Source organism: Capricornis sumatraensis, chromosome X (assembly GCF_032405125.1).
Source record: "Capricornis sumatraensis isolate serow.1 chromosome X, serow.2, whole genome shotgun sequence".
Lineage (NCBI taxonomy): Eukaryota > Metazoa > Chordata > Mammalia > Artiodactyla > Bovidae > Capricornis > Capricornis sumatraensis.
Window position 1 is genome coordinate 57878855 of NC_091092.1, and position 288358 is coordinate 58167212.

A 288358-nucleotide genomic window follows, 5' to 3' on the forward strand; every position below is an offset into this window, starting at 1 on the left:
TACATTAACAATGCAGATTTTAAGCCACAAGTGCCTTTATTTTGGGCTTCCCTGGTGGCTCAGACAGTAAAGAATCTGCCTGCAATGCAGGAGACCTGGGTTCGATCCCTGTGTTGGGAAGATCCCCTGGAGGAGGGCATGGCAACCCACTCCAGTATTCTTGCCTAGTGAATCCCCATGGACAGAGGAGCCTGACAGGCTCCAGGGGGTCACAAAGAGTTGGACACAACTGAGCAACTAAGCACAGCACAACACAATGACCTGTGTTTTTTTAAATTTATTTTGTTAAGTACAGTTGATTTACAATGTTGTATTAATTTCTTCTGTATGGCAAAGTGATTCAGTTATACATATATATTTTCCTATTCTTTTGCATTATGGTGTAGTATGGATATTGAATATAGTTTACTGTGCTATACAATAGGACCTTGTTGTTTATCCCTTCTATACATAGCAGTTTGGATCTGCAAATCCCAAACTCCCTCTCCCATCTCTCCCCCACTCCCCTGCCCCTTGGCCACCACAGGTCTGTTCTCTGTGTCAAACCACAGCTGTCTTTATTAACATAAGGATAGCTTTCACAAAAGTGCTGGGTTGCAGAGACGTGAGACTGTAGACTCTGGATGGAGAATGTAGCAGTTGATATTAAGGGAGACTGAGAGACTGAAATAAGTCATACTCAAAGTCTCTTTAGGTAAGAAATATGAAAATTCTTCAGATGCTGCCAACTGGAAATTGTTTATGCATGTGCTAAGAATACTAAATAGTTATAATAGTTCACTTACCATTTAAAAAATCTGAATAGGACTCTTAAAAGAGTAAGTATCTCACTTAAAACTATGAGTAGGTTTACTCATAGAACTCTGCAGGTTCTTCTTCAGGCACAGCTGTGTTTCACCCTCACTGTGCCCTCACGGCCATCAGTGTTCTCTTGTCCCTGTTGTTCAGCCGAGGAGAGCACCGTGGATGCTGGGCTTCACCCATGTGCCCAAAGTTCCAGAACACTGAAACAGATGTATGCAGGCACCAAACTGAGTGCTACCTCTCTTGGATTCCCACTGAATAGCTTTAGCTCTGCCTTCTGGAATGAAATAGAATAAACTCTTCTGGGGCAGACCTTCAAGTAATTGGAATCATACATATTTTTGATAATACAACAGGTTTTATCTAACTATAGTCATGGTATTTCTGATTTATTTGTGATAAGACACCAAAGCTCCTCCTTATGCGTTTGGGATAGAATGATACTCAAAAGTTGGAAAATCCATTGACCAATATCTCCTTACTTGCAGTCCTCTCTACAGAATGCAGCTGTCACTCATGTGCACAGCTCATGTGGCTTTTGGGAGCTTTAGGCAAAGGTGTGTGTGTGTGTGCTAAATCACTTCAGTTGTGTCTGATTCTGTGTGATCCCATGGACTGTAGCTCACCAGGCTCCTCTGTCCATGGAATTCTCCAGGCAAGAATACTGAAGTGGGTAGCCATTTCCTTCTCCAGGGGAATCTTCCTGACCCAGGAATCAAACCCATGTCTCTTACATCTCCTACGTTGGCAGGTGGGTTCTTTACCACTAGGGCCATCTGGCAGGACTATTATAAAGGGAATGTTCTTAAAATACAGGGATTTATTAGAGTATATACACCTAGGACTAGAGGATATAGTTACTGATGGCTATTAAAGTAAATTCTGGGGACACTCAAAGGAAAGAAATGTATGCAGCAAATAAGAACATGAGGATTAGTACATTCAAGGGAAAACCTAATGGTTGAAATAGACTGCAGTTGAATTCTTTTAGGTTTACAGAATCTCTAAAGCATACTGCTGGACAGAATACCAATTTTTGAAATAAGAGTCTGATACTCTGACACTTATTGGTAGATTTATAACTTAGTTAAAGAATTATTAATAAAGTCTGCTCTTTGCACAGCGCAATCTCCCTGCACGCTCCTGGTCAAAATGTTTAGACATGACCATTAAGATGTAGCAGTTTGTTTTCCTAGTAGCTGCAGACAACATGGCTTATTCCTTTACAATGGTCATTATGTCTGTGCTTTCCAAATGGACTGTTCCACAGTGCAGCCCACATAAATTACAAAAGAAGGTTGTTCATCTCATTTCGGGTGCTTTATGTCACAAACATGTATTAGAAAGAACCCAGGTCGGGCCATGTGGGGACCTGGGTTTCCGTCTGGGCTGTGGACCTGCTTCTTGGATAGAAGATGTGAGGTCCTACCAGCCCCCAGATGCCATGGATCTGGAGGCCTGCAAGGAGGCCTTAGTGTCCATCTGCTCAGTGAGGATAGGGACTGCTCATGCTAGAAGATTCCTTACAAGGCACATAGCCCTTTTCAGAAACACACTTTCATCACCTAGCACATACAATATTTATGGCACAGGAGGGCATTGGCCCCATGTATTAGCTTCCCATTTCCACTGTGAGAAATCACCACAAACTTAGTGGTGATTTATTATCTTCCACACACATTTCTTCTCTTACAGTTCTGGAGGTCAGAGGGCTGAAGTTAGCCTCCCTGGCCTAAAGTCAAGGTGTCAGCAGGGCTGTGTTCCTCTGGCCGCTCTAGGGGAGAGTCCTTGCCTTGCCTCTTCCAGCCTCTAGTGGCCACCTTCCTCCGGCAACTAATGCCCAGTGCCTTCAAATCTCTCAACTCTGACTCTTCTGCCTCACTTGTTGACATGTAAAGGACCCTGGTGGTTTTATTAGGCCTCTCTGGATGACCTAGGCTGCTCTTCCCACCTCAGAGTCAGAGAATCGGCAATCTTCATGCCCCCTTGCTGCGTAAGGTAACATGGACAAGGTTCTAGGTATTAGGAAGCTGTGATACTGCTACACAGCCCAGTCCCTGGTGGCAGGTGGCAGGTGGGTCTGCAAGCCTTGAGAGGTCAGACACACTCTACTGTTACTAGCTCCACAGTGATTCACAATTGGGTAAATGAGTAGCTCAATTCATTTAGTTACATTGTAGGCAAAATTTAGACTTTGGGTTGCCTCTGACTTTATTCCCTATTTCTATCCTCATCTCTCCAACTCCCTTGGCCCCTGAATGGGAGAAAGGGAGCTAAGTATCAGGGGCATATGTGCCAAACTCGGTACTATCTAGCCTCCCCACAACATAAAATTGATAGGGTTGGTTTTTAAGGGTTTTTTAAAAAATCATTTTAGAGATGCGACAGAGAGCCAGAAGTGTGTGTGGTTTTTTTTTTTTTTAAGACAATATTTTATTTTTTGGCTGCACCACACAGCATGCAGGATCTTAGTTCCGCAACCAGGGATTGAACCCATGGCCCTTGCAGTGGAAGCACGGAGTCTTAGCCATTGGACCACCAGGAAAGTCCAAGACAATATTTTAGATAGTATTTATCAACAAATACTGTCTCCTATGACCCAGACCTGTGTCAGCTGACCTTTGTTGGGAAACAAAAATGAATAAAACAGTGGCCTCCTTCCAGGAATGTCTGGCCTAGTGGGAAGACAGTCCAGTTAACTGGTAATTCCCAGGCAGGGTGCAACCTGCTTCAATAGAGGCAGATGGAGGGGAGCGGCTTTGGGGCCAAGATAGGGGATCAAGGAGGAATTTCTTGGGAATGCAGTCAAGAACCAAGTCTTGTTAGTTAAGTAGGAGTTTGGTCATATCTCATCAGGGAAATGTACATTTGAACCTCAGTGATACCACCCCACACCCATGTGTTGGCAAAACTTTGAAAAGTCTGGCAATCCCAAGCATTGACCAGATGGGCCAATAGGAACTCTCATAGACTGCTTTGAAGATGATTGGCATTATCTGGTAAATATTAATATCTAGTAACACACTTTTGTCCTAGGCTTCTTTAGGAACTCTCAAAAATAACTTTAAAAATAAAATGAACACAGTTTAAAAAAGCAAAGATAGAAAGCCCTCAGTGGGAACCAACAGAAACAACAGACAGCAGGAGAGGACCTGTCAGGCTGCAGATCACTCAGGTAGTCAGGTACAAGCAGTGGTGTGCTGAATGGATTCCTCTTTGGCCTGATTCTCCTTGAAGAGTATGAGACTTAGGATATGTTTAAAATGTCACCATTTTCTTCCTGACAAAGCTCAGAGCAGATAGGGTAGGATGCCCATACCTCCTTTTAACAAAGTACTGGACTGAAAGTGGGTGTCTTAGCTCAGGCTGCCATAACAAAATACCAGAGACTGGGTGCCTTAAACAACGAGCACTTATTTTCTTACAGTTCTGGAGCCTGGAAAGTCCCAAGATCAAGATTCTGGCAAGGTTGAGATAATTGGGACAGCTTTTTTCCTGGCTTTCAGAGAGCTGCCTTCATGCTATGTTCTCAAATGGCCTTTCCTCAGTGCGTCCTTGCAGGGAGAGTCCAAGCTCTCTGGCATCTTTCCTTAGAAAGGCACAATCCAAACATTTTAGGGCACCAGCCTTAGACCTAATCACCTCCCAAAGGCCTCATCTCTAAATACCTCAATACCAGTTTGATGGTTAGGGCTTCAACATATAAATGGTGGAGGTAGGGGGAGAGACAAACATTCCATCTGTAATACTTAAGCATTTTATTTAATAATTTTGGAAAACCAGAAGCCAGCAAGAGGTGGGTCTCCAGTATATCTGGAAATCTGCCCTTCCTTCCTCCTAACTCTTCTCACCCTGCCACCCTTTCACCCAAGTCTCATCCCCTCTTGGGTTGTTAGGGTTTCAAGCATCACATTCTCACAGTTCAGTTGGAAGTTATCAACGTGAGAGGGCAAGATGGGTTTGGGATGGGAACTAATAACTCCCTGTCTACAGGTCTACCTTTTATCAGAATGCAAACTATTGCCTTTATAGTTCACTGGCCAGACTTTGGTCAGAAGTCATACCCAGGACAATCACAGGCAAGGGGCAGTAGCCATCATTCCCACCTCCAACTAAATCAGGGGTGGGTAACGAGGGATGAGCCCATTGGATATCCAAACCCTAACAGAATGGTCAGGAAAATAAATATAAAGCAGGAATCAAATATCCTAAATGCCTTTATCATCAGATTTGGACTTGATTTCCGCAAGCGGTGATTTAGCCGACAGAAGTTACACGTTGCTGATAATATAAACTAAGGGCGGATGTTCCGAGGGCGGCATCAGAACACTTGGTTGCCCTACAGATGGCGGGGAGGTGGCTTTGTGGGTGCGTGAAAGGGCGGCTAAGAACGGAGTGAGGGGAGGTTGCTAAAATGTATGGGATTGCTCGGGGTTGGAGATGTCAAGAGCAGGGAGGCCCACGGGCGTTGGGGCTTCTCCCACCGCAAAACTTTTCTAAGGAAGGAAAACTGATGGAAAACAAATTGTACTGAATACTAGAATTACTTTAAACTTTTTTTCTTCTTTAACCCTGCATCTAGGAGTTTCCCGAGCAAAGCGCGTTCTGCCTAAGTCGTGGGTCGATTTCGACCCCGAGTGGCTTGGGACGTGTCCAGGTCGCCCGGGCCTCACCCCGCCGGCTGGCGGGCCGGTGGTCCAGGTGGGGCTCTGGCGGGGCTGGGGGTAGGGGGCTGGGGACCAGGCTCCGGGTCGCGCACCGCCCTCCCCGCCCCCCACCCCCCACGCGCGCGGCCTTGTGGGTAACGCGGGGCGCCAGGTGACAGCTAATGGCGGCGGCCGTCTGAGCCGGGCGGGCGGCAGATCGGGGCCGCCGGAGGCGCGCTGCCGGACCTTCCGGGGCGCCGCTCCCCTCCCGATTGCGGCTTCCCCGAGGCGGCGGGCTCGACGCGCCATGGACAGGCCGGCGGCAGCGGCGGCGGCGGCGGCGGCGGCGGCGGCGGCGGCGGCGGGCTGCGAGAGCGGCGGGGCCCTGGGCCTGGGACCGGCGGGCGGCAGGAGGCCCCCTCGGGTCGCGGGGGGTCCCGCCGTCGGCTCCCGGCAGCCCAGCGTGGAGACTCTGGACAGGTAAGCGGGGCCCTGCCGCCCCCACCACGCCCCGACTCCCGAGGGCCCCGCGCGAGGCCCGGCCGCCCCTTCCCCGCTCGCCGGCCTGAAGCCGAGCCGGGGAGTCCGCCTCCCGTCTCCCCTTCCCTGTCCCCTCCGGAGCCCCGCGAACCCCTGCCTCGTCGCTGGTCTCGCACCTGGCTCGTTTTCGCAGCTCGCGGAAGCTTCCCCGCACCTCGAGGGGCTTCGCAGCTGTCAAACCGCGGCCCAGGCCGCCTCCTACTGCACCTGGGAGCCGCCTCGGCGGCCGATACCCCGGCCACAAATCGTTGGGAGGCATTTTCATCACGGCACCCCCTTTTTCGCATGACCTTGCCTCGAGTGATCTCAAGATCCAAATCCCGCCGCCGCTGCTTGGGGGCTTTGACGTGGGGATTGTGAGGGGGTACTGGGGGGGTGGAACCCCGTGGGTGTTGGAGCTGGTACAGATGGAGGCAAAGATACCCTCATTTCGATGGAAAACTTCCAAACTGCTCCTGATGCAAGAACACATCAGCGTTTACTTTCAGTTCTTAACACTTTGAAGGGACCAGTTCATTGTTTTCACAAACACGTAAGCCCACTGCCAGAGAACTAAGCCCACAGCCAGAGAACTAAGATCAAGCAGTTAGAAGCATAAACCGACCAGATCTAAGTGGGAGAGCCACCCTGACCCTCTGAGGACAAGAGTTTGGTGATCCCATCTCCTGGAGTATGTAGCTTTCCCTCATTTTGGGCATTTCACTGACACTAGAGTGAGTTAAGGCATCCCGGTCCTAAAGCCCCTAGGACAGTTTTAGATGTTGGTTCCTGCCTTAGTCACTCCAGTGAGCTAAACTTTGGGGAGTTTCCAAAGGCATAGGAACAACAAGAAACACTCCCTTTGTGCAATTACAGTATGTTTTAATAAAGCCATTACCCAAGTGGTCAGCTTCTCTGAAAACTAATCACAGCTAAGATAGCGTGCAGAATGGTCAGGATTGCACTATCTGTAGATACTCATGATGTATGAGTGCTTGGAGAATTAGAGAGTAATGGCAGACGGCTTTTGCACTCTGGCTTAACATCTAGTGGAGAATACAAATAAAACAGCCATTGAAACCAAATGTGATAAGTGCCAGGGTGGAGGTGTGCTTGGAATCGCTCTGGATGACATGTGCATGGGAATCATCTGAGAAGCTATTTAAGAACTCCAGGTGGCCAGACCCCACTTCTGAGGCTTCTCATTCAGGAGATTTGGGTGAGGCCTAGGTGTTAGAATTTTTCAAAAAGGGCTCTACCACCTCAGTTGTGATCCACGGCACTATGGTACCCAGAGGTAGGGTATTCACTTCATTTTTAGTGGTAGGGATGGACAGGGTGCACTGTTTGGCCACTGGAGTGAAACGTGTGTCATATCCTGGCTGGATGCTAGATGTGGGGAATGGGTCGTAAAGGCCTGTAGGAAGGCAGGGGCTAGATCCTGATGGGGCCTGTGTGCCTTCCAAGGAGCCATGCCTTTGTCTTCTGGGCCAGTGCTTCTCCACACAGCTCTGTAGAGCCTGAGTCAGAATCACCTCTAGTGCTTGATTCAAAATACAGACTCTTGGGTCCCACCCTAAATCTGATCCACCACCTCCTGGGTAGAGCCTGAAATTCTGCATTTTTAATAACCACCCTAGCTACAAGTAGACTGGACTGTGTGGTCTCTTTGGCCCCAGATGGTACAGGGTACTGGTTGGGCCAGTGAGATTATCAGTAGTATCCTTCTGCAACTCACACTGGTGTCCTGGTTTGGAAAAGGAATTATATGATCACCTAGTTACGGAGGTCACAAGAGGAGTTCCATCAGGGGAGCTACAGGGTGGCCTCTGCATTTGAGAACAAGTGCCATGCAGTAGTGTTGTGAAGGGACTGGAGGCAGGGTGGTCTCATTGAGTTAGGTTAAGTAGGTTCTGGAAATGCTCCTCTCTCAGTCATTTATTCTGTGAATATGAGAGCCTGCTCTGTGTCTGGCACTGTGCTAGGCCTGAGGATATAGCTAGGAACACGCACACACAAATCCCTGCCCTCGTGGGTCACCATTAGTGGGAGAGAGAAACCAAAGACCAAGTCACATGTGTTCTGTGTTAGATGGTGATAGGTGTGGGGGGACAAGAGTCATCCGGGAGGGATAGGAAGTGGCTGGGGTGTGCACTCTGGGCAGTGCTGGGAGTGTGGTGTAGGGTGGTCAGGGAAGGCCTTTCGGAGAGAAGTGGCATTTCAGTAGTGCCCCTGAAGAGGGGCCTAGTCATGCGCATAGCTGGGTGACAGCACTCTAGGCTGAAGCCTGTGTCACCAGCACAGAGGATGCTGGGGAGACGCAGCAGAGGACAAAGTCAGGTCACAGGGGCCACAGACGGTGGAGTGGGTGGCGTGGAGCAGAGGAGGGACAACACCTGGTGTAGATTTCAGTAAGGTCTCCATGGCTGCTGTGTGGATGACAGACCGGAAGGGGAAGGAGTTGAATCAGAGAGTCTAGCAGGTGGGAGGCTGTTGCAGTCATCAGAATGAGAGAGGATGGGGGCTTCAAGTGGAGCCGTGGGCTGGAGGAAAGGAGAAGTGGTCAAGCTTATCTGAAGGACATCTGCAGGGTAGAGCCAGCAGGGTTTGCTGCAGGGTGGCAATTGTCTAGGAGAAGGGGAGAATTGAGGACAGTTCCAGTGTCTTTAGCTTGTGGAAGATGGTGTGGCCGAGATGGAGAAGCCTCTAAGTGGAACAGCGTTAGGAAGTTAGCAGGCACTCACCCTGGATAGAACAGCAATGAGATGTCAGTTGGATGTCCCAGAGCAAATATCAAAGAGGCAGTTGGTTTGTTTAGGCCTGGAGTTCAGAGGTGGTGTCTGGTTTGGAGACCTGAATTTGGGAGTCACTGGCATAGAGGTGGAGCTTAAATTCATGAGGCAGGAGAACCCGGACAAATGATGGGTGTCTCTCTGGAAAAGGGAGTTGGAATAGGAGTGGGCAAGGTGCCTTCTCATGATACTTAGCAGGTAAGAGTGACAAGACTTGAGCATTCAGATGTGAGAGTGAAAAGGAGTATGGACCCCAAGGTAAATGTCATCCCTGGAGTCTGAGGTCCCTGGGTGAGGTTCTGCTTTTCCCTGGCTTAGGAAACATGAGGGTGGAGGAACAGGTTGCAGGCTGGGTGACTGAGGCTGGTTTAGACACATGGAGCTGGCAGGGGTTCTGGGACTGACTAGTGGAGCTGTCCCATGGGATCCTGGGCCTCTGGATCAAGAGCATCCAGGCTGGAGAAGCAAAGCTGGGGACCCCCAGGCTGCAGCTGGCTATTGTCACCAGGAGCGTGCAGGGAGATTGCGCTGTGCAAAGAGCAGAGACAGGAGAGGAAACATGGCCTTCTCAGTCCTGTCCTCGTGCCCAGAGTAGACCCTGGCTCTGCAGGTGTGGCTCAGCCGTGGACTGTGGGCCCTCCTCTCTCTTCTGAATACTGTACTTCTCTAAATGCTGACAAAGCTGTGGGCCTGTGAAAGGATGTGGTTTGCTCAAGCTGGTGACAGAAACAGGACCCGGATCCAGGCCTCCTGTCTACCAGTCCACCATACCACACTGTTAATAACTCTGTTGGCCAGGATGCTTTTGGTTGCAGGGATAAAAACCACAAATCATTCTAGTTCCGGCTGGGAAGGAAATTTCTTGGCTCCATCACTGCTGCGGACAAGGGGAAAGATGGCCACGGGCATGTTACAGCCAGAATTGCAAGCACTGTGGTTGGGGCTCCCCATTCTCTGTTTTTTTTTTTTTTTTTTCTTGTCTTACTCTTTATCTCTGTGGGTTCCTCAAGGTGGTGGGGTGGGAGTGGCCTTCAGCAGCACTGAAGCTGGGAACACCTCTGATCCAATGGGAAAGCTTGGGATTGCCCTGGCGACCTGGGTTAGTCCCCTCCACGTGGGGGTGGGAAGGGAGTGTCCCCTTCCTCCTCCTGCTGATGAAATGGGGAGGGGCAATTTCCTACAGTTCTCAGAGGCATCCTTATCAGAAGGAAGGAGAGAGGATGCTTGGCAGAGGGTAACAACAGCCCTCCCACCCCCGTGGTGGGTGAACAGGCAGGTTCCTACTGTTAGATTTGCTATCAGGAGTGGGTGCTGACGGAAAAAAGTGTAGCATGCCAAGAGAAGTATGATAGAACCAGGCAATAAAGGTGACTTAGCCTTTAAAAGGAAACCAATCTCCCTCCTTTCCCCCTCCTCCTTTCTCTTAAGTTATTAAATGTGGGAAATAGGCTCTTAGAGTATGATAGGAATGTCTGCCCATTCAGTGAATATTCTGACTTATATTTCCAGCCCCGCAGACAGCCATTATGCATTACATTTTTAGATTTGATTATAATAAATGCCTATATTTTTTTATTATCTTTTTCTGGGCTGTCTTGGTCAGAGAATGTAATTTAGATCACTGGTAGAGCATGCCAAGTGTCTTTATTTTACTATTTAGGTGATTTTACACACTGCCTAGGGATTCCAGGTTTTTCTGTCCTTCCAATACACGAGTGTGGATTTCATTAGTGATGAGATTTTCAAAGGTCTGAAACATTCTTCGCAGTGAAAGCTACCTGTGAGGTAAACTCTCATAAGTATCTTATGCCCTTTAACTTGATTTCTTCCGTGCTTTCGTGAGTTGAGAGAGGAGCCTGGCCTCTGGGTGCCATTTTTAATTCCCTCAGTGCCTAGATTGCTGACATGGTCCTTTAAGTCAGGTGAGAAGAGCCTGACCACTTACCAACCACGGGACCTTGGTCAAACACTAGAGCCTTAGTTTTCTCCTCTGTAGGGTGGGTCACTGTGAGGCTCGGGTGAGGCCATGTGCAGAAATGTGTTGGACACTTGAGAGCAGCATGCAAGTGGGAGATGCTGTCTTCTCTGCATTGTTGTGTTCTTGTATAAGGCAGTGGTGGGCATCTGTGGCACTGGCCTGGGTTTTTGCCCTCTGGCTCCATGAGTTGGTCATTACTGGTGGTACTGCATCCTGGAAGGACAGCCCCAGTGGAGCTGGAGGCAGGCCTACCACTTTCTGATGGGCCTTGTCACTTCTGCACCTCAATTTTCTCATCTCAAACCTGTCAGCTAGTCCCTGTTCTGCCTTCTTATCACTTGTGGTTGTCAGACTCTGATATAATAATGGACTGGTAGAGCCTTTTGTAAGTTGTCAAAGCACTTACAGAAATGTAAGGTTGCATTATTACTACACATAGGACATAACTTCTCTAATCTGTTCTTTCTAAAATCCTGCAATCAGCTTTGTTCCATTAACAGTCACTTTGATTCATTTGAAATTAATCTCATTTTATAGATTTAAAGCTACCAACATGAAATTGATTGCACTTGTGAAGAGCATATGCTGTAAGATAAATATTTCATTTTAGAATTAATTTTCTACTTACACTGAGAATATTCACTCTGTATAGTTGTAACTGAGTAATATTTCATTAAAGGCTAGAAAATAACATGCTTAACTGTCTGAGGTCTAGAATCTTAACCTTAAAATAAATTAGTTGGTTTATTTCAAATCACCTTGGAACCTACTCTTACTTCCTAGTTGTCAGTCGGTATTTCAGTTCTTATAGTAAATGTAAAGGTAACCAAATAGCCTAATTGAAGTTCGTTTTCGAAAAAAGAAGTGTACATATATCCCTAGTCCGTGCTCATTTTTCTCACTCAGAGCCAATGTCTTAAAATATTTTAATTGCACTATTTCTTTTAGTCCTACAGGATCACATGTTGAATGGTGTAAACAGCTTATAGCTGCTACAATTTCTAGTCAGATTTCAGGTTCAGTGACATCAGAAAATGTATCCAGAGATTACAAGGTAAGCAGAATTGAGTCCTTCATTCATTTTCAATATACTGAGTAGGCAAGAAGCTTTGCAAATTTAATTCAAATAAGACTTTGGCCCCCTGATGCTCACTGGCCAATTGCTTGGGAACAAGGGTGAAATGTCCTCTGTTGTTAGATCTGAACTTAAGAAGAGACATTTTTACCAGGATCAGGTATATGTGATCATAGTTTCATAACCAAGAGGAAAAGTTGACTTGATTATGATCATTCTTTTGAAAATCCAGTTCCACTTTATTATCTTATTATATATTTTATTATGTATTACATTTTTAGATTTGATTATAATAAATGCCTATATTTTTTATTAGTATTCTGAATTTCAGAAAACATCTGATAGGATTTCTCTAACTTCACAGTTTGTTTCTGTATTTATATACTACCTGTAGGTTTTCAACATTAATATGTGATACTGGAATGCAAAAAAAAAAAAAAAACAACTTGTAAAATCTCAAGAATATTGTATAGGCAGCCTCATTTTTTAGTCTTTATTGAATTGAGAAATCTCTTCTTGTTTATTTTAAAAGTTGGATTCCCTGCTTATTCTAAAGTTAAGAGTGATAAATTCCTTGCTCCTTGTCAGCAGAGACTGGGGCTTTTTCTCACCACTGCTCCCTCAGCACGATCCTGGAACATAACAGGTGCTCCATAAATTTTTGTTGAATCAATTAACAAATAAAATGCTTGTGTGCTCCATCTTTATTAAGGCTAAAGACTAACTTTGTTTTAATGTCAAGAAACTATTAACAGGTACATTCAGTGAAACCATGTTTAATTTCAGTAGTAGAGTTTGCTTGAATTGAGGTTTCAGTTTATTATAGTCATTTTTGCCCACTGGTAAGAGAGAATAGATTTTCACAAGTATGGACGAATTACGTTTTAGTACCCTGAGTCAACGGCTCTCAAAATCATGGCCCTTGCCAGGGATCAAATCTTACAAGCAGTTCAAGAGCTGTGATAACGATCTTAAGTCATTCTTAATAGCTGTCCTTGTTGAAGGGCTCTCACCTCACTTCCTCTTTAGCTTGCCCTGTAACAAGTGCAGAAACTGACTCCAGGGGATATGTAATTGAGATTTGGCTATGGTGTTTGACTTGCTTCATCCAATCCACCAGATACTATCGATTATGCCTCCCAGAGGAAGGCGTGGCTGTGGCTGAATAGAGATTGGATAATATGCCCAGCCGAAAGAGTGGCAGTATAGTTCTGGATAGGCTTCCCTGCTGTCTGGTTTTTGTGTTTGCCCACGTAGGAGCAGCTGGGGCTCCTGTTCCATAAGAGCTGGTGCACAGATATGCTGTTTCCAGATGGGAGAAGTGTTTGCTATGTCACCTATGTCTGAGTGGCTGGGCACTGGACAGCTGCTGACCCACCGGTCCCAGGTGCCCTCCTGCCCCCACCATAGCTGAGACACTGCCCCACTAGTGAGAGGCTCCAGTACCCTACTAGCAGAGAATGGCTCTCGGACCTTGGATTGATTTTTCTTTACAGACAGTTATGAGTTACCTGTAATGTTTTCATTTATTGTTGAATAGTTGTTAGTGCTATGTGGGTTCTAGAAAAGAATGGTGACCATGTGGTAGCTATCTAACCTCTACATGAATAGATAAGACTGAATCTATACTCTAACATGAAGCAACTAAAGTTTTTTTTTTTTTAATTTTAGTCTATTTACGAATTTTGTATAGCAGAATTAGCTCATGTTGGAATGGTTTAACAGATGGTATTCAGAGAAAAAGAATGCTTTTCCATGTTTTGAAAACTGAATTTTAAGTACCTACATCAGATCATAGCTAAAATTTTAGATGAATTATTGTGAGAGCTGGAGAAGGAAATGGCAACCCACTGCAGTATTCTTGCCTAGAGAATCCCATGGACAGAGGAGCCTGGTGGGCTGCATCCATAGGGTCACACAGAGTTGGACACGGCTGAAGCAACTTAGCATGCATGCATGCATTGGAGAAGGAAATGGCAACCCACTGCAGTATTCTTGCCTAGAGAATCCCAGGGACAGAGGAGCCTGGTGGGCTGCCGTCTATGGGGTCGCAAAGAGTCGGACACGACTGAAGCGACTTAACAGCAGCAGCAGCATTGTGAGAGCATTTTTTTTTTAACTGTCTGTTAGATTCATCCTGCAGCCAAGTCTGCAAATTTGGTGTTAAGTTAATAATTCAGGAGTTGTTGTGTTTTCTTTAAGAAGAGAGTTCTTTTAAATAATAAAAGCATAAAATGTTTCTAAACCACAGATAATTTTACCTGCTGTGTATAAAGTAGTTCTTGAAATCAGAGTATCCCAAACAGGCCTTTGGGACACCTCTGGCATGGGAGCTGTGCCTGGCATTGGCCCTGAGGCCTAGATACAATTCCTTGAGGATTTAGCGTGCAGTCATCAGTCAATAATAATACTTGAGATTATGTATTGTGCAAATATCTTATTTGAAACAGGCACTCAATTTGGGGGTTAGTTTATTATAGATTAGACTCAATGTCAGTAGTGAAATGGGAGCAGATGTTTTTCTGGAACAGAGCCCTTGCATCTTGATTTGGAATGCTGATTGTGTTCTCAGTTGTAGCTGCTGAGAGTGGTTCAGCATCCTCACCCTTGTAAGCCTTCTAGCCGATGTAGGGCTCTGTGGTTTTGTCATAGTTTTTTTTTTTTTTTTGACATCTCATCCATTTAATTCTTAAGACAACCCAGTGAGATGGCGTTTATTATAATCATCGCTTAACAGGTGAGGAAAGCAAGGCTCAGAAAGATTAAGTGACTCAGTTCTGTGGTGGCTCAGATGGTAAAGAATCTGCCTTCAATGCAGGAGACTGGGTTTGATCCCTGGGTTGGGACAATCCCCTGGAGAAGGAAATGGCACCCTACTCCAGTATTCTTGCCTGGGAAATCTCCTGGACAGAGGAGCCTGGTGCAAAGAATCAGACATGACTAAGCAATAACACTAGTATCATGCAGTTAGACTTGGGATTTGAACCCAAGTCATCCTATTGAAAAGCTAGAGTGTTTTTAAGAATTTTGTTCTGCCTTCCTGTTCACTATTTTTCAAAATGTGGCCCTTGGGTGTTCCCTGGGATGCCTGCAGAAATGCAGCTTCCATGGTCTGCATCCCATTCAGTGAATCAGAATCTCTGAGGGCAGGGAAGAGTGGATCTTATGTATTTCTTGTGTACAATAAATTGTGAAAAGTTTGGCTTCCCTAGGTTTGTATCTGTTGAAATCGATGATGATACCATACATTTCTGGTATATTCCCACAAACCTGAATAATTAGCACTCATGTTAGATTTTAAAGTACAGTTGCTTTATTATTTTCCCATATCATAAATTGACAGCTTAGGGTCAGATCACCCAAGGTGATCAGATCACCCAAGAATAACACTGGTGTCACATGAAAAGAGTTAAGATGATATGCACATGAACATATTTTAACAGTTATATAATTATTTTAATGTGTAGTAGAAAAACTGGCACATCAGACTTGTGATTTAATAGATGGATGTTATTGCTTAAAGCCAGGCAAAATATGAAAAAATAGTGGATTTAAAGTCAACATAAATACTAATATTAGTACAGGTGACATACAGGTATAGCAAACTAGACTTGTACAGGTGGTAATAAGATGCCAGAAGTTTGGAAAACATTGTCCCTGTTGAAAGAGTAGATAGCTATTATGTGAATTATGGATTAACTAAATTAATAAATGTATGCCTTAATACCAAGTCATCTTGAAGATTTACCTGATAATTAAGACTACTAGAAGAAATGTAATAAAATGTCTTCTTTGCCTACCCTACTACTAACTCAGTTGCTTCCATTTTTAACAGGCTAAGAAAGAGTACAAATCTCTCTCTTGAATTTGTCAAAACATTTAAGAACAAGATCTGAATGTAATGTTCCAAAGATTAGATGAAAAAAATACAGTCATAAATTGTAATGAAACATTTTTAGGAACTGTCAGCAGAAGTGACAAAGTTGATGAGCTTCCATTGTTTGCAAAGCAGAACTAGGCCAAGAGGGAACAAGGTGGAGTCATACAGACTGTACTGGTTAGCTCTGTAACCTTGTATAACCTCTGAGTATCACTTTCCTTTTGTGTAAAGATGAGAGTTTGGATTAGATTTAAAGTCTCAAAATTCCTTTCTTTCTAGAACATTCTTCAATTTTGTTTTGTCCAAAAGGATTTGATTCTGGCCAGCCTTCAGGAAATTAGGACACCATAGTTTTAATGTGATCGTTCTCTTTCCTCTGGCTCCAGCATCACCATCACCACCATCACCACCATCATCATCACCCCTCTGTCCCTCCTGTTTCTCCTACTCTCATCACCACACACACAGTAGCTAGATCTCTTCTTTAAATATTCTGAACAAAAAGGAGAAAATGGAGAGGGTCTTGTACTAAATTTAATCATTTAGTAGGTTAGTACAGTGACTAAATTCTGGATCCTAAACAAAAATTTCCAGAAGGGCTTTGGAGGGAAGTGGGATGCAGTGTGTGGGGAAGGCTTTATTATGCTTGAGCTTGATCTTAGTTAATACTTCTTAAATTGAGTACAAGTCTAGAAAGAGGGAAGTTTGAGCATGATCATTTTGAATCCATGGGCATAATCCACTGTTGATAGCTTGGCCTCATGATCTGTTTATTAAATCAGAGTTTGCAAACACAGATGTCTACAGGGGAGAGCTAACAAGCTAAACAGACATGGGTGAGATCTGTGGAGAACTGGAGACTGCAGTGTGTCCCCTTAGAAACAATTTAATTATAAAAACAACCGTGCTCCTGCCTGTTTGAGCAACAGGCCTCCAGTTTGTAATCACTATAATGGCAGAGTACTGTCCTATCTCTCAGGATTACTTGTAGGTAGAATTATTTCTTAAAAATATCAAGGTTTGGGCTTCTGCTTCTGGAAAGATGGAGCAGATGTACTTTTTCTTATTTTGCACTCTCAGTATAAATAAATACCCTGGACATGATCTATAAGATAAACAAAAGAACGCCCTGAAAGGTAGAGAGAAGAAGGTAGACTGGTTAGGGACCTCAGGACCCAAGGCACAATGGGGTGATAATGTCCCTGGGGTTTTTTTTTTTTTTTTTTTACCACATATGTCTCAGACTTGTTGCCGAAGAAGCCAGCAACCCAGAAATGCCAATGGGTGCAGACAACAAAAGCACAGTCTCTCTCTCCAAAGGACAGGAAGGGGCAGCCGAGTAAAAAGAAAACTTTCAGACACTAACCACTGTGCTCCAGCCAAACACCATAGAAAAAGCTGCAGCCCCACACCCACCAGCAAGGCCAAGTGGGGAGTCTAGATTTCACCCTTACCAGGCTGCAACGAGGCACACCAAGCATGGCAGCTATGGTGTTGGGAGGCCTGGTGGACAGTCAGGGTTTTTAGCACCACCTATCGGCTGGGAAGCCACACCCCCACTATGGTATCGGTGCTATCAGTCAGATGTGCTACTGCCACTCCCAGCAGGGCAGGTATCAGTGGAAGCCTGACTGAACCCTGGAACTCTCACCCCCTCCCAGAAATAACTAGGAGACCCCTGGCCTTTGATGTCAGTGGGGACTGAGAGGGGAAACTGAACTTGTACCCCAACCCACCTATAATGAGGCACTGCTCCCCACCCTCCTCCTGCTTGAGCAGTGGCAGAGAAACAGCTACAACAAAAGGGTTAGGTAAGACCCACACACTTATAATACTCAAAATGGTCAGGTTTCCATTGAAAATCACTCATAATACCAAGAGCCAGAAAGATCTCAAACTGAATGAAGAGAATCAGTAGATGCCAAAACCAAGATGACAGATTTTAGAATTCTGTGAAAAAGATTTTAAAGAAGCCATCATAAAATTGCTTCAATAAACAATTACAGATATGTTTGATGCAATAAAAATACAGAAAGTGAGAGACAAAAAATAGGAAAGTTTCAGTGAAGAATATGAGATAAGAACCAAATGGAAAATTTTAAACTGAAAAATATAATAATGAAAAAACTCCTCCCCAAAAAACACACACACAAAAAGAAAGAAAAACACTAAACCCTCAGTGGATTGGTTCAACAGCAGAATAGAGAGGGCAGAGAAAAGAATTGAATGAATCTTGAGAGAATTACACAGAGTAAAATTGCCACTCCCAAAAGGTCATATGCTGTATGATTTCATTTGTGTAGTGAAAGTGTGTTAGCAGCTCAGTCATGTCTGACTCTGCGACCCCATGGACTATAGCCCGCCAGGCTCCTTTGTTCATGCAATTCTCCAGGCAGGAATACTGAATTGGGTTTCCATTCCCTTCTCCGGGGGATCTTCCCGGCTCAGGGATCGAACCTGGCTCTCCTGCATTGCAGGTGGATTCTTTACCATCCGAGATTTCAGGGAAGCCCTTCATTTGTGTAACAGTCTTCAAATGACAAAGTTATAGAAACGGAGAACAGATTAGTGGTTGCTGAGGCCTGAGAAGGGGAAGGGCTGGGAGGGAATTGGATGTGGCCATAAAAGAGGAATGTTAGGTGATGAGGAAATTGTTCTACATCTTGGCTGTGTCAGTGTCAGGGCCCTGGTTCTGGTATTATTCTCTGTAGTTTTATAATATACAACTAAAATTTGGTGACATGGTACATGGAATCTCTCTTAATCTTACAACTGCTTATGAATCAGCAGTTATCTCAAAATTAGAAATTAAATTTTTAAAAGATCAAGATTTTTATAGACTGCTGAATGACTCTATATTGCATGTAGAATACATTTTGATTAATATTTCCAACAAGTCATGATATATCAGAAGTATTATTTAAATGAAGCATATAGTTATGCAAATAAAAATGTTAGAATGTTTTTACTCCACTATTACAGTCTTTTCATGGAAAGAAACTTTTAGAGGCATAGGCTCAAAGATAACATTTATTAAAAAACTGATATTTGACTTAGAATCATATGGTTTATAAAAAAGGTCATAAAATTTGGAGTCAGGGCACTTTGCCTTGAGTCCCACCCTGTACCTGACTAGCTGCTCAACAAGTTACTTTATCTTGCTGAGCCTCAAGTGTTCTCATCTGTAAAGTGGATGTTATAGCGGAGGCTTAATGTATTAAAAAGGGCAGCATATGTGTGAAATGCACGCAGTGCTCATTTACGGTATGCTATTACTCTATGAAAATGTATATGATATGTAAAAATGAGTATAAGAGGAGTGTGTTATAATTGCTGAACACAGGTCCACTTCCAAAAACATGATGTGAGTACCTAATGTGCACAGGGGCTGGGCTGCATGGAAATCATAATAGAGGAAAGAGACTCAAAAAAAAATACAGTACAAGTTGAACTGTGGTGAGTGGTTGCAATAGACAAGGAAACAAGGTGTGGTGGAAGGAGCCAGACAGGTAGAACAGGGCATTCTGGGCATGAGCCTTGGGGCCCTTGGTCAGCCAACTCAGAAAGGGAACAGGTTTAGGTAGGGCTGTGTAGAGATGAAGAGCATCATACTGACACCAGTCAGCTTAGGTTGGAATCCTCACCCACTTAGAACACTTGTGACACCAGTTTGTTCCCACACTGGCAAATTCTCCCACACCAGATGAGTGTTCTGCGATTCAATTTGGTTTTGATACTCACTGGAGTTAGTGCAGACCCCACAGGTTAAGGGCTCAGTCCACAAAACTTCTCACTTCAGTTTTCCAGTTTCAGGTAGTGGGTTCCCAGGTTACCTGGAACTTCTGCTTGGCTTGGCTACAAATTGGGGGCTGCCCACAACTCCCTCCCTGAGTTCGATCATTTGCTAGAACAACTGACAGAACCCAGGTAAACAGGTTTACCAGTTCCTTATAGGATAAATGATGTAAAAAATGATACAGCCTGTGAAGCTGCCTGAGGTCTTGAGGGCCATTAGCACTGGTTGCAGGATTTGACTTCTGAGCTGTGTTTTAACCATTGTGCTGATTGCCGCCCCCCAACCCCACACCGAGTTTTCTGAACTCTTCCAAGGAAGCTTAAGTGGCTCCTCGGGTTTGGGGACTGGTCAGGACCTCACAGCCATTCATAGACTCCTCTCCTTTTGTACGTGTAGAAACTGAGGCTGGATGTGGGCACGCAGAGAGAGGCTTCAGCCTCCTGACTTCAAACCACTGCTCTCTGCCTTTGATCAGAATCACATTCTCATGTAAAGCCCAGGGATGCTGCTTGTAGTGCTGTTTTTTAGTTGTCAATTGTTACTATCTCTTTATAGACAAAACATTACAAAATTAATTGCAGTTTCAGAGCAAATGTGAAAATAAACATGCTGGAGTGGAGGTTTGGAGGGAGCAAGGAGAAGCGAGGGAAGAGGTCATACTGTTGCTTTCTTCACCCACTCTGGAGAGAGTTAAGAGGGAGTGGAGGTACACTGGATGGCTTTAGTTCCTGTGCATTAATTACAGTGGCACCACACTGAGGTGGTGTAGCAGACTATCTGGGTATAAGTACTTGCTCTACACCTTGAACTTGGCCAGATTACTTAACTGGACCTTGGGTTTCTCATCAGGAAATGGGGCCCATGATAGTTTTTATCTCACAAGGTTGTTCCGAGAATAAAATGTTAGTACATACAAGGTTCCTAGAAGAATGGCTGCCACCGAAAAATCATTTCATGATTTTTTTTTAATGATGCAGCTGCTGCAGAAGGACAATAAAGGGACTAGAAATTACAATTTCAATCAGCAGATTGGGAAGAGGGAGGGAGTAGTGTGAGAAAGCATGTTTCCTCATCTAACTAGGTCACTAGCTACTGTTTGAAACTAACAAGTCAAGAAGTAGTGGTATCATTTACACGTTATACAATGAAACTTTCCAAACTGTTCCACAATTTTATAATTTATGTTCAGTTTTTGTCAACATTGAAAAATTCTGGTAATATGATTTATGTTATAGTTGGATAATATACAAATGTATATAGATCTTAAGTTGCATGCCAGCTCTCTACCTGAAAAATGTTCTTACCTTCAAGGAAATTTTTATGATTTATATAACAAAGCAAATTTGGAACTTAATTTACACACACACACACACACACACACACACACACATGAAACCATTACCTTTTACAAATTTTCACCTTATGTAATGATTTTAATAAAAAATTCATATATGTTCTAGGAATGTGCTAGTCACAATGCTCACTTTATCTCGTAAGTCATGATACTCCCTATCCCTATATCTCATTGAAATAAATAATACCTCAATCTTTTAGACATTTGTGCCTCATCACTGAACTCTTCTGTTGTTTCTAATTATAAATACTAAAACTTTAATTATTAAGTAATACATCATTTTCATGGTATGCTGTGTATATATGTGTGAAATGTACTGCTGGAATTTAATGCAATTTTAGTTATGCTTCTGAAATAGATGAATAAATATTAACTAAGTAAAAAAAGAAGTAGTGATGTAACCATATTTATGGTTATGGAGGCATAATTTTAAAAATTCTCATTAAATGTGGTTATCACTGACAAATGAAGTTGGGGAGGGGAGCCTCTCTATTTTGACTTTTTATTACCATGGATGTCCCATTTTGAGTTTTTTCAAAATTAACATAAGGGTGTATATTATGTATTTCGTACTAACTTTTCTGTTGTAATTAACAAATGATAAATGTCACATATTTAAAGTATACAAATTGATGAGTTTTTGATAGGTGCCCCCTTATGGCACTATCACCACAATTAAGATAAACATATTCATCACCACCACCTCCTCAAAAAAAGGGGCAGATTTAAGCTTCTTAGCCTAAATAGTCTATATTTAGGGATTTCTGGGCTTTAATTCCCTTTGAGCTATAGCATCCCTTAGTTCCGACACCTTTTTTCCTTCAAAGAGTATTTTCTTTTAATAGCTTTTTTTGAAGTGTGTCCTCATATTCACGTGATCCTCTTATCCTGAGTAAAACCTGTGAAGCTAATAAGAACCTCCAGTGATTTTTTTTTTAAATGATATTTTCTGTAGAATCTCTGGCATTCTATCGTATGTAATGATGATCGGATTTCGGAGTCGAGAGTGGGGAACAGATGATTCAAGCCTTCCTCAGACTGTCAGCACTGTTCGCTTTTCAAAAGTTCCATTGGCTCTCTGGGCCGTTTCCCGAATGCTCCTGCATGTTTCCATGTGCAGCAGTTGGGGCTGGGCTAAGGTGAGGGAGGCAACTTCTACCTCTGAGGCGGCCACATCGGGGGGTTTAATTCTGGAGTCCCAAGTGCAAATTGGAAATAGGATTCCTATAGAAACCAAATTAAGATTGTGCTTAACTAGGCTTTGTGATCCCATTAACCCCGTGGCTGAGCTGTGCTCCGCGCCAGCTGTGGACACTTTCGTTGTTTCTCGGTTCGGTTTTGTTTTGTTTCTGTGGGCTGGTTTGGGAGAAGAACCACCTTTTTATATCATTGTTTCTGTGGGGAAAATGTGTTCAGTATTCCCAACAGACACACAAATGAACTTTTCAAACACAGCCTGTTCACACTGTCTTGTAATAGCCCTTGACAGAAGGGGTTTGTGTTTAAAATAATGTAGTTTGTCTTAGGCTAAGGGCGATAAGTTTCTCCAAATCATAGACTTGCCTACAAATTACAGGACAAATGTGTTAGGATTGATTGGATATTGAATGAAACTTAGAGGGCAAACACGTTAGGATCGACCTGCTGGGTTTTATTTGGAGTATTATGATGTTTCTTAGAGCATGGGCTGGCGAACTTAACAGCATCTTTCACAGGTCAATAGTGATGTGTCCATGATGATGATGTTCTGTGTTTTAACTGACAGGTTTTCAGGAGGCCTGATATAAGGGTAAGGATATTTGGTTTTCAGCACATGGGCCTCCGCCTTGTGTGTCTCTGTGCTTTATCGGACACTTAGTCTATTTAGTATTCTTTGCCTTCTCACTGGTTTTATGAGTCACTCAGATCAATTCGCTCTGCTGTGTCATAGCTTTCAGTGTTCACTAGAAATGCTTTATTTGTTATGATGTTTTCATATGCGAAAAAGCCAATGTGTGTGAGGGCAGGGTGCTAAAATTTGTTTCCAGTGTGCAATACTGACTTTTGTTGTGTTACAGGAATTCTGACCAAGTGGGTATTCATGGCATGGGGTTTATAAGTCTAGGCCTACAGAGTCCTGTTCATTTAACCTTGTTCATCACATAATTCATGCTAGAGTATTTATTAACAAGAAAAACAACAAAGTGGTCAGTTGTCCATCCTGAGTAGGCAGTCTAAGATTTCAAGTCTTGATTACAAGATCAAGTAAGACTTCATGTTTGCATGCTGAATCCCAAAAGCAGAAGTGCTAATCTTGAAGATGAATTTAGCAAAATCAGCCCCATTTAGTATTTCTTAAAATACAGACGTAGCTGTTATAGCTAGTGGATTATAGTTTATATTTTCCTCATGATTTTCCTTCCCTTTATTTCAGAATGTTCATAAAGCAAGACAAAGATTGGTAATGTGCATGCATTTAAACCTGAGTATCAGATGTTGAAAATTAACCTTGTTCCATTAAATGAAAACAATGTGGATTTTGACAGAATCATTTAGTGACTTTGGTTTTAAACTTTTAAAAATAAGCAGGTTAAATCAAATTCTTGGATTCTAGTTGGTTTATCTTTGTTTAATTTTGTTTTCACCATGTTTTCTTTTGCTTATGGGAATCATTTTCTTTCATTGATTCACATTGTTAACTATTAGTGTTTGGCTTTACACTTGCATGGACTTTGAAATGCTATGTGGTTTTTTTTTTTTTTTTTGGTTGTTTGGTCATTCATTCTTCTGTTTTTAAAATTTTTATCAAAGAATGATTCCATTTTCTTTGTATTAAAAAAATGGAAATTTCAAAAAACTGGCTGTGTTTAACAATTTGTCCTGCTCTGAAGGGTAACAGTACCGACTGTGTACTAAGTTCAACCTGATGATAAACTATAAAAATATTTTAAGTAGCTATTTTATTTTACCGACAAAAATGAAAGGTGGGGAAGAGTAAATTTTTTTAAAGCTTTGCTACTTATTCACTGATTGCCTTTTAAAGAAATATAGTCCTTGGGATCAAAGTTTCTTGAAGGAAAAATATATTGATGCTAAATTTTAATATTTTCAGCCTCAGAGACTTGATATAACTTTTTTTTTTGTTTTTTTTTTCCTAGGAATACATTATTTATTATTTTTTTATTTTTTTGTTTTTTACTTTACAATATTGTATTGGTTTTGCCATACATCAACATGGGAGAATGGCATTGATATAACTTTTAAAAGGGGTTATAATTTTGTCATCTTCAATATTCATGCTCATTATACCACAGGCTAAACTAAAAGTCCAAGTTTTTAGGGTTTAAAAAGCTCATTCTATAAAGAAATTAAGAATAGTAATACATGTAAAGGGATTGGAAAATTTAGATAAATATATGTGATATTTTAGCTATTTTTTGAAGCACATTGATACTGTAATTAGATTTAATATGATTTTGAGTCATAAATCACAGTATTTAATTAGCAATAAGCAATAAGTAACAGAGCATTTGTATGTATTTGCATATGTATGACCCCAGCATGTGATATGCACATGTGCATGTGTGGAAATGTTGTTAATTCCAGTGGCATTGACCTCTGGGCAACATAATAGTTCCTTTTAAAAACACATGTCTACGAACCGCCTTTGGATTTTGGCTGGATTTTGGTCGCTGCCCGATCTCTGTGGTCTGATTTCTTTTCTATGAGCATGTTATGCATCTGTGATTTTGATTCTTTGCTGTACGCTGCAGTATTGCTTGATTTTAAAAAGACAGTACATTCTGTGTAACCCATGATGTTTGTTGCTTTTCATTTTACACCCCAACACAAACACAGAGTAGATACTCCATTTTAGGCTGAGGATGCTATAGATGGCCTCCACGTTCTTTCCTTAACTCCAAGGGGGAAAATATTGGTATTTGCAAAACCATGAAAGGTGTGTTACATGCTTACTGTCTCTTTAAGAAAGAACTTCTGTCCTTTCACCTGTCTGTTTGCACGTGTTTCTCTTTCCCCCCCTTTGCCTTTTCTTGTCCATGCACCTGGTGCTGTGCAGGAGATTCAGGAAGAACACAATGGCTACCCTTCTGAAGCTGAAGCTGATCAGGTGGCAAGTTGTACATGTTCATCTGTTTGTAGTTACAGACCGTGCATTTAGAAGCCATTTCATACTAGATTTCTAGGCAACCAGCAAATGCTTTTTCCACTACAGTAGCACTCTCCTGTCCAAGTTTGGTAGATTCCATTATGACATTATTTGCAAAAATTGGTTTATCCAACATTTTGTCAACCAGAAATTTGTTCATCTCTGCCTCTCAGTTTTCCCAAGTAGATTTACTGATGGGAATAATGAGCCTCAGTCACAACACGATTCTGTAGCGCCTTCACAAAGACTTAGAGGGGCAGATGCACACACTCAGGGTGCTCCTCAAGGGTGCAGACTTTTCTTTATTCAAATTTGCAAGGTCTGTACCCAGCACAGCACCTGGCATGCTGTAGGTGTTTATGGAATGAGTCCATGTATTTTGCAGAAGGAAAAAAAAAAATCATTCATCGAGGTTTCTTCAGTACTTGCTCTTTGCTCAGTGCCTCTGGACTCTGGAGAGATTTAATGCAGCAGAGCTTTCCCCAAAGCTTATGTAGAAACTGAGTATATGAAACCTCTAGAGGAGCTGCTCCAGGGAAGCATGGGAAACTCCCAGTGCTCAGCTGTCCCTTTGCCCAGCCCACCCTCCTTTGGTGACCCTGGAAGTACCTTGCAGAGGCCCGTTTGAAAACCACTGCTTTCGGCAGGCAGCTGTTACAGAAACTATCCACCCAGCAGCCTGGGTTCAAGAGGAGAAAGCAGTGGAGAGCCAGCAAGTTGGTGACCTTCCAGGTCACCAGCAGAGGTCTGGGCTGAGATCATCAGAGAGAATTCCTCAACCGGGCAACACTTGGAGCAGAGGCCCCAAGAGGGCTGGGTGTATTCACGAGACATATTTTATCCATAAGAACATTCCTCTTTAATGATATACATGGGTTGGATAAATCAAGGGTCAAATCATGTCCTGTGCAACTTGGAAGTTGCAGTCAAAGCTTAATATAGCACAAGTGTGCGTCCTATCTCCTAACACCGGCTTTTTAGAGGGAATCTACTGTCCTCGCAAAACAATGAGGCTTTAAGATCCATTCTCCTCTCGAATTCCTATGCTAAAGCTGAATGTCTTTCCTATACACAGTGAACTTTTTATAGGGAGATCTGAAGCAGTGGGATCAATGATTTGTTTTATTCTGATAGTTGCCTTTTCATCATGTACAAAGCATGTCCCAGATTTAACTATTTTTAGTGAGAGGTTTGTCTCTATCCCATCAACACGTCTCATGCCTCATATAAATGCACGGATATTTCATGCCAGATTTAACGTGACTGTTAGAAGAGAAACCTTTGATCCCTAGCCTCTATCTTGAGAGTCTTTTACATTCTCAAAATGGTCCAGTCACTGCTGCCTCCCATCAATGGCATCTTATTAGTTAGTCCTGGGTTGAGGACTTGAAAGTGTGTGAAGTGACTTGCTATAAAGTGAATCAGACTTTCCCCCACCTCTTCCAAATTCAGTTGATTAGAACAGCTTGCTTTAGTAAATATATTTTAAAATAACCTATTCCCGTTTATTTTTGAATATCAGTTAACGTTTTTAAGTCTATATGATAATATTTAGCCATTAAAATAAGCTTTAAAAGTATAACATTTGAAGTTATTTAAAACTTGAATATTGATTAAAATAGCTTTCTTCCTTTGTAACTATATTATAAAATCAGTCACTAGGTTAGGCAGTAAATTAAAGAAAGAAGACTTTCAAAATAAGGCCTCTGTGAAGATTGGTGATTTTTAGTGTTTCTAAAACTGGACATTGAAAAGTATAAATATTGGTTTATGCTTTATTGTGTCAAAGCTGTATTTCCAAAACAGGTATGAGTATAAATGTATCCACAAACACTTCTCTGTGTCCCCTTTAACAGTTTTCTGCATCCCTAAAAATGTTGATTGAGAAGTGTCTTAAAAACCAATCTGGACTAAAAGTTTAAACTGAGTAAAATTGCTTGGAGGTGACGATGAACACTAATCTGTAGGAGGAGGAGGAACTGTGTCATTTTGTGCCCTCCCCAAACAAATATCATTTGACCAACATTTAGCGTTGAATTCGCTCTTTATATTTTGACATTTTCCCTTCTTATTTTATAAAAATGGATGAACCTATTATATATAGTGTTTTTAAGTGGACCTTTAAGACCCTTTATAAAATATATTGAAGTATTCTTATAACTGTGAAAAATAATTATTTTGAATTTTCAATAATTTTGACTAGAATTATAAAAGATACAAGTTTTAGTATTTTGCTTCATAAAATTATGTTGAAAACTTAGGACTATCTACTCTGTTTTCTGCCCAACACTAGTGGCCTCCTGATGTTAACAGGTATTTTTTTGGAGAAAGCAGCCCCTGATGGATGAGGTAGGGGAAATGCAGCATACTCTGGCGCCCTCTGGCGGATCCAGCCTGCATTAACATGCTAAAGATTTGTCTCACTAAAAAAAAAAAAAAAAAAAGAACCCAGCTAAACTTGTTTCCTTTAACCTAGCATTTCCCAAACTTTTCCAAATAAGTCCTATTTGCATCTCTTGGGAATTTAGTGCTCTATGAAACACAGCTTGGGAATTTCTGGGGTTTTGAACACCTTGCTCTTCTTCATGACACATTATGTCAGAGATCCCCAGAGAAAGTGACCAGTTTTCTTGGCAGTATCAGACAAGGTGGCAGTACCTTGGAATAGGCACAAAGTTCAGGCTGTGGTCCCTAGATTTGTAGTTCAAGAACACCATTTTCTCAGCTCCCCTGAGTTATCTGGTGCTATCCAACTAGGCTTGCCAGAGACTGGCTCTACTGGTTCATAGTGCCAATCTGGACATTTAGAAATGTGGGCATGTATCCTTCCAGCCATCCAAGACATCCTTTTCCTGGTAATATTGTAACAGGAACCCTGAGACCTCTTTAGGAATTTGCTCGGTAAGCGTGGAATCAGCAGTGTGAACTGACTGGGGAAAAAAGCCTGATGAACAACACACCCTGCTCCCCAGGAGTGGATGAAATACTCTTGTCTGCCAGTTGAGGGCACATTCTCGTGGCCTGTATACACACTGACAAGCATACTCGCCTGTCTTCCCTCCTACACATTGTGTAGCTGCAGGAAGCTGGGTTGGAGTAGGGAAGCTTTCTTATTTTATAAAATAAGGCTTTAAGAGTAGGGCTTTCCTTAGTAAGAGACACTCTCTGCTTTCTTAAATTAGACTTTGGGGTTTCCCACACACTCTTATAGCTGGGCCATTTCTACAGCTGCTTAAGCATCTGCATCTAATGATTTTATTTGTACTAGTTTCACGCTCAGAAGGTAACCTTTTTACACCTTATTTCCAAATTCTGGAGGCACCTTGTAATAGCTGTCTGTGTAGTGATTACAGTATCTATCTGTCATGTCAAACCATCTCTGTATTAATGCTTTCTAACTGTGAACTTTAAGTATGTGTAACAATTTGCTCGAATATGCAGCATGGTGTCCTGTGATGCGGAGCTTTGAAATTGTCTTGTAAGGGGAGGGGGGCATACATTTTGCACGCTTCTGTAGCCTCATAGCAAGAGCACAGAGCACTACCATTCTTCCCAGGTTTACCGATGGAAAGGGAGATTTACTCATGTTTGGTTTCTTGCCAGGCTCTAAGGGATGGAAATAAGCTGGCACAGATGGAAGAAGCACCACTTTTCCCAGGAGAATCAATCAAGGCCATTGGTAAGTTTAACGAGTACATTTTGCTCATGGAGATCCGTAAAATGACATGGCACATTACTCGTAAGCACAGGTGATGTATGTGCTGGAGATCAGCCAAATCCATTTAATTTGGGGACAAATGGATGAGACCTTGTCCTTCTTCCTGTCATCATGACCTTAAGAGACGAGGGACTATAGAGGATCCCTTGAAGCTCCAAGCAAGTCTCGGGTGGCAGTACCAACAGAAGAGGGGCCCAACTTTGCCCCATGAACTGAGGCAAGTGAGACTCTCACGGTGATGTCAGTTCGATGATTTGTTGGAAGCCTTCTCTGAAGGAAAAGGCCCTGAGGGATGATCCACATCATACTTTTAATGGCAATTTTGAGAACTTGGCAAAGAAATTTTAGTGGCTTTGAAGAGTCCAGAAAGTACAATTTTAGTGCGGGAAAAGGGCATGTGCGCCCACCCTGGATTATAAGGGCAGAGGCCTGCAGTGGATGGCTAGGCATTTGAGCTGGTGGTCCACTGTGCCAGGCTGGGTGGGAGGGCAGCCAGCTGGGACCACTTCACCTCACGATTGCTGGGGTTAGGGTTGGCAGCCTGGTGTGCGAGGCTCAGTGTCGCCTTCTTCCCTCCTGGCTCCCTCCCAGAGGCACGTGCCCAGTCCTGGAGCATGGTCATGTTGTGTTTGAGTAGCTGGGCTCTCCTGCCAGGACCTTCACGCACATTCTTCCTCTGTGATAGCCTACTTTGTGGCTCTGGGCTCTGTCCATCCCAACCTGAGTTTTGAAACGGTTTCTCTCTTGGGCTTCAGGAACTTCATCCACTCCTGGTGCTCCACCGGCCTCTCTGGCCTTTCCTCCTCTGGGAGCATTTCTAGCCCTGCCTCTGTGTTGTTTTGGGAATGATGGGACTAAAATGCAGAGCTAATTCTGTCATGCCTCTCCTTCTACTCCAGACAGACAGACTACACAGATTTAAAGTGAATGTGAAGAGTTTTGACACTTTCATACCCCTGGGAAACCACCATCACAGTCAAGATAATGAATATGCTTATCACCTCCCAGAAGTTTCCTTAGGGCCCTTTATAATCCCTCTCACCCATACCTTCTGCCCCTTTCCCAAGCTCTAGAGGGTTGTTGATATTTTCTAGAGTTTTATAGAAATGGAATCATTGTCCTTATGTCTGCTTATCCCATTCTGCTTAATTGTAGTGATATTCACCCATATTATGAGTGCTGTGGTCAGCAGTCATTCCTTTTCATTGCTGAGTCATATTCCATTGTGTGGATACATCACAGCGTGCTGATCCATTCACCTATTGACAGACACTTGGGTTGTTTCTGTTGTTTGGCTATTACAAATAATACTGCCATGAACTCTGATGAACAGGTCATCTCTGGCCTCGTGTCCCATCGTCCTCATGCACCCTTGGACCCAGCCACACTAACCTCTGGCAACTTGTTAACCTCTCCTCGCTTCCCCTTCTCCAGCCTCCCTGCTGAATTAAGTCATTCCTTTTCTGAGCTCTTATCACATCAAGTCCACATGGTTCTGATAACATTTATCAGGCTCTGTGGTGCTTTTCTGTGTAGTATCCCTCAGGGGTTACCTGATGAGTAGGAAGGAATCTTGTCATTTATACCTAGAACCCCAACAATAGGAGCCACTCAGTACCTAATGAGTTTTATAAAAGTTTAATATAAGTGTTTTGAGAATTTGGCTGAATGACAGCTTTAGTGCTGTTATTTATCCCCTCGGATTCATCAGTGACTGTGTCCATTCTTGAGCTTTCAGTGGAATGGCACTTTTAGTGGAAAAGCACTTTGGGAACATTGGGAAGATGTGGTATCTTTGTGACTGGTGTGAGCGTCCCAGCGTTCATAGGAGTCATATGTGTTGTTGATTTTGATATGAAGGATGTTGATATTGATATAAAATTAAGAAATATGGAAGCTGATGAAAAATTTGAAGCAAAGAAGTCTTTCCCTACTTCCTTGATGTGGTTTTGGTTTTTGCCATCTGTAAAGCAGTTTTTTTGGAGATGTTTCAGGGGACAGTGTTTAGCTTTAGTTAGTTTTCATTAGTAGTGATTTATGAAATGTAGCCCAGGATCTTCAGAGTTTAATTAATATGTTTTTGAATGTGATTAATTTATCACTCAGGGAAAATGTGAACTATTTGGAAAGAAATGACAAAATGTAACTTATTATGAGGCTCTTTACTTAAAACCTCATTAGGTAGCAAATCAGACTTTTGTTTTAAAAATGGAATTTTATTAGAAGACTATCCATCTATGCCTTTATTTAAAGTAATGAAAAAATTTAAATTCCTAGAAAACTAGAATCACGCATTTGTGGAAACTCATGTTAAGATTTATTGAAACACAAGCCAATGGCACTAGATGCTATTTGGGGTTTTTTCTTTCAGTGAAAGATGTCATGTATATCTGCCCATTTGTGGGAGCAGTGACTGGCACCCTGACAGTGACGGACTTTAAGATGTACTTCAAGAATGTAGAGAGAGTGAGTATTTAAAAATGGGTTTTATTTTTTAAAATGCTGCAGAAGAAAGCATATAATAAAGAAGATAGTAAAAAGTATCCTGAAATCCTACCACTCTGAGAGAAACTGAGAGTCAGTTTTAAAATGTGCCCATTTTAAGATGTGCAAGCAGATTTTATATGTTGAAAAGAAGTATTAAAGTAAAGTAACACTTTAAAGTAACACTTTCACGGGGGTGGGGGGTGGGGTTTAATTATACTCTTGACATCTACATCACTAAGTAGGTGATAAGCCAGACCTTGGTGTCTTAGCCAGAACCAAGAGGAAAATCAAAGTAATAAGCAAACATGTTTTTAGCCAGTGAAGACTTGAATTGGAAAACTCTGTTGACTGACACTGATTGGCATTCATGTTCATCTGTGAACCCAGGACCCACATTTCGTCCTCGATGTCCCCCTGGGAGTGATCAGCAGAGTTGAAAAGATTGGAGCACAAAGCCATGGAGACAACTCTTGTGGCATAGAGATCGTGTGCAAGGTACGGTGCAGACAGAAACTGAGATGGGGCAGCCAGCTGGAACATCCTTGGACTCTTGGATAGTAAGAATAATTTGGACGTTAGTCACTCAGATGTCTTCGGGACACAAACCTCTTCAACCTTTCATCAACCAATTCAGACCATTATATAAGCTGTTGAAGTAAACTGCTTCTTTTCTGTTGAAGTGTTCCAATTAACATGGACCTGTAACCTAGGTGGTGACATGATTTGTTACATTTCAGAGAAATCAAGTGGAAAGCAGAGATCAGTATTTTTTTGGCAGTTTGTCATTATAATACTAGTTTTCAGTCAGAGACTTCCTAAAGGGACAGTGGGCATGTGTGTGCTCAGTTGCTCAGTCGTGTCCTACTCTTTGCAACCCCATGGACTGTATCCCGCCAGGCTCCTCTGTCCATGGGATTTTCCAGGCAAGAATACTGGAATGGGTTGCCAATTCCTCCTCCAGGGGATCTTCCTGACCCAGGGACCAAACCCACATCTCCTGTGTCTCCTTCATTGGAAGGTGGATTCTTTACTACTGAGCTACCCAGGAATCCCTAAAGGGACAACAATATTCATAAATTCTGTGATTAAAAACACAGTTGAGTTTTTTGTTGGAATTTGCACCTGAGCCATGCTTAATTTTGATTTTGTCCCTTTCCTCCAATGGATTAAGTAAAATTTGTGTGACAGCTTTGATGAGGACTAATGAAAGATGAACATGAATTTGAGCCAACTCTGAGCAATGGAGGACAGAGAAGCCTGGCAAGCTGCAGTCCATGGGGTTGCAAAGAGTAGGACACAACTGAGCAACTGAACAACAACAAAGTCATTTAAGAAACACCTTAACTGATACTGTATTCCAATGACTTTGCCTTGTGGAATACAGTTCACTAACAACCTCACCTAAAATACCAGGCAAGAGATCCTGTCTGCAGCACCATCCAGGTCCCTTCCCAGTTTGGGGTTTGGATTAGATTCCTGCCAGTCTGTCTGCCTCCATCATATCTCTGAGTGCGGCTCTTGCTGGTTGGCCCTAGACTGCAGTTGAACTCACGTTTTCAAATAAGCCTTTACTGTGCCGGGTCGGAAATCTGCTGGCTTCCTAGCATCTCTCGAGCAACACGTGGCTGTCCTCCCCTCGGGTCCATGGTGGCAGTCCTGATTCTCCAGGATTCTCCACAGGCAGAGCAGTGGGAATCCTCTGCAGAACTTAAAGCCGAGGGTGGGGTGGGTGAGTCAATTCTGTAATTGTGGAACAGGTCATTTACCTACTCAGAACTCTTCAGTAGCTGCCCTTGGGCTAGAGGGAAAACACGGAGACCCCATGGTGTGAGCGGGCTTGCTTTCCTTGGCGGCTCCCACTCCAGCCCACCTCCCCTCGTTCTTGCCATCCCATTCCTATAGTTGCTCCCACCTGCCTTGGACCCCGCCAACCCTTGCCACACTCAGACTCCTGGGGCTTCACACATGCTCTGTCTTTCCTGGCAATGCCTTTGCCTCTGAGCTGCTGCTGCTGCTAAGTCGCTTCAGTCATGTCTGACTCTGTGTGATCCCATAGACAGCAGCCCACCAGGCTCCCCTGTCCCTGGATTCTCCAGGCAAGAACACTGGAGTGGGTTGCCATTTCCTTCTCCAATGCATGAAAGTGAAAAGTGAAAGTGAAGTCGCTCAGTCATGTCCGACTCTTCGCGACCCCATGGACTGCAGCCCACCAGGCTCCTCTGTCCATGGGATTTTCCAGGGAAGAGTACTTGAGTGGGGTGCCATTGCCTTCTCTTTCTGAACTGAGCAATCCTATATAGCAAGTCAGCTCAGTCAGCAACTGAGGAGCATGTGTGTAGCCAGAGTAGCTTGGCGGGAGGGCACAGCAGGAAGTTATATCACTTAGGCAGGTGTCCTGTAGTTGCTTTCCTATGATATTTTTGTGTGTGTGTGTGGCCAAGGTGAGTCTTTGTGAAAAGCAGTTTTAAAATGTTCTTCAGTGTAGAATTACCAGGACCATGCTTAAACAGGTGACATGCAATTCAAAAAGTACAAAAACTGTGTGTAGCAAAAAGTAAGTTTCTCTCCAGCCACCCTGATCCACTCTGTGCAGGCACCCACTGGCACCAGTTTCCATAGATGGCCTCTGCATACAAGCGTGTGTCTGAAAATGTGAATGGTCATGTGTTACATTCATTGTTCTGTACCTTTCTTACCACCCTCAACTATTATCTTGGAATTCCTTGCTAGCAGTACCTAATGAGCCACTTCTTGTTTTCATTAGCTCTGTAGTATGCCATCAGTAGTACTGTAGTTCATTGAGCCAGCCCTTATTTATTGATAGGCATTTAGGTTATTTCCATTCTTTCACTGTTATAAATAATACCACAGCAATACCTTCCTCACTTCCCCAATTGCTTTTGCTTTAATTTGTTTGTGGTCATATTTATTTTTGAATTCCATGTAAGATTAAAGAATGAGATTCCTGTTTTAACAAAGAGCGTAGGCTTAGAAAGGTCAGGGTGTAGTGCTCAAGCCAGTCCTGGGAAGACATTGCACCCTTTGAACCACCTTGTCAGCCTTGCTCCTGACAACTTCCACTTGGGCTTCAGGCTGACAGCTTGTGCAGCAGGGGGCTTTCAGATACTCATCTTGAGAAGCAACATTGTAGTTTCTGTAAGGAAGTCACTGAGAGCCACCGTCTCTACATGACACAGAATCCTTGCTCTGAGTTCAGAGGAGAAACCTCTGTTGCATTTCTATTTGATGGATGGTGTGAATTCCATAATTGATTCTTTGAGCAGCTTAAGCCAGAACTGATTTTATGGCACACCTTTAGCACAGAAGGGCACACCATTTGATGTACCACTTTTATGTACTAACCTTACTCCTGGTTCCATCTGATGAATTTTCCCCCCAACACCTCCCCTTTGTTCCATTTTCCTCAATTTATTATCTTGTTGGAGGTGTTTTGTGAATTGCCTTTTGTTAGTTGGAGTAAAATGGAGTCCAGTCACCACTTGGTGTCCACCAGAGACTAGTTACAGGACACCCCCTCGCCAGCAAATACCAACATCTGGAGACATGAATGCCCAAATGTAAAATGGCATCAGATTTGTATACAGTCTCTGCACATCCTCCTGTGTACTTTAGATCATCTCTACATCATTTTAAATACCTAGTGCTATGTCAGTGCTATGTAAATAGTTGCTTGACAAGTTGTGTGTTTTGAACTTTTTCCCCCAATGTTTTTGATCCATGCTTGGGTGAATTTGTGGGTATGGAGCATGCAGATATGAAGGGCCAACTACATTTTGTGAGAAATGAATAAAAATATTTTGTCTCTTCATACCATGAGGTCTACCTCATAGGTACTCAATACATGTTGAATAAATGAGGTTTGCTAATTGTTTAACAGGATATGAGGAACTTGCGACTTGCTTATAAACAGGAAGAACAGAGTAAACTAGGGATATTTGAAAACCTCAACAAACATGCATTTCCTCTTTCCAATGGGCAGGTAAGCACATGGAAATAACCTTCTTTTTGTGCGGGTCTGAATGCCTTCGTGGCAGTCTAAAAATGTCATGTTTAGTTATTCTTTCTTCCAGAGGTTTCCTTTATCTCTTTTCCCTCTGTTGGTAACTAACATTGAGTACTTAAACTGTGTCAGTTCTGTGTAATGATGAAGAAAACTTCAAATTTGTTGTTTTACAAAATGTTATAGATTAAAGTAGGACTCAATACATTCAGCTCATAACTGAATGAAAAGCTTTAGTAGTGTGCATGTGACAGTGCAAAGATGCTGACATGTCTATTTTGTGCTTTTGTATCCAGACACTCTTTGCCTTCAACTATAAAGAAAAATTTCCAGTGAATGGATGGAAAGTTTATGATCCAGTATCTGAATATAAAAGACAGGTAAAGTGTGATGCTTATCAACTGGAAAATAATAGGTTGAGCATCTTTTTCCTAAAATGGTAGAAATGTAGTGGAGAAGAAACCTTTTGCAAAAAGTTGTCCATGGGTGTAACTCACCTAGTCTGCTGGTTCTTCAGCTCTGGATGCCCATTCTCCTCGCACCATACCTTCAGCTGTGCCGCTGTTTGTTCTTCCTTTTTTCAGAGGGCAAATGAAGTACCAGGATGAGGGGGAGGGGTTACAAAGAAACCAACCGGATGGTTTTTATTAGGTATTCTGATACTAAGTTGATTAGTAAGGATAAAGCAATGGCTTAAATTAGATTATGAGTATAAGACATGGCTATGTCAGTCTGATGGCGTTTCTCTACCCAGAAGTTCTTTAGTGCATTGTTAGTTTGAAGATATTCCAATGAGACGTTATTTTCATGACATTTACTCTTGGTCCACACCTTATATTTGGTACGGTGACTTTATATTCCTTTAGACATTTTAAAGAAGTTTCTGTTTCTCTAAAGGACTTCCGTGGGTAATTTTAAAGAACAACACTATGCTCACTTGTTATAAAAAACATGATAAGAAATACATAGGACTGGAATTCAAGTATATAATTTGCATGCTTTAGTATGTTTGGAAATTATGCTTCATTAGATTTTTTTTTTAAATGAATTAGGTAGGCAATGGCTTATATAAAATAAATGTATATTTAATCTTTTAAGCAGTAATGAACAATGAATTACAAATGGATTTTACTAGAAAATAATTGGATGTGGTTCATGCTTAGTACTTTTTGAAAGTGTAAAAGTATGGTCCCCACACACACCACCAACTTTCCTCTGACACCTTGCAGGGCTTGCCAAATGAAAGTTGGAAAATATCCAAAGTAAACAGTAATTATGAGCTCTGTGACACGTACCCTGCCATCATTGTTGTGCCAACTAGTGTAAAAGATGATGATCTTTCAAAAGTAGCAGCATTTCGAGCAAAAGGTAGAATCCCGGTAAGTAATAAATAATGTTATTTAGATATGAACATATACTGTATTTGGTCTAATATGGGGAAAAGCAAGTTAGAAGAAATCTCATGAAGAAAATGGAAAGTAGAAAAATAAGTCTATAAACCTGAACATATCTTTGATTCTCAATAACTATCTAATTATATAAGCATTTTATCTGCCTGCTATGACCCCACCTGCCATGAGTTCATGTTACTAAGTACCAGGGTAACTTCAGTCATGCTTTCAAAACATGGTATAGATAGCAGAGGGCTAAGCTTGCTAGTGTGCTGACAGTTTGTGTCACTGGTGTCACTGAATCATCCTGGAGAAAATACATTCTTTCTTAGATACTGAGGGGAAGGCTATACCTGTACTGGGAGGGCCACCATTGCAGAAAGAAATAGTAGCCAACAGGGGATGAAGTATTTTAAACGATTTGTTGGTATACAAAAGACCCTGCACATGTTTAGTGGATCCAGTTTGGTGAGTTTGGATATATGTGTACACTGGGAATACATATTAGGGAGGGAACCACAGTTAGGGAGGGAGTGCATGTCTTGAGCCCTGCATGTGCCATCTGGTTGACCCCAAGTGTCTTGGACACTGGAGGAAAATGGTAGGTTTGGGGACATAGCTTTAGATTTTATAAGAGACTGTTTACTTTGTCCTCATCTGGCCATGTACGCCATTGTTGAGATCCAAGTGTTAATTGCCCAATCGTGTCTGACTTTTTGTGACCCCATGGACTATACCCCACCAGGCTCCTCTGTCCATTGGATTCTCCAGGCAAGAATACTGGAGTGGGTTGCCATGCCCTTCTCCAGGGGATCTTCCCAACTCAGGGATCAAAGCCGGGTCTCTTGCATTGCAGGCAGATTGTTTACCATCTGAGTCACAGTTGAGATTCAAAGGTGTTTTTAAATGAGGAGACAAAATCAGTTGATCAATAGAAATGGGCTTGGTGTTAGTCATGGTTTGATTTAGTTTCTGTTTTTCTTAGAATCCTAGAATTTTAAAGGCAAAGGAGACTTTTTAGAGCTCACTTAGTCAGACTCCTTTCAGCCTGATCCAAACATTGAGTCTTATGGCTACTTTCACACTGTCTTCAGGCTGAACCATCCCTTTTGACAAAAATACAAAAAAAAGCAGGTGTGCTTAAGAACTTGGTGGCTCAGTGCTGAAGAATCTGCCTGCCAATGCAGGAGACCCAGGAGACCTGGGTTCGATCCCTGGGTTGGGAAGATCCCCTAGAGAAGAAAATGGCAACTCACTCTAATATTCTTGCCTGGAGAACTTCATGGACAGAGGAGCCTGGAGGGCTAAGTTCATGGGGTTGCAAAGAGTCAGACATGACTGAGAAACTGAGCATACACACAGGTACATTAGAGCACATATTGGTTTAGGACCGTACTAATACTTGTTGCTTTCAAACACTAGGTGTTGTCATGGATTCATCCAGAAAGCCAGGCAACAATTACCCGTTGCAGCCAGCCGCTTGTGGGTCCCAATGATAAGCGCTGCAAGGAAGATGAGAAGTACTTGCAAACAATAATGGATGCTAATGCACAGGCTCACAAACTCATCATCTTTGATGCCCGGCAAAACAGCGTTGCCGACACAAACAAGGTACTGCAGAAGCTCTTCCTGTCAACTGTTTGTAAAGCATCATGCCATTCAGATAGCCCCATGAAGGTGGACTCCTGTGGAGCAGTCCACAGCGGGCCTCCTAGATCTCCAGCCCTCATGAACCTGGTCTGCTCATTGCCCCTCCACAATCCTGTCTGGTGACCCAGAAAGTGAAGACCCAGAAAGAGAATGATCACCTAGAGAATCTAGTAAGCATTTTAGTGAAAGGATTGTGAGGCCCATGGAAGTCCCTTTAACCTTTGATTACTTGACCAATTCATATCTGGCCTGAAGCTCTGTACCAATGGAGTCAGCTGTATGAAACAAGGCACCCAGCTCCATGCGATCCCACCAGCTGACAGGGCGGGGCTGTGCGGCCCAGCCTCCAATGCCCTCTTTCCAATGGAATGGCTCTGAGTGGAGTCCTTTCTATTTTCCCCATATGACTTGCTGACAGTGCAGTCCTGCTGGCAGGCCTGTGGCAGTCAGAGTCTTGGCCCTTCCATGAGGAATTTCAGGTATTGGGATGGTGGGGACAGCCCTTACCATCTCATGTTGTTGTTCAGCTACTCAGTCATGTCCGATTCTTTGCGACCCCATGGACTGCAGCATGCCAGACTTCCCTGTGCTTCACCATCTCCCAGAGCTTTCTCAAACTCATGTCCACTGAGATGGTGTTGCCATCCAACCGTCTTATCCTCTTTTGTCCCCTTCTCCTCTTGCCCTCAATCTTTCCCAGCATTAACTCATGCCTACCTGTAAAATGATACTCGGGTAACAAACACGTGATGAGCACATACTAGGGAGCAAGTGCTGGGGAAACTCCAGGGTAGATGAGGCGAGGTGCTCCTAGTAGGCAGAGTTCACCATTCTGGTGGAGCTTGTGCCACTGGGCCAGGCTTCACAGAGGAGGTGGCATCTGAGGTGGTTTTGGACAATCTGCGGAAAGATACATCTGACATATGCCTGAGCGTGTCATTTACGAAAAGGGCAAGAAGGGGAGTGCCTGAGGGCTCCCCTGCTGTGCCTTACCTCAGCAGTGCTTGGAGGTATTTGTTTCTCTTGGCAGCTTGTGCCCCTGCTTTCTTCAGTGATTATTCCATTGTTGCCCACGTCCTCCAAAAAGCCAACCTCCTGCTTCCCCGTCTCACTGTCGGACGGAGCCCTTCCCAAGACTTCAAAGAGCAAACAAGCCATCAGATGTGCCCTTAACATGTGTGCTGCTATGGGCCATACACACAAACTGCCCAGCAGCCCCCACCATGGGCCTTGGGGAGGGGGATGTCCAGTTTACACTGAGGGAGCATAGTGGTCAGATGGTTGTTTGTACGTGACTGTGAGCAGGCACTGCATCTCTTTAGACTGCAGTCACCTCCTCTGAACTGGGAGTAACAGCATACCTCCTCCCTAGACTGCATGTGAAGGTTTTATGGGTGCCTGTCCCTGAGAACTCATTCAGGTTAACTTCACTACTGAACTTTCAGGTCGTTTTCACTACTGACCCAGAGTGGATGGCTCCATGCTCTTGGCTCTCATGACATCTCTTGCCCCAGGACCTCTCTCTCTGCAGGCTGGCCAGCTCAGCCTCCTTCCCTGCTTCCTCTCCCTCTTCCCAACTGGCAGATGGCAGCATGCCTCGAACCCAGTCTGGGTCGTCTTTTCTCCTTTGCCCAATCTCCCTGTGCCATCTCCTCCATCGCCCTGACTCTCAGCACTGCCTCTGTGTTGAGTTTGCCCTCCCAAGTTTCTCTCCCGTCCTCATCCCTACTGAGGTCCAAATGGGATTTACATCCCATCATCTGGTTGGTATCCCCTCTTGGTTGTCTCCCAGGCAACAAAAGCTAAGCATATCCAGACCAGCCTAAGAGGCAGGGTAGTGACAACCCTTGGCTTTGCGTTCAGTTACACCTGGAGTTTCCTCCCAGCTCTGCCCCTTGGTGCTTGGTAGAACCCTGAGCAAGTTATCTAACTGCTCCAGAAGCCTCTTCTGTAACGGGAGGTGGGGTGGGTGGGGGTGATGGTGTCTCATGTAGAGGGCTGCATCAGGATGGAAATAGGGTGAGAGGAATGAACAGTGGTATCAGCTGCTGAGGCGGGGAAGCTGGGAGAGGACTAGGACAAGGAGGAAGATGGACAGCACCTGAGTTCCCTGAGGTGCTGAACCAAGGACCACAAACTTGGTGGCTTAAAACAGCGCGCCTTTATCCTCATACCCTTCTGGGATCTGGCTGTAGTACCCTCCTGAAGCTTTCTGGGGAGATCCGTTCCCTGCCTCTTTGGGCTTCTGGCAGCTCCTCTGTGCATGCGGCCATAGCACTCCAGTGCCTGCCCCTTTCTTCACAGAGCCTCCCCCTCCCTGTGTCTCTATGTCTTCTCCTCTTCTCTCTTCCAAGGATGCTTGGAATGGCAGTTAGGGCCCACCCAAGATAACCCAGGATTCTCTCTTCACCTCAAGAACCTCAATCATACCTATAAAAAGGGGGCATATTTACAGTTGCCAGGGATTTGGTGTATATATCTTTGTGGGGTAGGGGGAGGCATTTTCAGCCTACTATAAAAAGTCATGCTTAATCAGTCAGCTCCCCTGGCTCCCCACAGCTGGTGAATCCCGTGACCCCTGTCGGTCTTTCTGAGAGTACTTCCTGTCACTACTGTAGTACTGTCCCCAGGAAATTGTAAAAAACATGATAAAAGCTACCTTCACGGAGGCAATCTCTAAACATCCAACGGAGCTAGGGCAGTCCATTATGTTTTATCCCACACAGAGGGGATAGGAGCTGGACACCAAATTGCATGTCTAGAATGATTTCAGCTCTAGTGGTGTATGTGTCTAGGAACCAGACAAGGATATTTATCTGTCCAAGGCCCCATTAGCTTGTCTATATATATCATGTCTGCAAGTAGAGATAGTTTTTCTTCTTACTTTCCAATCTCGATGTGTTTTATTTCTTCTTGCCTAATTGCCTGGCAAGAACCTCAAGTACCATGTTTTGCTTTCTAGTTTTATTTTTTGGAATATCCAGTTGGCTTTATTAGGTGATTCATGAATCTGGCAGAATCCCATCTAGCAGCCAGAAGGGTACTTACTCTCTAGGACCCTGTTAAATAGAAGTGGTGAAAGTGGGAATCCTTATCATGTTCCTAATCTTAAAGGGAAAGCTTTCAGTCTTTCACACTGGATATATTAGCTGTGGTTTTTCATACATGCCCTGTTCAGGTTAAGGAAATTCCCCTCAGTTCTTAGGTTTTCGTTGAATGGTTTTATCATGAAAAACCATGAAAGGATATTGGATTTTCAGAAGCCTTTTCTGTATCAATAGATCTGATCATGTACTTTCCCCCTTCATTCTATGTCATGTGGTCTATTATCGATACATTGGCTGATTTTTGTATGTAGACTGATGTAGTGGTATGAATAGCATGTCCCCCAAATTCATGATCCTCTGGGACCTCAGAATGGGACCTTATTTTGAAATTGTGTCTTTGCAGATACAATTAGTTAATATGGGGTCAGACTGGATTAGGGTAAGCCTAAAACCCAATGATGTGTGTCCTGATAAGAAGGTCGTGTAGAGACAGTGACCCAGGGTAGATGACCATGTGACAATGAAGGCAGAGATTGGAGCCATGCAGCTACATGTCAAGTGGCCCCCAGAGTTGCCACAGACCCTGGAAGCCAGAGCCTCTGGAAGGAACTAACCCTGCCAATAACTCAATCTTGGACTTCTAGCCTCCAGAGCTGTGAGGGGATCAATGTGTCACTCTAGGGCACCTGCTTTGTGGTGCTTTGTTACTGCCACCTAGTACTGTTACTCATACAAGCCCTCACATTTCTAGGATAGATCCCACTTGGTCATGATGAATAATTTTCTTACTATGCTGCTGGATTCAGTTTGCTGGTACTCTGTAGAGGCTCCCTTCCACCCCTTCTCCATATCATGGCCAGAGGGATTTTCTAAAGGTCCAGCTCTGGGCACCCCTAGTGCCTTGAGGCAATGACAACCAGTTTCTGCACAGGGCCTCTGAAGCCTTCCAAGCTGAAGGCCCTTTCCTTCCAGCCTTGCCACACCTTTGAGGCCCACATCCCAGCTGTGGCGGCACCTTTCAGTTCCTTCAGCATATCCCAGCGCCATCTCCCAGTCTCCACATGTGCACCTAACCACTGCCCGTCCTTCTGGTCACAGTGGGAACGTCACTTCCCCAGGGTGGTCTGCCATGCCAGGGTGCTTTGCTCTTTCCTTTCTGTAGTCCTCAGCACACTGCCAATTCCGCACTCAGTATGTGTCTTGCCCCTCAACAGCAGGGACTGGAGGGTACTGAGCACACCTGGATCCCCAGAACTGGGCCGCCACACAGTAGCCGCTCCCCAACTGGAACAAAGAGCTGTTGGTGGGTGGGCAGGCTCGTCTTTCCATGGGGGACCTGATGGTGAGTGGCACTGGATGTTAATTCAGAAGTCCTGACTTCATTACAGAGGCCAGCTTTAAGTTAGCTTTCTTCTTGGGAAAGTGAAAGGGAAGGGAAGGAATTTCTTTTTAAGCTGTTACAAGTTGAGGAGACTGTGTGGGGAGGATACAGCTCTGGAACTCAGAAAAAGGTCAGATTGGAGGTTGAGACTGGGGCCCGGTAGCATGTCAGGTGGAGATTGCAGCCTTAGATAGGAGGGGATGAAGTTACTGAAGGAGTGTAGGTCACAGGTGCAGGGCCCTGGCACAAGAGCCCCTGAAATGCTGCCTGGGGCAGGTAATAGAGGAACCCAGTGAAGGGAAGGGAGAGGTCCCAGATGCCAACAGATGAGTGTTGGGGGAGATTAGAGGAAGGGGTGTCTTAGTCAGCTTGGGCAGTTATAACTAAATATCATAGGCTGGGTAGCTATAAACAGTACCACTTATTTCTCAAAGCTCTGGAAGCTGGAAATCTAAGATCAGGGTGCCAGCAGTTAGTGTGCACTGAGAGCCCATGTCCTGGCTTGCAGAGAGCCATGTTCTTGCTGTGTCCTCACCCCACCAGAGCAGAAAGGGGTGGACTCTGTCCTGTCTCTTCCTAGAAGGGTGCTGTCCCGATCGTGAGGGCTCCACCTTCCTCATCTTCTAATAGAGTCCCACTGGGGATTCAGTGTGACATGGAGATTTTGGGAGGGACACAAACACTCAGTCTGCAGCAGTGGGGAGCTGTGTGGCCTTTGGTGTCTGAGTATGTGGAAATCCTGTCCTGCCAGCCTCTTTGGGAGTTGGCCACCCTCTGTGAAACTGTTGATATTTTCACGTGAGAATCCTCCCCACTGCCTAGGGTCTGCATCTGGTGGTTGAAGAGCCTTCATTAGGCACTGAGCAGCTGGCCTGTAATCATGAAACCTGAGCCATTCTTCAGCCACCTCCTTCCCAAGGGCTGTGACTCTTGTTTTTCCCTGAGGGTTGAGGATGGCCCTGCCTCCACTGCTGTGAGCTGACTCTTGGGGACTTGGAGGCCAGTGGGGACCAGTGTCCCAACATAGCTGGCTTCTCTCTGGAACCCTGCTTTGCCCCCATAGAGGGAGGGCTGGCCAGCAGGATCACATCTTCCAGAAGTTTGAGCCTCTCCACTCCATTCCTGCTGGGGTATACGTGGGGCCCTGTCTCACTGTATCAGCCTGCCAATTGTCTCACTGTTCATATTGTTTGCTGAACCCAGGGTAGGCAAGGTGTGAGTAGGGGAGCTGGAAGAAAACTCAAGGAGCTGTAGGAACTGCAGACATATTTATTCTCTCATGGCGGGTGGGGTGGCCATAGCACCAGACATGCTGTATTCTCTCATGGTTGACCCAGCAGGTGCAGCCATAACAGACCTACAAGGAATTTTCAGATGGAGCTTATATATATTTACAGAGCAAGAGTGGCCCATGGCCAAACGGGTACATCATGACACGCGTGCACAGTGCTGTAAGTTATCTCAGCTGTTATATAACCATGTATTTACAAAACGTGGGGTGAGATGCCTGACCACCGACATCTTGGCTAACTTGCTCTTTACCTACAGGTCCCTTCTCACTCTCCTTACCCTCTTCTGTCTCCAGACCTCCAGGTGCCTGCTCTCTGTCCTGGCACAGAGTAGGCACTCATGCTCTATTTCTCCCATGATCCCACTTTCTGATTGTTATTTGTCTTATTTGGAGCTTTAGTAATCAGTTTTCAGGCAACCCATTGGCTTTAACTCGGTTCTCCTTGTTAATACCAGCCCTAAGCAGGTGTCCTCTGCACTCATGCACTTACTGGGTATGGGGCCTCTGCCCCAGCCTCCAGGCTTCCTTGGTGGGACCGGGTCCAAGTCATTGCCTGTCTCAAGGCTCTGCATGGTAGGTGCTGAGGGAGGTCATAATACAAAGGTGCCGAGTAGTGGGTAAGGGGTGCTGAGCCTTGCACAGATTAGCTTTCATTTGATAGTTTAAATTTAGTTAGTATTTAATCCCCATAGTGAGCCTCTGCAGTATTTCAGGTGAGAAATCTGAGGCTCAGACAGAAGGTGAGCTACTGGGGGAGGGGCAGGGCTGGGATGATAAAGCCCACGCTCCTGCCACCAAGGCCTGTGCCTTGAATCCCTCAACCAGCAGCATCTTCAGTGGGTACAAAGGGTATTGTTATGAAAAACGTCACCGTGCCCCACAGGCAGGACTAGGGTATAGGCTGTGTTGTCCGCAGTGGACGGAGAGTCTTCCGTCATTCCGTGCTATTGTTTCCCTACCAGTCGTGTTTGCAGCCCCTATTCTGCACCCTCGGGCTGAGGCATGCTCCCCTGCTCCTTGCTGCCCGCCTGCCCCAGGACCATACCAGGACTGCTGAGCAGAACCCCAGGCTCAGGGCTGGGCTCCCCACCTTCTCCCCAGGGGCCAGGTCAGCCTGGCCCCATGCCTCTCATCCGTGACCGCTGGCTGTGTTTGCTTCTGCACAGAACACACCAGCCCTCGGACAGGAACTGCCCCCACCTGCCCACATCCCACTGCACCCCACAGATGGAACCCACATCCCACTGCACCCCATGGCCTGGAAATGAAGGTCACCTCCTCATGGACCCCTGTGTCCTCCCCTGACTGCTGCCGGCTCTGCCCAGCCTGCTCCTATGCCAACTGGCTCCCACGAAGTCTGTCCATCTGTGCAGATAAGCCCTCCCCAGTCCCTGTCCCCTTCCCCTTGGAGCTGGCTCCACCATTCTTGTTTCCGGACTGTTTACAGTAAGGCCACCAAGTGCCTTCTTGTCAAGCTTTTGACGCAGTTGAGTACCCTCTCGATTTTGAAAGACTCTCTTCCCTTTTCTCTTTATACTCCAGTCTCCAGCTGCTCTCCTCAGTCTCGTTTGCTCTGCATTCCCTGAATGTTGGCCTTCCTCTGACCTTGACTTCTGTCCTGGCCACACACACTGGCCCTGAGCCCTGGACCCACACCCAGAGCCACCACCCAGCCCCCTCATTCATGCTGCAGAGCTGTGCATCCTGCTCCCCGAGACAGCTCCATCACCCAAAGCCCAACGCTGTGTTCCTCCTCCAGAAACCATCCCAAATTTTACAATTCAGTGCCTTCCAGTCTTTTGACAGTGTTATGTGGCAATCACCACTCTCTCATTCCAGAATGCTTCCACAGCCTTAGCTGGAAACCCTGTGCCTACTGGCAGTCACTCCCCATCCTCCCCTCTCCCCAACCTATGTCAACCGCTAATACTTTCCACGTGGATTGCCGTCTTCTGGACACTTCATGTAAATGGAATCATACCCTGTCTGGTCTTAGGTGCCTGGCTGCTTTCACTTGGCATGATGTTTTCATGGTTTCTCTGTTGTAGCACGAAACAGTACTCCATTCGTTTGTGTAGCTGAGAAATAATCCATTGTAAGCATACAGCACACTTTGTTTCTCCACTCATTCATCGATGGACATTTGGATTGCTTCCAGCTGTTAGCTATTGTGGATATCGCTGCTATGATTTGTTGCATACAAATTTTCATGTGAATACCTGTTTTTAGTTCTGTAGGAGCTGGAATTTCTGGGTCATATGGTAGTTCTATGTTTAACTTTTTGAGGAACTGGCAAATCTTTTTCTACAGAGACTGCATAATTTTAACTTTTACCAGCAATGTATTGGGGTTTCAGTTTCTCTATGCCCTGGAGAAGGGCATGGCAACCCCCTCCAGTATTCACGCCTGGAGAATTCATGGACAGAGGGAGCCTGGTGGGCCACAGTCCATCGGGTCACAAAGAGTTGAACGCGACTGAGTGACTAACACTTTTACTTTCACTTATTCTTATAACAGATGTGGTTTGGATGTTGACCTCTACAAAGTATAAGCTAATTATGGACAAGATTTTGTTATCAGATTACCAAAGAGTGAGCCATATTGTCTTTTTTGTTATATTTGCATTTTATTTTACTTAAATTACTTAAATAAATCTCACTGAGATTTACAAATTATTTTGTACAATTTTGCAGTAGTACAACCTTTTTATTTAGATAGATGGCAGGTTTTAAAACCCAGTTCACCTTGTATAAGATCTAATTGTTAATCATTTTAAAACTGCTGACAGGTGACAAGATTGTTGTGGGTCGAATTATGTTTCCATTTAAAAACTATGTGTTAAAGTCCCAACTCCTGGCACCTGTGGCTGCAGCCCAGCTTTGAAATAGGGTCTTGGCAAATTAAGTAATTGGGTAATCAAGTGAAAAGAGGAGGTCATCAAACCTGGGTCTCCTGCATTGCAGGCAGATTCTGTGCCATCTGAGCCACCAGAGAAGCCCCCATATTGAATGAGGGTGGGTACTAATCCTTATAAGAAGAGACACCGACCCAAGGAGAAGACCATGTGAAGATGGGCTAGAGGTTAGTGTATCTATAAACCAGGAACATCCCGGGCCACCAGAAGCTGAAGAAGGCAAAGAAGGATCCTCTCCAAGAGGGTTCTGAGGGAGCACGGGTCTGCCAGTACCTTGATTTTGGAGTTCCAGCCTTCAGAACTGAGAGAGAAGACATTCCTGTCACTTTAAGCCACTCAGCTGGTGGTACTTTCAGCAACCATGGGAAACTCATACAAGGATGTAGGAGGCTTATTATGATACACAGATGAGTCTGAGGCTTTCTGAGTGGCCTCTATCTGGCAGCACTAGGAAGAACAGTCGGAGAAGGCACTGGCAACCCACTCCGGTACTGTTGCCTGGAGAATCCCATGGGCAGAGGAGCCTGGTAGGCTGCAGTCCACGGGGTCGCTAAGAGTCAGACACGACTGAGCAGCTTCACTTTCACTTTTCACTTTCATGCATTGGAGAAGGGAATGGCACCCCACTCCAGTGTTCTTGCCTGGAGAATTCCAGGGACGGTGGAGCCTGGTGGGCTGCCGTCTATGAAGTCGCACAGAGTTGGACACGACTGAAGCGACTTAGCAGCAGCAGCAGCAGAACAGTAAAAATTCGCTGAGATGAAGTGACGTTTGTCTTTTGTTTTCACAGGCAAAGGGTGGGGGCTATGAAAGTGAAAGTGCCTACCCAAACGCTGAACTCATGTTCCTGGAGATTCACAACATTCACGTCATGAGAGAGTCGCTGCGAAAACTGAAGGAGATTGCGTACCCGGCCATTGATGAGGCACGCTGGCTGTCCAACGTAGACGGGACCCACTGGCTAGAGTACATTCGGGTATGGAGAAGGCCCGTCCTTCCCCACCATCTGCTTAAGACTTCTCTGCGGATGGCCATAAAGCTATCTGTCTCTCTCTCCAGGAGTCTTCCCCGCATTGCAAATGAGTGCATCTTTGCTATGTACTTGGGCTTTCATACTTTGCATAGACAGCATCCAAACTGTGGTCTTTGTTGACATAATAGAAAGGGATAATAGTTTCCTCACATCAGGTTTTTAAAGTATTTTGTGGCCCTTTGGTAAAGGACCCTATTTACTAGTGTAGTTTTTCCTTAATGTAAGTTTCTGCCCCCACCTCCACCAGGATACTAATGTTTCCTAATGATTCTTAAATTGATTCCATTGTTTGTTTATTGACTTGAACTTCCAGTGTTCTCCACAGAATTATTTTTGCTCTGTTGTTCTTGTTGTTGTTTAGTCACTAAGTCTTGTCCAACTCTTTGCAACCCCATGGACTGTAGCCCACCAGGCTCCTCTGTCTATGGGATTCTCCAGGCAAGAATACCAGAGTGGGTTGCCATGCCCTTCTCCAGGGGATCTTCCCAACCCAGAGATCAAACCCAGGACTCCTGCATTGGCAGACGGATTCTTTACCACTGAGCCACCAGGGGACTTTTTGCTGTAATAGAAATTAAATGTTGCCTGATTTAATGTGCCTTCTTTTTTGAAGATGCTTCTTGCTGGGGCAGTAAGAATTGCTGATAAAGTAGAATCCGGGAAAACCTCAGTCGTGGTGCACTGCAGTGATGGCTGGGACCGAACAGCTCAGCTGACGTCTCTGGCCATGCTGATGTTGGACAGTTATTACCGCACCATTAAAGGATTCGAGGCTCTCATAGAGAAGGAGTGGATAAGCTTTGGACATAGGTTTGCACTGGTGAGTTGAGACGGTGAGGTGCACGTTTCACTGTTGCTGCATCATATGCGCATGCATATCACACGTCTCATACACACACACAGATACACATACACGAGGGCTTTGTGCTCTGAGAACTGAATTGCCATAAGAGAATACTATAGACATCAGCATTGTATTAATATATCTCTGGTAGGGCAGTCTTTGTTTTCCGTGTCAGTATGCCTTTTTTTTTTTAATTTTAAAAATTGAGGTAAAATTCATATAACATAGAATCAACCATCTTAAAATATTAGTTCAGTGGTGTTTAGTGCTTTCACAGTGTTGTGCAACCACCATCTCTCTGTAGTTCCAAAACATCTTCATCAGGAAACCCTATACACATTAAGCAGTCATTCCTCATTTCCTCTCCCTTTCACACCCACTAATCTGCTTTCCATCTCCCTGAATTTGCCTACTCTAAATTCTGACATAAGTGGAGTCATACATTATTTGTCTCTCTATGACTGGCTTATTTCACTAAGCACAGTGTTTTCAAGGTTTATACATGTTATAGCATCTATCAAATTTTAATTCCTTTTCGTGGCTGAATTCCATTGTGTGGATATACTGCATTTTGTTTATTTACCTGTTGATGGACATTTGGGTTGTTGCTACCTTTTGGTGAATAATGCTGCTGTGAACACTGGTGTATAAGATTTTGCCAGACAAAGTAGCACAAGACTGGGTGGCTTAACAGGAATTTATTGTCTGCATTCTGGAGGCTGGAAGGCCAAGATCAAGGTTGTGTCAGGGTTGGTGTGTCCTGATAGCTCTCTCTCCTTGGCTTGTAGATGGCTGCCTTCTTGCCGTGTCTTCACGCTGCCTTTCGTCTGTGCACACACATACCTGGTGTTTCTGTGCCCAGATTTCCTCCCCTTGTCTCAACCGTGTCCCTCTACTTATGGCATCCTCACTCTCCCTCCCCCATCCCACTTCTTCTAATAGAATCTACCCCTGGCCAGTCAGAAACTTGTCTTTCAAGCTTTATCTCAAAAGAAGCTCCCACCAGGGCTGTGCCTCATGACTGTCCCACCCAGCTTGCTCTCACAGCCCATCCTGGGGTGCTGGCTTATTCCATGGCCCCACCACACCCATTTCATACTAGGAAATTCCAGGCACTTTTTTTGTTGTTATTTACAGGTCTTCTCCTGTGACTAGACCGCAAGTGAATTATTGATTTAGCACAGATGCTGTGTCCCATGTGTCTTGGTATACTCCAGGTACCTCTACTGGATACCATCAAACTGCCTGAAATCCTGAGGGCTGGGAGGAGGGGTGCCTTGCATGCACTATAAGAGTTCAGTGCCTGTCTATTAAGGGAAAGAACAAATCTTAAATTGTGAACTGTCAGTGCAAAACTTCCCCATGTGCCTTAAATACAGGGGCAGTTTCCACAAATTATAGAGAAGTACAGAAATATGGCAACGTGTGCAGCTACTTTGGAAAACAGTATGGCAGTGCCTCAAAAAATTAAAAATAGAGTTGTCATATGATCCAGCAATTCTGCTTCTGAGTATATACCCCAAGGAAGTCAAAACAGACTTAAACACTTATTTGCACACTCATGTCCATAGCAGCACAATTCACTAATAATAGCCCAAAGGTGGAAGCAACCCAGTATCCATCGACAGATGAAGGGGTAAACAGAGTGTGGTCTATCCACATAGTGGAATGTTATTTAGCTTTCAAAGGGAAGGAAATTCTGACACCAGCTACAATGTGAATGAACTATGAGGACATTATGTTAAAGGAAAGAAGCCAGTGCAAAAGGACAAACTGCATGATTCTGTGCATATGTAGTATCTAGAGCAGTCAAATCTGTAGAGACAAAGGAAGATGAGGGGAGCCAAGGACTGGGGGAGGGGAATAGGGAGTCAATCATTTGCAAGTGTAGTAACTTTCTTAAATGTCCATAATTGTGAATTATACTAGCTGTTAAGAAAAATCCAGTAAACAAAACTGACTTCTGGTTCTTACTCTAAAAGATCATATGGCTATTAGAAAGAGAATAAAAATGCTTAAATATCAACACTTCAATTCTGTAATGTCCTTCATGTATTAGTCCAGACAACTCGCTAAAAGATGATTTCCTTCTTATAACTGCCTTGTTGAGGTGAGCCTACTCCCAGCAGCTGGGAGTCAGCGAGCTAGTTTTTGTTTTGGAACTCCTGGAGACAGATGCTGGTGATGGTTGTACAACAGTGTGATGTACTTAACGCCACTAAACTATACACTTAAAATGGTTACGATGGTAAATTTCATATGCATATTTCACTTACAATTAAACTGTCTTTTTTTAAAAAAGAAGGCAATACCTTTCCTCTGAGATGTTCATTGTTGACTTGGTCATTTCTTTTTCTGTCTTGGCTGGTGGTGGTTTCATAGGCCCAGTATTTGTCACTCTTCCTGTGTGGTGATTGCCTTCTATCTTCATAACTTTCTCATCCTTTTGCTTAGTCACCAAATTACTTGAAGTTTCTGTTAGAATGCTCACTCCTGGGTGGTCTTTTAAGTTGACATTTCCAGTGTTTTTGTCAGTCCTGTTTATGTATTTGAAATTATCTTTTATGTTTTAATATGAATCTATTAACATCTTCAAAAAAATTTAAAAGTATGACATACAATGCTGGATGTCAATTATATCTTAAAACTTGGAAGAATAAAAACTCAGAGATATTACCTGGCCTGCTGCAAGGCCTCCCATTTGCATTTCAAGAGTGAGATTTTGAGATTGTCTGAGTCATGCTGAATTGGCTTAAACTTCTAGATTGTTAATCGTTATTTTGATTCTCAGACTTTCTGACATTTGTGAAAAATGGGGGAGGAAAACTATACTTGTGGAGAAAATGACCATCATAATGTGCTCTGTGAGCTGCTAATTGCCATCCCAGGCTGACACGGAGCACTCGGTGTGGTGGCTGGGGTTGACCCCATCACTTGGAGTGCAAAGTTGACCGGCCATTTGCTTATAACTTGTTGATCTCAACTATATTAAAGCAAAATTATAAAACAATCAACATGTAAACTGAAATTTTGTTTCCTAAAAGTAATGGAAGTCATTTCAGTGCAATGAACATTTCTGAGAGCCCTTTATGTGCCAGGAATTCTGTTGGGCCTTGGGACATACAAAAGAGACATGCTTCTTGCCACTAGGCAATTTAAAGTGACTTCTGAGAGGACCATGGCATACATTAAATTGTTTAACCTCTTGATTCTCTTCAGCGAGTGGGCCATGGCAATGACAACCATGCAGATGCTGACCGATCCCCTATATTCCTTCAGTTTATTGACTGTGTCTGGCAAATGACGAGACAGGTGAGAGGTTTCAAGTCCATTTCTGACCTTTATACCCTGATCCAAACATAATCTTAAAGTTGAAGACAAACTTTAATTTCATGTTCATTTAAAGTGAAGATTGTGTGTGTGTATTAAATATGACCCCTTTTGTTATTTAACTCAGTTTGATTCTAATGACTTAGAAATATAAGCATAAAATTGGAAACAACCAACTTTATACCAAAAGGTGCTTTTGTTGTGCATATGGTTTTTGGTCAGTCATGTTGTCCAGCAGCTGCCCCTGCCCTCCGTCCTACTCTTTCTTTCACCTGCCCCCTCTGTCAGGGTGAGCATGTGTAGACCCCTGCCAAGCAGGTGCTGGAAGATTCCCAGGTGTTGGAAATGGGGATGTGACTGAACAAAGGGGTGGAGACCGGGGAATCCAGGACCCTCCATACCCAGCCCCAGGCCACAGCCCCTCCCACCCCTCGGTGTGGAGGGAAGGGAGTGTCCCAGGGCCAGGGGCAGATGGGAGGCTGCCGAGTGTCCTTTCATTCATTACCCATGCAGGGGTCCCCCTTCCCCAAGCTACTCAGCCAGAAGATATGTGCTGTTTCTTCCCTCATCCCCAACATCAGAACCCGAGCTTAGGATCTGATCCTCATCATAGGATGTGGTGCCAGAGAAATGGACCTGGAATCAGAGTCAGAGAGTGAGGCCAGCGTGCCAAAGAGAGAGAAAGGAGGGAAACAGAAACAGAGGCAGAGATGTGGTGGGAGGGAGAAAGTAAACAAAAGGCAGAGCCCTCCCCAAGCACCTGCTTGGATGGGATTATGGGGAAGGGAGGATAGTAAAGCATGGCCTGGGCTCTTGCCTTCCTGTTGAGCTGCAGGTCTGGCCTTGGCTGCTTCAGGCACGTGGAGAGGACCGTCTTCTAGCAAAGATGCGCTTGCTTGAGCCCCAGCCCTGGAGACCCTTCTTTGGGCCTGGGCAGAGGCCTGGGTGTGTGCGCTGCTTAAAAGTACCCCAGGTGCTTCTGAGAGGACCAGGAACCCTGGAAAGTGATTCCCGGTGCAGTCCTGAGGCCAGTAGCTTCAGCCTCCCGGGTACTGAGAGATGCAGGTTTTCAGGCCCTGCCCCAGACCTATAACACTGGGTGGCGGGCAGCACTCTGTTTCAGAAGCCCTCCAGGGATCCTGCTCAACTTTCATGGTGCACACAGATCCCTTGAAGTCTTACCAAAACACAGTTCTGATTCGTGGGTCCAAGGAAGAGCCTGAGACTCTGCATTTCCAACAAGCTCCCAGGCTGTGCTGCTAGAGTACCAGGGATCACGAGAGAATGGCAATTCGAGAAAAACTGCGGTGGGGTGGTGTTCTAAGCAGCCAAAGTAGATTTTACAGAGTCCTCAGGCCCTCCCTTAGAACAGCATACTGAGGCTGATTGTTTTAAAGCTAGCTTCCCCAAGCTGACTGGGCTCTTGCCTTATCTAAGTGCCAGTTCCCAGTTGATTCAAAGCACCCAATTAGCTAGAGGGCTGGGGCATGGAAAGAGGGCTGGTCTCAGAGGTAGGCACCCGATGGTATGAATAACAGGTAACAGCAAACACATACTCAAAAGGCATGGAGGCTGGCCTGAAGTCTGACTGTTTTGTAGCGCCATGTACTTGGCTATTTGTATTGATGCCAAGTCAGCAACAAAAGTAGATGATGGTTACATTCAGGTTAAGACTACTGCTACTACTGTTGCTAAGTCACTTCAGTCGTGTCCGACTCTGTGCTACCCCATAGACGGCAGCCCACCAGGCTCCACCGTCCCTGGAATTCTCCAGGCAAGAACACTGGAGTGGGGTGCCATTTCCTTCTCCAATGCATGAAAGTGAAAAGTGAAAGTGAAGTTGCTCAGTCGTGTCCGACCCTCAGCGACCCCATGGACTGCAGCCCACCAGGCTCCTCCTTCCATGGGATTTTCCAGGCAAGAGTACTGGAGTGGGGTGCCATTGCCTTCTCCTTCAGGTTAAGATTAGAAGGTATGAAATAAGTTTTAGAAAAATTACATAAAATGGCTGAACACAGAAGATAATTCTGATGTTTCTGAAGGGATCAGCCCAAATTTTGTGAATGTGAAGTAGCTTATTCCTCCCAAAAGCCTAGGCAAAGAGTGTGTGTGAGATATCTTCAAAGTGACTTCCATTATTCATATTGCTTAGTACCTATTTTCATGTCTAATCTATATAATTTTTGTAACGTTTACTGGATTTTTAAGAAAATGAGGGGTTTGGGTTAGAAGATTTCAGATGCCTCTTACAGCTTTAAGATTCTGTCCATGAAATTTGTATAATTAATTTCTTTTAAAATTGTTAGAATGAGGCACATCAATGATCAGTCTAACTATCATTATCTAAATTCACAAGTGAATGAGGTATGCAGCTTGTTAGAAAAGTTGCATTAAAATTAACTTATTTTTGTTTCCTACTGCTAAATCAGCTATGTCAGTGTAATGTTTTTAGACACGTTAGAATAAAATGAGCTAGTCTGTGTGTACAAACTGATATCAAAGGAATTGAGGGGAAAAGTAATTGAAGGACTCTAAACAACAGTCTCAAAGACATTCTGCAATAACCCCAGTTGAACAGACTTTTTTACCCTTTTGGATCAGTTTAATCATTGTTTTTGTCCTTCAAGAGATGCAGAATTTCATTATGGATTTCTATGGGTTTTTGAGACCACACTTTTTAAAGTATATGGTATAGCTTCCAGAAGAGTCCAAAACAACAGTGAATCCCAGAGGCTTACTCTTTTATTTGTTATCACTCTAGAGGTCGGTACTTCCGCTGATGAAATATTTCCCACCACTGTGCCCTTTGAAAGTGAAGAGCACTTCTGAGCTAACTTGAGTAGATGTGGGTGCTGAAGGGCATGGGCTGAGCCCACCCACCCTGACCTCCCACACCTGTTTCCCACCACTTGACCAGAGTAAGACTTGCGGTTGGTGGTGACAGAACACCCTGAACCAAGTTCCAAGATCCAGATTGTGGGCTCAGGGTTAGGAATAAAGACTCATGACTTCAAAAATATGTCAGTAGAAGCTCTGCTGTGCTATTGGTAAATGTATATTTTTAAATCTTTAAAAATGAAATACAGGCCTTCCATTTTTATCCTTTATTTAATAAAGCTTCAGAATATACATAACTTATATTTTGCTTAAAATTCATAAATTTCTTGGTGCCAATAACTTATTAATAGAATATAACCAAGCTTCATGGAAAAATACTAGGAAGAATTGACACAATGTACTTGGCCTTTTAAAAGACAGCCATTTGGAAGGTGAGGCCATTTACAGAGTTGCAAGGAGCAACCTTAAAGACTGAGACAGGATTAACCAGGAGCTATATTTAACATTTTGGCCTGATTTATTTGATTTAGTTCATCATTGATTTAGTTCCTCTAAGAACATTAGAACAATATCCATAGCTAGTTTCCAGAGATTTCTAAAGAAGTGGTATTTTCATGGGGCTCCCTAGAAGAGAGTTGTATGTTTCTCTGAAAGCAGTCCTTAATGTAGAGAGAGACAAGTCTTAATCTAGGGCATAATCTAGGGCAGCTGAGCAGAACTTCTGCTTGCCTAGTGAGGAAAAGAACAATTTTTGATGAAGTCTGGACAGACCTGTGTTGACCATTGTTTCTAATTGAGAAGCTTGTCTCTGGCCTAGTAAAGTACTAAAGATAAACTTCAAAAATAAACTTTCTATTGGTGACCCTGGTTGTCACCCTACAGATGACAGAATTAGTTGCAATAGCATGCAAACATCTCTGATTAGGGAACAGATCTTTAAAGTACACTTGACACAAAAATGCTGAGTAGTTCTGTTTGGTTTTGTTCTAACTGGCCTTGCTTCATTGAATAGGTGATGAGTATTTCAGTATGTTTTTAAATTAGAATTCTGGTACAAGGTCAGCTCCCAGTACATACCTGTTGCTAGGACTGTTGTTACCATTTGCAGAGCATCTCTATCATGGCTACTAAATGTCAGCTACTGGCTAGAACCTCTTGGCAATGGTCATTCTTTGCTGTAATTGTGCTAAGTCCCATGAAGAATAAGCTAAGATGGCAACTGAGAGTATCATGTGGTTTTCTTCCGTATTCTGTTAGTATAGTGAAAGTGAAAGTCACTCATTCGTGTCTGACTCTTTGCAACCCCATGGACTTATTAGTCCATGGAATTCTCCAGGCCAGAATACTGGAGTGGATAGCCTTTCCCTTCTCCAGGGGATCTTCCCAACCCAGGGACTGAATCCAAGTCTCCCACTTTGCAGGTGGATTCTTTACCAGCTGAGCCACAATATAGTGAATTACTATAATAGATTTTTTTAGGAACCTTGATATTCAAATCTTAAACCAGCCTTGCATTCCTGAGACAAACCCCACTTGGTCATGTGGTGTTACCCCTTTTACATTATATACTGCTAAGACATTGTATTTCTTCTTGAATCGCTTCCCTGGAACCGCCCCCCCAACTTTCTTCACTCAGAATGTGCCCCCAAAGGGGAAGCTAGGACAACAGTAGGACTTATCTCACTGGTTTCCATTCTAGGCCGGGGAGTCATCACAGTCCCATGGCCCTGCCAAGTGTCCCACTCGCTAGTTGTTTCTGGCAGAAGGGTCAATGCAGGCTCTTCTATCATCATGGCAAGAAATGGAAGCCCCGTAAGCTTTTTTAGGCACTGAAAAGCACACCAGTTTTTGTTGCTTCAGGTTGTTTCTCTGCCAGACCTATAAGCTTGAACTGGAAACTATAGCTAATTAAGTTCTACATGGGCCAGTTTTCCTTCTCATGTTTGACTATATTCCAAGTTGTAGCTTAGCAGCCTTTGACCAGTTTGTTCTAGAATTTGAATTTCAAAACTAAACCTTATTTCTCTCTCCATTTAAGTTTCCTTCAGCATTCGAGTTTAATGAACTCTTCTTGATTACAATTTTGGATCACCTTTATAGTTGTCTCTTTGGGACTTTCTTGTGCAACTGTGAACAGCAACGACTCAAAGAGGTAAGTGTATTATATCCCCTGGCTTTCCTGACTGCTGGAGGGCCTTGTCCCTTACATGCCATTGTAGAAGGGGGGCTGAATGGAGAGGACATTGGGCCTCACCCTCTGTTGTCTGTAAATGGAGGGCTGGCACTAAACGCCCTCCCAAGGTTCACCAGCCCCAGTGCATGTGTCTAATCTTCTAGCCCCTTCTCTCAAGGTAGCAAGCTCAACTTGCTTTCCATCAAGCTTCTCCATTAGATTTACTTCTTCCTTTTCTCCTCACTTAGGGATAAAAGGCAGAGATGATCAAAAGTGAGGAAGCATTGGGAGAAGGCAGTTTCAAGAGTGTCCTCTGGTTCAGAGAAAAGGACTTCTGCCTGGTGGAATATTCGAGAACTTAGGAGAAAAGAGCAGGTCCCCAGTGCCCACCTCCCCTTCTCTTAGCAGCCTCCCCACAGCTGATGACTCCCTCACCCCACACCCTCTGTGGTTCTCCCCAACCTCGCTGGCCTTCCCCATTCAGTCTTTTCCCTTTTAATCCATCTCTAAACTTGGAGTCACCTGGACAGGCCCTGGTCCTCCTCTTGTTCTCTGTCTAGGTGACTTCGTCCATCTCAGGGATCTAAATGCTGTTTTCCTGTTCCTCTCTCTCTTGCATCCCACCACTCAGTACCACCTCTGCCCATCCACCCCAGCTGCTACATTCAGTCCCTCAGTGAGTGCTGGCAGCCCTGTCCCCAGGATGGATTTATAATCTGGCCGCTTCTCACTGCTCCAAGCGTGTTGAAGCCCCCAAACCCCGTCTTACATCTGGACTAAGGCAGCTACCCAGAAGTGAGCTTGGCTTCCTGCATTTCTGACCTCCACACTCAATCCAAACACAGTAACCAGATGGGCATTCCCCAACTTCAGTCCCATCATGTTCTGGGCCTCTGCCTGAAACCTCCCTGTGGCTTCCCACTGATGTCAGGATGAAATCCACATTCCTACAGGCCTATAGGAATTTAAAAAGACTGAATTCAATGGCATATGACTTAGCTCAATAAAGCTGTTTTTAAAGAAAAAAAATCAACAGAATATAGTTCATATGTCGAATTTAAACTCTTTGGGTCTTATCTTTTTTTTAAATCAAAATGTAGTCTAAAAAATCATCTCTCTTGAGATATAATTTACATACCATACAATTAATCCCTTTAAAGTGGACCATTCAGTGGTCTTTAGTATATTCAGTGTGTAATCATCACCACCATCTAATTTCTTAAAATTCTCGTCCCCCCAAAAAAGAAAGCCCGTACCCAATAGCAGACACTCCCCAATCCCCCTCCCCCTAGCCCCAGCAACTACTCATCTATTTTCGGTCTCTAGGGATTCACCTCTTCTGGATATTTCATATAAACTGAATTATACAGTATTTGTCTTCCTGTGTCTGACTTATTTCACTAAGCATACTGTTCTCAAAGATCATGGATAATTAGCATATACCAGTGCCTCATCCCCTTTTTATGAGTGAATAATATTCCACTGTATGGAGAGACCACCATTTGTTTATCCAGTCATTAGCAGATAGACATTTGGGTTGTTTAGGGTTCTTACCAATACTGCTGCTATGAATGTTCATGTTCAAGGTTCTGTGAAGACATATGCTTTTACTTCTGTTGGGTAGACACCCAGGAGCTCTATGCTTAACCCTTTGAGGAACCACCAGACTTTTTCCAAAGTAGTTGCCACATTTTACATTTACCCTAAGCAATGTCTTAGGGTCCTGTTTTCACATCTTTTTAGACACTTGTTATTGTTTATCTTTTTGATTCTAGCCATCCCAGTGGGTGTGAAGGAGTATTTCATCATGATTTTCATGTGTGTTTCTCTGATTACTAATGATACTGAGCATCTTTTCATGTGCTTATTGGCCATCTATATATGTCTGTGCACAAATGTTTCTTCAGATCCTTTGCCCATTTTTGAGTTATCTGTGAGGAGGGCGTGGTAACCCACTCCAGTATTCTTGCCTGGAGAATCCCTTCGACAGAGGAGCCTGCCAGGCTACAGTCCATGGGGTCACAAAGACTTGGACATGACTGAAGCAACTCAGCATGCACACATGTCATTTTATTATTGAGTGAGAAGAGTTTCTTATGTGTTCTTTATATGTACAAGTCCCTTATCAGATATGGTTTGCAAATATTTTGTTCTACTCTGTGCAGTGTCATTTCACATTTTTGGTAGTGTCATTTGAAACACACAAGTTTTTTATTTTGATGAAGTCTAACTTATCAAAGATTTCATTGCCTAACCCCAAGGTCATGAAAATTTAAGCCTGTGTTTTCTTCTAAGAATTTTATAGTTTTAGCTTTTATGTTTAGGTATATAATCGATTTTGAGTTACTTTTTGTATGTGGCAGGAGGTAAGGGTTCACTTATTTGCCTGTGGTTATCCAGTTTTTAATTGGAGGCTAATTACTTTACAGTATTGTGGTGGTTTTTGCCATACATTCACATGAATCAGCCATGGGTGTACATGTGTTCCCCATCCTGAACCTCCCTCCCACATCCCTCCCCATCTCGTCCCTCAGGGTTATCCCAGTGCACCAGCCCTGAGCACCCTGTCTCATGCATTGAACCTTTATCCAGTTTTCTTAGCACTGTTTGTTGAAACAGTCTCCCATTGAATTTTCTTGGAATCCTTGTTGAAAATCAGTTGACCATAAATGTGACAGTTTGTACTCTCTATTTCATTGATGTCTATCCATCTTATGCCAATACCACCTCTATTGATTACTGCAGCTTTGCAGTAAGTTTGGAAATTGGAAGTGTGAGATTTCCATATTTGTTCTTTTCTTCCAAGATTGTTTTGGCTATTTGGGGTTCCTTGAAATATTGCTGCTGTTTCTTATAAATATAAAATATGAAACAGTCCTAATTGAATCTCCTCTGTCTAGATAACTTGGGGAGTAGTCAGCAGGTTGGTGGAAAGCACTCCTGGCCTCACCATTTTGTCATTTTGACAATGTACTGTAAAATTGGGAGGTGGTGATCTATAATTTAATGATACGTTCTCTATATAAGGCTTTACCCCCAGATAGTCATGACTTTCCAGTGAAAGGAATATTATCTGTAAATTTACCTATGGTCCTTAATATTAAGGGTCACAAGAGCAAGCTGCAAAAAAGAATAAAAAATGTATTGTTAAATAGGGGCACCATCATCCTGCAATTGGTAGAAAGTTCTCGTTCTGCCTTCACATAGTCACAGTCACCAGATGTCATCTCACTCAGCAGTATGTTTTTGAGACAGCCCGACCTCTAGGTCATGCACACAGCAGGGTGGGGTGGGGCTTAATAAATGTTCCTGATTTTTATCATTTGAACTCACTTCATTATTCAAGTCCTTTTCTCTACTTGATACGAGCTCTTGAGGATATGAAGGAAAGTTGAATTTTTTTTTCACTGTATTCCTTGTTTGGTTTTCAGGATGTATCTACAAAGACTGTATCTTTATGGTCATATATCAATAGCCAGCTGGATGAATTTTCTAATCCCTTCTTTGTGAATTATGAGAACCATGTCCTCTATCCTGTTGCTAGTCTGAGTCATTTGGAATTATGGGTAAACTATTACGTGCGATGGAATCCACGGATGAGGCCTCAGGTATGTTTTTCTCATTTTGAAAAAAGCGTATCTTTCTGCCCAAGGAAAGATGGTGGTGTAGAATATATGAAAGCACAGAGCTGACGAAGAGTTGTTAAGTTACTTCTTCCTACCCACTCGCCGGCTCGTTCCTCAGAACGCTTTCCCTGCCCTTGGCCTCTCACCATGCCGGCAGGCAATGCCCTGAGAACCTTTTCTGCCCCTCCCCTGCACCCCCTCTGAGGGCCCAGCTTCTGTCACTATGCATGAGGCAAATGTTTAACATGGACATAAGGCCACTAGCTGCTTCCCGCGTCTGAGCGATGAGGGCAGCTGGCATGTCCACACTGACGCAGACACACTGAGCACCACTGGGGCTGGGGCACATTTCTACCTACCACCCACCCAGATCCTGGGTTGAATGTATGTTTTGAGTAGCAAACAAACCAACTTTTATTAAGAGTTGTAAAATGCTCTTTTATTAAGAATATCTGAAACCAGGGAGATAGTCTCAGCCCTTTTCCCACGAAACCTAACAGTATAGTTAGACAACATCAGTGGTCAGTATTGTAAATACAGGTTTTCAATTTTGTGGCCAGGAAGCCATCAGTCCCTATGCTCATGCCTGTATGAAGAAGCACCCCTCTTACTAGTCCCATGGCACGTGGACACTTAACAGTTGGCCGTGGCCTTCAAAAGACTGCCTCAGAAGCATGGTTCCCAAATCTGGCCCCTTCCCTCTGTGGGTGACACCCACACCTCATGCAACTCCCAACTCACACAGCCAAAGTCAGCACCGTGACAGTCCTGTAGTGGAGGGCCTGGGCCCAGAGCAGGTTGGGGAGTGGGCCAGGCCTTGGTGATGTTGGAGGCCCAAGGTGCGCAGGTCCAGGCCTTTGGACTTGATCCTGGGGGCTGCAGGAGCCACCCTTGGGGTTGCAGGAAGCTCCCTCTAGCAGCGCAGTTCAGGAACAAGGAGGGAGGCTGTGGAGACCGGCACAGGGATCAGCAGGAAGGCTGGTGTCCAGTGAGGGGGCAGGGAGCTGGGCCAGACAGAGGGTAGGTGGTGGGGACAAGCCTCTTTTCTCTGAGGAGGAGGGCCCTGCTGACATCTTGTGTGTTATTTCCTTTGGGACCCTTTTGGCTTTCATCTCATACATGGCAGCACTGGGTGACTGGCTCCTAGATGGGCATTTTCTCTGCTCTATTGTAAATGAACACAGTGGATGAGAAAACAGAACGAAAGGCTGCATGGAGGTGTAAGATGAGTGTCTCAGCCTGGGCAGGTGTGAAGCTGTGTGCTCACCTGCATGGTCTCCTCTCTCTGACCCCGATAGTGGGTGGTTAGTAATGGCCACTTGATTGCAAAGCAAGTGGAATCAAGTCCTCCACAGCAGGGACATACCAAGTAGGCCCAAGGCTAAGAGAGGAGCTTTGCCCACCCTCCAGCGGCTTCTGGAATCAGCAACTAAGGCAACTTTCCTTATTTGGGGGGGGGTCTCTGCCATCAGACTCCCACATTACCACCCCCTCCCTCCTTCCTGGGGCCAAAGTCAGGAGTTAGCTCCAAGCCTCTTCTGGGCTGCTTCCCAAGCACCCTACTGTGTTGGAGACACCTAGGTGCCTCCCCGACCGCACCTAGCCAAATTGCTTGTCCCTGTTGTCCCTGTCCCTCTGTCTTGAATCTCTCTCATGTGCTCACGTCTCTGGTCACTCACTCTCAGTCTAGTCCCTTTTTCATCTGTCCCCTGCTTCCCCTCTTCCTCCACCGGGGTGATCACGACTCACATCCCTAATGGGACAGCTCCCGGACTCTGGGGAGGGCACAATGAAACACGCAGGCCCAGTAGGGATGGGGTCTCCGAAAGGACTCCCACCCAGCCAGTCCCTACAGGATGAAGCCCAGTGTGTGAGTGAAAAGGGTCAGAGGAGAGAGAGCTCCAGGTAGAAGGGCCAGCGAATGCAAGGCATCTGCCAAAACCTGGGAGGTTTGAGAATGAAGGAGGGGAGTAGGGGCAGGTCCTAGTGAAAGGTGAGCAGGGGAGGCAGGCTGGGGTCAGACCACACAAGGTCAGGGTCTTACCTTCAGGGCAGCAAGAAGAAGCACCTGGAAGGTGTCCATGGCGTCTCAGGGCCTGGCTGGGGCTCAGGACCCAGGCTAGAGGCTTCTGTGGAGATCATGGACAGGGGCCAAGGGGAAGCTACCCAGACCCCCACCCCGTGCCCCCTCAGCTGGTGAATCTGCCCACCCCGGTCTGCTGAGATTCACAAGGGCTGTGGCAGGTGATGACAAGGGCTGTGGCAGGTGATGATGAGAGCTTGTGAGCTGAGTGCAGGAGAACGTGGGGGCCATGACCCCAAGCTTCAGGCTGGTGGACCTCCATCCCGGTAAGGCCCCTCTCATCCCTCTCTGGTCCAGGAGGGTGAGGCAAGGCGGGGGTGCTGGCGAGGCTGCCAGAGGTTTTGTGAACACGGACAAGGGGCCGAGGGCCGGGGGCCCGGGCCCTCTCCCAGCACTGCCCTCTCCAGGGCCTTCTGCCGGTGCCTGTTCTCACTCATGAAGCCGAACACAGTTTCACGGTGGAGGGAGGGTTTTCCGTCAACAGCGTGAGGTCCATGCTGCCAACTGGCAGCTCAGGCCCAGAGGGGATCACCCGGCCCTGGGCCCCTCCGGGGGTCTGGCTCCCCTGGGAGGGAGAATGGAGTCCCCATGCCTCAGCCAAGCCACAACTCCCTGGGCGGGCCCCTGGCCCCCTGGGCAGAGGTGGGGGGTGAGGGTCAGGAGGCTGGGGCGGGGCTGACCTGCATCTCCACCTGCAGACGCCCACCCACCAGAACCTCAAGGAGCTGCTGGCCGTCCGCGCAGAGCTGCAGAAGCGGGTGGAGGACCTGCAGCGGGAAGTGGCGGCGCGCGCCTCAGCCTCGTCGGAGCGGGGCTCCTCGCCATCGCACTCAGTGACACCCGTGCACACGTCAGTCTGACACCGCTGTCCCTGTGGCCCAGGCGGGGCTCCTGTGACGTTCCTCATGAAGCCCTGCGCCCGCCTCGTCTGGGTGGCGCTTCCCACCAGTGACGGATCTGTGCTAGGGGACGGCCCCCACTCTCATCAGTGCTGTTGTGGCATCAGCACGTCTTTCCCTCCTGCCAGCACTTGCCCAGGGCCGCGTGGGGGACCCTTGGGCGAGTAGAATGCAGGGTTCAGGCTCAAGATGGGACATCCTTATGAAAAACCAACCCACCACCCCCTTTTAAAGGCTGCGTTGCCAGCCACAGGGCCTCTTTCGGCTCTTAGCTCCAAACCCTGGGGCCTGACAGTTAACTCTTGGCTGGGGAAGACAGACCATCACCATCTCCCCCTGCCAGCAGTCCTGCTGCACCAGTTACCAGTGTGTACATATAAGGTATTTTTTAAAAAGAGAAACATACCTTTATTTTCCTATGTCCTTTTTTTTTTTTTTTTTTAAATGTTTAGTCACCGAAGGAGACACCTGCTTGACGGAACTGGATGAGCAGTGGTCAAGCTGAGCTCATGCGAACTCTGACGTGGTTCATTTGAATGTGGTCACCTCGGACCATGTGTCCTGTCCTCTCCTGACTGTGGGACCTGCCTCCCGAGGCAGCCCAGGCGCCTGTCCCCTGCCCCCTTGCTACTGCTGACAGCTGACTGTCAAAGCGGGTCTTCTCTCACCTGTTACCTGCTGTCTGAAGTAATAGTTCTCGTTTCATCAAGATCCCTTCAAACTCAATTTATTCTTGTCACTGCATTTTGGTACTTTAAAGCCACCACGGCACTGTGACTTTGGATGCCAAAAGCAGAGTGCTCACCTCCCTCAGTTTCCTGGTCTCAGAGCCTCTCGGGCCTTTTCCTGCCCATCTCACAGCTTCTGTCTCTGGGCTCCAGGACTCCATGAGTCTGAGAAGGCATTCATTGACCATCAGACGCTCCATGCACTAGCACTAGAGCTCTGAACTGCTCTGGGTGGCGAGTCAGAGTCTTGCACATTTGCACTCTGCCCTCTTCCTCCTTGTGCCCAGCACTGCGCCCATACCCGCCAGCCCCCAAGACCCCATCCCCCTGGAGGAATTAGGCTTGCCTTTGAGTGGAGGAGACCTGAGTGCAACTTCATGGTAGTATCTGGTTGGTTTCAAATTACTGGATGCTACCCAAAGCCCTCTATATTGACCTTAGTTTTGAAAACAAACATTTTTTTTACACTTAAATACTTAAGAGAATAGATGTTTTTCAACTTGGAACCTTCTGATTCTTATAGAAAATTATCTGGTATCTGTAAGGTATATTTATTCTATGCAATTTGATAACCTTAAAAAAAGTCTCCATTTTTACCATCTGGGGGCTTTGTTTCTAAACTGCATTTTAATTGATGTAACTTTTGATTCCTGCTTCCAGAATAGCTAAAACCTTATTTATGAATGGGTATGCTGGATTATTCATTGATATGTGGATTTCTTACAAACGGGGACCCATTTTTTTTCCTTGGAAATATCTATACATAATCCCCCCGCTGCACTAAGACCACTAACCTTGTGGACTGGATGATGTTTGTGAGAACCAGAGAAGTCAAGGTCAGCTAGCCTGCCACAGGGATTGCACCTGCAGGCTGCCCCACTCCACCCCTCCCCCTTCCACGTGCTGGGCCCTAGGAGGACCCCTAGAAGCTCCCATTTGGTTTCAAAGCAGCACAATAGAGCATTTCCTTTGTGTCTTCCTAGCACAGAACTGTTTCTAAAACAACTTGAAATATAGTTTTGTTATGTAAGCAATTCTTTCTTGGTTTTATTTAAGTGTACTAGAATGTAAAACCTTTATGGTTCAGATTTTTAAAGACTGGTACAGTATGATATTTGCCTCATCTGATGCACTGTATTTCAATCTGTAATTAAAATAATGTTTGCTCCATGGTCTCACTTTTTGTTGTCTTTATTTTTGGTAATTTTTCCCTTGTGGAAAATTAGTAAACATTCATGTCCAAGTCTTTGCGACCCCATGGACTATAGCCCACAGGCTCCTCTGTCCGTGGGGATTCTCCAGGCAAGAACATGGGAGGGAGTTGCCATTCCCTTCTCCATTGGATCTTCTCGACCCAGAGATCAAACCTGGGTCTCCTGCATTGGCAGGCAGATTCTTTACCATCTGAGCCACCAGGAAAGCCCATTTTACTTACACAAAAATTTATTATGTGTCAAACACAGTCAATACATGTAAAGTACTCTTACATGATTTAATTCATTTTCTAAGTGGTAAATGCTATTCACCCTAAGACTTGAGTGTGTTGGCTGAAATAGGTAACTACTCTAAAATCGGCAACACCTTAAGAAAACACTCAAGATGTGAGGACAGGGCTGGAGCCCACTGAGAGGCAGGTTTGGCCCTGAGGAGGCCAGGCCAGCTTTCCAGGCCATGAGTCCTAGAGCTTAAATGGGACAGACTTACTTATGGGGAGCCACAGGGTCCCCACCCAGAGTCTTCAGAGGGAGTGCTGGCCTTTATGGGAGCTATAAAGGCCTAGATGAAACCATGCTGGCCCCTGCATATAAGGCCCCTTCTTCTAAGGCCTGATGTCCCTGTCCTCCACGCAGGTGTGGGGGCCCCAGCAGCGACACCGAGCAGCAAGGCTGGGAGGGCCACAACTTCTACACGGGAGAGTCACATGGGGGCTTGGGTTAGAGGACTTGGTGCTATTTTACTACAAGGTTGGTACGGCACAAAATGCCATCACACTGTGAGACCCTCCCAGCAGCCCCCATATCTTCCTCATGGAGTGACAAGGGCAGCTCTACCTCCAGCAGACCACTTTGCCTGCACACCCCGGCCCTGTTCCACTTTCTATGGCTCAGTCACATGTCACCCAAGTGGACCCTGGCTACTGGCTTTCTTTGAAGAAGACAACACTGTGGGCTCAGGAGTCGTGAGTCGGGGGCCTGCCTCTGCGCCTCCCTACCCCCATGACATCTCCAGACCTCAGCTCCCTGTCATGCAGGGACCACCCCAGGAAGGCTGACTCTAAGCTGCTCAGCATGAGGGGAAGTGCCAGAACCCTGACCCTCTCAAGAAAGGCCTTTGGGTCCATAATAATGAATTAGGAAAACCAGCATCACTTAACAAAGGGCGTGCCTTCACACTGGCAGAACCAGGGATTGGTAAGATTCCACTTTGTTTAATGCAAACATGAGAGAGCTTACAATTCATCCTCAAACACAAGCAAAGAAAAAGTATAGGGGATCCTGCCATCGGTCTCCACCGCTTCTTTCTCAGAGAACTGGGACTAACCCCCAAGCAGCCAAGGCAGTGGGCCTGGTGCCACTCTCTGGGTGACACTTAGGGTGCCCTGCCTCCATCATTCAGGAGCTCAGAGTTGTTATAAACACTGAGTCCCCCATCTCACCCCCAGTTAAACTGATAGCAATTAGATATGGTCAGTATTCTAGCATACTTGCTACCTCTGTTACCACCTGGGATGGGCCCAAGCCAGTCAATACAGCTTCCAGGTGGACACAGCTACGAGAGCCCCCAAGAATCAGCAAGCATCAGTGCCCTGCCCCAGGCCCCAGGATGGGAGCTCTGCAAATGGATGGCTGAGTGACTTTCAATGCCCCAGTCACCAGCGCAGAGCTGGGTACTGGGCTCCAGGCTCAATGCAGAGGGCACTAAGACAGACAAGGAAGGGCACGATGGGTCTCTCTTAACCCAAGTAAGTGGTACCGAGCAAACGGATCCACAGAGCGCTGACTCTTATCACCGACAGGATTTCAGGGTCTTCACCAGAAGATGCGCCTTGCTGCAGAGCCAAGGTGGCCCACCGGGAGCACTGCATCCAGCTATGCCGAGGATGCCACAGGCCACATGGCTCCCTTCCTAGTCACCACTGTGACTGTGACTTCTCTATAAACGGCCAAACTTCTCGGTGGCCGGGAGAGCCTCTTATCACGCACAAGTGCTGCCTTGCGTCTTTCTCTGAAGCGCCTGCAAATGGTGGTGAGCGGCCCTCCTAACGTGATGAGTGCTGCCCTGATCCCTCCTGACTCCGGGGCCCTGATGTCACCCTCTTTAGGTGACAGCAGGCTACCAATGCAAAAGTCCTTCAGAGTGGCCTCCAGCCCAGCACCGGTCAGGGCTGGGGACATTAGTCCACGAGGGCAGGCCAGGGAGGTGCTGGAAACAGGCTGAGCTCACCAGCACTCCCTCCACAGCTCACTTCCAGCCGTCTTCTCAATGTTCCTCACCCCTGGCCACACACAATCTGGCCGGCCTGGCATGAGCCCCCCTGGCGTGGGCATAATGCGGGGCCCATGACACACTCTCCATAACATGAACACACGAGGGAGGCACACGCAGTCTGACCTGCAGGGTCTGTTCTGATGTCAACTGTCTCCCTAAGAAGTCAGAGTTGTCTTGTCCCAGTCTGGTGGATGTAAAAGAGTCCACACACAGCCGTCCTGTAGCATGTGAAGCAGACTCACATGAGGCTTCCAGAAGCGCTTTCTAACACTGCAAACTCATACATAGATGGGGAGAGGCGCTCTAGACTCTAGCTCAGCCTGGCAGCAGCACCCAGGGGAGATCAGGATCACACGTGGCCCAGACGAAAAGTTCCAGGAAGACAGCCTGGCTCCAGCCCACCACAGACATAACCCTCCAGTCTGGGTGCCCCCAGGCCCCCAAGCAATCTCCATCACAGGCAGGCCAGCGGATGACCAGAGTGTGCCCAGGTCACATGAGTGCCCACACCAAAACCATGCCCCTTCCCCTCCTCCCACAGACATCTTCAAGCAGACAGTGGGCATATTTCAGGCTCTGACGCTCATTCTGTCATGTGTAGCTCCTGCTACCAAAATAAGAACACACATGGGAGCGGGGTGGGGAACCCTCCGCGGCCCCAGTATAAAACTCAATGCCGCAGAATAAGTGATTCCTGAAACTAATCACGTCAGACTGGAGACCACGTCGATGCCCTGGCATCATAGGGGAATTGGGCCTGAGAGCCACAGCTTCCTACACATACATCCAGGAGATTCCTACACATCCAGGCGGGGATACTGTGACATGCAAGTTTGCACTTCAGTAAATGAAAAGTCAGGGAGCCCAGCAGCGTAAGGGCTGGAGGTGGAAAGAGGAATGGAGATAAAACCCCCCTGGGTGTGGCGTGTGTGCCCGCACTGTCTCCTGGCGCTCACCAGTACACTCCTCGTGGCCAGGCCCCTGCCCACAGCCTTTCCAGAAACCCACCTGGTGAGTCAGTGCAGCGTGGAGGGGACCACAGGGCCCTGGGTTCACACTCCTGCCCATCCTCTGGCCCTCCCTCTGCTCAGTCTCCCCCTCCCCAGCTTGATAAGGCCTGGGAGCAGGGTGGCCTAGGGAGGCATCAACCCTGGGCACCCGAGGCTGGCCCTGGCTTTCAGTGGGGCCAGCCTCGGATTTGGGCAGCAAGCCTCTTGGGGGGCCCAGTGGCAGGGTGGGCACACGAGCCAGACTCACAAACACCCAGAGCTATGTCTGGGAAACAGGACGACAAGAAGCCAATGACATCGAAGGAGCGGTGTGGCAGCCATGGGTCCAGATGAAACAAGGAGCTGGGTCTCTGGCGGCGGCCCCGTGTGCCCACGGCCTGCCCAGCGGAGCGGGGCCTTGCATCCTCTGCTCCTCAGATCCGGGGCGGCTCAGGGGCTGGCGGCTCCGCGGATTGCGTCTGCAGGGCCGAGTATTTCACTAGGGACATGAGATGCCCGTCAGGAGGGAGCCACATGAAGACAGAGAGAGACAACCACATCCTTCCCTGGGCACAGAAACCTGGCTCCCTGCCTGTCTGTCCTGGATGACTGGCCTGTGGCAGCTGCTGTACCCCCAGAGAGAAGGAAGGAGTGGAGGGACCCTGTGACCACCTGGGCCTCCATTTCCTCACCTGTGAACTGGCAATATGCAGGAGACCTGGGTTCGATTCCTGGGTCAGGAAGATCCCCTGGAGAAGGGAATGGCTACCCACTCCAGTATTTTGGCCTGGAGAAACCCATGGACAGAGGAGCCTGGCAGGCTACAGTCCATGGGGTCACAAGAGTCAGACATGACTTAGTGACTAAACCACCACCCACCCAACCTGGGAATGGTTCTACTGGAGCAACTGGGACAAGTTTCTTTTTCTTTTTTTTTTTTTGCAGAATCTTAGTTCCCTGACCAGGGATTGAACTTGGGCCCTCAGCAGTGAAAGCACAGAGTCCTAACCACTGGACAGCTGGGGAACTTCGAAGGGAGGAATCTTTTAAAGAATTTTTTTTTATGTTCTTTACTGAATCTATTCCAATATTTCTTCTGTTTTATATTCTTTTTATTGGCCTTGAGGCACAAGGGATCTTAGTTCCCCGACCAGGGATCGAAACTGCACCCTTTCCATTGGAAGTACAGAGTCTCAACCATTGGACCCCCAGGGAAGTCCCTGGGAGGAGTATTTTAAATAAAGCATGTAACACAGCACCTGGTACATGGCGATACTCACATGATGGTAGCCAAGAGTTTAAAAGAACGACTACAGTGACTGCTACTGTGGAGTCCATCTTCCCGTGTTTGAAATTCTGGGCTATTGCATCCAGACAGTGCAGCGCTGCCACAGACCATTCTAAGCCACCACATGGAGCCCTGCCCATCACATCCCCAGGGGCACCCCTCTGCCCACCAGGCAGCCACCTTGGCACCCATCCCAGGACAGGCACACCCCAGCTCCTGTATTTCACACCCACCCTGACCTGCAAGTCCCCGGGCCTTGGGTGATGGAAAGTGGCCTGCCCCCTTCTCCACAAAGCCTTTCCTGACCGTCTTGCTGGCATTCTGGGGCCACAGGTTGCATCTGCCTTGAGTGGTTGGCCACCCTGGGCCAGAAGCCTGATGCCACACAGCTTGTCATGGCTGGCGTTCTGATACCTAGGAGTGCTTGATGAACACAGAACAGGGTGGGGGAAAGCAGGGGCTCCCATTATGGGGGTCTGTGTTTTTTTATAAGTTCTTTGTTGCCTTTGGCAGTTTTCAAATGGAAAGGGCCTGGGACTCCATCTAGAGATTCCCCACAAGCTTCTGTGGGCATTTGGCTGGGAGTGTGTGTGTTTTCACTCACAGGGTGTCCCTCAGTGTGCAGACGGCCCTGACTGCGGTCCTGGCGTGCCCAGTGTCAGGAGGCTGGAGTCTGGTTGGGGAGAGCAGAGTGCTGGGCCCCTGACTTCTGTAGCCCATCTTTCTGGCTGGAAGTTTTAGGAACAGAGACCTCTGAGCCCCTGCTTTCCCAGCACAGCTCTGCTCGGTGCTGGCCCAGCCATTAGGAGGCCTTCAGCAATGGAAAGTGACTAGGAAGTCCTCACCTTGGGGCTCTTCACATACGACGGCCTCCAGGTTCTCCCCCTTCACATAGTCTGCGTTGAGACCCTCTGCAAAAGGCCAAGGGTGGAGTTGGTGATTGACACAGAAGCAAAGGGTCCCTGGCTATGATGGACAACTCCTGACCAAGCCCTCTATTATGGTGAAAAAAACCCAAGCCCCTTAATGAACTCAGACTCCCGAAGCCTGGGCCACCCACACGTGCTGCCTTGGCCAGGGGTTCTCAGCTGGATGGGTTCCTGCAGACAGCGGGAAGAAGTCTGTCCCTGCTGCAGTGTGGAGGGCCAGGTCCTGCTGACAGCTGTTCTGGTCTAGTCAGTTTGGGGGCTTTCTCCTCACTTAACGTCCAAATACAGTTTGGGGACTCTATGAAGCTGAGTACATCCCACGTCTTCTGCTGCTGCTGCTGCTTGGGGAGACTCAAGAGTCCATGTCTTATCTCCAGAAACCTCATCAGAGCCCTGGGCCTATGGGAAAATCGGGCCATGGTTCTCACGAACCCACTGAGCAGGCGCCAGTGTGAGTCACTCCACTATCCTGGGCTGCACTCAGGTTCCTGCCTGCCCTGGGCCTCGCCGGGCTCAAGATGGACACCAGGCGGGCCCAGGAAAGATGGACGTGTGGCTAGTTAGCAGGTGTGGTCAGCGCTCACTTGGGCCGGCAAGGCTGATGGATGAGCAGGCACACGGAGGGGCGCCCTGGGCCTCCCGACTGGGTGCTCAGATGCCAAGCTGGCATGTGCCACACTGTCTTCTGCCCATGGGTAGTGCTCTGGTTGCTCCTCAGGGATGACTACCGGTGGGCATCTGAGTCCTAGAGAGGGCCTCCACCCCAGCCCCAGCACCTCTTGAGACACAGCCACGCCCAAATGCCCATGTGTATCGGGGAAAAGGAAAGATGGTTGTGAGTGCCAGGGAACAGGATGGGGTGGAGCGAGGTGAGGAGACAAGAGCAGCATGGAGGGGAGGGAGGAGGGGGGTGGGTGATGAAGGGCAGACACCAAAGCAGAAGGGGACAATGAGAAAGTCAGAGCACGTCGTTACCTTGACCTTCTGCTGCATCTGAAGGCAAGACACAAAACTTAGGACCCTGGAGCAAAAACCCAGCCCCTGGCAACAAGCCAGGTGGGCTTTCCACGCAACACACTGACCCTTGGTGCTGGAGGGCAGAGACAGGGGAAGCAGAGGGTCCCCAAGGCCAGGACCTGTTTGGTGGCTGGAGAGACTGCAACACCCCGAGCACCAAGGCAGGGTCAGGCCCTCCTAGCAGTCATGTGCTGTTCCCCGGGGCATCCCCGTGCACCGGGTGCAGAGTGGCTTCTGCTTGGCCTTCTCCGACTTACTTCCCTGTGTGAGTGGCTGAGGCTTAACAGAAAGGGTGGGGATGGGAGATGCTAAGTAATGGCTTCTCAGGGGATTGACCCCCACACACATCCACAGGGCTCCTCCTGATGCTACCCCAACACAGAGGCCAGGGACACTTCAGTGGATGAAACACACACATAGGCACCCATAGGTGTCGACAGTTCAGAGTGATGGGATGGGGTGGTGACACAGAAACCAGCAAGCCCCCATCCCACGCCATGGGCTGCACAGTGGGTCAGCAGAGGGTGCTGTGGCAGCAGGCAAGACAGACATCCTCCCACAGGCTGGAGGGCAGGAAGGCGGCCTGGGAGGGTGTCCCAGGCCCAAAGGATGAAAGCTGCTAGGGGAGGAGAGGGCATGTCAGACAGGGTGCTGGAGAGAGCGGTGCATCCTCAGGGAAGTCAGTGCAGCTGTGCAGAAGGGCTTCTGGGGACACGGACCACAGGGAGAGAGCAGAAGGGATGTGGATGGAACCATACCATGAAGGGCTTTGAACGTCAAGCTCAGGGGCTGGATCAGAGGCACATGGGAGGTCCAGGGGGAGCAGTCCCTGCACACTTGAAACAGGGCCCGTGGGCTGTTCAGAGCAGAGAGAAGTGGCAGGGAGCCCAGGGCAGGCGGGGGAAGGAGCTGATGGAACTGCCCAGATGTAGGACAAGGAGACTTGGCAACGGAGCAGAGCACAAGCCCCAGGAACGGGGACCCCTCTGATGTCACATCGGGGGGACAGAAGGACCCAGGAGGGCCAGAGGGATTCATAAGGGGAGGCATGGACACAGGAGCAGATGCAACTTACAGCTCTGGAAGAAGATGTTGCTAGCACAGGGGACAGACACAGAAGCAAGAGGGGGCCTTTTTCAGATGTGGAGGATGCTCTGAACTCGGTTTCCTTCAAAGGAAACCGGGGCTGATGATGGTACTCGCAGGAGGGTGTGGTTTCAGCCACGACAAAGACATCACTGACAGACTGAAGGGAAAGGACTGGGGGGCCAGCCCTCAGATCAAGTGGGAGGCTGGGAGAGGCCCACAGGTTCCGTGAGCTTCCTGGGAGCCCCTGTCAGCCCTCCAAGCATGCTGGCTTCCCTGGGCCAGGACCCCCAGCACATGGCCCAGCAACACCCTAACCCCTAGAGCCCCCCACCGCCCGAGAGAGATCACATCTACGTCCTGCCACCTCAGTATCACAGGTTTATTGTCCCCCAAATGCTGTACAGTTCACTGATTTCTGTGTACCAAAGCCTTCATATTCTCACATTTTTTGGGTTTTGACTGCTAATCCAACTAGCGGAAACTTGCACCTCTTTGTTTTAGGAAACAAGTGGGAAAATAATGTACTTTCACCTGAGTGCCTCTGCAGAGACAGACACAATCTAGACATCTATTCAGTTTGGAAATCAACCTCTCTCATCCTCCCTGTTGCTACCTACCAGCACTCTTTCCTTCTGGATTTATCGCTTCCCATGTGCACTGAGTTCCTTCAACAGTCCCTTCAGCTGCTGTCTCATCTACAAACTGAAGGTACCCGCCATGATGCCCCGTCAGGAGGTGGTGGTGCTTGGGGCAGTGATCCAGGCTGAGCAGGGTCAGGCACTGGTGAGCATGGGAAGCCATTCTGACTCTGACTGCAGGCCCAGCTTTTACTTCTTCTCTTATCCAACATGCAATTTCAAGTCTCCAAGCCACCCAGTGGCCCCTGAGCCATCTGGCCAAATTCTGCTGTGGGCATGTCTTTGATGAACCATGGATTGCGCTCATCTCACTGTTAGAGTTACAATGCTGAACTGGGGTGAATTGTGACCCCCAAAGCCTCTGTCCATGTCCTCATCCCTGGAACCTGTGGATGTGACCTTATTCAGGAAAAGGGTCTTTGCAGATGTGACTAAGTTAAGGATCTCAAGACGAGATCGCCCTGGATTTAGGGTGCGGCCCACAGTCAATGACGAGTACCCTTTTAAGAGACAGAAGATGACACAGTCACAGAGATTGGAGTGATGTGGCCATAAGCCAAAGGATGCTTGGGGTTACCAAAAGCTGGGAGAGGAAGAAAGGATCTCCCCCTACAGCCTTCAGATGGAACCAGTGCTGTTGCCACCTTGATCTTGAACTTCTGACCTCCAGACCATGAGACAATAGGTTTGTTGTTTTAAGCTGCTTGTTTGCTTTTGAGCTGGGACAAGTGATAGCTCTAAGGGCAACCCCACCTGCAGTTCTGTACTCCTTCTGACTGTTCACACCACTCTACACAACCAAGCCCTGGAGCTATAGCAGGGCAGCCATGAACAGCTCTGCAGGTTGTGCACTGAGACACGTGCTGTCCCTGGGGTACTCCCGTGCACAGCCTGCAGAGCTGTATGCCGTGGCCCCGGTCATGGACATTGTATAAGAGTAGAAGCACCAAATGTCATGGCCAGATGGAAAATCAGACTGGAGACATTGGCAATAGCTACACGCAAAGCATTCTAGGACCCAAGTCCATTTCCTGGGAAGCTCAGCTCCAGGCTAGAATTAAGGGCAGAGGCCCAGAGCAAGGACAGGGCAAACTTCACAGGAGATGGTCCTGAGCCGCAGGAAAGAGGGAAACTATGGCTGAGTCAGGTTCCCTTACTTGAACTAAAGATTTCCCATCTTCAACCAGAGACACACTCTGCGCACAGCAATACATCAACACCGTGCTTGTAAAACAACTGAGTGTGGTCTTGTTCGCCCTCAATGGCATCCCTGTATGGATCCCTTAACACAGGGTGCCTGTAGGCGGGCTACTGACACAGATTCCATCTGTAACTATTCCATTCACACACCATGGACAGACTCACGCTACAACCTAGAATGACAGCCACCAATATGACAAAACTCTTCCTCTTGCATTCCTATTCCTTTCAAACAATTCAGGATTCCATGTATTTTAAGATTCTGTGGCTCACAGGGGAGGAGCAGGGGCACCCGGGCAGCAGCCAGCTGCTCCTTGGGATCCAAGAAGGAAGGAAGGGTCGCCAGGGTGAGGAGTGGGCTGGCAGGCCCAACAATGCTGCCTGCTGGGACTCAGAGGTCTGGGGGACATCTGCCTCCTGTCGCCAAAGGCCCCATCTCCCCTTGGGCAAGATCCGAAGCCACATAGAAATCCAGAGGCTCTTTCCTGTTCTACGAGAAGCCTGGTGGTCACCCTTGGAAGACCGAGGTCATTGGGCCCACCCCAATCCTCTCTTCCAGGCTGGTTTATACTTCAGTTCAGCCTAGGTCTGTCTCCAAGGGCTTTAAAAAGCACAGCCCCACCTCCACCTCACCCCAGGGAAGTCTGCTGAATCTCAGCTTGCTCAGAGTGCTGCCTTCTCCTCCTCCAAAGCCCTGGCCCTCTGTTCATCTTCTGCTGTGGGAGGGCATGGCCGCAGGTGGGTCCACTTACGCTGTATGCTGAAGCAGAACTTCTTCTGCTGGTAGGAGATGTAACTGGATACAGCACCGATCAGCGCCATGGCCAGAGCACTGGCCACACCGGCAATGGTGCCAGTCTCTGCCGACATTCCTGGGCAGAGGGTGGGTGGGGAGGCACGGAGAGAGGTGGCCGTCAAAGGAAGGTTGGGAAGACTGCCCAGAGACCCAGGCAGCCAGCAGTGTCCCCCTGTGGTTTCCACAAAAACCTCAGGATTCCCAACTCACCAGAGTCAGAGTTGTCCCCGCCACCATACTGGCCACCACCTGCATAAAGGACAAAAGCAGTCAGTGTCCCCTGTGACCACCAGCTCAGGGTCGGGAGTGACAGTCCCTTCCTGACTCGCTGAGACCCCTCTTCATCTCTGCCCCAGGGGACTTCGCCCTGACTACAGCAAGACCAGCTTCCTTATGCCTGCCACCTGCCCAAGCTGAGGGGGAGCTTTTTATTTTTGAAACGAGTGACCGTGCACTGAGAACATGTAGTATCCTGACTCTACATGCAGCACTGCCATACACAGGGGCAGGTGCCCCCTGCAACCATCCACAACACCCCACGGAGTGAAGGTGCACAGGTGAGGGATCTGCCAGCAGGTGGCAGAGCTGAGCTCATGCCGGGCAAGCCTGACTAAATGCCAACACTGTGGGTCCTGTGCACCTAGTGCCTCCGGTAACATAAATTTACTGTTTGTCTAATTACAGAATCACGGTTATGTAAAAGTTTGTTTTAAAAAAGGATGAAAGACTAGTATAAAAACAATTCATCATCCTACTATTCAAAGAGATTTATGGTTAATATTTCAATTTCCTTTCCTCTTGTGCTTAGCCCTTTTACATGCTTTTCTTCAAATTCAGATGCTTCTACTCCGGTAACTTAGGTACACAGGATTAAGTGATAATCAAGAGCTTTTTAAGGCCATCTACTTCTAGCTTGGCATATAGTGTGAGTTGTTTGTGGAACACAAAACAATGCAAGCTGACAATCCCTTATCTAGGATTTTGAAATTCAAAAAGCTCTGAAATATCACAGAGATGGAGAACAGATTAGTGGTTGACAGGGGTTAGGGAGAGTGAAGAGTGGCTCTGATTAAAAAAGAAAAACGGGAAGGACCTTTGCAGTGACAGCACTGTTCTCTTGATTGCAGTGGTGGTCACAAAAACTTAAACGTGGTTGAATTTCAGAGAACATACACACACACCAGCACACATACAGCCCAGACAGCAGCTCCCTGACAAGCAAGGGATACCATTTAGGACATTTAATTAGCCCTGAGCGCTCTTTCCTGGGTGCCCTATTCATCTCAGAACACAAGCTCATTAATGAAGGGAGACTGTACTCCCAGAGCCCAGGGTTCTTGGGGGAAACCGCTCTCGGATGCTGGAGGCAACGACCTTTGACATTTCCTTCACCAATCAAAGACTCTGGGTGGGGGGCTGTAGGTTCACGAATTATAACAAATGTACCCCCTGTTTGGGATGTTGCTAATGGAGAGACTGTGGGTGTATGGGGGTATGGGAACTCTGTACAATGTTCAGTTTTGCTGTGAAACTGCTCTAAAAAATAAAGTCTATTTTTAAAAATAAGAATCTTGAGGGAAAAAATGAGATTTGCTATGTTCCCACCTGGGGCTGAATCCTTGAGTCAAATGTGTTTCATGGACATCCCTGATTGGATATGAATGAGTCTTTACAAAACAAGGAGCACCAGCATTTTCAAAAACAGTATCACTGCTGTTGGAGAAAGCAGACCAGAGAGCAGGACACGAGTCACCCTGTATGTTAACAAGTCAGCAACGAGGTAGCCTGTGAGGGCTTGGAGTCTAGCTGCACTGGCCCATCGCTGCTCCCTCCTTCTGTGCTCAAGGTGGCCATCGTCAAGGGCAGTGGTGAGCCCCCACACGGATGTCCTCTGCTGACATGTTCACATCACTAGATTTCCAGGTAAAAAGTGAAACTGAAGTCGCTCAGTTGTGCCCAACTCTTTGCAACCCAGTGGACTGTAGCCTACCAGGCTCCTCCATCCATGGGATTCTCCAGGCAAGAATACTGGAGTGGGTTGCCATTTCCTTCTCCAAGGGATCTTCCCGGCCCAGGGATCAAACCCAGGTCTCCTGCATTGCAGGCAGATACTTTACCCTCTGAGCCATCAGGGAAGCCCAGGAATGAGCAACTCTACCCACTCTTTCTTTCACCTTGAACTGGAATGAAGCTGAGTGTTCCCCAGTCTCTCTTTCCTTCTTAATTCTTGATCATAAGAATCCACAACAACTTGTACCTCATGATCTGTATGGCCATGAGCTATGAGGGTGTTACTTGAAAAGAAAACTGGAGGCCCCCTGCCAAACCTGCCTAGAGGGGCATGCAGAGGGAATACAGGGCTTCCCTTGGATGTCAAAGAGATACAAATGCTCAATTCTGTAGTCTAGGAATTCCTATCTGACCTCAGTTATTGGACAAAAGCATTCTTCTAAAAAGATGACAAGCAAATGGTATTCCCTTCTCAAAAACAAACCCACGTGATCATGTGATCACATCCTGTGGGTGACCTATTGCTCAGACGGGCACATGGGCTGAGATACTGTGAGGGTAAAGAACAATCGGAAAACAAAACTGCAGTCATTCTAGCTCCTTCCACCACTTCCAATTCCATGAATCTGAAGTGAACTTGGCCACAAAGGCTTGCCATTGAAGTTAGCCAAGCCAATGTCATGGTTTTGATCCCTGTTTGACTACTGAGCTCTGTTTACTTCCTCTGAGCACAGGCTGAATCCACTTTCTTTACAAAAGGCATACCATGCAAAAAATGCTATTGGGACAACCAATGACCCACTGGCATAACAGATTTATCCAAACCAACACTACCCATGGAAATAAGTTTCCAATAAATATAAAATAGATGAAGCAATAGAAGCACTAGAAGAAAATGTGCAACAACATTTATATTGTCTTGGGGTAGGGAACGACTTTCTAAACCTGGCCCTCAAGCTTGGAGCCTGAAATCGGAAAGATCATACCAAAAGTAAAAACTTCACTATTAAAAGCATAAGAAACAAAAGGGGAAAATGGCTAAACTTCAAAATCAACAAACTTTGTACTTCATAACCTATCATCAAGAAAGGGAAAGACAATCCATGGAATGGAAGAAAACAATGGCAAATTCTATATCTGATAAGGGATGAATATTGAGAATAAAGAAATTCTACAACTCAGTAAAAAGGCAAAGAATTCTGTTTTAAAATGAACAAAGAAAATGAAGACATTTCTCCAGAGAGATATTCAAATAGCCAATAAACACATGAAAAGATGCTCAGCACCATTAGCTACCAGGGAAATGCAATCAAACCCATGGTGAGATACCACTTCACACACATTAGGATGGCTAGAATCTAAAAAAGGTAAATAAGTGTTAGTAAGGATGTGAAGAAAATGGATCTTTCATAGAGTGCTGATGGGAATGTAATATGGTACAGCTGCTGTGGAAAACAGGTTGGTGGTTCCTCCCAAAGGTAAACACAAAGAGTTACCATGAGGCTGGACAATTTCACTTCTAGATGTGTATACCCAAGAGAAGTGAAAACACATGACCACACAAAAACTGGTATGCTGATTTCATCATAGCATTAGTTGTAAAAGCAAAAAAGCAGAAACAATATAAAGGTTCATCAAGTGATGAATGGGTAAATAACATGTTTTCACAAGGTATAAAAAGGGATTAATAATCCCTAACATAAAAGGAGCCCATACACATAAATGAGTAGAAAATGGGGCAACAGGCATGAACAGGCAATTCACATAATATAGTAAGAGTGTCTAATAAGACAGAGGTGAAATGTTTCATGTCTTGGATTCAAAGAAATGGAAAATTTAAACAAGACAGAATTTTGCACAGGACTTCCCTGGTGGCTCAGACCGTAAAGCGTCTGCCTACAATGCGGGAGATCAGGGTTCAGTCCCTAGGTCAGGAAGATCTCCTGGAGAAGGAAATGGCAACCCACTCCAGTATTCTTGCCTGGAAAATCTCATGGATGGAGGAGCCTGGTAGGCTACAGTCCATGGAGTTGTAAAGAGTCAGATACGATTCAGCTATTTCACTTCACTAATCTGCAAAGATAACAAAATTAACATATCCAATAAAGATGAGTATATGAGCAAACAGGAAACTGTTTACTTCTTAGTGGTGGAAATGGCAGCTGGTATAATTGTCATGCAAAACCATTTTGTAGTACACTCAAAGAGTTGCATGTTTAAAAATTTACACTTCCAGTGACCCAGCAGTTCAAGTTCTAGGAATTTATCTGACACACAATTATGGTTGTGTGCTTTTGGTGATGAGGATGTTCATCACATTACTGTGTATACTAGTAAAAAGCTGCAGGAAAAACCCCTTCTGCACAAATATAGGTCCTCATTTTAAAAAGTCACAGCAAAACATATTATGCAGTAGTTGACATGATATTTTACAGGACTCCTTAATGACAGAAAAAAATATTCAGGTTATTACTGAATTTTTTTAAAAAAAGCTGGTTTTAAAAAGGTTAATACATGCTAGTAAAGTAATGCTCAAAATTCTCCAAGCCAGGGTTCAGCAATACATGAACTGTGAACTTCCAGATGTTCAAGCTGGTTTTAGAAAAGGCAGAGGAACCAGAGATCAAATTGCCAACATCCGCTGGATCATCGAAAAAGCAAGAGAGTTCCAGAAAAACATCTACTTCTGCTTTATGGACTATGCCAAAGCCTTTGACTGTGTGGATCACAATAAACTGTGGAAAATTCTGAAAGAGATGGGAATAGCAGACCATCTGACCTGCCTCTTGAGAGACCTATATGCAGGTCAGGAAGCAACAGTTAGAACTGGACATGGAACAACAGACTGGTTCCAAATAGGAAAAGGAGTACGTCAAGGCTGTATATTGTCACCCTGCTTATTTAACTTCTATGCAGAGTACATCATAAGAAACGCTGGGCTGGGAGAAGCACAAGCTGGAATCAAGATTGCCAGGAGAAATATCAATAACCTCAGATATGCAGATGACACCACCCTTATGGCAGAAAGTGAAGAAGAGCTAAAAAGCCTCTTGATGAAAGTGAAAGAGGAGAGTGAAAAAGTTGGCTTAAAGCTCAACATTCAGAAAACGAAGATCATGGCATCCCTTCCCATCACTTCATTGGAAATAGATGGGGAAACAGTGGAAACAGTGGCAGACTTTATTTTGGGGGGCTCCAAAATCACTGCAGATGGTGACTGCAGCCATGAAATTAAAAGATCCTTACTCCTTGGAAGGAAAGTTATGACCAACCTAGATAGCATATTGAAAAGCAGAGACATTACTTTGCCAACAAAGGTCCGTCTAGTCAAGGCTATGGTTTTTCCAGTAGTCATGTATGGATGTGAGAGTTGGACTGTGAAGAAAGCTGAGCGCTGAAGAATTGATGCTTTTGAACTGTGGTGTTGGAGAAGACTCTTGAGAGTCCCTTGGACTGCAAGGAGATCCAACCAGTCCATGCTGAAGCTGAGACTCCAGTACTTTGGCCACCTCATGTGAAGAGTTGACTCATTGAAAAAGACTCTGATGCTGGGAGGGATTGGGGGCAGGAGAAGGGGATGACAGAGGATGAGATGGCTGGATGGCATCACCGACTTGATGGACGTGAGTGTGAGTGAACTCCAGGAGTTGGTGATGGACAGGGAGGCCTGGTGTGCTGCAATTTATGGGGTCGCAAAGAGTCGGACATGACTGCGGACTTCCCTAGTGGTCCAGTGGTTAAGAATCCACCTGTCAATTCGTGGGACATGGGTTCAACCCCTGGTCTGGGAAGATTCCACATGCCACATGGCAACTAAGCCTGTGCACTGCAACTACTGAAGCCTGTGCACCACAAGAGAAGCCACTGCAGTGAGAAGCCTGCACATCAGAAGTACAGAGTAGCCCCTGCTGGCCGCAACTAGAGAAAGGCTGAATGCAGCACTGAAGACCCAGCACAGCCAAAAATAAATAAATAAATAAATAAATTTTAAAAAAGAAGGTACTGTGTACATATACCCATGAGTATTACTAGTGAGTCTCCATAGATGGGGAAATAAATAAGTATTTTTCATATGATTTTTTTAAGATGTTTAAAAACATGCAAGCCTCATGCAAATCCATCCACCTCTACTTGCTTACAACTGGAGGAACAGTTCAAAGAGGCTATTTCACAGGTCACTGATAGGATCTTCATTTTCACGGACAGTATGTTTTGCATCCTCACTTGCCTTCTGAGTTCACAATTTTACATCACAACTACATACCAAAGAGTCTAGATTTGCCTTCTGTTGCACTAGAAAATCCCTGGTACAACATATTTCAAACTGCAATTTACTCTTACTAGGGACAATTCATCCCACTACCCCCCTTTTCCCTCTTGGTATCCATACATTTTTCTCTATGTCTCTATCTCTGTTTTGCAAGTAGGATCATCTATACCATTTCTCCACATTCCACATATACACATTAATATACAATGTGTTTCTCTTTCTGACTTACTTTACTCTGTATAAGTCTCTAGGTCCATCCATGTCTCTACAAATGACCCAATTTTGTTCCCTTTTATGGCTGCTGTTGTTTAGTCATTAAATTGTATCTGACTCTTTGTGACTCCATGGACTACAGCGTGCCAGGCTTTCTTGTTCTCCACTGTCTCCCTGAGTTTGCTCAAACTCATGTGCATTGAGTCACTCATGCAATCTAACTGTCTCATCCTCTGCCACCTTCTTCTGCTGCCCTCAATCTTTTCCAGAAGAAGGAAAGCATCAGCAGGGTCTTTTCCAATGAGTTGGCTCTTCACATCAAGTAGCCAAAGTATTGGAGCTTCAGCATCAGTCCTTCCAATGAATATTCAGGGATGATTTCCTTTGGGATTGATTGGTCTAATCTCAAGAGTCTTCTCCAGCACAGTAATTCGAAACCATCAATTCTTTGGCCTTCAGCCTTCTTTAAGGTCCAATTCTGACATCTGTGTACATGACTACTGTAAAATGTATAGCTGTGACTATATGAACCTTTGTTGGCAAAGTGATGTCTGTGCTTTTTATGGCTTTTTTATGGCTTCAGTTCAGTTCAGTTCAGTTGCTCAGTCGTGTCTGACTCTTTGCAACCCCATGAACCATAGCACGCCAGGCCTCCCTGTCCATCACCAACTCCTGGAGTTCACCCAAACTCATATTCGTCAAGTTAGTGATGCCATCCAGCCTCTCATCCTCTGTCATCCCCTTCTCCTCCTGCCCCTAGTCCCTCCCAGCATCAGAGTATTTTCCAATGAGTCAACTCTTCGCATCAGGTAGCCAAGATATTGGAGTTTCAGCTTCAGCATCAGTCCTTCCAATGAACACCCACGACTGATCTCCTTTAGAATGGACTGGTTGGATCTCCTTGCAGTCCAAGGGACTCTCAAGAGTCTTCTCCAACACCACAGTTCAAAAGCATCAATTCTTCGGCGCTCAGCTTTCTTCACAGTCCAACTCTCACATCCATACATGACCACTGGAAAAACCATAGCCTTGACTAGACGGACCTTTGTTGGCAAAGTAATGTCTCTGCTTTTCAATATGCTATCTAGGTTGGTCATAACTTTCCTTCCAAGGAGTAAGGGTCTTTTAATTTCATGGCTGCAGTCACCATCTGCAGTGATTTTGGAGCCCCCCAAAATAAAGTCTGCCACTGTTTCCACTGTTTCCCCATCTATTTCCCATGAAGTGATGGGAAGGGATGCCATGATCTTCGTTTTCTGAATGTTGAGCTTTAAGCCAACTTTTTCACTCTCCTCTTTCACTTTCATCAAGAGGCTTTTTAGCTCTTCTTCACTTTCTGCCATAAGGGTGGTGTCATCTGCATATCTGAGGTTATTGATATTTCTCCTGGCAATCTTGATTCCAGCTTGTGCTTCTCCCAGCCCAGCGTTTCTTATGATGTACTCTGCATAGAAGTTTAAAAAGCAGGGTGACAATATACAGCCTTGACGTACTCCTTTTCCTATTTGGAACCAGTCTGTTGTTCCATGTCCAGTTCTAACTGTTGCTTCCTGACCTGCATATAGGTCTCTCAAGAGGCAGGTCAGGTGGTCTGCTATTCCCATCTCTTTCAGAATTTTATGACTTAATGGCATTCAATTGTATATGTGTACCACATCTTTGGGACTTCCCAGGTGGCACTAATGGTAAAGAATCCACTTGCCAGTGCAAGAGACATAAAAGACATAGGTTCGATCCCTGGGTCGGGATGATCCCTTGGAGGAGGGCATGGCAATCCACTCCAATATTCTTGCCTGGAGAATCCCATGGACAGAGGAGCCTGGCAGACTACAGTCCATAGGATTGCAAGCAGTTTTACACAACTGAAGTGACTTAGCCTGCATGCACGCACACCATATCTTAACCACTCATTTGTTGATGGACATTTAGGCTGCTTCCATGTCTTGGCTATGGTAAACAGTGCTGCAACAAACATTGGGGTGAATATGTGTTTTTTTAATTATGGTTTTCTCTGGGTATATGTGATATAGTCACTTTAGAAGATAGCCTGGTGTCTCAGATGGTAAATAATCTGCCTGCAATGAGGGAGACCTGGGTTTGATCCCAGGGTTGGGAAGACCCAATGAAGGAGGGCATGGCAACCTACTCCAGTGTTCTTGCCTGGAAAATCCCCATGGACAGAGAAGTCTGGCAGGCTACAGTCCATGGGGTCACAAAGAGTCAGATATGACTGAGCGACTAAGCACAGGGAAGTTTGTTGTAAGACTAGATTTAACATATGACCAAGCAATTATATACCTAGGTATTTACCTAAGTGGACTGAAAACTTATGTCTGCACAAAAACCTGTATATAAATATTTATAGCAGCTTTATTTATAGTCACCAAAAACTAAATGCAACCAAGATGTCCTTCAACAGGCGAATGGGCAAACTGCGGTACATCTAGACAATGGAATACTATTATAAAGAAATGAGCTATCAACCCATGGAAAAACATAAAGGACCTTCAATGCACATTGCTAAGTGAAATAAGCCAGTCTGTAAAGGTTATATACTGTATGATTCCAGTTATATGACATTCTAGAAAAAGGCAAAGCTCTTGAGATGATAAACAGATTTGTGGTTGCGCTAAGAGAGAATGGATTACGGTTGGGGAAAGACAGTGGCTGAGTACCAAAGGAGTGTATAGAAGAATTTTTATGGTAATAGAACTGTTCTGTATGCTACTTGGGTGGTAGACATATGAGTATATGCATTTGTAAAAATCCATATGAATACATATAACAAGGAATAACCTTTAATGACGTATACAAGCAAAAGAACAAAGCAAAATATCAACCAGGTTAGTGGGAGATGCCAGGATGGAATGTAGACTGTGACAAATGAATGTATCTACATTATAATTGTGTGTAAAAACTGCACTGAATGGAGAGGTAATAAATGAGTTATGTGAGCAACTTTTAACAAATGGTATTTTGACAGACACTATAAGGTAAAGCCTAAAGAAGAAAAACACTGGACTGTAATTGGTAAAGTTGTTTCTCAAGGAGTAAGGATGAACAATTCTGGTTGTGCTATATACATGTATCGTATCAGAACTGAGCAAGTAAGCACATAGTTGATGGATGGTAGGTTTTCCATTGTCAGAGACGGAAGTTAAAGATCAATAAGAAAAGAATACTATGTCTCCAACTGTGATCTACTGCCAAAAGGCTTAAGTCTGAACTCATGTTTAGGTTAACATAGATGCTGATGAATAGATACAGAAATAATTATAGATACATACGTGTATATGGTGTAAAATACATCCATATACTTCCTATTTCATAGGCCTGCCCAGTTTAAGGGTTTAGAAGTAGCAACATCCCACTAAAGAATATACTGAACATCCAGATCTTGGTTTCTAATTCTCTTCCTCAGTGGGAAGAGAATGACATACCAAACTGGAAGCCCAAGGAAACGGACCCAGCAGGCAGCAGTATTTAGGAAGAAGAAGTGAATGAGACCAAGAAAGTGGGAGAGTGCCAGGAAGGACCCAGAAATAAAGAATGTGGAGAACGAGGTGGTCAGCAAAGTATGTTGCAGAGGTCACATGGGGCAGAGGGCTGTGACCACCAAGAAGTCACTGGAGATGAAAGAGCAGCTCTGGGGAAATGGGAGTAGAGGCTTGCATACACTGAGGAACAGACCACATAGGGGACAATCAGGAGATGCAGTCAGTGAAAATACTAGGAGGAGGCTGATGGCACCAGAGCTGATGGGACCTGCTGATGAGAGATTGTCTGTTTTCCCTACAGGGCCATTAGAAATGTTTTCTTGAGAAAAAATATATAACAGATAACACACTACTTCAGAAATACACTCCCAAATTATGGTTGAGTCTAAATGCTAAAACTCAAGGTTAGAAAATTCATTACTTAGGATTGTTTTATATTGAAGATCAACATTTATTTAAATGTAATGTTTTATCTTCATACATGGCATTAGCATGTTTGCATAGAGGAGAGTGTATGAGAATTTCATCATGTTCTTATCATAACCTATGTTTCAGTTCCACACTCATTTTTTTTTGCCCAGACTCTCTACTTTCTTTTGTCTGACACCTATGACAGAGGGTATAACTTATGCTAACAATTGATTATCCTTTACAAGAGAAGTTCAAATATGAGCCTAATTAAAGAATTTCCTAACACTTCTTCCGTGCTAATAAGGAAATCCCCTGACATGTCACTCAGACTTTCATTTGTGTGCATGCTTACACACGCTGCTACCGCTCTCTTCTCACCATCTGGAAATACCATTTGTCACTGGGAGTAATTGGCCAATTTGCTGGGTTTGCCCTTTAAATGTTCCATGTTCTCCTGACACCTGTGAGTTTCATTTAGAGGTTTTCAGAGCTTTTTATTCAAAATGGAACTGTTTGGAAAGGTGTTCTGAAGGACTGATTTGACTACAGTATCCTTTAATCAGAAGACAACACTGTTCCCACATGAAAGGCCACACAGCCTGAACTATGGGGAATGTAGCAGGCTGACACTAGATATACTCATGACATGTTACACTCAGAATTTGTTATACTCACAACCACAGTCTCAACCACAACAGGGAATCACCACAAAATGCTACAGCCACAACTTAGCATCACAACATGTTACCATCACAATTACAACTGTAAAAATTTCCATTAATGATGAGTTATAACATCACCAAAACAGGTTACAACTGCAAGTAATTTTGCCACATCAAGTCTGGCTAACACTGTCTCCATACTAAGGTCAGATCTTGACAACATATTAAGATTAAAGGTTTAAATCTTTGCATGACTTGAGGGGAATGAAAAGTATCTGGCCTTGGAGGAGGGTATCACTATGAAGGGCTGACAGGAGGTGGTTTCTCTGTGGTGATAGAACAGTTCTGCGTCCTGACTATAGTTACAGTTACTCAAATCTACCTGTGATAAAATGTCATTGACACATAAGTGCATGTGTACACATACACACAACTCACACACACACGAGTATATACAAAATCTGATGAAATCTGAGTAAGGTCTATATATGACTTAATAACAGCAATGTACCAGTGTCGGCTTCCTGGTTTTGACAATGTAACTATAGTTTTGTTAGGATATCAGGAGAAGCTGGTTGAAGGGTACACAGGAATTCTCCTGAACAATTTATTTATTTAGTTTTACAACTTCTTGTGAGCCTTAAACTATTTCAAAATCAAAAGATATTTTAAAATATATTTGACTTGCTATGGGTGTCTTAAAAATAATTCTTCTCATGATGAGATTCGCTCCTCCCATCCCAAGAGTGACAGGCTCCCCAGGTTGGGAAGGCTGTGCCCAACAAGTCCCTGACTTCAGGTACAATAACTGGTGCCAACTGGCAAATGGCATCTGCTAGTATGGACACATTATCCTGTGCAGTGCCGTGGCTTAAGGAACATCAGGGGAAATATGTGGCTTTTAGTCATGTAAATTAGTCTTGTAAATCCCCCTCCCCCCACAGCTGCACAGCCTACATCATTCCAAGTGAAGCCCCAGAGGCTGGCTGAGAACCACTCTTCCAACCTGGCTGCTGTGTAATCCTGTCTTTAGTGAGAATAAGGCATTTGGACAAATCGATGCTCCTACCTTTACCCTTGTCAGGTTTGTAGTCACCACCCCCTACTATGTCTTCAAGATCCTTGTCTGAAAAACCTGGAGAAAACGAAACACACATCTCAATTCCCAAAAACATTTCTCAGTGACAAGAAATCTGTTACTTAATGTTGTCTAACATACCCAGAAAGTGATTGCCACTGAACAAGGTTTGTGATGAATGCAGTAGGCAAGACTCTCAAGGGGCCCCCAGAATCCCTCCCCAACAGTGTATACACCCCAGCATCCCCTGACTTTGAATGCAGGGGGACCATGCACGGTATAGCTTCACCCCATGCATATAATGCTGGTGCTGCTGCTAAGTCGCTTCAGTCATGTCCGACTCTGTGCGACCCCATAGACGGCAGCCTACCAGACTCTTCTGTCCCTGGGATTCTCCAGGCAAGAACACTGGAGTGGGTTGCCATTTTGATATTATATGCTGAGATGAAGGGACTCTACAGTAACCAGATCAGTTTGACTTCACATTAATCAAAAGAGAGACTTTCCTGGGGGGCTTGAACTTAATCGAGTGAGCCCTTCAAAACACAGCTGACACCTTCCTGAGGTCACACACTAGAAGCAATAGACTGTCTTCCTCTCCCCCACCTCCACCCCTGCCCAATTTCCCTACTCTCCCCATCTCATCTCTGTTTTTCTCCTGGTGGCTTTAAAGAAGCAAGAAACCATTCATTCTAGAACTGCAAGGATAATGGTTCTCTCCCAATAAGCATATGAGCTTGGATGACAACCCAAGATCAGCTGAGACCCCAGACCCAGATGACACTATGACTGCAGCTGCCTGAGGCCCTGAAGAGAAAACTCAGCTTAGCTGTTGCTGAACTCCTCACCAAAGGAAACCATTTGTGATAATCTGTTATGCAACAATAGAAAACTAATCAAGGAAACCAAAAAAAGCTATTTTATTATAGCTCAACCATTGAGTACACATCTTTTAACATTCTGTGTGATGAAATGGGAAGCATGCTTAAAGCATTTCTATTCCACTCCAAAGTCCTATAGTTGTCTCAAAAAGCACATGTGTGACTGTTTCAATTTTGCTTTGTATTAGCTGCTTTCTGTCATGGAAGATCACTTTTACTAGAAAGAAAGAACGATGTGCTAACTATGGTTATGGCAATTTGAGTATTTGGCAGATGCTTTCTTGAAAATGAATAAAATGGGGCTGTCCCTTTAAAAAATACCACTGGCAATATTTGTTAAAATTTCAAACAAAAAAGAATTTTGAAAAATCTATATCTACCACTGTGAGTTTAACAGCTTTCTAATATGTAAAGACTTTTTCTAATGAGATGGGTGGTGACATTAACAAATGTGAATTTTGGACACTGCATAACGAAATAAGGCATTATTTGAAGCTCAAAAGACCTCAGAACATCAATATTTTCCAAATGACCAAAGTGTAATGCATAAAACCACGAATGGGTAAAAGTTCCATTAAAAGGTATTAGAGAGTCCCTGTGGAATTTAATGAAATCGAGTATGGAAAACTCACTGATATGGTTTCATATTCTACACTGCACTTAACCTATAAGAAACAACCAGTGGTCAAGTTTGGGTGTCTTATCAAAAAAATGATACTAATCAATGATCTGAAAAGTCTATTAAAATATTCTTCCCCTTACAACAGCATATCTATTATGAAGCCAGATCTCCTTCAAATACACAACCATAACAACATATCACAAATGAGTCCATCAGGAAATGTGAGAGTCTAGCTCTTCTACTAAGATACACATTATAGAAATCTGCAAAAGGTACAATGATGCCACTTTTCCTCACTAAGTTGTCTTTTTATCTTGCCATAGTTATTTCTCATAAAATGTGCTATTTATGTTAATATGTGTGTTTATTGTTGTTCATGTTTAATTAATTTTTCTGATTTTAGGTTTAATATAAGATGATAAATATCAATAGATGTGACCCACATCTCAATAGAGATCCTCAATAACTTGGTGAGTCCTGAGACCAAAATGTTTGTCAGCCACTGCTGTCAGGTCCTGCTGGGCCCTGAAGTACCCCCAGCCCTGCCAGGCCAGGAGGAGTAGCTCTGTGGGTTGCTGTACTTAAGGAGCTACACCCTGACCAGAAAGCTACAGTGCTGGCCTGGGCCAACTTGGACTTACCTCCTCCTCCTATACTTGGCTTTTTGCGGTCATGATCACGATCATTTTGATCATCCAAGGCATCAGCCAAGTTAAAATCATCTTCTGCAGGGGGCCCTACAACATAAATGAGAAAGTCAGTTGGTTAAATCATAGGTTACTCATTTGGACACCACCCCACAGCGAGCTCCACGGAATCTTTCTTTTGTGCCCTCCTTAGAACAGCTGTGTTACCTGCAGGCTTTGCTGGAGCTCTGGTCGCTCCAGGTCTCCTGGTTGTGGTGGTGACATGATCCCATCTCTCTAAAAGGGGTAAGGGAGACAGCAAGAGGAGCACATTTAGCAACAACACACAGCAGCCATGGTATGGTCAGGAAGTCACAGCATGAGCTCAGCACTCCTGGTCCTTGAGTCCCCTCCAAGGCCTCTGAGGATGACCAAGAGATGTAGCAAGGTTCAGATGAAACAAGTTCTGCTCACTTTTCTTCAGAGGATGGATGGTGAGATGGACGTGATCCCACATTTGATTAATCTGCTGATTAGTGGAGCTGGGACTTGAGCCCACATCTACAAGAGATGATCACATGCTTCAGGGGGTTCCAGAGCTTGAGCACAACCCCTGAGAGCTCCAAGCCTTGGTTTCCACCACTCTTAACCTGGTACCATAGTCACAGATAACACCACCCAGGGGTGAAGTGACATTATGTTCCCAGTTGAGTATGGGAATGTCTCATAAACTGAAAGTGGTTATAACACCAACAAAATATTTTATATAAGTGTGGTTACTGCTGTAATACTAGGTCTTTCAGCTCAACCATATTCCTTTAAAATTGTGGACTTTTCACATCAATTACATGACATGCCATGCATAATTTTCCAATACTTTCTTTCCTTAAGCAACAAGACTATGCTGTTTAAAAATAGAATAAAATTAGAGGTGGTCCTAAGATGGCGGAGGAATAGGATGGGGAGATCACTTTCTCCCCCACAAATTCATCAAAAGAACATTTGAACGCTGAGTAAATTCCACAAAACAACTTCTGAATACTGGCAGAGGACATCAGGCACCCAGAAAAGCAGCCCATTGTCTTCAAAAGGAGGTAGGAAAAAATATAAAAGACCAAAAAAGAGACAAAAGAGGTAGGGATGGAGCTCCGTCCCAGGAAGGGAGTCTTAAAAAAGAGAGAAGTTTCCAAACACCAGGAAACACTCTTACTGCTGAGTCTGGTGAGCCTTGGAACCACAGAGGGCAACATAACTGGGAGGAAAAATAAATCAATAAATAAAACCCGCAGATTACGTGCCCAATAGTAACTCCCTCAGTGGAGAAACAGCACAGAAGTCTGCATCCGCCACTAGCAAGCAGGGGCTGGGCAGGGAGGCACGGGCTGCATTGCTTAGAGTAAGGACCAGCCTAAATGCCTCAAGGGCAATCTGAGGGAACTAACTGGGGCTAGCTAATCAGATTGTGGGAGAGCTACCACGCGAAAAGCCCTAACCTAAGATACCACCAGGCCTGCTCACAGAACAAAGGACTGAGCAAAGCTAGCTGGCTGCAGACCATCCCCCTCCGGTGACAGGCAGCCAGAGCCAGAAGGGGACAATCAAGGCCCTGGAGAAGCATTATCTACCAAACTGCAAGCAGGCTTCATTGCTAACCAAGACTTTTTGGGATTCTGGATGGTCAATATCCGCCTGAGAAGGTGCACCGGTTGTACACCCAGAAATCCGAGCGGCAGGGATGAGGGAGGCAATAAGTCGCAGTGACTGCACTTGCCAAACACCTCATCACCTGAGCTGCTTGGATCTGGGAAGGGCACAAAACGCAGGCCCAACCAAGTCTGTGCCTCTGAGGACTACCCGAATACCTGAACCTGAGTGGCTTAGACCTGGGAAGTTCATACAACCCAGGGCCGGCCTCAGACAGTTCCCAGCAGAGCAACCTAGAGCCTAAGCAGGGAAGAACACACGCCGTGAGCAGGGGCAAACCAGTGTGGCTGACACTGTGAGAACACACCAGAGTTATTTGTTTGCAGCGTCCCTCCTTCCCCACAGCATGACTGGACAGGTGAGCCTAAAAAAATGTCCACCACCACTTCCTTGTGTCAGGGCGGAAATTAGACACTGAAGAGACCAGCAAACAGAAGAAGCTAAAACAGAGGGAACTGCCTTGGAAGTGACAGAGGGAAGAAATCCAGCTCCACCCACCAGAACACTGACACAAGCTTCCCTAACCAAGAAACCTTGACAAGCCACCCATACAACCACACCCACAGTGAGGAAACTCCACAATAAAGAGAACTCCACAAACTGCAAGAATACAGAAAGGCTACCCCAAACACAGCAATATAAACAGGATGAAGAGACAGAGGAATACCCAGCAGGTAAAGGAACAGGATAAAAGCCCACCAAACCAAACAAAAGAGGAAGAGATAGGCAATCTACCTGATAAAGAATTCCAAATAATGATAGTGAAAATGATCCAAAATCTTGACAACAAAATGGAATCACAGACAAATAGCCTAGAGACAAGGATTGAGAAGATGCAAGAAAGGTTTAACAAGGACCTAGAAGAAATAAAAGAGAGTCAATATATAGTGAATAATGCAATAAATGAGATCAGAAACACTCTGGAGGGAACAAATAGTAGAATAATGGAGGCAGAAGATAGGATTAGTGAGGTAGAAAATAGAATGGTAGAAATAAATGTGTCAGAGAGGAAAAAAGAAAAACGAATGAAAAGAAATGAGGACAATCTCAGAGACCTCCGAGACAAGGTTAAATGCCCAAACATTTGAATCATAGGAGTCCCAGAAGAAGAAGACAAAAAGAAAGACCATGAGAAAATACTTGAGGAGATAGTAGTTGAAAACTTCCCAAGGGGAAGGAAATAATCACCCAAGTCCAAGAAACCCAGAGAGTCCCAAACAGGATAAACCCAAGGCAAAACACCCCAAGACATATATTAATCAAATTAACAAAGATCAAACACAAAGAACAAATATTAAAAGCAGCAAGGGAAAAATAACAAATAACACACAAGAGGGTTCCCATAAGGGTAACAGCTGATCTTTCAATAGAAACTCTTCAGGCCAGGAGGGAATGGTAGGACATACTTAAAGTGATGAAAGGAAATAACCTACAGCCCAGATTACTGTACCCAGCAAGGATCTGATTCAAATATGAAGGAGAAATAAAAAGCTTTACAGACAAGCAAAAGCTGAGAGAATTCAGCACCACCAAACCAGCTCTCCAACAAATGCTAAAGGATCATCTCTGGACAGGAAACACAAAAAAGGGTGTATAAACTCGAACCCAAAACAATAAAGTAAATGGCAATGGGATCATACTTATCAATAATTACCTTAAACGTAAATGGGTTGAATGCCCCAACCAAAAGACAAAGACTGGCCGAATGGATACAAAAACAAGACCCCCCTATATACTGTCTACAAGAGACCCACCTCAAAACAAGGGACACATACAGACTGAAAGTGAAGGGCTGGAAAAAGTTATAATACGCAAATAGAGACCAAAAGAAAGCAGGAGTAGCAATACTCATATCAGATAAAATAGACTTTAAAACAAAGGCTGTGAAAAAGACAAAGAAGGACACTACATAATGATCAAAGGATCAATCCAAGAAGATATAACAATTATAAATGTATATGCACCCAACCTAGGAGCACTGCAATATGTAAGACAAATGCTAACAAGTATGAAAGGGGAAATTAACAATAACACAATAATAGTGGGAGAGTTTAATACCCCACTCACACCTATGGATAGATCAACTAAACAGAAAATTAACAAGGAAACACAAACTTTAAATGATACAATAGACCAGCTTGACCTAATTGATATCTATAGGACATTTCACCCCAAAACAATGAATTGCACCTTTTTCTCAAGAGCACACAGAACCTTCTCCAGGATAGATCAACATCCTGGACCATAAATCTAGCTTTGGAAAATTCAAAAAAATTGAAATCATTCGAAGCATCTTTTCTGACCACAATGCAGTAAGATTAGATCTCAATTACAGGAGAAAAACTATTAAAAATTTCAACATATGGACGCTAAACAACACGCTGCTGAATAACCAACAAATCACAGAAGAAATCAAAAACAAAATCAAAATATGCATAGAAACGAATGAAAATGAAAACACAACAACCCAAAACCTGTGGGACACTGTAAAAGCAGTGCTAAGGGGAAAGTTCATACCAATACAGGCATACCTCAAGAAACAAGAAAAAAGTCAAATAAATAACCTAACTCTACACCTAAAGCAACTAGAAAAGGAAGAAATGAAGAACCCCAGGGTTAGTAGAAGGAAAGAAATCTTAAAAATTAGGGCAGAAATAAATGCAAAAGAAACAAAAGAGACCATAGCAAAAATCAACAAAGCCAAAAGCTGGTTCTTTGAAAGGATAAATAAAATTGACAAACCATTAGCCAGACTCATCAAGAAACAGAGGGAGAAACAAACCACTGTGCTGGTTCAAGTGTGACTTATATTTTGGTTCCATGGGGTTTCTTCCTTCTCATCCCACTCTCATTTTTTGTTCCATGTTTTGTTCAGAAACTTCCCCAGGCCAAGTCTGTTTAGCTGGAGAAACGGTTTTGTCTGCACCTTCCTTCTAAAGATTTAACTCTGCCATGGCCCTCTCCACACCTCCTTGAAGGGTGTTTCTCTAACTGAGTTGTAATTAGAACTTGGATCTACTATTTAATTTTTCTGGCCACTTCCCAACCCCTCCCACAGTACTAGAAATCTTAGTTCTATACAAGAGCAAGAGGTGTGTATGAGCCCATACTGTATGCATGGATCGCTTGGCCAATAATTATGTCAGTGAATCTGAGACTTGTATTAAACACTTTAGACATTTGTAGAAGGGAATTCGTAGACTTTTCACTTATATACTAAAAGTTTTTGTGTGTGTGTGTGCAGTTCTCATTGCAAAAATAAACATTTGTACTGAATATAAAATTTAAATTTTTTTTAAAAAAATTAGAAATGAAAATGGAGAGATCATAACAGACAACATAGAAATACAAAGGATCATGAGACCAATATCAGCAATTATATGCCAATAAAACGGACACCTTGGAAGAAATGGACAAATTCTTAGAAAAGTACAACTTTCCAAAACTAAACCAGGAAGAAACAGAAAATCTTAATAGACCCATCACAAGCACAGAAATCAAGACTGTAATCAGAAATCTTTCAGCAAACAAAAGCCCAGGACCAGATGGCTTCACAACTGAATTCTACCAAAAATTTAGAGAAGAGCTAACACCTATCCTACTCAAACGCTTCCAGAAAATTGCAGAGGAAGGTAAACTTCCAAACTCATTCTATGAGGCCACCATCACCCTAATACCAAAACCAGACAAAGATGTCACAAAAAAGAAAACTACAGGCCAATATCACTGATGAACATAGATGCAAAAATCCTCAACAAAATTCTAGCAGAATCCAACAACATATTAAAAAGATCATACACCATGACCAAGTGGGCTTTATCCCAGGGATGCAAGGATTCTTCAATATCCACAAATCAATCAATGTAATACACCACATTAACAAATTGAAAAATAAAAGCCATATGATTATCTCAATAGATGCAGAGAAAGCCTTTGACAAAATTCAACATTCATTTATGATAAAAACTCTCCAGAAAGCAGGAATAGAAGGAACATACCTCAACATAATAAAAGCTATATATGACAAACCCACAGCAAACATTATCCTCAATGGTGAAAAATTGAAAGCAATACCCCTGAAGTCAGGAACAAGACAAGGGTGCCCACTTTCACCACTACTATTCAACAGAGTTTTGGCCACAGCAATCAGAGCAGAAAAAGAAATAAAAGGAATCCAAATTGGAAAAGAAGAAGTAAAACTCTCACTGTTTGCAGATGACATGATCCTCTACATAGAAAACCCTAAAGACTCCACCAGAAAATTACTAGAGCTAATCAATGAATATAGTAAAGTTGCAGGATATAAAATCAACACTCAGAAATCCCTTGCATTCCTATACACTAATAATGAGAAAATAGAGAAATTAAGGAAACAATTCCATTCACCATTGCAAAGAAAAGAATAAAAAGAATAAAATAAATGTGTTGATGAGGATGTGGAGCATAGGAACTCCTTGTACACTGTCAGTGGGAATGTAAAATGGTGTAACCACTATGGAAAACAGTATGGAGGTTCCTCAAAAAAAATTAAAATTAGCACTATCAAAAAATAAACAACCCAATCAAAACAGGTGTAGAAGATCTAAATAGACATTTCTACTTCTGGATATATATCCAAAAGAAAGGAAATCAGGATCTCAAAGAGGTTCTTCCTTGGGAAGGCATTGTGTATACTTCACTGTGAAGTGTAATGGCTATTTCAATGTGAAGGCCAAATCAGTAGATGGATTTTTATGGTAAGGGAACCACAAGTGATACGTGCTGTCATTGTGTATTTTTAAAAAAAAATCTACATCATCAGTTTAGAGATAGTTTTATATCTATAATTTCCATTTGACTTTGTACCTGTAAAATGAAGAAGTACAAAATAGATAACCAACAAGGACCTACCATATAGCACAGGGAACTTGGCTCAATATGCTATAATAACCTAAATGGGAAAATAATTTGAAAAATAATGGATATTTGTATGGGTATGGCTGTAAGGTATATTTACTGTACACCTGTAACTAACATCATTATTAATCAACTATCCTCCAATATGAAATAAAAATTTTTAAAAATGAAGAAGTACAGCTTACCTGTCTAAATGAGGCTCTTTATGTATATCTTGTATTATGGTGATATGTATAGTTATGTGTATAGTTATATGTACAGCTTCCCAGGTGGTGCTAGTGGTAAAGCCTGCCAATGCAGGAGACATAGGAGATGCAGGTTTGATCCCAGGGTCAGGAAGATCCCCTGGAGTAGGAAATGGCAACCCACTCCAGTATTATTGCCATGACAGAGGAGCCTGGAAGGCTACAGTTCATAAGGTTGCAAAGAGTCAGACACCAATGAAGCCAACTTAGCACACACATAGTTAGGAAAGAGAAATGACATTACTGAAACCACTGTTTGTGCAATATTCAGAAAAGCAATTGTGACTTACGTATTATTAGCTTAAAATCCATGATTCATATAGCTCTTGTGTAAAAAATAGTTCTTCCAGCTTGAAAAAAAACAGAGATGTTAAGGACTTGGGACTCTAATTTCTGTTCAATTGACCTACATGTCTGTCCTTAAGCCATGCCATAGCGTCGTGATCACGATGGCTTTGTGGAACTCTACCCTACTACTCCCAGTTTCTGGAGGATCCTGGTTTCTCTGAAGAACTACAGGTGCCAGTTCAAGAGTATATGCTCCTTGTATGTCTAGGGAACCAGCTGCTCTGTCAGAACCCGAGCCTGTGGTGATGCAGAGCATGATGTTGGATTTGTGTACTTTTTAAGATACCATTAACTTCAGATTTTCTCATCGTGAGCCTTTAAATGGGATTTATTATCATCAACAATTGAGATGAGCAAAGTCTAGCTACTTATTAAGGAATTAGAAGAGTAGGCCAAGGTCATCAAAGCAGTGAGCTCCTAAAATAGTCATCTGTTTCTGTGAAGCCTCGCTCAAAATGACAAACTTAACAAGGATTCTCTGATGCTCAGTGAATGTAGCCAGCAACACTGCACTCCTGCTGGGAGTGCCTCTTTGTAAGGTGTGCCACAACCAAACAGTCAATAAGCTGGGCCGCTTCCCCTGGGTATGGCTCTATGACAGTGCCAATGGCATTCGGAGAAAATTGGGGCACTCATAAGAAGCTTTATTTGGCAAAAGAAAAAGCAGGTCCCCCTGTGAGATGACTGCACACAGAGTGAAAAAGGGAGAGATGAGGGAAAAGGGTGTGAAGGCAGGGGAGAGGGAGGGGCAAAATTCTGAAACCAACAAGGTGAACCCTGAAAGTGTTACTCCAAGTGAAAGAAGCCAAACGTAAGTCTACACATTATATGACTCCACTGACATGTCCCAGAACAAGAAAATGCAGGGAGACCGGAAGGAGACTGGTGGTTGCCAAGGGGTCTAGGGGAGAGGAAGAATCAAGGAATCAGGGGGCACTAAGGGAAGGGAACAAGATTTCTTCTAAGGTGATAAAATGCTCTAAAATTGGCTATAGTGATAGATACACAACTGTGTGAATACACCAGAAAACATCAAATTGTATGTTTTAAATAGGTGAGTTGTATGGTATGGGAATTATCTCTAAATAAAGCTTTAAAAATATTCCAGGAGCTTCCCCTTGTACTTATAGTAAAGTGGTCACCATACCTACTAACACCCTAAATGATCCAGCCCCTGCCAACTGCTCCTCCTTTTCTCCAACACTGTCCATACTCTAGCCACACAGGCCACCTTCTAGGCCCCAGACTCAATGAGGTTCTTTGCTTCCTCGCAGCTCTCAGACCTGATCACTTGGCCTTGAAGGCTGTTTTCTTGCTCCTGCATATCACCCTTCCTGCAAGAGGCCTCTACTGCTTAATCTAAAGTCGTCACCCCTATTTTGGGCCCTCCCTGTCCCATCACCCTATTGCATCTGCTCCAGTGCACTCCACAACACTGGAGTGCACTGGATAATGTAACATCTGAAATTGTTATATGTACTGTGTCCTTCTGGAGAAAAGAGCTCCCTGAGGGCAACGACCTAGTCCATGTGGCATGCCCAGCTCCTGGGGAAGTGCCTGGCAACAAGCAAGCACCCAGTAAACATTGTTCAATATTGATGAATGGATGTCACATACAAATACCCTGACCGAGGTGTCAGGGACTCTTTCAATAAAAAATATACAATGGAAAAAGGAGAAATGTTCTCCAACTGGAAAAACAACTAAGCCAAGGAGAGACAGATGAGCCTATCTCTCAGAAATCTCAGTCACATGAGAAGCAAGCTAAGACAGAAAAAAAAGGACAGCAGATTGACCTGGTCTTAAAGGATGCCATTCCACCAAAGACACATGTTCTGGTGGTCCCAGACACACTGGCTAATGGGCGCTGATGAAGATCAGATGGGCTGGCACACAACTGAGAAAGGGACAGAAATATTAAAAAGTCCGCCATCAGGAAATTAACAAACTTACAAATTGGGTGTGTGTTTACATGTACTATGCTTGTTTTGTTGTGTGGTCATGTTTGGTTTTGGAGATGTTAAATGATTTCATTAAAACCATCACTGTTATTAACTATATTGATTTTCCTGGGAATCTAAAAGGCCACCTGCATGTATAAGACTATGGAAATGCTCAGGAAAGGCCTGAGAATGCTCAAGGCTCTCACCTCACACCATACACAAAACTATAAATCTCTTAGAAGTTCATTTTTATGTATATGGCCCATTTTGAGTTAATTTTTGTATAAGGTGTGAGGCAGCAGTCCAAATTCACTTTTTGTATGTGGATATCCAATAGTCCCAACACCATTTATTGAAGAGACCATTCCTTCCCCCACTGAACAGTCTCAGCACCTTGGTCAAAATTCAACTGGCCACAGATATAATAGTTCATCTCTAGACTCTCAATTCTATTCCACTGAGTTATGTCTACCTTTGTGATTAATACCAGAGTATTTTGATTACTGCAGCTTTGTAGTAAAGCTCTGAAATTTGGAAGTGTGAGTCCTCCAACATCTTTTTCAAGACAGTTTTGACTACCCTGGGTTTCTTGAATTTGCATATGAATTTTAGGATCAGCCTATTTCTGCAAAAATTCTATCTGGAGGTTAGACGGGAATTATGTTGACTTTGTTGATCAGTTTAAGTAGGTGTACATTCATCATATATGCTTGATTCTTACACCAGAGGCCCAGCCACAGTAAGCCCGTCCAATAAAATCAAATAACAATAATAATGGCTGACACTGAGCACTCACCTTGTATCAAGCCCTCTGCTAAACGCTTCACAGGGGCCATCTCATTGAACTCTTACAATTATTACTAATTTATTATTATTATTAACCTCATGCAACAGATGAGGAAATGGAGGTGCAAGAAAGTCAGATAACTCACTCAAGGTAACAGTTGTAAGTGACAGAGGCAGAGTTCAGACACACATAGTCTAATTCCTGAGTCCCTGCCTTTCTCAATCCTGAATATACAAAGAGACCTTTCATGCTCATTAGAAAAAAAAAGACAAGCAACCTGGCAGAAAAATGGGGGAAGGATATGAACAGACAATTCAAAGAGGAAAATGCAAATGGCCAAAAAATAGGATCTCTTTTGTCCATCATACTGGTAAAATGTTTTTAATTGGTAAAATCTGGTGATGATGAAGGTCTGGGGAAAAAGGTACTCATAACAGTATCAGTGGGAGTACGTGATGGCACAATCATTTTGGAAACAATTTGTCAGCATCTATTAAAGTATAAAATACATATACCCTTTGGCCTTGTAGTTTCATTATACTTGAGAACAAAGGAAACAGACAAGAATGCTCACTTAAGTCCCATGTGTAACTGTGCAAAATAAAAACAAACCACATGTCTGCCAGTAAGAAGTGGCATCACTGGCCATGGCTGAAGCCATACCACTGGAATGCCAGTTTCATGAAGCAAACGTTTGTGTATGAGATATAAAATGTAGTATGCTGAATGGTGGCTCTCAAAATATATAGCCAAGTACTAATCTTATGAATGTGACTTTACTTGGGAAAAAAAGAGTCTTTGCAGATGTAACTAAGTAAAGATCATGGGATGAGATCATTTGAGATTATCCAGGTAGATTCTAAATTCAACAAAAAGTGTCCTTATAAAAGACTGAGGGGAAGACACATACATGAAGGAGAAGGGCAAGTGAAGATGGAGACAGAGATAGGAGCCACGCAGCTGCAAGCTGAAGACCACCTGGAGCCACCAGAAGCTAGGTTAGGCAAGGAAGCATTCTTCGCCTGGAGCCTTCAAAGAGGAGTATGTTCTGCCAACACTGATTTTGGATTTCTGGCCTCCAGAACTGGGAATGAACAAATTTCTGCGGTTTTAAGTCACCCAGTCTGTGGTACTTTGTTACAACATCCTGTAACAAAGGAAACTACCATAGAGAGCTATATTTACTCAGGTCTTCAATACATATTAATTTTTTAAGTTGTGAAATATATACATATAACTGAAATGAAGAAGCCATACACATGTTATGTAAAACATAAAACACTGAACAACCTATATGTATAGATGTTCATAACAGCAGAGAAAACTAATTGGGACCAGCATATCCCAAATTGGCTTAGGCAATTCCCTCTGGGTAATGACAGCAGGTGTTACAGGATGAGGAGGGACCAAAGCAATATCAGCTTTACTTTCTAAGTATTCATGCATGTTTAAAAGAATGGTTTACAGAATTGAAAGAGACACGTCTACCCCAATGTTCATCGCAGCACTGTTTACAATAGCCAGGACATGGAAGCAACCTAGATTTCCATTGGCAGACGAATGGATAAGAAAGCTGTGATACATATACACAATGGAGTATTACTCAGCTATTAAAAAGAATGCATTTGAATCAGTCCTAATGAGGTGGATGAAACTGGAGCCTATTATACAGAGCAAAGTAAGTCAGAAAGAAAAACACCAATACAGTATATTAATGCATATATATGGAATTTAGAAAGATGGTAACGATGACCCCATATGTGAGACAGCAAGAACAGACTTTTGAACTCTGTGGGAGAAGGCAAGGGTGGGATGATTTGAGAGAATAGCATTGAAATATTTATATTATCATATGTGAAGTAGATCACCAGTCCAGGGTCGATGCATGAGACCAGGTGCTCAGGGCTGGTGCACTGGGATGACTCTGAGGGATAGGATGGGGAGGAAGGTGGGAGGGAGGGTTAGGATGGGGAACATGTGTACACCCATGGCTGATTCATATGAATGTATGGCAAAAACCACCACAATATTGTAAAGTAATTAGCCTCCAGTTAAGATAAATTTTAAAAAAAGAAAAGTAAAAAAAAAAAAAAGGATGGTTAACCTTGAGAGAAAAATTTAAATTTAAAAAAAATTAAAGAGAAATTGATGATAAAGCTTAGCATTTGAGAGGTTACACACAGACACGACATAAAGAATAGTCATTATAAAAAGATCTAAAAAGAGAAACAAATCCCTTATTCACTTCAAGGTATCTTTTTCTGAGCTAGAAAAAGCTAGTTCTTGGAGGTCACTGCTGGGGTGTCACACCAGCAAGGGCTATGACTTGAGTCAGAGAAAATCCTGGATCAGTTATTACACATTTTTAGTATTCTCCACAAAGGAAACAAAGGATTTTAACTATCCAGATTTTCTTTTAAATAATTCAAATTATAATAACCATGTTATATCTGATTAATCTAGAGCCAGACATCTTGGAATGTGAAGTCAAGTGGGCCTTACAAAGCATCACTATGAACAAAGCTAGTGGAGGTGATGGAATTCCAGTTGAGCTGTTTCAAATCCTGAAAGATGATGCTGTGAAAGTGCTGCACTCAATATGCCAGCAAATTTGGAAAACTCAGCAGTGGCTACAGGACTGGAAAAGGTCAGTTTTCATTCCAATTCCAAAGAAAGGCAATGCCAACCAATGCTCAAACTACCACACAATTGCACTCATCTCACGTGCTAATAAAGTAATGCTCAAAATTCTCCAAGCCAGGCTTCAACAATACGTGAACGTGAACTCCCTGATGTTCAAGCTGGTTTTAGAAAAGGCAGAGGAACCAGAGATCAAATTGCCAACATCCGCTGGATCATCGAAAAAGCAAGAGAGTTCCAGAAAAACATCTACTTCTGCTTTATTGACTATGCTAAAGCCTTTGACTGTGTGGATCACAATAAACTGTGGAAAATTCTGAAAGAGATGGGAATACCAGACCACCTGACCTGCCTCTTGAGAAACCTATATGCAGGTCAGGAAGCAACAGTCAGAACTGGACATGGAACAACAGACTGGTTCCAAATAGGAAAAGGAGTGCGTCAAGGCTGTTTATTGTCACCCTGCTTATTTAACTTCTATGCAGAGTACATCATGAGAAACGCTGGGCTGGACGAAACATAAGCTGGAATCAAGATTGCCAGGAGAAATATCAATAACCTCAGATATGCAGATGACACCACCCTTATGGCAGAAAGTGAAGAGGAACTAAAAAGCCTCTTGATGACAGTGAAAGAGGAGAGTGAAAAAGTTGGCTTAAAGCTCAACATTCAGAACATGAAGATCATGGCATCTGGTCCCATCACTTCATGGGAAATAGATGGGGAAACCGTGGAAACAGTGTCAGACTTTATTTTTGGGGGGCTCCAAAATCACTGCAGATGGTGATTGCAGCCATGAAATTAAAAGACGCTTACTCCTTGGAAGAAAAGTTATGACCAACCTAGATACTATATTCAAAAGCAGAGACATTACTTTGCCCACTAAGGTCCATCTAGTCAAGGCTATGGTTTTTCCTGTGTTCATGTATGGATGTGAGAGTTGGACTGTGAAGAAAGCTGAGCGCCAAAGAATTGATGCTTTTGAACTGTGATGTTGGAGAAGACTATTGAGAGTCTCTTGGACTGCAAGGAGATCCAACCAGTCCATTCTGAAGGAGATCAACCCTGGGATTTCTTTGGAAGGAATGATGCTAAAGCTAAAGCTCCAGTACTTTGGCCACCTGATGCAAAGAGTTGACTCATTGGAAAAGACTCTGATGCTGCGAGGGACTGGGGGCAGGAGGAGAAGGGGACAACCAAGGATGAGATGGCTGGATGGCATCACTGACTCGATGGACGTGAATCTGAGTGAACTCTGGGAGATGGTGATGGACAGGGAGGCCTGGCGTGCTACAATTCATGGGGTCGCAAAGAGTCAGACACAACTGAGCGACTGAACTGAACTGATCTGATTAAGTGAAACAGGCCATCTACTGTTTTCCTTGAATATGTATTCTAAATGGGTAATGCATATTAAGCACTGTTTTATGCATTTAATATTCTGATTTACTACTCACGCTTTACTGAAGAAGTTCCTTCCACTGCATCCTCCAGACGGAAATCACCAGTGTCCCCAGATCCTGAAAATTAAAAAGAAAAAAAAGATTTTAAAATGTAACTCTTTTGGAAAGAAATAAAACAATATAAATATACTCTTGTAACTGTCACTTCCCTTTAGACAGTGTTATGAAGACAATTCCACAAAAGGAAATCAGTTGAAGCCACCCAAAGATACACTGAATTGATATCCCTCAGCAAGCAATCTATTGATTCCAAAACAACAGCAAAAACAAAACAAAACCAAAAAAAAAAAAAAAACAGTCCTCAGTCCACTAGAGGACTGAAGGTTCAAGTGTATGAAAAATGAAGTATTTAATATAACCTTATAGAAAAAACTTCTTCATAGTATGACTTTTGATAATGAGCCAAGTTCTTTCACCCCATCCCAACTCTCATACAAAGGCTACTCTGCATTTTGGCAACTTAGGACCTGCTCCCCCCCCCATCAACCCCAGCACCTACACCTAGGCTAGTATCTGACACATAAGTAAAAAGGCTGTGCAGAAGAGTTTTTCACAATTTATCCTCAGAAGTGGACCCATCTGCCCAACCCTGATTGCTACTGAACTTGACAGCTTTCCTTCCCTCTAGGTAGGCATGTAGTTTCCCACAGGATATATACATTAAGTCTCAAGCAAACCACTTTGCACGTATACTGAAGTAAATGGACAGTAGATTACAGAAGCCAGGTTTCTCACTGCTGGAGAGGGAGGTTACAGACGAGAGAATTAGAAAGAGATTAGAAAGAGATTCATATGACAGTTGACTAGAATTGGAGACATCAGTATGAATAATGTTTAGCATATGGTTACATATAGAAATATTCAAACATGTGCATATACATGGGGTTAGTATTCAGATATACATCTCCTTGCTCTGTCAGATGAAAAGGCTTAGAAGCAACAACACCCAAGTAGCAAAGAACACACCTGGCACCCAGGTTTGGTTTCTAAATACAATTCTCCAATAAAAGGAACCAGACCTCCTTGGAGACATAGCTGATTGTAGAATTGGGACAGGAAATATCTAGATGAGATCTGAGCTTCTTACAGTGCTAGGAAGTACTTTTAAAAATATTTTATATTGATGGGTATATGTCAAAGGGGCACAGAACTGACAGAAAAGAGTTCTCAATTGCTAAAGCTGGAAAAATTTAAAGTAGCAAAATTAAGTGGTACTGGATTATGACCCTATGTATAAAATAAATATTCATGACTCTATGCTGATATAAATGACTGAGCAAAAATATAAAAACAGAAGAATTCAAATTAATTTATGTAGACATTTCTCCTCTCCATAAGTGCTGACTCCCTTCCAACATTATAGTATAAAGGGTGGGGAAGAGAAAAGAAACCTTACAGTGGAGAAACTGACATATACACTACATCAGCCAGGTGATCAAGATTAAGATTAAGAGTGATGAGTTATACTGATACTATATTCCTTGCCTTTTTTTTTTTTTCTGGTCTTGCTGTACAGCATGTGGAGTCTTAGTTCCCTGACCAGGGATGGAACCCGTGCCCCCTGTAGTGGAAGTACAAAGTCTTAACACTGGACCACCAGAAGTCCCAATACTATATTCCCTTGATACGATGAGAAGGGCACTAAACCTCTGTGGTCTTCCTCAAGGAAGGATAACTCCATAATCCCAGTATAATCACAAGGAAAAGAGCAGAACAACTCCAACTGAGGCGCATCCTACAAAATACTTGACTAATCAAGTGAAATGCTGGGCTGGATAAGCACATGCTGGAATCAAGATTGCCAGGAGAAATATCAATAACCTCAGATATGTAGATGACACCACCCTCATGGCAGAAAGAGAAGAGGAGCTAAAGAGCCTCTTGATAATAGTGAAAGAGGAGAGTGAAAAAGCTGGCTTAAAACTCAACATTCAAAAAACCAAGATCATGGCATCCAGTCCCATTATTTCATGGCAAATAGATGGGGAAACAATGGAAACACTGACAGACTTTATTTTCTTGAGCTCTAAAATCACCGCAGGTAGTGACTGCAGCCAGAAATTAAGAGACACTTGTTCCTTGGAAGAGAAGTTATGACCAACCTAGATGGCATATTAAAAAGCAGAGATGTGACTTTGCCGACAAAGGTCCTTTTAGTCAAAGCTATGGTTTTTCCAGTAGTCATGTATGGATGTGAGAGTTGGAGCAGAAAGCTGAGCAGTGAAGAATTGATGCTTTTGAACTATGGTGTTGGAGAAGACTCTTGAGAGTCCATTGGACTGCAAGGAGATCAAACCAGCCAATCCTAAAGGAAATCGGTTCAGAATATGTTCATTGGAAGGACTGATGCTGAAAGTGAAACTCTAATACTTTGGCCATGTGATGAGAAGAACTGACTCATTGGAAAAGACCCTGATGCTGGGAAAAATTGAAGGCGGGAGGAGAAGGGGACGACAGAGGATCAGACGGTTGGATGGCATCCCCAACTCAATAGACATGAGTGTGAGCAAGCTCCGGGAGTTGGTGATGGACAGGGAAGCCTGGTGTGCTGTAGTCCATGGGGTCACAAAGAGTTGGACATGACTGAGCAACTGAATTGAACTGAATACTCCTCAAAACTTTCAAGGCTGTCAAAAACTAAGTTTGAGAAACTGGCACAGCTTGAAGAGCCAAAGGAGATGTAATGATGGAAATTCACGTGGTACCCTGGATCAGATCCTAGGACAGAAAAAGGACTTTAAGTAAAAAACTAAGAAAATCTGAATATGGACTTTAATAACAGTGTATCAGTGTTGGATCATTAGTTGTGATATATGTACTGTACTGATATAAAATGTTAATAACAATAATCTAGGTATAGAGCACATGGGAACTCTTTGTATTAGCTTTGCACTATAAATCTAAAACTGTTCTTAAAAATTTATTTTTAAATATCTATTTCCTATAGCAAAAAAATTAAGGTAATCACTAAAAAAAGAGATATAGGATGTATAACCTCTAACTCATTCAAGAATGAAAAGTTAATACAACAACTAAAATTCAACAAAAGTTACCAAACGGAAAAAACAAAAATACATTAAATACAAAAGATGGACTTTCCATATTGTCTAACACAAGAATATGTATAACTATGCTAATAAAAAGTGAGTGTAAATAGAGTAAATTTCCTATTGAAAGGTTGTTGCCATGAGCCATGAACAACACCGGGATTATTGGCCTCTGGAGGAGAAGAATTTGATCTGGGGTCGGTGACGAGACTTGATCCCTCAGAGCTTTTGTGTAGTAAAGTTTCATTAAAGTATAAAAGGAATAGAGAAAGCTTTCGACATAGACATCAGAAGGGGGCAGAAAGGGTGCCCCCTTACTAGTTTTTAGTAAGGAGTTATATACCTATTAGCAAATTAGCTGCAGGCCACTGTTGACCCACCTCCACTGGAGAAAGCTGGACACTCACAGGCAAGTCTGGCTCGGTCTCTTGTGGGGACTGCTCTTTTCTCCCGGCTCCTGGTGACACAAGGTCTTGTTTGTGCCCTCCAAGAACTTGCTTTCTCAGTCCTGTGGAAGTTCTGTTATCAAATCACACTGGCCTCCAAAGTCAAATTCCCAGGGGTTCACAGTCCTTTGCTGGATCCCCAGTGGAATGGCAAACCATTTCAGTATTCTTGCCTTGAGAACCCCACGAACAGGATGAAAAGGCAAAAAGATAGGACACTGAAAGATGAACTCCCCAGGTTGGTAGGTGCCCAATATGGCACTGGAGAAGAGTGGAGAAATAAGTCCAGAAAGAAAGAAGAGATGGAGCCAAAGTGAAAACACCACCCAGTTGAGGATGTGACTGGTAATGGAAGTAAAGTCTGATGCTGTAAAGAACAGTATTGCATAGGAACCTGGAATGTCAGGTCCATGAATCAAGGCAAACTGGAAGTGGTCAAACAGGAGATGGCAAGAGTGAACATCGACATTTTAGGAATCAGTGAACTAAAATGGACTGGAATGGGTAAATTTAATTCAGATAATCATTATACCTACTATTGTGGGTAAGAATCCCTTAGAGGGAATGGTGTAGCCCTCATAGTGAACAAAAGTCCAAAATGCAGTACTTGGGGGCAATCTCAAAAATGACAGAATGATCTCTGTTTCTTTCCAAGGCAAACCATTCAATATCACAGTAATCCAAGTCTATGCCCCAAGCAATAATGCTGAAGAAGCTGATGTTGAATGGTTCTATGATGTCCTACAAGACCTTCTAGAACTAACACCAAAAAAAAGATGTCCTTTCCATAATAGGAGACTGTAATGCAAAAGTAGGAAGTCAAGAAACACCTGGAGCAATAGGCATGTTTGGCCTTGGAGTACAAAAAGAAGCAGGGCAAAGGCTAACAGAGTTTTGCCAACAGAACGCACTGTTCATAGCAAACACACTCTTCCAACAACACAAGAGACAATTATACACATAGACATCACCAGATGGTCAATACCAAAATCAGATTGATTATATTCTTTGCAGCCAAAGATGGAGAAGCTCTGTACAGTCAGCAAAAACAAGACCAGGAGTGGACCATGGCTCAGATCATGAACTCCTTATTGCCAAACTCAGACTTAAATTGAAGAAAGTGGGGGAAAGCACTGGACCATTCAAGTATGACCTAAATCAAATCCCTTACCTTCATACAGTGGAAGTGACAAATAGATTCAAGGGATTAGATCTGATAGAGTGCCTGATGAACTATGGACAGAGGTTCGTGACACTGTACAGGAGGCAGTGATCAAGACCATCCCCAAGAAAAACAAAGGCAAAATGGTTTTCTAAGGAGGCCTTACAAATAGCTGAGAAAAGAAGAGAAGCAAAAGGCAAAGGAGAAAAGGAAAGATATACCCATCTGAATGCAGAGTTCTAAAGAATAGCAAGGAGAGAGAAGAAAGCCTTCCTCAGTGATCAATGCCAAGAAATAGAGGAAAACAGTAGAATGGGAAAGACTAGAGATCTCTTCAAGAAAATTAGAGATACCAAGGGAAAATTTCATGCAAAGATGGGCTCAATGAAGGACAGAAATGGTATGGACCTAACAGAAGCAGAAGATATTAAGAAGAGGTGGCAAGAATACACAGAAGAACTATACAAAAAAGATCTTCATGACCCAGATAGCCACAATGGTATCTGAGCCAGACATCCTGGAGTCTGAAGTCAAGTGGGCCTTAGGAAGCATCATTAAGAACAAAGCTAGTGGAGGTGATAGAATTCCAGCTGAGCTATCTCAAATCCTAAAAGATGATGCTGTGAAAGTGCTGCACTCAAGATGCCAAAACATTTGGAAAACTCAGCAGTGGCTACAGGACTGGAAAAGGTCAGTTTTCACTCCAACCTCAAAGAAAGGCAATGCCAAAGAATATTCGAACTACTGCACAATTGCACTCATCTCACATGCTAACAAATACTCAAAATTCTCCAAGCAAGACTTCTACAGTATATGAAGAACTTCCAGATGTTCAAGCTGGATTTAGAAAAGCCAGAGGAACCAGAGATCAAATCGCCAACATCCATTGGATCATTGAAAAAGCAAAAGAGTTCCAGAAAAAACATCTATTTCTGTTTTATTGACTATGCCAAAGCCTTTCACTGTGTGGATCACAACCAAATGTGGAAAATACTTCAAGAGATGGGAATACCAGACCACCTTTCCTGCATCCTGAGAAATGTGTATGCAGGTTAAGAAGCAATAGTTAGAACTGGACATGGAACAATGGACTGATTCCAAATCAGGTAAAGAGTATGTCAAGGCTGGATATTGTCACCCTGCTTATTTAACTTATATGCAGAGCACATCATGAGAAATGCTGAGCTGGAGGAAGCACAAGCTGGAATCAAGATTTCCAGGAGAAATATCAATAACCTCAGGTATGTAGATGACACCACCTTCACGGCAGAAAGAGAAGAGGAACTAAAGAACCTCTTGATAATAGTGAAAGAGGAGAGTGAAAAAGCTGGCTTAAAACTCAACATTCAAGAAACCAAGATCATGACATCTGGTCCCATCACTTCATGGCAAATAGATGGGGAAACAATAGAAACACTGTCAGACTTTATTTTCTTGAGCTCCAAAATCACTGCAGATGGTGACTGCACCCATGAAATTAAAAGAGGCTTGTTCCCTGGAAGAGAAGCTATTACTAACCTAGAGAGCATATTAAAAAGTAGAGACATTACTTTGCTGACAAAGGTCCTTCTCATCAAAGCTATGGTTTTTCCATTAGCCATGTATGGATGTAAGTGTTGGACCATAAAGAAAGCTGAGTGGTAAAGAATTGATGCTTTTGAACTATGGTGTTGGAGATAACTCTTGAGAGTCCGTCAGACTGCAAGGAGATCAAACCAGTCAACCCTAAAGGAAATCAGTTCAGAATATATTCATTGGAAGGACTGATGCTGAAGCTCCAATATTCCGGCCATGTGATGCAAAGAACTGACTCATTGGAAAAGACCCTGATGCTGAGAAAGATTGAAGGCAGGAAGAGAAGGGGATGACAGAGGATGAGACGGTTGGATGGCATCACCGACTCAATGGACATGAGTTTGAGCAAGCTCCGGGAGCTGGTGATGGGTAGGGAAGCCTGGCATGCTACAGTCCATGGGGTCACAAAGAGTTGGACATGACTGAGTTACTGAACTGAACTGATATAACAAGTAAGTGCTAACAGGAAGGAAAAAAAAATATTGATATAAGGCAAGATAAAATTTAAGACCTAAACCTCTAAAGAGGAAAAGTGACATATTTTATGGGTTTAAATCATATAATCCACCAATAAAAGTCATGCACTTAATCACCCAGCTTCTAATATTCTAAAGTAGACTTTCAATTCTTCCTTTGATGAAATAATCGGTATCAGATTAGCCTTCCCATCATAAATAACCATAAAATGAACAAAACATGAGGCAACAGCTTTCAGCATTGAACAAGTATTGAGAGACTACAGTCCCTGAGATCAGGGAAATTATGATAGCTAGATTCAACAGGTATTCCTGGACTGGATCCTGAACCTATAAGTATAATCAGTGGGACAATGAGTGAAATTTGAATGAGGTCTGTGGACCAGATGGTAATACTGGCTCACTGTCAATTTCCTGATCTTGATGGATGTACTATAGTCATAGAGGACGGTTGTCCTCATTTTTAGGAAATGTATACAGAAATATCAAGAGATAATGGGTATCATATTTGGGACTGATTCTGAAATTATTCAGAAGAAAAGTATTTGAAGGTAAATACATACACCAGAGCAAATGTGCTATAACTGGGAAATCTAGGTGAATAGTAAATGGGAATTCCTTGTATTAGATAATATTGGAACAACTGGTGAAACTTGAATGGAATCTGAGAATTAGGTAGTATTAATGGATCTGCATTCATTTTCTGATTCAGATGGTTACATTGATGATATGCAAAAGGATGTTTGTAGGAAAGGCACTCTGAAGTATGTTGTGAGAGGAAGGATCATAGCATATGGTAACATCTTCTCAACTTATTAGGGGGAAAAAAGAAGGTCCCTGCACTGTACTTGCAAGTTTCCTGCAGGTCTATAATTCTTAAAACATTTAGACAATTAAAATAATTTAAATATGCATATTTCTCAATTCAACAACTGTACTTTTAGGTACATGTTACAGAAAAATACTTGCACATGTGCCCAAAGAGGTACGTACAGGATGTTTATAGCAGTACTGCTTACAAGAGCAAGAAGAAATGGAATCAGACCAAGTGTTCACTGAAGAATAGTTGAAGTAAATATGGTTCTTCAATACAATGAAGTATTCTGCAACTGTTTAAAAGAATGGGATACTCTCAGTAAACTAGGGCTACAAGGGAATTTCCTCAACTTGATAAAGAATATCTACAAAAAACATACAGCTAACATGATCAGGAACAAGGCAATGATGTCCCTTCTCAGCACTGCTTTTCAACATCATACTGTCAGCCCCAGCTACTTCAATAAAACAAGAAAAGGAAAAAAGGTATTAAAGACTGGGAAGGAAGAAATAAAACTGTTTTTGCAGAATACATGATTATCGAAAAAAATCCACCCCAAAACTCAAAACTCCTAGAACTAATAAGTAACTATAGCAAGGTTGCAGGGTATATAAGTAGATTTCCTATGTACCAGCAATGAACGAATGGAATTTGAAATATTAACAAAAAGCACGACACTGTTTACATTAGCAGCACCTCCCCCAAATAAACACCTTAGAGAAATCTAACAAAATATGCACAAGATCTATATAAAGAAAACTACAAAACTCTAGTGAAAGAAATCAAAAGAAAAGAGATATTTCATGTTCATGGATAGGAAGATTCAATACTGTCAAAATGTCAGTTCTTCCCAATTTGATTATAGATTCAGTGCAATCACAATTGAAATGTCAGCAAATGATTTTGTGACTGACAAACTGATTTGTAAGTTTATACTGACAAACTGATCAAGTTTATACTGAGAGGAAGAAAACCCAGAATAGCTAATACAATATTGAATGAAAAGAACAAAGTTAGAGGACTGACAATACCCATCTCAAGACTTACTATAAAGTTAAGATACTGTGGTATTAGCAAGAGACAAAGAGATCAATGGAACAGAACAGGGAGCCCAGAAACAGACTGACATAAACATAGCCAACTGATCTTTGACAAAGGAGCAAAGGCAGTATGATGGAGAAAAGACAATCTTTTCAACAAATGGTGCTACAACACCTGGACAGCCACATGGAACAACAACAACAAAAAAAAAAACATAGACACAGACCTTAGACTTTTCACATTAACTCAAAATGAATCATAGTGCATTGGTTTCTGTTTTGTTGACAGTTTCCTTTGCTGTGCAAAAGCTTTTAAGTTTAATTATGTTCCATTTGTTTATTTTTGCTTTTATTTCCTTTACTTTAGTAAACAGATCAAAAATTAATTCCTGAGGTTTATGTCAGAGAGTGTTCTACCTATGTTTTCCTCTAGGAATTTTATAGTGTTCAGTCTTACATTTAGGGCTTTAATACATTTTGAGTTTATTTTTGCATATAGCATTAGAGAATGTTCTAATTTCATTCTTTTACATGTAAAAGCTGTCCAGTCTTCCCAGAACCACTTTTGAAGAGACATTGTCTTTTCTTCAATGTGTGTTTGTGTCACTCACATGGAACTAAACAGACATTTTTCCAAAGAAGATATACAAATGGCCAACAGGTATATGAAAAGATGCTGAACAATATCCATCATCATGGAAATGCAAAACAAAACCAGAATGAGGTATCACCTCACACCTGTTAGAATGGCTAGAGTCAAAAAACATGCTAAGTTTTGGTGAGGGTGTGGAGAAAAAGGAATCGTTAGGCACTGCTGGTAGGAAGTAAATTGGTTCAGCCACTCTGGAAGATAATATGGAGGGTCTTCAAAAATTGAAAAACAGAATTATGATCCATCAAATCCTACTTGTGGGCATATTGCAAAAACAAAGGAAATCAGTATCGCAAAGAGATATCTGCACCACCACCACCACTCCCCAAGCTATGTTCCTTGGAGCCTTACTCCCAATAGCCAAGATATGGAAACTAAGCGTCCACAGATAGACGAATGGATAAAGTAAATGTGGTATATACATACACACCACAGAATCTTACTTGCCATTTAAAAGAAGGAGATTCTGCCTTTTCAACAATATGGATATATCTAGAAGGTATTATGCTAAGTGAAAAAAATCAGAGGAAGACAAATAACTATATGATTTCACCTGCACATAGAGTCTAAAAAACCTAACTCATAGAAACAGCGTAGAATGGTGGTTGGCCACCAGGGACTTCAGGGGTGGGGGAAATGGGGAGATGTCGATCATTGTTGGCCATGGGGTATACACTTCCAGTTACAAGATGAATAAGTTCTAGGGATCTAGTAAGTGTGTGGTATAGTATGGTAACTATAATTAGCAATTTTCAAGAATATTATACACTATCGTTAAGAGAGTAGATCTTAAATGTTCTCACCAGACACACACACAAAAATGCAATTCAGTTCAGTTGCTCAGTCATGTTCGACTCTTTGCGACCCCATGAACTGCAGCATGCCAGGCCTCCCTGCCCATCCTCAACTCCTGGAGTTCACTCAAACTCATGTCCATCAAGTCGGTGATGCCATCCAGCCATCTCATCCTCTGTCGTCCCCTTCTCCTCCTGCCCCCAATCCCTCCCAGTATCACAGTCTTTTCCAGTGAGTCAACTCTTCACATGAGGTGGCCAAAGTATTGGAGTTTCAGCTTTACCATCATTCCTTCCAAAGAACACCTAGGACTGATCTTTAGAATGGACTGGTTGGATCTCCTTGCAGTCCAAGGGACTCTCGAGAGTCTTCTCCAACACCACAGTTCAAAAGCATCAATTCTTTAGCACTCAGCCTTCTTCACATCCATACATGACCACAGGAAAAACCGTAGCTTTGACTAGACAGACTTTTGTTTGCAAAGTAATGCCTCTACTTTTGAATATGCTATCTAGGTTGGTCATAACTTTCCTTCCAAGGAGTAAGGGTCTTTTAATTTCATGGCTGCAGTCACCATCTGCAGTGATTTTGGAGCCCCCCCCCCAAAAAAAATAAAGTCTGACACTGTTTCCACTGTTTCCCCATCTATTTCCCATGAAGTGATGGGACCAGATGCCATGATCTTCGTTTTCTGAATGTTGAGCTTTAAGCCAACTTTTTCACTCTCCTCTTTCACTGTCATCAAGAGGCTTTTTAGTTCCTCTTCACTTTCTGCCATAAGGGTGGTGTCATCTGCATATCTGAGGTTATTGATATTTCTCCTGGCAATCTTGATTCCAGCTTGTGTTTCTTCCAGTCCAGTGTTTCTCATGATGTACTCTGCATAGAAGTTAAATAAGCAGGGTGACAATATACAGCCTTGACGCACTCCTTTTCCTATTTGGAACCAGTCTGTTGTTCCATGTCCAGTTCTAACTGTTGCTTCCTGACCTGCATATGTGTTAACTAATCTTGTTGTGGCAATCACTTCACAATATACACATGTAGCAAATCATCACATTGTCAATTATATATTAAGAATGCTGAGGTGGAAAAAGATAAAGAAAAAAAAAGATATGAACTGTGTGAGTCAGAGTTGGTGTATGCCTTGTCAGGAGGTTGCTAAAGCTATACACATAAACAAAAGCAGACCAAATGAAAACAATGGGCTAAAGACTTTAACTGACACATTAAAGAAGACAGATAGATGGCAAATACACATAGGAAAACATGTTGCACATCATATGTCAATAGGGAATTCAAATTAAAACACTGCAATACCAGTATACACCTATGAGAATGGCCAAAATCCAGAACATGGACAACACCAAGAGCTGATAAGGCTGTGGAATGAAAGGAAAGCATATTACTGCTGGGAGTGCAAAATGGTACAGTCACTTTGGAAGACAGTTTGCTGTTTTCTAAGAACACATACATACCATATGATCCACCAATTGTGCTCCTTCGTGTTTACCCAAAGGAGTTAAAAACTTATGTCCAAACAAAAACCTGCACAATGTTTATAATTTCCTCATTCATAATTATGAAAGCTTGGCAACAGCCAAGATGTCCTTCAGAAAGTGAATGTTAGTCGCTCAGTCGTGTCTAACTCTTTGCAACCCCATGGACTGTAGTCCACCAGGCTTCTTTGTCCCTCAGTAAGTGAGCAGATAAATAAACTGTGTTACATTCAAGACAATAGAATATTATTCAGCACTAAAATTAAATAAGCTATCAAGGCATGAAAAGATACAGAAGAACCTCCAATGCCCATACTAAGAGAAAGAAGCCAATTGTAAAAGTAAGATAGTGTATGATTCCGACTATCTGACATTCTAGAAAGACAAATATGAAGACAGTAAAAAGGATCAGCGGTTGCCAGGGGCTGTGTAGGGGCAGAATGACTAGGTGGAGCACAGAGAATTTTTAGAGCAGTGAGACTATTCTCTATGATATTCTGATGGTGGATGCATGCCATTACATGCTTAGCTATGTCCAACTCTGTGGGACTCCATGGACTATAGCCTGCCAGGCTCCTCTGACCATGGGATTTCCCAGACAAGAATTCAATACCACCAAGAGTGAAACACAATTCAAACTATGGACTTCGGGTGATGATAATACTATCAATATAGGTTAATCAATGGTAATGAAGGTAACATTCTGGTGAGGGGGGGTGTTGGTAATGAGAGAGGCTGTGTATGTGTCAGGAGGTATACGAGAAAACTACATACCTTCTGCTCAATATTGCTCTGAGCCTAAAACTGATATAAAAAATTAAATCTATTAAAAAGAAGAAAGGCATAAGCCTATGTGCTCACGGGAGAGAGCTCTGAGATACAGTATTAAATAAATAAAGTTGCAGGGAAATTTTTTTCCATGAATATCTACATTTATAGCCATAAAAATCTTCTGGATGGAAGCTTACACACAGGCTGGTAACAGTGGTTATGTTTACAGAATGAGAAAAGGGGTCAGAGAGAAAGAAAACTTTTACTATTAATTTGAATCCTTTTTTTTTTAATTTTAATCTCATATATAAAGTGATATATCTTGTAATAATAAATAATTCTTAAAGTTCTCTATCATAAGCCAATCATCTTATTGGATGTTTCTCTCTCTCTCTCTAATATAAACACATATAATGGAATATTTGTCATAAAAAAGAATGAAATAATGTCATTTAAAACAATATGGATAGACTTAGAGGACATTATCCTAAGTGAAATAGCCAGAGAAAGACAAATACTGTATGATATCACTGTGGAATCTAAAAAACACAAGTGAACCAGTGTAACAAAAACGATTCACTGATATAGAGAACAAACAAGTGCTTACCAGCCAAGAGAGGAAACAGGGGAGGGGCCAGATAGGGGTAGGGGATTAAGTACAAACTATTTGGTATAAAATAAATAAGCTACAAGGATATATTGTACAACATAGAGAATATAGGCAATATTTCCTAATACTATAAATGAAATTATTTATAAATATTATGAATATGTTGTATACCTGAAACTTATATGACATTGTACATCAACTATACCTGAATAAAAAAAGGAATAACACAATTTTGCAGATTTATGAACCCCTCACTGATCCTGAATTCAATGGACCCAAATGATCTGTGGACAAAACCATTCAAAATTTCAATTTACATTCCAAGCTATTAAGACTTCAGAGCCTACAACCAAACACAGCTGCTAAAATCAAGATGGAAAGAAACATTCTCATGAGATATACCATACCTCAAGTGGTCCTAAATACAGCTGTATTGTGGATCATTCTGTAATGTATAGAAGTATATAGAATTGCTATTCTGTGCCCCTGGAACTAAGAGTTGTAGGTCAGTTTTACTTCAATAAAAAGATAAAACTATCAGGGAGATAGCTCCATATCAGAAAAAAAGAAGAGGTATAGGCTATATCCTACAACTCTTCTATGTGACCTATACTAAATGACTCAGTTTGGGTGGAAGGCAGACAGGAATCCTCTGTGCTAAGGACACTGATTTGCCCTCTGGTGCCAGACATGCAGTAGAAACCAGCTGACTCATCACAGGCTCAATTTATAAGGCCCAAATCTCTGTGCCTGGGACGCTGGTGCTCCAGCATCGGGCAGAAAAGTTACTTCCAACACAGAGGGCCACAAATTTCTTTTAATGGAGAAAGCATATCGTGAGCTGGTTACACCCATCGGAAAACATCCTTTCACATAAGGCAAAACTTTGGAAATGGTACCCTTGGGTCTGTGTATGTCCTTGAGAAAATATATATAATAAGGAAAGTGCCAGTTCTACCCACTGGCACCCCGGCAGCCCGGGTCTGTCCTGAAGTGGACTGTCCCCCTTTGGGAGGGAACACAAACTTCACCTCATACTGCAACCTGACCCACCGTGCCTGGGTGGACTGGTGTCTAAAGCTAAGGGCGCATTTAATGAGGGCTATAAAAACAGGCACAGCAGGCTCTTGTTAGAGGCTTCTGCCATGAAGTGGCTGAGATCTGGCACTTGCCAAAGCCTTGATGGAAACATCTAATCCAGGAGAGAGCCAATGCAGCTGATGCACCCCTTGAGTATCTTTCATGTGGATTTCGTCACTCCCTGTCCCTTGCCCCCACCCCACCCCCACCCCACGCACTGTTGTCCTCTCGCTCGTCCACTGAGTTCAGGCTGAAAGCATACCCACTCTGGTCACTTGTTTACAGTCATTCTCTCTAGACCTGCCCTGGCCACGGTAACTCCTGGCTACATGCTGCAATTCACATTAATTAAAATTCAATAAACACTTTAAAAACAAGTGCCTTACTCACACTAGCCACCTTCCAAGTGCTTGACAGCCATGATTGGCTGGGGACGACTGTTTTGGAGGGGCTGACAGAATCAGCCATCATCACTGCTCTAGACAGTGAGCTGCTGGAAGCAAGCACAGGGCCTGGCAGGAAGGAGGCGGTCCCTGAAGGGTATGTTCATTGTGATCGTCCAAACTGTCCCCAAGCTGTGAGAGTGCTACCAGTAGATTGTACCTGATACTACTTTGTAACAAATCCATTTGGGTTTCATGCCAAGAGCAAGCTCCTCCCTGTAGAGCAATGTGTCTGTTCCCTACTGCTGGATGAAGAACCGCATGGACAGCCAGGATCTCTGCTTACTGGAGATGTCAGAGGCAAAGCCACAACTCAGTCAGGGAGGTGGGGTGCCTCTCAAATGCCCACTCACATCCATCGCCCTGCTCTCTAATGATGGTTTCCCTTCCACCTGTTTCCTCTGTTCATATAAGGAGCTTTCAATATTTTTGCAAGGGTCCAGTACAAATCCTAAATGAATATTCACCTAAACTGCTTTGGTTCTCAAATTTTCAAACCTTGTCATTTTTTGGTGAATAAGAACCCAAGGGACGTCTGAGACTGGTAAGTTGTGGCTGCCTAATCTTAGGATTTCACTTGTCTGAGTGAAGCTTCCATAAATACTCCAACTATATTTAAGTTTGTCCAAGAAAGCTTGGACAACAGCCACCTGCCTGACATTGGGGCTAGTGCCTGCATCAACACCACAACTGCAAAGGAATGGAGTTATTTATCTGAAAGGAAACTAATTTGATCACCAGCGAGGTCGTTAACAAGTACAGGGAAGATCCACACTAGAAGACGGGCCAGAACGAAATTCAAATCATAACCCAGTAAACATAACTGTGGCACAAGGCCCTTGATCATCTGGGTTCAGGGGATAAGACTAAAATCATCCCCAGAAGATTGAACCTACAGACAGAGGGTGGGGGCACAGGGTGATTGAACCTGAAATGAGCCATGGAATAAGGACGTTCCACTTTAATGTGATAAAGACCTCAGCTGATGCAGCTGCTTGTAAAACCCTGTGCTTCCCTGGCTTTCTGGCAGGGGACCATTGGGCCGCTAAGTAATAAAAGGGAAACCTGCAGGTCAGAAAAACAACTTCCCACCCTGCTGCAGTAGGGGCTCCCTGCCGACCACAGGCATGTTCCTGAAAACTGCTTATGGGAAATTGCCACCGCAAAGTCATGGGCATGGATGGTCAATTTTACAAATGTCTCTGTGAACACACTTTCTCTGTCTCCTGCCTTGTGCTGGAGAGGGTGGGAGCAAACCGAAAATGCTAAATTATGCTCATTCAGATTTCCCCGAATTTCTGCCCCATTTTAAATCTTGTGGCCTCAGTCTAGATTCAAACGCATGTGTCTTGATAAATTTACTCTTTTACACCTCCAAGCATGCTGAGTAATTAATATTCTCTGGGTTGGCTAGGCGCTGCAGCCTTGGGAGGGAACATGAAAATGGCTTCCCTCTGATTCTGATTACTAAACGGATTTAGCTATTGCCACCTGAGTTCCCACCAGTTTCATGAATAAATTTAAAGCACTCCCAGAGAGGACAAGAACGACGCAAAGGCAATAGTTTACCAGAAAGCAGGGATCAGCATTTCGGTTCCAAACAGCCACTGCCATCAACACATCTGCAGTTCCACCTCATGTTCACAGGGTGCACCTCATGCCAGGCACAGTCCAGGGAAGGATGGAGATGCAGGTGACATGGCTAAGTCTCTTTACGTATTTCCAGGAAGCATCTAAGTGTCCTGCATACATGGCAAGTAGCTTGATTTTCAGTGTTGGGGGAGGAATTTTGCTTTACAAATTGCTTAAGTCACTTTGCCGATTGAAAGGACAGTTTCAGAAAAAGGATTAAGAAATAGAAAGGACAGTTTCTTTATTTCCATACAGAAAGGTACATGCTGCCCATGATGGCTGTTCAGAGGAAATTCCAAAGGTGCTTGGAAAGCCTGCAAGGCTTTTCCACAGAAGTTGAAGCTGACATCTAGGAGAGTCCTCAGCCAAAAAACTAAATTAATTAAAAACTGGACTGGGCACCAGGAGCCCAGGAAATGAGGACTAACAGCTAATAAGTGTGTGGTGTCTCTCTGGGGTGATGAGAATATTCTACAGGTAGATAGTAGTGAAGCTTGCACAACCTAGAGAATATACTATAAACCAGATTAAGCTGGTGAATTTTATGTTATGCAACTTACATCTCAATTTTTAAATGTACTAATTTTCACCAGGTACTGCCCCCAGCATTCAGCTCTGCAACTGGGGTATCCAGGACCTCAGAGATCAGACACCTGATCGGGTGGGAAGCTGAGGGCCACAGCAGTTAATTATTTGGCAGTGGAAACAGAAATAGTCCTGGAGCCAACAGATCCGATGTCTCGTCACAGCGCAGCCACTCACTGACTAGGGGTCCTGCAGTGTTCACTTGACCTCATAGGAAGTCCTCATATGGAAACTGAAGGTATATCTGGTTGCTTGACCCTCAACGCAATAAGGTGGATGGCATGATGGAAACAAAGCCACCGTGAACAAATAAACTGTCAGGATGATGTTCCAGGAGGCGTGGGGTCTTGGGACAGCCCTACAACAAGAGGCTCTTGGGGCCAGTCTCTAAGAAGCAATGCAAGACTCTAAGTGCCCTGCTGATGTCAAGTAAAAAAGCTGTGGTACATATACACAATGGAGTATTACTCAGCCATTAAAAAGAATTCATTTGAATCAGTTCTGATGAGATGGATGAAACTGGAGCCGATTATACAGAGTGAAGTAAGCCAGAAAGAAAAACACCAATACAGTATACTAACACATATATATGGAATTTAGAAAGATGGCAATGACGACCCTGTATGCAAGACAGGAAAAAAGACACAGCTGTGTACAACGGACTTTTGGACTCAGAGGGAGAGGGAGAGGGTGGGATGATTTGGGAGAATGGCATTCTATCATGTATACTATCATGTAAGAATTGAATCACCAGTCTATGTCTGACGCAGGATACAGCATGCTTGGGGCTGGTGCATGGGGATGACCCACAGAGATGTTATGGGGAGGGAGGTGGGAGGGGGGTTCATGTTTGGGAACACATGTAAGAATTAAAGATTTTAAAATTTAAAAAAAAATGTGGGAAAAAAATAAAATAAAACACACCACTTGCTGGACACATTAAAAAAAAAAAAACTGGAGCCTCATGGGGTGGGAAGGGGAAGGTGGGACGAATTGAGAGTAGCACTGAGATATGTACACTGTCATGTGTAAACCAGGTAGCTAGTGGGAGGCTGCAGTATAGCACAGGGAGCTCAGCTCAGTGCTCTGTGACAACCTAGAGGGGCGGGATAGGGTTTGGGGTGTGAGGGAGTCCGAGAGGAAGAGGGTATATGAATATGTATAGCTGATTCATGCTGTTGTACAGCAGAAACTACAACATTGTAAAGCAATTATAGTGTGTTAGTCACTCGGTTGTGTCCGACTCTTTGTGACCCCAGGGACTGTAACCCGCCAGGCTCCTCTGCACATGGAATTCTCCAGGCGAGAATACTAGAGTGGGTTGCCATAAAGCAATTATACTCCAACTTAAAAAAAAAGAAAAGGAAGCCTAAGGCTTCCCAACTCTAGTCCAAGGACATTTCAAGACAACATGTGAGGATCTCAGTGCTGATGCAGCTTTGGAGTTTAAAGAGCTGGGTTCAGGTCCCCTTCTGCCACTCACCAGCAGAAACACCTTGGACAAGAGCCTTGGCAGCTCTGTGCCTCAGTTTTCTCATGTGTAGAATGGAGATAACAAGAGACTCTACTGCAGTGGGTTGATGCGAGGATTAAATTGATCATTATGTATAAAGTGATTAGCCCACTGTCTGAAACATAGGAGTCTCTCAATTATCAGTTATTATTATGTTTGGTATTAAGTAAAGTAGAATTGAAGGGCAAATATGCAAGTAGAAGGCCCTAAATAAACATGTGTGAATAAATAGCCTACAGGTGAGAGTTAAAATGTCCAAAAGCTTAATAGATGCAGAGAGAAAAAAACCACATTCTGATCTACATTTACATAGTATCTGATGTAAATGTAGATCACATTCAGGTCCTACCAATGTGATATTAAGCCTGGGAAATCAGGGCACAAGACTGTCACAAAGCCATCCCCAAACACTGCTAAGCCACAGGCTCATGACTAATGATAAGCAGTGCACATGCCATTTCCTTCCCCTTTAGCCAATGAACATAAACACAAGTGGAGATTGGTATACTTAATTTTTTTTCAAAAAAAACTGTGTAATTTCTTAAATGAGGACACTGTCTCTGGTTGATGTTGCATAGTTGGAAGTTTTCAAATCAGAGCCAGGAAGGGGTGAACAAGACCTCAGAGATCATCGAGTCCAACCCACTCATTTCTCAGATAAAGAGAATCCATCAAAATGTTGATATAGTTGCAGGGGAGGGGTGTTTCTGTTAAACAAAGGAGAATCTCATTGTAATACATACAGCTCATTATGGAGTTCACATATGTTTTCACAAAGCCCAGGATGCATCATAGGTCCTGCAAGAGCCCTCCTGGACTGAGCACCTGACCTGTTCGAGTCAACTTCAAAGGCAATGCAAGTATGTCGTGAGGTATAGCACTGGCAAGGGGTTTCCCCGTCCACATTACTGAGTAGGATTGGCAGTGAAATCCGAGTCTACACTTGACAGGCCCATGGAGATTTTGGCCTTACCACTTGACCAGGCCAATGTGAAGAGAGAAAGGCACTGTCAGCCCCAGGTGGCCATCCCCAGCCCAGACCATTCTCCCAAAATCCAACTGTACAGTAGGTCATGCTACCTGACCTGGCAGGGGAGATTTCCACAGCTCCAGAGAAACATGCTCAAACTGGCTGCTGTGTTCCCTCACCTTCCCAGCTGGGCTTCCTCTCTTTACACAGAAGGGCTCCAGTGAGTGCGTCACCACCTACCTAGGCACTGAGACAGGAGCATGGCCATTATTCTTCATTTATTTTTGTTTTTGGCTGCGCTGGGCCTTTGTTGCTGCACTCAGGCTTTCTCTAGTTGTGATGTATACACTTCTCATTGCAGTGGCTTCTCTTGTTGTGGAGTGTGGGCTCCAGGGTGTGCAGGTTTAGTTGCTCGATGACATGTGGGATCTTCCCAGGCCAAGGATACAACCAGAACTCTGCTGTGTTGGCAGGAGGATTCTAAACCATTGGACCACCAGGAAAGTCCAGCATGGCCATTATTCTTGACTCATCCTTCCTTGTTTATAAATCATCCATGACCAAACTGTGCCTACTTTACCACCAAAATATTTCTGTATTCATTCCATCACTTGCACTTTTGTAGTCACTCCCTTAAAGTCTCATCTCAATGAACACCACAGCCCTTTAAATGCCCTCCTTAGCTTGTGTCTTCTATTCTGCTGCCAGAAAAATATCTTGCTATATCTAAAAACCTAGTTGGGTCACCCTTGGTTACTCAAAAATTCCCAATTTCTCTTCATTCTTGCTTACAGAATCAAGTCCAAACTCCTTGCATACCATTCTAAACTCAACCATTATCTGCTGCCTCCACACCCACTGCTTTCTTTACCAAAATCCTATAGAGGCCGTCAGCATCCTCAGAAATGCTTGCTCCATGGAGCTCCTTAATGCTCTCCCCCTTTGCCAAGTAAAACCTATAATATAGGTCATCCATCTTTCACTCTAACTGCATCAGATACACCTGGGCCTGTAACTCTCATATATGACTGGAAACTTTGAAGATGGGAGCATAGCACTAGGCCTTGTTATATAATAGCACTCAGTTCACTGCCCCAAATTAACTCCTACTCTTCTAGCAAATGCAAGACCATCTACATTCAGGGAACCAACACTTAGAACGTATTCTTTAACTAGTAAACAGACAGATCTTCTGTCAAGGAAACCTATACACTTTCTCCTATAAGCACTGAGGTTTTCATAAAAAAACTTTGTAACAAGCTTGTGTTTGCATCTTAGAAGACAATGAACTTAATAGACCTAAAAACTCAAATTCTTTTTTTTTATTATTTCTTTAAATGTTATCTACCCCTTCTTGGTTGCAAAAAACATTCTTTATTATTAAAGTTCAACAATTTAAAAAATTAATTCAGATTTCTTGTTTTAAATGATAAAATTCGACAGCACCCTAGTAACATTTTTGAACTTCAGGCCTGGCTTAATTTTTTGTCAAACCTCCATTCTGAAGTGCTTCCTTACTCATCCATTTGTTCCTGGTCATAAGGCTGACTGTCTTTGGATCAAGTGGCAACCCTTTGGATCAGTCAGAAAACAGAAGTCACATTCAGGGAAAATATGATGAGTGTCTGAGATGTGAAAACTCTCCTTACCAAAGAGTCCTCTTGCCACAGGGCAAGTGAGAAGAAAAGAGGAAAAGCTCCATGAAGAGAAATGTCTAGATTATTTGGTCTTTTTTCAATTGGGTTGTATTTGTTTGTTGATGTCTGGGAGTTCTTTATATAATCTGGATACAAGTGTTTTATCAAAAGCATGAATTGCAAAAGTTCTCTCCCATTGTGGGGTTTGTCTTTTCACTTTTTGGATGGTTTCTACTGAAGCACAAACTTTTTTTATTTTGAAGTCCAATTAATTTTTTTTTTTTTTACCACATGTGCTTTTGTGCCCTATCTAAAAAGCCCTTGCCTAACCAAGGTCATGAACATTTATTCTTAGACCTATGATCCATTTTGAGTTACTATGAATGGTATGAGGTACAGGTTCAACTTCAATATGTTTTGCATATGGGAATCCAGTTGTCCCTGAACCATTTATTGAAGATTCTCTCCCCCACTGAATTGTTTTGGCACCACTGTCAAAGTTCTACTGATCATAAATTTGAGGGTTTATATCCCAAGTCTCAATTCTATTCCATTGATTTTTTTAATTAATTTATTTTACTTTAGAATATTGTATTGGTTTTGCCATACATTGACATGAATCCACCATGGGTGTACATGTGTTCCCCATCCTGAACCCCCCTCCCACCTCCCTCCCCATCCCATCCCTCTGGGTCATCCCAGTGCACCAGCCCCAAGCACCCTGTATCATGCATCAAACCTGGACTGGCGATTCGTTTCACATCTGATATTTCACATGTTTCAGTGCCATTCTCCCATATCATCCCACCCTTGACCTCTCTCACAGAGTCCAAAAGACTATTCTATACATCTGTGTCTCTTTTGCTGTCTCGCATACAGGGTTATTGTTACCATCTTTCTAAATTCCATATATATGCATTAGTATACTGTATTGGTGTTTTTCTTTCTGGCTTACTTCACTCTGAATAATAGGCTCCAGGTTCATCCACCTCATTAGAACTGATTCAAATGTATTCTTTTTAATGGCTGAGTAATACACCACTGTGTATATGTACCACAGCTTTCTTATCCATTCATCTGCTGATGGACATCTAGGTTGCTTCCATGTTCTGGCTATTATAAACAGTGCTGTGATGAACACTGGGGTACACGTGTCTCTTTCAATTTTGGTTTCCTCAGTGTGTATGCCCAGCAGTGGGATTGCTAGGTCATATGGCAGTTCTATTTCCAGTTTTCTAAGCAATCTCCACACTGTTCTCCATAGTGGCTGTACTAGTTCTTTTCCAATCTGGATTCCTTTTATTTCTTTTTCTGCTCTGATTGCTGTGGCCAACACTTCCAAAACTATGTTGAAAGTGGTGAGATTGGGCACCCTTGTCTTGTTCCTGACTTTATGGGAAATGCTTTCAATTTATCACCATTGAGGATAATGTTTGCTGAGGGTTTGTCATATATAGCTTTTATTATGTTGAGGTATGTTCCTTCTATTCCTGCTTTCCAGAGAGTTTTTATCTTAAATGGATGTTGAATTTTGTCAAAGGCTTTCTCTGCATTTACTGAGATAATCATATGGCTTTTATTTTTCAATTTGTTAATGTGGTGTATTACATTGATTGATTTGTGGATATTGACGAATCCTTGCATCCCTGGGATAAAGCCCACTTGGTCATGGTGTATGATCTTTTTAATATGTTGTTGGAGTCTGTTTGGTCTTTATGGTTGTCCTTGTGCCAGTGCCACCTAGTCCTGAATTCTGCTGTGTTGTATTAATAATAAGTTTTTTGAAATCAGTAAATGTGAATCCATCTAACTTCATTCTTGCTTTTCAAGACTGATTGGCTCTTCTAAGTCCCTTGAATTTCCATATGAATTTTAGGATCTGTTTGTCAATTTCTGCAAAAGAGGCAGCTGGGATTTTAACTGGGATTGCTTTGAATCTGTAAATCAACTTGGGAAGTATTAGCCTATCTATTTTAAACATGCTCAAATCTCTCTTTTGACTGTACATCCCAATACTGCCTTCTCTCTCCTCCTGTTCATAACCAAACTTATAAAAAGAGTGTTCATGTCTGATGCTTCCAACTCCCTCCCCTCTCAGTCAGCCCTCGATGTCTCACAGCCACCTCATGCTCAGCACATGCAAAACCAAATGCCTGCACTTGCCCCTCCAATCGAGAGCTCTTGGCTGTGTTCATCTGTTTCACTGGGTGACACAGCCCCTTCTCCACCATCTAGACCAGAAACCTGCACGTCATACTGAACAGATACCTCCCAGACCCCACAAGCCATGCCATCAGGAGCTCTCAATCCTACCACATGCCCTCTGCTGTCCTCAACCATTTCCCCACATCTCCACTAACAGCCATCATATTCTGCCTGGAAAACCACAAGAGTCACCTGCTTGGTCCTTCCAGGTCTGCTCCCCATCCCAACCCATTCTCCACACATCAGCCAGGGAGACAAATAACAAATAGCACAACACATCACTTCTTTGTTCAAAACCCTCCAAGACCTTCTCACTACAGGGAATATACATTCCATATGACTAACTATGACCTGCAAGGCCCAACGGACCTGGCCCCTGCTTACCTGTTTGTACTATGCATCTCACTGTTATGCAATTTTTGTTGTTTGTTTTCAAGTGAGGGATGTCCATTGTAGAAATCTTAGAAAATGTAGGAGAGACAAAATATAAATCAGCAAGGGATAACATAGATGAATCTTGAGGGCATTATGCTAAGTGAAAGAAACCAATCACAAAAGGACAAACATGGTGTAATTCCATGTACATGAGGTACTTTAGAGCTGTCAGATTCATTCAGAAAGTGAAATGAGGCTTGCCAGGGGCTGAAGTGGGGATGGGGAGTGGTTTAATGTGAACAGTTTTATAAGATGACCAAGTTCTGGAGATTTGGTTGCACAACAGCATGAACATGCTTAACAGGACTGAACTATACCATCAGAAATGATTAAGAGGGTAACTTCAGGTTAGGTGGGTTTATTTTTTTAAACCACAATTAGAAAGCAATAGCAGCAAGTGGTGGTTTCTTGAAAAGAAACCCCGCAGACAGACAACCATCTCAGGGCATATTAACTGTGGGCAGAATCTGAAATCTTATCTCATCAACCATCCCTTAAAATACAGCAATCTCATTTCCCCATATAACTCAGAGGTTCCCAGCCAAGAGGGACAGGCTGACTGAGTATAGAAACCTCTTCCCTCTCAGAATCACCTGGGTTGGGGTACCAGGCAGGTGCTATTGAGGGTCATTCATTAGAAGAGTCAGGTTGTTGGAAACTTTCTTGTGTTTATGCCAAAACTGGCCCTGAAGCTCTGGGATTATAAAAGAATAAGCCCATCCCATTGCCCATGATACTCCTTCAGACATCTGAGTCCTGCCGTATTTCTCACTTCTTCCCCAGTACCCTCCTTCCACTTGTACAACTTTTCTCCATGAATCTGTCTGTGTGTATCATAAAGCAAGCAGGAAACAGCTTGCTTTAATTCTTTCCCTGATATACCCAATGGCAGACTGTGGCTTCTATCAACAACCATGCTCAAATTCAGTGCCTGTGTACACAATTAGGGACCACAGCCCTTGGCGCTTGTGTGGTGCTCCATAAACACTGACTAAGCAATCTGAAGAACAGTGTCAAAACACAGAACAAGCCAGCCTGTAGGTATAAATACATCCTGCTCCATCACTCCCTCCGGGGCTAGCTTATCACTGAAGGAGGCAATCAATCTGGCTCATCCTTCAACACAAATCCTCAGAAGCAGTGAGGGCCCCCTGCCCCCGCCACTGCTGTTTTTCACATCTGCGGAAAATGGGAGATTGCTATCCTGGGTTATATGGCAATTTCAAAGAACTTATCCAAGCCTGTGTCTGCTTGATTTGATCAACTAAATCCCTAAATCAGCCAGTTCTATGGGGGAATATAAATCAAATAAGTGAATTAATACGATGGAAAATAAAATCACAGCTGTTCAGCTGACCCTTCCCCCCGCTTTTTTATTTATTTATTTTTTTACCACTCTGTGCTTATGCCTCTGCAGACACGCTGGTGGTGGGTGCTGGGGATTTAGATGAGTGCCACGAAGTGGAATCCCACTTATCTACTTTCTAAGCTTCTTTCCAGCACAAATGCACCTCTTGAAACATGATCCAAGCCAGGCTCAGCAGCAGGCATGCTCACCTTTAAGCACCTCAATAACTTTAGACTATGTTTATCTCCCAATTGCACCTAACATGGATCCCCCAGTCAGAAACATACTTTGCATCCCCAACCAGTACATGCAAGCAACAGGCAGATGTCAAGACATCTATGTCACAACCCACGTTGCAACACAGTGCTACTCATTCAATTGTCTTGGTGCCTTTGTCAAATAAAGGAACAGATTCAGCAAGTTGAATTCTAACTTGGTTCATGGTCATGTTCTCCACAGAGAGGGGGTCCGAGAGGTCTAAGGTAAGGCAGGGTGTGGCATGGGTCCAGTGGGCATTCAGCACATTTTTCATTCAAGGTCACCTAGCCTTTTTTTTGTTTGTTTGTTTTAACATCAACCTTCAGAAAGGAGACTTGGCTCATTTGAGGGAGGAAAAGGAATTAATGACTGATATACACACCAACATGGGTAAATCTCAGGATAATTATGTTGAGTGACAGAAGCCAGACCAAAAAAAGAGAGTAAATGTTGTATGACACCATTTCTACAAAATGCTAGGAAATGGAAAAAACTGTGGTGACAGCAAGCAGATCAGTGGTTGCCTGTGGATGAGGATAAGGGGAGAGAAAGATTATTAGGGGGACAGAGAAACTTCTGGAGCTGTTGCAGACAGTCATGACCTTGATTGTAGTGATGGCATCACAGCTGTATCCATATGCCAGAACTAATCAAACTGTACACTTAAATGTGTGCAGTTTACAGTATGTCCATTATACGTCAGTGAAGCTGTTAAAAACAATAAGATATATACCCCTTGTGGGGAAAAAAGTATGTTTAAATCCTTGCAATAAGCCTTTGCAGGCCTAAAGGATCTCTCCCCAACCCCCACTGGTCCCATCACCCCACCTCATGAAACTCTTCTTGTTTTTTTTTTTTTCATTTATTTTCATAAAGTCTGGAATAATATATACCAAAATGTTGGCTGTATTTATCCACGGATGATGCCTCTTTCCTGAAAAGCTATTAATTCTATAGGTAAAAACAAAACTATTTTTCAAAAACAATGTAACACAATGAAAAAGTTAATGTTATAACAACCAACACTCCTTGTGGTAGGCAGGATCCCCCAAGCATGTCCACATCCTAACCCTGGGAACCTATGACTATGTAACCTTTTATAGCAAAGGGATTTAGCACATGTGATGAAGGCTGCTGACATAAGGAGATTATCCTGGAGTACCTGCATAGACCCAAGGTTATCACACGGTAAAGAGAGGGATGAGGGAGGGTCAAGGTCAATGTGATGGAAGGAAGGAGGCCATGAGACAGGGTGACCTCCAGATGCTGGAAAAGCCAAAGAGATTCTCCCCTAGAGCCTCCAGGAAGAACACAGCCTTGTCATTTGAGCGCACTGAGACCCATGTCAGTCTTCCAACCACCAGAATGTAAAAGAATATATTTGTGTTCCTGGCATCTGGTCCCATCACTTCATGGGAAATAGATGGGGAAACAGTGGAAACAGTGTCAGACTTTATTTCGGGGGGCTCCAAAATCACTGCAGATGGTGATTGCAGCTATGAAATTAAAAGACGCTTACTTCTTGGAAGGAAAGTTATGACCAACCTAGATAGCATACTGAAAAGCAGAAACATTACTTTGCCAACAAAGGTCTGTCTAGACAGTTCAGTTCAGTTCAGTTGCTCAGTCATGTCTGACTCTTTGCGACCCCATGAATTGCAGCACGCCAGGCCTTCCTGTCCATCACCATCTCCCGGAGTTCACTCAGACTCACTTCCATCGAGTCCCTGATGCCATCCAGCCATCTCATCCTTGGTCGTCCCCTTCTCCTCCTGCCCCCAATCCCTCCCAGCATCAGAGTCTTTTCCAATGAGTCAACTCTTCGCATGAGGTGGCCAAAGTACTGGCGCTTCAGCTTTAGCATCATTCCTTCCAAAGAAATCCCACAGTTGATCTCCTTCAGAATGCACTGGTTGGATCTCCTTGCAGTCCAAGGGACCCTCAAGAGTCTTCTCCAACACCACAGTTCAAACATATCAATTCTTTGGCGCTCAGCTTTCTTCACAGTCCAACTCTCACATCCATACATGACCACAGGAAAAACCATCTAGACAAGGCTATGGTTTTTCCAGTGGTCATGTATGGATATGAGAGTTGGACTCTGAAGAAAGCTGAGCACCGAAGAATTGATGTTTTTGAACTGTGGTGTTGGAGAAGACTCTTGAGAGTACCTTGGACTGCAAGGAGATCAAACCAGTCCATCCTGAAGGAGATCAGTCCTGGGTGTTCTTTGGAAGGAATGATACTAAAGCTGAAACTCCAATACTTTGGCCACCTCATGCGAAGAGTTGACTCATTGGAAAAGACTCTGATGCTGGGAGGGATTGGGGGCAGGAGGAGAAGGGGACGACAGAGGATGAGATGGCTGGATGGCATCACCGACTTGATGGACATGAGTTTGAGTGAACTCCGGGAGTTGGTGGTAGACAGGGAGGCCTGGCGTGCTACAATTCATGGGGTCGCAAAGAGTCAGTCACGACTGAGCGACTGAACTGAACTGATCTTTCCAAGTTGGTGGTAAGTTGTTACAGCAGCTACAGGAGACTGATACTCCATTCCTTTCTTCTAGGTACATGTTGATCTGTTCTGCCCACATACCTTTGCTGAGCTTCTACTTGGTGTCAGACCTTATCCAAGGCCTGGATAATATCAAGAATAGTACATTATCTGTCCGGAGAACTCACCAGAACAGCCCACATCTGCTCAAAAGAGGCCAAGTGTCCACCTTTGTTCTTAACAGGCATGAAGTATTCACTTGGAAATCTTTCCGTATTCTATTCTGCTAACCCTGTAATGTCGTATTTCAAGAAGCAATTATTCTTTTTTTTTTTTTAAAGAGAGAGACCTACTTGCAATTACATATATTCTAATTGGGTAATATGACTGACAAAGGCCATAATTATGGTCCATAATTCACATTTACTATATTATTAGACCTTCACTGCAACTTGGCATTTGTGAACATTACACGATTGTTCTGTCACTTGTGCAGCCTTCTCCAATTACTATACTTGCCAGGCATTTGTGCAATGCAAGGTTAACAACAATGAACAGAGCAGTCCAACTACCAGAGCCTTTCATTTCCCTGAGAAAAACATCTTTTGGTCACTCTAAGCCAAAACACACAGAGGAACTTCCTGTGGGGACCAACTATCCACAAGGAATTTGGTTTGCTAATCTTGTGAATTATCAAAATATTCACTAAAGGTAAGCTGACTATATTCCTATTCTCAAGTGAGAAGACCAAAGCACAAACCAGCCGAAGGCAGCAAGTAAACTAAGAATGCAGTGGGCACCCATCTTACAGGTCCATGTGCACCTTGCAGCACTGGTTCAAGATGAGCAGCCATGTGGACTTCCAGGCTGTCTCTCCATGAGGACATGAGCAGTCTTCTTTTGGTGCTTTTTGTGTTCAGTTGACCCTTGAACAATGTGACTTTGAACCGTGTGGGTCCACCTATACTTGAATATTTATTTACCAATAAAAAACATTACAGGACTACATGATCCACGGGTGTAGAGGAACCACAGGTACATGGCCACCACAGAAACTAAGAGCTGATATTCAACTGTGAGGGAGGTCAGGGCCCTTGAACCCCTGTGTTGTTCAAGGGTCAACTGTACTTCTATTTGCTGTAATGAAATCTACCTATAACACTGTACTGGGTTGAATAGTGTCCCCCCAAAATTCATGTGAATGTGACCGTTTGGAAACAGGGTTTCTGCAGATGTGATCAAGTTAAAATGATCGGTATTCTCATAAGAAGAGAGAAATTTGGACAGACACAGGAGGAACTCCATATGAAGATGGAGGCAAAGACTGGAGTGTTGCAGCTGCAAGCCAAGGATTGACAGCCACCAACAGAAGTGAGGAAGAGTGCATTCTACTCAGAGTCTCAGAAAGAGCAAAGGAGCATGGCCTTGCCAATACCTTAATTCAGACCTGCAGAATCATGAGAAAATAAACTGTTGGTGTTTTAAGTCCTCCAGTTTGTGGTGCTGTAACAAAATACCACGAAGTCTTTTGTTACAGTAGCCTGAGGAAAGCAATACAAGCACACAGTACCTAAGCATTCTAGGATAATTCAGAGTCAGGAGTAGAGAAGGTAAGGGGAATCTGGTAAGACTCCTTGGAAGCTGTATCCTTAGAGAAGCTTCTAAAAGTAGGAAGAGACAGCGAGGGAAGAAGGACAGGGGACACAGGGCCCTTGACCAGAATACAGAATCCCTCCCCAGTTAGGAGATAGCAAGGCACCTGCACACCCATGCAGGAAGAACTATGGGTAGCACCAAGGAGGTGAGACTTTTATCAAAGCTGTTCTGCACAATGATACCACTTTATTCTATCAGTTCAGTTCACTTCAGTCACTCAGTCGTGTCTTACTCTTTGCGACCCCATGAATCACAGCACCCCAGGCCTCCATGTCCATCACCAACTCCCGGAGTTCACTCACACTCATGTCCATCAAGTTGGTGATGCCATCCAGCCATCTCATCCTCTGTCATCCCCTTCTCCTCCTGCCCCCAATCCCTCCCAGCATCAGGGCCTTTCCAATGAGTCAACTCTTTGCATGAGGTGGCCAAAGTATTGGAGTTTCAGCTTTACCATCATTCCTTCCAATGAACACCCAGGACTGATCTCCTTTAGGATGGACTGGTTTGATCTCCTTGGAGTCCAAGGGACTCTCGAGTCTTCTCCAACACCACAGTTCAAAAACATCAATTCTTTGGTGCTCAGCTTTCTTCAGAGTCCAACTCTCACATCCATACATGACCACAGGAAAAACCATAGCCTTGACTAGACAGACCTTTGTTGGCAAAGTAATGTCTCTGCTTTTCAATATGCTATCTAGGTTGCTCATAATGTTCCTTCCAAGGAGTAAGGGTCTTTTAATTTCATAGCTGCAATCACCATCTGCAGTGATTTTGGAGCCCAGAAAAATAAAGTCTGACACTGTTTCTACTGTTTCCCCATCTATTTCCCATGAAGTGATGGGACCAGATGCCATGATCTTCATTTTCTGAATGTTGAGCTTTAAGCCAACATTTTCACTCTCCTCTTTCACTTTCATCAAAGACTTTTTAGTTCCTCTTCACTTTCTGCCAGAAGGGTGGTGTCATCTGCATATCTGAGGTTATTGATATTTCTCTCAGCAATCTTGATTCCAGCTTGTGCTTCATCCAGCCCAGCGTTTCTCATGATGTACTCTGCATAGAAGTTAAATAAGCAGGTTGACAATATACAGCCTTGACATACTCCTTTTCCTATTTGGAACCAGTCTGTTGTTCCATGTCCAGTTAGAATTGTTGCTTCCTGACCTGCATATAGGTTTCTCAAGAGGCAGACCAGGTGGTCTGGTATTCCCATTTCTTTCAAAATCTTCCACAGTTTATTGTGATCCACATAGTCAAAGGCTTTGGCATAGTCAATAAAGCAGAAGTAGATGTTTTTCTGGAACTCTCTTGCTTTTTTGATGACCCAGTGGATGTTGGCAATTTGATCTCTGGTTCCTCTGTCTTTTCTAAAACCAGCTTCAACATCAGGAAGTTCACGGTTCACGTATTACTGAAGCCTGGCTTGGAGAATTTTGAGCATTACTTTAGTAGTGTGTGAGATGAGTGCAATCGTGCGGTAGTTTGAGCATTCTTTGGCATTGCCTTTCTTTGGGATTGGAATGAAAACTGACCTTTTCCAGTTCTATGGCCACTGCTGAATTTTCCAAATTTGCTGGCATATTGAGTGCAGCACTTTCACAGCATCATCTTTCAGGATTTGAAATAGCTCAAGTGGAATTCCATCACCTCCACTAGCTTTGTTCACATTCCAGGATGTCTGGCTCTAGGTTAGTGATCACACCATCGTATGAAGATCTTTTTTGTACATTTCTTCTGTGTATTTTTGCCACCTCTTCTTAATATATTCTGCTTCTGTTAGGTCCATACCATTTCTGTCCTTTATCGAGCCCATCTTTGCATGAAATGTTCCCTTTATACTATAGTGAAGGCAAAAATGAAAGAGATGAATAAAGCTAGGATTTGGAAAGAATCCTACAGGTCCTGCTGGTAGGCGTATGAACCAGTATAGCCATTGTAGAAGCAAGCGGGCAGCACTTGGATGAATCCATATATGTGCACCCCTGACCCACAGCCCCACTCCTGGGCATGTATCCCAGAGAGGGTCTCAAGCATAGGACCCACAGACACACAGAGGAGCATGCTTGCTGCAGTACCAAATGCAAGGAGGGCACAACTTAGGTGGGGGTCCATGACTGGCAGAGCACTGAGGTACAACATGGCGATGCTTACAATGATATATCCACACCCTAGGGCTGCTGGAAGCAACAAACCCAATGTAGCAAGATGAAGAAATCCAGGAAACACAGTATTGAATGCAAACAAGAAACAGAAGGGCACAGTCCAATTTATGCAAATCACACACACTCCTAAAATTTCACAGGGACATGTGTGTGTTTAATGACATATGAGGAACAAGTGCTTCATGAGGGGAGGGGAAAGGACATGGGAATGGGAGATGAAGAGACACAGAAACAATGAAAAGGAAAGAGCGGCCTCACAAGGCCCACATCGTGACAGTGGGCTAGGGCTCTGGAGTGAGCTGAACTCCATTCTACTCACTAGAGAACTAGGAGAGAAAGACTAACAAGGCAGAGGACCTGGACTCATCCCAGGGACTGGTGCACAGGAAATACTCTGGAAATGGCAACTCTGCCCTCCCCAGCAGTAATGCACTTGCCCATAGGCATACCTGGAAGCAGCATCACTGAGTAACCTTGAACTCCATCAGCTGTAACAGCAACAAGAAAAAGAAGATGAAACCTACACTGAAGTTTGACTAGAGGTGTTCTTAAAAATCCAAGTTAGGAAACCTTCAACCACTCAGGCTATGGAGGACCCAAAGACACTAGGAAGTGCAGTCTTGGAATTCTTGACTCTTCAGCTCAGTATTTCTCAGAGGCAAAATGCCAGGGAGGGGATTAGACCCTGGAATAAGACAGACATTAATGAAAAACAAAGGAAATCTGAATAGAAGGTTGGACTTTAATAATAACGTATCAATATTGGCTCATTGTGCCAAACGTAGCATACTACTATACTAATACGTCAATAAGAGAAGAAATTGGGTTAGCCTTCGTTGTGGTGACCAGCAGCTCTGATTTTGCCTGGAGAAAGAGACCCTGCCCTGGCCTCATAAGTTAAGTCAAAATAGGAGAAACACAAAGGGGAAAAATAAATCCTAACTAAGAGCAGTTACTGAAAACATCAACTCCAGGAGACACTGTCTTTGCAATGCTGAGCACAATGCTGCACGAGGGAGGGGGCACAATGTGGCAGTCTCTATTCAAACCTCCCACCAAAATCTTTCTCAGGGTCAGCTGTATGGTACATGAATTATACCTCAAAGAAAAACAACAGGTGCATGGGTGAACTTTAGCAATGAAACGGGGAAGGTGGAGGAGGCGGCAGAGTTCCAAGGTACTGCGGCAAGTGGCCGAGAGGAGATACTCCACGTCCAAGATCAGGAGCAGCAGCCGTGAGGAGATACCACACGTCCAAGGTCAGAGAAGCCCCAGTAAGATGGTAGGAGGGGTGAATTCACATTTAGAATCAAACCCCATTCCCATCAGAGACGCTAAGAGGGCTCAAACAAACCATGTGCACAGCAGGACCCAGGGACCCCACAGAGACTGAGACAGAACTGTGTTTGAGCATCTCCTGTGGAGGTATGGGTCAGCAGTGGACTGCCAAAGGGACAGGGGCTCTGGGTGCAGCAGACCTGGGTATGGCAGAAGCCCTCTTGGAGGAGGTCGCCTTTAACCCACCATAGAGCTGCCAGAACTTACACAGGACTGGGGAAATTGACTCTGGGAGGGCACAAACAGAACCTTGTGCACCAGGACCCAGGAGAAAGGAGCAGTGACCCTACAAGAAACTGACCCAGACTTGCCAGTGAGTGTCCAGGAGTTTCCAGCGGAGGGGTGGGTTGGTGGTGGCCTGCTGCAGGGTTGGGGGCACTGAGTGCAGCAGTGCATGCATGGCATGGGACAACTTGAAGGACATCAACATTATCTTCATTACCTCCACCATAGTTTGAGTGAGTGAGTGACGTTGCTCAGTCGTGTCCGACTCTTTGCGACCCCGTGGACTGTAGCCTATCACACTCCTCTGTCCAAGGGATTTTCCAGGCAGGAATACTGGAGTGGGTTGTCATTTCCTTCTCCAGACGATCTTCCAAACCCAGGGATTGAACCCGGCTCTTCCGCATTGTAGGCAGACACTTTACCATCTGAGCTACCAGGGAAGTCCTTGCTGCTAAGTCACTTCAATCATGTCCGACTCTGTGTGACCCCATAGACGGCAGCCCACCAGGCTCCACCGTCCCTGGGATTCTCCAGGCAAGAACACTGGAGTGGGTTGCCATTTCCTTCTCCAATGCATGAAAATGAAAAGTGAAAGTGAAGTCGCTCAGTCGTGTCTGACTCTTAGCGACCCTATGGACTGCAGCCTACCAGGCTCCTCCATCCATGGGATTTTCCAGGCAAGAGTACTGGAATGGGGTGCCATTGCCTTCTTCGAGGGAAGTCCTTAGACTCAGGTAAATAGCAGGGAGGGAACCCAGCTCCACCCATCAACAGAAAATTGGGTTAAAGATTTACTGAGCATGGCCCCACTCATCAGAACAGGAACCAGTTCCCCCTCAGTTAGTCTCTCCCATCAGGAAGCTTCCATAAGCCTCTTATCCTTCTCCATCAGAGGGCAGACAGACTGAAAACCACAATCACAGAAAACTGACCAATCTAATCACATGGACCACAGCCTTGTCTAACTCAATGAAACTATGACCCATGCCATGTAGGGCCACCCAAGACAGACAGGTCATGGTGGAGAGTTCTGACAAAACATGATCCACTGGAGAAGGGAATGGCAAACCACTTCAGTATTCTTGCCTTGAGAACCCCATGAACTGTATGAAAAGGCAAAAAGATAGCACACTGAAAGATGAACTCTCCAGGTCGGTAGGTGCCCAATATGCTACTGGAGATCAGTGGAGAAATAACTCCAGAAAGAACGAAGGGATGGAGCCAAAGCAAAAACAACACCTAGCTGTGGATGAGACTGGTGATGGAATAAAGGTCCGATGCTGTAAAGAGCAACATTGCATAGGAACCTGGAATGTTAGGTCCATGAATAAAGGCAAATTGGAAGTGTTCAAACAGGAAATGGCAAGAGTGAACATCGACATTTTAGGAATCAGCGAACTAAAATGGACTGTAATGGGTGAATTTAACTCAGATGATCATTATATCTACTACCGTGGGCAAGAATCCCTTAGAAGGAATGGAGTAGCCATCATAGTCAACAGAAAAGTCTGAAATGCAGTACTTGGATGCAATCTCAAAAACAACAGAATGATCTCTGTTCGTTTCCAAGGCAAACCATTCAATATCATGGTAATCCAAGTCTATGCCCCGAACAGTATTCCTGAAGAAGCTGAACGGTTCTATGAAGACCTACAAGATTTTCTAGAACTAACACCCCAAAAATATGTCCTTTTCATTATAGGGAACTGGAATGCAAAACTAGGAAGACAAGAAACACCTGGAATAACAGGCAAATTTGGCCTTGGAGTACAGAATGAAGTAGGACAAAGGCTAATAGAGTTTTGCCAAGAGAATGCACTGGTCATAACACACACCCTCTTCCAACAACACAAGAGAAGACTCTACACATGGACATCACCAGATGGTCAACACTGAAATCAGATTGATTATATTCTTTGCAGCCAAAGATGGAGAAGCTCTATACAGTCAGCAAAAACAAAACCGGGAGCTGACTGTGGCTCAGATCATGAACTCCTCTGCCAAATTCAGATTGAAATTGAAGAAAGCAGGGAAAACCACTAGACCATTCAGGTATGACCTAAATCAAATCCCTTACAGTAGAAGTGAGAAATAGATTGAAGGGACTAGATCTGATAGACAGAGTGCCTGATGAACTATGGACAGAGGTTTGTGACATTGTACAGGAGACAGGGATCAAGATCATCCCGAAGAAAAAGAAATGCAAAAAAGCAAAGTGGCTGTCTGAGGAGGCCTTACAAATGCTGTGAAAACGAGAGAAGTAAAAAGGAAAGGAGAAAAGGAAAGATATACCCATTTGAATGCGGAGTTCCAAAGAATAGCAAGGAGACATAAGAAAGCCCTCCTCAGTGATCAGTGCAAAGAAATAGAGGAAATTAATAGAATGAGAAAGATTAGAAATCTCTTCAAGAAAATTAAACATACCAAGGGAACATTTCATGCAAAGATGGGCTCAATGAAGCACAGAAATGGTATGGACCTAACAGAAGCAGAAGATATTAAGAAAAGGTGACAAGAATACACAGAAGAAATGTACAAAAAAGATCTTCACGACACAGATAATCACGATGGTGTGATCACTCACCTAGAGCCACAAATGGGTCCCCAGCCTAGCAGGTCCTTGTGCCTCTCCTGCTGGTCACACCAACCAAAGCCCCCTAAACTAGTCATGAGGTTCAGGTCAGGCCTACTGGTAATGACCTGTTGTACATGGGGAAATGCCTTTGACATCCTGAAATGTGAAGTCAAGTGGGCCTCAGGAAGCAATCACTATGAACAAAGCTAGTGGAGGTGATGGAATTCCAGTTGAGCTGTTTCAAATCCTGAAAGATGATGCTGTGAAAGTGCTGCACTCAATATGCCAGCAAATTTGGAAAATTCAGCAGTAGCCATAGAACTGGAAAAGGTCAGTTTTCATTCCAATCCCAAAGAAAGGCAATGCCAAAGAATGCTCAAACTACCACACGATTGCACTCATCTCACACACTACTAAAGTAATGCTCAAAATTCTCCAAGCCAGGCTTCAGCAATATGTGAACCGTGAACTTCCAGATGTTCAAGCTGGTTTTAGAAAACACAGAGGAACCAGAGATCAAATTGCCAACATCCACTGGGTCATCAAAAAAGCAAGAGAGTTCCAGAAAAACATCTACTTCTGCTTTATTGACTATGCCAAAGCCTTTGACTATGTGGATCACAATAAACTGTGAAAAATTCTGAAAGAAATGGGAATACCAGATCACCTGGTCTGCCTCTTGAGAAATCTGTATGCAGGTCAGGAAGCAACAATTCTAACTGGACATGGAACAACAGACTGGTTCCAAATAGGAAAAGGAGTACGTCAAGGCTGTATATTGTCACCCTGCTTATTTAACTTCTATGCAGAGTACATCATGAGAAACGCTGGATTGGTAGAAACAAAAGCTGGAAACAAGATTGCCGGGAGAAATATCAATAACCTCAGATATGCAGATGACACCACCCTTATGGCAGAAAGTGAAGAGGAACTAAAGAGTCTCTTGATGAAAGTGAAAGAGGAGAGTGAAAATGTTGGCTCAACATTCAGAAAATGAAGATCATGGCATCTGGTCCCATCACTTCATGGGAAATAGATGGGGAAACAGTGGAAACAGTGGCAGACTTTCTTTTTTCTGGGCTCCAAAATCACTGCAGATGGTGACTGCAGTCATGAAATTAAAAGACCCTTACTCCTTGGAAGGAAAGTTATGAGCAACCTAGGTAGCATATTGAAAAGCAGAGACATTACTTTGCCAACAAAGGTCTGTCTAGTCAAGGCTATGGTTTTTCCAGTAGTCATGAGTGGATGTGAGAGTTGGACTGGGAAGAAAGCTGAGCGGAGAAGAATGGATGCTTTTGAACTGTGGTGTTGGAGAAGACACTTGAGAGTCCCTTGGACTGCAAGGAGATCAAATCAGTCCATCCTAAAGGAGATCAGTCCTGAGTGTTCATTGGAAGGACTGATGTTGAAGCTGAAACTCCAATACTTTGGCCACCTGATGGGAAGAGCTGACTCATTTGAAAAGACCCTGATGCTGGGAAAGATTGAAGGCGGGAGGAGAAGGTGATCACAGAGGATAAGATGGTTGGATGGCATCACCGACTCAATGGACATGAGTTTGGGTAAACTCCAGGAGTTAGTGATGGACAGGGAGGCCTGGTGTACTTCAGTCCATGGGGTCACAAAGTGCCGGACACGACTAAGCGATTTGCCATCCCTGCCCTGGCTCCCAACTGGCAGCTCTGCCTCGACCTTTACATGTGCTCGCAGCCTTTCCATCCTTCCTTCCTTTTCAATTCCCTCCCTAGGGTGATATGGTCCAGGCCCATGACTCGGTTGGCACCTCGTGTTGAGACCTCCTGACTTCTGTCTACAGCCCTAGCCCAGGCCACCATCACCTCACCATGAGCACACTCACCCCTAAGCCTCAGTCTCCTCACCAGTGAATGGGAAATGGGGGTCCCCGAGCTGCTTCTGAGCCTGCCACACAGGAGGTGCTGACTCCAAAGCTCTGACCTCACATGCCCTGTGACCCTCTGCAAAACTTCAACTTCCTCCTCCCTCGAGCTGGCCATATTTCAAGGACATGGTACCCAGGACAGTAGCCCAAGGTACAATTCTCAGAAAGTAAAAGGGCTCTGAAACACAAAACATCTCGGAAGTTATTGCCCTGTCAATCTGGACAGGTCGTTCACTGGCTGAACGCTTTCTGGGCCTCCTTGCCAAATCCAACTCTTAACCACTCTGCTAATGGGGAAGATCACAGGCTGTCTTCCCTCTAGGGGTTCTTACAGCAGACAGCAGGCCCTGGAAGAGGCTTCTCATGGGTGTTGTAGTGCGTCCTCCCTCTCACACACCATGCGAGGTATTATTCATCTTCCATCACATCCCAAAACACTCCCATGGCTGGGGTCTGCTCCTAGCCCTTACTGGTGAGTGACAGTGCTCAGCATGGCACAGTCACAGCCCTGGGGTGAAAGGGCACAGCCTAGCAGCACTCCAGAGTCTCCCATTGGTTCCCCGCCTCCACACAGGGTCAACAGCAAGTATTCTCCTTTCCTTCACCAGACCAGGCTCCCTGAATGCGTACCAACCGAGGAACTGGACCACTAGTTCCTGCTGCTCCAGCTGGAAAGGAGGGTGTTATGCTACCCGACTCCTCTCTCCCCCTCACCACCCATCAGTGAGGTCACTCATTCCACCTGCAAACAAATCTCTCTGGAATCCAGCCATTTCTTTCATGCACACTGTCACTACCACGGTCCTTTAACTAAGCACCATGTGGATACGTTGCTCTGGAATTCATTCCATTTTGTGTCTGTCTTGCCTGTATGTGATTCTAATGCCTTGCCCATAAGGGCAGCCATGCGTCTTCCGCATTTTCCCAAGGTGCTCAATGAGCCACCAGCAGACACTCCGCAGACTGCCTGAATCTCCTCCAGGTCACACAGAGCCCACCACGAGATGGCACGTGCTCTTGTCACTGTTATCAGCTGAGACCTCTGCTTGGGCCCTCTCTCTGCCTCCCTCAATAAAGAGCTGTTTTATAACCTTTGCACTAAACACAGAGGCCAATAATCAAACTCCCCCTTTGAGAAATTTTCTTTACAAATGACCAGCCATGTAAGCAAGTTGGTTTAAAAAAGAAACGCCTTTCAAACAGGTTTGCATCTCTGGCCTCTGGGAAAAGGAGTGGGTAAGAAAAAGAAGGGCCAGCAGACTGGGAAGGGTGTTCTCTCCCCACCGCTGGTGAGACATTTGATTTCATGAGTATTAATCAAAATCACTCTTGATTATAGCAAAAACAACCTTTGCTACAATTTTAATGCAATTAACTGGAATATATGGTAATTCTGAGCAATCTTACTCTTGCGATTAAAGAACAGCCTGCCAGGAAACATATGAATAAGGCTTTAAGATCAAAATTTGCATAATTAGGTTTCTTCGCTGCTCTCCCCACCCCACCTGCAGCCTCTAAGTTCTGTTGAAGAGAGGCGTGTAGAGTTGGCAGGCAGACAACCTGGACTGGCACCCTGAGCTTCCCCCCTAGGCTGGAATACTCCTTTCCAACAGCATGTTTGTATTTTCCAACATGTTCCCGATGGGCTGAGAGACAGCAAGAGACAGGTGGACAAATGACAGTGCAGAGATTCTGAGCTGTACTTTCAAAGGCAGGGGCAAAAAAGTGCAACACCTTCCAGCTTATGGAACTGCTTCCTGGCAGTTTAGTGCCACACAAACTTGTTCATCGTGCTCTGAAGATGTATCATGCTCTATTCCTGACACCATCACAACATCAGCAATACTGCAAGCCCCAAACTTATTTGGTGATGACATGTTTTAATGCCTGGTCACAGACTCCCACTGGCCCAGGCAATGCTGCCACAAGAAAGGACACCTCCTATCACTGTCTTACAGGGTCTATGATAGCCACAGTCCTACCCCACTGTGCCCCCTCCTCACCAGCCCCAGAGTCCTGAACCCTCTGGAGAGAGCCTGTATTACCCCAGGAGGGAAGGAAAAGCATCAGTTATTTTCCTGAAGATGTGACTAGGGGGACCATGCACTAGCTACTCCTAAGAAGGAAAAGAAAAGCCAGGAAGGAGATGGTGCCAGTCACTCACCTGACAGCAGGCTGCAGGCTGAGTATTCCCAGAACCTAGAGAAACAATTCCTACCCCTCACCTTCAACCTGCATCTCAGAGATTTTCTATTCAATCCTACCCATGAAAAGATTTCTAACATTTAAAATCACATAAAATATCAACAATCCCATTTCCTCTTAAGCAAGTTATTCTTGGACCTGCACTAAAGTTAGGCTGAAAGTTTAATACTCCTTTATTGGAAAGCTTTGAAGAAACAAGAATCATATTTTTTTTTGTTCTTTGCTGCTTTGGAAACAAATGCAGAAAAAAGGAAGAATACAAAACGGGAGAACAGTTGGTCCTTTCTCACAGACCTTCAAGACATGATGCCACTCTAGAGACTGCTGGGATAACGAAGAATCTGCCCAGGTTTTCTGTTCCAGATGGTGGACACCAAGCACATTTATATCCCCATCTCTCAAAACCACTGGGGAATATCAGGAAAGGCACACACAAGTGAGCACATTCAGACAAGCACTAGGAACAAGGAGGGTGGGGGAAAATGGGCAATCCCAGGACAAGCTTCTGAAAGAGTGAAGGTGGATAAGATCAGAATAGACATCAAAGTAAGAGAAACTGAGTAGCACCAAATAAATACTGAAGTTGTGGGGGGACCGGAACAATTACACGCTGGTGGTGGAAGTGGAAAATGGTACAACCAGTTTGGGAAAAGCTACCACTGTCTTTAAAAGTTAAGCTCAGTCATACCCCATGAGTCAGCAATTTCACTCCCAGGTCTCCATCCAAGAGTAACAGTGCAAAGTGGAAACAACCCAAAAGTCTGTGAACAGGGGAATGGATAAACCGTGATGCAGCCACAGAACAGAAATCTGCTCAGCAAGAAAAGGAACAGCTTACATGTATTATAACATTATAATATATTATAATAAAAAACATTATACTGTATCAGAAAAGCCTGTCACAAAAGGGTAAATATGGTATGGTTTATTTCCATGAAATTTTAGAAGAGACAAAACTAACCTACAGTATAAAACTCAGATCAGTGGTTGCTTGGGTGAGGGATGCTATGTGATGTGAGGGAAGTTTTGGGGATGATGAAAAAGTTCTGTCTGGACATGCATTCGTCATTACCCTCACATTTCGCTATGTGTAAATCATACCTCAAAAAAAAAAAATTAAGAACCTTGCTAGAACAAAGTGCACAAAAAAATTTAAAACACCACAGTGGAACATTATTGAAAATGTTAGTATCTGAGCATTTGATTGTATGTAAGTGAAAGTCACTCAGTCATGCCTGACTCTTTGCAACCCCAAGGACTATACTGTCCACGGAATTCTCCAGGCCAGAATACTGGAGTAGGTAGCCTATCCCTTCTCTAGGGGACCTTCCCAACCCAAGGATTGAACTCAGGTCTCCCCATTGCAGACAGATTCTTTACCACCTGAGCCACAAGGGGAAATTGTTTTTTATGTATCTTTGTGTGTATGTAAAGCCCTTTGTATGTACTGTATGTAAATAATGCCTTAATTTCAAAAGATACTTAAAACTATACTAGAACTAAGTGAAGAAAAAATGAAAACATTATGGTTGATTCTCACACAATGCGGGGGTTAATCAATCCACATACAACTTATATAGCCACCCCTCTGCATCCACGAATTCGACCAGTCACAGACTGATTCTAGCATTCACTATTGAAAAATATAAATATATAACTGGACCTGCACAGTTCAAACCCACATCATTCAAGGGTCAAATGTACTGAAGAACACAAAAGAGGACTTAAACAAATAAAAAGACTAGGTTGTGGGATGTGATGTCATACCAGTGCCAATTCACCCAAATCTCTAAGTATGACATGTTTCCAATAAAAACGGTATTAGTGACAACAAATGTGGGAAAGAGCTAAGTTCAGGAGCACGTCCTCTGTCCAGAAAGAAGTGTGGAAGCTGTAGTGAAGGCCCCTCTCCCCCTCCTCAAGTCAGTGTGAGGGAGGAAGATGGCAGGAGAGGGACGAGGAGGAATCTAAGGAACCAAGCTCAGACCTACTGCTTCCCTGGCCTCTGTGCAGCCCCTCACCACAGAGAAGCTGGACATCTTCCTTCCAAAGAAACTGGGAAAGCTGGTGAAGAGGAGCTGGCGACCCAGACGGGCCTGGGACCTGGAAGAGAAGCCTTTTCAGGTTGGCTCCAGCCAGCCCACTGGTCGCTTCCCCACCCACAGCCCCAATAGCCGCAGCCTTTCCCTCTTACACAGCAAGCTCCCATCCACCTGGGGTGCCAGCTGCCTACCCGCCAAGCCCAGAAAGGGAAGATCCCACTGGCGTCTCCACTGAGAAAATAAGAAGACAACCCAGAATCGCCGACCAGGAACCCTCCATTCAGTCATCTGATAACTAGTCCCTCGGCTCTCACCTCAGCCCTGGGAAATGTCCACTAACAAGGCAGCTTGTAGCGGTGGTCTCACAGAGAGGAGAAAGTGATCTATCCACACAACAGAATGTTATTCAGTGATAAAAAGGAGAGGGAGGACTGAGCCAGGCCACAATCTGCATGAGCGTTGAAAACCTTATACGAAGTGAAAGAAGCCAGATGCAAATGGTCAAACACTGCATGATTCCATTTACCTATCCAGAATAGGTAAATCCACAGACACAAGGAGCTGATTAGAGGTGCCCAGGAGCTTTTGAACTGTGGTATTGGAGAAGACTCTTGAGAGTCCCTTGGACTGCAAGGAGATCCAACCAGTCCATCCTAAAGGAGATCAGTCCTGAATACTCATTGGAAGTACTGATGCTAAAACTGAAGCTCCAATACTTTGGCCACCTGATGCGAAGAATCGACTCATTGGAAAAGACCCTGATGCTGGGAAAGATTGAAGGCAGGAGGAGAAGGGGATGACAGAGGATGAGATGGTTGGACGGCAACACTGACGTGATGGACATGAGTTTGAGTGAACTCCAGGCGTTGGTGATAGACAGGGAGGCCTGGCTTCCTGCAGTCCATGGGGTTGCAAAGAGTTGGACATGACTGAGCGACTGAACTGAGGAGCAGGGGGAGGGGAGCATGTAGACTGACTGCTTAATGATACAGGTTTCACCTTTGGATGATGAAAATGTGGAACTAGAGAGAGGTGACAGTTATACAGCTCTGTCAGTGTCCTACGTGCTGCTGAGTTGTATATTTTAAAGGGGTGAATTTCTTGGTACATGAATTAGACATCAATTTTTTAAGCCATTAAATAAAAGGAAATCTGAATTTCAGGATGAGAGTCATGGGGAAGCCAGTGGGAAGATGACTGGAGTCAGAGAATGCAGGGGACCAGGCTGGTGACTGGCCCACAAAGGGAGTGGGGGCAGGGAGGGGAGGGCGGTTGTCTTGCTCTCTATAAATACACCTGGCCTCTAACCAGGCTCTGAGCCTGACTGCGCAAAAGCAAAACAGGGCATACTTCCAGGGGCTGGTAGGGTTTGCTTGGACACAACAGAAGCATTCTGAGCCTGCCGCTTGAATTCAGATTTCTGCAAATCCAATCAGATTGTCAATGACCTAAGAGTTTTCATTAAAGGTAATCCTTCAGTGAATGCTTTTCATAGGATTATAGAACCAACCAGTTAGGGCAGGACTATTTAGCCACCAAACACTGAAGACCTACCAGGGACTGGAAGAGAGAGAAAGATGAGAAAAGCAGAGTTCTTGATCTCAGGCCCAGGGTGGAGTTATTGAAACAAATGGGGTTACAACAGCTGTGTGTGCCAGGTGACCCAACATCACAGCAGCCATCACCAGCTCCACCTGCCAGGCTGCAGTGAGTTGGGGGCAGCTGAGCTCAGATCAGAAAGGGGAGCAGAGGAGAGGGCCCTGGGGCAGAGGAAACCTCCCAAGTCAAGCCTCAGGGGTGCAGGGGCTGGCTGTTCGCAGGGAGCACAAGGCAGTAAGGAGGGGTGGATGTGGCTGGAAGTGGACAAAGAAAGAGGAAGAGGCTGCAGATGAGGAAGGCCAGGTTAGGGAGGGGCAGTGAGAAGAGTTAAGAGGGGCTTCAGGGGTGAGAGGAGTGTAAGGAGAATATATGGCTGAGAATGGCGACACCTGGAGGGCAGGAACATGGCCGACCTGAGGGCTCCTCCTTCTGACCCTCCACCACCTTTGACACCACTGAGCAACCTTCCCTGAGACACTCTTCTGAAACCACATGCCACCCTCCTCCTCCGGGCCTTATCTTCTCTGTAGCTACTCTGTCCACCCCTTCAATGGTGGGGCTCCCCAGAGAGCCACCGCTCAGGTTCACCCACTCTCCCAACTAGATCCCATCTCCTCCTGTGATGTCAGCTCTTACTGCCCCTAACTCCAAACTGAAATACCCACATTCAAAGTGGTTCTGAGCTCTGGGCCCAGAGTTTCCTGCCAGACACCTTTCTCTACCCGCTCAATCAGCCGGAGATCTGCTGGAAGGCAGCCGTGCCCACTGCCAATTCTGCCCTCTCTCAAATCCCCTGCTCAGAATCATTACTTTGAATCACCTCTTGCTTAGTGGTTTTGTGTTATTATTAGATGTCCCCAAGAGGGTTTCTGAGTAACATATAGCCTTCAAAGCATTCCATTTTTTCACTGAAAATCTTATTAAGATAACTAGACTACCACACAATTATAAGAAACAATACAGGGGGAATGGATAAACTGGGTGTTTGGGATTAATATACACACTACTGTATATAAAAATAGATAATCAATAAAGACCTGCTGCATAGCACAGGCAATTCTATTTAATACTCTGTTGTAACTACAAGGGAAAAGAATCTGAAAAAAAATAGTTATGTATGTATGTATAACTGAGTCACTTTGCTATACATCTGAAACTTAACACTGTAAATCAACTATAATTCAATTTAAAAAATTTAAACACCCAAAGAAAAAAAGTGTTATCCATATTTTTTCACCTAACTCTGTGTTCTTATATTAATAAATATTCTATGCTGCTGCTGCTGCTAAGTCACTTCAGTCATGTCCGACTCTGTGCGACCCCATAGACGGCAGCCCACCAGGCTCCGCCATCCCTGGGATTCTCCAGACAAGAACACTGGAGTGGGTTGCCATTTCCTTCTCCAATAATAAATATTGTATATTTAACTATAAAATGTTAAGAAATAAAATGAAGAGATCCCTTGTATACTTTGCCTAGTTCCCCCAAAGGTCATATTATGCAAAATACTACAGTATCACAATCAGTATACCGGCATTGATATAAGCCACCCTTCTTATTCAGATTTCCCCAGTTCTACTTGCATTCATTTGTATTTATTAAGTACTGTACAGTTTTATCACAAGTGTAGATTCATGTGACCACCATAGTCAAGATAAAGAATAGTTCCATTGGCACAAGTATCCCTTATGCTGCCTTTTTGTTACCATACCCACTTCGCTGCCACCTTTCCTCTTCCCATCACCTACCTGAGACTCCTAACCACCACTAATCTGTTCTCTCTTTAATGATGTAATTTCAAGAATGTCATCAGTTCAGTTCAGTTGCTCAGTCGTGTCCAACACTTTGCGACCCCATGAATCGCAGCACACCAGGCCTCCCTGTCCATCACCATCTCCCGGAGTTCACTCAGACTCACATCCACCGAGTACGTGATGCCATCCAGCCATCTCATCCTCAGTCGTCCCCTTCTCCTCCTGCCCCCAATCCCTCCCAGAATCAGAGTCTTTTCCAAAGAGTCAACTCTTCGCATCAGGTGGCCAAAGTACTGGAGTCTCAGCTTTAGCATCATTCCTTCCAATGAAATCCCAGGGTTGATCTCTTTTAGAATGGACTGGTTGGATCTCCTTGCAGTCCAAGGGACTCTCAAGAGTCTTCAACACCACAGCTCAAAAGCATCAATTCTTCGGCGCTCAGCCTTCTTCACAGTCCAACTCTCACACCCACACATGACCACAGGAAAAACCATAGTCTTGACTAGACGGACCTTAGTCGGCAAAGTAATGTCTCTGCTTTTCAATATACTATCTAGGTTGGTCATAACTTTTCTTCCAAGGAGTAAGCGTCTTAATTTCATGGCTGCAATCACCATCTGCAGTGATTTTGGAGCCCCCCAAAATAAAGTCTGAAACTGTTTCTACTGTTTCCCCATCTATTTCCCATGAAGTGATGGGACCAGATGCCATGATCTTCATTTTCTGAATGTTGAGCTTTAAGCCAACTTTTTCACTCTCCTCTTTCACTTTCATCAAGAGGCTTTTTAGCTCCTCTTCACTTTCTGCCATAAGGGTGGTGTCATCTGCATATCTGAGGTTATTGATATTTCTCCCAGCAATCTTGATTCCAGCTTGTGCTTCTTCCAGCCCAGCGTTTCTCATGATGTACTCTGCATAGAAGTTAAATAAGCAGGGTGACAATATACAGCCTTGACATACTCCTTTTCCTATTTGGAACCAGTCTGTTGTTCCATGTCCATTTCTGACTGTTGCTTCCTGACCTGCATATAGGTTTCTCAAGAGGCAGGTCAGGTGGTCTGCTATTCCCATCTCTTTCAGAATTTTCCACAGTTTATTGTGATCCACACTGTCAAAGGCTTTGGCATAGTCAGTAAAGCAGAAATAGATGTTTTTCTGGAACTCTCTTGCTTTTTCCATGATCCAGCAGATGTTGGCATTTTGATCTCTGGCTCCTCTGCCTTTTCTAAAACCAGCTTGAACATCAGGGAGTTCACGGTTCACGTATTGCTGAAGCCTGGCTTGGAGAATTTTGAGCATTACTTTACTAGTGTGTGAGATGACTGCAATTGTGCAGTAGTTTGAGCATTCTTTTGCATTGCCTTTCTTTGGGATTGGAATGAAAACTGACCTTTTCCACTGCTGTGGCCACTGCTGAGTTTTCCAAATTTGCTGGCATATTGAGTGCAGCACTTTCACAGCATCATCTTTCAGGATTTGAAATAGCTCAACTGGAATTCCATCACCTCCACTAGCTTTGTTTGTAGTGATGCTTTCTAAGGCCCACTTGACTTCACATTCCAAGATGTCTGGTTCTAGATTAGTGATCACATCATCATGATTATCTGGGTTGTGAAGATCTTTTTTGTACAGTTCTTCTGTGTATTCTTGCCACCTCTTAATATCTTCTGCTTCTGTTAGGTCCATACCATTTCTGTCCTTTATCGAGCCCATCTTTGCATGAAATATTCCCTTGGTATCTCTAATTTTCTTGAAGAGATCTCTAGTCTTTCCCATTCTGTTGTTTTCCTCTATTTCTTTGCATTGATCGCTGAGGAAGGCTTTCCTATCTCTTCTTGCTATTCTTTGGAACTCCACATTTAGATGCTTATGTCTTTCCTTTTCTCCTTTGCTTTTCGCTTCTCTTTTTTTCACAGCTATTTGTAAGGCCTCCTCAGACAGCCATTTTGCTTTCTTGCATTTCTTTTCCATGGGGATGGTCTTGATCCCTGTCTCCTGTACAATGCCATGAACCTCATTCCATAGTTCATCAGGCAATCTATCAGATCTAGGCCCTTAAATCTATTTCTCACTTCCACTGTATAATCATAAGGGATTTGATTTAGGTCATACCTGAATGGTCTAGCGGTTTTCCCTACTTTCTTCAATTTGAGTCTGAATTTGGCAATAGGGAGTTCATGATCTGAGCCACAGTCAGATCCCAGTCTTGTTTTTGTTGACTGTATAGAGCTTCTCCATCTTTGGCTGCAAAGAATATAATCAATCTGATTTCGGTGTTGACCATCTGGTGATGTCCATGTGTAGAGTCTTCTCTTGTGTTGTTGGAAGAGGGTGTTTGCTATGACCAGTGCATTTTCTTGGCAAAACTCTATTAGTCTTTGCCCTGCTTCATTCCGCATTCCAAGGCCAAATTTGCCTGTTACTCTAGGTGTTTCTTGACTTCCTACTTTTGCATTCCAGTCCCCTATAATGAAAAGGACATCTTTTTTGGGTGTTAGTTCTAAAAGGTCTTGTAGGTCTTCATAAAACCGTTCAACTTCAGCTTCTTCAGCATTAGTGGTTGGGGCATAGACTTTGATATTGAATGGTTTGCCTTTGAGACGAACAGAGATCATTCTGTCGTTTTTGAGATTGCATCCAAGTACTGCATTTCGGACTCTTTTGTTGACTATGATGGCTACTCCATTTCTTCTGAGGGATTCCTGCCCGCAGTAGTAGATGTAATGGTCATCCGAGTTAAATTCACCCATTCCAGTCCATTTTAGTTCGCTGATTCCTAGAATGTCAACGTTCACCCTTGCCATCTCTTTTTTGACCACTTCCAGTTTGCCTTGATTCATGGACCTGACATTCCAGGTTCCTATGCAATATTGCTCTTTACAGCATCGGATCTTGCTTCTATCATAGAAATGAAATAATGCAGTATGTCTTCTTTTAAGACTGGCTTCTTTCACACAGCATACTACATCTGAGATTCATCCAGGTTGTTGTGCATATCAAGTTTGTTCCTTTTCCATTGCTTAGTAGTATTCCACAGGGTAGATGTACCACACTTTATCAATTTAGCCATTAAAGGGGATTTGGGCTGATTCAAGCATTTGATAATTACAAATAAAGCTATCAACATGTGGGTTCAGGAAGTATTCAATTATTCCGAATGCCTTTATATCACCTCTCCATGAGAATGACCACCTGACCTAAACTTTTCCCCTTAACATTATGTAGAGGTATTGCTGTGACATCTTCTGGCATCAAATACTGTCATGAAGCAGGGTCAAGTAAACTGCACTTACTTTTTTCCCTCTAATAGATGACTTGCTCCCTACTGCCTACATTTCTTTAAAAATCATCAGCAAGGAAGTGCATGCAGAACACCAGCTGAGAGTAGACAGGAGTACCTGACCAGCAGAAAAGTACAGAACCATGCAAAACTCAGCAGGACGAAGGAACTAGTGGGGAAAACAAGGAGTGTTACTAGGACTGGACCTACCCTTGGTGGGTGGGGGAACTGAAGCAGGGGTCCACTCCCCACATCAGGGCAATTATCTGAGTCAGAGGAGAAACATTTAAGGCTGAGAGTGAAACATCTGATCTGTGGCAGCCTAAATGGAATGAGCATCAGACAGTCCATGCCTCTGTCATACATACCGTGGACAGGCAGGCAGGTTCCCTGGAAGGTGCAGCAGCTGGGAGCTGGAGCTTAGGGACTGTGGAGCTATCCCAGGGTGAGGACTGCTGTTGACTGTGGAGAGACTGACCGAGGGGACATGAGGGAGGAGACTGTGGTGGGAAATGCCTGTGGAGGAAAACCAGGCAGCCATGGAAGCAAGGCAATACTGCTAAGTCATGCATAGGCGGTAGAGCCATCACCATAGCCTATCTCTCCTCACAGGCCAGCATCAGCAACTGGACAGAGGCTGGCCCATCAAACATCTGGCTCACCCAACTAGAGCAGGACTCCACACATGGTGCCCCTTTAACTGCCTCACAGGCCCATCTAGGGGTAGGTCCCCACCCAGGGTGGCCCATTAAGAGCCTGACATGCCCAACTACAGAGTAGACCTCACCCAGAGTGCCCCTTTAAGAGCCTGACATGTCGATGTAAGGAGTAGGTCCCCACCCATGGTGCTCCTTTAGTGCCTGACAAGCCCATCTACAGAGAAGGACCCCATCAAGGGTGCCCCTTCAAGTGCCTGACGTGCTGATCCACAGAGTAGGACCCCACCCAGGGTGCCATTTTGAGCCTGACCCACCAATATACAGAGTAGGACCCTACCCAGGGTGGCACTTTAAGTACAAGACACTCCAATCTACAGAGAAGGCCCCAACAAAGGGTGCCCATTTAACTGCCTGATGTGCCCATCTACAGAGAAGGACACCTACCAGGGTGCCCCTTTAACTATCTGACATGCTGATATACAGAGCAGGACCCCACCCAGGGTGCCCCTTTAGAACCTGACCCAGCCATCTACAGAAAAGGACTGCACCCAGGTTGGCCCATTCTGAGCCTGACCCGCCCATCTATAGAGAAGAACCCCACCCAGGGTGCCCCTTTAAGTGTCTGACATGACGATATACAGAGCAGGACGCCTCACAGAGTGCCCCCTTGAAGTGCCTGAAATGCCATGTACAGAGAGGAACCCCATCCAGGGTGCCCCTTTAAGTGCCAGACCCGTGGATCGACAGAGTTGGACCCCTCCCGGGGTGCCCTTTTACGTGCCTAACACGCCCATCTAAGGAGTAGGTCCTCACCCAGGGTGGCCCTATCAGAGCCTGATGCGCCCATCTTCAGAGAAGGACCCCAACCAGGGTGCCACTATAAGAGCCATACCTTCTGAGCTGCAGAGTAGGACCCCACCCAGGTGGACCCCCTAAGTGCCTGACATGCCCATCTAAGGAGTAGGTCCCTACCCAGGTTGGCCCTTTCAGAGTCTGACGTGCCCATCTTCAGGGATGGACCCCACCCAGGGTGCCCCTTTAAGAACCAGACACACTGATCTACGGAGTAGGACACCATCGAGGGTGCCCCTTTAGGAGCCAGACCCACCTATGCACACAGTAAGACACCACCCAGGGTGCCCCTTCAAGTGCCACAGATGCGATCAAAGTACTAGGTCCCCACCCAGGGTGGCCTTTTCAGAGCCTGAGACGGCCATCTTGAGAGAAGGACCCCATCCAGGGTGACCCTTTAAGTGCCAGACCCGCAGATCAACAGAGTAGGAACCCTCCGGGAGTGCCCTTTTACATAGTTGATGTGTCCATCTAAGGAGTAGGTCCTCACCCGGGGTGGCCCTTTCAGAGCCTCACGCAACCGTCTATAGAGACGCACCCCACACAGGGTGTCACTTTAGAGCCATATCCGCTGACCTACAGAGGAGGAACCCACCCAGGTTGACTCTATTAGTGCCACACATGGCGATCTAAGGACTCGGCCCTCACCCAGGGTGGCCCTATCAGAGCCTGAGGTGCCCATCTACAGAGAAGGACCCCACCCAGGGTGCCCCTTTAGGAGCCAGAACAGCAACCTACAGAGTAGGACCCCATCCAGGGTGTCCATTTAAGTGCCTGCTTCCCTGATCTACAAAGGAGGACCCCACCCAGCTTATCCCTTTAAGTGCCTCACACACTCATCTAAGGAGATGGTCCACACCCATGGTGGCCTTTTAAGATCCTGACCCGCCCATCGACAGAGAAGGACCCCACCCAGGGTGACCCTTTAAGTGCCTGACACACCCATCTAAGGAGTAGGTCTGCACTCAGGGTGCCCCTTTAGTTTCAGACACAATGATATACAGAGCAGGCAGCCACACATGGTGCCCCTTCAAGTGCCTGAAACACCATGTACAGAGAGGAATCCTAGGCAGGGTGCCCCTTTAAGTGCCAGATCTGCGGCTCTACAGAGTAGGACACCTCTGGGGTGCCCTTTCAAGTGCCTGATGCGCCCATCTAAGAAGTAAATCCCAACCCAGGGTGGCCTTTCAGAAGGACCCACCTCAGGCACCCCTTTCAGAGCCAGACCCACCGAACTACACAGTAGGACCCCACCCCTGGTGACCCATTACGTGCCTGACTTGTCCATCTAGAGAGAACCCCTCCCAAGGTGCCCCTTTAAGAGCCTGATGCACTGATCTACAGAGTAGGACCCCACCCAGGGAGATCCTTTAAGTGCCTGATAACGCACATCTAAGGTGTAAAGATTTAACTCATTGGAAAAGAGTCTGATGCTGGGAAGGATTGGGGGCAGGAGGAAAAGAGGACGACAGAGGATGAGATGGCTGGATGGCATCACCAACTCGATGGATATGAGTTTGAGTGAACTCCAGGAATTGGTAATGGACAGGGAGGCCTGGCGTGCTGCAATTCATGGGGTCACAAAAAGTCAGACATGACTGAGTGACTGAATTGAACTGAAGGTGTAGGGCCCGATCCAGGGTAGACCTTTCAAAGCCTGAGGCGCCCATCTACAGAGAAGGACCCCTCCCAAGGTGCCCCTTTAAGAGCCAGACCGGCGACCTACAGAGTAGCAACCCACCCATTGTGATGCCATAAGTGCCTATCACGGTCATCTAAGGAGTAGAACCCCATCCAGGCCTGATGTGCCTATCTTCAGAGAAGGACCTCACTCAGGGTGCCCCTTTAAGAACCTGACCCACTGATCTACAGAGCAAGACACCATCGAGGATGCCCCTTTAAGAGCTAGACACACCTATCTACACAGTAGGACACCACCCAGGGGGCCCCACTAAGTGCCACACACGCTGATAAAAGGACTAGGTCTCCACCATCTGACCCACCCTTTCAGAGCCTGACACAACCATCTACAGAGAAGGACCCCACCTAGGGTGTCCATTTAAGTGCCTGCTTCCCTGATCTACAGAGGAGGACCCCTGCCAGCTTATCCCTTTAAGTGCCTCACACACCCATGGTGGCCTTTTAAGTTCCTGATGCGCCCATCTACAGAGAAGGACCCCCATAAACAAAATGCCCCTTTAAAGGCCTGACCAGCCCATCGAAAGAGAAGGACCCCCATCCAGGGTGCCCGTTTTAAGAGCCAGACCACCGACCTACAGTGTAGGACCCCATCCAGGGTGACCCTTTAAGTACCTGACATGCCCATCTAAGGAGTAGAGACCCTGACAAGGTGGCCCTTTAAGAGCCTAAAGCACCCAACTACAGAAAAGATCCCTACCGAGCGTGCTCCTTTAAGAGAGTAACCTTTCTATCTACAGAGTAGGACCCCTCGCAAGGTGCCCCTTTAAGAGCCTGACCCGCCGATCTACAGAGTAGGACCCCATACGTGGTGCTCCCTTAGGTGCCTGATGCACCCATCTCCAGTGAAGGACCCCACCCAGGGTGCCCCTTTAAGAGCCAGACTCACCAAACTACACAGTAGGACCCCACCCGTGGTGCCCCTTTATGTGCTTGACTTGTCCATTTACAGACAGATCCCTCCTAAGGTGCCCCTTTAAGAGCCATACCCTCCAACCTACAGAGTAGGAACCCACCCAGGTTGGACCCATAAGTGCCTGACACGCCCATCTAAGGAGTAGGTGCCCACCCAGGTTGGCCCTTTCAGAGCCTGACACCAGCATCTACCTAGAAAGACCCCATGCAGTGTGCCCCTTTAAGTGCTGGAACCACTTAAAGGGACGCCACCAAGGGTGTCCCTTCAAGAGCCAGACCCACCTATCTACACAGTAGGACACCACCCAGGGTGCCCCTCTAAGTGCCACACACGCCCATCAAAGGACTAGGTCCCCACTCAGGGAGGCCCTTTCAGAGCCTGACGCAACCATCTACACAGTAGGACCCCACCCACGGTGCCACTTTATGTGCCTGACTTGTCCATTTGCAGAGCAGGACCCCTCCCAATGTGCCCCTTTAAGAGCATGACACGCCCGTCTACAGAGTAGGACCCCACCCAGGGCGACCCCTTAAGTGCCTGACATGCACATTTAAGGAGTAGGACCCCACCCAGGGTGGCCCTTTAAGAGCCAGACCAGCGACCTACAGAGTAGAACCCCATCCAGTGTGTCCATTTAAGTCCCTGCTTCCCCGATCTACAGAGGAGGACTCCTCCCGGCTTATCCCTTTAAGCACCTCACACACCCATCTAAGGGGATGTTCCACACCCATGGTGGCCTTTTAAGATCCTGACGGGCCCATCTACAAAGAAGGACCCTCATAAACAAAATGCCCCTTTAAGAGCCTGACTTGCCCATCTACAGAGAAGGACCCCATCCAGGGAGCCCCTTTAAGAGCCAGACCACCGAACAAAAGAGTAGGACCCCACCCAGGCTGATTCCTTAACTACCTTACACGCCCATCTAAGGAATAGGGACCCTGACAAGGTGGCCTTTTAAGAGCCTAAAGCGCCCAACTACAGAGAAGGTCCCCACCCAGGGTGCTCCTTTGAGACTGATCTGTATATCTACAGAGTAGGACCCCTCGCAAGGTGCCCCTTTAACAGCCTCACATGCCCATCTGCAGAGGAGGACTCCACCTAGGGTGAGCCCTTTAGTGCCTGACAGCCCATCTAAGGAGCTCAACCACAGTGGCCTTTTCAGAGCCTGAGAGGGCCATCTTGAGAGAAGGACCCCAACTAAGGTGCCCCTTTAAGAGCCTAACTGCAAACCAACAGAGTAGGACCCCACCCAGAGTGACCCCTTAAGTGCCTGACACGCCCATCTAAGGAGTAGGTCCCCACCCAGGGTGCCCCTTTAAGTGTCAGAAATGCAGATATACATACAGAGCAGTCCGCCTCACAGGGTGCCCTTTGAAGTGCCTGAAACGCCATGTACAGAGAGGAACCCCACGCAGGGTGCCCCTTTAAGTGCCAGACCCATGGATCGACATAGTAGGACACCTCAGGAGTGCCATTTTACGTGCCTGACACGCCCATCGAAGGACTAGGACCCCGTCCAGGGTGGCCCTTTCAGAGCCTGATGCAACCATCTATAGAGAAAGACCCCACCCAGGGTGCCCCTTTAAGAGCCAGACCTACCAAACTACACAGTAGGACCCCACCCGTGATGCTCCTTTACGTGCATGACTTGTCCATTTACAGAGTAGGACCCCACCCAGGGTAACCTCTTAAGTGCCTGACACGCACATCTAAGGAGTAGGTCCCCACCCAGCGTGGCCCTTTCAGAGCCTGATGTGCCCATCTTCAGAGTAGGACCCCACCCAGGTTGACACCATAAGTGCCTGGCACACCCATCTAAGGAGTAGGGTCCCAGACAGGGTGGCCCTTTAAGAGCCTAAAGCGCCCATCTACAGAGAAGTTCTCCACCCAGGGTGCTCCTTTAAGAGACTGACCCGCATATCTAAAGAGTAGGACACCACCCGGTGCCCCTTTAAGTGCCACACACGCCCATCTAAGGACTAGGTCCCCACCCAGGGTGGCCCTATCAGAGCCTGAGGTGCCCATCTACAGAGAAGGACCCCACCCAGGGTAACCGCTTAAGTGCCTGACACACCCAACGATTGAGTAGGTCCCCAGAACGGTGGCCCTTTCAGAGCCTGAACTGCCCATGTACAGAGAATGACGCCACCCAGGGTGTCCCTTTAAGTGTCTGACATGCCGATATACAGAGCAGGCCGCCTCACAGGGTGCCCCTTGAAGTGCCTGAAACGCCATCTACAGAGAGGAACCCCCACCAAGAGTGCCCCTTTAAGACCCTGAGGCTACAATCTACAGAGCAGGAACCCAACCAGGGTGCCGGTTTAAGAGCCTGACCCACCGATCTACAGAGTAAGACCCTACCCTGTGTACCACTTTAAGAGCATGACTGGCCTAAGCACGGAGAAGGACCCTACCCAGGGTGCCCCTTGAAGTGCCTGGAACGCCATCTACAGAGAGGAACTCCACCCAGCGTGCCCCTTTAAGTGACAGACCTGCGGATCTACAGGGCAGGAACCCACCCGGGGTGCCCTATTACATGCCTGACATGCCCATCTAAGGAGTAGGTCCCCACCCATGGTGGCCCTTTCAGAGCCTGGCGTGACCATCTACAGAGAAGGACCCCATTCAGGATGCCCCTTTAAGAGCCAGACCTACAGAATAGGACCCCACCTAGGGTGACCCCTTAAGTGCCTGACACGCCCATCTAAGGAGTAGGTCCCCATCCAGGGTGCCCCTTTAAGTGTCTGAGATGCTGATATACAGAGCAGGCTGCCTCACAGGGTACCCCTTGAAGAGCCTGAAACGCCAGATACAGAGAGGAACCCCACCCAGGGTGCCCCTTTAAGAGCCTGACCCGCATATCCACAGAGTAGGACCCCATACAGGTTGCCCCTTTACGTGACTGACGCACCCATCTCCACAGAAGGACCCCACCCAGATGTCCATTAAGTGCCTGCTTCGCTGATCTACAGAGGAGGACCCCACCCAGCTTGTCCCTTTAAGTGCCTCACACACCCATCTAAGGAGTAGGTCCACACCCATGGTGGCCTTTTAAGATCCTGACGTGCCCATCTGCAGAGAAGGACCCCTATACCCAGAATGCCCCTTTAAGAGCCTGACCCACCCATCTACAGAGAAGCACCTCACCCAGGGTGCCCCTTTAAGTGTCTGACACACCAACCTACAGAGAAGGACCCCACACAGGGTGCCTCTTTAAAAGCCAGACCCACCTATCTACAGAGTAAAACACCACCCAGGGTGCCCTGTTAAGTGCCACACATGCCAATTTTAGGAGTAGGTTCCCACCCAGGGTGGCCCTTTCAGAGCCTGAGGCTCCAATCTACAGAGCACGAACCCACCCAGGGTGTCGCTTTAACAGCCTGACCTGCCGATTTACAGAGTAGGACCCTACCCAGGGTACCCCTTTAAGAGCCTGAACGGCCCATGTACAGAGAAGGACCCCACCCAGGGTGCCCCTTTAAGTGTCTGACACGCCAATATACAGAGCAGGCCGCCTCACAAGGTGCCCCTTGAAGTGCTTGAAACACCCAAGTACAGAGAAGAACCCCACCAAGGGTGCCCATTTAAGACCCTGAGGCTACAACCTACAGAGCAGGAACCCAACCAGGGTGTCGTTTTAAGAGCCTGACCCACCGATCTACAGAGTACGACCCTACCCTGTATACCACTTTAAGAGCCTGACCGACCCAAGTACAGAGAAGGATCCCACTCAGGGTGCCCCTTTAAGTGTCTGACACACCAATATACAGAGCAGGCCGCCTCACAGGGTGCCCCTTGAAGTCCCTGAAACGCCATGTACAGAGAGGAACCCCACCCAGGGTGCCCCTTTAGTGACAGACCCACGGATCTACAGAGTAGGACCCCACCTGGGGTGCCCTTTTACGTGCCTGATGCGCCCATCTAAGGAGTAGGTCCCCACCCATGGTGGCCCTTTCAGAGCCTGACGCCACCATCTACCTAGAACAACACCATCCACGGTGCCCCTTTAAGAGCCAGAAACACTGATCTACAGAGCCGGATGCCACTGAGGGTGCCCCTTTAAGAGCCAGACCCACCTATCTACAGAGTAGGACAACACCCAAGGTGCCCCCTTGAGTGCCACATACGCCGATCTAAGGAGTACGACCCCACCCAGGGTGGCCCTTTTACAGCATGACGTGACTATCTACAGAGAAGGACCCCACTCAGGGTGCCCCTTTAAGAGCCAGACCATCAGAACTAAAGAGTAGGGCCCCACCTGTGGTGCCCCTTTACCTGCCTGACTTGTCCATCTACAGAGTAGGACCCCATCCATTGTGACGCCATATGTTCCTAACACGCCCATCTAAGGAGTAGGTCCCCAACCAGGTTGGCCCTTTCAGAGCCTAACACACCCATCTTCAGTGAAGGACCCCACCCTGGGTGCCACTATAAGAACTGGACCCACTCACCTACAGAGCTGGACACCATTGAGGCTGCCCCTTGAAGAGCTAGACCCACCTATCTACACAGTAGGACACCACCCAGGGTGCTGCTTTAAGTGTCACACACACTGATCTAAGGACTAGGTCCCCACTCAGGGTGGCCCTTTCAGAACCTGAGGCGCCCATCTTGAGAGAAGGACCCCCCACCCAGGGTGCCCCTTTAAGAGCCAGACCCACTGACCTACAGAGAAGGATCCCCACCCAGGGTGCCCCTTTAAGAGCCAGACCCACTGACCTACAGAGTAGGACCCCACCCAGTGTGACCCCTTAACCACTTGACACACCCATCTAAGGAGTAGGTCCCCACCCAGGGTGCCCCTTTAAGTGTCTGACTTGCTGATATACAGAGCAGGATGCCTCACAGGGTGCCCCTGGAAATGCCTGAATGGCCCATGTACATAGAGGAACCCCACCCAGGGTTCCTCTTTAAGTGTCTGACACACTGATATACAGAGCAGGATGCCTCACAGGGTGCCCCTTGAAGTGCTTGAAACACCCATGTACAGAGAAGAACCCCACCAAAGGTGCTCGTTTAAGACCCTGAGGCTATCATCTATAGAGCAGGAACCCAACAGGGTGCCACTTTAAGAGCCTGACCCTGGATCTACAGAGTAGGACCCTACCCTGTGTACCACTTTAAGAGCCTGACCGGCCCAAGTACAGAGAAGGACCCCACCCAGAGTGCCCCTTTAAGTGTCTGACACACCAATATACAGAGTAGGTGGCCTCACAGGGTGCCCCTTGAAGTGCCTGAAACACCATGTACAGAGAGGAACCCCACCCAGGGTGCCCCTTTAAGAGCCAGACCCACCAAACTACACAGTAGGACCCCACCCGTGGTGCCCCTTTACAGGCCTGACTTGTCCATCTACAGAGAAGGACCCCACCCAGTGTGCCACTTTAGGAGCCATACCCACCTGCCTACAGAGTAGGACGCCACACAGGGTGAACCCTTAAGTGCCTGGCACGCCTGTGTAAGTAGTAGGGCCCCAGACAGGGTGCCTCTTTAAGAGCCTAAAGCGCCTATCTACAGAGAATGTCCCTACCCAAGGTGCTCCTTTAAGAGCCTGATCCGCCAATCTACAGAGTAGGACCCCAGCCAGGGTGACTCCTGAAGTGCCTGACGTGTACATCTAAGGAGTAGGGCCCCACACAGGGTGGCCCTTTCAGAGCCTGATGCCACCATCTACCTGGAATGACATCACCCACGGTGCCCCTTTAAGAGCTGGAACCACTGATCTACACAGCAGGATGCCAGCTAAGGTGCCCCTTTAAGAGCCAGACCCACCTATTTACACAGTAGGACACCACCCAGGGTGCCCCTTTAAGTGCCACACATGCCGATCTAAGGAGTAGGTCCCCACCCAGGGTGGCCCTATCAGAGCCTGAGGCACTCATCTACAGAGAAGGACCCTACCCAGGGTGCCCCTTTAAGAGCCAGACGGCCTGACACTCTCATCTAAGGATACACTAGATGAAATGGATCTCACTGATATCTTCAGGACATTCCATCCAAATGCAGACGAATACACCTTCTTCTCAAATGCACATGGAACATTCTCCAGGATAGACCACATCTTGGGTCACAAGTCAAACCTCAGTAAATGTAAGAAAATTGAAATCATATCAAGCATCTTTTCCGACCACAATGTTATGAGACCAGATATCAATTACAAGAAAAAAGAAACTGCAAAAACACAAACACATGGAGATTAAACAATACATTTCTAAATAACAGGTTACTGAAGAAATCTAAAGGGAAATAAACAATTTTCTAGAAATAAATGACAATGAACACATGACAACTCAAAACCTATGGGAAGCAGCAAAAGCAGTTCTAAGAGGGAAGTTTATAGCAATACAATCCTACCTCAAGAAGCAATAAAAGCATGGAATAGACAACCTAACCTTAAACCTAAAACAAGTGGAAAAAGAACAACAACAAAAAAAAAAACCCCAAAGTTAGCAGAAGGAAAGAAATCATAAGGATCAGACCAGAAATAAATAAAAAACAAATTAAAGAAACAATAGTAATGATTAATAAAACTATAAGCTGTTTCTTTGAGACAATAAACAAAATTGAAAAACCTTTAGCCAGACTCATCAAGAAAAAAAGAGAGAAGAATCAAATCAACAAAATTAGAAATGAAAAAGGAGAGGTTACAACAGACAATGCAGAAATACAAAGGATTATAAGAGACTATTATGAACAACTATATGGGAATAAAATGGATAACCTGGAAGAAATGGACAGAGTCTTAGAAAAGTTCAATCTTCCAAAACTGCACCAGGAAGAAATAGAAATTATGAGCAACCCAATTACCAGCACTGATATTGAAGCTATGATCAAAAATCTCCCAAAAAACAAAAGCCCATGACCAGATGGCTTCACAGGAGAATTCTATCAAACATTCAGAGAAGAGCTAATGCCTATCCTTCTAAAACTGTTTCAAAAATTGCAGAGGAAGGAACACCTCCAAACACATTCTACGAGGCCACCATCACCCTGATACCAAAACCAGACAAAGACAACACACAAAAAGAAAACTACAAGCCAATATCACTGATAAACATAGATGCAACACTCAATAAAATTTTAGCAAACATAATTCAGCAACACATTAAAAAGCTCGTACACCATGATCAAGTTCGGTTTACTCCAGGGATGCAAGGATTCTTCAATATAAGCAAATCAATCAATGTGATACACCATATTAACAAACTGAAAGATAAAAACCATATGATCATCTCAATAGATGCAGAAAACTCTTCTAAAAATTGGCATAGAAGGAACCTACCTCATCATAGTAAAGACCATATATGATAAGCCTACAGCAAACATTATTCTTAATGGTGAAACACTGAAAGCATTTCCCCTAAGACTGGGAACAAGACAAGGGTGTCCACTTTCACCACTAATGTTCAACATAAGTTTGGAAGTCCTAGCTACAGCAGTCAGAGAAGACTAAGAAATAAAAGGAATCAAGATTGGAAAAGAAGTAAAGCTCTCACTGTTTGCAGATGACATGATACTGTACATAGAAAACCCTAAAGATAGTATCAGAAAATTACTAGAGCTAATCAGTGAATTTAGCAAAGTTGCAGGATACAAAATCAATACACAGAAATCAATTGCATGTCTATATACTAGCAATGAAAAATCAGAAAGAGCAATTAAGGAATCAATCCCATTCACCACTGCAACAAAAAGAATAAAATATCTAGAAATAAACTTACCTAAGGAGACAAAAGAACTGTACACAGAAAATTATAAGACACTGATGAAAGAAAGCAAAGATGACATAAACAGATGGAGATATATTTCATGTTCCTAGGTAGGAAGAATCAATACTGTGAAAATGACTATACTACCAAATGCAATCTACAGATTCAATGTGATCCCTATTAGACTACCAATGGCCTTTTTCACAGAACTAGAACAAAAAAATTCACAATTCATATGGAAACATAAAAGACCCCGAATAGCAAAAGCAGTCTTGAGAAAGAAGAATGGAGCCAGAGGAATCAACCTTCCTGGCTTCAGATTATACTACTAATCTATAGTCATCAAGACAGTATGGTACTGGCACAGAAACAGAAATATAGACCAATGGAATAAGATAGCAAGCCCAGAAATAAACCCCTGCACCTACGGGTACATTATTTTTGACAAAGGAGGCAAGAATATACAATGGGGAAAAGACAGCCTCTTCAATAAATGGTGCTGGGAAAACTGGACAGCTACATATAAAAGAATGAAATTAGAACACTTCCTAACACCATACACAAAGATAAACTCAAAATGGATTAAAGACCTAAATATAAGACCAGAAACTATAAAACTCTTAGAGGAAAACATGGGCAGAACACTTGATGACATAAATCAAAGCAAGATCCTCTATGACCCACCTCCTAGAGTAATGGAAATAAAAAGAAAAGTAAGCAAGTGGGATCTGATTAAACTTAAAAGCGTTTGCACAGAAAAGGAAACTATAATCATGGTGAAAAGACAACCCTCAGAATGGGAGAAAATAATAGCAAATGAAACAACTGACAAAGGATTAATTTCCAAAATATACAAGCAGCTCATACAATTCAATTCCATAAAAACAACCCAATCAAAAAGTGGGAAAAAGACCTAAACATACATTTCTCCAAAGATATACAGATGGCTAACAAACACGTGAAAAGATGCTCAACATCGCTCATTTTGAGAGAAATGCAAATCAAAACTACATGAGATAACAACTCACATCAGTCAGAATGGCCATCATCAAAAAGTGGGGCTGGTGCACTGAGACGACCCAGAGGGATGGTACGGGGAGGGAGGAGGGAGGGGGGTTCAGGATGGGGAACACGTGTATACCTGTGGTGGATTCATGTTGATGTATGGCAAAACCAATACAATATTGTAAAGTAATTAACCTCCAATTAAAATAAATAAATTTATATTTTAAAAAATAAAATAAAAAATAAAAGACATGGAATTTCCAAGAAAAAAAGTGTATAAACAATAAATGCTGGAGAAGGTGTGGAAAAAAGGGAATGCTCTTGCACTGTTGGTGGGAATGTAAATTGATACAGCCACTATGGAAGACGGTAAGGCATATACCCTGAAGAAACCAAAATTGAAAAAGACACATGTATCCCATTGTTCACTGCAGCACTATTTACAATAGCTAGAACATGGAAGCAACCTAGATGTCCATCAACAGATGAATGGATAAAGAAGCTGTGGTACATATACACAATAGAATATTCAGTTCAGTTCAGTCAGTCAGTCGTGTCCGACTCTTTGCGACCCCATGAATTGCAGCACGCCAGGCCTCCCTGTCCATCACCATCTCCCAGAGTTCACTCAATCTCACGTCCATTGAGTCGGTAATGCCATCCAGCCATCTCATCCTCTGTCGTCGCCTTTTCCTCCTGCCCCCAATCCCTCCCAGCATCAGAGTCTTTTCCAATGAGACAACTCTTCACATGAGGTGGCCAAAGTACTGGAGTTTCAGCTTTAGCATCATTCCTTCCAAAGAACACGCAAGGCTGATCTCCTTCAGAATGGACTGGTTGGATCTCCTTGCAGTCCAAGGAACTCTCAAGAGTCTTCTCCAGCACCACAGTTCAAGAGCATCAATTCTTCAGTGCTCATCTTTCTTCACAGTCCAACTCTCACATCCATACATGACCACTGGAAAAACCATAGCCTTCACTAAACGGACCATATTACTCAGCCATAAAAAGGAACAAATTTGAGTCAGTTCTAATGAGGTGGATGAACCTAGAGCCTATTATACAGAGTGGAGTTAAGTCAGAAAGAGAAAGATAAATATCATATACTAACACATATATACGGAATCTAGAAAAATGGTACTGAAGAATTTATTTGCAGGGCAGCAATGGAGAAACATAGAGAATAGACTTACGGACATGGGGAGAAGGGAGGAGAGGGTGAGATGTATGGAGAGAGAACATGGAAAGTTACATTACCATATGTAAAATAGAGAGCCAATGGGAATTTGCTGTATGTCTCAGGAAACCCAAACAGGGGTTCTGTGTCAACCTAGAGGGGTGGAATGGGAAAGGAGATGGGAGGGAAGTTCAAAACGCAGGAGATGTATGTATACCTATGGCTGATTCATGTTGAGGTTGGACAGAAAAGAATAAAATTCTGTAAAGCAATTATCCTTCAATTAAAAACTAAATTTTAAAAAATCATCAGCAAAGGAGCTAAGTCACTCATTAACCTAGTCATAATAAAAGAGAAAAAGAAATGATACCCGAATTAGGAATGAGAAAAAACACAAAAGGAAATCAAAAGACTACAAATATTTATAAATACCTACAATGTGCCCTACCTAGCTCTAGGTCCTAGGGATACACCAGTGAGCACAACAGACAAAAAATATCCTGCCATTATGGAGATTATATTGAACTGAATTAAATGGATATTATTCTAGAACTACATAAATTTTCAAAAATTAGCCAAGAAGAAAGAAAACCTAACATACAGACTATTATATATACATATATATGTATATATACATACATATATAAGAGAAAACCTAAATAGAGCACCATGAGGAAAAAAATCAGAAAGCTATGTTTGACTACTGCTCTACAAGAACCCACCAGGCTCAATCCACAGGAGAATTACTGTAATCCTCAAAAGACAGATGATTTCTCCACTGTTCAAATTTTCTAGAGCACAGAAATGATAAAAATGTCCCATCTTTTAATGGCACTTGGAAAAAGCAGCATAGAAAAGAACACTACTCACCAATGTCACTTTTGAATACTGACATAAAAATACTGTGTGCACAAATAGCACCCAAGTATGTACTCAAAAAGAACACAACCAAAGCACAGTGGGATCACAGGAACGCTTGCCAGGATGAGGTCTAGGGATAGGGTTTACTATATTAATGGGTTAAAGGTAAACAAACAGATCTTGAGATACCAGACCAACACTGGATACAATTCAGGGTCTAAATCTGATTTTTCAAAAATCCCAAAATAGGGATTGTAAAATAGGAGTAAGGATTTATCCTTAGTAAGACAAAGCAACATATCGCAAACCAAAATCAGAAACAAGCAAGGAGGTCCCTTAGCACCACTGTTATTTAACACAGTCCTGGGTGTGCTAGCCCGGAGAATCAGGTGAGAGATTACTAAGGGGAAAATTACTGGAGAGGAGCCAGTCAGTGCTGTCTGCAGATGATATGATCATATACCTGGAAATGCCAAGAGAATCAAGTGAAAAACTAGAAGAAGTTTTTTAGTAAGTTTTGTTTAGTAAGGTGATTAGCAATAAAAATGTTTATATATATATATAAACATTTATATATATATTATATATATAAATGTTTATATATATATATATATATATATATACATAATCAGTAGCTTTCTTAAATGCCAACAGTCAATACTTAAAATCTTAACTGGGGAAAAATCACATTTACAATAAGAATATAAAGTACTTTGGAATAAGTCTAACAAGAAATGTGAGATAGAACATGAAGAAAGATATATGATGCAAAAGAACACAGAACTCAGTGAAGAAACCAGTGTTTGGGTGGGAAAATGTAATGCTTTTTATGTTATTTTTTTTCTAATTCTGTTTTTTTATTGAAGTATACTGGCACAATTTGTAATGCTTTTTAAAAGTCAGCTCTCCTAAAAATAAACCTAGTCAATGCAATTTCAATTAAAATCCCAATAGACTTTTTTAACTTGAAATTTTGACCCATAGTATGCATAGGGAAACAGGAAATTTTAGAAAGAATAGTTTAATAAAGGCTTGTCCCATGGGATTCTAAAATGTCTGCATTTTGTTTAATCAAAACATCTAAAGGTCGTTCTAACAATCTAAATGCATTTTTAACTTCAGTACATGAATAACCCAGCTGCACCACTTACTGTGTTTACAGACAACAATGACCCCAATGTCAATTCAAAGGCCTCAGGGGCCCACTATTTGAATACCTCCAGTCCAGACACTTCCTGCCACCAGCTGCTCTCTAGTAAACTAAACTATTAATCAATTCCATCACTTCCTGTCTGTGTTTCAGTCATCACCCTCTTTCATAGAGCTATTTCAAATCCTGAAAGATGACGTTGTGAAAGTGCTGCACTCAATATGCCAGCAAATTTGGAAAACTCAGCAGTGGCCACAGGGCTGGAAAAGGTCAGATTTTATTTCAATCCTAAAGAAAGGGAATGCCAAAGAATGCTTAAACTACCACACAATTGCACTCATCTCACACGCTAGTAAAGTAATGCTCAAAATTCTCCAAGCCACATGAACTGTGAACTTCCTAATGTTCAAGCTGGTTTTAGAAAAGGCAGAGGAACCAGAGATCAAATTGGCAACATCCGCTGGATCTTCGTTTTCTGAATGTTGAGCTTTAAGCCAACTTTTTCACTCTCCTCTTTCACTTTCATCAAGAGGCTTTTTAGTTCTTCACTTTCTGCCATAAGGGTGGTGTCATCTGCATATCGGAGGTTATTGATATTTCTCCTGGCAATCTTGATTCCAGCTTGTGCTTCTCCAAGCCCAGCGTTTCTCATGATGTACTCTGCATAGAAGTTAAATAAGCGGGGTGACAATATACAGCCTTGACCTATTCCTTTTCCTATTTGGAATCAGGTTGTTGTTCCATGTCCGTTCTAACTGTTGCTTCCTGACCTGCATATAGGTTTCTCAAGAGGCAGGTCAGGTGGTCTGGTATTCTCATCTCTTTCAGAATTTTCCACAGTTTATTGTGATCCACACTGTCAAAGGCTTTGGCATAGTCAGTAAAGCAGAAATAGATGTTTTTCTGGAACTCTCTTGCTTTTTCCATGATCCAGCGGATGTTGGCAATTTGATCTCTGGTTCCTCTGCCTTTTCTAAAACCAGCTTGAACATCAGGGAGTTCACGGTTCACATATTGCTGAAGCCTGGCTTGGAGAATTTTGAGCATTACTTTACTAGTGTGTGAGATGACTGCAATTGTGCAGTAGTCTGAGCATTCTTTGGCATTGCCTTTCTTTGGGATTGGAATGAAAACTGACCTTTTCCAGCCCTGTGGCCACTGCTGAGTTTTCCAAATTTGCTGGTATATTGAGTGCAGCACTTTCACAGCAGCATCTTTCAGGATTTGAAATAGTTCAACTGGAATTCCATCACCTCCACTAGCTTTGTTCATAGTGATGCTTTCTAAGGCCCACTTGATTTCCCATTCCAGGATGTCTGACTCTAGGTGAGTGATCACACCGTCGTGATTATCTTGGTCGTTAAGCTCTTTTTTGTACAGTTCTTCTGTGTATTCTTTCCACCTCTTCTTAATATCTTCTGCTTCTGTTAGGTCCATTCCATTTCTGTCCTTTATCGAGCCCATCTTTGCATGAAATGTTCCCTTGGTATCCCTAATTTTGTTGAAGAGATCTCTAGTCTTTCTCATTCTATTGTTTTCCTCTATTTCTTTGCATTGATCGCTGAGGAAGGCTTTCTTATCTCTTCTTGCTATTCTTTGGAACTCTGCATTCAGATGCTTATATCTTTCCTTTTCTCCTTTGCTTTTCACTTCTCTTCTTTGCACAGCTATTTGTAAGGCCTCCTCAGACAGCCATTTTGTTTGTTTGCATTTCTTTTCCATGGGGGTGGTCTTGATCCCTGCCTCCTGTACAATGTCACGAACCTCATTCCATAGTTCATCAGGCACTCTATCTATCAGACCTAGTCCCTTAAATCTATTTCTCACTTCCACTGTATAATCATAAGGGATTTGATTTAGGTCATACTTGAATGGTCTAGTGGTTTTCCCCACTTACTTTAAGTCTGAATTTGGCAATAAGGAGTTCATGATCTGAGCCACAGTCAGATCCCAGTCTTGTTTTTGCTGACTGAATACAGCTTCTCCATCTTTGGCTGTAAAGAATATAATCAATCTGATTTTGGTGTTGACCATCTGGTGATGTCCATGTGTAGAGTCTTCTCTTGTGTTGTTGGAAGAGAGTGTTTGCTATGACCAGTGCATTCTCTTGGCAAAACTCTATTCGCCTTTGCCTTGCTTCATTCCGTATTCCAAGGCCAAATTTGCCTGTTACCCCAGGTGTTTCTTGACTTCCTACTTTTGCATTCCAGTCCCCTATAATGAAAAGGACATCTTTTTTGGGTGTTAGTTCTAAAAGGTCTTGTAGGTCTTCATAGAACCATTCAACTTCAGCTTCTTCAGCGTTACTGGTTGGGGCATAGACTTGGATTACAGTGATATTGAATGGTTTGCCTTGGAAACGAACAGAGATCATTCTGTCATTTTTGAGACTGCATCCAAGTATTGCATTTTGAACTCTTTTGTTGACTATGAGGTCTACTCCATTTCTTCTACTACTGATAGTAGCTTTCTTAAATGCCAACAATCATTACTTAAAATTTTAACTGGGGAAATCACATTTACAACAAGAATATAAAGTACTTGGGAATAAGTCTAACAGGAACAACATACCATAAAGTACCTGGGAATCTATCAATCTAACAAGCCATATGAAGTGCCCATTTTGGACCGGATCCTGGCTATGGTTAGCTCAAGACCTCCTGGTTCCCACTTTAGTCCTCTCTGCATTGGACAGACTTTCACTCAAGAATATGACCCAATGAACACAGGAAACCAGTCAATCCTAAAGGAAATCAACCCTGAATATTCCTTGGAAGGACTGGTGCTGAACCTGAAGCTCCAGTACTTTGGCCACCTGATGTGAAGAATTGACTCATTGGAAGAGACCCTGATGCTGGGAAAGATTGAGGGTAGGAGGAGAAGGGGGTGACATTCAACTTCATTAGTCATCAGGGAAATACAAAACCACAATGAGATACTACTGCACAGTCATTAGGATGTTTTTCTCAAAACAACAGAAAATAAGCACTGGTGAGAATGGGGAGAAACTGGAACCCTCACACACTGTTGGTAAGAATATAAACTCACCTGACAGTTCCTTAAGAGGTATAACACAGCATTATCGTATGACCTAGCAATTCTACCCAAGATAACTGAAAGCATTGTTTTTGTTCAGTTGGTAAGTTGTGTCCGATTCTTTGTGACTCCACAAACAGCAGCATGCCAGGCTTCCCTGTCCTGTACCATCTCCTGGGGCTTGCTCAAACTCATGTCTATTGAGTCGATGATGCCATCCAACCATCTCATCCTCTGTCACCCCCTTCTCCTCCTACCCTCAATCTTTCCCAGCAGCAGGGTCTCTTCCAATGAGTCAACTCTTCACATCAGGTGGCCAAAGTGCTGGAGTTTCAGCTTCAGCACCAGTCCTTCCAAGGAATATTCAGGGTTGATTTCCTTTAGGATTGACTGGTTTGATCTCCTTGCTGTCAAAAGGACTCTCAAGAGTCTTCCTGAAAACATATGTCCACACAAAAATCTGTACATAAATATTTGCCGCAGTATTCACAGTAGCCAAAGAGTAGAAATAACTCAAGTGTCCATCATCTGATGAATGGATAAAGTGTTGTACCAATACAATGGAAAACTACTGACCTATAAAAAGGCATGAGATACTGATGCATGTTCACCTGGCTAGAGGAAACTCCATCTCCATTCTACATGATGAACTACACTGCCTTGCATATCCCACTCTCTGGGTTGGGCCCTTTCCTGGCAATCCTGCCCAGACCTCCTGCCACAGCAGACCTACAGAGCCTGCTAGGCAGCCCTGTGCCAGCCCCTCCTGCTCTCCACGGGGCCTTCGACTGACTCCTCTTCCTTTCCCAACTGGCACCGTCCCAGCGCAGTCATGGCAGACATCCAAGCTAGCATCAGCCATCCCTGTCACAACTTCTGCTCTCACCCTGCCAATCTGCAACTTCAAGAGGAGAACCCACCACATTAGGAGCTTCTGAAAGCGAGGCCAGTGCTAGAGTCTTCCACATTGATTCAGCACACAGCAGGGTGCCTGGAGGCAGTGAATCAACACACCTCGTGGAGGAGCCTGGCTGCATTCTGGGGTGGCATCTTGGTGCAGTAGCAGGTCTCACATCCCTGTGCTGACTGGGATTGGCTCAGCTGCCAGGTCAGGGTTTGTGACTCAAGCCAGGCCCCTAGAGTACTTCAGCAATCACATTCCTTAATCAGCTCCCTTTGTCACCTGGCATGACTCCTTTCAACCCAAAACTGTCTGGCTGGTTCCTCACAGCCCAGCACAAGACTGTCTCCTCCTCCACAGGCCCCTCAGCCACCTCATGTGTGTACGTGATAAGAACAGGAACAACAGCTGACATGAATGGAGCACTGACTAAGATTCATACCGTCTCTCTACCAGCCTCTCAGCCATCCTGTCATTATCCTCAGTCAAATATGATGCACAAATGTTTACTGAAATGTAATTTATAAAAGCAAAGACCCAGAGTCCACCTTAATATCCATCAGAAGTCACGTACTGAAAACTATTTTAATTGCGTAAGAAAATACAATATAAGGTTACACACATAAACAAGATAAAGATACATCAATCTGTGTTTCTAGTAAGAGCAGGATAGATTATTTGGAGCTCCCTTCCAATTAAGAACAAATGACACCACCCTTACGGCAGAAAGTGAAGAACTAAAGAGCCTCTTGATGAAAGTGAAAGAGGAGAGTGAAAAAGTTGGCTTGAAGCTCAGCATTCAGAAAACGAAGATCATGGTATCCAGTCCCATCATTTCATGACAAATAGATGGGGAAACAGTGGCTGACTTTATTTTTCTGGGCTCCAAAATCACTGCAGATGGTGATTGCAGCCATGAAATTAAAAGACCCTTACTCCTTGGAAGGAAAGTTATGACCAACCTAGACAGCATATTAAAAGGCAGAAGCATTACTTTGCCAACAAAGGTCTGTCTAGTCAAGGCTATAGTTCTTCCAGTAGTCATGTATGGATGTGAGAGTTGGACTATCAAGAAAGCTGAGCACCAACGAATTGATGCTTTTGAACTGTGGTGTTGGAGAAGACCCTTGAGAGTCCCTTGGACTGCAAGGAGATCCAACCAGTCCATCCTAAAGGAGATCAGTCCTGGGTGTTCATTGGAGGGACTGATGTTGAAGCTGAAACTCCAATACTTTGGCCACCTGATGCAGAGAGCTGAATCATTTGAAAAGACCCTGATGCTGGGAAAGATTGAGGGCAGGAGAAGAAGGGAACGACAGAGGATGAGATGGTTGGATGGCATCACCAACTCAATGGACATGGGTTTGGGTGGACTCTGAGAGTTGGTGATGGATAGGGAGGGCTGGCGTGCTATAGTTCATGGGGTTGCAAAGAGTTGGACACGACTGAGAGACTGAACTGAACTGAAAATGGGCGATTTTAAAACACATACCCTTAATGGCCCTGAAGAACTCGCAAAATGGTAAAACAATAACAAGCATGGATGGCAAAACCTAAGAGACAGCAGGAAATCCAGAGATGTAGGAACCCGTGCTGGACAAATTTTGTCTTTGATTTTGGCAACCTTCCAAGACAGGAAAGGGGACTGTAGTTTAGGACCATGGCTACCTAAATTGAGGAAACTATTTAATAGAAAATTCTTTTCACATCAAACTGGGACACCAGAGGACCACATCCTTGGGGTTAAGAGTGACTCTCAAACAAACTTGCCCCCTCCCAATTCAACCTCCACAGGACTGCAAGAAAGCTGCCTTGGTGCGATGGAAACAAAGAGAAATAATTATACATTTGTTTTAGGTGGTCCCAGGCTAATAAATATCCTAAGGCAGCTGACAAAGTCAAATAGAAATCTTCTCTGGAAGAAGGTACATTTATCCTAGACTTAGGCTTCAAAGAATCCCCACATAAATATTTCAAGGGCAATAGTAATACACAGCCAAAAATAACCAAGCACATGAGGAAATAAATCTTCCCTGGTGGGTCAGTGGTAAAGAATCTGCCTGCAATGCAGGAGACTGGAGTTCAATGCCTGGGTTGAGAAGATCCCCTGGAGAAGGGAATGGAATCCCAATCCAGTATTCTTGCCTGGAGAATTTCATAGACAGAGGAGCCTGGAGGGCTACAGTCCATAGGGTCACCAAGAGTCAGACACAACTTAGCAACTAATCAGCAACAGAGTGAGAACCATAGAAAAAGAATATATAAACAACCCAAGACTTGACTAGATTATTAGTAAAGAAGTCAAATTGGACAATAAACATATGAAAAGATGCCCAACTTTATTAGTAACCAGAATGATGCAAATGAAACCATAAAATCACACCCACTAGTAACTAAAATCATACTAAAGTCTGACAGTACCAAGTGTTGGTGAGGGGTGTGACTCAACCTAAACACATCTATGCTGTTGATAGGAATATAAAATGGTACAACCATTATATATCAGGGAAGCTATCAGCTTCCCTGATAGCTCAGTTGGTAAAAAAAAATCTGCCTGCAATGCAGGAGACCTCGGTTCCATTCCTGGGTCAGGAAGATCCACTGGAGAAGGGATAGGCTACCCACTCCAGTATTCTTGGGCTTCGCTTGTGGCTTAGCTGGTAAACAATCTGCCTGCAATGCAGAAGACCTGGGTTCAATCCCTGGGTTGGGAAGATCCCTTGGAGAAGGGAAAGGCTACACACTCCAGTAATCTAGCCTGGAGAATTCTATGAACTGTATTAGTCCAGGGGGTCACAAAGAGTCAGATACAACTGAGTGACTTTCACTTCTACTTCATTCTGGAAGATGGTGTGGCATCACTTGATAAGACTGAAGGTACAAACACTGCCTACTTTACCCAGAAATGCCACTCCTCAGTAGAACCCAAGGACAGCAATGCTCGAACACTCAAAAATCGAGAATCTCAAAAAGCTTTTGTTTATGTGGTCTATATCCATTGATACTTATCATTTAGAAATTAAATCTGAGAAAAATCTAAACCACAAGAAGACACAAGCACATGTTCCATTAGCCACCAGAGTAACGTTATTACATGTCATATCAACTTCGGAAAACACTGTACACACACTAGAAAACAATGCAAAATGCATTTAACATCTTAGTGTTATTATGAAAATAGCTAGATCCTGTGGACTCCTGAAAAGGCCTTGGGGGTCCTCCAAGCATCCCCAGACCACAGTTTAAGAACCAGTACCCTAGACACATATATACAATGGAATACTAATCAGCCATAAGAACGAATGAAATGTCATTTGCAGCAACATGGGTGAACCTACAGTTTATCATACTATGTGAAGTCAGAACGAGAAAGAGAAATACTATATGATATCAGTTATACGTGGAATCTGAAATATGGGACAAATGAACCTATCTATGATATAAAAACAGACTCACAGAGAACAGACTTGGGGTTGCCAAGGAACGGATGCAGGAGGGATGCAGTGGGGGTTTGGAATTGGCAGACGCAAACTGGTGTATATAGAATGGGTAAACAATAAGGTCCTTCCTACTGTATTGCATAGGGAGCTATATTCAAAATCCTATGATAAACCATAATGAAAAAAATATATATATATACATATGTATAACTGAGTCACTTTGCTCTACAGAAGAAATTAACACAATGTTCTAAATCAACTATACTTCAGTAAATTAAAAAAGAACCAGTACCCCAGAGGAACTTGTAGATATCTGCATAAGAATAGTTATGCCAGAACTGTTTGAAACGTTCAAAAACTGGAAACAACCCAAAAGCCCATCAATAAGATAATGAATTTTTTTTTACTTGTGGTATATTCAAACAGTGGAAGAACGCATAGCAATGAAAATTAATGAGCCACAAATACACACAACAGATCATTAGTAATGCTGAGGGAAAAGAGGCAAAAGTCAAAAGCCTATATAGAGTGTAATTCCATTTCTACAAGGCTAGAGGACAGGCCAAACTAGACTGTATTATTCGGGGCCACATGATACATGGTAGAAGAATAAAGAAAAAAAAAAAAAGACTACAGAAAAGGCAGGCTAGTGTCAGCTCTGAGGGGAGGATGGGGCTGTGACCAGTAGGGCACACAGAGGTCCACTGGGTACTGTCAACATTCTATTTCTTGGCCTGATTGGTGATGACACAGATCTTCACTTTACACTTGTTTGTTAAAGGCCTTGCACACGTTTCTATATGCCATATTTCACAATAAGGGGAAAAGCTATACACAGTTCAATACTAATAATGTGGAATACATATTTCTACAGAGAAAAAAATGCTTTTGAAATACTGTATTCTAGGGAATTCCCTGGCAGCCCAGTGGTTAGGACTCAGCACTGTCACTGCCAGGGCCCCGATTTAGTCCCTGACTGGGGAACTAAGATTCTGTGAGCCACACAGCGCAGCCAAAAAAAGAAAGAAAGACTCTATTCCAATATGTTAAGAGTGGTTAACCTTGGGTTTTCCACATTTTCCAAGTTTACTATAAAGAGCACATATTACTTTTGTAACCATGTAAACACCTAGTATTGTCAGACTTCATTATAATTTTTAGCTTACTGGAGGGTATGCAATTTTATCTTATTACAGTTTAATTTGCAACTCACCAATTACTAATGAGGTTGAATATCTTTTCATGTTTGTTGTCCAATTTGATTTCTTCTTCTATGAATTGCCTGGTCAAGTCTTTGGCTCATTTTTCTGCTTATTCTTTTTCAACAGTTCTCAGAAAATTGTAAAACATATTTAAAAAGACAAGGTCATCAGCTAAAATTGAAAACTAATAAGGATGAACACAAAATACATGAGCCACCTGTGGGAATCTATGCAGAAAATAGCTACCTAAGGAAATTGGTGATGTGCCTGATCAAACTAGGATGAGCTCAAAGCTCACCAAGGAGCTGGCCGTGCTTTCCTAGAGTCAGCTTGAGCTGCTACCACTCCATAAAGGTTAGCTGTGATCTGCTTTTCTCTAACGTGTATCCTGGGGCAATGTGACAATGACAGAACTTAGTGACTCATGAGAAATACTGAAAATGAAGAGTGCAGTCACAAAGAATCTCTACAGCAGCCGGTCTCAGCCTTGGTGGCTCTGCCCCCAGGAGGCACTGGGCAATGTCTGGATTCATTTGGGGTTGGCAGACTTGTGGGGGGGACTCCTGGCATCTAGTGTTGAGAAGCCAAGAATGCTAAGTATCTTATGATGCACAGGAGAGGCCACTGCCAATGACTTCTCCAATCCTAAATGTCAACAGTGCCATGGTTGAGAAACCCTGATCAATAGCCGCTACAGTTTTTCCAGTAGTTATGTATGAATGTAAGATTTGGACCATAAAGAAAGCTGAGTGCCAACAAATTGATGCTTTTGAACTGTGGTGTTGGAGAAGACTCTTGAGAGTCTCTTGGAAAGCAAGGAGATCAAATCAGTCCACCCTAAAGGAAATCAGTCCTGAATATTCATTGGAAGGACTGATGCTGAAGTTGAAGCTCCAATACTTTTGCCATCTGATGCGAAGAACTGACTCAGTGGAAAAAAGACTCTGATGCTGTGAAAGATTGAAGGCAGGAGAAGGAAATAACAGGGGATATTGGTTGGTTGGATGGCGTCACCGACTCAATGGACATGAGTTTGAACAAGCTCTGGGAGTTAGTGATGGACAGGGAAGCCTGGTGTGCTGCAGTCCATGGGGTTGCAAAGAGTCTGACACGACTGAGCAACTGGACTGAACTGGGGGTAAAAAGTGCTCAACCTTCCATGACCCTTCTCCATGTGGAAACGGTGACTGGCGGAGAAAGGCAAATCACCACACTGTTCCCCCTTGACAGCAGTGCTCCAAAAGCCCTTGAGACCCACCATGCAACTACCTGGGGGAGGAACTTCTAGCCAGAAGGGAGGACAAACATGAAGATGCCAGAGCAATGGAGTGCTTAGCATATTGGAGAACCAGCAAGCCAGCCCCAGGCAGGGGTGGGAGCCAAGGTCAGAGAATGGGTAGTGCCCATTCTGTTGGGACTTGCAGGTCACAGTAGGGATTTAGATTTATTGTCATTACAACTGGAAGCTGTTGGAGGGTTCTGCTGCTGTGTGGAGGCTGGAGTGTAGGGGGCAGAAGTGGACTCAGAGACACTTGTGGGAAAGTCACTGCCAGTCACAGCCAGGGCTCCAATGAGAGGGTATGGTGGCCCAGCCAAGGGAGGTAGCCAGAGAGGAAGTCAAAAGAGGTGGAAGTCTGGATGAGTTGAGGGTGGTCACAGGTGAGTCTTCTGACAGTTCAGATGTGGGCTATAAGGAAAATAGCCATGGAAGAGTGGCCAAAGCCCCTAGCAGGACGGATTGCCAATTACACAGGTGGGAGGAGCAGGTCTGTAGGCAGCCAGCAGCAGCTTAGGCTCTCACCGGGTCTTCTGTGATGCCAATGAGCAGGGATCATGTTAAAATAAGTTAACATGGCTGTGCAGGGCACAGGTCGTTTGGTTGCTGGATTGTGAGGAAGTCTGGAAATCCTGAGGAAATGGTGAGGACTTGGTGGGAGAGAAGAGCTGAAATGGAAGGATTTCAATAACTTTTAACACCAGCAAGGCATCAGACGACCATGTGGGGCGGGTGAATGCAGGAGCCTGAAGGTCAAGAGAGATCAGGACTGGGGATAGAAACTGAAGAGTCAAAAGCATGCAGATGGGATTTCAGTTCAAGCCATGAGGCTGCTGAAAGCACCTGAGAAGCTAGCACAGGTAAAGCAGGTGGACTATGTCCAAGACATGCCCAGGAGCCCTGAGGTCAGAGAGGAGAAGAATGAGATGGCAAGGAATGACCACTGTGGCTTACAGAAGTCAAAAGGAGAAAGTGCTTCCAGGGGAGGGTGTGATCAGAGGTGTCAGATGACCCTGCGCTTTAGCCACACTGAAGTTATCATTGACCTTGGCCAGGAGCAGCTGTGGGAGAGGGCTGTGAGGTCAAGTGTTAGGAAGAAATTAATGGGACTCCCAAACTACTACAAGTCCACATGGTATAGTGTATTTTACCAACAAAAGATTGAAACAGTTTTTGTTCCTTTCTTTTTAGGTATTACTACTTTGGATTTTTGCTCCCCTCCACCCGACCTTTGTTTTTTAGCTAGATTATAGAAGAAGGGGACGACAGAGGATGAGATGGCTGAATGGCATCACTGACTCGATGGACGTGAATCTGAGTGAACTCCGGGAGTTGGTGATGGACAGGGAGGCCTGGTGTGCTGCGATTCATGGGGTCGCAAAGAGTCGGACACGACTGAGCGACTGAACTGAACTGATAGAAGCAAATGAATGAATGGTGAGAAAGAAAAGATAGCCTAGAACTCTGCAAGAGGCCAAGGGGATATGAAGAACAACAGAATTAGAATTGCTCCTGGGACAGTTCTTCCTCTCAGTTCATTGGGACTCAACCCAGCTCACTCATTCAGCGGGCACTTTGGCTCTGGTCAATAAAAACTTTTGTAAATGGAAACCCTGAATGCTCATTAGAACTCAGGCGAGCAAGCAAGAAAAGTGGCCCTTGGGCAGGTGGCCTCTTTCCCATTCTCCTCCCCTCCCGGGAGCCTAACTTTGCTAATTATCTTGATAACACATCCTGTTTGCAGTAGCAGTTAATTGGCTACTCCAACAATTCTGTGAGGCCAAAAAAGCAGAGAGGTCAGCAGCCTCTTGGTGCAGATAAGGCAACTGTCGCCAGCAAATGGTGGGGCCACACTGGAATGCAGGCCCTGTGTTCATTCCATCATCCCAGGCTAGTTGAAGCAGCAATAAACGTGAAAAGGAGGTCAGAACAAGCTGCCTGTGGCCTTGGCACTGTTTGGGGGGTCATGAATTCTGCACTGCAACAATGCTTCCTGCTGAGGGTACCACCTCTCATTTGGAAAATAATCCCACACAGAACCACCTTGCAATGCCAGCCAGATGCTGTCTGGCTGCTCCTTTAAACAGATGTTCACTGGGCAGGGCACTCTGTGGGCTTCCACAACAGTTTTCAGTGTTTTTGTTTCAAAGCTACAGAACCCTCAGACATCGGATGAGCAGACCCAGGTAGGAAATGAACAAAAACAGAGCTGAAAACCACCTGAAGGTGCAGTGGCCGTCCAGGCCCGCCCAGTTCTGCTGTGGTCCTCTACCCCAACCTGCCTGGGGACAGAGGGGAGCCTGCAGCACACCGCGCCTCCTCAGCAAAGGGGCAGGCACCACCCAAAGAAGGCCTGGCTGCTGGCCACAGACTGCACCTGCTTTCAGTGCAGCTGTTAGGACAGGAGGGGGAGCAAGGCCTTCGGGGGACACATCCGGGGACCCCGGATACAGGTGGCCCCCCACACAGGGCACAGTCTGCAATCTTCTTGTGAAGCAGTTTAAAATCAAAGCCAGGCAAAAGACCACCGACCACTTTTCAGAGCCCTCATACTGCTGCTGCTGCTGCTGCTGCTGCTGCTAAGTCGCTTCAGTCGTGTCCGACCCTGTGCGACCTCTAGATGTTTCAAAGTGTTCACTGCCGCACCAGGAACATCGTGCTCAGGCCCTCAGTCATGTCCGACTCTTTGCGACCCCATGAGCTATAGCCTGCCAGGCTCCTCTTGCCCATGGGATTTCCCAGGCAAGGAGACTGGAGTGGGTTGCCACTTCCTTCTTCCCGACTCTGGGGATCAAACCCGAGCCTCCTCCATTGGCAGGCGGATTCTTTACTACTGAGACACCTGGAAAGCCCTAACCACAATCCAATTTTCTGCACATTTATTTTAAAATCCTGAACTCTGAGTAGATTGGGGATTGATTTAAAATGGCAAAATAGGGCCTTGCCTGGTGGTCCATGTTATGCCCAGAGTCCGAGTCCCCAAAACTGAGAGAATAAGACGTCCACACCAATGCAAAAGCATGAAGGGGTTTTATTTCTAGCTCGAGCTAGGGCTCCTGCCACATCTGACGCAGTGGAGTGGAGCAAGGAGCCTCGAGCCCAGATTTACAGCAGTATTTATAGGTTTTAGAACAGAGAGTTGGCAAGGGCTGATTGGCTGCAGGAGTTTCCTAGTATTTACTAATTGGCTAATCTTTATTGGCTGCAGGGGTTTCCTGGTATTTACTAATTGGCTATTGGCTGCAGGGGGATGTCTTTTACGTCCTGATAAACTCAAACCAGGTTATGGGGAGTATGCTGATTAGACAAGTCCTGGCATCCGTGGGGATGACCTTACTGGGCAATGACTCAGCCTTTCCCATGAGTCCTACCTTAGTCCCTGAAGCCTATCATGGCGTTTGTTAGGTCCCAACAGTCCAGTGGCTAAGACAACAGAGGAGGCTTGGGTTCCGCCCCTCCTTGGTCAGGGAACAACATCCCACATGCCTCAACAAAGACCTGGTGCAGCCAAATAAGTTAATTAAATGGCAGATGAAAACAATACAAAGGAAAATCACAAGCTATGTTTTTTCAAAGAATGAAGAGGACTATAAGATCTATCCTTAGCTTCTCCTAGCTTCCTCTTGCTGCTGTAACAAATGATGCCAAATGTAATGCCCTAAAATAACACATGCTTTTTTCTTACAGTTTGGGAGGTCAAAAGTCCGTAGTCTCACTGGGCTACATTAAGGTGTCACCAGGGCTTCATTCCTTCTGGAAGCTCTAAGGGAGAGTTTGTGTGTGTGTTCCTTGGCTCCTTCCATCTTCAGAGCTGACCCCAGCCAGCTGAACCTTTCTCTCAGGACATCACATTGACCGTGACTTCTCCATATTTAAAGGAATCTTGCCCTTTCATTGGCCAGCATAACCCAGGAGAATCTTATTTGAAGCTCAGCTGATCAGCAACCTAATTTCATCTGCTACCTTAATTCCCCTTTACTATTGAGGGAGGAGATAGATAGGCCCTGGGTTAACCTGCTGCAACCAGTTTCATGCTGATCCTTTGACATAAACTGCCAATAGGGATTAAGCACCCTGACTGCATAAAAGACAAAGCAGCCTACGGCAGCCTCTTCATTTTTGTGGTCGACAGCTCCCAGCCTGACACACGCACAGAAAGGGTCCCAAGTCATCCTCTAGTAACCTTGGACACACTGTAATATTATAAGATCAACATTGTGGCTTCCTCTCCTCCCAGAGGGTTTTGCTCTGGTGCTCACTGGAAAAGATCCAAAATTGTGCTTGGTGGAAGCCCAAATAATGAACTGCAGATGACACGATCATAGGGGACACAAAAGGAGGGTCACCCAAGACATAGCTACCCTACTCCACAAGTTGGCCCGTGTGCTCTCTCACGTGTCCTGTGTTTCTAACAAATTCTGTAGCTGCTTTGCAATCTTGGTCTGTCTGTTGAATTCTCTCTTCAAAGAAGACAAGGACCGACGTCTCCTTGCCTGCCAAAATCACTATGTAAACTCAAGCAGTCAGAGGTTCCAGAGGCATCTTTGGGAGCCATTAGAATTCTGCCTCCTATAGCTTCCTGGGTGTGCTCAGCATGCTAAAGTCTCTTCAGTCATGTCTGACTCTTTGTGACCCCATGGACTGTAGCCCACCAGGCTCCTCTGTCCATGGCATTTCCCAGGCAAGAATACTGGAGTGGGTTCCCATTTCCTTCTCTGGGGGATCTTTCCAACTTAGGGACTGAACCCACGTCCTTTATGTCTCCTGCAATGGCAGGCAGGTTCTTTACCACCAGTGCCACCTGGGAAGCCCCTATAGCTTCCGAGCTGCCAACATTTGGAATCCTGACGTGCATAAAAGGTTTTCTCACCCATTTCTACTACCTGTTTAGGATGGCTTTCGGCTGTTACATACAAACCAAGCCTGGCCAGTCAGTGAATCTGTGAGGCAGCCTCAGGGAGGGCCAAGCCTGGGTTGGTGAACAGAAAGCCCCACAGCTCGCCCCCTACCTCGACACACAGAGCAGAAGAGGAATAACATCGAGTGCAAAGGGTAGGAGCAGGCACATAACAAGGAAAGCACCAATACCAGGTTGGGGAAGAACCCAGAACAGGAAAGTTAGCTCACCTGGAATGGATCTTTCCTGAACTCACAAAACCAAAAATCAGCTGCTCCCCACACTTCCCTGCTCAGCCAAACAGCCTTGTTACCTTCATCAGAGTCATCTCTGCTGGACGCAGCTTGAGGCTCTTCCTCAGTGCCTGGTGACACCAGCTCCTGGCTGATTTCTGTGTGTGTGTTTAACAAACACACACATTTTTGTTACCTGGTATCCAAAGTGATGGAGGGGTTGAGGATGGGACCTTTGCCAGTGAGGAAGGGGTTGAAAACCAATCAAAACAGGGCAAACTAAAAGGCAAAGAGTCCCTAGAGCCTGTTAGTCCAGTGCAATGACTGGGGTGCATAAGGGCAACCCTGAGCCATGCAGGACAGGGAAGGGTCCCCCCTGCCTAAGATGCACCTTTGCAGGGACCATTCCTGCACTCAGGCAAGCAGGGTGAGGCAGTCCCAGGGCACATTGCAGATGCCCCTGCAGCCTGTCTGGCTCAAACTCAACAGCCCAAGTCAGCCCACAGCGCTTCTGCCTGAATCCCAGCACCACCAGCACTTGAGGCCAACCTGGGCACACATGCACTCCCTTGCCCAACCAACCCCAGAGTCACATGCTGCCACCTCCTTCATCTCTTCTGCTTGGACTAGAGTGAATTTGTTTCAAACAGAAATATAATCCACATATTGGTCGGCAGTGGCTCAGATGGTAAAGAATCTGCCTCCAATGCAGGAGACCCAGGTTCAATCCCTGGGTAAGGTAGATCCCCTGGAGGAAGGAAAGGCAACCCACTCCAGTATTCTTGCCTGGAGAATCCCATGGCCAGAGGAGCCTGGGGAGCTACAGTCCATAGGGTCACAAGAGTCTGACATGACTGAACAACTAAACAACACAATAATCCACATACCACTCACTCTTTTAAAGTACACAATTTAGTAGTCCTGGTACATTCACAAGGTTGTACACCTACCACCTCTATCCACTTCCAGAACATTTCCATCACCCTGAAAGGAAACCCTGTACCTATTCAGCAGTCACTTTTCATTCTCCTCAGACCCCGGCAACCACTAATCTACTTTTTGTCTCTATGGATTTGCCAACTATGGACATTACATCTAAATGGAATCATGCCATATGTGTGCTTTGGTGTCTGGCTTCATTTAGTATAATATTTTCAAAGTTTGCACTGTGTCATTTTTGCAATAATAGTTACTGACACAGAGCTCACTTGGAGCCAGGTGTTGTGCTAAGTGCTTCATCCCTTTGTTCTCATTTAATCATAATAACAATTCCATGAGGCAGATGGTGATATTATCCCCATTTTCTAGATGAGGAAACTGAGGCACCAAGAAGTTAAGTGACTTGCCCTGCGTCATGGTAGTTCTGGCTGGGCAGGCTGGCTCCGCAGCCCTCTTGGCTGGGCTACTTCTTTTAAAAAACAAATAAACAAACAAACAGGTTTTTTGGCGGGGGGCGAGGTATGTAGCATGTGGGATCTTAGCTCCCCAAGCAGGGACTGAACCTATGTCCCAGACATTGGGCTCAGAGCCTTAACCACTGAACCACCAGGGAAGTCCCTGGGCTACCTCTCTTTAAGGTAGCAGGCACTTGGCTATTTGCCAACACGTTCATCATAAATTCTTCACCACGTCTCACATTTCTGGGACGTGCTCCATCCCTGGGTATATCTGCATTTACAATCCCTCCTTTGCTTATGCAGATAAACCTGAGTTCAAGTCCAAAACCTTTCTGGACCACGTGTTTTTCATCCAAGCTATGGGTTACCACTCAGTTACTTTTCAAGGCTGTATGCAAACAGCCACTGTGGGGGTAGTTAGGAAATGTAAATGAGTGAGGCACTAAGGGCCTGGCACGTGGAAGACACAGAGGGAGTGGAGCTCTTGTGTGATTGTCACCCACCTGTACCACTGAGATCCTTCTCCCAGAAAGTCAAAAGCACAGCTTCCCATTTCTGTCGGTACAGACAGGTGACATACCTGTCCTCAATTTTTCAAAACTAGTAAAATACACAGTGGACTAACAGGAATGCCTTAACTGCCTTCTCAACTCCTGGGAGCCTAAAGTCTGTCTTGACATGCCAGAGCCTGGAAGGATTTCACACATTGCTTCGAGGTTCTGAGCATTTTCTGAGTCCTGCCGGGCTCTCTAAGTCACACTTCATTACTGAGGACCAAGAAGAAAATGGCTCTCAGACAGGCCCATCTGATCCACCACTTTGGGGCTTCCGGAGAGTCAGTGGGGACCTGAGACCAGCTCTGAAAGTGCTCGGATCCCCCGAGGGGACCACCAATGCAAAACCCAGATTTGTCACCTTGATCTGCACAAAAGAACCAGGAAACTGAGTCCCTACCTTGAAGCAAAAGATCGTTCTGGTTCAGCGTTAATTGAAATATAAAAAGACCATTAGGAGGCCATCCTAAATGGGTGTGATCCTGGGTCTCCAGGGGCCTCTCATCTGGTAAGTGGGGATAGTACCTAAGAAGCCAAACTCCTGGGGCAGTTAAAGTGTGTGTCTGTATGTGAAACTGGATGAGCAAACCAAGTCACATTCTGGCTTTCCCAAGGGCACTTGGCCAGTAAGGCGTAAGAGGGCCACCTCCAGGTGTAAAGGCATTATGCCTAGCGCTTAAAAGCAAGAACTGGAATTAGACAGCCTGGAATCAAATTTCAGCTCTGCCACCTGAGGCAAGTTACTTCACCTGTGTGCCTCTGCTTCTTCCTCTGTAAGCTGGCTGCACCCCTTCGCAATTTCCTCCACCACTCTATAAATCACCCAGTGTAACCCATGATGGTGAAAACCTGAGACCCGATCATTTAAATTCCTCATCTTCTCAAAGTGCCTACCATGTTGAAGACTTGCAGAAGACAGCCTTGAAGGCAGTATCCGTTTTCTAACTTTTTTGGGCTTCCACTTCCAGGTGTTCCATTTCATTAGATGCATGTCAATCAAGTGATCAAACTTTTTTTTTTGCCATAAATGGATCATAAGCAAAATAAAAATTGTAACTCCAAAGGAAAAAATGGAACAAAAGTCAACAACCCTGCAACCTGCTTTGTTTTGCTTCACTGTGCTGACAACATAGTATATAGACTATGATCGGTCTGTGCTCATTTTCTCCCCCACCAAGATGTCAGCTCCACAAGGACAGAGCCTGAAGTTCGTCCACTGCTGCAGCATCCGTGTCTAGAATGGCACCTTTGTAGAATGCTGAATGGTCCTTCTTTTCTAGACTCCAGGAGGGTTGACCACATGAGAAACATTTCTGCATCTTTTGCAAAACTGCCTTGGACTGTCTACTGTTTTCCAGTGTTCCTTATAATAAAATAACCCACACTAGAATGCAGTTATAGGACACGATTTTGTTTTTGCTGAGCTCATGTGTTTTTCACTAGCTAAATCTGCCCTTGTGTCAGGAGAGCTCAGAGCACAATTCTGCACTCAACTCCAATGTTTTCCTCAACCTCTTTTTCTGAAGAGGAAATGAGATAAGCAAGCTAAGAACATTCTGCTGGGACTCCTTGGCGACCCTATTTTTAGCCACAGACTGCATTTATTCTAAGATGCTTGTCAAACTTGAATGTGCCTGTGACCTGGCGAGGTAGTAAAAGCAGAATCTGACTCAGCAGGTCAGGGGCGGGGCCTGGGATGCGGCATCCCTCACTAGTCCCAGATGATGCTGCTGCGGGTCTTGGAACTTGCTTTCTTGATCTGGTAGACTTGCTCTCTCCTTCTCCTGGAGAAAACATCACCAGTGGCTCGAAAACTGGAAGGGGTGCCAGAAGCAGCTGCGGGGGCTCGTCGGACTTCCACACCACCGTTTCCCGTCCACCCCCATCCCCGCCAAGATCCTGAGAAAGTAGGAGTGAGCCCCGGAGGCTACTCGAGTGCTTCTGCTGCAGGTGGCCTACAAACACCTTTGGAGAAGCCTTGCTCAAGGGAACGAGTGCTCTCTTCGTTTTCCCAACGGCAATCTCCCGGGGACAGCTGTTGTCACTGGTGGAGAAACCCTGTTCAGGATTTTAAGGGGGGACTCTATCGCTCTCTGTAGCCGGGAACCAGGAAGGGTACGGGTCTCTTCCCACCCACCACAGGGGTCACAGCAGGGTCGGCCCTCTACTCGCAGTCCTAACCCAACGTCCCGTACGGCCCCGCCTGCCCCCCGGCGGCCTCCGCAGAAGGCCCTCACGCGGGGGCCGCGCCGCTCATGCGCACCACCGGGCCCTTGGGGCACCGGCCCCCAGCCCCGCCGGCCTACAGGGCGGGGACCCCGCGTGCCCCCGGCCCGCCTTACCTCTCTGGACAAGTGTGGCCAAGGAGAAAGCGAGGCAGATGAGGCACGCCCAGCGCCAGGCCACCATGGCTGGGAGCCGGCGGACGGGGCCCAGAGGAGCACAGTGAGCGCGAGAGAGCCCGAGGGGGAAGGTCGGGGAGGAGCGGGGAAGGAGGAGGAGGAGGAGCAGAAAGGGGAGGAGCCCTCCCCTCACTGCAGGGCCCCGCCCAAAAGCGCCGCGCGCGCGCGGCGCGGCCCTGAGAGGGCGGATGGGGGCGCGCACGAGCTCTGGCGCCAGGGCGTGCCGGACCGGGTGAGGTGGGGCGGGACCGCGACTGTGGCGCGAGGGGCGGGGCGAGCCTGCAGCCTCGGGGGCGGGACGGCTGCGTGGGGGGCGGGGCCGCAGCCTGCGGGCGGTGCTGGCGCTTGAGGGGCGTGGTCCGCGGGCACCAGCAGGTTGACCGGCCTGGGTCCTGGCCAGCGCCGGCGCGCGACTTGCGGCCCCAGTCACACCCCGCCCTCGAGATGGAAGTCTTCGAAGCTTCTGGAGCTGTGAGTCAAAAGTGACTGGGGAAAAAAAAAAAAGTGACTGGGGACTCCAATTAAAATAAATAAATTAATTTAAAAAAAATTTTTAAGTGACTGGGGAGCCGGAGGCGCTGGCAGCGAAGGTGTGCAGTGATTTCCTCCTGGCGCACGGGACACCTCCAGGGTCAGAAGCTGTACCCGAGGCGGCGCACGAACCTGGTGCGTTCTGCCAGCCTGGTGACCTTGGACAGGGCTCTTCCCCTTGTGGCCTTGGTGTCCTCCCGGTCAAGAGCTGTTCCCTGGGGGTCCCTCCAGCTGCGGCGCCAGGACCGGGCACCCGCGCTCCTGCCCCTGTCACCTTGGCCGAACTTGCTTATCAGAACCATGGCTGCACTCGGACTTGGCTGATCCTGCAGTAGAGCCCTGCCCAGAGATGGAAAAAAAAAAACAAAAAACCCGTTTTGATGGCTGGCAAACAGCGGCACGTCTTGAGGAAACGAGCCTGAGGCCGGGGGCCGCAGGTTCAGGCTAGAGGGAAGTTGAGGGGCGACCTGCAGCCAGAGCGCCGCGGGCCCCGGGGACGAAAGAGGGCCAGGGTCAGCTCCCCGAGGCTTTGATGAATGCGCTGAAAGCGCCAGTTCACATCTGCAGCGGCGATCTGTAAATGTGCTCAGTGATCGACACACGCGCCGCGTTCCTTTCCAATGAACCCCTCAAACAGAGTCCATCTCCAGGACCAGGCGAAATCAGATTCCTACCCTGACTGTCACAGCAAAATGCCAGCTGCAGCCTTTGACGCGAGCACTCTCAAGAAAGGCTCTGGCTGCAGCCAGCTTTCAAAGACAAAGAGAAAGCGTCGTCTGGCTGGTCCCTGCTGTTACTCTGCACAAGCTGTCCCAGACCACATCCTGCTGGGGTAGGCTACTGCCACTGCCCTCCAGTGTCCCCTTGGTAGGCTTCCTGTGTCCCCCACCAGCCCGCACCCCCTTGCCCCCCAAAGAGTCTTCCCCCACCCTCTGAGCGATAGTGGTTGGGTGGGGGTCTCCCTGACATGGAGCCAAGATCTTTCCTTCTGTGACTTTTATCCATTGCTCTGAATAGGTCTGCAAAAACAAAACAGATAAAACTAACATATTCTGACTTTCAAGTCATTTTGTACTCTATGACAGTAGCAGGAGAATTAACAGAAATAGGTGGTGCTTATTATAACACGCAGTATACATGGCATATTCCAGGCATTTTATTCTTTTTAAATAATTAATTTAGTTGGAGTATAGTTGCTTTACAGTGTTGTGTTAGTTTCTTCTGTACAGCAAAGTGAATCAGCCATATGTACACATATATCCCTGTTTTGGGTTTCCTTTCCTGTTTTTTCCCATTTAGATCACAGCAGAGCACTGAGTACAGTTCCCTGTGCTGTACACTAGGTTCTCACTAGTTACCTATTTTATACATACTACCAATGGTGTATATATGTCCACCCCAATCTCCCAATTCCTTCCATCCCCCTTCCACTTCTGTACCCATATATTTGTTCTCTACATCTGTGTCTCCTGCTTTGCAAATAAGATCATCTATACCATTTTTCTAGATTCCACATATATGAGTTAATGTATGATTTTTGTTTTTGTCTTTCTGACTCTCTTCACTCTGTATAACAGTCTAGTTCCATCCATGTCTCTAGAAAACTGTTTTACTCCTTTTTGTGGCTGAGTAATATTCCATTGTATATATATACATATATATATCACATCTTCTTTATCCATTCCTCTGTTGATGGACATTTTGTTATTTTTTTATTCCCACAACAATATCGTGTATCACCTCAATAATTAATGAGGGAAAAGGAGCAGAATAGAGGTTCCTTGAGGTTGGAGAGTTAAGCAGCTCCAGACTCTTAGTGTCAAAGGGAGCAAGGGAATCCCCAGGGCCCCAGCAGGTGAATGGCTGAGCACATGTGCTTGAGAGCCATGTGCAATCCTGGCTGGACACAAGGACATAAAGTTGTGCTAAGGATTAAATGAGATTGGAAAGCAGGCAGCCTGGGACACACTGAGCCAATATGCTACTTGTTACTCTTATAATAGCTAAAGAAATACTGGCTACTATGGGCACTTGCTCTGTGTTCCAGGATGCGAATATGGCCCCAACTTTCCCACTAACTCTGGGTGCCTCGAGCCATTCCCTTGCCCTTGGTCTTCAGGGATCCTGCCTATAAGGAAGACACTAGACATCATGGTCTTTTGGAGCCCTCCAGGCTCTGATGGGTGAACCTCAGCACCTACACACTTATCTACACTGAGGACACTTGAGGAGGTGAGGAAAATGCAGCCTCTAGGTGAGGCATCTCAATCAAATGGAGCTGGGGCTCTAACTGGTCTAGACACCTCAACCCCAGCAGCAAGTCACTGGCCACAGTGAACGGGCAAGAGGACAGTCTTCTGGCTCAGAGGTGCTTGGCACACTGGCCTGTGGGTCAAATACAGACCACCATCCTGTTTGTATGACCTGCAAACTAGGAATGGTTTCAGTTTAGTTCAGTTCAGTTGCTCAGTCATGTGTAACTCTTTGTGACCCCATGTACTGCACCATGCCAGGCTACCCTGTCCATCACCAACTCCCAGAGCTTGCTCAAATTCATGTCCATCGAGTCAATGATGATCATTCAAACATCTCATTCTCTGTCATCCTTCTCCTCCTGCCTTCAATCTTTCCTAGCATCAGGGTCTTTTCTAATGAGTCACTTCTTTGCATCAGGTGGCCAAAGTATTGGAGCTTCAACTTCAACATCACTCCTTCCAATGAACATTCAGGACTGATTTCCTTTAGGATTGACTAGTTTGATCTTCTTGCAGTCCAAAGGATTCTCAAGAGTCTTTTCCAACACTACAGTTCAAAAGCATCAATTTTTCAGCACTCAGCTTTCTTCATGGTCCAAATCTCACATCCATACATGACTACTGGAAAAACCATAGCTTTGACTAGATGGACCTTTGTTGGCAAAGTAATGTCTCCGCTTTTTAATATGCTGTCTAGGTTGGTAATAGCTTTTCTTCTAAGGAACAAGGGTCTTTTAATTTCATGGCTGCAGTCATCATCTGCAGTGATTTTGGAGCCCAAGAAAATAAAGTCTGTCACTGTTTCCATTGTTTCCCCATCTATTTGCCATGAAGTGATGGGACTGGATGCCATGGTCTTAGTTTTCTGAATGTTGAGTTTTAAGCCAGCTTTTAAGCCAGGAATGGTTTGGGCACCTTTGAGTGGTTGAAAAAAATCAAAAGAAGATTATTCCATGACAGGGGAAATTTACATGAAATTCACATGTCAGGACCCATGAAATTGGTGGGAACATAGGTGGGAATTCATTTGTGTACTGTCTACAGCTGTTTTGTGCTACCACAGCAGAATCGAGTAGCTGCAATAGAGACCATGGAGCCCACACAGCCTAAAATACTTACTACCTCTCCCTTTACATAAAAAGTGTGTCACCTCCCATTCTAGTCGGTTGAACTATGGCAAAGATGAATAGTAATAGGTGATGATTTAGAGCAGGAGATGAGCACAGGAGCAGACACAGGAACAAGAACCAACAGAAAAGGATCATGTTTATCATGTGCAAAAAGACACCCACTCAAAAAACAAACAAACAAAACAGGTCTTAGGCAAAATACTGTAAATGTCCAAGGTCAGTTATCCTGCCAGATAACTCTCCCTACATAAAATGACTCATCTGAGGCCTGGTTTGTCTCTCAGTCTCTTATAAGTTAGGTTAGTATAAGTCTGAGAGAGCCAGTGACATCAGGTTCTGATCCTGCTGCGCTGAGGTCCTCCCTAGAACTTGGAGAGCCTCTGAAGTAGCTGCTACCCTGCTGCTGCTGCTGCTAAGTCGCTTCAGTCTTGTTCAACTCTGTGCGACCCCATAGACGGCAGCCCACCAGGCTCCCCTGTCCCTGGGATTCTCCAGGCAAGAACACTGGAGTGGGGTGCCATTGCCTTCTCCGAGCTGCTACCCTATAGAATTGCAATTGATTGTGGACTCGATTTACATCCAGGAAATTCTAAATTTAGAAACCATGATCTGTGCCCCCCATACATGGGCACACACACCCCCCGCTGCCACTGCACATGGTGCTGAGGCCAGTTCCTGCCAAGCCAGCCTTGTCTCCACACCACCCTCCTTGTCCTCACCCTGTTGCCACTCCTCACCCCTTCCTGAACTTCTCATATCCTGCAAATTGTCACCAATTGTAAAAACATTTGGGCTGACAAGCTCCTTTCCTAAAAAGCCCAGCTTTCCTCAGCACTGACCCAGGCAGAGAAATGTGACATGAACAAATGGCCACCAGGCTCATCTGGGAGTACAGGAGAGGCACAGAGAAAGCTGGGAGGGTGTACACTAATCTGAGCTAAGTAGGGTTCTAAGGGCAGCCTGGTCTTCCATCATGGCTCACCCTTCTGTCCCCACCCTCATTACACACTATATCCTTAAGGAGATGTGTTCCAAACTCCAAAACAGCTGTTCTCTCACTATTATTAGTACAGAGCTCCTGTTCTTGCTCCCAAGTGCCACAAACTCCTCCTTGCAAAATTCCCCCAGGGGGCCTCCATCACCCATGGCCAAAATTAGACCCACCTGGTGACATCTGCCCACCAGGGCTCTGGAATGGCTTTGCCATCAGCTCCATCCCTGTTGAAGGTGCCCGTCTCGAAAGCACCGATGTCCACATCAGCAGTACCAATTCCTGATCCTTGGGGCACCAGACTGGAGAGGGAGTCCACATGAGGGGCAGGGACAAATGCCTTGCCCCAACCCAGGGTCACCCTTTGTTCCCAGGACCCAGTGCAGCTTAGCTTGTGCTCAGGACATCAACAGCCCTTCTTTCTGCTTCCTCTCCTCCCACAGCCTGGGTCCTAATCCCTTTAACCAAAGTAGTTTGAAGGCCCCAACTGGGCTCCAGAGTAGGTGCGAAAGAGACCAGCACTCTCCTCACCTGCCCAGCTCCCCACTCTGTGGGCAAGTTCAGAGACAAAGGCCCCCCCTGCAACGTTCTGGGAAGGCAGACAGCTGGCTTCTGCGATCGGGTGCACCGGGGCTACAACAGTACCCCCAATGCCTGATAGCAGGGGCAAGTCTTCACCAGTCTCAGGCGAAAGAAGAAAATGATGTTGTTGTGGCAAATGTTCCCCACATAATGTGAGAGTACTGACCTTTATTCTGAAATCGTGGACTTCTTCGGGTATACAAAAGTCCTTTATTTCATGAAAAGATGGTAGTGTTTTAACGTGCTTACTTTGCAAAATAATAAGTTGGCAAGCCTGCCCATCCCCAAACTTAAATCCACTCACCAGTGAAATTCACAAGTCTGCAAAGCCATGGCTAAACCAGCAGTATTTAGCCCAACCAGGGCCCCGATATCCGGGAATTTGGGGGACACACCCCATATATAAACAGAAGCCATGAAAATGGATCCTTAAACAATGTTCCCTCTCATATTTTCTGAGTTGTAAGCAAATTATCCCTCCATCGCCTCCTCCTCTGCACAGTATGTTTATATTCTCTCCTCTCTTGGATTCTCTAGTAAGGCAAGGTCAGGCAGAGCCTTGAATGTCATGCTAATGAGCAGAGCATTGATCTGAGAACCAAGGGAAGCCACTGAAGGGTTGTAACCATTGAGCAGCAGAAAGACAGGGAAAGAGAGAGGCAGGGCAAGGGACCCACAGGAGTGGTTACTGGTATCCTCTCAGCAGAGAAGCTGGGAGCCTGGGGTTGATGAGAAGGGTTTGGCTTCGGGGATTGTATGCGGCAGAGGCCACAGTGGCCATAGGAAGGAGGGGATGGCTGTGTGGGCTTGGCCCTGTTCTCAGGGAGAAAGGATGTCCCAGGTTCCCTGTAGGGAGGAGACAGATGACAAGCAGTCAGGTGATAGAGGAGTTAGAGAGGGGAGCACAGGACACTGTGGGAGCACCAAAGAGTGGTTGTAGGGTCAGGAGAGCTGACTTAAAGGAAAAGCAACAGTTCACAGTGCAGATGGCGGGGCAGGAGTGTATGGATCCCAAGACACCTGCTGAAGCAAAGGCCCAGAAACGAACCTTTGAATTTGAATTGCCTGGAACCTGGTCCTGCAGGGTTCCTAGAGCAGGTGAAGCTGTATTCAAACGCATCTGGGAACCCCAAAGAGTTTGAAGTAGGGCTTGGGTGAGGCTGCATGGTGATGAGATCAGATTGGTATTTCAAGGTTCCATTTGTTTCAGGAGACTCAGGACTCTGTTGTACAGAACCCAGCATCTGCCTCAGAAAATACTATGTACGGCAAAAACCACCACAATATTGTAAAGTAATTAGCCTCCAATTAAAATACATTAAAAAAATTTTTTTTAATAAATAAAAAGAAAATACTGCTCTGGGAGCCAGAACCATTGAAGACTGACAAGCTGGGGCAAGTGGGGAAGAGATTGGGGAGGCGTGTGGAGGCAGGGGGGAGGGTGAGAGCCAAGCTCAGGAAGGGGATTCACTAGGATTCGGTTCTCCAGCTCCTTCACTCGGCGACAACACAGTGTGGCTGGTCAGGAGCCTCAGCTTCACAGACAGTGGGCAGACAGAGTTGCTCACCCCCAGAAAGGACCCTTTGACCGAGCATTTTGTAATCTCATGTAACAAAGTCCCAGGAGACCCAAATCATCTCATGCTTTTTATCCCTGTTAGAATTCCTATTGGGGGTTTGAAGTATTTTCTTAACACACCAAGGACCATACAACAACATGACAATCATGGCGATGATGGCCATGATCACAACAATCTAGAAGGAAAAAAAGACAGGTGCAAAATGCCAGTGGGTCACCACTTAGTTTCAAGTCTCATCATGAGGAGTCTCTGGAAATCTAAATGCAGAACACCCACTGTCTTCTGGAAACTTGCGTGCCAAGTGAAGCAGGACAAAACCTTCTACCTGCATATTTTCCCAATGCAAGAGACAAATAACTGATGTCCCTGTAATATTTGTGAGGCAGTATTTTCCATTCTGAATCCTGACCTCTGCAGAAATAGGACTTAACACTTGCCTCCCCAAATGTGGGCCTTATTTAATGCACCCAGTGAAGTCTCTCTGAAGTACCTGGGAGACTCAAACCACAAACACCAGCACTTGGTCTCTTTATTTCTTTGAATGTCATCTAAGCTGTCTAAGAAACCTCCCAGAAAAGGGTATAGAATATAAACATGAAAACAGCATCCAATTAATGGTAATAACATTGTGTTCAAAAATATCTCTTGTCGGTTTTCAATAGGCATCACCTCCCTTTTGGGGCACCTATACATCAAACACCCCTATGCACACACACAGACACACAGGGTACTAGTGGATGTGATTTCAGATGTTATGGAGGCCCAGTCCCAGTCCACCCAGCAGATTAGTGATTCCCTTAACTCTTATGCAAGGATCAAAGCTCTATGTGACCGCAGACTTTTATCACCTGGCCTGGGTAAACTAAGGCAACCATGAGGGCAGCCTGGATCTCCCTCATGCAGGCTGCGTGAATTTGAACAAAGAATGATGACCACGTATCCACTAAGATTTTCAAGACTTCTCAGAGCTCCGCCTTCTCTCCATTCCCACTAAGATCACCAAGGAAACAGGGCATCTTCTTTGGGGTCCTTCCTTCTCCTTCTCCTGCTCTCCCAGCCAGGAAGAGTGGATCACAACCCTCCCCACAGTGCCTTCTTCCTATTGTCCTGGCGATGAGTCTAAGTTCCTGAGCTCGGCATTCAAGACCCTGCAGGACCTGGCCCCAGATGACCTTTTCAAGTGGCCTCCCTCCCACCACCCCTGACCCCAGGTTCCAGCCTTGCCAGAACACCTACTGCTCCCCAAAGCCAGGCATTCCTTCCTGCCTTTGTGCTTCTGTTTACACTGTCTCTTCTACCAGGCCCCTTCTTCCTCTCGCTCTGTCCTTGCTCCCTGGGCCATCTCATCTACAGGCAGGTCACACCCACCTACTCCTCCTGGGAACCCAGACACATCTATTCAAAAGCCTATCCTGCATTGTCTAATGGCTTTTAAGAAGCACTGTGATGTCCAAAACAGGACTGTCCAGCCTTGTCCTCAAACTCACGCTGCCACTCTCACACGGTCCCCATCTCAGGAAATGGCATTGCCAATCTCCCAGTTGCTAGGACCACAAAACTACGAAGCAGCTTTGACCCCTGTCCTACTCTCACCCACTCCATGATCAAGTCCTGGAAGCTCTGCCCTTCAAACAGTCTTGGATGTGTCAGGAATAACTGATTGGCTGCCTCCAGCCCATTCTCCACCCAGTAGCCAGAGGGAGTCTCTTAAAAGGTGAATCTAATCATGTTTTTTCTTTGCTTCAAGTGTGTCAATCTCATGTTAAAGGCCCTCCATCTCAATCAGAGCAAATCTAAGCTCGTGTTTTCCTGCCCTTCTCCACCAGATGGGCTCCCCTCTAGCCCTCGGGCCTAACTGAAATGTACTGTCCCTTCCAACCCAGGAAGCATTAGGGGCCCATCCTTTCTACTCCTAAGGCATCTTCACTGGACTCTACATCAGTTCCCGGCCTGCTGCTTTGAAATTTGCTGTCTCCTTCCACTGGTCCTCTGGTTCTCAACCCTGGTGACATGAAACAAGCATCAGGGAAACGTTTTTTTTTTTTTTTATGGAGGTAAATTTTACCTTTTTAAGTATACAATGCAATGGCACTGAGCACACTCACAGCATTGCATGACAATCACCTCTATTTACTTCCAGAATCTTTCCATTGCCCCCAAAGGAAACCCCAAACCCGTTAGCAGTCAATCCCTATTGCCCCTTCCCCAACCCCTAGCAATATGCCAGCACATTGTAAAACTCAGCAGTGGCCACAGGACTGGAAAAGGTTAGTTTTCATTCCAATCCCAAAGAAATGCAATGCCAAAGAATGTTCAAACTATAGCACAATTGCACTCATCTCACACTCTAGTAAAGTAATGCTCAAAATTCTCCAGGCCAGGCTTCAAAAGTACGTGAACTGTGAACTTCCAGATGTTCAAGCTGGTTTTAGAAAAGGCGGAGGAACCAGAGATTACATTGCCAGCATCCACTGGATCATCGAAAAAGCAAGAGAGTTCCAGAAAAACATCTACTTCTGCTTTACTAACTATACCAAAGCCTTTGACTGTGTGGACCACAACAAACTGTGGAAAATTCTGAAAGAGATGGGAATAGCAGACCACCTGACCTGCCTCTTGAGAAATCTGTATGCAGGTCAGGAAGCAGCAGTTAGAACTGGACATGGAACAACAGACTGGTTCCATATAGGGAAAGGAGTACAACAAGGCTGTATATTGTCATCCTGCTTATTTAACTTATATACAGAGTACATCATGAAAAATACTGGGCTGGATGAAGCACAAGCTGGAATCATGATTGCTGGGAGAAATATCAATAACCTCAAATATGCAGATGACACCACCCTTATGGCAGAAAGTGAAGAAGAACTAAAGAGCCTCTCGATGAAAGTGAAAGAGGAGAGTGAAAAAGTTGGCTTAAAGCTCAACATTCAGAAAACTAAGACCATGGCATCTGGTCCCATCACTTCATGGCAAATAGATGGGGGAAACAGTGGAAACAGTGGCAGACTTCATTTTTTGGGGGGCTCCAGAATCATTGTAGATGGTGATTGCAGCCATAAAATTAAAAGATGCTTGCTCCTTGGAAGAAAAGTTATGACCAACCTAGATAGCATATTGAAAAGCAGAGACATTACTTTGCCAACAAATGTCCATCTAGTCAAAGCTATGGCTTTTCCAGTAGTCATGTATGGATGTAAGAGTTGGACTATAAAGAAAGCTGAGCACAGAATTGATGCTTTTGAACTGTGGTGTTCTTGAGAGTCCCTTGGACTGCAAGGAGATCAAACCAGTTAATCCTAAAGGAAATCAGTCCTGATTATTCATTGGAAGGACTGATGCTGAAGCTGAAATTCCAATACTTTGGCCACCTGATGTGAAGAACTGACCCATTTGAAAAAACCCTGATGCTGGGAAAGACTGAAGGAAGGAGGAGAAGAGGACAACAGAGGATGAGATGGCTGGATGGCATCACTGACTCAATGGACATGAGTTTGAGTGATCTCCGGGAGTTGGTGATGGACAGGGAGGCCTGGCGTGCTGCAGTCCATGGGGTCGCAAGGAGTAAGACACAACTGAGCGACTGAACTGAACTGAACCTCTAGCAACCACAAATCTCCTTTCTGTCTCAGTGGATTTGCCTATTCTGGACAATGGATACAAATAAATCGTACGATATCTGACTTTTGCGTTTGGCTCCTTTCATACAGAATAATGTTTTCTCAGTTCATCCATGATGGAGCATGTATTAGAACCTCATTTTTAATGGCTGAATAATATTCCATTGTGTGGCTATACCACACTTTGTTTATCCAGTCATCAGTAGATAGATATTGGGTTGTTTCCAGTTAAGAGCTATTGTAAGTAGTGCTGCCATGAACATATATGTAAAAGTTTTTGTGTGGGTGTATGTTTTCATTTATTTGGGGTCTGTACCTGAATTGCCCCCTGCCAGGCTTCCCTTTGTGAGATTTTGATGTACTTGGCTGGGGGTGGGGTAAGGCACTACTGTTTCTCTAGAGCCTCTCCTGGTAATTCTAATACCCAGTGAAGGCTGAGAATCACTGACTGAGACCATGGCTGGCCAAATTAGTGCCTGTGGGCTAAGCGTCACCTACTGCCTTTGTTCACATGGCCTGCCAGCTAAGAGTTCTTGAGAAAAATAGAAAGAACCGTATTTTCTGACACATGTAATGATGCGACATTCAGCATCCCATGTCTATAAATAAAGTTGTATTGCCACATTTACCTATTGTCTATAACTATGCCACCAGGACAGAGCTGAGTAGTTGTGATAGAGACTGTATGGCCCACCAAGCTGAAAATATTTACTATCCAATCTTTTACAGGAAAGATTTGCTTTCATCCATTCAGAGTCCTCTTATCTTTGTTCTTTCAGCAGCGTTGGCACACTTGATCGCCCTACCGTCTGGAATACTTTCTTCCCCTAACAGCTGGAAATCTGCTCTTTTTTGGAGCTGCCTCTCTGGAACTAAGGGACATCGCATGTGGGTGGACCTAAGTGCCCAGTTTTCGGGAGCTGGGCCACTTCTACCTCTCATATGGGTGCTGGGTATGCACAAGCGGGGAGGGGAAGGTGTTAGGCGATCCCTCTGAGGCTTTGGGTAGCTCACTCTCCTTCTCGGTTGGACAAGACTCTCTGAGGTCACTTGCAGTTCCACTTCTGGTATTCAGGTCCCTGGTAGTCATAGCACCAAGCACTGTCACCTACATCACCCTGTCGTCATCAATGGACACTGATAAGCACAGATGTAATCTGTTCTCATAATGAAACACTACTCAAACATATAAAGGAACAAAATTTCTAAGTCTGAAACTAGCACAACTTTGTAAATCAACTACACTTCAATTTAAAAAAAGGAAAAAGAGTTTGATAGATGCTACAACATAGATGGACCTTGGAAACTTATGCTTAGTGAAATAAATCAGAAACAGCAAGACGAATATTGCATGATTCCACTTACAGGAAATATCTAGCTAGAATAGGCTAATTTATAGAGACAGAACACAGGATAGAGGTTACCATGAGTTGGGGGTTGGGGGAAAGGTAAGTGTTATTTAATGGGTAGAATTTATGTCAGAAATGATGAAAAGTTTGGTGTATAAATAGTGGTGCTGATTAATGTAATTAATGCCACTGAATTGTGCATTTACAGATGGATAAAATGATAAATATTATGTACTATATTTTACCACAATTTTTTAAAAGGCTGTTTAAAGAGAAAACAAACCATATGAGCTTCAAGGAAAGCACTTTGGAAGAGAAAACAGAAGGCTCCCGGACACAGAACAGCCATCTGGGCACACAGTTCCCACCACCTCGCCTCCCGTCAATGTTCCCTGAAGCTGGTTTCTTCCCCAGGCTTTCACCCTTTATTTCCTGCTTAGGCAGAGTCCCAAGAGGAAGAGGTTTTCATGTACCCATATCTCCTTTTATTATTCTCATCATTCTTTATCATCCTCTATATCCAGCCCATTTGTAATCACAGATCCCCACTTCTGCTTCCTGTCACTCTCTTTGGTCCCTGCCCCAGTCTGTCAGGCCCTGGGAGTGACATTTGCTGTGTGGCTCCTTCACATACTCTGGCTACTGGCTGAGTTGTTGCTTGTCTCTGAGAGTGACCACCACGCCAGTCATCTCCTTGTTTGAACATAATGTTCCACTGTCTCTCCTGCATCAGGCCATGGGTCTGGGCATTCAATTCACAGCCTGCCTGGTCTTAGTACATCAGACTCAACAGGTGACCTCACTGTCTCCTGAACAGGTTTGATGTCTACCTGCCTCCTTGCCTTATGAGCTTTCTGTTGTCCATTGTATCTTCCCTTAGCCCCTGTATCCTGCTTGTTGTTCAGTTGCTAAGTCGCATCTGACTCTTTGAGACCCCATGGACACAGGCTTCCTTATCCTTCACTATCTCCTGGAGTTTGCTCACATTTGAAAGGGCATTAATCCTATCTTAGGGGCTCTACCCTCATGACTGCCTCTAAATCTTATTACCCCACAAAGGTCCCAACTCTTAATACCATCACATTGGGGATTAAGACTTCAACATAAGAATTTACCAGTGATTCAGACATTCAGTCTAACACTATCTCATAGGATTTTAATGAGAAAATACTTGCTCAGTGTTAAGTACAGGGTAACTATTCAATATGTACTCACCAAGTAGTTTCTTTATTTTTTAATAGATTTTTTGAGACATAATGCATATACTATATAATTCCCTTCTTCAAAGTATACAATTCAGTGGTTCTTATTATATTCACAAAGTTATGCAACCATCACTGCTATCTAGTGGCACAAGGTTTTCATCACACCAAAAGGAAACCCTACCCCTCCTTGCCATCACCTCCTACTTCCCCCTCCCCAGCTCCTAAAAACCACTAATCTCTATTTGGTCTCTGTTGATTTGCCTAGACTGGACGTTTCATATATATGGGGTCATATAATACATGGTCTTTTTTGTATGGCTTTTTTCACTTAGCATACTATTTTCAAGGCTTATCCATATTATAGAATGTATCCATACTTCATTCCTCTTTATTGCATAATGGTATTCTATTGCATGACTATACTACATTTCATTTGTTTATACGTCAATTGATGGACATTTGAACTGGTTTCACTTTTGCTATTATGAATAATGTTACTATGAAGACTCATGTACAAATTTTGTATGGACACATGTTTTAATTTTTGTTGGGTATATACCTAGGAGTGGAAAATACTGAGTCTTATGGTGACTCTGGGATCCCCTGGTGGCTCAGATGGTTAAGAATCTGCCTGCAATGCTATCTTTAACTTGATGGGAATCTCCCAAAGTGTTTTCCATAATGGCAACAACCTTTTACATTTGCTGTAGACTGAATGTGTCCTCCCCACATTCATATCCTGAAATCCTAATTAATCCCCAGTGAGATGGTATTGAAGGTGGGGCCTTTGGAGGTGATTAGATCAGAAAGGTGGAGCCTTCATTAATGAGATTAGTGCCCTTATAGAAGAGACCCCCCTGTCCCTTACAGAGAGAGCTCCCTTGTCCCTTCTGCCATGTGAGGTCACAGTGAGTAGACAGTTTGAACTAGACTCTCATCAGACATCAGATCTGGTGGTGCCTTGATCTTGGACTCCCAAGCCTTCAAAACTGTGAAAATTAAATGTATGTTTTTATAAGCCAGCCAGTGTATGGTATTGTTATAGCAGTCTGAACTAAGACAATGTTCCAAGCTGCGGTGTAGCATGGTTCCAATTTCTCCATACCCTCAACGATACTTGCCATTATCTACCTTTTCATTATAGTATCCTAGTGGGTATGACGTGGGATTTCATTGTGGTCTAATTGCTTTCCTTAGAGATTATGTATTGGTTTCATACTGTGGCAAAACCCCAAGATGGGAGGAGAGATGAGAAAATAGAGCTTAGAGAGGAGGTGAACCTTTCAGAATGTGTCTCAGACGGTCAGACATTCTGGGAGGTGAGATTTGCTTGAAGTTAGCCTCAGAGGCATTGAAATATCCATTTCATTTTGGAAATAAACAAATTGTGCCATGAGTGAAGCATGAGAATCATAGGAGTTATGACATGGGCTGCGACATGGAGGTCAGAGAGATGGTCAGGGTGCCTGGAACCCCAGTCTCAGGATCTTGGTATTTTCTTGAAGCTAAATTGTCATTTGTGAACTGGGAAGTGAAAGGGAGAAATCTGTTTTAGGACAGCCACCTTGACTGGTGCGTGTGGAGCATGGACTTATGGGGGCAGCACTGGAGACAGAGGGACCAAGGTGAAGCTGGTCCAATAATTCTGATGCAAAATGGTGACAGCTAGGACCATGGCAGACACAGAAGTGGCAGTGAGGAGACAGCAGTCCCAGAAGACACGGTGAGACCTCTGAGTGGAGTGCTCAGTTCTTTCACTGTTTTTTGCCACAGAAAGATAGTCTTGGAAAAATCCAAAGATCAGAGTTTCTAAAGTAAAATTCCCACCGATGACAGAGGGAGGGTTGCTGACCTCTGTGTTCTGAGCCCAGGCCCCAACTCCCTGCTGGAGTCTGATGGAAAGTGTGAGGGTGGCACAGGAAGGAGGGACCAAAGTGCCCAGAGCACCAAATATATAGATATACCCTCCTCTTCACCAAGGCATCGTGGACAATGCTTATTCACGTCAGTCACATGCAGGGCTCCCAGAGAGAAATATGAAATAAGATGTGTCTTTGGCTTCCACAAGCTTTCTCACTAGATAAAATCTACATCAGGGTATGGTTGAAGATAATAAAAGCTGGAAATGCTCACCCAAGGCAGTAACAAATGATTCCTTCTTAAACAGGTAATATTTGACTTCATGGAAGTAAAGTCCGATGCTATAAAGAGCAATATTGCATAGGAACCTGGAATGTTAGGTCCATGAATCAAGGCAAATTGGAGTGGTCAAATAGGAGATGGCAAGACTGAACACTGGCATTTTAGGAATCAGTGAACTAAAATGGACGGGAATGGGTGAATTTAACTCAGATGACCATTGTATTTACTACTGCGGGCAAGAATCCTTTAGAATAAATGGAGTAGCCCCAAATGCAGTATTTGGATGCAATCTCAAAAACGACAGAATGATCTCTGTTCGTTTCCAAGGCAAAGCATTCGATATCACAGTAATCCAAGTCTATGCCCTGACCAGTATTGCTGAAGCTGAAGTTGAATGGTTCTATGAAGACCTACTCCAAGTAGGCAAGTTTGGCCTTGGAGTACAAAATGAACCAGGTCAGAGGCTAACAGAGTTCTGCCAAGAGAATGAACTGGTCATAGCAAACACCTTCTTCCAACAACACAAGACAAGACTCTACACACGGACATCACCAGATGATAAATACCAAAATCAGATTGATTATATTCTTTGCAGCCAAAGATGGAGACGCTCCATACAGTCTGCAAAAATAAGACCAGGAGCTGACTGTGGCGCAGATCATGAACTCCTTATTGCCAAATTCAGACTTAAATTGAAGAAAGTAGGGAAAACCACTAGACCATTCATGTATGACATAAATCAAATCCCTTACAATTATACAGTGAAAGTGACAAATAGATTCAAGGGATTAGATCTGATAGACAGAGTGCCTAAAGAACAATGGACAGAGGTTCATGACATTGTACAGGAGACAGGGATCAAGACCATCCCCAAGAAAACAAAATGCAAAAAGGCAAAATGGTTGTCTGAGGAGGCCTTACAAATAGCTGAGAAAAGAAGAGACGTGAAAGGCAAAGGAGAAAAGGAAAGATATAAGCATCTGAATGCAGAGTTCCAAAGAATAGCAAGGAGAGATAAGAAAGCCTTTCTCAGCAGTCAATGCAAAGAAAAAGAGGAAAACAACAGAATGGGAAGGACCAGAGATCTCTTCAAGAAAATCAGAAATACCAAAAGAGCATTTCATGCAAAGATGGGCACAATAAAGGACAGAAATGGCATGGACCTAACAGAAGCAGAAGATATTAAGAGGAGGTGGCAAGAATACACAAAAGAACTATACAAAAAAAGATCTCCATGACCCAGACAACCATGATGATATGATCACTCACCTAGAGCCAGATCTCCTGGAATGTGAAGTCAAGTGGGCCTTAGGAAGCATCACTATGAACAAAGCTAGTGGAAGTGATGGAATTCCAATTGAGCTAGTTCAAATCCTAAAAGATGATGCTATGAAAGTGCTGTACTCAATATGTCAGCAAATTTGGAAAACTCAGCAGTGGCCACAGGACTGGAAAAAGTCCATTTTCATTCCAATCCCAAAGAAAGGCAATGCAAAGAATGTTCAAACTACTGCACAATTGTACTCATCTCACAAGCAAGCAAAGTAATGCTCAAAATTCTCCAAGCCAGGCTTCAACAATACATGAACCATGAACTTCCAGATGTTCAGTGTGGATTTAGAAAAGGCAGAGGAATCAGAGATCACATTACCAACATCCATTGGATCATCGAAAAAGCAAGAGAGTTCCAGAAAAACATCTACTTCTGCTTTATTGATTATGCCAAAGCCTTTGACTGTGTGGATCATAACAAACTGTGGAAAATTCTTCAAGAGATGGGACTATCAGACTACCTGACCTGCCTCCTGAGAAATCTGTATGCTGGTCAAGAAGCAACAGTTAGAACTGGACATGGAACAACAGACTGGTTCCAAATCAGGAAAGGAGTACGTCAAAGCTGTATGTTGTCACTCTGCTTATTTAACTTATATGCAGAGTACAAAAATGCCAGGCTGAATGAGGCACAAGCTGGAATCAAGATTGCTGAGGGAAACAGCAATAACCTCAGATATGCAGATGACAACACCTTTATGGCAGAAAGCAAAGAAGAACTAAAGAGCCTGTTGATGAAAGTGAAAGAGGAGAATGAAAAAGTTGGCTTCAAACTCAACTTTCAGAAAACTAACATCATGGCATCCAGTCCCATCACTTCATGGCAAATAGATGGGGAAACAATAGAAACAGTGAGAGACTTTATTTCTGTGGGCTCCAAAATCACTGCACATGGTGACTGCAGTCCTGAAATTAAAAGATGCTTGCTCCTTGGAAGAAAAGCTATGGCCAACCTAGACAGCATATTAAAAAGCAGAGAAATTACTTTGACAGCAAAAGTCCGTCTAGTCAAAGCTGTGGTTTTTCCAGTAGTCATGTATGGTTGTGAGAGTTGGACTATAAAGAAAGCTGAGCACAGAAAAATGGATGCTTTTAAACTATGGTGTTGGAGAAGACTCTTGAGATCCCTTGGACTGCAAGGAGATCAAACCCGTCAATCCTAAAGGAAATCAGTCCTGAATATTCATTGGAAGGACTGGTGCTGAAGCTGAAGCTCCAATACTTCGGCCACGTGATGCGAAGAACTGACTCATTGGGAAAGACCCTGATGCTGGAAAAAGATAGAAGGCAAAAGGAGAAGGAGTTGGCAGAGGGTGAGATGGTTAGGTAGCATCAGTGACTCAATTACATGAATCTGGGCATACTCTGGGAGATAGTGGAGGACAGAGGAGCCTGGCGTGCTGCAGTCCACTGGGTTGCAAAGAGTCGGACACGACTTAGTAACTGAACAACAACAATTTAGTCTAAGCCTGAATTTGAGACACGCGTTTGAGGCTCTGCCACGTGCTGTCTGTGGCCAAGCTGAACATCGGCCGGTTTTTCCGCCCCCACCCCTCTTCCATTCTTGCGCTGTGAGCCCAAGCTGAGGCAGTGAGGCTGCGATAGAGCTTCTGCCAGGAGCTTTTAGTTGTCATTCTGTCTTTAGAAACAGGACCAGTGGGTGAATGAGGAAAGCATCATGTGGAGATAATTCCCAGGATTCTATCTCGATCAAGGCCAGTGTCTAGTTGCTAGCTCAGCCTATCCTTTCCAGAGAACTCCATTCTGAAGTGCATTCCTTGATGTGTCCCTTCATATCTTGAAAATGAAATTCTGGCATTTAAATGTGATCCATTTAAATGTCATTTACAAAATTTTTCATTCAGTTCGGCATTGAAAGCTACATGGAGCACTTTCCAAATGCAGCCCCACAGCACAGAGGGTGCCTTCCTTCCTTCAGTGTCATCTGTTTCTTGTGGACTGTTGGGAACTGCAAATGATGCTACCTTTTATCAGAAGAGTTTCACCTATTTTGTATTTGACTTGTTCATCTGCTCAGAGAGTGACAGAACTGCGGAGAGTGTGCTGAGTCTAATTCTGCTGCGCCCTGGGATGAGTCTATCACATGCAGTGTTCTACTTGTGCTCCATGAGTCAGGTGCTCTTCATGGTCACTGAACAGAATGAACCAACCCAAACCATTTAGCTTGCTAGACATTCTCTATATCCCACTACCAGCTTTCAATGCACAAGCCCAAGGCCTGTTTCATAGCAGCATTATTCATAATGGCCAAAGTGGAAACAAACCAAATGCCCATCAATTCATTGAATAGATAAATGAAATGTGGTCTCTCCAGAGAATGGAGTATTATTCAGCCATAAAAAAGAATAAAGTATTGATACATGCTGCAACATGAATGAACCTTGAAAACATTATGCCAAGTGAAATAAGCCAAACACAAAAGGTCACATATTGTATGGCATAATTTATATGAAATGTCCAAAATGGGCAAACCCATAGAAACAGAAAGTAGGGTGAAGGGGAGGGATGAGGAAGGACTGCATAATAAGGGTAGGGTGTATCTTTGGAGTGATGAAAATGTTCAAAAATTGATTATGATGCTGATTTCAAAACCCATAAATGTAGTGAAAACCAGTGATATAGTACACTCGGAATTGGTTACAGCAGTAAATTTTGTCTTAATTTTTTTTTTTATTATGGCAAAACACACATAACATAAAATGTAGCCATTTTAAGTGTACAATTCAATGGTATTAAGTACATTCACATTGGTATGCATCCTTCACCAGTATTCACCTCCAGAACCTATTTGTCATTGAAAACTGAAACTGTATACCCATCATATAATAATTCTCAGTGGTCTCTTCCCTTCAGTCCCTGGTCATCTCCATTCTATTTTTTGTCTCTATGGGTTTCATTGTTTTAGATCCCTCATAGAAATGAAATCACAGGCTATTTTTCCTTTTGTGTCTGGCCTCTTTCACTGAGCATAAGCTTTCAAGGTTCATCCATGTTGTAGCATGTGTCAAAAGTTCTAAACTGATACATTTTACCTTATGTGAATTCTATCTCAATAAAAAAGAAATTGTATCCTGATGGAAAACAAAAGTAGCCCAAGGAGGTGAGTGTAAAGGCTGCAGGTAGTAAAGAGTAGTGTTGGTAGACATGATCATCTACAGGGCTTGATCATGGAATGCCTCAATGCCAAATGAGGACCATTGAATTTGGTCTTGTTGTCAACAGTGGGGTGCCACTGGAGGACTTATCAATTCACCCTGGGGCAGTGAGGGGGCAGAGTGTTCATCAGAGAGACTAGTTGGCAGTCTGGCATGCCATCATGCCCTTGCAAGAAGTTTAGGCATTGAAAAGTGGGACTTTCCTCGTGGGAATAAACGTGCTCAGCTCTGCGGTGTCTGTAACAGGCTCTGCTGCGGCTACTGCCAAGTCACTTCAGTCATGTCCGACTCTGTGTGACCCCATAGACGGCAGCCCACCAGGCTCCCCTGTCCCTGGTATTCTCCAGTCAAGAACACTGGAGTGGGTTGCCATTTCCTTCTCCAATGCATGAAAGTGAAAAGTGAAAGTGAAGTCGCTCTGTCATGTCCGACCCTCAGCGACCCCATGGACTGCAGCCTACCAGGCTCCTTCCATGGGATTTCCCAGGCAGGAGTACTGGAGTGGGGTGCCATTGCCTTCTCCAGTAACAGGCTCAGTTACGTATATAAAGCCTGGAAAGCACAATAATACATCAATAAGAAAAGCAGGTGGCCTTCTGATGAGAAGCACTAGGCTACAAACAAGGCCCAGGGGAAGTGGGCTGACTCACCAGTCAGGGATCCACAAGGCTGGGGACTGGTGCCCACTGTTGGCCCCAGCACTGAAGTAGATTCATAGTCAACTCGAGTCCTCCCAGCTGGCTGCTCCCTCTGCACCCAGGAGCATGGAAACTAGTGTCATTGTAACTCAGACCAGCAGAAAGGGAACCTCTTGAGTGATCCTGGAGTCTCTCCCATTATCATTTAGCAGGGAAGATTTGGGTTGGTCAATGTAGATTCTAAACCCACAGGCAGACATTTTCACCTCCATTCCCGTGGGAGGCTGAATAACAGCCCACAAAAATATCTGAATCCTAATTCTGAAAACCCTTGAATGTTATCTTATATAGCAAGAAAAAGTTGGCAGACGTGATTTAGTTAAGGACCCTGAGATGGGGAGATTATTCTGGATTCTCCAGCTTGGCTCTAAACAGGATCACAAGTGGGCTCATAAGAGAGGCAGAGAGACATTGCCCACAGAGGCATTGTCACCGCTGAAGCAAGATGCTCTGTTGTTGGCTTTGAAGATGGAGGCTGGGCCCATGCACCAAGGAATACAAGGAAGTGCTGGAGAAGGCAAGCAAACAGATTCTCCCTGAAAGCCTGCAGAAGAGGGTAGCCCAGCCGACATGTTGGTTTTGGCCCAGTGAAATTGATTCTGGTTTTCTGACTTACAGAAATGTAAGAAAATCAATGTATGTTGTTTGAAGCAACTGAGGTGGTAGTCATTTGTTACAGCAACCAAAGGAAATGCAAACAATGCCCATGACATGATATGCTTTGAGAATGAAGTACTAACACAGGCTACAGCATTAATGAACCTTGAGAATATTTTGCTAAGTGAGAGAAGTCAGACACCAAAGGCCAGAGCAAGAATACTGCTGTGGTCAGAGAAGTTTAGGCTCAGGAGTAGGGCGTTTGGTGTCCGTTTGCCAAGGACAGTTTACACTGGCCTGGCTGTGTTCCTTTGTATACAGTGTCCCAGCTACTGTGGAACTTCCTGAAATAACCCATGGAATAATGGGAGGCATGGTAAAGAGCCATACCCTTTGGTCCTAGCAGATCAGTTTCCCAATGTGCAGAATCCTGCTCCCTTAGCCTGGGGTTGTGAGTGGAGCCTGTCCTGCCCTGCTGACGGACTCTTGCTTTGTTCTCCAAGCCTTTTGATCAGCTTCTAGCAGAACTGAGCACTGATTGAACATCACCTTCAGAAACTCAGAATGAAACAACAGCCATAGCGAGTAAGAATTTGAGCCAGACAGAATGTAAATCAAGCCAGCCATCCTTGCCATCAACTCGAAAATGGGTCAAAGGCTTAAATATGAGAAATACAGATATGAAACTATAAAATTCTTAAAACATAGAGGCAAATTGTCACAACCTTGGCAAAGATTTCCTAGATACAAAACTGAAAGCACAAGCTACTGAAAAAAAAAAAAAAAGGTAGATTTAGACTTTTTCTAAAGTAAAACATTTTCTGTTTCAAGGACACATCCTGGCAAGGATACACCTTGATGAGGGTACTTGCCATTATATTGTCTTGATAGCCCTGAATTAAAAATTGCATAGGTATGATACTGGCATAAGAATGACCATGGAGGGACTTCCCTGGTGGTCTACTGGCTAAGACTCTGTTCTCCCAATGCAGGGGACCTGGGTTCAATCTCTACTCAGGGAACTAGATCCCATATGCCACAACTAAGAGTTCACATTCCACAACTAAATATCCTGCATGCTGCAACTAAGACCTGGCACAGCAAAGCAAGTATATATATGCGTTCATGTGTGCTAAGTTGTTTCAGTCGTGTCTGACTCTTTGCGACCCTATGGACTGTAGCCAAACAGACTTATCTGTCCATGGGATTCTCCAGGCAAGAATACTGGAATGGTTGCCATTCCCTCCACCAGAGGATCTTCGAATCTTCCTAACCCAGGGGTTGAACCCTCGACTCATGTCTCTTGCATTGGCAGGCAAGTTCTTTACCAATAGTGCCACCTGGGAAGCCATATATATATAGAGAGAGAGAGACATAGAGATCAATGGAATATAATTGAGGTTCTAGAAATAAACTCTCACATTTATGGCCAATTGATTTTTTACAATTGTGCCACAATAATTCAATGGGAAAGGAATCATCTTTTCAACACATGGTGCAGGGAAAACAGGATATTCACATGCAAAAGAGTGAATTTGGATCCTGTGCTTGTCCCTGTGTATGAAATTAACTCAAAGTGGATCAAAGACTCAAATATAAGAGCTAAAACTATAAAACTCGTAGAAGAAAACAGGTGTCAATCTGTATGACCTTGGATTAGGCAGTGCTTTCTTAAGGTATGACACCCAAAGCAGAAGTGACCAAAGAAAAAGTAGATACTTCATCAAAACTTAAATCTTTTGTGCTTCAAAGGACACAATCTAGAAAGTGAAAGGTTGGAACCCTCCTTGATTGCTGGTAGGAATATAAAATAGTGCAATCATGGTGGAAAACAAGTTGGAAGTTTCTCAAAAAATTAGAGATATGACCCAGAAATTCTACTTCTAAGTATATATCTAAAAGGATTGCAAAAAGGTGTTCAAACAAATACTTTATACACAAAATGTTCATTGCAGCACAATTCACAAGAGTCAAAAGGTGGAAACAGCATAAATATCCATCAATAGATGACTGGATAAACCAACCATAGTATATCTATTCAATGGAATATTATTCAGCCATGAAAAGGAAGAAAGTACTAATACATGCTACAACATGAATGAACCTTGAGAACATTTTGCTAATTGAAAGAAGCCAGACACAAAAGGCCACATATTGTGTGATTCTATTCATATACAATGTCCAAAATAGGCAAATCCATTAGAGGCAATAATTGTGATGGCCAGCACCTGGGGGAGGAGGAGATGGGGAGTGACTGCTTAAAGTGTATGAGGGTTCATTTGGGTGTGGTAAAAATGTCCTGGAATTAAACAGCGGTAATGGCTGCTCAACCTTGTAAACACACTAAAAACCATTGAATTGTTCACTTTAAAAGGTGAATGTCATGGTATGTGAATTCTAGCTCAATTTAAAAAAAAGCTGCATGGGCCATACTGAGGGCATATGTTGGATGCAGGGGTCAAGAACACGGGCTTCAGTCAGAGGGACCTGGATGCAAACCTCAACTCCCTCTCTTTCTAGTCTGTGCCCTTGAGCTGCTTGTCAAACCTCTCTGTGCCTCCATTTTCTTATTGGTAAAATGCCTCTGATAATACTCCAGGGCTCTTATGAGGATGGTGTGGCAGTGCTGTTATAATTACAGTTGTGGTGGTGGTTGTTTTTCTTATTCTGGACAAGAGAAGACTCAAGGGGAACTGACACCTGTCTTCAGATCTCTTGAGGGCTATCCAGGAGAGGAGGAGTTAGGCTAGGAGACCCCTGAGGCCTGACTGGGAAAAAAGGGAAACTTCATTGAAGATGCTGGGGAGAGTTTTCCCAGGAGGCAATGGGCTGCCCTGAGAGGCAGTGACAAGTGGGTACCTGGAGGTGTGCAAGCAGAACCTGAGTGGGCCCTGGGCCAGTCTGAGCCTGACAGCCTCTAAGCCTCCGACCTCGGGCAGCTCAGTGTTAGCGATTCCACAATGAGTCAGGGGATGGTGCTCTGGTGAACTGGAAAGAAAGAAAGTGAAGTCACTCAGTTGCATCCGACTCTTTGTGACCCCATGGACTGTAGCCTACCAGGCTTCTCCATCCATGGGATTTTTCTAGGCAAAAGTACTGGAGTGGGTTGCCATTTCCTTCTCCAGGGGATCTTCCCAATCCAGGGATTGAACTGGGTCTCCCACATTGCAGGCAGACACTTTACCATCTGAGCCAACAGGGAAGCCTGGTGAACTGGAGGAAGGCCGATTCTCTCTGGCCAGGAGGGGAAGGGAGGAGCCCCCATCAGGAAATAGACTCCACAGGGAGGTGGCTGCTTGCATGTGTACACATGTGTACCTCTCTTCCTGGGGTGCAAATAAAATCGGGCTCCCACCTGCCTCCTCCAGAGAATTAAAAAGGTATCCCCCCTACTCTTCCTCTCCTCTTGGGATGGCAGCCCCAGGGAAGGTCAGCTAGGGGGTGGGGGATGAAAACACAAGGAAGGGTGGGTCTCTATGGGGACAGGGCCCTCCTGGAGCAGGGGCTGGGCTGGGGAGAGGCTGGGGCTGAGTAGGGCTGGTCCACTGGTCACTGGAGTGAAGAGGGGTGATTTTCACACCCCACCTTTGAGGTCTCCTCCTGATGGGGTTCTGTTCTCCTGTCCGTATGGAGGAACCCTGTCCCCTAGACCCCAAATCCTGCTCATCAGTCCTTGGGCGAATTTTCCCTTTGAAAACTTGACTATTAAAATTCACGTAGTAGATTCATGTGAAAATGCACTAGGGGAGTCTAGTAGAGACTAGTAGAGGCAGAAAGTAGGTGAGTGGCTGCCAGGGGCTGGCAGGACGCAGAGGTAGAGGGGACAATACCTCGAGGGTATGAGGTGTCTTTCGGGGGTTTCAGAAATGTTCCAAAATTGTCTCTGGTTGATGGTTACATGTATCTGTGAATTTACTAAAAATCATTGAGTTGTACACCTTGAATGTGTAAGTTGTATGGTATATGTGTATGCTCAGTTATTCAGTAGTGTCCAACTCTTTGGGCCTTATGGACTCTAGCCCACCTGCCTCCCCTGTCAATGGGATTTCCCAGGCAAGAATACTGGAGTGGGTTGCCACTTCCCTCTCCAGGGGATCTTCCTGACCCAGGGATCAAACCCGGATCTCCTGCATTGGCAGGTGGGTTCTTTACCACTGACCCACGTGGGAAGCCCATGGTATGTGGCATATATAAACAAACAGCTTTCTGGACATACCATGGTATATGTCCATAAAGCTTTTTTTTTTTTTTAAGGAAGCCTTTTTCACAGGCAGTCCTTCCTTAGCTGACCTACCTCTCTTGAAATTTCCAAGAATTCTCAGAGGAATGTGTGCTGTGGGTCTGTTTGCGTCTGGCCTGCACGGGCATCGTTCTCAGGCCCATTGTCAACAGCGCTGGGCTGCATCGCGGGGCTGGGTGCCTCACTGTGGTTGCAGATGGCTGGCCAAGCATGCCGTGTGGATGCAGCAATGAGAACTCTCTGGAAGGCATTTAATATAGTGACTCACAGGGTCATGCTTGGAAAATGAATTCAAATTGGCTTGGCATCAGGCCAAGAAAAACTGTCTGAAGAGGCTGTAAACAGAAGGTAATGGATTGAGTTGAAGGAGGGCTAGAAGGAAGGCCTTGGTGGTGGGGCAGGGTGGTGGGGGTTGGGGGTTGGGAGTTGCACAGCCCCCAAGGCAGCTACCGGGGGGGGGGGGGGGGGGCAGGCCTGATGTGATGGCTGGCTCACTCTGTGCAAACAGACATATCTCCCTGCCCACTGTGTGCTCCTGGAGGGCAGACAAATGCTCATTGTGTCTGCTCTGGAGAGGCCCTGGGGGGCTGCTGGGGGCCCCATTTTTTAAGCCCCGCCCCCCACACACTAGACAAAAATATTAATGCAAGCCTGTACTTCCAGGCGTCTGTGCTGGGAAAAATAATATAGGTTTCTTGATGGGTTTTCCAAAAAGATGTTTTGATGCCTTTTTTCTCTCCCAGATGCGTTGAGGTTTAATGTCAGTGCCATAAATCTAGGTGTACAATTCAGTGATTTTTAGGAGATTGGTATGGCTGTGCAGCCCCTGCTGCAATCCCTTTTGAGCACATGTCCATCACTGAAAATGCCTCCCAGATTCTGATACACCCAGAGGTGCCATGTGTCCTGTTTCCTCCCCTTTCCAGTGCTCACAAGTGAACACTCAGTGACCCCTGGAGAAGGGGAGCAGCCACCTGGGTCCTCCCCCCTCCCAGCTCTGCCACTGAGCGGTTGTGAGCCCATGTGCAAGCAACCCGTTCCCCTCTCCATGCATGGTTTTCCCTCCTGGCAAGTGGCGAAGATGGCACTGAGGAGGGGACACAGCTGTCCCTTGGAGGGCCTCCCAGCTCGGGCCCAGTGTGAGGATGTGTGCCCTGGCATAAGGGTGCTCCCGGGCTCTGCAGGTCTAGAGCCTGTCACCTGGGCCACGTGAACCTGCACAGGTTAGAGCCAGGCATGGCAGGTTCCAGAGGCTTCCTGGGCAGAGTGCTTAGGCGTGGGACTCCTCCTCAAACAGGAAAATGACACCCCCCTCATCCTCCGCACAGGTACACTTTCCACTCCTGCAGCCGGATGTGTGAGCAAGCATCCCATCCTGGTTCCTTCTGAGGGGCCCCTGGGAGGCCTCACACCTTTGCCGTGCCCCTGCAGCCCTCACTGCCTCCCTGGCTGAGTGAATCCCAATAAATGTTTCTGAACACCTGCTCGGGGCCAGGGCTCAGGTAGGGAAGCCCCAGAAGGGATGTAAATGTCAGCAAGACAGTCAGACCCTGGAGAGCCCCAGGTTCCACACAGCAGAGGCTGTAACCAATTGTCACAATCTGGTGGCTTAAGACAGCACATATTTATGACCTTGCAGCTCTGGAGAGCAGAAGTCTGAAATGGGTCTCCCTGGAGTAACGAACAGCAAGGTGCTGGCAGGGCCGTGTTCCTTCTCTCGGGAAGAGAGAGTCCTCCTCTCTAGGGAGAGTCGAATTCCCTGCGTTTTTCTGATTTGAGAGGCTGCCCACATTTTTTGGCTTGGGACCACATTGCTCCATCTCTGCTTCTGTCGCCACATCTTCTTCTCTGACTCTGACCTTCCTGCCTACCTCTTATAAGGACATTGTGCTGTGCTAAGTAGCTCTGTTGTGTCTGACTTTTTGCGACCCTGTGGACTGTAGCCCACCAGGCTCTTCTGTCCATGGAGTTCTCCAGGCAAGAATACTGGAGCAATTTGCCATTTACTTCTCTAGGGGATGTTCCTGACCCAGCCATTGAAACCACGTCTCGTCTCTTGAATCTCCTCCATTGGCATATGGGTTCTTTTCCACTAGCACCACCTGGGAAGCCACTGGGCTCACGCAAACAATCCCAGGAGAATTAGCCTATTGGGAGGTATTTAAGTTAATCATTGCTGCTAGGTTTCTTTTATCATGTAAGGTATGGTATCCAAACATTCAAGAATTAGTACAGAGACATCCTTGAGAGGCATTACTCTGTCCACCCTACAAGGCCTCAGTTAAGAAGTCCCTCTGGGTGCCACCCAAGGAGGACAGCTGAGAACACTCCATACAGGGAGACTGGACCTTGTATGTGTGGGCATGTGTTCACACACACACACACACACACACACACACACACACACACACTCATTTTTTTCCAAACAATTAGAAAGTAAGTGACTGGCCTGGTGCTCCATTACCTGTCAGCCCACTATGTAAAACCCAAAAGAACTTTTTGGCCAACCCAATAGCAACTAAGGCTTCCCTGATAGCTCAGCTGGTAAAGAATCCGCCTGCAATGCAGGAGACCTGGGTTCGATCCCTGGGTTGGGAAGATCCCCTGGAGAAGGGAAAGGCTACCCACTCCAGCATTCTGGCCTGGAGAATTCCATGGACTGTATAGCCCATGGGGTCACAAAGAGTTGGACACAACGGAGCGACTTTCAAAATGGGCTTCCCTGGCTTAGCTGGTAAAGAATCTGCCTGCAATTCGGGAGACTTGGGTTGGGAAGATCCCCTGGAGGAGGGCATGGCAACCCACTCCAGTATCCTTCCCTGGAGAATCCTCATAGACAGAGGAGCCTGGCTAAAGTCCATATTGTCGCAAAGTGTCAGACATGACTGAGTGACTAAGCACAATAGAACTAAGGCAGTGGCCTTGGCAGAAGAGGAGCAAACAATAGGGACAGCCAACTTCAGGGAAAGCCTTTCCTTTCTGTGGCACTTAGAGGCCAACCTGAACACTGAGGTCTCAGTCAGAGACTAGAAGGTTGGCAGGGAGAGCTTCAGGGGAAGGGAAGGGCAGAAAAAGGTGAAAGGAAGGATTCTTTTGGTTTGGAGTTTACAGCGGGACTTCAAAGTAAAGCCTCTGCACCAAGCAGATGAAGCCAGAAGAGGTGCTCTACCGGGAATGGGATGGCTCATTAAGGCCCTGAGAAGGGGTGCGCTTCATGGGATGGGGAGGGCCAGAGACTGTGGGGCCCAAGGTCAAGGCCTGCATTTGAGGTAGGTGGGCTTACAAAGAAGAGCCAGGGGAGGGAAGGAGCAGGACAGGAGAGAGTGCGACACTTCCTGAACAGTGAGCGATTCACCCAGGCTGAGCCAGGCCCCCAGTCGGAGGCCCGACCCAACATCCCCGAGAGAAGCCTGTCTGAGCCCTCCTGGGCCTCTGGAGTGCCCCTTGTCCTTTAACTCTAGAGAACATTCCAATCCCCTGATGGGATCATCCAGCACAAAGGTCCTCACTCTCTCCCATCTAAAGGGAGACTCATCCATATGGGCCTCATTCAGCCCTGTGGATTCTGCAGGCTAAGTGCCCTCTCCTCCATGCACGCAGGAGGCTCTGAGGATTCACACGTTCCCAGAATGTGTGTGTGCATGCTCAGTTGCTTCAGTTGTATCTGACTTCTTGCAAACCCAAGGACGGTATAGCCCACCAGGCCCCTCTGTCCATGGGATTTTCCAGGTAGGAATACTGGAGTAGGTTACCATTTTCTTCTCCAGGGGATCTTCCCAACCCAGGGATCAAACCTAGGTCTCCTGCATTGCAGGAAGACTCTACCACTGCTCCACCAGGGAAGCCGCATGTTCTTAGAGAGTCACATGTCAGACCATCTTTCCCCCATGCTCAGTTTCAGAGGGGTTGTCCTGCTTCAGCATCACTTGCTTGGCCCCAGTGGTGCTCAATGCCTTCGCTGTCCATCTCTATATCTCCGGTCTCTTTGTTGGGGATTAAGTGGCACCAAGACTACTCTTCCCACCCACTCCTTGCTCTGTGTAAAGCCAAGAGCCCACCTCTAGTTCCTCCGCTGCCTCCACCCTCCTGGGAATGTCCAGAACTCTCTTAGAGGTCATATTTTCAGGGGTGCAAGACACCAGGGTCCAGGTCTCCTGCTGCTGCATGTGCAGAGCTGCCCCCACGGCTGTCAGGGGCTGAGTATGTCATGCTGCAAGCTGGTGCTGGGCCTTCCCTGCTGGTGAGGAAGCCCCTCCACACATTGCTCACAGGCTGGCTTGCTGGTGGCTTCCCATAAACCCTGAGCTGCTACTTAGGCTGTGTTGGATGCATCCAGTTTCTCCACAAGTGTGCGCTTTATAGACTGTCAGCAGCCAGTGATTATTTGTTGCTGACTTCCAAAGCCATGTCATATCCCACTTAGCGACTTGGGGCAGTCGATTCATTGATCAGCAGCAGGCTCGGAGTCAGGGGGATTGCAGACCTGGGGAGGGGAGCAGGAAGGGCCTGGCAGGTGGCCAAGCCGGCTCACTGTACCTGCCCCAAAGCTGGTGGTAATTAACATGGCTTCAATTCCAGGCATGGTTCCTCAGCCCCTGGTGACAGCCCCAAGGCAGGTGCTGTGGGAATCCAAGGTGAGGCAGCAGCTCTGGTGCCGACTTGCTCTGCGTTGCTCACCTTGGGGCCAGGGGCATGCCACCCAGGGGGTCCAAAGCCCACAGGCCCACTGGGCCTGGGGAGCTCTGCCTGGGGCAAGGGGCTCTCTCCCTCCCTCCCTCCCTCCCACCCCTTCCTCCCTCCTCCCACACTCCCACCCAGACATTCATACTACATATGGCCAACACGAGTGATCCCACAACCATGCTCATTCAGGGGGCTTCCCCTGGTGGCTCAGTGGTAAAGAATCCACCTGCAATGCAGAAGCCGCAGGAGACCCTGCGTCCAGAAAATTCCCTGGAGGAAGAAATGGCAACCCGCCTCAGTATTCTTGCCTGGAGAATCCCATGGACAGAGGAACCTGGCGGGCTACAATCCATGGTGTCGCAAAGAGTCAGACACGACTGAGTGATTTAGCACACATGCACACACACACACTCACACACTCATACACATCTGCCCTGTCACCCCCCTACACACATCCACACAGGTCTCCAGTCACATATATTCACACAGGCTCACACAAGCTCTCACTCACATACATGTCTGTACTTACAGACAAACCCACACGCCTGCATACATACACACCCATATCCCCTCACACAGCCACCCTCTCAGGCTCACACACTTTCACACAACCATGCATGCTCACACATACTCTCATTCCCATACACGTGTCTTAACACATGCACACACTCATATGCACGCCCAGTCACATCGCCCCCATCAGCCCTCACACAAACACTCTCACAACTGCTATACACACATCCACCCTCCCACTCCCTCTTTCCAGCTCTCATTCGTTCTCTGTACCGTCATTTGTGGCTGTGTACAATGCAGTACATGGCAGACAATACAGTACATGCTGCAGAAACAGACCCTGCTTTGCCCAAGCCTCGAGACCTCCCTGCCACGTGACAGGAAACACAGGGTCTAGACACGTGTCTCCAGCACATCGCTTCATGCATTCAATCTGTCCATCAGATACCCCTGAACATTGAGCACCTACTGAGTACCCAGATGTCAAGAATACATACAGCCTGCAAGAAGCCACATCAGTTGGCTGGCAGAACTCACAATCTAGTGGAAAAACATGCAAGCCAGAGAATGGTGGTGGGGCCCAAGGGCTGCTGGGACAGCTGCTTTGTAAGCACATGGAGTAGAGTTCCCTGTCTGACCAGGGGAACTAGGTTACAGAAGTCCTTGCTTGCTCTGTGATGGGGGCAGGGAGACGCAAACATGCAAATCAATGAGCTCTGTGGTTGGCAAACTAGAGGGCATATCAGCATCCTCTGGGGGCCTTGTTACAACAGATTCCTGGGCTGCAGCCTAGAGTTTCTGAGTCAGTAAGTCTGGGTTGAGGCCCGGGCATGCTCATTTCTTCCACATTCTCCAGCAATGCTGATGCCGCAGGTCTAGGGATCACACTGGAGAACCACTGCACCAGTCCAGGCCCTGGCATGGATGTCTGTGTGGGGAGGGGGAGGGGAGCAATGGGTTTGCATGAAAGGCTTATACTTGTACAAAGACAACTGTCTTCATCTCCTAGTGCTCCTGGAACAAATTTCCACAGACTGAGTAGCTTTAAATAATACAGATATATCATTTTATCATTCTGGATGTTGGATAGCTTACAAGGGTCTCCTGGGCTGACATTAAGACGTCAGTAGAGTTATGTTCTTTCTGGAGCCTCTAGGGGAGAATCCATTGCTACCCCATTTCCAGCTTGTAGATGCCACTGACTTCCTTTGGCCATGACCTTATCCCCTCAATGTTGGCTTGGATCATCACCTCTTCTCTCTTCCTTATGTAGGACCCTTGTGATTAGATTGGGCCCCACTTGGATAATCCAGGACCATCTCCCTATTTCAAGATCCTTGACATATTGATAGGACCAGGACAAGGGAGGATGTTATTTAGCTGGCTACAGCAATGGAGGTTAGAACCGAAGAGCGATTGCAGCTAATTCTAAGAGAGTATCTACTACACGGCAGGTACTGCCCTAGTGGTTTCACACCTACCATCTTGAATTTTCACTGCAGCCACATAAAGTAGATCTATTGGAACCCCAGTTTTATGGCTAAGAGAGGTGAAGTGATCTTGAAATCCAAGTGGGCAATGTGGGGAAATGGCCAGGAAGCTATTACAGGAAATCCAGATGTCAACTTGGGGCCAAGCAAGGAGAAATGCTCTACTTTAAGTTTATTATCTGTTAAAAATGGATGGTAATCCCCCAGAATCCCTCTGGTCCCAGCACAGCATCCTAAAATGGTGGGAGAGATGTCTATATCCGGGCACTTATCCCTCTGTTGCAGAATTCATCAGTTTAACCCTCCAGGTGTGCCTCTAGGGCAGAGGTTAGGCCTTATAGCTTCATATAGCTGTCATAACAAATTATCACAAAGTTAGTGGCTTAATATTACAGATATTGAGTCTGTCTCAATTTTGGAGGCCAGAAGTCCACAATGGGTCTCACTGAGCTGAAATTAAGCTGTTGCAGAGTCAGATTCCCTCTGGAGGTTCTGTGGAAAAATCTGTTCCTGACCCTCCTCCAGCTTCTGGTAACTTCCAGAATTCCTTGGCGTGTGGCCACATCACTCCAGCCTGCCTTTGTCTTCAAATGGACTCTTCTTCTTCTGCATGTATGTCATCAAAATCTCCCTCTTACAAAGCTACATACAATGGCATTTAGAGACCACCTGAATAACACAGACCAAGTTCCCCATGTCTAGATCCTCAACCTAATCACACACGCAAAATCCCATCTGCCATATAAAGTAGCATGAAGCAGTTTCCACAGATTAGGACCTGGGTGTCTTTGGAGGCATTATTTAATCTCCCACAAAGCTCAAGTCCCTAGCCTAGAACGCAGCTTAGAGGAGGAATTCAGAAAGATGTCTCTGGGCTGGCTGAATGATTTGCAGTTTGAACTCTAAACTCTAAATCCAGTGGCTTTGACGTGGATTCTGGGCCCCCAAGCAAAGGTTTATTTTGGAGTTGTTTACTTGTCCCGGTACTACAGGAAGAAGCTATTACAGTTAGTCATGGACTATAGGTAATAGAGACAGATGAATCCAAGGTGACAAGTACTAGGCTAGCTTATAGTAAGTTGATCGCCCTCTTTGGGCCTTCGTTTCTGCAGTGATAAATTCAGATTCACAGTTCTTGTCCTGCCCTGCCTGCTTTCAGGCATCAGTGCAGTGACTATGTGAGGTAGGAATGTCATGTGCTATATGAATTTCAAGCTTGTTAGAAATATTGTTGTAGACTTTAAAGTGGGGAAGAGGGCAACATTTCACTCAAAGGATTGCATCTCTAACGATGGAATTTAGGTCTTTAGGGGGCCTGTAGAAGACTTCCACACCCTGTGGCCTCCTTTAGCTACCATTAAAGTGACCCCAGTGCTTCAGCCACAGCCTCTTGGCCCTATTCTGCTGCCCTGGGCACAGGGGCTGACGTGGGAGGCTGCCCTGCACTCTGATCTGTTGCTGGCCTTCTCTCTGCTTCCCTCAATGTGTGAGCCGAAGCCCGGAAAGTCATGCCGCCACTCATGGCCCAGAAATGGAGAAGGGCTGCCTCCTGAGCCCAGGAACTGCACTCCTAGACTTTCCTCAGGGGCTGAGGATACCTGAGTGGACCAGGCCCTGGAGAAGAGGAAATTCAGCAGTGAAGTTAAGTCAGTTTCCCTCTTGGGGCCTCTCCATGAGCCCCAATATCAGGCCTACCTTTCTATCTTTCTGCAAACCAGGATAGAAGCACACAGGAGAAGCAATTGAGTCTGTAAGAGCCATCCTCAAGCTTCCTCTCCCACCTGGGCACAGCGGGTTTTCCTGGCCAGGAAGGTCTGATTCAGGCACGGCTTGTATATCATGCTGCCAGAGGCCACTCATCAGCAGCTTTGGGGTCTTACAGGGGTTTTGAGGGGGCATACCAATTCTGGAGCCTCAGGGCTACAAAGGCTCCAGAGGCACCCCGATTCAAGTCTCCAGGAGCAGCCAGGGATGAGAAATAGGGACCAGTGAGGGCAAGAGGGCCAAAAAAGATGCTGAGAAGGCAGGGTGTAGGACAGAAGAGGCACCTACCAAAGGGGCTGGAGCCAAGGTCTGTAACCTCCTCTCTGGCACTGATGGCCCTGGGACCCTGGACAAATCACCCTGGGACCCTGGACAAACCATCCTGGGACCCTGGACAAATCACTTCCGCTTGCTGGCTGCCACTTTCCCATCAGTAAACAAGGGAATGGGACTGGATTCAGTGGTGCATTTATTGGTTGGCCAAGTATGCCTTGAGCCCCTACTGTATTCCAGGCACTGGGAGAAGAGGATGTTGGGCAAGCAGAGGAACGATTACTGTCATAGTGGGGGCAGAGGCAAGGTTGCACTAGATCCCTGAGCTGCATGCTGCAGGCAGAGTAAGGGTGTGGAGTGAGGAAAAAGGGCCAAGGACATAAAAACTGGATGCCAACATGTTTTTGGGTTTTTTTTAAGAGGCAAAATAAAACGTACAAAGCATCATTTTAACATGTGCAATTCAGGGACATTTCATTCATTCGGTGTTGTGCAACCACCATCTCTGTCAAATTTCAGATCTTTTTTATCATGCCAAAAAGAAACCCCCCTCCCCATTAAGGAGTCCCTCCCATGCTTCCTTCCCCTCTAGCCCCTGGGAAACACTCATCTGCTTTCTGTCTCTATGGATTCGCCTACTCTGGACACTTTCTATAAATGGAATCATACAATATGCAGTCTTTTGTGTTTGCCTCCTTTCACTCAGCGTAATGTGTTCAGGGTTCATCCATGTTGCAGCCATGTCAGTACTTCATGCCTCCATGTGGCTGAAAAAATTTCCATTGTATGGAGAGACCACAGCTTGTTTAGCATTCATCGTTGATGGACATTTGAGTTATTCCCACTTTGGAGCTGTGATGAACAATACTGCCCGAAATGTTCACGTTTAATCCCTGTTTGGGTGGACAATCCTTGCCTCTGTTTTGGTTCTTTGGAGTCTATAACTAGGAATGGAATTTGTGGGTCATATAGAAGCTCTCTGTTTCACTGGTTGCAGAACCAGCAGGGACAAGTGATCGGATTTCTCCACATCTTCACCAACACTTGTTATGGGGATGCTGACTTGTAAGGGAGAGGTTAAAGAGGAGGGATCTGGAAGAGGCCAGTGGGGAGCAGCTGGGAAGGGAGGAAGATAAAGCTGGGGAAGACACTTGAGGTGTGGTAGATGAGGCGGGGGAGTGTGTAGAACTCACGGGGGTTGAGAGGTGCTGGGCTGAGCATGCAGTGAGTGGAGTGGATGCAGGAGAGAGTAAGTGGGGTTCAAGGGAGTCCCTTTGTCAGGGCTGCAGGACTTGCTGGCTGGCATTAGATCTAGCTCCTGCTCTGGTAGTGGCCCCCATCATTGCATATGCTGAAACCCAGAGGCCTGACTGGCTTGACAGCTTGTTGGAAGAAATGCTGCCCTGACGCAGCAGCCAGGTAATCTGGCTGAAGCAGGGCTGCAGGGCGGTGCGGGGGGGGGGGGGGGGGGGTCGGGGAAGACAAGATTGGGGGCACCTCTGGAAAGCAGGAGCAGTGCTGGAGTCATCCCCACCACTGAAATGACAAGCCCCTCTCTCCACAGGGAGAAAGCAAGCTCAGTGCCCAGGAAATGGTGGAACTCAACGCGTGTGTTTGGATGAATGAGGCGAGAGAGGTGGGCTTCCAGGAGTCCTTTGGCATGAGATCCTGTAAAGTTCCTGGGGTGGCCCGCAGGGCTGAGGCAGGTGGTAGTGGCAGCTGCTGGGTCTGTGGGAACCCCGGGAACTCAGGAGACAAGAGGCTGGCAGGCCCATTGGTCCAAGAGTCACCCCAGGCCATGTCCTCCTGCCCTCTTTTCCTTGGCCTGCTCCCCATCACTTGATGGAAAGGCACCCAGCCCTGAAGCCAGTTGGCAGGGCCCATGCCTGACCTCACTGAGTGGGGCCTGCTTCAGGTGGGCACCCAGTGTGCCCAGTGAGTGGTGGCAGATTGGACTGGCATGGTGGGGGAATTCAGGGCCCTGGGCTCTCTGAATAGCCTGCCCATCTCCCAGCCTGGTCCTCTTTAATGGAACCTGGGAAGGCTGGACTTCCAGAACTGAAACTAAGACCTGGAATGCAAGAAGGGGAGGGATGCAAGGATTGGTGGGGGAGGGGGATGGCAAGGGTGCAAGAACCACCCAGCTGTGCTGCTTCTTTCCCAGAAAGCAGGTCACCCTTTCCAAAGCCTTTCCCCTACTCCACAGGCTGAGACAGCCTCCTAGTGGCCACCATCGTGATGTGGACACCAGAGGCCCTTGCCCCATCCTGCAGTCTCCCTGCAGACATCCTGGGGGTATCCCACTGGGATTACCAACCTCTGGGCTGGTCCCTCCCTTGACAAGGCTGCTCCTTTTTCCCCGCCCCTTCACCCTCCCCCCTTCCATTTCCTCCTCCCTCCTTTGCCCTCCCCTTCCCTTCCCCACCTCTGTTCTCCCTCCCCTTGTTTCTCTCCCTAACCTCCCTTCTCTTTTGTTCTCCTTTCCCACAGTCTCCCTCTGTCTCCTCTAGCCCCCTTTCCTCCCCTCCCCCACTTTTTCTCCCACCCTCCCCACCTCCTCTGGGAATGGGGCCGGGTTGCTTCACCTGTCTTCAACCTTTCCTGCTCTCCTTCCAGTCTTTGTCACCAGCCCAGGGGACATGCCAAGTGGAACAGGAGGCTGGGCCCAGTTTCCATGCCTCCCTTGCTGGGGGCGGGGGGCAGAGGAGACAGGAGAGGGGGAATGGGGATGGGTGGGGCAGGAAGGAACCTAGTGGGGTGGCCCCAGTGCTGTTCCAGAGTGCCTGGGAAAGGAAGGGATGGCTGAGGGGAGGGTCTTGGTGTCCACTGGATGCTTTTCAGGCACTTCTTGGCTTCTTTCTCCTGGACCAGCCACAGGGATGGTGGCACTAGAGGAATGCAATCCAGGGTGGCTGCCAGGGGCGGGGGAGGGTCCCTTTGCCCAGCAAGTCGTTGCACCACGGAAGCGCGTGTGTGCTTCCTAAGAGAGTCCTTTGGACGTATGTATGTAGAAAGGAAGAGAGCACTGAGCCGGCCATCTGGACTTGGCCACCAGTGTGACTGGGCAAGTCAATGACCCTTCGGGTCTCATTTTCTCCCATGTGAACTCCTTGGCTGGGTAGTGCCTGGGGTCCTTTGAGCACTAGCCTTCAGCTGATAAGCTACTGTCACATCTTCTCCAGGCTGTGTAGTTGCGACCTGGTATGGCCTCTGACCCCACAGGCTGGCCTTCCCTGCCTACTCTGGAGCGGCTTTCCAAGTGTGGTCCCTGGGCCAGCAGCAGCATCCCCCCCAAACCGAGCCAAAACCTGCACCTTTCTGCAGACTCACTGATTCAGCAATTCTGATTATGGGCCCAGGAATCTGGGTTTCAGCAAGCCCTCGGGGTCATTCTAATGTACACCCAAGACCAAGAACCACAGTGTCAAGCTGTTTGTCTTTGCAGAAGGAGCAAGGGAGCAGTTCATTCAAATGGTGGGTGATGCACTGAGCTCTGGGGGTTGACATTCAGAGATGCTTAATCATGCATGGCCCGTGCTGTATCTGCACGCACACACACATATGCACTTACTGTTTGCACAAAAGTCCTTGACCAGTCCCCCTGGTCTGTTGACAGCCTTACTTTAGATAGATTTCATTACAGCAAAATTCATGATTTCTTTCCATGAAGGACACCACAGATAGTTAACAGACAGACAACAGATGGGGAGAAGATATTTGCTGTTTAAAGCTGACAAGGGATTAATGGATAAAATATACAAGAAAATTCTGCAAACCAACAAGAAAAAGACCCAACAGGAAAATGAGCAAAGCATATGAATAGGCAATTCCCAGAAGGAGAAACCCAAAAGGCTAGCAAGTGAGTATGTGAAGAGATGTTCAGATTCATTAGTAATGAGAGAAATGCAAATTAAAACAATGAGATAAGATACGCACATGTCAGATTGGCAAAAAGCAGAGTTAGGATGCCAAGCATTGGCTAGGGTAAGGAGAAAGGGGAACCATTGTGCACTGCTGGTAGGGGTCCAGCTACTTGGAGCAGCTGCTTTGGAAAGCCACCTGGCAGTATCTCCTCAGGTCAAGGGTACATGTCCACATTGACCCATAAACTGAGTGGCTTGAAACAATAAAAATTTGTAGTTCTGAAGGCCAGAAATCCAAAATCAGCATCACTGGGCAGAAATCAAGCTGTCAGCAGATCACACTCCCTCCAAATGCTCTATGAGAGGAGGCTTCCTGGCCTTTTCCAGTTTCTGGTGGCTGCAGGCGTTCCTTGGCTTGTGGCCACATCACTTCTATCTTCAAGGCCAGCATCTTCACATCTCTCTCTCTTCCATCTTCACATGGCTTCCTCGTGTGTGTGTGTGTGTGTGTGTGTGTGTGTGTGTGTGACATCTACCTGGCCCCTCTTTTAAAAGAATGCACATATCACTTAGTGTCTCCCAAAAGTTCATGTTCCCTCAGGAACTCAGAAAGGGATCCTTTCAGGAAATTGGGTTTTGTAGCTGGAATTAATTAAGCTGAGGTCATACTGGATTAGAAGGGACCCTTATCCAATGGCTGTTATCCTTATAAGAGGAGGAAATGGCACATGAAGACATAAGAAAGGCCATGTGAAGATGGAGACAGAAATGTAAGGGGTGCAGCTGCAAGCTCAGGAATGAGCACCTGGGGAGAGCGGAAGCTGGACAAGGTGGGAAGAATCCTGTCCTGGAGCCTTTGGAGGCAGTTTGTCCTGCTTAATTTTGGATTTCTGACCTTTGGAAACATAGAAGAGTAAATGTCTGTTGTTTCAAGCCCCCTGGTTTCTGTGATTGCACTTCAGGCCCACCCTGATGTGTAGATCGCCTCTCCAGCCCCTGTGTCTTGATTTAATCACATCTGCATAGTCTCTTTTTCTATCTAAGGTCACATCACACGTTCCAGAGATTAGGACCTGATATCTTCAGAGGCCCTTATGCAGCCTGCAGCCCACGGAGACCCTCACACAGAAGGAATTCATCATGCATTGTTTGTGGTAGCAGAGGATCAGTGGCAACCTAGGTATTTATTACTGGTGAAAGGAGTAAGGGAGTATATACAATCGACCAAAACACACAGCAGCATAGAGTGGTAACACACAGGGCTGAGTGGAAAAGGAACCCAGGAAGAAACTGAACAAGTTCTCCAGGACAGTATCACTTGTGTTTACTGAAAACACACGGACACACTACTCTACACACTTGCCAGAGCACACACTTAAGTGTTTGCTCTGAGGGAAGGGAATTGGAGTGGCAAACAGGAATTACAGGGTCTGGATGTGGGGATGGATTGATCCAGGAAGAGAGGGACCTCAAACACCAATGATGCTGATGCCACAAATTGAGGACCGTACTTAAATGAAGGCCAAAATAAACCAGGAAAAAAGAAGTTCCAGATGAGTCGTTTTGTGAAGGCTGCCCCACTCTGGAAGTGCCTTGGCTTGTTTTGCATAAAGATATCTTTATGCCAGTTGAGCTTCATCCTTCTTTTCCTTTAGGGAAGGGAGGAACCATGTGGCCTCCAGAGCGGAGGGAGCACACCCTCTTTAGCGACTCCAATGAACAAAGGAAGCCAGACGAACGAATGCCACTTGCCATCGCCTGACAGTTGTTTTCCATCTGCTGTGCTAAGTGCTCCCTCCCAGCAGCCTTGAGCGGGTGACTGACGTCGTCATTGGCTCACCCATTGGTCTTGGTTCAGACCTCCCAGGGTTTTGTTCATTCTCAGAACACACGGAATACACCCTGCCTCCCTTTTTCCAGATACAATACTTTTCCCAATGCCATTTGATCAAGTAGCAGGAGTGCAAAATAGAACAAGGCCAGTAGTCCTGGAAACAGTCATAATAATCATCAGGGATTCCAAATCAGTTTGGTAAATGATCGGCTATTTTAACCTGTGGGGAGGGGGTGGTGGATGTTGTCTGCTTCTTTCACATCGAGTTCCTGTTAATTCCCTGCAAAGTTCCTTTTGACAATGTCGTCCTTCTTGGCTATGCTTGGGGAGAAAAGAGAACCTGACTTTTAATGTTTTATCTGTTAGTCCCAAGGCCAGAGGGAAAAGGGGGAGTCATATTTTACTGTAACCTTTACTTTATCCCCCACAAAGGCCTTTTAGCAGAACTGACCTTCAGTATTTTTGAATCTAGCAACAAGAAAAAATTCTCATTGTGACATTCAGCAATGTTCTTGTCTGGGCTCTCTTTGATTCACTTAAGAATTCATATTTTCGGGTATACTAACAGCTGCTTAATTTTGCTATTCATTCCCGTCCACCCCTTCTCCCCTGTTAAGGCATACCCGGGAGACTAAATTTCCAAACACAGGTGAGGAATCAAGGGGTGGTTTTTCATCTCTGAAGATGCTTTAACAGCCTGCCCAAGGTCTGTGCTCTTTGTGAACAAATATTTCATTTGAGCCTTGCCATATTTGACACAATTGGCAGTCCTTGTTCAGAACAGAAACTCATCTACAGATTCCAATGTATTCTTAGTTATTTGCCTGGGAGACAGGGGTTTAGTCCAACAGCAAAAGGAAGATAAAAGAGCAGGCAAAGGTAGCTATCTTGCTTACTTCTCATAAGTACGCCTTGCTTGCCTACCAAGAGAGGACTTCAGCCAATCACTCAGCCCCCCAGAGTCTCAGACACCCATTTGTACAATGAGGTACTTGGAACTAGTATGTATTTTTTATACTCTGTTGATGGAAGGTTCTGGAAGGTGTCACCATGAAGAAAGGAGAAGACCAAGCAGGTAGGGACCTTGCCTGCCCCAGCCCCTTTGAGCCGTTGCCCCTCTGCTTTCATCTCAAAAGGCTGTGGCATATGATTTCATTCCAAAAGTCACTGATTTTGCTGCTTAAAAAGGTACAGAAACCACTGGACTAGATGAACTATAGGGGCCCTGTACTAGTTTCCTGTGGCCACCGTAACAAATTATCATAAATTCAGTGACTTGACAAAACAGAAATTTACTCTGTTCTGGTTCTGAAGTTCAAAATCAGTATTGTAGGACTGAAGTTTAAGTGCTCCAGGGAGTATTCATTCCTTATCTCTTCCAGCCTCAGCTGGCTGCTGGCATTCCTTGGCGTGCGGCTGAATCTATCCAACCTGTGTCTTCAAATGCTGATCTTCACTGTCTTTACATCTTCTTCTCCTCTGTGTGTCTATTTTCCCTCAGCCTTTTCTTATAAGGCTGCATGTGATGGCATTAGGGCCCATCCAGGTAATCCAGGATAATCTCCCTGTCTCAGTAGCCTCAACTTCATCACATCCACATCTGCATAAGCTTTTTTTCCATATAAGTTAATATTTTAGAGGTCCTGATGATTGTTTAGTTCAGTCACTCAGTCGTGTCTGACTCTTTGAGACCCCATGAACTGCAGCACACCAGGCCTCCCTGTCCATCACCAACTCCAGGAGTCCACCCAAACCCATGCCCACTGAGTCCGTGATGCCATCCAACCATCTCATCCTCTGTTATCCCCTTCTCCTCCTGCCTTCAATCTTTCCCAGCATCAGGGTCTTTTCTAATGAGTCAGCTCTTCGCATCAGGTGGCCAAAGTATTGGAGTTTCAGCTTCAACATCAGTCCTTCCAATGAACACCCAGGCCTGACCTCCTTTAGGATGGACTGGTTGGATCTCCTGGCAGTCCAAGGGACTCTCAAGAGTCTTCTCCAACACCACAGTTCAAAAGCATCAATTCTTTGGCGCTCAGCTTTCTTCAGTCGAACTCTCACATCCATACATGACCACGGGAAAAACCATAGCCTTGACTAGATGGACCTTTGTTGACAAAGTAATGTCTCTGCATTTCAATATGCTATCTAGGTTGGTCATAACTTTCCTTCCAAGGAATAAGCGTCTTTTAATTTCATGGCTGCAATCACCATCCACAGTGATTTTAGAGCCCCTCAAAATAAAGTCAGCCACTGTTTCCACTGTTTCCCCATCTATTTGCCATGAATTGACGGGACTGGATGCCATAATCTTAGTTTTCTGAATGTTGAGCTTTAAGCCAACCTTTTCACTCTCCTCTTTCACTTTCATCAAGAGGCTTTTCAGTTCTTCTTCATTTTCTGCCATAAGGGTGGTGTCATCTGCATATCTGAGGTTATTGATATTTCTCCCGGCAATCTTGATTCCAGCTTGTGCTTCTTCCAGCCCAGGATTTCTCATGATGTATTCTGCATATAAGTTAAACAGGGTGACAATATACAGCCTTGATGTACTCCTTTTCCTATTTGGAACCAGTCTGTTGTTCCATGTCCAGTTCTAACTGTTGCTTCCTGACCTGTGTACAGGTTTCTCAAGAGGCAGGTCTGTGACAGCACAGGAGCAGAGGCTGTGACAGCACAGGAGCGGCCGAGAAGAGCTACCCCATGTCTAAGGTCAGGGCCAGTGGCCGAGAGGAGCTACCCCACGTCCAAGGTAAGAGAAACCCAAGTAAGATGGTATGCACTGAGAGAGGGCATTAGAGGGCAGACAGACTGAAACCACAATCACAGACAACTAGCCAATCTGATCACACAGACCACAGCCTTGTCTAACTCAATGAAACTAAGCCATGCGGTGTGGGGCCACCCAAGACAGTTGGGTCATGGTGGAGAGGTCTGACAGAATGTGGTCCACTGGGGAAGGGAATGGCAAACCACTTCAGTATTCTTGCCTTGAGAACCCCATGAAAAGTATAAAAAGGCAAAAAGATAGGATACTGAAAGATGAACTCCCCAGGTCGGTAGGTGCCCAATATGTTACTGGAGATCAGAGGAGAAATAACTCCAGAAAGAATGAAGGGATGGAGCCAAAGCAAAAACAGTAGCCAGCTGTGGATGCGACTGTTGATAGAAGCAAGGTCCGATGCCGTAAAGAGCAATATTGCATAGGAAGCTGGAGTGTTAGGTTCATGAATCAAGGCAAACTGGAAGTGGTCAAACAGGAGATGGCAAGAGTGAACATCGACATTCTAAGAATCAGTGAACTAAAATGGACTGGAATGGGTGAATTTAACTCAGATGACCATTATATCTACTAGTGTGGGCAAGAATCCCTTAGAATAAATGGTAGCCCTCAGAGTCAACAGAGTCCGAAATGCAGTAGTTGGATGCAATCTCAAAAACAACAGAATGATCTCTGTTTGTTTCCAAGGCAAACCATTCAATATCACAGTAATCCAAGTCTATGCCCCAACCAGTAACTTTGAAGAAGCTGAAGTTGAACAGTTTTATGAAGACCTACAGGACCTTCTAGAACTAACACCCCAAAAGATGTCCTTTTCGTTATAGGGGACTGGAATGCAAAAGTAGGAAGTCAAGAAACACCTAGAGTAACAGGCAAATTTGGCCTTGGAGTGCAGAATGAAGCAGGGCAAAGACTAATAGAGTTTTGCCCAGAGAACACACTGGTCATAGCAAACACCCTCTTCCAACAACACAAGAGAAGACTCTACACATGGACATCACCAGATGGTCAACACCAAAATCAGATTGATTATATTCTTTGCAGCCAAAGATGGAGAAGCTCTATACAGTCCACAAAAACAAGACCAGGAGCTGACTGTGGCTCAGATCATGAACTCCTTATGGCCAAATTCAGACTTAAATTGAAGAAAGTGGGGAAAACCACTAGACCATTCAGGTATGACCTAAATCAAATCCCTTATGACTATACAGTGGAAGTGAGAAATAGATTTAAGGGTCTAGATCTGATAGAGAGAGTGCCTGATGAATTGTGGACGGAGGTTGGTGACATTGTATAGGAGACAGGGATCTACACCATCCCCAAGAAAAAGAAATGTAAAAACGCAAAATGGCTGTCTGGGGAGGCCTTACAAATAGCTGTGAAAAAAAGAGAAGCAAAAAACAAAGGAGAAAAGGAAAGATATACCCATCTGAATGCAGAGTCCCAAAGAATAGCAAGAAGAGATAAGAAAGCTTTCCTCAGCAATCAATGCAAAGAAATAGAGGAAAACAAGAGAATGGGAAAGACTAGCCATCTTGTTAAGAAAACTAGAGATACCAAGGGAACATTTCATGCAAAGATGGGCTCGATAAAGGACAAAAATGGTCTGGACCTAACAGAAGCAGAAGATATTAAGAAGAGGTGGCAAGAATACACAGAATAGCTGTACAAAAAAAGATCTTCATGACCCAGAAAATCACGATGGTGTGATCACTCACCTAGAGCAAGACATCCTGGAATGTGAAGTCAAATGGGCCTTAGAAAGCATCACTGTGAACAAAGCTAGTGGAGGTGATGAGAGCTATTTCAAATCCTGAAAAATGATGCTGTGAAAGTGCTGCACTCAATACACCAGCAAATTTGGAAAACTCAGCAGTGGCCACAGGACTGGTGAAAAGGTCAGTTTTCATTCCAATCCCAAAGAAAGGCAATGCCAAAGAATGCTCAAACTACCACACAATTGCACTCATCTCACACGCTACTAAAGTAATGCTCAAAATTCTCCAAGCCAGGCTTCAGTAATACATGAACTGTGAACTTCCAGATGTTCAAGCTGGTTTTATAAAAGGCAGAGGAACCAGAGATCAAATTGCCAATGTCTGCCAGATAATCAAAAAAGCAGAAAAACATCTAAAACATCTATTTCTGCTTTATTGACTATGCCAAAGCCTTTGACTGTGTGGATCACAATAAACTTGGAAAATTCTGAAAGAGATAGGAATACCAGACCACCTGACCTGCCTCTTGAGACCTGCCTGATTATTGTGGCATAGATATTTCTTGGAGGACCATAGTGCAACTGATCACAGGCCTTTTCACCAATAAGATTTTAAAATTCACCTTTTTTCCCCCAAATTCCCATCTTAGTTGTTGTGTTGTTATTTAGTTGCCCAGTCATGTTCAAGTTTTTGTGACCCCATGGACTATATCCCACCAGGCTCCTGTGTCCACAGAATTCTCCAGGCAAGAATACTGGAGTGGGTTGCCATTCCCTTCTCCAGGGGATCTTCCCCACCCAGAGACTGAACCTGTGTCTGCTGCATTGGCAGACAGATTCTTTACCACTGAGCCACCAGGGAAGTCCACCTTCTCTCTGTTCCCATGTCTTAAAGAACCTAAGAATACAGCATTATGTTTTCATTCAACTCAGAAATAAGAAATGCAAACTTCATTCCTTCATCATGAATGCATGTAAATTTGAATGCCCCATCTGATCTGGGTGCTTTTATTTCTATAAAAAGTCTAGGAATTATGAGTTGGTTTTGCCTTGGTTGGCCACCAGGCAGCATGAAGGGAAGCACCAGTGCTGGTCCCAGAGCAAGGAACCACAGTCCTGGCACCTGTCCCCCAGCTTGCCTCTCCCCTCTACCTTGAGATATGGCAGCATCTGTCTGCCCTCTGACAGTAGAGAGAATACCTATAAATCCTAGAACTTTACAGGTGCAAGGGCTATCTGCATCTAGTGGGAACTTTCCCTTTCCAAGATGGGGAACTGTGTAGGGCGGCTGCACCAAGGAGGTCACAGTACCTCCTACAATCTGTTTGAAAAAAAAAAAATTATTGCAAGGATAGTTTTTTCCCCTTATCTCCTATTGTTTTTTTCTGGCCATAAAATTATTCTTGCTTAAAGTCAAAAAGTATAAAGAAATAGGGTAAAAGATGATCCATAATCTCATGTTCGCAGGGCAAACACACATACTGAATGGTCTCTATGTGCCCAGACACAGGCTAAGTGTGCCCCATCCTTTATCCTCTGCCATCCTCACAGCTACCCTGTGAGGTGGGTCTTACCAGATCCATTTTACCTATGAGGAAACTGAGGCACAGGGAAATTTAGCAACCAGCCCATGGGCATCAGGAAAGGATAGAGTTGAGACTTGAACCCAGGTACTCCCGATTCCAAAGCTTGTGCTCTCCATGCACATTCAGTACAATTTTGTATTTAGAGCTGCCAAAACAACCTGACAGTAAGAATGTATGCTTGCCAGGGCATAAGCCCACCAGGATACATCCTCACTAGGGTGCATTCTTGCAAGACTGTATCCTCACTGGAGTTGACTTTTACTCTGTCCAGCTCAAAGCTTTGTTCTGTGAGGTGGTTGTACCACTCTGGGTTTCTGGAGGGGAAGTTCAGATGGGGTACACATCTGGCTGCAAGTTGATCCAGAGGCTGGAAGTGCATGTGACCTCCTCTGTGCACCTGCCCCACACAGTTCCTCATCTCAGAAAGGGAAAGTTCTCACTAGATGCAGATGTCCCTTGCACCTGTAAAGTCTAGGATTTATCTAGTGTCAACACTCTGGACTGATGCTGAAGCTGAAACTCCAATACTTTGGCCACCTGATGTGAAGAACTGACTCATTTGAAAAGACCCTGATGCTGGGAAAGATTGAAGGTGGGAGGAGAAGGGGACAACAGAGGATGAGATGGTTGGATGGCATCACTGACTCAATGGAAACGAGTTTCAGTAAACTCTGGAGTTGGTGATGGACAGGGAGGCCTGGTGTGCTGCAGTCCATGGGGTCGCAAAGAGCCAGACACGACTGAGCAGCTGCACTGAACTGAACACTCTGGCATGCTAAGAGGGGATTTGAAAACCCATCATAAATATTTAAATGAGCTAGCGACATATGTTGACCTCATGACAGAATCACGAGCCCATTGTGGAGCGGGATCTGGAAGACAGTGGGTGACGCCCCATGTGACACTCTCTTTGCTTTAGGTCCCCCAGTCAAGTGTTCCAGAAGCTGGCTTTCCATGTGGTCCCTGGCTGATCATCGTCATCAGCATCATCCAGTTCTTAAGACTAAAGGTAGGAAGCGGAAGTGAGTGGATGCATTTCTCAGAGGCCACAGTGGTGGTGGTGGCAGCAGCAGCAGCAGCAGCGAAGATACTGACGGTTTCACTCTTCACCTGTGTTTTTTTTCCTTCAGAGTGTTTTTACCATATGCTGGCCCTCCTCTCTCCACACCACAAGCCATTGCCACTTTGCTCACATTGTACTCCGAGATCCTAGTAGGGGCCAGACCTTCCATGGGGCCATGGGTTGTTCTAACAGGGCGCTACAGGTCTGGTAGGGTAGCCAGGCAGGTACAGAAACAACTGGAACACCCAGGGTTTTCAGGCCCTTAGGAAAAGTGTGACCAGTGAGGGGGGAATAACATGATCTCCATGTTTGATCGGGGCTGGGGGCAGAGTAGTGGTAGGAACCTGGCAGGAACCAGACCCTGAGGAAAGACCCCTCTGTGGCTTCATCTCAAAGTTCTAGAGTCACGAAAGGATTTGAAACTGAACAGTAACAAGACAGGAAAGTACATTTATAAAGATCCCTCAAGTTGCTGGGGAGACTGGGTAATCCGTGAGGCTACACAGGGAAACTAGCTGGGGTGGTCGTGGCCATCCAGGGGAGAGATGGTCACAGCTCAGTATTGGGATGGGGAGACGCCATTAGGTTTAGGAGAGTGAATGGACAGGGTTTGGGAAGGCGCAGATATGGTAACATTAGAGCCAGGCAGGAGGATGGGAGTGGGGGAGGGGTGGGGGAAGCGTGCATATTGGGGAAGGGCTGAGCTTAGGGAGTCAGTTTGGGACACACTGGGGTGAGGTGCTGGGAGGTCACTCATCTGATGACTACAGCAATTGCCCTCAGGCCCTTTGATCTTTGCTGCCCTTCTCTCTGGGACTGTCCCAGGCAGGGGATCCTGGATGGTCATTGTTTGCCCACTGAAAACAATCTGACAGTGAAGCCTGTTAAAAAGACAGGGAAGCAAGAAACACTGAGTGACTCCCTATTCTACTCCTGAAGGTCTGGTACCCTTGAGCAAAACATTTGTTTTCTCCGGGCTTCAATTTTTTTTTTTCAAAATATGCCACATATCTCACAGGACCTTTGTGGGGTGCAGGTCAGATAGTAGATAAGCAAGCACCTTGTAAACTGTTAAGGGACAAAATACAAGGTAGCATTAGACGATCATCATTATCATGTTCTCTGATCAGACTTGGGCCATTTGTAGTTTATGTTTACAGTTCCTAACTGCTATCATTTTATCTGACTGTCTATTTGCAGGTTAGGTATGAACATATCCAAAAGAAAGTGGAAAGTTAAGATGATAGTTTATATAAATTATGTTGAAAGAGAAGGCAAAAAATCTGGACACATGCTGATCTGGGTCACATCATGTTGAAAAAGCTGTCTAGAATCATTTGCAAAGAACCCAAACAAAGGAGATCCCTTTATGAATATAAACACACTTTTCCACCTCATTGCCAGACCATAGAATTCGAGTATCTCCACTCATTCATTCATTCAACAAATATTCACTGGCATTTCCAGTGTGCTTTCTTCTAGGCATTTGAGAATGGAGGTAGGGGGTGTGGCTGCCTTTGAGGGATGCTCCAGCACACTGGAGATCATCTAGTATCTAGCTCGATTCACTGACTGTCCAGAAGGGGAAACTGAGGATCAGTGAGGCTCAGGAACTTGTCTAAGGATTTTCCAAGGCCCCTTGAAGCTGTGGAGGAGCAGAGGGCAGCTCTTAGGATCACAGGCAGATCCCTGCCTGTGATCCTAAGATGCTAGTCCTTCTAAGATATCTCTGTGGGTTTGGGTTTGGAAATGCAGAGCTATATGCCTAATACTTCATCAAGAGATATCACTTATCCCCTCAGAATGCAGCAATGAGGTTGGCTTTGTCAGTTACTCAGGATGTCCCTTTCACCAAGCATCCACCCTTGCACAAAAGTCTCCCTCAGAGCAAACACTGGCTGGCTGAGCCTAAACACTGTGCCAGCCTGGGGAGGTGGGGCCATTGGGAGATGAATGGAGCTCAATCCTTACCCTGAACCTGGCAATCACAGTACCGTGTCCTAGATGCCCTCTTGCTAGGGTTCTGGCCCTTCCCCACTCCCCACTCCGATGCCAGGAACCCAGAACCAGAAACTTACCAGGTATTCAGAGGATGGATATTCCTTGTGTAGGACAGGTGTGGGCATGGAGAGGGTGTGTGGCATGCATTCAGATGCACCAGTCCAGCTTGTCTTGATCCTATAGTTGAGGTTGCGGACAGCCCAGAGAGAGCTGATTTGCTAGGAAAGATGCAGTTCCCAGCATAGGCTGCTTGGCTGCTGACAGATATGCTTCAGGCTTGTTTCACCTGTGTTGGGATTGTCCTCTGACTGCTGCTCCTTTGCTTTGTCTGAAGAACTCAGAGTGAGGTCAAAGGTGATGACTAGAAGGACTTCCCTGTCAGCCAAGTGGTTAAGGCTTTGGGCTTCCAATGCAGGGAGTGACATTCAATCCCTGGTTGGGGAACTAATTAGTATCCAACATGCGTGTGTGCTCAGTTCCTCAGTCGTGTCTGAGTCTTTGCGACCCCATGGACTGTAGCACATCAGGCTCCAGTGTCCACGAGATTTTTCAGGCAAGAATACTGGAGTGGGTTGTCATTTCCTCCTCCAGGGGATCTTCCTGACCCAGGGATCAAACCTGAGTCCCCTTCGTCTCCTGCATTGCAGGCAGATTCTTCACTGCTTAGCCCCTGGTATGTGTGGTGCAGCCAAAAAATGAAAAGGTGACCATTAGAACAATCAACCCATGTTGCACTGAATGTTTCACAGGATCTATGCAACAATTTATGACTTAGACCCTGAGAGACGGGGCACTGAAGTTCCTTGCCCAAGTCACACGGCTGACATCCAACCTAAATACTCCTTGGTGCTATTTGGACTTGGGAGCTCCCTTGGCAAGCCGAGCCAGAGCCCCAGGGAGCACTGCAAATCCACCGCGGGACTTCAGGGCTGAGAAATAAAGACTGGGCATCCAGACCCCTGCTGCAGTGCCCTATGTGTCAGTGCCCTGGGCTGTCTTCTAGGAGAGGGGTAGATTCATGGGAGCTCCCCTGGTTGGCTGAGTGAAGTCCTTGGCAGAATTGGAACAGGTCCTCTAGTTTTCTCATCACCTTTCCCCCAGTCAGAGATGGCTGCTGTCTCCTTCTGGGGGGGTGGGGGGTGGGGGAGGAGAGGTGCCTTCCACACCAGCATCTGATAACACAGACACACCTTCGCTCATTCTTCTAGTATTCCTCTGAATGTATCTTAGGTCCCAAGCCACGTGCTTGTTGGGCAGAAGCCCAACTGAGACAGACATTCGGCAAGCAATCGCCTAAAGCCGGCCCAAATGCCATTTGTGAGACGTGCCACAAAGGAGACCAGAGGGAGAAAGTCAATTGCGGGCAGGGGAGTGTCCCTTCACTGACTGGGGATTGGGCTGAGGTCTCAAGGGTGGCAGCACTTGCCTAAGAGCCGAAGTGGGTGCAGATCCGAGGCAGCAGGAATGGCAGGTAAACAAACACACTTCCAGGGATGGGAGAGGGGACACTCTGGGAGGGAACTGCCATTAAGAGTGAAGGGGGAGAGGGAAGAAGAAGCTGCAGAAGCAGAAGTGGGGAGAAGAGGCCCTGGAGGGCTGACATGACAGCCAGGTTTACAGCTTGATCAATGGGCTCTGGCTGGGAGGTGGGCGGCGTAGAAATCCAGGTGTTTTTCCCACCCTCACTGCCAAAGTCTGGACTCCAGGCCCACACCAGCGCTCTGCCTCTGGCCCGTCCTCCCACAGCCACACAGGAGAGTTTTCTCAGACAGAGCTCTGCTTGGGTCACTACCTGAAAAAAGCTGCAGGTGATAGTGTCCACCCAGACAACTGCCCTGTCTCTGGAGAGGCTCCTCCCCTCACCTCTCCAGCCTTGGAATCCGCCTTTGAGTGAGTTCAGTGCACAACTTCGCACCTCCGTTCAGGGGTCCTGCTTTCCCCCAGTTCAGTTCAGTTCAGTCAAACAGTCGTGTCCGACTCTGCTTTCCCCCAGACTGCAGTAATTTGCTCCTTCTTGGCCCGTGGACCCCTCACTAACCCTGGATGGCAAGCTCAAAGTGGCTACCTGTCCTCAGACCCGCCCCACCACAGTCACAACTGAAGCTTTCCCCTGGCCTTCAGTTCTATTTTGCTGGCATTTATTTTATCCTTGGAAGGACTGATGCTGAAGCTGAAGCTCCAGTACTGTGGTCACCTGATGCGAAGAGCTGACTCATTGGAAAATACCCTGATGCTGGGAAAGATTGAAGGCAGGAGGAGAAGGGGGTGACAGAGGATAAGATGGTTGGATGGCATCACCAACTCAATAGACGTAAGTTTGAGCAAGCTCCGGGAAATAGTGAAGGACAGGAAAGCCTGGCATGCTGCAGTCCATGGGGTTGCAAAGAGTTGGACACCACCAAGCAACTGAACAACAACATTTTATCCTTGACCTGTTTATTGATGTTGGTGTGTCTGCTTTCTAGATGGCAAGTTGCCTGAGGTTGGGGATTCTGCCTTAAGAATGTAAGTAGTAAGCCATCAGGGTCAATGGAGAACTCATTGTTAACGAATCTGAATGGAGTCAATGGAGAACTCGTTTTTTACAAATCTGAATGGAGTCCCTGCTCTATGCTACACTTTGGGGAGATGGCAGAGAACAGAGCAGTCAATCTTCTGGGGAGACTGACAATCAGAGAGATAAATGTAAAAGTATAGTGAGTGAGCTCATGAGCTGGTGTTGAGTTTGTGTGCATAAACAGAGCAAGAGAAGGAAGACAGGTGACGTGGAATTGTGGCTTTCAGTTTTCCACTGATAGTCAGGGAATGTGAAACTGGAGCAAAGACCTAAAGGAAGTGAGGGCTAGAGCCTTGCTGATTTAGGGAGCAGATCTTCCCAGGCTGAGGAAGGAGCATGTGCCAAGGGCTTGAGATGGCTATTGCTGAGTGCGGGCAGGGTGAGGAGAAACTTGAGAGCTGGAATCCGAGGTGAGTGTGGTGATGAGGGGTGACTTGTGAAGTCCCCCGAGGACCATTGGAGAGATGGGCTATACCCTGGAGGGATAGGGTAAAGGTCTGAGCATTCTCAGTGGATGAAGGGCAGGTTCAGACTTACCAGGATGCTCCCAGTTGCTGGGCAGACACAGATTGAAGCTGGTGGGGGAGATGGTATGTATGGTGATGATAAGTGCCATCCTTGTCAGAGTCAGATTCTAACACCATCCACTGGGCTTGTTTCTAAAGCCCTCTTCCCAGAGGGACTGGACACATGGAGGGCCTTTGCTAGGCCACATTTCAGGTTTGTTTTGGGTTTTTTTTGGGGGGGTAGGTAGGTGAAGATAGGAGAACCATTCTCTTTGTGAAGTCCCATCAGCCTAGATCCTAAGAATGGTGATGTCCGAAGGGATGCTGGGGACCAGTCACTGCTTCCCCTTTTCATGATGCTAAACTTAGGCCCAGAAAGAGGGCGTGGGGAGAATTTTAAATGCAGCAACACCAGTCCCGTTTTCAAGAGTGGCAATCTCCTGTTGCCTCTTCTCCCTACCACAGGAATCCCCCTGGTTCAGGTGAGGAGAAACAGTTTGTAACTTTTCCCAAAGAGGGGGACACCGGTCCATTAGCTGCTCAATGAGTCAGAGCGAGGCCTTTGTATCACTCAAGTGGGTACCGAATGGCCTGTGGTATTAGGCGAGGTGGGGGAGATTCTGAGAACCTGCTGCTGCACTCTAGGTGGGAGGGAGTCCAGGGAGAGGTGGTGTAGACCACTTCGCCCAGTAGTGGGGAAAGTCTGCAAGGCCCAACAGGGCAGGGCTCTTCTGGGAACAGGCTGGGTCAGTGGAGCTGACCCCACTGAGTATCCCCTTCCCTCCCCTTCCTGCCCCTCAATGCCCCCTCCACCCTAGAGCCTTCCCAGGACTGGGTGCCTGGGGGGGGGGTGGGGGTGGGGCAGGGAGCTCTCACTTCATCTTCATCTTTCCCAGGAGCCCTGGTCTACCTGGCACATCCTTGACTCTGCATTGGCTCATGTGGTTAGGATTGTGTGCACACAGGGCAGTGGTGTGGACAGTAAATGTGGAGGAAGTCTTTAGGTTGTTGACCTACTTCCTCTTTCAGTCATACATTGAAAGGAGAGCCAGTGGGCCTGGTGAGGCTGGTGTGGCCTTGTGTGTGTGTGCGTGTGTGCTAAGTCCCTTCAGTCATGTCCGACTCTTTGTGACCCTATGAACTGTAATCTCTTCTGTCCATGGGATTCTCAAGGAAGAATACTGGAGTGGGTTGCCATTTCCTTCTCCAGGGGATCTTTCCAAGCCAGAGATCGAACCCATGTCTCCTGTGTCTCTTGCATTGGCAAGCGGGTTCTTTAACCACGAGTGCAACCTGGGAAGCTGGTGTGACCGTGTCACACTAAACAGCACCGGCTTCTGGGCTCCCTTCTCTGGTGGCCTGACCCATGGCCCTGGGAGCAGGAGAGGTGGGATAGGCTAGCCCCAGTTGCCTGTCTGTTCTCAACCTAAAACGTCTTCTTCTTGAGGGTGCTGACTGCCCCTGCCACATTGCCAATGGCCATAGAGCTGAGGTATTAAGAGTAAGACAAGTGTGACACTAAGGGTCAATCAAGAGACCAAGTTTCCAGCCCCTGCTCAGCCACTGACTCCTGGGGGACCCTCTGAATCCAGCCCATCAGAAGAGTGTCAGAAACCCTCTCTGAGAAAGCACTTTTCCTCTCCTTGGGAAGAGTCCAGTTGGAAGGTAATTCCCATCCACAAGCCGAGGGGGAGAGGAGACAGGAGGCCCCAGCTCCCCTGGAAGTGAGCAGAGGTGGGCAGGGGCCCTGGGGAAGCCTAGAAGCTTGCAGTTAAAGACTCCCTACCTGCAAAGATGGAACTTTACAAAGGCTCCCAGATCCCTTGTAGCTCAGTGGGTAAAGAATCTACCTGCAATGCAGGAGATCTGGGTTCAATTCCTGGGTCAAGAAGATTCCCTGGAGAAGGAAATGGCAACCCCACTCGAGTATTCTTGCCTAGAGAATCCCACTGACAAAGGAGCCTGACAGGCTACAGTCCATGGGGTTGCAAGAGTCGGATACAAGTTAGTGACTAAACCACCACCACCACCACCACCAGATCCCTTGTGAAAGACTGCTCATTTTTGGATCTTCACAGCCAGTGACGGTTGGGCCTCAGGGATGTTACTTTCACCCCTGGGTGCTCAGATGGAGACCTGGGGTAGGGGTAAGGTAGGGTGAGGTCTAAGGGACTGGGGTTTCATTTGTGTTGAATGATGAGGATTACTCCTAATTTGGGAGCGAGGGGAGAGGGTCTTGAACTGACAGGAACTGAAAGGAAACCTCTTTACCACACTTTGTCATATTTCCTATTTCCTTTGAATGTTCTCCTGACATCTCCAGGCAGTGGAGTGGCTTATGGGATTCTGGTTTGAGGTTCCCTTGCATGGATGGGCCTGGCCTCCTAGCGGACTGATGTCATTAATGTACTTTCCAGGGAGGCCCAGGCAGGGGCTCAGCGCACTCCAGCACCTTGAGCTACCCTCAAGCCAAGCCACTGAGCACCGAATTTTGCGGCAGATAGAAAAGGCAATGTGCCTTGGAACCCCTGAGTCTGGGCCATGTCTGCTCACCCCTGACTTTGTCACTTTTTCTACCCTTCTAGGCTGATTCTTAGCCTCCCCTGGGTGGCCTTTTATACATGACCACCAGATTTCACACCTACCCTTCCTCACCCACAGACTGGACAGTGGCTGGCGTGGAGAAGGTAGGTCATACCACCTTTGACAGGTGACACTGAGACAGGGGGAGCTGAGGTGACATGGCGGAAGGTTCACCACAACGTCAGTGACAGCCCAAAGCTACTGCCTCTCCCATGCCCTCCATCCCCAGTCCCCCACTTCATCCCATCTCCTTTCTGTTATTTATGAGTAGACATTCAAGATATGTACATGGGATTGAGTTATGAGAGAGTTTTTGCACTCAGGCTTCTGCCATGGACAGTCCAGGCTGAGGAGAAACTGAAGCTATGAGGAGCCTGCCGACTGAGACTCAGTGTGGAAGGAATGGAGATATTGGGGACACTGGGCCTGAGGGAGACATGGAGACTTGGGTCATAGGTATGTTTGTGGGGGGCAGGGCAGGGAAACATAGCAACTATCTGCAGACCTCTGACACGGCTCGGTGATGTCATAGTCACTTTCTGAAGATTCTGCTAACAGTGACCACAGGTCGAAGCTTCAGACCAAGTGCCTCAACTGGATAAGAAGAGGCACTGCTCAGGAGCAGACATGGAAAATCTTCCTTCAACAAGTAAGAAGATGAATTTTGTGCTTCGAGGTATGTACACAGAAATCAGAGACCAATGGGCAGGGCTCTGGCAGTGGGTGGGAAGAGGGGATCTTGACGGTGGTGTCTGGGCACGACTTACTCTAAGCTCTCTTACTTCTCTGGCTTGGCTTTCAAGCTACTTTGTCTGTGAATGCCCTAGGTGTGCCCAGGTGTGTGTGTGTGAGTCTGTGTATATATATGTGCTGCTTGTGACTTCCCTGTGCTTATGAGTGTGACCCTCACCAGCCACTCAGGGGCCCATTAAGAAGTGCCCACGGGCTCTGAGGCTGACCATTCTGGTTTTCCCAGCTTGGTGCTTCCAACTGCTAAGGGCAGCTTCCCATTGCAGCCAGGACACCAGGCAGTGGCCGGGCCAGAAGGAGGCCCCTGTCCCACCTCACATCTCTGGCTTAGAAAGGCCTGACAACACTGAGAGGCTAGGGCACTCCGGAGAATGGTCACATTGTAACGAGGCCCTGCTTCCCTCTGGGAAGGGTAGAAACAGAAGATGGGGGGGGGTGGCTTGAGAGTAGCAGACTCTGAGAACCTGGCAGTGGAAGAAGTTGGAGCCATCGGCCTGGAGAAGAGACTTGGCCTGCCGTGCAATCTCTGAAGGATAAGGGGTTAGACTGTGTGTGGGATGGTGACCCCAGGGCTCAGAGATAGGCTCAGATAGAAGACAACCCAGAAAGGAGATGGTAAGTTCACTGTGAGTGGAGGTATGCAAGAAGGTAGGTGAGCACTCGGCTAACTCTTAACAGGACAGGGGATTAGATGAGAGAGCCTTAAGATGTCTGCCTTCCAAGGAGTCTGTAAACTGGGGACCTAAGAAACTGACTTTGGTATCTGTGGCTCTTGCAAAAGGGCACTATCTTTGCCTTCATTAGCTTCCAAATGGATCCCTAATGTTCGAAGCCCAGCAATGCCAGCTACAGGGCCACAGCCTAGGTCATGACATTCTGAGGAGCTGGCAAGAGCTGGGTGGGGGTGGGGAGGTAGGGTCATTCTGAGGTCATCTCCCTTGTACACCTCACACTCAGTCACAGTTGCTAGAAACAGTGTTTTAAAAACTCATCTTCAGGTGGCTCTCATTTCTAAATATGGAAATAGGTGAGTATCCTGGGCTTTCAAAGTGCTTTAGAAAGGGAATATCTGTAGAATAACTCATGATACCTCTTCCACTATTTTCTCCAAATTTCAACCCTTGAAATGTGCTCCTTTTCTCAGCTTTCCTTTTTTCCCCTCCATTCTTTCTAGGAGGCTCATGGTATCTTCAAGAGGGAACGGGACCCTCGGACAGTTTTCAGCAGGGCTGATACTAGTGTTTGGAATGGGACGTTGCTCCCTCCTAAGTGACTCTCCTGTACAATGCAGGACATTTGGCATCTCTGGCCATCCTCGCCTTTTAAATTCCAGCAGCATTTCCCAACATCCGTTAGAGGTGACACTGCCCTCTCCCTCTTTGAAAATCATTGCCTGAATGGCCATACTACCCAGTGACAAAGCCAAGGCCAAAGTCAAATCCCATTCATTCATTCCAAGAACTTTTATTCTTCAATAGGGTGTGTGTCAGAAGAGCAAAGGGAACGAGGGCCTAAACTGAGGTGGTGAAAAGTGGACTGAATCCCTGCCCACAAAGTTACTACTCCCGATTTCTCTTCTTTTGCCAAACTCCGTTTTCGTCCTCTAGCCCACCTAGCTCGCTGGTTCCGCAATTGCACCACAGATTGACTTTCTGGGAATTAGTGGAAAGACCCTAGATGAGCGCGATCCTCGGGAGCACAATCAGGTTGTTTTAAGGCGGGGTGCGAGTCCCGAAACCCTGAGATCTCACAGCAGCTTTCCTGCTCGAGCGAGCAGCCGCTTTCCGCCGGGCTTACGAGAGCTAGGTGCCTGCCGCAAGGCCCCTGCAGCAGAGTCGCGGCGGAACTCGGTGGAGGTGAAGGACAGTCGACCCCCACGGTCGATACCGGAGTTGTCCCGGGGTGGGTGGCTGGGGTGAGGGGTGGTGGGTGGGGCCGCGGCTCAGAAGGAGCAGAGGCCAGCGCAACCCGGCTCGACCTTGCCCTCCAAACAGCAGAGGCCGAGGCCGCAGGGAATGGCGGAGCCACCTCGCTAAAGTCCTTTGAGATGCCACCTCGGTGCGAAAAGGGCGGGGAGGGGGCGCGGGGAGTGGGCAAGCGAGATTATTATTATTCCTCGGTTTTGCCGCGGCAGCTAGCGCCGGCGGGTTGTTCTGTTTGAATGAATGAGCCCAGCGGCCGCGCCCAATGGGCTCCCGCGCCTGTTTAATATTCATGAGGCCCGCAGCCAATGGCCGGGCGAGGAGGTTGTTTTAAACGGCGGAGCCCGCTGGCCAATCAGGCGGCTCTCGTGGAGGCAGCTAGCGCGAGGCTGTGGAGCGCTGAGCCGCGCGTCGTGCCCTGCGCTGCCCAGACTAGCGAACAATACAGGTACGTTTCGCACCGCCCGCCGTCGCCGCCACCGCCGCCGCTGCCACCGCCACCGCCACCGTCGCCGCCGCCGCAGAAGCAGCGCCCGCACAACTTTCCTCCGGCCCGCGCCGCCGCGAGCGCGCTCAGCCGCCGCCCCCTGCCTCTCCTCCGCGCGCCCTTCCCGCCCCCTTCGCCTCCCCTCTTTGCTATAGGTGCGGGAAGGAAAAAGCGATTCAGGTGTTTCAACTTTTCCGTGCATCAACCTGAGCTCCCCACTGTCGGGGCTGCGTTCCCTCCGCGGAACCCGTCTCGGCCGACGCCCCCTGGGGCAGCGGCCCAGGGACCTTGACCCCCCCCCCAAGCCAGATGTTCGGGCAGCTGCGGCGGCGCGAGCCGAGGGGCGACTGCGGGTTCGGGCGGCGCGCGTCCCGGCGCCGGGCGGCGGACCTGGGCAGGGGCCGGTGCTTCTCCGCCCGGGACGGACTCGGGGGAGGCCGGGCGACCGCTGCCCGCCGGGGACTACGGCGCAGGCAAACTTCGCTCCCGGTCTCGGCTGGGCGCCGCGCGGCCCCGGGGGGCTGCACTGCTGCTTCTGCATTAACATGGCCGTCGCGGGAGCGCCCGGCGGCCCGGGGAGGGGGGGCGCGGGCCGGCCGCCCCCCGCTCATCTCCTGCCCGCAGGGCACCGCCGCCGCCGCCGCCGCCGTGAACATGGCTGGCGCGGCACGGCGCGGCGCTGGGCTCAGGCGAGCTGCCGGGGGACGGGCGGCGGGTACAGCGAGCGGGCTCCGGCCTCGGCCCCAGCGCCCGAGGCCTGGGGCGGGCGGCGTGGAGGGCCGGGGGCGCCGCCGCGGGCCCCTGCGCGGCCGAGCGTCATGGCCGCACGGGCGCCTTTGTTATCCCGAGGAGTGCGCTCCGCGCCGCCGCCGGGGGCGGGGGGTCCAGCCCGCGGCCCCCGCAGCCCCGGGCGGGGCGGGGTGGGGTGGGGGCTGGCGAGCGGGCGGCGGCGGTGGCAGGGCCCGGACCGCTTTGTTCGCCGCCGTCGCCGCCGCCCGCGCCGGCCGCGCGCGGATCAGCCATTTTAGCGAGCGGAGCTTGGAGGCGCGGCGGGCGCCGCGGTCACCGCTGCTGCCCGCTCGGCTCCGCGCCCCCGGCGCGCTGCCGCCGCCGCCGCCCCCCGCTCCCTACGCCCCCCGCGGGTAGCAGTGGCGGATTTCAGGGGCACTTTCTTTCATCAGGAAGCTTTTGACAAAATGGAAGGTGAATTCTGCGTGTCCAAGTGACCCAGCGCGGGGCCGAGCCCGGCCGTCCGTGGCCGGCCCCGGGTTCCCCCGCGACCCGCGCCGCCGCACCCGCGCCGCCGCCGCGGGGCCCAGATTCAGCCCCTCGGTCGCTCCCAGGGAAGGGGAACGCTTGAATTTAGCGTGATGACCTTGGGTGTGGGAAAAGGAAAAGATGGCGGGAAGCAAGGGGGGTGGGGTGGGACAGGGGCGATAACACGCCACAGCTGCATTTTGATTTGGAAACTTTGCAGAAAGTGTTCCTGGCTGGACATGCTTGCCTTTACCGATGGGCAAGACTAGCCCTTTCTGTTTCCCCTCCCCCTTTAGGTAATGATGAAGATACAGACTGGAACTAAACAGTACAAGGGAGATCTGCTCACTTGCCAGATTACTGTTCTTGTAAAAGCCATTTTTATAAGCCAGAACGCATCAAAAATAGTGAAATTTCAAGTGTTCCCCATTTACAGTTCTCCTGCTTTGGTCTTGTAATCCTCGGTGGCAACAGTATTGTTGTCTCTAACATAGTAAAACAGATGACCCGCTAGCCTGAAGTGGTTCGTTGCAAGCTTCTGCCACCCGCCTGCACCCTTTACCAACGTGTCCTCCGTGTGCCCTTCCCACTTTTGAATTGTAGTTTGCAAAACGTAATAGTTCTGAGTCGCAATATAGCTCAGAACCACCCAGCTTGGGTCGGTTCCATTTGGAGAACTTGATCACTCCCGGAGAAGTAACTCACAAACCAGCACACTTCATGCTGGTCAAAAGTTAAATGACAAGTGACAGTGAAACTGATTTCCTCCCTACTCTGCCTTCAGCTGCTACAGGATGGGGGCAAGGGTTCTTCCAAAAGGGCCACCTCTGGTATATCTTACAGATGTTCATTGTGTTTGTTTCTCTTTGTCTCTCTTCTCTTCATCAGTCAAGATGGCTAAAGGTGATCCCAAGAAACCAAAGGGCAAGATGTCTGCTTATGCCTTCTTTGTGCAGACGTGCAGAGAGGAACATAAGAAGAAAAACCCAGAGGTCCCTGTCAATTTTGCTGAATTTTCCAAGAAATGCTCTGAGAGGTGGAAGGTATTTTTCTTTTATATTTTTCCAGCTACTCTTAGTTGGATTTCACACTTTCTGGTTACTGACCTTCAGTGTAGCTCCAGGTGGCTGTTTTCTTCCTCTTTACTTAGACTCATCTTGTCTCTCCTTAGAATTTTGTTTTATTTTTGAAGATTCTGCAAGGGTTTAAGGCTGTCATCCCCTTTTGCAAGTGATTCTCACTGCTGCCACCATAATTACAGGACAGCTGAACAGGTATGTGCTCACTGCATTGAGGTCCTGTGTTTTGCAGACCATGTCCGGGAAAGAGAAGTCGAAGTTCGATGAAATGGCAAAGGCGGATAAAGTGCGCTATGATCGGGAAATGAAGGATTACGGACCAGCTAAGGGAGGCAAGAAGAAGAAGGACCCTAATGCCCCCAAGAGACCACCGTAAGTGGCTATAGGATTCAGGATAGCAGTTAAGAGCTTTCCTTCTGCTTGAAAGATTTTTAAAAAGACAACTGTACCTAAAAAGATGTTGTGATACCTCAGCAAAACAGTGTATACTTTGAGCTGTACAGTGCAGGGCCAGGGAAATTCCTGGTTGTGGCTGTCTTTGTGAGCTGTACGCATGCATGGTGGTTGGCTGTTGGCATTTCCACTGGGAAGGGGGCAGACAGCCCAGTTCTGGGTGTCAGTGTCCATTGGCGTTTTCGCTATCCTTTTCCCAGTAACTGAGAAAGCACCGTATGTTGCTGAAGCCTCTTAAGCATTCTAGTGCCTGCAACTTTGTAATATTGTGTATGGCATCATGTATTTCTTCACTTGAGGGGAGAGTCATAGTGGTAGGAATTTGTGCATTCAGCAACATGAGATCTTGACTTCAGCTCCCATTTTGGTGGGTTCTCCTCTGATGTATACAATTCTCTCCCCACAAGGTCTGGATTTTTCCTATTCTGCTCTGAATTCCGCCCCAAGATCAAGTCTGCAAACCCTGGCATCTCTATTGGAGATGTGGCGAAGAAGCTGGGCGAGATGTGGAATAACTTAAGTGACAGTGAGAAGCAGCCATACATCAACAAGGCAGCGAAGCTGAAGGAGAAGTATGAGAAGGTGAGAGACCAGAGTGTACCCTGCACAGGCTGGGGGTGGAAGGCTGCAGGACTCGTCTCCATGCCAGATCGGCCTAGTATATTGGTGGTCCGGCTTCTGACAGATGGTTGTGCCTAAGATAGCTTTTCAGGCAGGCTTCAAAATGTGATCATATGAGCGTGCCCCTAGCAGAGGGTCAGATAGTGCTTATTCACTGGACTTTTAGAGCACGTGAACACCCATGCATTCTGCAATTGGAGTGGCTGCAAACCCAGTTTGAATCTGGAAAGAAATATTTCAAAGAGTAGTCCTGTCTTTCTCCCGTGTTTTCTCCTTCTGGGGTGGGGATGGCTTGCTTCTACCCTTGACTCATTTGCAATGTGTGTCTGTCCCTTCCAGGATGTCGCAGACTATAAGTCTAAAGGGAAGTTTGATGGTGCCAAGGGTGCTGCTAAAGTTGCCCGGAAAAAGGTGGAAGAGGAAGATGAAGAGGATGAGGAGGAGGAGGAGGAGGAGGAGGAGGAGGAAGAGGATGAATAAAAAAAAAACTGTTGATCTGTCTCCTTGTGAATACCTTAGAGTAGGGAGCGCCTTGATTGACACACCTCTCACCCAAGATGTGTCTGTTGCCCTCATTAGGTTTAATTACCCAATTGGATCATGATCATATCTTAGTGCTCTAGCAATTGTCAGTGGTTTACATTAAGTGGCCATGGGTGTCTGGAGCACCTGGAAACTGTATCAAAGTTGTACATATTTCCAAACATTTTTAAAATGAAAGGCTCTCGTGTTCTCCTCACTCTGTGCACTTTGCTGTTGGTGTGACAAGGCATTTAAAGATGTTTCTGGCATTTTTTTTTTGTTTTTTTAATTTGTAAGGTGGTGTGTTAATTCTATGGTCATGGGCTAGAAATCCCGAGTTCTCAACTGTACATATCTATAGTTTGTAAAAAGAACAAAGCAACCGAGACACACTCTTGATGCTCCTTGCTTGGTGTGGAGGCTGTGGGGGCAATGCCTTCCGGAGGGGCTGTAGCTCAGGGCGTGCACTGTGGGGCTGGACCTGTGGACACTGCAGTGGGCATCCATTTAGCTTCAGGTTGTCTTGTTTTTGTATATAGCGACATAGCATCCCGCTGCCATTCTTAGCTGTGGAAGGGGGGGGTGGGGTCAGCAGGCATGAGAAGTGTTTTGGATCCTTTTTAGTTGAAGTGCGGTAGTTTTAAACTGTTTTTTTTTTTTTTAAACAAACTGTAGAGCTGTTCATTGTCAGCAAAGCCAAGAGCCACTGCACCAGTGAAAGTTCAAGAACCTTCTGTACTAAACACGATCTGCAATGTTCTGTTATTTTTTTTGTATGTTTAGAATGTTGAAATGTTTTTGAAGTTAAATAAACAGTATTACATTTTTAAAATTGTGCTCTATGATGACAGTCTAAATGTCTGACTCACCTCAGTCTTAGCAGGAGGACAACCCACTCCATGGCATCTTGTAACTAGCCTCCTGGTGAATCTGGTAAATAACTTCTTTTACTTACTGTGGCCAACCTACTGAGGACAGAGATACTAAGAGGACTACTTGAAGCTACTGTGTGATTTTGTTTGTGTCTGAAAGGCATTAAGGTGAAGTCTAAGCTGCTGAATGTAGGTGCTAAGGTCACAGGCAAGATTTACCAGTTCTCAAGAGGTTTAGGAAGGTGGGTGGTTAAGATTGAGGCTGACTACTACTGGGGTTTGCTTGTTTTTGGTTTCTTTTTTTTAAAATCTCCCACTGTACCCACCTCCCACACACACACACACACTGGGGAGGTGGTCAAATTCATTGCTAAACAGCAAAACGTTCTTTCAGGCTTTTTTTTTTCTTTCACCCATGCACCCCACCCCATGCCCCAGTACTCATAGTAGAACATTATTTTGCTCAATGATCAAGGTGTTCTTGAGCTTGGCATCCTCTCCTAGACCCCAGTGAGGGGTACATGGAGGAGGGTGCAGTGTCCTTTTTCCTTCCAACTTCAAGAAACCAAACACCTCAAGGAAAATGGCTGGGTTCCATCAAGGGGCACCTGCAGGCCAAGCTGATGGCATCAACTGCTTCTAAGTAGTAGATGTCATCAGAAAAAAGACTGGTCTACCCATGGTTTGAACTTGTTTATTTGGAATATAGATTGTTGTTAAAATGTTCTTACACTTGAAGAGGCTTGTTATATGTTTCAGTGTTTATTTTCTTTTGGAAGGTGTAGCATTTTGTCCAAGTTGGGCTGAGGGTGGTGGCCATAGTGGCAGATGGTGACCTTAAATATTTTGAGCTCTGCTGTGTATGTGTATTGAACTGTTGGCAGTAATGAAGGGGACTGTGTTGGGGGTGAGTGTTAATACCTTTTCAGCATTAATCCGCAAATGTACGTGTTGAAGGCTGTGAAGCACACTAGGGTGTTTTAATGACACAGAAGAAAGTGCTTTTCTTAAAATTCGCTATTGAGAAGCTTGGCTGTCTGTGGGTGGTATCTTCCCCACTCGGTCAGGGTCAGGGTCATGGTCATTGGCTGGGTCTCTAATCTGTATTCATAGCCATTCCTTCTCACATCACAACTGTTTGTTCTAAATGTGTTTTTCTAGTTCTAGAAAATGACCACTAATTAAAAAAACCTTGGTCCTGAGGTTTGCCCAGAGGCACCTGTTCCCAGGTGGCTCCTGCCTGCTTTAGCTGTGCCCAGTCACTTCCCTCCAGCCTTTGGCATTGTCCACTGAAGCCTCTGCTGCCTGACACACAACCAGCCAAGCTAAGACATGGTAGCTGTGACCAACCTAGTCAAGAATGGGAGGGAAGCTCAACCTGTAGTCACAAAGGAGCAATTTTATTCTTCAAAGTGCTCCTCTGCCTGGTGGAAGCTAGAGAAACCAACTATGGAAGGGCAAAGACTAAAAAGGATGACTTTTGTGTTCCTATAGTAGTTAAACCTAAGTGGGGGACTTGTTAGGTGGTCTTTGATTAAGGAGAAATTTAGTTCTAAAGAGACTCAGGCAGCTTGGCCCATACGCTGCTCGCAGTGAGAGGACTGCTTACTGTAAGATTCTCACCTATTACCATTGCTCCTCTTAATAGAATGATGCCTTGTAGCTTCTCTGAGATGCTGCAAGTGGTATGGTGTCACCACCTAAGGCTTCAGCTTAGCTTGATTTCTGGGCCCGCAGTATGTGTTCCTGCAACACCAACTTGTTTGTTATTTTTTTAATCAAAAGGACAGTAGCCACTTTCTCTAACCACCTCTATCTTCTAACACCCTCACCCCGTTCTTGAATGATGTTTTATATTTTGGAAAGAGCAAGGCTGTGATGTAGCAACTGTTGTCTGTGTCTTCTCTGTGTCTCTTCTTGTCACAAATGTATTTGGGGACTTTGGATGCATTCATTTCCTGTAATAAAGTTTCTTAATCAGTCTTCCTGAAAAGTAATCAGTGGGCTGTCTGCAATCTGTCTGAGATACTGAACCTCTGTATTTTGGGTTGATTATAATCAAGGCTTTAAAAGGACACTTCACCGTAACGATAGATCTCAACTAACATTTAATAGAAAGATACTATCAAAAAGAGCAAGTGTTAAGGACTCCAAAACCCTACCTAGATCAACCCTTCAGCCAGAGGGGTAGCAGGGAGTTGGCTCTGGAGCCCTGTGTCAGGGTGAATATGCAGTTTGCAGGAGCTGCTGTTGATAAAGTGGCTGGGTACTTATAATCAGCCAGCCTGGCCAGCCAGCACTCCCTAAGGCCAAGGGTTAGGGCTCAATTGGCTGGCAGAGCCAACCCCAACAAGGAGTCTTGGGTGAGAGCCGCTGGGGCCACTTGCTGTACTCGGCCTCTGGCTTAGTTTCATGTGCAGCCCAAAGCTATTTGGGAGGGAGTGATCACTCTGTCAACTCTGCAGCCCCAGGCTTCCTTTCCTGCTTCAAACAGACCGCATTCCACGTTGTTTTGTATCTTGAGCATCCTCCTAAGTGTGTGCCCAGTTGCTCAGTCATGTCCAACTCTTCTGAGACCCCATGGACGACAGCCTGCCAGGCTTCTCTGTCCACTAGATTTTTCAGGCAAGAATACTGGAGTGGGTTGACACCGCTTCCTCCAGGGGATCTTCCCAACCCAGGGATCAAACCTGTGTCTCCTGCATTGGCAGATGATTCTTTACCACTGAGTCACCTGGGAAGCTCCATCCTCCTAAGATGTTAGCTTAAAAAATAATCTGGGACAGCATGTTGACAAAATAAGGAAAGCATCATCTCAGTAGATATTAAGTGTTTCATAAAATACAACACCCCTGGGGAGTAAGGGACAAAAAAAAATACAACACCCCTCTGTGATTTAAAAAAAAAAAAAAACACACTCAGAAAACTCAGACACTTCCTCAACATGTAGAGAACAATTAGGAAAACCCATAACTAATATACTCAATGAAAGACTGAAAGCTTTCCCACTTTCCCCCTAGGTTAAGGAACAAGAGAAGGACATCTACTTGTGCCACTTCTATTCATCATTGTGCTAGAAGTTCTAGCCAGGGCAATTAAGCAAGGAAAAAAAAAATCCAGACTGGAAATGAAGGAATAAAGCTATGTGCACTTGCAGGTGAGGTCATCTTGTATATAGACAATCCTAGTTCAGTTCAGTTCAGTTCAGTTCAGTCGCTCAGTCGTGTCCGACTCTTTGCGACCCTATGAATCGCAGCATGCCAGGCCTCCCTGGCCATTACTGACTCCCGGAGTTCACTCAGACTCACATCCATCGAGTCAGTGATGCCATCCAGCCATTTCATCCTCTGTCGTCCCCTTCTCCTCCTGCCCCCAATCCCTCCCAGCATCAGAGTCTTTTCCAATGAGTCAACTCTTCGCATCAGGTGTCCAAAGTACTGGTGCTTCAGCTTCAGCTTTAGCATCATTCCTTCCAAAGAAATCCCAGGGCTGATCTCCTTCAGAATGGTCTGGTTGGATCTCCTTGCAGTCCAAGGGACTCTCAAAAGTCTTCTCCAACACCACAGTTCAAAAGTTTCAATTCTTCGGCGCTCAGCCTTCTTCACAGTTCAACTCTCACATCCATACATGACCACAGGAAAAACCATAGCCTTGACTAGATGGACCTTGGAAACATTGTGTGAAGGGGAAGAAACCAGTCACAGAGGGCCACATATTGTATAATTCCATTTATATGAAATGCCCAGAAAAAGGAAAATCCATAAAGACAGAAAGTTGATTAGTGGTCGCCAGGGGCTAGGGGTTGCTGGTGGGAAATGAGGAATGACTGCTAATAGGAGGATTCTTTGGGGGAAAACAAAATGTTCTAAAATTAGATAGCAGTGATAGTTGCACAACTCTGTTAATATAGTAAAAATTGTACACTCTAAATATGAGACACAGCGGTGGAAAGGTGATTTTGCACTTGACACTGTGGGGAACTGGGTGGTCCTTCTGGACAGATGGTTCAGGAGACCTGACTCTACAGTGGAGACAGAGTTGGGCCCATCAGGTGATGAGTACCCACAGGCACCTGGAACTCCATGTGTTCAAAACTAAGCTCATCTTTTCCCAAATCTGTTCTTCATCCCAGCCTGCAATCTGGAACTGCATCCCGGCTTGTATTTACAAATAACTGTTTGCTTAAAGACAAATTTCAATTAATAATCATAATGGGAATTTAGTTATTTAATACAACCACTAATCTAATGTCACCAATAAAATCTAAGCAGTTATCCTGGGCTTCTTTCCCTAACCCTCCGCAGCTAATCAGTTCTTGAATCCTGGCAATTGTATCCTCCTCAAGCATCTTGGATCCACCCTTCCTCTTACTCATGCTCTCAGTGTAAGTAAATCTCTTGTCTCCAAATTCTCCCATTAGAGCTAGCCTAGAACTTATATTTTCAGGCTTTTGTTCATCAGTTTCGCTCCAGGGAAATCTGCAACTCTGACGCCATGGTGTGGCACCTAGAGCTGGAGACAGGTTGTAGTTCAGGTCCTCACTATCTTTTGTCTGGATGAGTGTAACAGCTTCCCAAATGATTTCCCTGTGTTCCCTCTTCTCCAGACCTAGTAGAGCCACTGATGCATACTTGGTGCTAAATGCATATTCATTGCCTAAATAAATGAGTAAGAGAAACAGATAAGGGGAAAATTCATCAGAGCTAGACTTCACATGCCATCTTAAGAATTTGAGCTTTCCTAAGGTCAAGGGTAAGAATTTTCATCTGTTGGTGTTTGGGGTGTGGTGGCTGGTGACATGATCAGATAGGAATTGTAGTTAAATTACAATGGCATCTGTGAGGAGAATGGATTAGAAGGTATGGTGGGGCAAGAGTGAAAGCAATAGTCAACTCTTGGTGACTTAAGCACAACGGGAGGATAATATCTCACTCATGTTACAGGTAGCTCCTTACATTTGGTGGTGGCACCATCTTCAATCCACGACCTCCATGTCACTGCAGAATAGACTTTAGTTATTTTTTTAATTTAATTTTTACTTACATTGGAGTATAGTTGATTTATAGTATTGTGTTAGTTTTAGGTATACAGCTAAGTGATTCAATTTTACCTAGATATATATAGGTTATTAAAGAATCTTGAATGGAGTTCCCTGTACTATATGGTAGGTCCTTGTTGATTTTCTGTTTTATATACAGTAATGTGTATATGTTAATCCCAAACTTCTAATGTATCTCTCTCCCTCATCTTTCCCCTGTAGTAACCATAAGTTTGTTTTTGAAGTCTGTAGTCTGTTTTTATTTTGTAAATAAGTTCATTTGTATTATTTTTTTAGATTCCATATAGAAGTGAGATTATATGACATTTGTCTTTGTCTGGCTTACTTTATTTAGTATGATAATCTCTAGGTCCATCCATGCTGCAGCAAAGGCATTATTTCATTCTTTTTTATGGCTGAGTAATATTCCTATATATGAAAGTGAAAGTCACTCAATCATGTCCAACTCTTTATGACCCCATGGACTATACAGTTCATGGAATTCTCCAGGTCAGAATACTGGAGTGGGTAGCCTTTCCCTTCTCCAGGGGATCTTCCTAACCCAGGGATTGAATCCAGGTCTCCTGCATTGCAGGCAGATTCTTTACCAGCTGAACCACAAAGCCAATTCCTATATGTATATATACATATATATACACACACACATATATATATAGGCTCATAATATACCACATCTTTATCCACTATTGATGAACATTTGGGTAAGCTGCTTCCATATCTTGACTATTGTAAACAATGCTGCAATGAACACTGGGGTGCATGTATCCTTTTGGACCATGTTTTTCTCTAGACCCACGCCCAGGAGCGGTATTGCTGGATCATATGACACCTCTATTTTTAGTCTTTTAACAAACCTCCGTACTTTTCTCCATAGTGGCTACAACAATTTACATTCCCACCAACAGTGTAGGAGGGTTCCCTTTTCTCCACTCCCTCTCCAGCATTTATTACTTGTAGATCTTTTCATGTTGGCCATTCTCACCAGTGTGAGGTGATACCTCATCTCAGTTTTTATTTGCATTTCTCTAATAATCAGTGATGTTGAACATCTTTTTATGTGCCTCTTGACCATCTGACTGTCTTCTTTGGAGAAATGTCTATTTAGGTCTTCCATCCATTTTTTGATTGGGTTGTTTGTTTTTCTTTGACATTGCTCTGCATGAGCTGTTTTTATATTTTGGAGATTAATCCCTTGTCAATTGCTTTTTTTACAAATATTTTCTCCCATTCTGAGGGTTGTCTTTTCATTTTGTTTATGCTTTCCTTTGCTGTACGAAAGCATTTAAGTAGGTCCCATTTGTTTATTTTTGTTTTTATTTTCATTGCTCTAGGAAGTGGACAGAATAGGATGTAGAATGAGAAGTGATATTACTTTACTTTCACCCACATTCCATGGCTCAGCACTGAACCTGCAAGGGCAGTTGGGAGACATGATCATTCTGTGTGCCCATGGAGGATGTGAAATGGATTCATGAACACGCAGCATTTTCTGTTCTGCTCAAGGAGATGAAATGGGGTGATTGTGGGAGTTTATCTAGAGGAGGGCTGCTGGGGCCGTGTACACAGAGGTGCTGCTGGGGTAGAAAGGAGTAGCTGGATTCGAGGGATACTTAGGATTGGTAGGGGTTGGATATGGTGGATGGGGAAGAAGGAGGTATTGAGAAGGAGCCTGTTTTTCTCTCTTGGAGTGCTGGAAGAGTGGCAGAGTGTCTCAACAAGATCAAGTCCCTGAGGAGAAGCTGCTTTGAGAGAGAATCGTCTCCAGGCTTAGCAGTGTTCAAAAGGGTAACAGGCCCGAGCTCAGGTTTCCCCAGGAGGGAAAATTTGGCACTTGGAATCAGAGACCATTCATGCTGTCAGCCTCACTCTTTCCCCTGGAAGTTGCATTCTTCAGGCTTTCTTTCCCCCCCCCCCATCAGTTTCCCCCTAGGGAAATCTCTAGCTCTGCCACCCTGGTAGAAGCTGTCTGCTCTGGTAGGATCTTACCAAGTGTCAGACCTGGAAATGTCCCTGGAGGGAAACGAAATCCCTTGGGCTAGAAGAGGGCTTCCCCCCGCCTCCATATTCACACTCTGCAACCTATTTCTAAACTGGAGTATTTGAGGAAAAGCTCAAAGAACCTTCGTGCTGTTAGCCTCAGGCCACAGTTGTTTTTTTCAGTTCACGTAGGAAATATGAGATGCACATTTTCCTAGGCTGTGCATTTCGTTATGGGCCTGGGCCTGAAGTGGGTTTGTGGATTCATGTCAGCGCTGATACTGTGGCAATGTTGACTGTGACATTTGACAGTTCCCAATGCAAGATGTGTAGAACATATGATGCTTCTGTCCTCTGTCCAAACCCTCAGTCATTTACATGAAAAGAGGCTCCTATTTCAGGGATGAAACATTCACAGAAGGCTGAAATATGTCACTTAAAAATATCGGATTAGCTGTGACTTTTTTAATCCTCTTGGGGTGGAGCTGCTTTTAACTTCTCTATCAAGAGACTCTCTTCTGCATATATTTAATTGATCAAATGAAAGCAGCTGATTGAGGAGCATAATCGCCAAAGTTTCTACCTTGATTTAGATGTGGAAGATCATCCTAAGACTAAGAGGCCACACAGGATTGTAGAGAAAACATCAAAGATCTAGCTTGGTGTCTGGAATGCAGGAAGAGTACAAATATGAATTCCCCTCCCTGGTTCAGCTCACCTCTCTTCCCACTCTGGGAAGGAGGAGGTCTGGTTTCTAGAGAGTCTAAGTCACTCATCCTAGGTTACACAGATAGTTGGTAGCAGAACCAGAATTTAGATTGATGTCCATGGACTCTGTACCAAGTATCCCACTAAAATCTGGGGATATGGACTTCATGGCACTAGAGCATGATTCTGGCTGCAGAGTTAAGGAAACAAATAATTAAAATACTGTAACTATGCTAATAGAAGTCAGCAGGGGGTTCCTAGGGAATAAGGAGGAGGGCTCTTTTAGTCAGTGCTCAATTAGGGAAGTCTGCCTGGTGGAGGAGATGCCTGGGCTATTTGTTAAAGAAGAGGAGTTAACTAAATGAAAAGGGATGGGGGAGGCGGTAGCACAGACAAAAGCATAGAGAGGAGAAGCAGCATGGTGAGTTCTAGGAATTTGCAAGCAGTTTCCTTTAGTGAGAACTGTCTTAGTTATTTATTGCTGCAGAACAAGTCACCCTAAATTCTAGTGGCTTAAAATATAACAATATTTATTAGCTCACAGCTCTTTAGGTCAGGAATCCAGACCACTTAGCTGGATCCTGTGGTTCAGGGTTACAGTCATCTCCAGTCTTGTCTGGAGGAGGCTTGTTTCCAAGCTCACTCACATGGTTCTAGGGAGTGTTTAGTTTCTCTTTGGTGGTTGGAAGCTGACCTCAGTTTCTTGTCACATGGGCCTCCCCATAGGGCAGCTCAAACATGGTGGCTTGATTCATTCAGGGAGAGTAAATAAGAGTCAGAGAGAGTGTGGGAGCAAGATGGAAGTCACAGTTTTTTTGTAACCTAATCTTGGAAGTGAAATTGCATCACCTTTGCCATATTCTGTCTATTAGAAACAAGTGACTAGGCTCAGTCTCCACTCAAGGGTAATAAATTACACGAGGGTGTGAATGCCAGGAGGTGGGGATCATTGGAAACCAAGCCAGAAAATTTCAGTTGTATTTAACTTTACAAAAAGATACCATTTTTTAAAAAATTTGGTTGCATCAGGTCTTAATTGTGGCACCTGGGGTCTTTGTCGTGACCTGTGGGGTCTTTTGTTAGGGCTCACAGACTCTCCAGCTGTGGTGCATGGGGTCAGTCATTGTGGAGAGCAGCCTTAGTTGTTGTAGTGTGTGGGCTTGGTTGTCCCACTACATGTGAGATCTTAGTTTCCCGATCGCAGATTTAACCTGAGTCCCCTGCATTGCAAGGCAGATTCTTAACCACTGGATCATCAGGGAAGTCCCCAAAAGGTACCGTGGTATATGTACTCTTTTAAGGCTTGTTTTCTATGTAAAATTACATCATAAGGATTCATGCGTATTGTTTTGTTGCTTTAGTTCATTCATTTCAACTGCTGTATTCCATTGTATATAAATAAAAAAATAATATCATATATATATATATATATATATATATATTTATATATATCTCACAGATTATTTGTTCTCTCCCATGGATGGGCATTTGAGTTGCCTGGGGCTGAGGAAGGGGAGTTGGGGAGAAATGGGAAGTTACTGCTAAGGGTTTTTTTTGGGGGGATAATTAAAATGTTCTACAATTACATGGCAGTAATGACTGCAAACTTTGCATACTAAAACCCATCAAACTGTGCATTTTAAATGGGTGAATTACATGGCATGTGCACTATATCCCCAACCTAGGGATTGAACCCAGGTCTCCCGCATTGCAGGTGGATTCTTTATGAGCTGAGCCAGAAGGGAAGCCCAACAATACTGGAGTGGGTAGCCTAACCCTTCTCCAGCGGATCTTCCTGACCCAGGAATCAAGCAGGGGTCTTCTGCATTGCAGGTAGATTCTTTACCAACGGAGCTATCAGGGAAGCCCTTAAAATGGGTGAATTACATGGCATGTGCACTATATCTCAATAAAGTTGCTATAAAAACTCTAAGGCAATGAATTTGAAAATGTAGAGGGAAAAAAATGGATGATTTCCTAGCAGAATGTAAAATACCAACATTAACCCAATAAAAACTAGAAATCTTAAAGATATAAATAATCCTTAACAGATTATAAAAGAAATTAAAGGTCTACCATAAAAAAACAACCCAAGTGGCCAATTAGTGAATGAAAAGATGCTCATCAGTTAATCAGGAAACACAAGTTAAAACTACATTGAAAAATCTAAAATATGACACAAATGTACTTATCTATGCAACAGAAACAGACTCACAGACATAGATGACAGACTTGTGGTTGCTAAGGGGGAGAGGGATTGAGAGTTTGGGATTAGCAGATGCAAACTGTTACACAGAGAATGGATAAACAGCAAAAAAGATCCTACTATAGAGCACAGAAAACTACAGTCAATATCCTATGATGGACCATAATGGAAAAGAAAAAAACTACAATGAGATAGCACTGCACACCCACTAGAATGGCTAAAATTCAAAAGTAAGATACCACCAAATGCTGGTGAGGATGTAGAGCAAATGGCCTTCTCCTACCTACACTGCTGATGAAAGTACTAATTAGTAGTAGATCCATTTTGAAAGACTACTTGCTAGTATTTATGAGAACTGAATGTTTGCTATACTTGCAAGTTGTTAAGAGACTAGATCTAAGAGTTCCCATCCCAAGGAAAATACCTTTTCCCTCTTTTTTGTATCTATAAGAGATGACGGATGTTAACTGCACTTTGTTTAGTAATCATTTCACAATGTATGTAAGTCATTATGCTGCACACTTGAAACTTACACAGTACTTTTTGTCAGTTATATCCTAATAAAACTGGAAAAAATATTAATAGCAAAAACTCCCACCCCTACACATTTGCATATCCCACAAAACAGAAATTCCACTTCTAGGTGTGTATAGCAATAGAATGGCTCCATACTCACAAGCCATGAAGACGATGTTCATTATGGCACTATTTGTAGTAGCCAAACTAGAAACAACACAGATGCTCATCAACAGTAGAAAGGAAACATCAACTGTGCAATACTCATGTGATGGAATGCTGTACAACAATGCAAGGTAATGAAATGCAGGTATAAGCAATTACATGGGTGAATCTTGCAGATACAATGTTGAAGAGTACATATTGAATGACTCAAAAAAGAGTACATATTGAATGACTCAAAACAAGCAAAAATAATGGATGGCAATAGTAGATATTCCTGAGAGCAGGGTACTGACTGGGAAAAGGAATGAGGAAATCTTCTGGGGTGCTGGAAACACTGTGTCTTGGAATGATGGATCTATGTGTGTACACATATACATGAATGCATCTGGATGTACAGTTAAGAATAGTAGATTTTATACACTCTATTGTATATTCAGTTCAGTTCAGTTCAGTTGCTCAGTCGTGCCCGAATCTTCATGATCCCATGGACCACAGCAGGCCAGGCCTCCCTGTCCATCACCAACTCCTGGTGAAACTCATCTCCATGGAGTTAGTGATACCATGTAACCATCTCATCCTCTGTCATCCCCTTCTCCTTCTGCCCTCAATCTTTCCCAGCATCAGGATCTTTTCAAATGAGTTAGCTCTTCACATGAGATGGCCAAATTATTCGAGTTTCAGCTTCAGCATCAGTCCTTCCAATGAATATTCAGGACTGAATTCCTTTAGGATGGACCGGTTGGATCTCCTTGCAGTCCAAGGGACTCTCAAGAGTCTTCTCCAACACCATAGTTCAAAAGCATCAATTCTTTTGTGCTCAGCTTACTTTATAGTCCAACTCTCACATCCATACATGACTACTGGAAAAACCACAGCCTTGACTAGACGGACCTTTGTTGACAAAGTAATGTCTCTGCTTTTCAATATGCTGTCTAGGTTGGTCATAACTTTTCTTCCAAGAAGTAAGCGTCTTTTAATTTCATGGCTGCAGTCACCATCTGCAGTGATTTTGGAGCCAAGAAAAATAAAGTCAGCTACTGTTTCCACTGTTTCCCCATCTATTCCCCATGAAGTGATGGGACCAGATGCCATGATCTTCGTTTTCTGAATGTTGAGCTTTAAGCCAACTTTTTCACTCTCCTCTTTCACCTTCATCAAGAAGCTCTTTAGTTCTTCTTCACTTTCTGCCATAAGCAGGGTGTCATCTGCATATCTGAGGTTATTGATATTTCTCCTGGCAATCTTGATTCCAGCTTGTGCTTCTTCCAGCCCCGTGTTTCTCATGATGTACTCTGCATATAAGTTACATAAGCAGGGTATGACAATATACAGCCTTGACGTACTCCTTTTCCTATTTGGAACCAGTCTGTTGTTCCATGTCCAGTTCTAACTGTTGCTTCCTGACCTGCATATAGGTTTCTCAAGAGGCAGGTCAGGTGGTCTGCTATTCCCATCTCTTTCAGAATTTTCCACAGTTTATTGTGATCCACACAGTCAAAGGCTTTGGCATATTGTATATTCATTATCCCTTAATTTAAAAACCTATGCTCATATATTTTTATTTAAAGAAAATCAGATGTACATTTTCTGGATTTTCATTTCTGGTCATGGAAGGCTAGATAATTTGAACCAACCCTCCTGTTGAAAAAACTGGACAAAACCCTTAAAAACATCATAAAGCATCACTGAGCTGATTAGAGAGTTAAAAAAATGACTAAGCCAAGATCCAGGAGACCAGGGACTCGAGAGGTGAGCCTAGTACTTAGAATTGCTTTTGCCCTGAGATGTTTGGGGAGCGTTGACCTAGAGGAAACAGCTGGGGGCTTAGGACAAAGAGTCACAGTCCAGACTCCACCAAGAGCATATATGGACACTTGATCTGTGACAAATGTGTCACTGTATTAGAACAAATGTGTAACAGTGCTAAGACAATGAGAGAGATCCATATGAGAAGACGAAATTAAAGCTCTGCCTGGCACCACACACAGAAACAAATCCTGGGTGGATTGTAGACCCAAGTCTAAAAGGTAAAACAACAACACTTTTTGAAGGTAATATGGGAGAATGTCTTCATAAAATAGGGTAGGGAAAGACTTTATAATCAACACACACGAAACAAGCATTAAGCATAGAAGACCGATCAACTGCATTACAATAAAATCCAGAACTTCTGTTCAATATACATTGACATCAAAAGGCATGACTAGGCTACCCACAGAAAAGGAGAGGATATTTGTAGTGTGTATAACTGCAAAGGGGGGCTTCCCAGGTGGCTCGGCGTCTAAAGAATCTGCTTGCAATGCAGGGAACACATGAGACATGGGTTTGATCCCTGAGTCGGGAAGATCCCCTGGAGAAGGAAATGGCAACCCACTTCAGTGTTCTTGCCTAAAAAACCCCACAGACAGAGGAGCCAGGCGGGCTACAGTTTAGGGGATCGCAAAGAGTCATACATGACTGAGCATGCACTCAAAGGGACTTGACTCCAGAATATATAAAGAACACTTACAAATCAATATGAAGAAGTCAGACAACCCCATAGAAAAGTGGGCAAAAGATTTGAACAGTTACTTCACAAAATGGGCTATTCAACAGCCATAAGCCTATGAAAAGGTGCTCAGTCTTGTTAGTAATAACAAAACTGAAATGTTTATATGACAACGAGATATCATCACTTACTCATCAGATTGACTGAAATGAACAAGTCTGACAATTCTAAGTGTTGAGAAAGATGTGGAGCAAAGGAAACTCTTGTACCATTCATGGGAATTTATGTTGGTGCCACCACTTTGAACATGGTTGAGCTTCATCTAGCAAATTAGGTGTACTTGACAGCAGCACAGCCTGTAATGGGCAAGAGGTGGAAACAACACAAATGTCCATCTACAGCGGGCTAGACCAATAATCTGTGGCATATTCCCACAGTGGAAATGGATGTGCTTCAGATACCCTTGGCAACATGGATGAATCTCATAGACACTGTGCTGAGGGAAAGAAGCTGTGTGATTGCATTTGTACAAAATTCATAAACAGGCAAAACTAAACCCCATTGTTTAAAGATGTAAACAAAGGTGGCTCAGTTATAAAGAAAAGCAAGTAGTGGATAATCTAAAAGTCATAATGGTGTTTACCCCGAGTGGGGGATGAAGACGATAGTTACCAGGATGGGTGTATGGGTTGAGTGGTGTCCCCCAAGTTCACATGTTGAGTCATTATCCCCAGTACCCCAGAATGTGAGCATCTTTGGAACGAGGGTCTTTAGAAGGTGATTAAGTTAAATGAGGTCATTAAAATGAGTGCTAACCCAGGATGACTGGTGTCTTTATGAGAAGAAGAGATTAGGACACAGAGGTGTACAGAAGGAAGACCATGTGAGAACATTGGGAGGGCCATCTCCAAGCCAAGGAGAGAGTTCTGAGAAGATATCAACCCTGCTGACACCTTATTCTTTTACTTCCAGCCTCCAGAACTGGGAGCAAATGCATTGCTGTTGTTGAATCCCCCAGACTGAGATTTTACAGACTAAGACAGTGTCCTCCTTTGTCTGGCTTCTCGCACTGAGCATCATGTGTTCAAGGTCCATCCACGTTGTAGTGAGTGTCAGTGCTTTACCATAGATTGCTAGGTTGTATATTCAACCTTTATTTACTTTTCTGTACCTGTATTATATTTCACAATAAAAGAGTAAACCAAAAAAGAATGACCTGGCCTGAGCAGGGAAAAAAGATTTTGCTTTCATTGGATCTTCACACCAATCCTATCAAAAAGACTTGGAAAAGACTCTTTGTTTTTAGTAAACAGTTTTATTGAAATATAATTCACATACTATGCTGCTGCTGCTGCTGCTAAGTTGCTTCAGTCGTGTCCGACTCTATGCAACCCCATAGACGGCAGCCCACAAGGCTCCCCCGTCCCTGGGATTCTCCAGGCAAGAACACTGGAGTGGGTTGCCATTTCCTTCTCCAATGCATGAAAGTGAAAAGTGAAAGGGAAGTAGCTCAGTCGTGTCTGACCCTCAGCCACCCCATGGACTCACATACTATACAACTCATTAATTAAAGTTGAAGAATTCAGTGGTTTTTAGTATATGTATCAGCAGCCATCACCTTAATCAATTATAGAACATTTGCATCATCTCAGACATAAATTGTACCTTTTAGCTGTCATTCCCCATCCATACCAACCCCTGGCAACCACTAATCAACTTCTGTGTCTATAGGCCTACCCTGAACATTTCATATAAATTAAATCATGTAGTATGGGGTCTTTCTGTCTTCTTTCATTTAGTATGTTTCCAGGGTTCCTACATGTTGTAATGTGTACCTCATTCCTTTTAATGATTGTATAGCTAGATCACATCATTTTATCCACTCATCAGTTGGTAGACATTTGGGCTGTTTCCATGTTTGGGCTGTGGTCAAGAAAGCTATGTATGAATATTTACATACAAGGTGTTGTGGAGCCATGTTTCATGTGTCTTTGGGGTATACACCTAGGAGTGAATTTCTAGGTCATACAGTGATTCTATGTTTAACTTGCTGAAGAACCACCAAACTGTTTTCCATGGTGGCTGCATCATTTTTACATTCACACAGAGTCAGACACGACTGAAGCGACTTAGCAGCAGCAGCAGTGTATGAGGGTTCTAATTTCTCCACATCCTTGCCAATGCTTGTTATTCTCTGCCTTTTTTTATTATAGTCATCCTAGTAGGTGGGAAGTGGCATCTCTTTCTGGTTTTGATTTGCATTTCCCTAATGACTAATGATGTGGAACTTATTTTCATGTGCTTATTGGCAAGGATTGTTAACTCCATTTTCCTTGATGAGGAAATCGAGCCTCAGAGAGGTCAGATGAATTATCCCACACCATGCAGTCCAAGGCTCCTTTTTCCTTCCAGCATACTCCTGCATATCCATGGAAGGTAGGATCTCTCAGCAGGTCAGCCCTGGTGCTTCTTAGGAGCATGCCCTAGCCCCATGCTGAGGCCTTTGGTTTGTGCGGGTCACTTTCTGTTGTTGCCACCAGCCCCCTGAAATCTTACTGGGTCCTCTGGCATCACCTGACACCACTTGCCTTCTGCCTGCTCCATCTGAAACCATCCTTTTGTTGCCCAAGACTTTCCTGACCAGTTACTCAAACATCCCAGCTTAGCAAACAGAGAATCCCAGGATGCCAGGGCTGGTAGGACCCTGTGAAGGCCTCCAGTTCAAACCCTTATCATCCAGAGGGGGAAACTGAGGTGCTGAGAAGGTGGGGAAGTGTCTGAGGTCTCACAGGATGCTGCTGGTGGAGCTGTGGACAGGGCAGAACTCTTCCTGGCATGGAGGTGGTAGAAAAACTATAACTTTCTTCCCTTTACCCTCTTGTCAAGCAAGGGAACATGCAGCAAGGCTGTCCGGAGGGGGGAGGGCAAACACCTGCAGGTTGGGTCTCAGCATAGAAAAGAAGCCAGAACTTGGTGTTGATGGACAAATGGGTAGCCGCTGAAAGCTGGATTTGACCTGCACTAGCGGGCGCCCTGATCTGGTAGAGCAACATCTTCTGCCCTGGTGACAGGTTAACCACAGTCACTTGAGAAAAGTAACGATAAATGGTTTCTCCTCCAAACCCTCTGACCTCTGCAAACCAGGTGCAAAGTATGCTTAGCCCCAGCGGAGCTTAACCTCTGTGGGAGGGAGGGAATAATAGGTCTTTTCTTTTTCAATTTTACAAGTTTTGACCTTTAGCCAGTTAATTAGTTTCCTCAAACCCTCAATCTCCTTGTGGTCAGTGGGAGTGGAAAACCTGGCGTCTGCTGGGACCTGCCTCCCTGCTCCCCCAGGGGTGTTGTTCATGGTCTCCTTACAAGAATGGGCTGTTGGGACTAAGATTCAACCTTCAGGTCAAAGGCTCATGAAGGTCATCTTTTCTTCTAGAAGTCCGTGGTCTTGAGGAAGCGCTCTGGGCTGGAATATAGAAGCCTGGATTCCACCTTTAGCTTCTTTTCTGAGCCTCAGTTTCCTCAGCTATACAATGGAGTTAAGAATAACCCTATCAAACCCTCCTATATTGTTGGTGGGAGTGTAAATTGGTCCAGCATTATGGAGAACAGCATGGAGCTTCCTTTAAAAACTAAAAATAGAGCTACCATATGACCCTGCAATCCCACTCCTAGGCATGAAAATGAAAGTGAAGTCACTCAGTCATGTCTGACTCTTTGTGACCGCTTGGACTGTAGCCTACCAGGCTCCTCCATCCATGGGATTTTCCAGGCAAGAATACTGGAGTGGGTTGCCATTTCCTTCTCCATATATCCAGAGAAAAACATGATCTGAAAAGATACATGCACCCCAATGTTCATTGCAGCACTGTTTACAATAGCCACCTCATGGAAGCAACCTAAATGTCCATCAACAGACAAATGGATAAAGATGTGGTACATATATACAATGGAATATTACTCAGGCATTAAAAAAAGAAATAATGCCATTTGCAGCAACATGGATGGACTTAGAGAGTGTCATACTGAGTGAAGTAAGTCAGAGAAGGAGAAATATAGTATAATATTCCTTATATGTGGAATCTACTTACTTACTTACAAAACAGAGACACACAGACTTAGAGAATGAGCATATGGTTGTCCGGGGTGGGGGGAAGGGTGTGGGGAAGAGGTAGTTAGCGAGTTTGGGATGGACATGTCCACACCGATATATTTAAAATAGATAACCAACAAAGAGCTACTGTATAGCACATGGAACTCTGCTTAATATTGTGTAGCATCCTGGATGAGAAGGGAATCTTGGGGATAATGGATACGAATACATGTATGGCTGAGTCCCTTCACTGTCCACCTGAAATTATCACAACATTGTTTGTTAATCAGCTATAACCCAATACAAAATAAAAAGTTTAAAGAAAGAAAGCAAAAAGAATCTTGTTTGGGGGAAAAAAATAAAGAATAATCCAATCATATGTTCCTCACCAGAGCCTTATGAAAAGAAAATCAGACCATTCATGTTGACATATTTTGTAAGTTCTGAATGGACAGATAACCAGTTGATACCCTTTATCTAAAAAGAGCCACTGATAGCCATAGAAAAAAGAGAAATCCCACATATAACATTGGAAAAAAGTTATGAAAAGAATTTAGCAGCCTGTGGAACGTTTTTGAAAAGTTCACATTCTTTACTCTTGGGTGTACTCTAAGAGCAACTGAGATACATCAAAAATGTAAGTACATACCATCATATTATTTTTTAAATGTTTTAAATAATTCAGATTTTTATTAAAAGCGAACTTCTGTAGTGCTTTAAAAATATAGCCCATTCAAAAGACACTTACATTAAGCTAAACATTTTTATTCTAATTTCTCTCCCAACTACTTATCCAAGTTAAAAAATTCAGAACATTGATAGATTTTTCCATTTGTATTGCTTCATCATAGAATCCCCAAATTCCCATGACATATTAAATATATTTAAGTAATAGACATAAAAGCTACAATTGCAAAGGAAAAGTCTTAAACACAGGTTTAAGAGTACACATCCTTAAACCTGGTACACCTACTGCTTTTTATGTTATTTTCATGTTTTGATATGTAGGGATTTTTTTACAGCACATCTTAAAAAGAAAATGCATTATCAATGAAACATCAAATAAGGTTGATTACCATGGCCTTATTTATAATGGTAAAAAAATACAGAAGAATTTTTGCTAGTATGTGATTACAATAATGCCCTCGATGAAGTCCACTTCCCTGTGTCCATCCTCCTTTGCAGTGTTGCCCCATTGCTCCTTCCATCAAGAGGAAAAATGGACTTTCTCACCCTTTTGACTCTGGGCTAGAATTGTGACTTCCTCCTACCAATACAATGCATCAGAAGTGATCCTGTGTGACTTCTAACTTTGGCCTTAAGAAGCCTTGCAGTTTCCATTTGCACCCTCTTGGTTCTCACACCACCATGGTATTCTGCAGTCCCAGAGGATTAGAGGTGTGCAGTAATGGGGGACCCTGGAGGCTCTGGGTGCTCAGTGCTCAGAATCTGCATCTCCAAAAAGGGCTAGCCCTGGCCTAACTCCTGGCTCCCAGCCCTTGACCTCTCCTGCCTGCTAGTGTTTAGGTATGCCTGTTGTATCAGTTTGACCTCTGGTGAACTGGGGTCTGAGTGCCGAGGCCAGTCACATGGGTGTCGCAATGAAGACCTGGGGCACTAAGGCTTGGTGAGCTTTCCTGGTTGGCAATACATTGCATGTGTTGTCACTCATCATTGCTGGAAGAATTCAGCATGTCCCCATGAGATTCCATTGGGAGGAGATGCTTGGAAGCTTGTGGCTCATTTCTGCTGGACTTTGTCCCACATGCCTTTTCCCTTTGCCCATTTTGGTCAGTTTCCTTTTGCTGTTTTAAAGTATAACTGTAACAACTTCTCTGAGTCCTGTGAGTCTTTCTAGTGAGCCAGCAAGCCTGAGGGTGGTCTTGGGGCCCCCATCACAGAGGCTAGGTGGAGAAGTGAGGAGCTCTGGCCAACAGCCAGCACTAACCAGCAGACATCTGACTGAGAATATCTGGGGTCTTGGAGCCCCCATCAAGTTGTTGGGTGTCTGTAACTGCACAAGTGAGCCCAGGAGAGCCCAACAGAAGGACTGTCAGCCTACTGGCCAAATCAAGGCAATGAACACATCACTGTTATTTTAATCCACTGAGGTTTGCAGTGATTCATTAGGGCCTGTAGGTAGCTGAAATGGTAAATGATGGAAAACAGGCAGATGATTAAAGATATAATGATATATTTATATCTCAAAATACCAAGATGTCTTAAACTGCTGATATAGATTCCATATTAACGTGGAACTGTGTGCACTATATATTTCAAGTAATGAAATGCTATAAATAACTATGTATAATAAAATTCCACTTTGAAATATATATATATATATGTATGTATTTATAGCTAAATGTGTAATCAGGGTGAGCCATATGCATTTGCTGATATTCAACCTTTGTTGACCTACCCAAACAATGCTTTCCCATGATCAATTGATACATATTGACAGAATCAAGGCTGGAAGGCCCCAGAGCAAAGTGTTACCTGTGGTTGTGTCCTGTGGCTGTGTTTGGGTGGTGAGTAATGGGCACTAGTTTCTTTTTGCTCATCTGCATTTTTTTGAGTCTGGTAAATTGCACGTAGATTTCTTATGGCAATGTTAAGAAAAAAACAAAAGGGAATTCTTCTTTTTATAAAGTGGTAAATAAGCACGTGAACAACAAGGACTGGATGAGGACAGCAAGCTGAGAAGACAAAAGGGCTGGGCTGGGGCCTGGTATTCAGGCCTGCACTGTGGGTGAGAGAGCAAGTTCACATAGGCTTGGGGTAAGGCGAAAGGAGGTTGAGGCCAAGGGCGGAGGCTTCTCTGTGCAGTGACTGGCTGGAGCTGGGCTCATGCTTTGGGTAAGCTTGCCCTGAGCCTCGTTAATCATTGCCTTTTGTTCCCCACAGCACCATGGGCCTCAGTCCTCCCCAGGCAGAGGATGGAGGTGGGGAGGGCTGGCCGGCCCCTTGGTGGTTTGAGCCAGTGTGGGAGGAGAAGGTTGCTATCCAGATGGTGGGGCTGGTGGCCAGGTGGGGGGATGTCTGAGCTCTGCAGGGAGCCTTGGGGATCATCTGGGGCCTTCAGGGTGGGATGTGGGACTCTCCTGGCTGGAGCTCCCTTCTCACTCTGCCAAGGTCACCACCCTCTCTGCCTGTCAAACCACAGCCCTCCGCTGCTCTCAGAAGCATCTAGCCTAGGGGACAGTGCCCAGAGAAAATCCATCCTCATTGGAATGAGTTTTGAGAAACGGATTCTTTCCTGCCATATCAGTAAACAAAGGATGTCACAGTTCGTCAGCCATTGCGGCCACAGCCCATGGGGAGCCAGAGAGCCCTGAGGAATGAACTCAGGAAGCAAAGAAGACCTGCCACCTAGCAGCCCTCAAAAGGCAGCCACTCTCCATCGTGAGCCCCGAGGAAGCAGTGGATATAAAAGCAGGAAACCAGCCCCAGATAGCTGAGGTACACATCAAAGGAATGATTTCAGTAAGCCCAGAGTCTTGCATCTTTCCATATACAGAAAAGCACTAAATTCCTTGACATATCTGGTTTTCTTTAATTCACAGTGATCTTTTGATGTTCGGACTACCTGCCCTTTGTCTAGAGAAACTCCTGCATATCCTGGCTGCCCCCTTACCTCCTCTGAGAAGTTTTCTCAGGATTCCTTGAGATGCTGCCTCCTGGGCTTGAAGTCCTAAAAATTCCTGCTGCATAAAATATAACTCTCAACTTTTAGGTTGTGAACAATTTTTTAATCAACACGGGGACTCCCAAGTCGGCTCAAACTTTTCCCCGCCAAAATCCTCTCTCTTTACTTGTTCCCAACCTCTGGGATCCAATGCCGGATGATCTGAAGCGGAGCTGATGTAATAATAATAGAAATAAAGTGTACAATAAGTGTAACACGCTCCAATCATCTAAAAATCATCTCCCCCTCCACCCACCCCCATCCCATCTGTGGAAAAATTGTCTTCCATGGAACCAATCCCTAGTGCCAAAAAGGTTGGGGACCACTGCTCTAAGTAAAATACCCATCTCTAAGAAAGTACAAATCTTTATTGACCGTGTGGTACGTTCCAGGCTTGGGGCTTGATGATGTGATGTATATATGTTCTTTCCTTTAATCATCCAAACGACCCTGTGAAAGAGATATTACCATCTACATTTTACAGATGGAGGAACTGAGGCCTAGCAGGGGACCATGAGTGCCCAAAATGTCATAATCTGAAGTGGCAAAGCTGGAGTTTGACCCTGGTCTGTCCATTTGAACCGCTGTAGTGTACAGCTGCCTCCATTTCATTGATTGACATCTGACTTCATTCGATAATGAACTTGAGATAGCTTAGAATATTCACAATTTAATAAAATAGAAATAGAGATGCAAGCCTAGAGGAAGCACAAAAAGCAGTAGAAAATCAAAACAAGATAAAGAAATGTATGAATATGTAACACACCTGGGCTACAGTTGCCAGTTAGGGTTACCATGGGCTGTCAGGCTGCCCAACTGAAAAGAGAAATCCAATTATCTTTATAATTCTCATCACCAGTAAGAAGTTCTTTAGAGAAAATGTAGCAAGCAAATAATTCTAAAAGCCATTTATGAATACCATCTATGATATTGTCAACTGTCGGCATTGGGCATCTGCCCAGAGACCACTGGGCACCTTTGGGTCCTGATGTCAGTGAAGGGGCAGAAGTATAATACATCTAGACCTCATCTGTGTCTCTAGCCATACCTACATTGATGTCACTACCTGGATCTGTGCCTTTACCTGTCCCCGTATCTGTATCCGTGTCTCTGTCTATACCTCTATCTGTGTGGCTTTAAGTATCTGTATCTATGTTTCTCTTTGTACCTGTATTTGTATCTCTAGAAATACCTTCTTCTCTGTCTCAGTCTATTCCTGTAACTGTGTCTCTCTCTGTGCCTGTATCTTTCTTTTTATTTATAGGTGTATCTGCTTTACTATCTGTACCTTTACCTGAATTTCTGTAACAGTTTGTATCTGCGTCTCTATTTGTATTTCTCTGTGAGTCTCTCTGTAACTGTCAGCGTCTCTATCTCTGTAGATCCCTCTATATGGGTCTAAATCTCTGTGTGCAATTGAATCTGTGTCTTTATCTGTTCCTCCAACTGTGTCTCTGTCTCTAACTGGTACCTGGTCTCTACCTGCACATGTATTGATGTCTTTCCCTGTATCTGGCTTGCTACCTGTAGATCCCTGTGTGTGTCTATCTGTACGTATGTTTCTGTATCATGCCCATATCTGGTTCTCTGCTTGTACCTGTATTGTGTCTTCTACCTGTAACTGTCTCTGTATCTGTATCGCTAACTGTACTTGTGTCTGCGTCTCTGTGCCTGGATCAGTACCTGTATTTTTGTCATTATATGTATCAGTACTTGCATCTGCATCTATAACGGTATCTGTAACTATGTCTCTATCGGTGCCTGTGTCTGTGTTTCTAGTTATAATTCAATCTTTGTCTCTGTCTGTCTATCTGTACCTCTTTCTCTGTATAAGCACCTATCACTGTCTTTATCTGTTCCAGTATGAGTGTCTCCACAAGTAACTGTATCTGATTCTCAGTAAGTACTTATAGCGATGTATCTGTGTCTGTAAACTAGTCTTTATACATGTATCTGGTTGTCCACCTGTATGTTTGTTTGTGTTTCTTTAAGAGCCAGTATCTATGTCTCTATTTGTGACTGTAAGTGTGTCTCTTTCTGTATAATACCTGGGTCACCATCTTTATCTGTTCCTAACTTGGCCCTGTATCTGTCTTTGTCTGTTACCATATCTGGGCCTCTATAGGTACCTGTCAGTGTCTCTACCTAGATCTATCCATGGATCAATATCTTTATCTGTATCTGGGTCTCTGGCAGCCTGTTCCAGCATCTTTAGCTGTCCCTCTCTCTGGGTCTCTATCTGAAAATTTATCTTTGTACTGTAGCCTTTCATGCTTTCTTGGTCTGTATCTATACCGTTGACTCTCCCTGAACCTTCATCTGGTTTTCTATAAGTATCTCTATGTTTGTCTCTATATCTACCTGTATCTGGGCCTCTATCTATATTATTTCTCTATCTTTACCTCTATTAGGCCTCTATTAGTTTCTGTATCTGTCCAGCTATTTGCACTTTTTTTCTGTCTCTACCTCTATCCTATCTTTATCTGATTTATATATTTACCTGTGTCTTTCTCTCAGTGTGTTCCCATGTCCAGGTGTGTCTATGTGTGTGTGTGTGTTTGTGTGTGTGTGTGTACCTGTATCTACATCTCTGTATGTACTCAAATCTCTTTGTCCATCTTTACCTGTATCTGTGTCTTTATCTGTCCCTGTGTCTAGGTCTGTACAATACCTGTATGTGTCAAGGGAACTTGGTGATGCTCTGAGACTTTCAGGAAGGGTTGCAAAATTTGCCTGTTAGCTCTGCTGCTAGTTCTGCCATTGCTTCTCATTATGTCAGTTTCCTGAGACTACTGTAGGAAATGACCACAAACTGGGTGGCTTAAAAAAGTGACATTTATTGCCTTAATGTTCTGATGGCTAAAAATCTGAAGTCAATGTTTTGGCTGGGAGAGTTCCTTCTGAGGGCTGTGATGGAGAATCTATTCCAGGCCTCTCTTCTAGCTTCTAGTTTGTTGGAAAGCATTGTTATTTCTTTGCTTATAGAATCATTACTGATGTCTGTCTTCATCTTCATGTGGTGTTCTCCCTGTGAAGGTGACTCTGTGTCCAAATTTCTCCTCTTTGTAAGGACATCAGTCATATTAGAATCCACCCTAATGACCTCATCTTTCCAAATGACATCTCCATTGACCCCGTTTCCAAATAAGATCACATTTTGGAGTCTGGTGGCTAGGACTTCATGTGAATTTGGGGGGATACAAATCAACACATAATACTCATTTTGCTCCTTCATTTCACTTCCAAACTCTTACCTCAACAAGCTCCTGGCACCATCCTTCAGACTGGCTTTGCTCTGGGCTCTCCTTTGGGTCTGGGACAGCTAATTGAGAAGGATGCTAGCATTATTTGGGGAAGGTAGCTCCAGGGCAGCCCAGGGCACAGTCCTGTGGGGCAGAGGTCTGGGTAAGGGTGGCTCCTCAGACCTATAACTGGAACTTGGGAGGAGAATCAATCAGGTTGGTTAGGTGATGCTGCAGTGACAACCAACCACAAGATCTCAGTGTTTAACTCAACAAAGAATTCTTTCTCACTTATGCTATATGTTGATCATGGGTCTCTTGGAGTGTTTACCTCTATATTCTCCTCACTTAGAGCCCAGGCTGAGAGAGGCTCTGTTCTCATCATTCCACTTATTCCCAAGGCAGGAACAAGGGAGTATGCCCTATGGCATACTGACATATATATATGTTTCTGCCCAGAAGGGAGATGCCACACTTGTATTCATACTCCATTGGCCAGAGCAGGTCACATGTTCACACCTAATCTCAAGGCACCAGGGATACAGGACTACCTTGTGCCTGGAAAATGAACTGGAAATATTGGGAGAACAACAGGCCTTAGGAAGCCTGGAAGGGGCTTCTGTTTCTTTCTTTCCCTGGCATTGCTCTTTGGAAGGGCTAACATGTGTCCTGGTCAGCCAAAGTGATTTATACAATAGTGCTTTCTTTCAGTCTTAAAAGAGTCTGTCTTTGGCCACAGATTCCATGCCCTCCACTTCTCTATTGAGGCAGGAGATAAAGGCCGTCTGCGTGCAGGGAAGCAGGTGCTGTTAGAAAGGAGACACCCTGGTGGACCACATGCTGAAGTGATAAAGCCACTTCTGGTTACCTGTTATTCTGTGTGTTTCTTAACTTCTTCTTACCCTTCAGCCCTCAGGTGAATCTTCTTTAGATACCTAACCTCCTCTCAGTTGTGTCCTAGGACTGAGGAAAAGGAGAACAGAAAAAGAGCAGTGTCCTCCAGAGACTGGCAATGGTGATAAGCAAGAAGCATCCGGGGGAAGGCCAATGATCAGGGTGAGTGTCCAGGGCCCATGTTGCCTCTCTCACCCAAGAGTTTTCAGGATTTCCTTTTTAAGGAAGGTGGCACTTTCTCAAAGATACCTCCACAAGTAACACTCTATTTGATCTTTCCAGCCTAGCGAGGAAGCTGCTTCTATCTCAGAGCTGGCATCCCAGTACAGCAGGCAGAGTTGGCAGGGAGCCCCGTACCATTTTGTGCCAGGAAGGGCAGGGGTGCCAGCATGACCTTCTGGTCACTAGAGGGTCACATCATCCTTTTTCTCCTCACACCTTCATGCCTCAGGGCCTTTGTACCTACTCTTCCTTCTACCTGAAATGTCCTTCCACTATTATTTTTATGTCGGCCTTCTCATCCTTAGAGACATAGCCTGTGAGTACCCTCTCTCCTTAAATAACCCTTTCCCTCCATCCTGTCATGGCCTCCCATTCATTTATTTAGTGACATCTGTCATGGGTTTTAGGTAACTATTTCCTTGTTAATTTCTGGTTTCCTGCCTAGACTATAAGCTCCATTATTATGTCCCACAGCCTAGCACAGCACTTGGCATGTAGCAGGTCCTCAGCACGTTTGCTGAGTGAACGAATGAATACTTAAACAGATGAATGAAGGTATGCACTTGAACTCCGTTTCTGAAGATTTGCTGGCCCTGGACCACAAGCTGGGAAAGTGAGGGACACAAAATTGAATTCGAGTTCAAAATGGCCATTCCTAGCAGGTCAGACACACAAAACCGAAAATGATCTCGATGTCAGAGTAGAACTCGATGCATATACAGAAGCATCACATTGGAATTTATCAACGAGCAGTGTCTGTCTGAGAAGGGCAGCTGGCCTTTTGGAATAATGATTGATTTTATCAGTAATACCATTCACCCTTGCTGGCATGTTCTGTGGCCTTGAAGGTGGTACCAACATAGGGGTGACATGTGTGAGGTCGACCAGAGATGGCACTATAGAGAAGGAAGGGTACCTGTCCGTGGGACTGTGATAGCTCAGTGGAGAGACAGAAAGTGCTGGGAAGAGGTCTCAGCTGGATAGAGACGCAGTCTGTGTGACTCCATTCGCTGTGCACACATGCGTGCTCACATCCTAGCATGCAGAGATGAGGCTATTTTCAGGTGGTTTTGTGGCAAACAGTCATCCTTCCTGCAAGCAGAAAATATTGGGAAGCACTCAGTGCAGGGATTACTAGCCCCATTTTACAGGATAGGAGAGTGTGGCTCACAGATGTTAACCTTGTCTAAGGTCCTCCCATGAGTGTGTGGAGAGCAGGCAGGCTGATCTTTGCAACCCTCCTGCACAGTGTTGGACTCTCAGGCAGTGATGGGTGGAGACTGGAGCCCAGAGCTTGTGCCTGGTAGATACTAGTGTTGGTGATGCGGATATAAATGTGCTTTGTGATCCATCATGCAAGGGTCTGAATCTCTGGCTGTGATGAGTGAGAGTGTGTACATGTGTGCTCAGTTGTGTCCAACTCTTTGCAATCCCATGGACTATAGTCCGCCAGGCTCCTCTGTCCATGGGATTCTCCAGGAAAGAATACCCGGAGTGGTTTTTCATGCCCTCCTCCAGGGACCAAACCCGTGTCTCCGGTGTCTCCTGCATTGGTAGGCAGGTTCTTTACCACCAGCACCACCTGGGAAGCCCTAGTGAGGGTATTCACATTGAAAAAAGAGGTTGTCAGATAATTTGGAGACCATCCTCCTCCTAGGAGGGCTTCTCCCAACCCCCCTCACCCTCTGAGAACCATTGTACTGGAAGATATGTAGGCAACAAGTTCTTAAGGAACTGGCTTTCAATCATGAGTTTGTTATAAAGGACATGGCACACGTTCCCAACTAGAAGTCAGTTACACCCACATTCCTCAAACTCACAAGATCACTGTGAGGCTTGCAAGATGCTTGTACTAACCAGAACATACCATCCTGTCTCCTAGGTCATGGCAGAAATTTTATTGAAAATATGTTCACCGTCTTTCCCAGAACTTTCTCACACAGAGGTAACTCAGATAGGACACTATTCTTGAATTCTACCTATCACACGAAGGCCTTGTGGGCTGTGAAGAAGGCTGCCTCAAAAAATGTTCAAGACAAAGATTTCTGTTTACTGTAAAACCTGTTTAGAGAATGCCTTTTTCATATACGTGTGGGCCAAGGAACCAGGCCCCAGGGCCCCCCTGCCTCCACCCACATTCCCCAGGTGCTCATACTTGTAAAAAAAATGAGAAAAATGTTTTTTTTTTTTTTTGTGGGGCTATAAAATAAATTAAATGGAAAAATCTTCTAGCCTTAAAATAGTCAGAAATCTAAGATGGAAAACTCACAAGTTAAATGCTTGTGCATTGCTTCCTGGAGACACTTCAGAAAAACAATGCCCTAAGGTCATGATTAGCTTTCACACTCAGCTTAGCTGAAACTTCCTTCAGGAACTCTTTGGGCACCCCCACCCCTGTTTGCCCTCATTCCTCTATGGGTTGATTAATCATTCATCCATCCTTTCATTCAATAAGTATTTCCTGAGAACACTGTATGTCAGGCATGAATCAAGGTGCTGGGTAAACAGAGAGACAAAAACAGACAAAGCTCGCTGACTTTGTGGAGCTGATGTTCTAGTTGGGGGATACTGACAACACACAAGATGAAGAATTGTATGCCATAGTCCATTAGAAGGTGGTAGGTGCTGTGGATAAAAATCAAGCATGGGAGGTCAGCTTGATTTGCCTTGAAATGGTAAAGGTGATGCTGTAATTTTGGACCTGAAGGAGGGGAAGGAGTATGCCACATGACTGAGAGAAGTGTGTTCCAGGCACGGTGAACAGCATGTGCAAAGGCCCTGAGGAGAAGCGTTCTTGGTGTGTATAAGGAACACAAGGAGGCCTGTGGGTCTGGAGTGAAAGTGGAGCTAGAGGGAAAGAGATCAGAGGGGCTCCCCTCATTGACCCACGGGAATGCTCCTCTTGCAGTGGGATCACTGTAAGTGTCTTTATTGTTTTTCCTATTAGTTGGGTTCCCTGGGACACAGGCTTTGGGTTGGAGCTTAGCATGATCTCAGGATAGATGTTTGGGCAAGGAAAAGGCAGGAAGCAGTGGGAAGAGAGAACAAGGACTCAACTAACCTGATGGGGAACTTTGGAGCTGGGATGACCCGTTAGCATCATTCTACATTATGGAGGCCATTATTAATGCCCAGGCCATTATTCCCCTCCCTGTATATCCACTGGTCACTGGATGGGGCTGCCCTTAACAGAGCATGTGATCTGAGGCCATTTCTGCAGGAGTGAACTCTCAGGAAAACTGACACCTGAGAATCCACATGCCCAACATCGGGGGAAAGAAGTGCTTTAGCCCTGAAGGGAGATTTGAGTGATGCACCATGGCATCCACTATGTTGCCTAGCACTGAGAACTCATGTTAACTCAGGCACTCTGCTAATCACTTTATAAGAATGGTCTGATTTAGTCCTCACACAAAACCTGTGAGTTAAGTATTATAATTAGTTTCACTTGTTAGAAGAGACCCAAAGAGACTGAGGGGGCTTCCCAGGTGGCTCAGTGGTAAAGAATCCTCCTGCCAGTGCAGGAGATGCAGGCTTCAATCTCTGGGTCTGGATGATCCCCAGGAGAAGGAAATGGCAACCCACTCCAGTATTCTTGCCTGGAGAATCCCATGGACAGAGGAGCCTGGTGGGCTACAATCCATGGGGTTGCAAAGAGTTGGACATGACTGAGCCACTGAGCACGCACACAGAGATCTGGCTACTAGACAGCTAAATGGGGTTCCAGTGCAGATGTGTCTTACTCTAAGGAGTGAGCTCCTAACCACTGAATTCACCTCCCCTGTTCTGAACTCCTTGCCTCTGTTGATGCAGGCCAAGGGCAGGGTCTCCACTTGACTGTACTGACTCATATCGAGCAGTCAACTACTCCTCCCATCTTCCTGGCCCACCTCTCTGTCCGGCGCTGGTTCTGTGGGATTTACGGGCCCTGATACAGGGTCCCTAGTCCTTTCTGCTCAGATTCCCTCTGAAGAGTCAGCCTCTATGCCAGCAATACAGGCATCCCTTGGAAATTTGCCCAGACTTAGACCTCTGATGAGAGGGTTTACGACATAGAGGATACCAAGGTTGCATAGAGCCTTAGAGACCTGGGCCAACTGTCTTCATATGGGGCACAGTGGAGGTCTGGGACCTGCCTGAGGCTGACAGCCAGGAGTGGTGGGATGGAATCAGACTGAGCTGTATCCCTCAAAAATGATATGTTGAAGTCTTAACACCTGGTATGTCAAAATGTGACTGTATTTGGAGATAAGATCTTAAAAGAAGTAATGAAGATAAAATGAGGCTGTTAGAGTGAGCTCTCGTCCCATCTGACTAGCATCTTTTTAAGAAGAGAAGATTAGGACATAGACATATACAAAGGGAAGATCACATGACCTTGGCATTGGGCTTCAAACCTCCAGAATCATGAGAAAATAAGTGTCCGTTGTTGAAGCCAGCCAGTCTGTTGTATGTTGTTATGGTGGCCCAAGGAGACCTAGACACCAGGCCTGTGCTCCTCCCTCAGGCCCAATCACTGTGACTCCGTGGAACTAGCTTGGTGTAGGGCCAAGAGCACTAGTCTTGGAGTCCGACAATCTCCTTCTCTGTCCATTCTGTGTGAACTTGATGAAGTCCCTTTACCTCCCTGAGCTTCTGTGTCCCCATCTGGGAGTTGGGAGGAATGAAGGAATACCTCTTCCTTAAGGGCTGATGCAATGTGCAGGCAACTTCAAGGGCCTGATGGAAATGCTGGAGGATCCGAGGACAGACAGCCTTTTGTCATCATAATCCCAAACACTTGAGTAGAGCATTACATTACATGAAAAGAGCCTGGCCTGTAATGGATGCTACCACATGCTTAATCCACTTCCAGGGGAAAGAGCGAAGAAGGCAATGGCACCCCACTCCAGTACTCTTGCCTGGAAAATCCCATGGATGGAGAAGCCTGGTAGGCTGCAGTCCATGGGGTTGCTACAAGTCGGATACGACTGAGCGACTTCACTTTCAATTTTCACTTTCATGCATTGGAGAAGGAAATGGCAACCCACTCCAGCGTTCTTGCCTGGAGAATCCCAGGGACGGGGGAGCCTGGTGGGCTGCCGTCTATGGGGTCACACAGAGTCGGACACGACTGAAGTGACTTAGCAGCAGCAGCAGCAGGGAAAAGAGTAAAGCACACATGAGTGGGTCCATTACGGGCCTGGATGACTGCCCTGGGCAACTGGCACTTGCTGAAGGGCACACCTTGCTGGTGCCAGGGGCAGCTATGCCAGAGGGGTGCAGAGGAGCCTGAGGTGAATGGGCCTTGTGCTAGGCAGTAGTGTCTGGAATGGCCTGACTCACCCCGTACTGTCGTCCTACCAGGGCACCTCCACTTCCTGCAGTGAAGAGAGAGCAGAAAGACTATGAACAAGAAGGAGGGGAAGGGGGAGTAGGAGAAGCAGGAGAGGTGAGCAAGCTGTCCCTAATTCTGAGGGGAGGGGTATTGCCCCAGGGCTCAACAGGAGTGGGGATCATCCACCCTTCGGAACTACATGGAATGAACAGAAGTGCCATAGAATAATCATGACACTAATAATATCAGTTATTATGGAGGAGATAGTCCATCCCCCAAACCTGTGATTTCTTGCCTTCAAATTTGCAGAAGCAAAATACTTCTCTGGTCAGTTCAAGCTAAACTTAGGGGTTTGGAATGGGAGTGAGGAGAGACAGCCACTCACTGTATGTAAATTCTCAAGTGGCCAGTGGTTCATCTCTCTGCGGAAGAGAGCTGTGCAGTGACGGGAGCCTTCTGGTCAGGGAGTCTGTGTCTCACTCTCACGGTATTTGGAAAAGTGAGCTAGTTAGTACAGATTTCTCAGGAACCAAGGGAGTTGGTTGAGCTTGAAAGATATTTTGCCTCTGGCTCATCTTGACACATCTTGATAAATTATCCCAGTTCCATAACAGAGTTTGAAAATTGACCTTGCTAGGAGTTAGAGCCCTGGGTCATACTCATGGCTCCAGCAGAATTCACATTAACACAGTTTGACTGACTGTAGTGAATACATGCCTTTGGGTTGGCCTAACAGCCCCTCCTCTTCAATCTACCACCTACTCGGTGTGTAGCCTTGGGCAAGTTACTTAACCTCTCTGTGCTTCAGTTTCCCTATCTTAAAAGTGAGGCTAGTAATAATACCACCCTCATAGGATTTTTCAAGAAATAATACATTACTCAAATAATACAACACACACACCAAATGTATAAAAGTGTTTAGAAGAGTGCTTGAGGCATGCCAAGCGTTTGGTAGGTGGTATTATTTTTAGAAGTATCACGACTGGTATATAATAGTATCCCTATCTGTTCTGTGTGACTCAGAGGGCTGAATGGTCCCCAAGCCCTTCGACCTTAAGAGTGATATTGCAGGACTCAGTCCTGGTCCATAAGAGTACTCTATGTCAGTGAACGGGGAAGTCAAAGTGAAAGAGCTGGGATCATAATGTTATTCTTAGAGACGGTTGAATCAAGAAACAAAGGAAGGTAAAAGAGCCACGGTGATCTAATAGTTTTGAAAAACCATGAACTAAATAATAGAGTATCAAAGTTCACACAGAAAATGCAAGAAGAAATAGAAACCCATTTGTAGTAAAGACATTTATCTCTCTCAGCACATAAGCGAACAAGTGGACAAAAGATAAGCAAATATATAAAAGATCCAAAGACATGATAAAGTCTATCTACACTTCTCACCTGTTGGTAGATTATCCTGTGGTAAGAAACAGCTTCCAAGGTTCAGTGGTTTGTTGAATAGCAAATGTTTATTTCTTGATCACATTACATGTTGGTGGGGGTAGCCTTTGACTTGCCTCCATCGTTTTTCTTTATTCTGAAACCCAAACTGAAAGAGAAGCCCTTTGCCAGGACATATCAGCATTTGAGGCAGAGGCAAAAGAGCAATGGCACAGCCAATGATGGCTCAAAACTTCTGCTCCTTGTGGCTCAGATCGTTTCTATTCATATTCCCCTGGCCAAACTAAGTCACATCGCCAAGCCTGATGTCATTGAGATGAGGAATTATACTCCATCCAAGGATGGCACTGCAAGTCATGTGGCAGCAAGAATTGTGTAGTCTTTTTACATGGATGGCAGCAAATAGTTGGTAATGATAACACAGTCACAATATTTTATTGATGTATATCATATTCTGTACTATGTAATGCAGTTTGCAAGTACCACTGCACATTCACAAAAATTGAACATATATTGGCCCACGAATAAATTGTCCATACATTTTAAAATGTAGAAATAAAATTTTGCTTTCAAAAACAGTAGACTAGTTTGTTTCAGCTCAATTCCTCAGCTGAGAACAACTAGAAAAACTAGAAAAGTATGAAGATAATCTGCCTGAGAACATCAATTCCTCTCACTAGAGAGATGGATCACTTTCATTGGCTAGTCTGAGCTATAGTTACAGCCTGCTCCCTCTGTTGCTGCTGCTGCTAAGTTGCTTCAGTCGTTTCTGACTCTGTGCGACCCCAGAGATTGCAGCCCACCAGGCTCCCCCGTCCCTGGGATTCTCCAGGCAAGAACGCTGGAGTGGGTTGCCATTTCCTTCTCCAATGCATGAAAGTATTAATTGAGGAGGTTCAGTTCAGTTCAGTCGCTCAGTCACATCCGACTCTTTGCAACCCCAAGGACTGCAGCATGTCAGGCCTCCTTGTCCATCACCAACTCCTGGACCTGCCCATCGAGTCGGTTATGCCATCCAACCATCTCATCCTCTGTCATCCCCTTCTCCTCCCACCTTCAATCTTTCCTGGCATCAGGGTCTCTTCAAATGAGTCAGTTCTTCTCATCAGGTGCCAAAGTATTGGACTTTTAGCTTCAGCATCAGTCCTTCCAATGAATATTCAAGACTGATTTTCTTTAGGATTGACTGGTTGGATCTCCTTGAAGTCCAAGGGACTCGTAGTTCCTTAAAGGAAAAACCTAGTATTCTTAGAGGGAATAGGGAGGGTTATGGGCTGACCAAAGCAGACATGTCCACTCCATGGAGTCCTTCTCTCCTGACCTAAGGACATTGGAAGGCATCACTTCCTGGGAACAAGAGGGATCTCCTGAGAATAAGTGATGCCTGTCTCCTTTGGTTTGGTTCTCTTGGTGTTTCAGGTAGTCCTGTGTGGTGTGCTAAGGGGAAACAGCAAAGAGATTTGAGTCTGTACCAGCAGAAGGGGACTTAGTGATCTTCCTGGCAGCACCGTGTTTGGGGAAGCAGAATCCTGTGATGGGCTATGGAATGGGCCCCAGCAAGAGCAACCTGTGAGTGGTGGGGAGTGGTGAGTGGATACAAGAGGGGCACTGAGAGACTGAGGGATGGAGAGTTCCCAGTTGCCATGTGATGGGATAGCAATACTGGGGCCTGGAGAGACCCAGGGTGATACGCCACCATGAGCATCTCTGGCTTTCTGAATGCCCTTCTCTCCAAATCCTATAGTCATAATGCTATTTGGGCTATCTTAAATCTTTTTTTTTTTTTTCCCCTAATGGCCAAGTATACAAATGAAGAAATAATTAACGTGAGATTGACAATTTATACTCACCATATCCAAATAGGCAAAGAAGTTCAGCCTTCTTAACTTCCTATAATTCTTATTATCCCACCTTGAAACTCCTCTTCTTATTGGTGCTGATTAAAGCCATTTTTTTTTAGATACTTCAGTCTAACCAAACGGTCAGTCTTTTCTATTTTCTTCTCCAAACACTTTTGCTATCCAAGATGGCATCTGGCATGGAGAGATGCTTAGTATCTTTGGGGAGAGAAGGTCCCATATCCACATAGGGGTCTCTGTGCTGCCCTCTGGGTTCTCGATGACTGATGTGGCCATGTCCTTTGTCCTACCAGGTCACTGATGTCACTGGCATCTTCCCTTGAAAGGGGCGTTAATGAAACTCAGGAAGTGGGCTACCAAGCCCTGATCATCCCACCACCGCCCCACTCAGCCCCATCTTGGGTCCTACTGGTGCCAAAGATCTTCCCCAATCCCTAGTGTGTGCAAAGTGCCATGGCACCACAATTTCAAGAGAATGGATAATATAAGAGTTTAACACTCTGTATCATCGAATTTAAGAAGCATCATTATTTTGCCTACCCCTAACACAGTGAACACATTGCCAGCTAAACCAGGAAGTACCATTGCTCAAAAGATGCGTCTGTTTCAGAGATGAAAAAAATACATCTCAGAATCACTAAAATATGGTATTTTGTAATTCGTGTAATGGTTTAGAGCCCTGATACGAGAGCCAGGTTGCAAGGATTTGAATCCCAGCTCCACCATGTCCAAGTGCTGGGGACCTAGGCCAGTCACTCATTATCACTGTGCCTTCATTTCTATGACGATATAACAGGGATAGATCAATGTCCTGGTGTTGTGAGGATTGAATATATGTGTAAAACATTTCAAATAGTGCCTGGCACATAGTAAGTATTATATGTATTTGCTGTTTCTTTCTTTTTTTTTTTTTTTAATATGATCTCCATCACATCTACAGATAAGGCCTTTGCCACCACCCTGGTCACCTTGCTGCTACTCCTCTCTCTAGGTAAGTGGGACTCTTGCCAGCCCTCCACAAACCTCTTGGCAGCCCTTGCCAAGAACAGATTCCTTGCTGCCTCATCGCCATTTGGGATTGTCAGGTGCAAGTGGGATTGTAAGCCAACCTGGGCATGTCTGAGGCTAATCATTTCCAACCAGATCTCTCATCTTGATAATCCTCAGATACTTCAGGAGAGACAAACTCCTCCCCCACCCAATGTCCCCATCCCTGATGGCTATGACCATTCTGGCTTCTCCCAGGGTTTGCCCTTCCCCCATCAAGCTCTTTCCAAGGACTTCCATTCCTCTGCAAACAAATGCCACTCCAGTCTTAATCTCTTCCCAGAAGGCTTTCTTCACTGTCTTGCAGCCTTCCTGGAGAAGCTACCCCCACCCCTGTTAGGGTGCAATCTCCTCTTCCCGCCTCCCATCTCAGAGAGAGAGGAGGCAGGTTCTTCCCGCTCCTTTATGCTGGGTCTAGACGAGAGCATGATTTTTCTACTGTCAAAGCTGACCCTTCCATGAGCCTTAAACTATCAAGCTGAACATTTTGTCTTAAAAACAAAGGAGTTTTAAGTTATGCAATTAATACATGATAAATCCTCATTTTAAAAATGTCATCCCCCCCAAAAAAATGTCATCTTTCCCAGATAAAGGCAGCCCTTGGCCCCATCCCTAGTTGCTCTTGGGTGAATCTCATTTATCTGGTTGGTGCATCTCTCTTTTGACCTTGTCCTCTGCAAAAATCCATATACAGAAATGTAGAGTTTTGCATACTCACAGGCTTAGAGAACAAACTTATGGTTGGGGAAGAATGGGGCAGAGGGATAATTACAGAGTGTGGAATGGACATGCACACATTGCTATATTTAAAATGGACAACCAACAAGGACCTAGTCTATAGCACAGCAAACTCCCATCAATGTTACATGGCAGCCTGGATGGAAGGGGAGTTTAGAGGAGAATGGATACATGTGTATGTATGGCTGAGTCCCTCTGCGGTTCACCTGAAACTATCACAAAAATGTTAATCTGCTATATTCCAATACAAAATAAAAAGTAAAAAAAAAAAAAAAAGGCAATGTGGAGTTTTGGTGTGTGTTAAAAAAAGAAAAACAAACCCAAACTACAAATGACATCTTACCAAAAACATCATTCTGTAACTTGGTCTTTTTCACTTATCTGTCCTGGTAATCTTTCCAAGGACAATTCTTAATTTCTTAAAGTTGGTGCATTGTACCCCTTTTTGCCAGTATCACGTGTTTTTAAGTCATTCCTCCAGCATGAACATTTATGTTGTTTTTGTTATTCCTTGTTATAAAAAATGCAGTAATAAACAGCTTTCTATGTGTTGCCTTGCACACATGGAGAATGCCTCTTCATTCTTACTAGTTTTAAAAGAATAATCAATTTGTTGTTTTTATAAAGCAGGTAATGCATATTACAATTCTGAAGCAATTTAAGAATTACAATGATGAAACAAATCACCAATGGTTTCATTACCCAGAAAATAAAGAAATAAGGTTACTACTTGGGGAATAGCTTCCCAATCATCTCCCTGTTTTTTAAAAAATAATTTAATGTTTAAAATTTATTATTGTCTGTGCTGGGTCTCTATTGCTGCCTGGGCTTTTCTTTGGTTGCAGTGAGCAGGGGCTGCTATCTGGTGGCGGTGCATGAGCTTCTCAATCCAGTAACTTCTCTTGTTGCAGAGCACTGGCTCTAGGGCATGTGGGCTTCAGTAGTTGCCGCACGTGGGCTCAATAGTTGTGGTTCCCAGTCTCTAGAGTACAGGCTCAATAGCTGTGGTACACAGGCTTATTTGCTCCACCACATCTGGGATCTTCCTGGATCAGGGATTGAACCCGTGTCTCTTGCATTGGCAGGCAGATTCTTCATCGCTGAGCCATCAGGGAAGCCCCCCCAACTACCTCTTTATACATATGTCCAGGTAGAAGACAGTAGGCTATCCAGAATGAATTTTGCAATACTAGGATCATACCAGTCATGTTGTTTTTAATAACAAGTGTGAAATTTGATTTTGTGTGTGTGCTTAGTCACTCAGTCATGTCTGACTCTTTGCGACCCCATAGACTGCAGCCCACCAGGCTCCTCTGTCCATGGGGACTCTCCAGGCAAGAATACTGGAGTGGGTTGCCATGCCCTACTCCAGGGGATCTTCTTGACCCAGGGATTGAACTCACATCTCTTATGTCTCCTGCATTGGCAGGCGGGTTCTTTGTAAATGTTTCTTCCCCCAATGGTTTATTAGCTCCAGAGAGGCTCCTCTGGGGGTCAAAAAGATTATCAAGAGGGTTAAGTGATTGGAAACATTCTTTTCTTTCCTCTTTTCCCCTCTTCTTTCCTTCCTCTCTGCCCCTCCCCTTCCCTACCTTTTGAAGTCTACATAGCTCCTATCAATTGACTCTCCACAATGGAAATGAAGCTTGGTCTCATCTTTCCCATCTCATTTTCTTGTTCTCTCACTTTACCAATTTTTGTTGGTTATATTGGCTTCACTTTGTTAATGGTTATAATGCACTTTATTCTGCAAGGGAGTGACCCCTCTGGTCACTTAGTGGAGATTCTACAGTTAGTTTCATATTTTAATGGATTCAATGCTCATAGCTATTTCTGAATTCTGGTCTACCCCTTGGTTGGCAAGATTTTTTTCACTGGGTGTTTTTCAAGAAGGACTAATGAATACTCAATTCCCTGAGTCTTTCCTGACTGTGAATAGCATTTAGCCTTGAATAATGAATTGGCTGGGTGTAATATTCTTGAGTCATACATTCTTTCCCTCAGAACTTTGTAGAACATAACCCCACTGTCTTCTGGCACAGATAGTTTGTATGGAGAAGTACAGGGAAGCCTGGTTTTTATTCCCTTTGGTGATTTGCTTTTTCTGCTTGAATATGTGAAGAACTCTGTCTTTCTACTTCAAGTTAAATAATTTAATCAGAACATGCTTCCAAGTTAATGATTCTGTATCCATTTTTTAATATGTAATATGGTTTTATGACCTGCTGATTCAGTTCTTGCTTTATTTTGAGAAAATTTATTCATGATAGACCTGTGAAGATTTTTCTCCTATTTTATTTATCCTCTTTGAGCTCGTTTTATTAAATCCATTCATCCCCTCAGTCAACAAATGTTTATTAAGAGTTTACCAA

At 45.2% G+C, this 288358-nt stretch overlaps 3 protein-coding genes across 9 annotated transcripts; 2 read left to right on the forward strand and 1 right to left on the reverse strand.

The window, feature by feature from the left end:
• The first annotated feature begins 11727 nt into the window (after window positions 1-11727).
• Window positions 11728-65563, forward strand: MTMR1 (myotubularin related protein 1). The gene is made up of 14 exons (XM_068963379.1): window positions 11728-11793; window positions 28595-28670; window positions 31081-31175; window positions 31584-31691; window positions 35095-35196; window positions 35514-35597; window positions 36447-36596; window positions 38031-38219; window positions 47682-47867; window positions 48538-48744; window positions 51988-52080; window positions 56975-57088; window positions 60541-60717; window positions 63517-65563. Exons 2-14 carry the CDS (start codon window positions 28625-28627, stop codon window positions 63676-63678), a joined length of 1713 nt encoding a protein of 570 aa, XP_068819480.1. The 5' UTR covers window positions 11728-11793; window positions 28595-28624; the 3' UTR covers window positions 63679-65563.
• A 2958-nt stretch (window positions 65564-68521) lies between these two features.
• On the reverse strand, window positions 68522-187782 carry CD99L2 (CD99 molecule like 2). 3 transcript variants are annotated; one of them, XM_068962874.1, is made up of 9 exons: window positions 187716-187782; window positions 104171-104233; window positions 90379-90447; window positions 90166-90249; window positions 88013-88078; window positions 76091-76129; window positions 75837-75956; window positions 71057-71122; window positions 68522-69422 (listed from the first exon to the last, which is right to left on the reverse strand). In XM_068962874.1, exons 1-9 carry the CDS (start codon window positions 187780-187782, stop codon window positions 69358-69360), a joined length of 639 nt encoding a protein of 212 aa, XP_068818975.1. In that variant the 3' UTR covers window positions 68522-69357. The 3 variants fall into 3 exon arrangements, with proteins under 3 accessions (XP_068818975.1, XP_068818976.1, XP_068818977.1); XM_068962875.1 differs by lacking the exon at window positions 90379-90447; XM_068962876.1 differs by lacking the exon at window positions 88013-88078.
• A 57690-nt stretch (window positions 187783-245472) lies between these two features.
• Window positions 245473-250241, forward strand: HMGB3 (high mobility group box 3). 5 transcript variants are annotated; one of them, XM_068962459.1, is made up of 5 exons: window positions 245473-245538; window positions 247723-247877; window positions 248146-248285; window positions 248774-248948; window positions 249327-250241. In XM_068962459.1, exons 2-5 carry the CDS (start codon window positions 247728-247730, stop codon window positions 249465-249467), a joined length of 606 nt encoding a protein of 201 aa, XP_068818560.1. In that variant the 5' UTR covers window positions 245473-245538; window positions 247723-247727; the 3' UTR covers window positions 249468-250241. The 5 variants fall into 5 exon arrangements, with proteins under 5 accessions (XP_068818560.1, XP_068818563.1, XP_068818561.1 ...); XM_068962462.1 differs by having other exon boundaries at window positions 245485-245538; window positions 247728-247877; XM_068962460.1 differs by lacking the exon at window positions 245473-245538 and adding an exon at window positions 245654-245732.
• Window positions 250242-288358: the final 38117 nt, after the last annotated feature.

What these genes read in the sequence shown, in the direction of transcription:
- MTMR1 (XM_068963379.1), top strand. Translation starts at nt 28,625, where the DNA reads ATGGAAGAAGCACCACTTTTCCCAGGAGAATCAATCAAGGCCATTG. An exon ending in ACTGGCTAGAGTACATTCGG is followed by an intron (nt 47,868 to 48,537) that starts GTATGGAGAAGG and finishes TCTTTTTTGAAG; the next exon opens with ATGCTTCTTGCTGGGGCAGT. An exon ending in AACAGCAACGACTCAAAGAG is followed by an intron (nt 57,089 to 60,540) that starts GTAAGTGTATTA and finishes TTTGGTTTTCAG; the next exon opens with GATGTATCTACAAAGACTGT.
- CD99L2 (XM_068962874.1), bottom strand. Translation starts at nt 187,782, where the DNA reads ATGGTGGCCTGGCGCTGGGCGTGCCTCATCTGCCTCGCTTTCTCCTTG. An exon ending in GGCCACACTTGTCCAGAGAG is followed by an intron (nt 104,234 to 187,715) that starts GTAAGGCGGGCC and finishes TTTAATTTTCAG; the next exon opens with GATCTGGGGACACTGGTGAT. An exon ending in AGGAACTTCTTCAGTAAAGC is followed by an intron (nt 90,448 to 104,170) that starts GTGAGTAGTAAA and finishes TACCCCTTTTAG; the next exon opens with AGAGATGGGATCATGTCACC.
- HMGB3 (XM_068962458.1), top strand. Translation starts at nt 247,629, where the DNA reads ATGGGGGCAAGGGTTCTTCCAAAAGGGCCACCTCTGGTATATCTTACA. An exon ending in AATGCTCTGAGAGGTGGAAG is followed by an intron (nt 247,878 to 248,145) that starts GTATTTTTCTTT and finishes TGTGTTTTGCAG; the next exon opens with ACCATGTCCGGGAAAGAGAA. An exon ending in AATGCCCCCAAGAGACCACC is followed by an intron (nt 248,286 to 248,773) that starts GTAAGTGGCTAT and finishes TCTCCCCACAAG; the next exon opens with GTCTGGATTTTTCCTATTCT.